At 33.5% G+C, this 262,330-nt stretch overlaps 1 protein-coding gene across 1 annotated transcript; it reads right to left on the bottom strand.

The window, feature by feature from the left end:
- Nucleotides 1–15,261: 15,261 nt before the first annotated feature.
- On the bottom strand, nt 15,262–183,316 carry CCDC102B (coiled-coil domain containing 102B). The gene is made up of 7 exons (XM_069468615.1): nt 182,711–183,316; nt 179,937–180,157; nt 171,138–171,246; nt 147,714–147,830; nt 126,585–126,794; nt 50,783–50,953; nt 15,262–15,369 (listed from the first exon to the last, which is right to left on the bottom strand). Exons 1-7 carry the CDS (start codon nt 183,314–183,316, stop codon nt 15,262–15,264), a joined length of 1,542 nt encoding a protein of 513 aa, XP_069324716.1.
- Between the last annotated feature and the right edge of the window lie 79,014 nt (nt 183,317–262,330).

Consider the following 262,330-nt stretch of genomic DNA (forward strand, 5'->3'; position numbering starts at 1 on the left):
AAACTGGTAGATGAAAGTGAAATATAATTATTCAAACACTACAAAAAATTGGTTGTATTATATCAATAAAAATATACTTGGAACAAAGGGTATGATGGAATAAAGCAAGTCATTTAATAATGACAGAAGTAGGAACTGAACAAAAACGTAAACATTTCTAACATGGGATTCTCCTAATTATATGGTCTCAAAATATAAAAATCAAAATTTGAGGGAAATATCAAAGGTAAAAGACTGATCCCCAATCACAGTTGTAAATTTACACACATATTTCTCAGTAAATGAGAGAGGAGTGAACAAGTAGGAAAAAGAAATCAGTGCATATGTAAAAGATTTGAATATTAATGAAGAAATGTACCAAGAACTGCAAAATATGCATTTGTCTCAAGATTAAACACTGATAAAAATTGACAATATATTGTTCTAATAATCAAGTCTAAACAAATATTAGAAGATTGATGTACAGCACATGTTCTCTGACTGGAGTAAAATTAAAATGTAAACTCAATGAAAGAAAGAAAAATATCCAAATGTTTGGAAATTAAGCAATATACTTTTAATAAATGTAATATATTAAATATTATTATATACTAAATTATGTAATAATCATTTCACAGTATGTAACTATCATAATATATAAATAATATATAATATGCACATACATTATAATATGTATTCTCATAAATCATATAAAGGCCGGGTGTGGTGGCTCATGCCTATAATCCTAGCCCTCTGGGAGGCCGAAGTGGGAGGATCACTTGAGGTCAGTTTGAGACCAACCTCAGCAAGAGTGAGACCCCACCTCTACTAAAAATAGAAAGAAATTAGCCGGACAGCTAAAAATAGAAAAAATTAACTGGGCATGGTGGCATTTGCCTGTAGTCCCAGCTACTCAGGAGGCTGACACAGGAAGATCGCTTGAGCTCAAGAGTTTGAGGTTGCTATGAGCTAGGCTGACACCATGGCACTCTAGCCCAGGCAACAGAGTGAGATTCTGTCTCAAAAATAAATAAATAAATAAATAATATAAATATAAAATATAAATAAATAAAAAATGTATTACATGTATCAATATAAATATATTACATGTATATATTAAAATATGTATTATACATTACATAAATATAAAATGTAGTACATGTGGAATATTATACTAATATTCTATTTTATCCTAATTTATATTATGATATAATTATAATGTTACATATTATGTGATATATTATAATAAATCTATTTACTATTATAATTTATATTATCAATTATGTATGAAACACTGTATTAACATGTACTTATGAGTAAAGGAAAAGGTTTAATATCAGTGTTCAAAACTTCCAACTCAAGAAGAAATAAAGAACAACATATTAAACTTAAAGAAAATTAAGAATAATAAAAAAATATATCAATGAAATAAAAAATAGATGTTTGGCCTTGTATTGAACATTAAAAGACAGAAGTAAATGAAATAATACATAAAATACTGAAATAAATTCCAGTTGACACAACTGAAAAAGTTCCACTAAAACAAGAGATTAAATTGAGAAACAGAAAGCCATGTGATGAAGGGAAGATTCAAATGGGGCTGAGTGTACTGTCTAGTATATCCACTATGAAGCCAGCATGAAGGGCAAGTAGTGGAGGATGGAGCAACTCAGAAGACTGGGAGAGATTTATTTTCAGAGTATAAATGGATAAGAAACCTAAAGTGATTGAATGTACTGTGTGGAATGTACACATCTAGTGGAGAATTTGGGCTGGAATATTAAATAGTAATAAGAATACAGACAACTAAGCAAATGAAAAAACAAGATCAGAAATTCAAGATATACACGAATGAAAAATACAGTTGAGTGCACAGCTCAAGTTTGAGTTACACACATAGTAATATGAATACTGAAGGAGCTCAGGAAATTTTCAATGAGAAAAAGGTGCGATATTCAGGGAGAAAAATGTGCATGCGTATGTCTTGGGAAGAAGAAAGAGGAAGTCAAGTCTTTAACTTCCACAGTGGAAATCAACAGACAATGTGGAGTATGGATGGAAAGCATATCAATTAGAGCTATGGAAGAAAAGACTGAAATGGGAAAATAATACACTGAAAATAGGAAATGCTGTTTTTATAAACAAACCTTATAGGAATAGCTGATTCTATAAACTATACACATGCATAACTTTGCTGAAATAATGGAAACTAAAGTTTGATGATCATATGTTTTGTGTAGATAACAGGGTCCTCAGTGTATACTATTTCACAAATTTCTCTAATAATTCTAATAATCCACTGAATGATGCAGATTTTAAGAGATATGAGCCAACAAAATTTATCTAAAAAAGACTGCCTATTTCCTTGCAAATCAGAAATGTAAGGTATTTCCAAAACTGATAATACATGATATAACTTACCAAATCAGCTTAAAATGCATTTTTTTAAATTTGAGGGGTGTACAATAAAATAAACAGAAAATTCATTTAAATTTGAGTAACTAATAATTAAAAAGTAACTAATAATTAAAACACTTAAATAAGTGTTTGCAAGCAATGTTATTGAAAGATGCTATTGTCATGCATAATCTTCTTCTTCACATAATGTATTTCTTTTATTTAGAATACAGGCATTCTAGAAAGTCACTGATAATAATACAATTAGAATAATGTTATGACTGATAATATATTTCAAAAGAATTATAAGTAATCACAGCATTCATTTACATACTCACCTTTTAAGGAGAGGGCACTAGAAACAAAACTTAAGAGAATAAGGATGAATATCTTTACCTTGTAGCTGGGGTACAATTGAAAGTAGTCCAGCAAAGAAATAAAAAAGAAGTATGGAATTTATATTTCACAGCCAATAAACTTACTAGACATGGATGATCAGAATTGGCCTCCATCTCTCACTCCTTAGTCCTTAAATAAGGTCAAGGTCTGATGAATCATAGAGTAATTTAACAGGGAAGATACCTTTTCACTTTATACTGTGATGATATCCATTTTATACTGAAGAAAAAACATTGTCAATACGAAATGATTAAGTGAAAAAAACTATATTAACGTGATATCCAAACATATATTTCCATTATGTTCAGTAATTATTGACACAAAAACTTTCTTTCCACACAAATAAAACATAAAAAGAAGGAAATACATATAATGTCCTTCACAAATTCATTCATAAGCAGAAATAATTATTTTTTACATTATTGTCAAGATTATTAAGGTTAATATATGTGAAGACATTGGTCCACTGGCTCAAAATATAGTGGACAGTAAGTGTTGCTATTACCTTCTTTATTGAATATATTTTCCAAAGACTTCCTCACGTCAATTGCCATTTGTCAAATTTCATCTTGATCTTGTCTATTATTTTTTTAAAGGTTTTGTGATGTAAGATGAGCTGTTTGTTATGTTAATTATTAAGTACAGGCCAGGGACTATGACAGTTCTTATAAATATATTATTTCCAACCTCATAACAATGCACAAAATCAGTAGTATAATATTTTATAAAAAAAGTTAGGTAATTTGTCCAGAATCAAATAACCATACCTACTAGAATTGAAATTAAGCCGAATCCTTTTCACTATAGCCTGCCATATGTCAGGGAAGGTAAAATAAAGCTATTTTAAAGAATATACAAAATTGAATATATGTGTGTGTATTTTTCTATTACAAATGCCTAGAAGTATTTATTATAACATATTAGAAAATCATTTAGTTAATTTAGTTTATCTAGTATAGACATCGCCTACATTTTTGCTTTTTTACTTTGCTTTTTATTATGATCTAAATAAATCGGTAACTTTAGATGGAATAAATAGTTAGTATGAAAGTAAGTCTTTCTTCCCTCAAGAGTTCATGACTGTTCATAGAAGGAAAGAATTTAAATGTTCTTTACCTCACAGTTTAGCTCTGCAATTTGCAATATGGTAACCCCTAGCCACATATGCCTATTGAGCAACTGCAATGCAGCTAGTACAAATAGAGTCATGCTGCTCTCACTGTAAAATAAACACAAAAACAGAATTACAAAGATCTCATTTTTAATATTAATTGTATATCGATAATGATATTTTGGATATGTTGGGCTAAATGAAATACATTATTAAAGCTAATTTAATCGGCTTCTTTGTTCTTTTTAAATGTGGCTCATATCTGTGGCTCACATTATATTTCTATTGCCCAGTGCTGTTCACAACTTTAATTTTCAATGTTGGCGATTGGATAGAAGAGATAATGTATTAAATGTATTATTCTGGTCACTCCTTTTCAGAGAACTCTTAACATTCTCAGTAATGCAAATCTGCTGATACAATCCATTGTGGAAACCATGGGGAAAATCCTAGAAATAAGGGCATATTCTGCACATTGAATAATTTTTCTGTATTTGTCTTAAAAATAACTTACTGCACTTTGTTATCAACTGTTCTGTACTGGCAAGGCATGGTATTAAATCGAAAGTAACATTTACTTGACCTATGGTAACCAGAGCACAATTCTAGATCATAAACCACTGGAAAAGCATGTTAACAGTTGACTGCCTTTGCAAAATATTTATACATTTGTGGCTATAAAATACTCAAAATACTGAACTTGAATTATTATGAAATAATATAGAAATTGAAGTACAAAGCATACCACAATCGAAGCCAAGTAGAAAACCTTTAACACATAGGGTCTGAAGTCAACTATCTATGCCATATATCCTGAAGTAGTTCATATTCTTTTTCTTCCTTGCCAAGAATTCCTGTCAGAACAGAAGAGAATTTGGCAGAAAAGAATAAAGAGCAAAGGTGGAAAGTGGAAACCATTCATGTGGTGATATAAAAGCTGTCAACCAAAATGAGGCACACTCTTCTGAAATGAAGGGCAAAGGAACACTCAAAGTAGGACAGAAGGCACAGAGAATATTCAGGGATGTATGTGGGGCAGGACCAGAGAGAAGAAAACGAAAGACCCACAAGGTGCTGAGCTGGGCATTCGGGTCCTGCCACTTCCCGACAGAAACACTATGCTCTGAACACACCGAAAACATTGCAGCATAATATTTTCCAGTGCTGCTGAAGCATTTTAACATTTCATAATGTTTAATGGCTATTTTAATAGGAGAATGTAAGAAAGTATTTGAAATATGACTAAAACGGTGCTAGCAAATTGCTACAGATCCCGCTGCTTTAATAGCAACAGCTGGAACAATTTTATTCTTATCCCGTTTCCATGACTCACTTGTCTAAATTGTCAAGGTTAACTGTCATTTTTGTCATAAGTTTAAGCTAGTCATGTTTTCTCTATTCCATTTGAATCACATATAATGAGTGCTACAAAATTTTTAAAAAATGAATTTATAATAGTGTAGGTAATTTGACCTAAATAAATACCTCCTTATTCAGGGAAAATTAAACAGACAAGTTAAATTAATTAAATAAACAGTTAACAGGAAAAAGGAAAGACAGCAAGAACACTTGCACAGAGAAAAATATTGTATCAGAAATGGAGAGGAAATAGTATTGCTAATCTTCAGGATAAAGTAAACATTTGAAAAAATAAATTTGGAATTTATGAGTGTATATTTAATTCTGTTAGGCATCTCCCATAATATGTACAGTGAAACGGCCTTTATGGTGGAGGCATGGGATATTATAAGGAGAGGGTGTGTTTAGTTAATGACTACAATGAAAACACAGTAGTCTAATATAAGATATGAGGAAAACCCTAAAATAGATTTTAAAATCATTCTGAATGCAGAGACTAGCAGCAATGAAAATTTAACTAACTTTAAAAATTTTCCTAAAATTCAGAGTGAAAATATAATCAAAGAGTTTAAAATGCTTAGGGAGAATATGATTAATATACCAAACAAAAAAGTGAGGGCAGATATATTTAGCATTTTTGAAGGAATAATTGATGATCAAGAGCTTGAAAGAAAACACAGAAAAATAAAAATACATAAGAAACTATATTGCATTTAAAAGCTTCGTTAGTAAAATTTGAAGACTTGAGCACTCAGACTTAATGTGCTCTTCACAATTACATTAAACCTATTAACTACATATTTATATTAGGATAGATTCTGTTCACATTCAAAGTTAAAGAATAAAGATAATTTTAGTAATTTGACAGAAAAAAGAGAATATTTTCAAGGGACAAACTGATGACAGATAATTTTTCTGTAACACTAAGATGGTGGAATGATATTCCCTGATGGACAAATTTTGTGGGTATAGAATCCTATGCAATGCAAGCTCTTCTTCATGTGTGAAAGGAACAGTACCTGCTTACCATTCTGGGAAAAAATTACTAAAAATATTATATCAGATTACCAAAAAGAAACAAAATAAAGAGGTCAATAATAGGAAGAACTAGAACAAAATTCCAATAAAGTTTTAAAACTGATTAACAATTAAAATAAAATTATTTAAATATGCTTTCATTTTAAAAATGCAAATACCAAAAACATCATAAAAATATGGGTGGTAAAAAAGCAAAGATACTAATCTGGGTCTAACATTCACTAAATAAGTTAATAATATGACTCTTATTAGAAGGTTAAAGGCATATGAAATTATGTTGTTATTTAGCTGGGGGGTAAAAGGACAGAAAGTACTCATGAAGAACTGTACCACACACAGAGGCACACACACACACACACAAACACACACACAAATGGACTTCAATCACCTGAAAAATTACATAAACTTTAGGATTCAAGAACATGGAAGTTGTAGTACAGTTTGCGTGTTCATGAACATCAAAAATGGTTAATCGTTTATTTAAATCTAAACCACAATAGTTACAAACTGAAAGTCAGGGTAAAATTATAAAATGTATTTAGTAACACTATGAGTTTATAGCTCCACTTCATATTTTAATCTATTTAAGTTTTAGAAGGGCAGGAAGAGCAATGGCAAATATTAAGAAAACAATTCTTCCCACAGGGAAATATTTAAAATGTAATTTCATTCTTGACCTTAATTACAGAGCTGTCATTAGGAGGCTCAAGATTTTAAGAATAACTTAAAAGACTCTTAGTAGAGATAAAATTAGGATGTACAATTCCAAAACCAAGAGCAGAGGATGAAACATAAAAGCAGTACTGCATAGTATAATCCCTGTGGAAAACACAGAATGCACAGACACCATCAAAAAAGCAAAAGCAATAAAAAAGAAAGCATATTATTTTTATGAAGTTATTGTTAATATTTTAAACTCTTTTATAAAAGAAAAACTCTCATACAGACTTACAATAAAATCCATTTATATTCTGTATAAAAGAAAACACAAGGGGCTAGAATGACAAATCCAAGACTTGAGGGCCAGCTTGCCTCATGGAGTGTTTGCTGAATTCTGAGGCTTTTTGGGAGAATAAAGGGTTAAGCAAAAAACTTCTGTAAAGAAGAAAGAAAAACGTCTCCAACAGTCTCAAAGTACTTAAGGAAAAAAGTCTGACTAGAGAAAAAGGCCTAGAAATAAAGTAGGCAAGAGACGCCAGCACCAGAGAAAGCTGAGATTCATCCAAGGGGACCTACCAATTCTAGGTGCATCTAGAAGCTTAACAATAGTAAAGCTTAAAGCCAATAAATAAAAAAATTATGATTAGGAGGAAATAGAAAGCACAGAGAATAACAAAGTAATATTTACTTATCTTCAAAGAGGTTAATAAAGACATTGCATTCATAAAACATGAAGATGGTATTTTAAAAAAGAGAAAGGAAAAGAATACAAGGGAACTCCAATTGAAATTAAAGGACTAAAAATTTTATCTTGTGTTATGTCATTTTAATTAAATTACTATTAATATAATGTAATGAACAGGTAATTAAACCCAAAAGATAAAGACAAGAAGTTTAGAAATGTTGGTAAATGGAAATCACAAGATGTCCAAGATGGTACTAGATCTGTGTCTAAACAAAAATCATTCCACAGGAGATTTTCAGGAATAATTGTTCATTTAGAATTAATTTATTCAATAACAAAAGTAGTCTGAAGGAAAAAACACAAAGACGGGTACATAGAAAATTATGCAAGTGAATAAAAATAGGCAATGATTAAGTTAAAAAACTAAAAAAAAATTAAAAATGGTGCAAGACAGAACATTTAATCACAGTACACCACAAGGCTCTGCAGTAAACAATCTTAATATTCTCATGAAAATGTAACTCTAAAAATTAGGTATACTGTCTCTATAGACCTCATAATTGGACTGTAACATGATTTGTTTCTCTGTTCACCCATTGAGAGGTTGTTTCCAGTTGGGATTTTTTGAATAAAGCTGCTACAAACATTAAAAAAAAAAATAAAAATAAGAAACTGGTGTTATTTATACTGTCTCTATAAATAGACCTCATAAAAAACATAAATTTTCATGTGACAGGAATCAGTAATTCTTTCTAAATCAAAGGCTTAATTATAGTCCTCAGTAAACTACTATACAAGTTCCTCACATGGATCAAGTATCAGGGGAATAATGTATAGAAACTGGTGTTATTTATACTGTCTCTATAGACCTCATCCAATATTTGAGATTGGGATTGGGACATTTGGAAACATTGGCAAACCATGGCCATGCTACAGTTATTGATATCCAAGCAAAAGAGGAGTACTAAAAGCAATCCTATCCTCAGTGAAGCTTGGCAACAGAAAATGCACATTGCTATTATGAAAGCATTTGTGTTTTTCAATTCTAAAATTCCTGTTTTTAAATATTACTTAACACTTTTAAAAAATGCTTTTATAAATCTCTGGGAAAAGAAGCACTGAATTACCACAGCATGAGTCAAGACATTTGTTGACCTGTCTTCCAGTTTCTAAATATTTATAGTAACTATTGCTGCTTTTGGTGATGTTGAGATAAAGCATCAGCTTATAATAAGAATTACTGAGTTACTGGAGTCCCTGGAATTGTTTTCACTCCTACCCTTTATGTAAAATAAGTACCACCATTTTTATATTTTCAGTAATTATCTCATCTATTGTTGCTAATATCTGTACAGCGTCTAAGCTCAACATGGGGGGATTGTGGTGTGTGTATACGTGTGTGTTTTGTAGCCTCCAAATAAACATTTTGCAAATTCTTTTTCTAAATAATAAGTCACATGATGGAAACATTAACCCTATTACACAATTGTAGGACCTACCATTAAAATAAAGTATCAAAGTACTAAGTGCTCAATGGTTCAACTAAAACAGTCACTTCTTAAATACCCCATTTAAGATCAGAGAATTCAGTCCAAAATATATTTCATATCTAGAGAAATTAAGTTAATTAAGAATTTTTGTAAAAGAGCTGTATTCCCATTCAACCACAATATTCTCTGAGCTATTACCCATCCATTCAGAGAGAATAAATAACAGAACTAAAAGCAAGCTAAAGGGAACTCGTATAATCTGCTTTTATGCAACTGAATGGATAATATGTCTAATATGATAGTGATGTGTTCATTCATAAAATTACAATTTATAGATGTGAATACTATCATCTCATTCTTTATCCTAACATATAGCTTAAATCTAAAATGACATTTTTTACTTTTTACTTTTAACTTATGTACTTCTACTTAGTCACCTCTTGCCACAGAGGACTGCCCAACATCTTTTAACAAAATTTTATATGTTTTATGTTAACAGTCAAACTGTAGCAACTATTAAGAGTAACAGAACCATAATTCTTTCTAATATATCCTTATGGAAAATATTCTCAAACCTATGCCTCATTGTCATTCTTCCTTGAGATCTTATTTTCATTTCAGTGAGCAGAACTTGGAAGCATGGCCAATTTTAAATATTAAAGAAATACATACCAAATTAAATAAATAAATTTTAAATGATTGATGAATTCATGGTCATTGAAAAACATTTTTATATGTGCATTTCTCATATCTTTACTTAATATATCCTTTTAAACCTCATAAAACAATCATGAAACATGTTGGCCTTCTTCAAAATGGCACAGTTAGCATACGCTAAATTATGGCTGCAAGCTTATAATTATGACAGGTATTGCTATCTCCATTTTACAGGTGAGAAGACAGAAAATTCAAAAAATTAAATGATTTTCTTAAATGTTTTATGCATTTCTGAAGGTTTCCAAGCCTCTCTTCTATAATTCTGGCAGGTAGAGGTCTTTTCTAATCCTCAGACATGCATGGGACACTTAAGCAAATCAGGTACTCAGGGAAGCCACTGTTTTCTTACCTGTAACATGGAGATAGCAATTTCTACCTCATAAAGCAGGTAGGATAATGTCAGTCACACAGGGAAAAAATGAGATCCATTGTTAATATCGTAGTGCTTCAGCAGTCTTTTCTTATACCATCAGATTTTACTATGTGAGTTATTCTTCCATATTTTTTCTAATAAATTACATTCTCTTCCTTTGGGATCATTTTTCATTTCCACTTCTGACACAAAATAAGTTAGAATTATAGAATTTCTGTTTCTCTGTTTCTTTATCCAGGTCATCAACGTGGCTACTGAATAGCTCACTTAGAACAAATCTCTTCCTACCATTACTTGTTGCCATAGATTGGTGCCTCACCCCAATAATTACAGTTCAAGTGGGACTCAGTATTATTTTCTCCCTGTAGAATGTATTCAACTATGAAATACATTCCTCTTGTGAATATATCTTTACAAGTTCAAATAACAATATTATTAGATTCAATATAGAAATTGTTTTCCTATTTAAACTTACCAAGTCATTATTGTGAAAATAATTATACAGATCTGGTAGAGTTGCTTTTGAAAAAAGTCTTGTTACTTGTTTCTTTGGTAAATGCAGTGAATGTAAATGTATTGAGCACATCTTTGAAAATTACTCTCTTATAACCAGTGGAACTGTCCTCAATGAGAGTAGGAATTTTCAAATTTTCCTGCATTAGTTATGTCTATAAATGAACAAAAAATTTAGCCTTCATTTGAAGATATAGAAACTACATATTTAGAAGTGATTTCAGAAAATAGTACTAACTTTGCTACAATATATAATGAGAAAAATATTATGGTTCTTTAGAAACAGATCATGTGAGCAAGAGAAACATGAATTAAAATCACAAATAACCATTCCCAGGCCTTCCACTCCATTTGGTATGATATACCCAAGTTATGTCACCGTAAGGAAGGTGACACACCTACCAAGGCAAGAATGCTTTGGAGATTATCCCATTTCTCACACCAATCACAGAGTACATTTTTATTCCTGGAGATAGGGTAGAGGCCAGGTTAGTCTAGGACAAGAAGACCTTTGCATTTTGGATGAAAATATGCACAGTATATATGTTAGTTTTCACTAATTTTTAAAGTCTGTGTACCAATTCCTCTCTGATACGGAGGCAATACAGTATTTTTAACAGTTTGATTTAAAACCAACTAATACTTCCTTTCTTTCATATATTTTTATTAACCTCTGTAAGAGCTGCATAAGAGGATAGACATTACTGGAAACAGAATAAACAAAAGCGAACTCTTCTGTATATATTGCTTCAATTTTTACATTAACCTGTGGCACTTTGCAATAAAAATATTAATTAAACTTTTCCAGTTGCAATATATTTTTCTTCACACTGATCAATATAAAATACCCTTAAGTTTCTATAGTTCTATTTTGAAATATGTATATTTGGAAGTTAGTTAATACAACAACTAAGTAATTAACACAAAGTGGTATTTTAAGAAAAATATGGGAAGTTCTTTAATGTGGTTATGAATATTAATTCTATCTGAGTGAAAGAAAATGTTTAGATTCCAATTTCCTTTTATTCTGGGAGTTTTCCAACATATAGAGTTCTAACTATTTCCTTAAGATGACAAATGAGAACATTTAAAGATATAAATTCAGCTGTTGAATTTGCTGGCTGATGTCTATGTTTTTGTATCATAATGTTGTGTACTGACATTTTTTAAGTCTAATATACAAATATCAACTGTGTGATGTCAAGATTGATAGTATAAAATGAAGTTTTGTTGAAATGTAAATAATTTTTTGAGATATTTCAATAAAATAAGAAAACCTACCCTATGTTTAAAGGTTTAAGTAGTTGATACTGAGGGCAACCATCATTACAATTTTAAAATTTTCTGTGAGGTATTTCTAAGATTTCTTTAAAGAGAGTATTTTCCTTTTGCACAGAAATTTCATTTTCTAAATTTATTTGTTCTGAAGGAAATTATCCCCTGAAAAGTAGAATAAGATGAATAAACAAATATCTGCTGAATATTTATTAATGCCAGATGCTGTTATCAGGTGTTTCATTTATTATTTCACTCAGTCTTTGGGGGAATATTATATAATTTTATTATAAGTAACATGCTCAAGGTCACAGAAATAAAAAATAACAAATCTTATCTTCTGATTTAGCTAGAGAAATACGTGTAGAAGTAAAAGGCTATCAAAAACCTTTCTAACCAATCTATATGATCTTATCAGACTAAAAGTCAATACAAGTTGCTACAAAATGTAAGAGACCTACACATGCATATCTGTACACTTCAAAAGTATAAAATAGTTAATTTATGTTATGTGATTTTTACCAAAATTAAAAATTTTTGAAAATACATATCTATAGATATATATAGATTAGGATGCCTGTGCCTCCCCAGTATTCCAGGGACAGGATGTGTGAGAAGATATTACTCGGCAGCCAACATGGCCATTTCTTCTGAAGGAAGAATATGTAGGAGGGTGAGCAGGGATTCAGAGGGTAAAGGCAGAATTCATCTCTACACTCGTGGAGACCAGCTGCCATTTAAGTAGCCAGGAGGTAATATTGAATGATGACAAACAAATTAAATGGAGAGAAAGGCCCAGGACAGAAACATCCCAGCCAATCCAGACACATGAGTGAAACCATCTTGGGTACCCCAGCCCCAGCTGAGCTCTCATATGAATGCTGTTTCAAGAGTGATTCCAGTCAACATCACGAGGAGCACAAGAACCACCCCTTTGAAAACAGTCAACTCAGAGAATAAGAAATCATTGTTGTTTCTGACCATTGAGTTTTGGCATAGTTTGTTACTCAGCAAGATATAACTGACACAACATTTTAGTTTTCAACATTTGGTATGAAAATTATTGAGGCAAATCTGTCTTAATCCATTATCTCTACAAACCAAATGTTCACTAAGCAACTCCATCCTTGAATGAGGATTAATCTTCTTGCAATGTTTTCTTCTGTAATCCTGCCCACTTAACCTACCATGTTTCAATTTCCTCATCCAACTTATGAAGATAATGATAGTCTCCATCATATGTCTTATGAATATTAAATTAGTCAATATACCTGAAGCATCTGGAATAATGCTTTGCTCACAGTCGACCTATAAGTGGTAGTTATTATCAAGAGCTGGTATTAAGATCAGAGAGGAGCTGCCTCATTTGCCTATCACAATAGTTGAGCTCTAGAGTAGAAAAAGAACATGATGTAACATGAGAATATAAAAACCCACTCTTTTTCGTTCTGGGAATGTGAGGCAAGCAAATCTTTCAGGAAAGAGTCTCAATTTCCCCTTTATGTGCTTTGGTTGGAGACTGGTTGTGTGCAAGAAATTGTTATAGAAGTTAAGTCAAGCATTGAGGGATGGTGGATGGGAGACTTGTTTTCCACTTGTATTTGGGATCTGGAGAGGAAGACGCCTTGCAGGTTGCCCCATATTCACCTGGGGCACAGCCTCAGAAAAGCGGGGAAACTTAGGCAGTGGGAGCTCTAATACTTAGCTTCTCAGATCTTCTCCCCCCCCGCCCCCTCATCTGGGGTTGTAGCTGAGATGAGACCCTGCCTGGGGCCCATCCTGAAGGCACCAACTGGGTGAATCCCTCAGACAGTGAGTTGATAGGGAATGTGATGAGAGAGAAGAGGTTACACCAGAAGGAACTAAGATGGAGCCAGTTCAGCAAGAGGAATGTCAAGCAAAGAGAAGGAGTTTACACTTCAGCATCAGAACCCAGCAAAGGTACCAGTGACAAAATGGACTGTATTACTACATGGACCAGCAAACACTTACCGGTGCATACTCGAGGGCCAGTCTGGGGCCACTGGCTGGCCTCTTTAGCCCCAGTGCTGAGAACCCCCCTTCCCTCATGTTAGAGAGAGAAACAGGGACAAAAGTGGGGGCTCAGCAAACAACAAAGTCTTTTACAAAGAGAGATTAATTTATCATACAAAGTAATCTTTATTCACTAATGAATTCGTAAGAAAGATTTCATTTTTCTTCCTAATCAATGAAGGAATGAAGAAAACCATTGACTGAGATAAATTTTGTAAATGAGCTTCATTTAAAAATAGCTATGTAACATTATATAATGTCTTCTGTAAGCAAATTTTTTTACGTTTAAAACAAAATTAAATACAAAGTAGTAAACTATAATACATAAAAAGGTTTTAAATAAATACTCATCTAAGTACAGTTTTATGCTTTGCTTCATTCCTACCACACAAAGGGAAACCACAGCTTTATTTCAGTCTGATTTATACCTAGCCACTACTTCTCAATGCCAACAGGCTCTTGCATGATTTTGCTGCAGGAATGTCTACCCAGATAAAAGTCAAAAGCCCTTCTAGTTTCTCAGAGATGCTTGTAGCTTTGCCTTAGCTCCAATCTCAGGTGATCTATTAATTTTTCTAAGGATATTTGTAATAGTTAGAGTGCGGATCTTAGCTGTCCTTAAGTCTCTTTATAATACAGAACATTTTATCTGACTCCTCTGCCCACTTCTGTTTTGTATCAAGAATTATATAAGAATTATAAAGGAATTATACAAGGAGTTTAGTTACCTCTCTAGAGTTATTTTTTTCACACAAACTGCCACTTCCACTACATAGAGATAAAACACATACCCATCAGACTATCAATTACTTAACCAAACCATTACTTTTACTTAAATGCAATAGTTCTCTTATCCACCACTTAGCAACTTGCATGGTTTATACTTACTTTTTTCTTGCAGATATGATAACTCTTTCAGCTTTTATGTGAAATGTATTCTGAAAACTCCCTTTGCCTTTCAAAAATTTTACACTTTTCAGAGTAAAAGTTGTTTTTAAATGATATTTGAATTGCATTTACCATAACATGCAACATCTATTAGGCAAAAAAATAATAGAAACTAAGTAGCCCATCAATTCAAGTATTGAGTATTTGTAAGTTTCTTTTACTAATATTCCTAGTTAGTGAAAATAATGTTACTGAAATTTAGGAAAATATGAAAGAAGAAAAGGATATAAAGATTTACTTACCTTAGGTCCCAATCTTGAATTCAATATATTTTGTGAAATAATTACCTGTTTTGTAAGTGCCTGAGTTCAAGCTCTAAGTTTTCATTTGTTTCTTTCTGTTCATCCAGAGATCTTTGGAGCTTACGGATCTGATTCAGGAAATCATCAAGCTGAAAGCAAAGTAGAAAATGCTCAAGTTAAGTTCAGGAGATCTATTGTACATCATGGTGACTACAGATAATAACAATGTACTGTATGCTTGAAGATAGCTAAGAGAGATTTTAAATGTTCTCACCACAAAAATATAAGTATGTGAGGTAATGCATGTATTAAATAACTTGATTTAGCCATTATACAATGTATACATATATCATAACATCATGTTGTATACCATAAATATATATACTTTTACTTAGTTTAAAAATGATACAATTTAAATAAACATGAGAACCCATGATATATGACACTGTTCTCTATCTCCCATTGAATAAAAAAATGCCCTTAATGAAAAAAAATTGAAATGAATTAATCCTTTCAAAAACAAGGTTTATTATTTATATGACAAATATTTAATACTTATCAGTAGTCATGTATGAAATTCTTTTATATACATGCATGAATATCTGGACATATCCATTTATTTTCAATAACAGAATAAAAGTACATATTCAGTAATAAAATAAACATCAAAATGAACACTAGAGTCTTTAACAAACTCTTTTTTATATTGCCACTCTTCTTCCATTTCTAGCCTTGTGTCCCCTACCTATGTAAGTCACTATACTGTAACTTGTGTTTATTATTCTAGTGGTACACTGGTGACCATGTGAATAAGACAGAGTGGGCAGGTTTGGGGAAATATTGTTACTAAATCATCTCCAATTGTGATTTAATATGAGCAGCAACTTTGGGGTACCAAAGTAAACTGATTTTGGTTTTTAGAAATCTTAAGTTTTTCTTCCTTCAGTGTTGTTTATCTGCTAGTATTATTTGGGGCAAATTCACTCCTATATTTAAAATCTAAGTCTTTAATATATAGTTCAACAAATTATTATAATCACATTTTCTAATTTCCTTATTATGTGGTTTTTGAAAAATACAACTTCCCATTATATTGCTTCTTCTTCCTGCATTCTTTCCTCCATTATTTTCTTCCTTTCTTCTTTTCATACCTGGTTAGAAAATGTTATATGCCAAATGACTGATGCAGTTATAGGTAAGTCAGATGAGGCCCTTGCTGCATTAGTTCTGACATTCAAATTGAGGTGGTGGGAAGGTAGAGAAAATAAAACATAATTTAACAAGGTACTTTGTGATAAAGTGTAAGGAGACAATATAGAGAATGATGAAACAGAGACTGATTGGCTGGTTTGGAAGTGCTAAATTAAGTAGGGCTGTTTAATCTGAGACTCTAATGGCCACACTCTAGGCATGTAGCAACCTGGAGGGCCCAGGAAGTGGCGATTCTGTTCTAAGTTGAATGGAAGGCCATTAAGTATTAAACAAACCACTCTGCCTACACACTGGAGAATGGGGGGCCAATAGTGGAAGCAGGAAGACTAAATAGTAAACTTTTGTCAAAATACAGGAAAAGATGATGGGAGTAGTAATCTAGAGTGAAAGAAATGGATATATAATACAGCAGGCAAATCTGTATCCAATAAGCATATGTCATACTAACCATATGTCCTAGATATACTGTCAGGGTAACTGTGATAGATATTAATAAAGAATTATAAATAATGAAACATCAGAGTAAACCTGATAAAGAATTATGAAAACAGAACATCTGAGTAAGCTCAATGTAACTGATGCAAATTGAATATCTGCTGACTGCATACTAAAAGTAGGATGATATATAACAACAGCAGCTTTGTTCTGTATTAATGGGAACTAAAATCCAGTTCAACTTTCTCATTGGCTACCCGCATGCATTAGGGCATCTGTTTTGCTCAATAATAAAAACAACTAATTCCATATTTCTAAATTTGCATGTTCCTTTGGGTATTATTTCTCCCCCCCCCCCCCAACATTTCAGCCTGCTTTTCTCTCCTTCCTAATGGCAACAGTAAGGATTGGGACTGTTCAGGCATTTCCTTTTTCTGTACCTTCTGCAGTCCAGCCTCCAGCTTCCTCTCTGGGGTTTCTCAAATCCCTCCTACCTCACTCAGGTTAAGAAAATTATAATAGATTCAAAAGGATAGAGAGGACACTAATAATATTTTCTTTTAATTTACTTTAACCTGTTAGGGGCAGATTTTTTTTTAAAAGTTTAATAACATAGCAGCCAGTTTTGAAAGACATATACACTAATTAAAACTAACATTTTAATACCATCAAATTGATCAAAACCTTAATCAGAGTCAAATTCACATGGAGAAAGTCATCACATTAAAAAAAAAGCTACATCTAATCTAAACTTAGATATAATTTTTAAATGTATCTCAAAGATTCAAAAATAAAAATATAAGAACTAAATATATATGTATACAATTTAATTTTGATTGGTGAACTTTGATATAAAAATAAAATATACGGTATAGTTTAATAGGAATAGTGAAATGAATAATGCCACCAGATAGGCCTAATGGAATGAATAATAATAAAATATTAAGGCTAAATTTCTCATAAAGTTTTGCAGTTCAAAAATAAACTTCAGTGTACATATATTATTCCTCATTTATTTAATAGGGAAGTTTATTTTCTTGTCAGTTAAATTAGAATACTTTATAAGACTGCCTCCCCTCATAAAAGTTTTAAGATTTATCTAATAGAGTAAATGAAGAAAAGAGAATTAAAATATAACGAAGATAATTTAATGGCAAAAGTAACTTAAGGCTGATTCCAGATTTGAAGGAAACATTTCAGAAAATTTTAGAATTAGAGACTAGATAAAATCTATACTATCATATTAACTAAAATATAACTATTATTATCCTATGATTATTCAGTGCTATATTTTCCTATACTAATGCTGTTAAATGTGAATTTTTCCAAGATATGTTTCTGTTCCTAACAATACTTCTTTAAAATACAGACTAGTAGTAATGAATGGCAAAAAATGTTTTTTAAATATTGCACAGCTAAATTTAAAGCAAGTAAAGTGGGAGAAAAAATATATAATCATGGATTCAATGGCCACTTGAGACATTACAGCACATCAAAATACTAAAGAGTGTATGAGAAACTTTAGATCAGCGGTCCGACGTTTTTGACACCAGGGATCAGTTTCATGGAAGACAATTTTTCCATGGACTGAGGGTGAGCTGATGCTTTCAGAATGATTCAAACTCATTATATTTATTGTGTACTTTATTTCCATTATTATTACATTGTAATACATAACAAAATAATTATACAACTCACCACAATGCAGAATCAGTAGGAGCCCTGAGCTTGTTTTCCTGCAACTAGATGGTCCCATCTGGGGTTGATGGGAGACAGTGACACCTGAAGTGTGTTGCTTATGTCAAATCTACTAGGTAATCTCATTTTGGTTGCTGTCACTGCAGAAAACCCTGCTTTACAAAGATAAGATGTTGGAAACGGAACCAGGCTTTTCAGTGCTTTTGTGGCAATTTTAGGATATTCTGCCTTGACTTTAATCCAGAACATCTGGAGCTTTGAAGTTTTCTCAAACATGCTTTTAAGGCCACCTTAAAGATCACCTTGAGATCATTTGCGATCTCAAGCCGTTGATCTTTTTCTAGCAAGGACAAAGTTGATTCACCTGGCTTATTCACAAATGGGTCGCAGATCCATTCCTTCCCAGTTCAGAGGTCTTTTGTGGTTGGGAAGTAACGCTCAAACACTTTTGAAAGCTGAGATAGGTGATGTGCACCAGCTGGGAAAAAGAAGTCCCTGGCTCAGTATCCTTCTCTACTAATGGTTGAAACATGTCAAAAATCCCAATATTCACTCATTGCCCCATAATTCCAGTCTGGCTTTGAATACAGTCACTTTATCTGCAGACTTGAACACAGTTATCATTCTCCCCTGAAGTGACAGATTGAGTTCATTGAAGCAGGTTGAATATTTCATACAAGTAAGCAAGTTTTGCTACCCATTCAGTGTCACTGAAATTTGCTGCCAGTGCTGATTGTTTTTCTGAAAGAAATCTTCAGAGTGGCTGTTATAACTCAAAAACTCTGGCCAGTGAGATACCTTTAGAAAGCCATCTCACTTCTGTGTATAAGAGAAGACACATGTGCGCTGTGTCCACCTCATCACAGAGCTGCATGAACAGATGTAAGTTAAGGGCATGTACTTTAATGTGGTTGATAATTTTAATCACATCCTGCAAAACACTTAGTTCAGGTGACATTTTTCAGCTAGTCAGCATTTCTCTATGGGTGACATAACTGCGTAGTAGACTCACATTCAGAAGTGACCTTCTTGACCCAAGTAGTGAAACCAGAAAGCCATCCAGTCAGGGCAGCCTCTCCTCCCGTGCATATACTGATGTAAAAAGACCAATTCAGTTTTTCTGATATGTAATCATTCAAAGACTTAAACAGTTTTGCAGCTGTGGTGTTGGCTGGCAACAAAAGTGTACATAACATATCCTCATGCACATCCTGCACATCTCCCTGAAAAACATCTCTTACAAAAACAAGCATTGTTCCCTTGTTTCAACATTATTAATAGACTCATCAACCTCTCTAACAATTGTGCCTCAATATTCATCAATTCGTCTAGTTATGGTGCTAGCTGAAAGGAACATGCGCCACCTTTTGAACTGCAGCCTCTCCTGAAAGTTCACAGCAAATGTCCTTAGCACCAGGCAAGATCAACTTTTCACCAAAGCTTCTTAGCTTTAGAAATGTGGTTAGTCACTAATAATAACACTCTTGGTGCAGACACATCTTATGAAGTGGTGGCCTTCAATAATTGCTTCTGTTCTTTGTGTTCAAGTTTTTTTCTTTTGAAAAACTCCAAAGGCTTGTCTTTTTAGTGTAGGGTGCTTGGTCTCCATATGGCAAAGCAGTTTTGAAGGTTTCATGGCTTTGTTGGATAGCCGGTTGCCTGATATTACACAAAGTGCGCTTGAAAAATGTGAATCACCTGTCTCAATGAATGTAATTTAAGTAGGACTTGGTATTTTCTTTTAATTGTAGCTTTCATTTTCTTGGCAGTCTTAGAGTCTTCTGCTGTCTCATCATCGGGTCCTTCTCCCTTTTCAAAGAAGCTCTTCAGCAAAGTTTGTTTTTTACTCATTTTTGCTAGGGTTAGCTAGGGGGCTTACCAAAGCTGTGACTGAGACGGAAGTGGTAAATAAAATAATGGGCAGGCCACACATGGACTAAAATACTGTTGGATTCTGACTTAAAGCCTGCCACCAGATGCAGCTTAATTGTTACTTGCTACTCACTGATATGAGTCTGCAAGCAATTGATTTATTATGGTCTCTGTGCAGTCAAACCTCTCTGCTAACAATAATCTGTATTTGCAGCTGCTCCCCAGCGCTAGCATCTTTACCTCGGCTCCACCTCAGATCACCAGGCACTAGATTCTTATAAGGAGTCGAAACCCAGATCCCTCGCAGGTGCAGATTACAATAGGGTTTACGCTCCTATGAGAATCTAATGCCGCTGCTGATCTGACAGGAGGTGGAGCAATGTGGTGATGCAAACAATGCAAATGGCTAAAAAATACAGATGAAGTTTTGCTTGCTGGGATGCCACTCACCTCCTGCTGTGTGACCTGGTTCCTAACAGGCCACAGACAAGTATGGGTCCTGCCTGGGGATTAGAGACCACACATTTAGATAATTTAATCAAACCCACATATGTAACTGATATCACTACAGTCATCTAATTAAAATAGCAACAAATATAAAACTGCAACATATTATCTAATGCTACCAAGAGTGATAGAAATAATCAGAGATGCAGAAACTTACAATAAACCGAAGATGTCCATTTTAGTATGCAACCTATGATAGCAAAATAACAGAAACAATGCGCACATGTCCCAAATTGGTGAAATAATTAAAATACATACTAGTATATCTATGTGTTAAAATACTATGCAGTAAAGAAAACAATTTGAAAAAATGTAGTTTACCATATAATGTTAAGAAAAGCAAGCTCTACAATTTCACATAGGATAGGAGCTCAGTATTGTAAAATATATACATGTAATTCTCCCCAGGCATTTGCTTAAATATTTTCAATTAGATATTCTGGATCTAATAACTAGAGAATGAATTTTACATGATGGAGGACACATACGGTTGCAACATGCCAAGCACGGGAAGCCCTCTGCTGAATAAAGCAACTGAGTAGAGGAAGAGATCAGTTTTCATTTAATTAAAAAGTGTGGTATTATCAATCGTTGAGTCCCTTAATGATGTTTAAGATTTATGGATATACACTTATGAAATAGCTGAATAAATAATTGCCTCCGTTTTCCACTGAAAGAAGTTTTATATAGTGCCTTTAATGCATATTTATTAGGAATACAAGGATCATGTTGTTGCAGAATGTGTGTATGTATTAATAAATGTATAGAGTATATAAATCAGTGGGTAAATGCATTTATAGACACACGAATAGAGATGGATATAAAATACGTGACTGCACAAAGTCGAAAGGCAATAGGGTAAAAAGTTAGAGTTAGTGGAGGTTATCTCTGACAGGCAGGATTATGGGTATTTTTAATTTTTATCTTTACATTTGTTTTGCATAATTCATTTTAAATAAAGGTCATGCATTTTTGGGGATCAGGAAAAAATTTACAACACTAAAATGATGAGGATGGTGGGAATACAAATTGGAGCAAAGTTTTTAAGGCATTTTGAAATCAAAGTCATATCAAAAGTCCTAAAATATTCACGTTTTTATTCATCATGTATTGAAATGCATGAAAAATAATATCAGTAGCACATAAAAGCTCTGTTTGCACAAATATACTCCATTATGATCATGAAAGTTCAAATTGACCTAAATGGTTACTGAGAGTATTACGTTTAATTATACTCTGCAGACATTAAAATGGAACATTGTGCAGACTTTAAAATGTTTGTTTAGATTTTATGTTTTAAGTTGAGAAAAAAATCCTCATAAAATTGTGAATAATTTATGACATTTCTTATTTAATAGCATATATAAAAAGAAAATAAAAACAAAAATACTTCAAAATACTGATGGAGGTAGCTGTATTATTTGTATTGTTATTACAATTCATTTTGTTTAAATATTTTGATATTTTCTAAATCTTTGCCCAGCTCTTATAAAAGTTAAAATAAAAAAACAAATATTATTTATATTAATTTTGAGGATATTTTAAGAGCAATGGAAAGTGCCCAAGATGTAATCCAGGTTTTTACAGTCTCATCTGGTCCACCTCAAAGACCTGGCTAAAATGCAATTGTGACCATTTTGATGCACTTGACAAATCCGTCAAGAGTCCCCAGTGTCTACAAGATCAATCTCAGGACATAAATCCTCCTCTAATTTTCTCTCTCCTGTCACTTCCTATCAGGGTAATCTCAGTTTTTGTTGTCTTCTGAATTTTCCATAGTTCTCTGCACACAACAGTGCAGATTTGCTGTTGTTGGTGGTAGCATTTGTTCTTTTTTTCTCTTCCCCTGCTCCCCATGCCTCTGCTCAAGTTCTCTCCTTTTATTAACATTTTGATGAATCACCCTAGGATCTTTTTAAAATGCAAATAACGAATCAGTGGGTCTCAGGGTGGGGCTCAAGATTTTTGCATTTCAACAAGTTGTCAGGTGATACTAATGCTGCTAGTCCTGGAATACACTTGAAGTAGAAGTCAATACAATTACCCTGGCCTGAGTGTGAGCCTTTTGATAGTGCCGAAACTACATATTTATATGTATAAGACACACACACATATACATACATAATATATGTCATATATTAAATAACATATATACATATTATATATTATGATTATGTATATACACACATATATATGTATATATAAACTTAATCTGCCCCCTACTTGGGCATCAGAGTCCATTCACTTTCACCTACTTAAGGACACACACAGCTTCATCAATATGCAGTGCTCTATCATATATCATCTGGTTTCTTCCTCTATTTGATTATTCCCTTCAAGGATTTGTACTGAATGTTCCTTCTGCGTGGAATCTTCCTGAAACAGAAATCTTAATGATTCACTTTAACATATTTTATGTATTTACTCAAAGCTCAGGCCAGACACCATATTTAACACTGCTACCTGTCCTCAATGCATGAATTCTGAGATTTTCTTTCTAACAGTTATATGATTTATATATTAATGTCCTCTGTCTCTCTCCACTGGAATGCAAATTCCATGCAGTAGGGGTGTTTGTTTTATTCATGTATGTATGTTAAGTGCCTGGAATAGTGTTTGCTTATTTAAGAAGAATAAAAGGATGCTGGATGGGCTAAAGCAACAGATGCCCTTCCACTGTTGTTAAGTCTTTGCCAAGCAAGTAGGCCATAATTTGACAAACTTTATGTAAATAGTATCCTAAAGCTTTGCATATGCCAGATGAATCCAATTCAATATTTACTGTGAGTACAGAATAATTGCTTTGTTCCTATTGCTACTCTAGTAAGGTCCCAGGCAGCCTTCCTGAAATCTGGGTAGATTCCCAAAAATTTATGACTCAAGAAAAACATACTCAAACTACATCTTAGAATCTGATCAACGGACAATATAACAGTGGCCCATCTATACTCTAAACCTTGGTGTTATGGGGATAATGATTTTAGCTAAAAAGGTATTACAGTTATTGGAACATATTAATTTCCATAATTAAAAAGAAAAGGAAAATATAATAAAACAAAGAAAAGGCTAGGAAATAAATCCTGTTAGATACTGCAGACTACGAAACATAAATCTCATTTTTATTGGAGTTATAAATCTTTATCGAAATCTCAAAGGAAATATTTGATAATCTGTTTTGATACATCTTTCCATTATCAATAGAACAGGACCAATTTTTGTCATGGAACTTGAAGTGACAAGTTGAGCATCGGGGATTCTGGCAAGTGTCTTTAGACAATCTGCTCCCATTCTGCTCCAAGGAACCCACAGTGGGGTGTCTTTATAATCTGTCCAGCTTAGAATTTGATTAAGGTAATGAGGAATGATGGCAAAAATTCAGATAAGTCTCCTATTCACAAATTCCCTAAACCCAGCTCATGTAACACAGAGCCTTTGTAAGGAATGAGCAGGCATGGATATTTGCTATCTTCAAATAATTAATACAGAATAAGTTTTATACACATATTTATCATTGGAATTGAAATATTTTAAGCCATTTTTTCAAGGACTATATCATAATGAGCTCTTCACCTGGGGAAAAAAATCAGTAAAATCAATGGGGACACTTTATTAAAATGTCTTGGTGATCTCAGGTGGAAAGTGGTCGCCTTTTGGGAAATTCACAAAGTATATACTTTGTGTTACATGATTCTATATACTTTTCAATGTCACAATCAACTTCAGGTCCTCCAATATAAAGTACTTTTACTGCCTGTATAGAAATTATTGGATGATTTCAATTTAGTGATTTCAAGAAATTACTATGTCCTGTGTCTTGTAAACCCATGATGATTTACAAGAATTATTTATCCAGTATAATTATTGACCTTTTTTATATACATATGCCACTAAATTTCACATGAATTTCAAGTTTTCGTAGAACTGGCTACTAAATATCTACCAAGAACTGTCTATTTTTAAAAAGTGGCATCATTGTCTACTAGCAGATTGTTAAAATGTTGAAGAAATCACAAACAAGCTAGCATTGGATAAATGCATTGCTGAAATAATTTATTGACATTTGAGGTCTTATAAGCTATAACTTTCTAACAAGCTATACTAACAATTCAATTGTAGATATACGGTTAATGAAACTAATATGATGATTTCTCAGCTGAATCAGTCTATCTCTGAATTAAATTCTTTAGAGCAAAAGGTACAATGTTTGCTTATAAGTGAATTGGTATAATTGAGTAATTCCATATGAATGACAAAGATTCAGATTTGAGAGAGTTCCATCTTAAAGATATTGCACTTTTGGAAACAGTTTGATAGTTTTCTCTAATTGGCCCATTTTAGTGATTGAGTTGATGAAAAACTATATTTCCAATATTTTGAACCACTTTTTCCCAAAAGGGTTTATTGTCATCTTACATGATAAAAAAAACCTAGAATAACCTTGCAAGTGGCTGCACTTTTGTGCCAGTATTCTTCTCTATCTGAGAACACATGTGGGTAAGACTGTGTGAAAGCGCAATATTCTTAACAACAACAGAAAAGTAAGTGTAAAAACAGTCTTAAAAAAGAAGAATAAAGTTCGAGAACTCACATTTGCTGATTTCAATACTTACTATAAAAGCTATGGTAATCAAGACAATGTTTTACTGGCATAAGGATAGACATATAGATCAATGGAATAAAATTGTTCAAAGTCCAAAAAGAAACTCTTACATTTATGGTAATTGTTTTTTGGCCTGGGTGCCAAGACATTTCAATGAGGAAATCATAATCTTCTAGGCAAATAGTTCTAGAACCTAGATATCCACAAGCAAAAGAATGAAGTTGAACCCCTACCATATACCATTCATTAAAATTAACCTAAAATAGACCATAAACCTAACTGGAAGATCTAAAACTGTAAAACTCTTAGAAGAAAACAGGAGTACATATTCATGACATTGTCTTGGGCAACATACACAATGCCAAAAACACAAGCAACAAAAGAAAAACAGTAAAATTGGGCTTAATCAGAAATTTAAAGAAAGTTTTATGCTTCAATGAACACTATCAAGAAAGTGAAAATACAATCCACAGAATGATAGTAATGAGAGAAAATATTTGCCAATCATGTCTCTGAGAAGGGACTTGCACCCAGAAGAGACAAAAAACATAACTCAATTATCAAAGACAAAACAACTAAAGAATAAGCAAAGGATGTCAACAGGTATTTTTCTAAAGAAAATATACAAATGGCCAATTAGCACATATAAATATGCTGAACATCATTAATCAGTAGGAAAATTCAAATCAAAATCACAAGGAGATACCACTTCACACCTACGAGGATGGCCACTGTCAAAAAGATGGACTCTAACAAGTGTTGTTAAGAATGTGGAGAAATTGGACTCCTCAAATGCTGCTTGTGAAAATATAAAATGATGCAGCCACTTTGAAAAATAGTTCAGCACTTCCTGAAAAGTCAAACTTTCATAGGGTTACCATATGATCCAGCAATTCCAAGAGAAATAAAATCATAATCTACACAAAATAATACCAAATGTGGAAACAACCCAAATATCCATTATTTCATGTATAAAGAAATAAACAATGGTATATTCATACAATGGGAAATTACTTGGCCATACAGAGACTGACAAATTGATCCATGCTACATCATGGAAGAACTTTGAAAACATTTTGCTAAGTAAATAACAGGTCACATATTCTATGATTTCATTTAATAAACTGTCCAAAATAGAAAAATCCATAAAGAGAGACAATAGATGAGTGGCTGCCAAGTATTGGGACTAGGGGAGAACAGGGAATGTGTGCTAATATGTATGGGGTTCCTTTCTTGAGATGGTGACAGTTTTTAAAAATTAGATTTCAGTGACTATTACACAACTCTATGATGATAGTAAAAACTTTTGAATTAAACTGAACACTTAAAATGGGTGAATTTTATTGTATATGAATTATATCTTAATAAAGCTGTTAAAATAAATTTTAAAATAATGTGACATGCATTTTCAGTTGCCATAATTTTTATTTATTAAGCCAAATCACAATTAATTCTAGGGTACCTACAAAAAATTAAGTTAATTGAATATATCCAGTGATTTCAAAGTTCTTAATAATGTTATCTTAAATAATTATGTCACTTGAATCTATAACATGACATTGCTTTATCTCTCTATGATGAACTTTTGAAATCTTTAAAAGAATTGACTTGATAAATAGGCATTGATGCCTTAATAAATCTAATAAGTATTGGCATTGCTTTAAATGTATTAACCTAGATACTCTTATGTGGTTATTGATATTTATATACAAAGCATTCTATTAAATGATTTATTCCAGCTCAGAGTTATTTTTCTTTTCTTTTTTTATCTTTTCTTTTAAATAAATTAAGCCAGCTTTATGGCCAGTGAGAGTGAAGCACTTGGCGTCCTGAAATGCTGATGCTTCTTAATTTATGCCTTGAGGGACTAATATTGAGCATTTTTTTCTGGGTACCATAGCAACTGCGGAATCAAAGCCATGATATCATGTGGCAAATTTGCAGCTGAGAGAACATTTCAGCATCCCATTAGATCACTCGGGGTGGCAATATTATAAGGGTTTATAGAGCATCATCTCGATAAGGGACATTTATCCAATTTTATCCAAATTAAAGACAACTATAGAAAGTCTCTTTCTAAAGTGTAGAATATTCTCTTCTATACGTGGGACAAAATGTTAAGGGCATTTAATTTGCAACCAATGTCTCACAAGGGTTTTGATATGGAATGTTATTAAAACTGACTTCAAGTTGCATCAACTTAAGTAATATGCTAATTATTTGTGTAGAGAATAACAAAATTTTGTCCAACACCAAAAAAAGACAAAACATTGTCAAATAATATTAGCATTAATTTACATGACAACAGTACTTGTATTTGATCTTCACATGATATACATATTTCCCACTTTCCCCTCTGATGGTATGAATAGTAGAGAGCACTAGTAAATCACCTAAGGGGACTGACATTCCTTCCTTCACCATTTTATCTTTGCTCCATTAACACACAACAGATGTCTGCTTTCAGAAGGAAGCTTTTTCAGAGCACTGGGCTTTGTGCCTCTTTGCCTTTGGACATTGGGATGAAATCCAACATCATGAAACTCAATGAAAGAAATGGAATTGCCATTTTTGTCCCAAGTTTCAATCTGTTATCACACATTATGAACCACCAGGTTTAATCTCCGATAATGTTGGATCTAGGTATAAAAATCTAGTTATTCCTCCTTGCTATTTTAACCAAAAGAAAAGAATATTGTAAAAAAAAATCAGTTATAAAAATGCAAGTATCAAATGTGACTAAAATTATAAAACATTATTAAAGGAATTTAAACTTTATGAACAAGAGGATTCAGGGTAAACCTACTTGATTTTACTTATAATAACATGAGTTGGTAACTCTTTCTAATGGCCCTATATTCTAGGAATTTAGCCCAGTTATTAAGAAACCACCTGCCACACCATAGGCTGTCTGCACAGGTGACAGTCTACTAGTGAGTCAGAGAAATCTGCTTCTACAAAGGGTAGTGAAACTTCCATAAAACACTAAATATAGCAATTTTATTAACAGCCACGTGATCTTCATCCAAAAACACAAAAACAAAGGAAGAAAAATTAGTCCTAATGTAATCTATTATTAAAATAAAAAATAGACATCCTAAATTAGAAAGAGAAATGATGTCATAGCAAAACAAATTCATGAAAAAAGTAGAAAAAAAAAAAAGGTCTCCACAAAGCTTCTTTATAAATAAACAGACTACAAGAAATAATACAGTAAGATATACAATTATGTGAAGAAGAAATAAGCAACAGTTTTATGATTGGTTTATAAATCAAAGGACTAATTTAATTTTCCACAAAGGAAATGGAGGACATTATAATCTAATTTTGGTTTTTTTAAATTTAGAAGAGAATTCATAAGTCTCTAAAAAGAACTTAAATGATCAGAAAGATAATATTGATAGCAGGAAGAAATGTCTCCTTCTACAATACAAACACCTTTTCAAATTATAATTTTTAAAATGAAAAAAACACACATATGGAAAATTATTTTATCCTGCAGCCTCTCCTCATTAGTGCTGACAAGACAAAGACAGACAACTGATATTTAAATTACATTCCTTAAAACAGAATTCTAATTCTGTATATATGGAAACTGATGAGAAAATAGTAAGCATTCTTTCAGTAGAATATATTTCAAAATATTTCTTTGCTTCCTTTTTCTTTGAAAGAAGACTCAGATCACTGCATATGAACCATCTGTAAACAATTTTACCTGCAATTTTTGTAACTATCAATACAAAGTCAATACAGTGAAAAAGGCAAATAACATCTTAAAGTTATTATTAAAGTAGTTTTGACCTATGGACTTCCAGAAGTATTCTCTGGGATCTCCAGAGGTGAGAACTACCGATTTGAAGAATGTTTTCCAAATGGAGTATATCTTATCAGGCCCTTTATCATGAGATTCTGAGTTGCTGTCCTGTTTTTCATCTTATTGGATGAGCTCATAACATGATTGGTTTATTTTGCATTTGGCCAAAAGTTTCTTGTAGCAGAATAAAAAATATTCTCTCATATCTACATATACCTCCTTGGATATAGTTTACATATAAGTGGGGAAGCAAGCATGTCATCCAACCTGGTGAAGAATGGCTTCTTGTACTTAGAGTGCCACATAACAGTATGGGGTTTAAAAGATACCAATGTTGCAATAGTTATTGTCTAATTCACCTAAGACTGCTTGTAAATACTTTTGGAGATTTCTTTCACTGATAGTGCACAAGTTCTGACACATTTAGCCTCCTGATAAAGAACTCTGGATAATGAATAAATGAAAGCAATCATGCATGCCCATAAATGCATATATAAATTAATGAAGTGGGAAATGAACTGGAAAAATTCCTGACTACTCTTGGGGGTTGAACAGGGTAATTACTGCTTTCTTTACAACCCATTCATTTTGCCCTCCACACATAGACCATCAAGTGAACACATTCCATGCAGAGACCAATGTGAAACTTTCTGCATCTATGAGGTGAGATAAACATCACACACATTCTTGGAGTTCCAATTTTTCCCAAATTCGGGGAAATATAAATTCTTGTATTAAAATCTTTAAATATTTATATTAAAATGACCATGAATTTTTTTATGTAAAAGAAAGGAAGTTCTAGTTTTTAAAAAAGAACTGTAAACATCAAAAAATTATTACATTAGCTAAGGACTACAATTCAAAATGTTCTGGGGTACTTGTTCGCTCTTCTCTTATTACTCAGGGAATTTTGTGAAAAATTGCCATTACTGTAGATCACCAGTTACTCTACTTTCATAAGAAAATCCTATTTATTATATACCTCAATTTTGGAACGCCATAATATTTTTCCTTTTGAAGATTTTTTTTAAGCTTTTTTTCCAAAGAAGACCCTATTCTTCAAACAGACAATATGCTACAAAGTATTTAATTTTGTTTATTTAGTACTTAAAAGGAAATGCAGTTTGGTAGTATAAATACTCAAGTGAAGTGCTATAACATTAGAGATGTCTGATTGACTACAAATTTAATAGATGGTTAGCATATAAGAATTTTAAGATAATTTATCTAGAGCAATTTTAAATTTACTGAAAATTTGACAGAAAGGGAGAGGTTTCATGTACCTCGTCTGGCCCCATCATTCTCATCTCAGTTTTCTTCATCTTGCATTAGGGAAAAACAGACAAAAGATAACAGTGTCATGAGCAAGGCTGACAGTAATAAGAGTGGTGATAATGGGTTATATTTGTGATATATTTGGAATATAAGGAACACAAGAATGTGAGGGCTGATTTAATATGGGTTGGGGAGAGAAAGAGAAGAATCAAAATTGAGTCTGCTGTTTTTCTTGAACAATGGAATAGCTTGGAGCAAGTTAAAGATGTAAGTTTGGGAGTTTTCAGCATATAGATGGCATCTAAAGCCACAGGCTTAAAGATATTCATTTCAGGGTGAGTGTAGATAGGCACAGAGTAGGTGGAAAAGTAGCTTTGGGGACTCTTTGACATATAGATTTGAAAACACAAAGAGAATCAGCAACCATGTTGAGATCAAGAAGTATGGTAGAAGGTGGAACCCCAAGAAACATTGATTTTCCAGAAGCCCCGTGAGTGAATTGTTTTAAGAATGGAACTGATTTACTGTGTGAAATTATTATGATAATTTGGGAAGGATGAGGACCAAGAATAAAATATTTGCTTTAAAAATATGGAGAACATTTGTGACCATGACTTCTCTTTTGTTAAAGAGGTAGTCACAATTCCACTAGTGTTATTAGAAAAAGAATGAAGGAAGTAAAGATAAGAAGTAAATATATTTCTTTCAAGGATTTTGCTGTAAAAGGAGGCAGTAAAATTTTACAGTAGGAGCAGTGGGATGTGGAACTAAAGAAAATTGGTTTATCTTAAAGATTGTATATACACACATACACACATAATATATATGTGTGTATATATTAATACACACATATTACATATGTGTGTTTTATTTTTATCTATATATCTACGTCTAAGCTACACCTATCTATCTATGTCTATACATCTTTTGGCAAAAGTGAAGGGACTGACCACAATACGAACTCAGATATTTCATCCATAGATCAGTAATGTAGGCAAAATATAATGGTTCCAACTGATCTAGGTAGTTTAATAGATGTGATGGTGGGAATGTGTGATGAATATTCTGTGTTATGTGTTCCTGTTTGTTTTTACTTCTCAGTAAAATCAGAGGAAAGATTATTCAGCTGAGAGTTTGAAAGAATGAGGTAGGATCACCAGCTTGAGAGGAGAGAAGAAATGAAATAGCCATTTAGAAGAGTTAATACTGGAGGAGTAAGAACCACTTGAGATGAGTGGTCATGAATTTAAGCCAGTCCTGTCACCATGGTGCTGGTTTTTCTATTGCCACATGCAGCTGCAGCTAAAGCCAAGGATTGCATTTAACCAGAGCTGGAGTTTTACAAATGAGTATCTGCAGAGATATATATGGGGGCAGGAAATGGAGGTATATGCAATGGAGTGATTATAATGTTAAACTATCACATTTATAATGCATAAGGAGTGAAATTAGATATGGGAGTGGATAAATGACAGTAAAAAGGTGGTAGCATTAACAGAGCATATGCCCCAGTGGGTTGAAGTCTTGCTGTACTTAGGGTACTAAAGTTAGCTTATCTTATTAAAGATAAGAGGTTATGTTTGGAGAGTGGGGTGCTTAATTTGAGACTTTGGAGAAAATAGAGTAATTCATAAAGACAATATCTACCATATGACCTTGAGACTGGGTTGTTAAGGTGAAATGGAGGACCAGATAATTGGAAGAGAAGAAATTGAGGAACTTCGAGTAAAGAGTACTGAAAGTTGTCTTTTGGATATTGGAATCACCGAGTACTCAGGAGTGGTTGAGGAGGATGGCAGTAAACCAGGTGCTAAAATCACAAGGAGTGATGAAAATCAATCAGTTGTGTAAATGATAGCAGAGAGGCGGGATAGTGAATGCCATACATATAAGATGTTAGGTACAAATGTGTGTGTATCTTTTATAGATATACACACACACATATGGGGAGGGAGAGATTGAGGCAGAGAGAGAGAGAAGGACAAAGGTTTGGAGGTGGGAGTGAGCAGATGTAAGGAGGGCAACTGTCTTTCAGGCCCAGGGCACAGGGCCATTGGGAAGATGGTCATTACATGAGAATTGGTAACCAGTTGTATCACTGTACTGCCAAAAATACTTCTATGGTTTACTATTCCTTCTGAATAAGATTTATATTCCCTAACATGGCTTCCAGGGCTTTGGGCTTCTGCCCCAAGTTCTTTTTTCAAATTCTCTTCCCACTAACCCCCACAATCTGCCACATTTCAGCTGTGCCAAATCTCATTCCCTTCTTGAAATTTGCCGACTTCTCATTCATCTTTTAGCCTTCACAGATGCTCTTTCTTCTTCACTTCCTTTATTTTCCCTTGTCCTGGCTAAAAGCTAACTCGTATTTATCCTTAAATTCTCAGCTTCTTCCTCAATTTCATATCTTTCTTTCAAGAAGCTGACTGGACTAAACTAGTTGTCCCTAGTTTGCCCTCACATGGTACTAAACCCACTTTGGGATATTTGCTTTTGTGATTGTTTTCTCAAATGGATCCTAAGGTCTGTGAAATCAGAGACCAGGCATTCATTCAACACATATTTGAGAGTTTGCTAAGTGGAAGCTGCTGTTCTTGGCATTTTTGTATTATCATTATATCACCACTGCCTAATTAAGGACCTGGACACAGTAATATATCAGGACACTATAATCCTTCACTCAGAGTTTCACATGAAGGATGAATGACTACAATTCACTCATTGTTATTTTATATAGCAGTCACTTGTTAAACAGGCACTCATAGTAATATCACAGGTTTGCACTGCTCAAGGAAAAAGCAGTTCTGCATTTCTGACTATGAAATAGTTTATGAAGTAATTTTAGTTTGCCTAAAACTTTAAAAAGAAAGGTTGTCTTCTCCATCATCATGTCAATAGTATAAAATTTCACTGATGTTGTAATGCATAAAACTGAACATTAAACAAGATTTTGAACTGCCAGAGCTTTAAAAAGAAAACATTAATACACCAAATGATTTGCACCTGGACATAGCATACAAGTCAATCAAAATGAATCTAAAAAAAAATGAATCTTGCCTTTGCATATGGAAAATTCCATTTCTACAAGGACACATGTTGACATGATACAAATTGGGTGAGTGAAAAACGAAACATATGTACTGATCTTATGCCAATCAAGAAAATTGGAAAATATGCTTTAGATTGTTTTATGGCTTATTAGAAAAATCATTTTAATAAAGTCAATAAGCAGAGTTTCCATGGGATCATGAATATGAAAATCACCCCCTAAGGTCATCAAAACCATCACCTTGCCTCAAGTAATGAGTCCAATAGTCCACCTCTAATGAAGGTACATATACTGTTCTTAAAGTCTTATGAGCCCTGTTTAACATCTGTGAGGGGACATTACAAAATAGGCATCTGTGCAAAACTTGATTTTTAAATGCTGGACAGAATGGGTTTCTATTATATTAGCTCTGAATAACAGTCTTGAATAATAGTCTTAGAAGTGAAAATTGTTCCTCATTTAATCCTACTCCCTCAATTCATGATGAGGAAGTTGAGGAACAGAAAGACTGAGTCATTTTTCCAACATTACCTAGCAAGCTGGGTGGGATTCTCTCAGGCCACTTTTCCACACCTTCCCTCCTACACTGTGTGTACTGCACATTTGCGTGTTATCTATTTCTATAAATGTATTCTCCTTTCCCGGAATATAAGTTCTTGGAAAAATTGCGACTGTGGATGTATTTTCCCTGCTGAACACAGAGGGAACAAAATAAAAGATAAAAACACAGCAGAAAAAAATAAACATGACATAATTGTTTGGGATCCACAGTGTCACCTCAAAGACCTTAACTGAGTCTCAAGCTCTGCCCTATTCTTCCCTCGCCTAAAGAACTATAATATTACATCTCCAACTCTGTTCTCTTGGGATTTTCCTGACTTTAGTGAGGATGATTTTAAAGGGCCCATGCTCAGCACTCTGGGACTCTTATTGATCATCTAATTGACTTTATGTGGAGCCTCTGAATGCAGTATTCTGCTTCATTCTAAGATCAAAACAACATCCTGCCACCTAGCTTTGAGATGAGATTCCTCTTTTGATACACTGTTGAGAGTTCAGTTCCTTTTCACCTGAGATCCTGATGGAATCATAACAGTTCTCTCCCTCAGAAGGATTTCTGCCTTAGGACTCATTTAGATGACTGGTAGAGGGTTTTATAATGACAACAAAGATGGTACACACACTCCAAGAACTACCTGCTCCTGGATTCTCCAGAATCAGGCTCAGAACATGCATTTTGGAGCTCTCTCCTGTACACTGTTTACCAAAATGGTTTCGATACAGATTTGAAATCCTGGCTCTGGTTTACCTCTATCCCAGAATGTAGAACTAGTTCTGGATCTCAACTCTTACTCATGTCTGTCATTCTATTGTTGATAGAGTTATGTTCAGGTGTATTCAGAAATAAGATTTATCACATCTGGAACATACAAGTCTGACATTCAATGCACTAATGTAACTACTAAAAAGTAGTTTCTTCCAATCAAATGTGTTATTACTGAGTAGTAACAGAAGTATATTTTCCCCTTTCTGAGCTACTCAAGTTCTTGAAACTAAGAAAAATCAGAAGTTTGATTGCATTATTATATGTAACTCAACAAAAATAAAATATGGTCTGCTTGTTAAAAGCAATAAAATCTGTACATTTAATAAGAAAATGGGCTTTCTATCTCTAGGAGATGACTACAGAAGCAAATAGTTTACACACATGTGTAGTAGCATACCTGCTCTCAACTGCTCTCAACACTGCCAAATCTTAACAGCACTGAGCACTCATATCCATAGCAATTTTCTTTCTCAGCCTTAATACAGATGCCAAAGTCTCCCATGGCAACTTGCCTCTGAGCTCTGGATCAGGTTACTTCAATTCTATTTCCTACCAAACGACATCAGTCCCCTTTGCTTTCCAAAGCAGTCTTTTGTTCTGGTTTAAGATTTCTGCTAATGCCTTTGTCTAATTCTATTCTGTTTCTTTAAAGGAAATGAGTGCACATGTGTTCTTTTGACAATTATATTAATCTATTCTAAGTCTCTGGGTCTTTTCTCTTTTTCTTTTCATACTATTAGGATTTTCCCTTATATATCAATGCCTGTTTTTCTGTACAAACCAGATTACCTATTTACTTCAGTGGTATATGTAAAAAAGAATTAACAATTGAGGCTATTAAGTATGAAATGCCCAATTTCCTTAAGTACTAATTTTGATAGTTTATATCTATGGCATTTCACTTTGACACTTCTTGTTTTATTTTTATTGTGAAGGTACATCCTCAGTCTTGCAAACACACATTTGGCTTGTGATTATCTTTCACGTTTTTTAGAGCAATTATTGTGAAACCATGCATAAGTCAAAATTTCATGTTATTTTTGAGTATGAGTTCCATTGTGGAACCAATGCAGTGATGATAGCTAGAAATATCAACAAACTGGGAAGGATGTGGCTAATGAACGCACAGAATGTGGATGGTTTGAGAAGTTCTGTTACAGTGATTTTAACCTTGAAAATGAGCCACGTGGGCAACTTGAGACCAAGGTAGATAATGATGAGCTGAAAGTTGTAGTGAGAGTGAGTCCATCGCAACCTATGTGTGAATTAGTAGCAAGGTTTGACATTAATATTTCAACAATATTGGACCATTTGAAACAAATCAGCAAGGTAGAGAAGTTGGATAGATGGGTTCCGCATGAATTAAATGAGCGTCAGAAGAGAAATCCTCTTGAACCTTGTCTTTCTTTGTAGTCACGACAAAAAGGCGAACCATTTCTACACTATATTGTTATGTGTGATGAAAAATTGATTCATTTTGACAATCACAAGTATTTGGCACAATGGTTGGATAAAGATGAAGTGCAAAAACACAGTCCAAAACCAAAATTTATCAAAAAAAACCAACAGTGTCTGTTTGGTGGTCCAGTGCTGCTATTATCCACTACTGCTTCTTGAAACATGGTCAGTCAATTGGAGCGGATGTCTGCTGCAATCAGTTGGAGGAAATGATGAGGATGTTTGCAATTAAGCTACTGAGATTGGTCAATAGAGACAGGCCAATTCTCTTGCAAGACAATGTTCAACCACATGTTGCACAAACAACGCTGCTCAAACTACACAGACTAGACTTGGAAACTCTCTGTCATCCACCGTATTCACAAGACCTTGCACCAACTGACTACCACTTCTTCCAGGCTTTGGACCATTTCTCACAAGGAAAAATATTCAATTCTCAACAAGCTGTGGAAAACACCTTTCGTGATTTCATTGTCACTTGCTCTCCAAGCTTCTTTGCTGCTGTCATAAACAAGCTACAGTTAAGATGGCAAAACTGTCGATAGTTTAGGCACATACTTTGTTAAATCATACTGCTTCTTGTTTGAGAAATAATAAACTATACTTTTGATTTGAAATTGGACATTTCATATTTAATGACCTAATAGTATTTTAAACTTAGAAAGTGATTTTATTACATTTATTTTATTCCTTTTGCAACTTATAATTCTAGAAGAAAACGTAGGAAAGACTCTTACAGACATTGGCCTAGGCAAAGAATTTATGAAGAAGACCCCTAAGGCAATCACAGCAACAACAAAAATAAATAAATGGGACCTGATCAAATTAAAAAGCTTCTGCACAGCCAAAGAAACAGTCACGAGAGTAAACAGACAACCTACAGAATGGGAAAAAATTTTCGCATACTACACATCAGATAAAGGACTGATAACAGGAATCTATTTAGAACTCAGGAAAATCAGTAAGAAAAAATACAACAAAATCTTTTCCATGACAATTTGATCTGATTATTTAAGTGGTTTTTAAAAGAATATCAATCTTATCAATATATACTATTTAAAACTATTGAAGTAAACCTATATAAGAACTATATGATGTTCTTGCAATACTTCAAAAGTATTCACTGAGCATTTCTTAAAATTAAGTGTTATTGATAATAGGATAAAACAAATACTGAGAAATTTCTACAATAGAAAATATGTATCACATGCTTGTGATCAGTATTCCATTATCTCAAATATAATTAGCCCTATTTGTATATATTTTAAAAGTACAAAATTAGATATACTTATTTATCTTGAATCAAGAAACCTACTAATTTTTTCCCCACAAAAAGGAAAAACACATCTGCTTATTTAATATTCCTTGATATTTTGTGCTAACATATAGTCTTATATTTAGGTTCATTGAGTGAAATGCATCAAATTATAAAAAAAGTTTTAAATGTGTCTAATTGTATGTGGTTTATATTTTATCATATGATATTTCAACTATAGCAGAGCCACACAAATGAATGCTTATAGATCTAGCATATGTATCTTTTTAAATTTCATAAATTCTCAATTTTATTGTAGTATGACACAGAAATAGCTCATCTAAGAAGTTCATATCCTTAGAGCTCTGTGTTCTTAAATACAAGTAGTCTTTTTTTTCTTTCCTTTTTTTTTTTTTTCTTTTTTTTTTTATTGATAGTACCAGGCTGAGCAGCCCTTACATAGGATTTCATTTTCAACTTTAGTCAGGTAACCAAAATGTCTTGTAATAAAATGACTTAACTGACAAATCTTCAAAAAAGACACACTTCAAATATCACTGGTGTAACTAGTAATTTAATATTTATCTTAGAAATTTAGAAAACATTTAAACATAAAACTAGAAGTCCACTCTTGATATTTGTTTTCTTTTGAACATAACTTTAAGACCCAAAAGATGTCACTATTTCCCACTACAATATTTTTTTATAGGAAGACTTTAAGAAAGAATTTTACTTACTTCACTAAACACAATAAGATGTTCCCCGTTTTATTTTTTTTCCTCATTGGAACATTATTTCAAATAGTTGTTGCTATTGAAATTCATTCTCAGTTTTGCATGAAGATAAAATTCTTACTAAAGTAGGAAAAAAAAGTCCCTGCATGATAAAATGTCTCACCAGGAATTTGTAATACCAGTTTTTTACCCAACATACTTAATAATCCAACACAGGAGGAAGGATCTTAAATATAATTATTCATCTTTAAATTTTAATTTGCAGGGAAAAATAGTTAAATTCACAGAATTATTATAATGGTATAAAGAATATGATAATATATAAAAATTGAGGTTTGTTTTTAATATATATTTCAACACCTAGGATGACATCATAGTTCTTTCTCTCCCATCTGTGACTATGTTCATGTCATTTACTTATTTATACTACTGAATTTCAAGGCTGTGGTAAGGCTTCCATGAGGTAACAATGTGATTATATTAATATTTATTATCAATTATTGTTAAATTACTATAACTGCCATAATTATAGGCTTATAATAAAGATTAGGTTAAATATTATAACATACTATAATATTATTATATGTTAAATACTGGACTATTAAATTAAATGCTGTTACATAACAGACAATTACATTACATACTAAATATAAAATGTTGATCATTGGACTCAAGATCTAGTTATATTAATTATGAATAATATTCCTCATTTTAAGATATTCTATTTCTTTACTTCCCCTAAAGGTTTCATTAAATCAACATATGTTTCAGTGATTAAAGTTATACAGTCTTGCACATTATTCTTCATTTTTCAGATAAGGAAAGTGTACCCCACTGAGGCTAAATGACTATTCCAAGATCATACAACTAGTCAGAGTTTACTTCCTAATCTTACTCCATTTTTCTTAATCTTACCTAATACACCATACATGGCGTTGAAATTTTAGAAGCTAGATTGAGTTCATATTTTTCACCCACCTTTTCTAACATTGCTCATTTACAATCACAGATCAGAAAGATGATTACTTGTCAAAAAATTTTCCTGCTTTCCTCTCTCTTTTCTGTAAGCATGGTTGTTAGGATCCTTTGGCATTGTGATTGTCCTCTACAGGAGAGTAAAGCACTCGATGGTGTACGTCCTCCAGATTTTACCTCTCCACTCTCCCAGTGGCTGCCTCCTCCTCTCAGCCCCCAGAGACAATGTTGCAACAAATACCCTGTACCTGTCCCTTCATGGATCAGTGTGAAAATTTCCCTGCAATGAGGGACCAGGAACAGGGTTAAGATAAATTAAAGTAGATAGACACAAAACAGAGGACATATTGTGCAAAACCAAATTTGTACAAAAAGATACACAAAAACCAAATTTAAATGACTGCACACGGAGGGAGGAGAATGCGAGTAGGGTGTGAGGATAAAAGGTAATACATAAATTAAGAGAATATATTTGCATGGGATAATGAATATGCCAAGAAATAACTCAATAGTGTGCCAATATTAATTCAACCCTGAAAAGAGAAAAAGAAAAGAAAGAAAGAAAATAATTGCTTTTTGCTGAGTTGTTGTCATTTTTTTCTAAAGTAATGAGGTCTCTATCATTTCCATCATTTCTCCTGCCCATTCATAAATAATGGACAATAATATGTCTGAATGAAGACAGGAAACAGAGTAACAGATGTTCAAAAGAATATATATGTGTATGTATATATACACACACTTATACATACATGTATATAACCTATATATATATATATATATATATATGTTAAATGATGGTAGACTTTAAACGCTGCCTAGAGTTACGGGGGTGGGGAGAAGCAACAGAAGATCATGGTCTAAATCTTTCCATATAACCTGCCCTTAAAGCATCTTTATTTTACTCAGACTCATCTCAGGCTACATTTTCTACTCACATAAAACTCAAAAGTTTTAGCTGAGACTACGCCACGCTTGATGGGTTTGGATTTTCGTCAAGTTATAGGGGGGAGCAGAAGTACCGGACCATGGAGGTGTTTGCTGAGGGTAATGAAGAACAAGAGCAAGATAAATGATTGCAGGAAAATGGTAACCTTCAAATTACCACTGAAGGGGAAAAGAAATTATTGCAATGATTTAGATGAAAAATTAATGGAAACTGAGTCGCTGGACTTCTGGTCACGTTGTTCTTTTGCCTCCGATGTCTTCTTCATTTTAGAGACGTCGGAAACATCATTACTGAGTGCTGGTACTGATACAGACACAGGCTGCTCTGGTCCTCGCCCATCTATTCCCGTCAAAGTAATATTTAAAAAATTAAATATATAAAACAAATAATTGCAAACAGCCCTGAGTGTTTGAAGAAAAAGGAGCACTGCAATTTGTTTTTGCTTCATCCTGTGAATATCCCATAATGACGTTTTATTTTGTTACATTCAACCTTGTATATTTATGGTTCGATATCTCTCATTATATTAAAAACCGTTCTTGGGACTAAATCACATATATTCTAAAAACTAACATAGAGATTAGGAGGTAATGAGTATTAAACAAACTGCGTTGATTTTTACACTTCAATTACTGAGTCTGTGGTGATCTCATTAAAAACTATCTCTGTGTCCCCATGTGAACCTGCAGATGGCCTCTTTCCTTACTATTTCTTTTTAAACTTACCTGAAACACTTACCACATATTTTTCACAGATAAATGTGAATTTTAGTCTATCACTATTCTCACAATCTTAAAATCAGCAGGGTGTAAATTAATGAGATTTTACTTAAATAGATTTAGGGCTACAAGAGAATGTCTGTGTCCTTCCAAATAAAGACTTCTTTAAAAAACGGATATTAATTTAGATAATTAATGTTCTGTCAGTTTAAACAAAGTGTCTCTCACATTCATCATCGCTGATGATATCAGAATTTTGAAAAGCTACACCTTTTTGACACCAGGAGGCATTAAAATATGAAGCCAGAATTAGCTAAGCTGTAATAATAAGGTGATAATTGCTAAGTGTAGAGCCATACCAACAATACAGTTAGCAAAACACTAAGGCTTTGAGTGAGAACCTACAGGGCTCAGTATTATCTTGTATCTTAGGCTTTCCATCTGTTTAAGTGTTTTTTTCATCTTTTGAATTTCTCTCAAAACTAGAAGACTTATTACATTAATTAATTTTGCATATTACAGTGTTAACAAGTACAGACCACAATAACTGGTGGTTCTGACATTTGATTATATGTTAGAATTGCTTGGGAAGCTTTTTAAAAGCACCCATACACAAGCCCTACCAGTAACAATTGAAGCGAATTTTCTGGAGGTAGGACTTGAGTATTAGTATTTTTTTGAATCTTTCAAAGTGGTACTGTTGTACAGCCAGGTTTGAAAAGCATTGTATTAGACTTTGATCTTTATACCAGGAATATGTTTTATTTATCTCTATTTATTTATTTCTATTCTTGCACCAGAATTGTGTGTGGAGCACCTACATCAGTAAATCTTAGTTCCATGAAGAAAATAATGAATTTCTTAAAATAAGAATATCATTTTAAAGTTAGGTGATTTTGCTTCCTCTTACTTACCATAGAACTTTTATTTTTTTAATTACTATACACTAACTCTCATCCTGTGCAGCTTTGTTTGTGAATTATGAGCATATGGCAGGGAGGAACTAGTTTACCCCAATTTATACCTCTTTTAACACAAAATAGTTCACTGAATATTTTGAACATCCTCTTATTTATAGAAGCTTATTTTTTAGACAGGACAAGTCAGGGTAAATATGAAATTTACACTAAGAGAAAAGATTTCATCACACAAATCAATGAATGTGATATGCCAAATTGCCAGACTAAAAGGTAAGAAATAAATGATTATTTCAATACATTCAGAAAAAAAGCCTTTGACAAAGTTCAAACCCATTCACGATAATAACTCTAAACAAAATTGGTATACAAGAAACTTACCCCAGCACAATAAAGGCCATTTATGAAAAGCTCAAAACTACTGTCATAATCAATGGGGAAAAACTGAAAACTTTTCTTCTAATATCTTCTACAAAACAAGGATGCCCACTCTTGCCATTTCTATTCCACATAGGACTGGAAGTTTTAGCCAGAGCCATTAGAGAAGGGAAAGAAGTAAAAGACATCTAAATAGGAAAAGAAGAAGTAAATTTATCTGTTTTTATATGACATGATCCAATATGTAGACAACTGTAAGACTTCACCAAAACCTTTTTAGAAATAATAAATGAATTTGCTAAAGTTACAGGATACAAAATCAACAAAAATCAGTAGTGTTTCTCTGCACCAACATGAAATATATGAAAAAGACATCAAGAAAACGATCACATTTACAATAACATTCAGAAGAATGGAACACTTAGGAATAAATTTAACTAAGGAAGTGAAAGACTGTACATGGAAAACTATGAAACATTGATGAAAGAAATTGAAAAAGAGACAAATAAATGGAAAAAATACTCCACATTCATGGATTGGAAAAATTAATATTGTTTACATGTCCATACTACCCAAAGCTAACTCCAGATTCAACAAAATCTCTATCAAAATTCCAATAATATTTTTCAACAGAAATAGAAAAAAATCTAAAAATATGTATGGAACCATAAAAGACTCCAAATAATCAAGGTAATCTTAAACAGAAGAACAATGTTGGAGGCATTCCTGATTACAATTATATTAAAAAATCTATAATAATCAAAACAGTATGATTTTGGCACAAACAGACACATAGACCAATAGAATTAATAGAGAGCCCAGAAATAAACCCATGCTTATATGATCATCTAATTTTTGACAAGGGCACCAAGAATAAAAAATGGAGAAATGATAGCCTCTTCAACAAATACTGTTGGAAAAACTGGATGTCTACATGCTAAAGAATGAAATTGCACACATCTTGCACTATATACAAAAATCAACTCAAAATAAATTAGACTTAGACATAAATTGTGAAATCATAAAACTGCTAGAAGAAAACATAGGGAAAAAGCTTCTTGACATTGGTCTTGGCAATACACTTTTGGATATGACACCCAAATCACAGGTAACAAAAGCAAACATAAACTATAAGATTTCTAGAAGAAAATGTTGGAAAAACTCTTCTAGCTATTGACCTAGGCAAAGAATTTATGACAAAGACCTCAATGGCAATCACAGCAACAAGAATTAATAAATGGAAATTGATTAAATTAAAAAGTTTCTGCACAGCTAAGGAAATAATCAACAGAGCAAACAGACAATCTACAGAAAGGGAAAAAATATTAGCATGCTATATCTCCAGCAAAGGGCTAATAACCAGAATCTACAAAGAACTGAAGCAAATCAACAAGGAAAAAACAATGCCATTAAAAAGTGAGCAAAAGACATGAACAGAAGCATTTTAAAAGAAGATAGACAAATGGCCAATAAACACATGCAAAACTGCTCAATGTCACTAATTGTCAGGGAAATTCAAATGCAAACCATGATGAGATAGCACCATACCCAAGTCAGAATGGCCTTTACTAAAAGGCCAAAAACAACAGATGCTGATATGGATGCAGAGTGAAAGGAATACTTATACACTGTTGGTGGGACTGCAAACTAGTACAACCTCTGTGGAAAACAGTATGGAGATTCCTCAAAAAACTAAAAGTAGACTTCTCATTTGATCCAGCAATCCCACTACCAGTTATTTACCCAAAGGAAAAGAAGTCATTCTATCAAAAAGACCCCTACACCTAAATGTTTACTGTAGCACAATTCACAATTGCAAAGATGTGGAATCAACCCAAGTGCCCATTAATTCATGAGTAGATCAACAAAATGTGGTATATGCCTATTATGGAACACTACTCAGCCATGAATCAGGGTGAATTAAGGCCTTTTTCCACAATTTGGATGGATCTGGAGGCCATTGTTCTAAGTGAAGTATCTCGAGAATGGAAAAACAAACACCACATTTACTCACTATTAATTCGAACTAACTGATGAACACACGTGTACAACTCACTGGAAGTCAAGCAGAGGGCAGGCAGAGGAAGAGGGGATGGGTAAAAACCTATCTAACAGGTACAATGAACACTATTTAGGTAATGCGTACACTTACAACCCTGATTCAAGCATAACAAAATTGATACATGTAACCAAAAACATTTCTACCCCCATAATATTCTGAAATTAAAAAAAAATAAACAAATTGGGACTAGATCAAACGAAAAAGCTTCTGCACAGCAAAGGAAACAATCAACAAGATGAAAAGACAAATTATAGATGGGGAAAAATATTTTCAAGGCATATATCATACAAGGGGTTAATATACAAAATATATAAAAAAACTCATATGACTCAATATCAAAAAATACCAAAATAACTTGGTTAAAAAACAGGCAAATGACCTGAATAGATTTTCTCAAAGAATACATACAAATAGCTAAGAGCTATATGAAAAGGTGCTCAATATCACTAATCATCAGGGAAATTCAAAGTAAAACCATAATGAGATATCACCTCACACCTCGCACCTCTCAGGATGGGTGTTTCCATGTCTTAGCTGTTGTGAACAATACTATAATGAATATGGAAGTGCAGATAATCTCTTTGAGATGCTAATTTCATTTCACACACACACACATGTATCTATAGGTATAGATATACAGAAGAAGAATCACAGGATCACATGGTAGATCTATTTTCAGTGTTTTGAGGAACCCCTATAATGTTCTCCACAATGTTCTCCATAATGGCTTACTGATTTAGATTCTTACCAATAGTATACCACAGTTCTTTTTTATCTACATCCTCACTAGTACTTGTTATTCCTGGTCTTTTTGATAACAGCTACCCTGAAAAGTGTGAGGTGATATCTCATTGCAGTTTCACTTTGAATTTCCCTGATAATTAGTGATATTGAGGACCTTTTCATACACACACACACACACACATACACACACAGGCATACACAACAAACACACACATACACACTATGGAATACTATTCAGTCTTAGAAAAAAGAGAAAATCCTGCCATTTGCAACAACACGGATGAATCTGAAGGACATTATGCTAAGTGAATTAAGCCAGACAAAGAAAGGCAAAGACTGTGTGATCTTATTTATATGTGGAATCTAAAAATGTCGAATTCATAGAAACAGAGAGTGATGATTTTCAGGGATGGGGTTAGACAGGGAAAGGGGAGATGTTAGTCAAAAGTGATAAAGTTTCATTTACGTAGGATGAATAAGTTCTAGAGATTGAATGTACAGCAATGAGACTACAGTTAATAATACTGCATTGTATACTTGAAATTTGCTGAAAGTAGATCTTAAGTGGTCTCATTACGAAAAAATAAGGTAACTGTGAAGAGATTTTATGTTAATTCACTTGACTGGGGTAATTAAGGTATATAATAATGTGATGTTTTGTGTATATTAAAATATCACATTATAGACTTTATATGTAATTTTTATTAAAATTAAAATATAAAAGTTAAAGTTATGAGGAGATAAAAAATAAATTTAAAGTAACTAAAATTAAAAGTTAAAATCTTTAAAAAGCTCAACAAAAAAGAAACTGCTATTAAAAGTAAATTCAATTAACAACACAGCAAATTGAGTAATTAGACCCTTTTTAATTTTATAAATAAATCTTTTGAGGTTTACCTTACTCTCACATTAGTTAAGATGCAGTGAATATTTTGTATTAAATAGCAGTTGACATTTCTACAATTTGAGATCATTGAGAATCAAAGAAGATTGGTAATATTGTACTATATATATTAAAAGCCATATTTATTCATATTCTTTTTCCAGTGGGGAAAAATGATATATATATAAGATAAGTCATTTTAAAGTTACATTGGAAAAAACATCCAAAAAGTCCTCAGTAAAGGAAGATTGGTTGATTTAATAAATTTATATCCAAGGAAATAAATATTACATTTCTTAAAATATCAACTATCAATAAAACAAAGCAACCTGAAAACTGGTACAGTAATCAATAAAGCAGATTATAATATTATTTGCAACAATGACTACAATTGTGTGTAAAATTGTCTAGGCATTTGAAGCCCATACACTAAAGTAATATGTCACAATGGTGGAGTAATACCTGGCCTGAATTCTTCCCTTTATTTTTCCTTCTTCATGTGATGTGATACCGCTTTATAAAATTTAAAATATTCTTTGGCAAACTTTATCTCATCCTGTCCTTTAGCCTTCCTGACTCTTGTTCTATAGCACCCATGTGTCATTATAATTGCTTCTATTAAATTCATTGCTTTATAGATACTAGAGAAATAACCTTGTGAGTTCAGTTTACATGTTTCTGTTTCTAACAACTTTCCTTGCATTATTACACCTTTTATTAGATTGTTTTTCATACCATATTTATTAAGGTGGTCAGTTATTTTGATATTTTAATGTGGATATATAAATGATCCTGCACTATGGTAAAAAAAAAAAGTCTCAATTAAATTTTGTCATTTTATGATGTAATATATATTCACAGAAATACTTTAGTAAAATGATGAGAAATGAATGTTTACCTTCTAACAAATATATTTTTAATTAGATTTTTTTGTAAATTTGCTTAAAAAAACAACTCACCAGAAAAGGGATTTTTAAAATTTGCTCATTTATTTAATCAGACCCTAGAGTTTCTCCGATGGGCCCAAGAACATCCTATTTTCTCTACAGTACAGAGGATTAATATCTCATTTTCATTTATTTAAAATCTGTTGACTTGTGAGAGTTGAAAACTTTGTATTTGACAGTTCCAATTAAATGTTAATTGCAATTTGAAGAATTTGCTACTATAAAATTGAAAAGCTTAGAAGTAAAGCTGACATAATTTTCTTTGCTTCTCAATTAAAAGTCAAATTGTGGAAACGTTGACAGCTACTTAAATCAAAATCTTATTGCCATGATGGATATTTTCATTCTCAACCACCCAAACTAGTAGTGGCCTTAATCAGAGAAAAAATGACAACTTGACAACTGTAATCAAATAATCCAGATTACAATACCAATATGAATCAATCGTGATCAATTGATTAGATTATAGGTGCAGAATATTAAGATATTTTGCATGTTGAACATATATTTCAATGAATCTATTTGTAGGCTTCAAATATGAACTATACGCAAATCCTTCTCATGTGAAACTATGATTCCTAAAAATTCTGTTGGAAAGCCGTACAAATCCCTTTTGCCAATCAGATCACAGGACCATGCTGGCCATCCATGCTTGGAAACTAGAGCAAAGGGCAGCAAATATTCACACACACATACTAATTCACAGATAGTATAACATAGACCATTCTCTTGGTTACAAACTGTTTTTCTCCCTACTTCACTCAAATTTTTTCACTCCTGCCCCAAGGAAAATTACCCAAGCATTCCAATCATAGCATTAGTCTCAAAGAGAGGGGAGCATCGCTTGAGATCAAGAGTTCGAGACCAGCCCGGGCAAGTGCGAGACCCTGTCTCTACTAAAAATAGAAAAAAAATTAGCCAGACAACTAAAAATATATAGAAAAAAAATTAGCCAGGCATGGTGGCAAATGCCTGTAGTCCCAGCTACTCAGGAGGCTGAGGCAAAAGGATTGCTTGAGCCCAGGAGTTTGAGGTTGCTGTGAGCCAGGCCGATGCCACAGCACTCTAGCCCAAGCAACAGAGCAAGACTCTGCCTCAAAAAAAAAAAAAAAAAAAAAAAATGTAGTTGCATAGTCTGTAGTTTCTGCAATTCTTGGCTCTGCTTTCTAGAAAGTCCTTCTTTTTTTAGTATATACTGTAGCCATATCTGAGTTTGCCAATGGAAAATATTCTCTCTCTGGGTGTTAGCCTGCTTAGCTTGCTTCATTCTCCTGGAAGTTTGGAGGAGCAAAGGATTATTTCGAACCTTGAAAAATTACTCTCTTTTAGCCCAGGATAGACGCTCATATGCCAATATAACTTTCACAAAAAAACTGTCTCTTTTTCTATTTGATTCCAGTATTGCACAGGTCGATATTCACATCTGCTCTTCTTTCAGAGGCATTCCTGTCCCTGAGCTACTTATGGTTACCTTCAATTGTGAGATGTTCCGGTAGAGGCACAATCTTATTCTCTTCTCCCTACACTACTTTCTTCAGCTTAAAGAATTTATAAGAAAATACCTTAATAGATTCAGAACTTTAATAACAAATTTGATAGACATACCATTGATTTAGTCATTGCCACAAAACTCAAGTTTAATTGACATTTATCATTCAAAGCCAACCTCAGGTTTATATTTTATCATTTGGAAATGAAAATCAGATACATCTTACAACCTGTAAGTTAGAGAATTACTTAAATTTCTATATTACCTTATACACCTCTTTGAAAAATCTACAATTCTTTTATCGGTTCCCCTTTCTTTTTGGCATTTTTCAAATGTAACAATAACAAAAAAAGATAGTTCTTATCATTTTACCTAAAAACCACATGCTCATTTTGTGCATTATCTGCCTTCCAAGGTATTACAGGAAACTAATGTACAAGATGTTTCACCACTTCATGAAATGAGTTTCTATCTATGATTCTGGCCTCCAATACATGTTTTTAGCACCTACTTCTGACATTGGAGATACATTTTAAGATGTGTTTCGCTTTTATCATTTTAATGACTAATCCAGTTAGCTTCAACTAAGTTTGTGGTTTTCTTTTCTTTCTTTTTTCTTTTTTTCAGTAACAAAACAACTCCCAAGTGTCAGTGGCTTACACTAATAATGGATATTGATTTTTACCTATGAGGACTTCATTGTGGTTCAGCAAAGACTCCATGTTTTCGTCATTTCAGGATCCACACTGAGAATAATGTATATTTTGGACATGCTGGCCTCAGGACATGAGACATGGCAGAAAAGACACATTGGAAAAGAGACATGACAGAGCCCTGTGTTGGCTCTCAAAGCCTATGATGGCAACTGGAATGCATATCTTCTCCTCATAAGGCATTGGTGAAGCAAGCATCATATGGCCAAGCCCAACATTGATGATGTGAGAAGTGTAATCCTACCAGAGGAGCAAATAATAGGGTCATCTTTATGACCACAGCTCATTTTTTAAATCACTCAATTAGATCGCTTAATCAGATCTTTGGAGACTAATACTTCATTAGCCCACAAACCTTAGAAGGTATCACCATTTCCTTGCCACTTTTAGTCCAAAGTGATTTCTTAAAGCCTATACTGACAGAGGTTTATTCACCACCTCCCCCCAACAAATACTGCCTGTTAAAACTATTTACAGGAATAATGGCTATGATAAAACACAAACCTAAGAAGATTTTCTTGAGCCTTTGAATATCATTACAAAGTACATATATATCTTCATAAAAAGAGACATATTAAGGATAAAACGCCTGCCAACAAGATGATATTAGTAAGAGCAGAGGAAGATGTATGAGCCTCATTGATGGAATGATTCTGTTTTCATGTGATGTTATTAGAAAAGAAAGTCTCATCTGCTTGATTAAAATATTTTTGATTAAAAACTACATCTCAAAATGCAAAATGTGCTCTGTTATTAAATTACTCCATGGAAAAATAATTCAGCTTTTTGTTTTGTTTTGTTTTAGATTTCCAACTGTTTGGCACTATATGGAAACAGTCTTTCAAACCAAGGAACTAAGGCTTTTTGCCTCAAATTTGTTCAACAGGAGCAGATGTAGTTACTGGAACACCATCTGAAATTATGCTGCCATGTGGTGACAGTCCCACAATCATACTGACATTTGAGACTGTGTTTCTTTCAAAAATATTATCTTTGTTGTTTGTAACTGCCAGTGAAATCACTCCACAGATACAGGTGTGCTATCAGGACCTTACACTGAGATGTCTACCTTCCAGAAACATCTGAAATATTCCATAAACCATTAGCGAGTTGACCTTAGACAACCAAATGAGATACAGAAATTCTTTTGAACACCATAGAGTACTGGGGAGAATACATACCATGATATAAAATCACAACATATATCATATTTCTCTAAGAAACATGATTATCTCAAAGCTTAAAGCACTGAGCTTTAATGATCCTGTGCTCATATTTAAACACACACATACACACAAACACATTCACATACAATGGACCACGCTGAAACACTGAAGCTATAAAGCACTCGTAAAAAATATACCATAAACATGCACGTTGTCTATGCAACCTTTTGTTTCTTTTCCTTAAAATTTTTAACCGGGTTTGGCCATAAAAATGTAAAGGCTTCTATCCCAATTAATGTTAATAAAGAAGAAAATATCACATATGTGCTATAAAATGCTATTTTGAAGCTATGCAGCATGTGTTTCTGTATACAGTAGTACCTCATCTTCCTTTTGGTTGAGTTCCTGCTTTAGTTCTTCCACTCGCGATCTCAGTTTCTTTACTTCTGCCTCATCTTGAGACGCTCGATGGTTTGCATGAGTCAGTTCTGCAGTTGTTGCCTGGTATTGCCTGCTTAGTTTATAGTAGGCATGTTGAAGAGTCAACAGTTCCTTTCAAAAGAAAACAGGGATTACATTTTTATAATCTACTTTGAAAGTTAGGGAATGGCAACTTCATTTGACAAAGGAGAAAAGCATGTTAGGAAGAATTCAGATGTCATCCCTTTTATCTGGAATTCTACATTGCTGTAATCAAATATTACGATTAGCATATCACTATAAATGATATGGTTATGCATGGCTAAAATGGCTAAAATACAACTCTTTATGTTGTTGAGTCAATGATCTATTCTCCACCTCATGCAAAAGTAATTCATATGTATGCTTTCCAAAAGAGGAAATCACATATCTACAAATGAAGAATAAAATAATAATAATAAATGCAAAAGAGTTGTTCATCTACTAAGTCAGCATATGTATTAAAAGTTAGTACACTACATGTTTTCAATTATTTTTCTGGAGGAAAAAGATTTTATGCTGCTGCAGCCCTGTTGTCACCTGCTATCCTTTCAGAAACCACGTGAATCTGGCTCAGAGACCTGGAGCTAGGGACCCATCATGTTGGTAAAGAAACAGATGAATCTGTCATAAAGTGATTGAACTGCAAATCAATCTTGTTACAACACCTTACACATATGAATTAACGGATTACAGTAATTGGCCTCAGATTATTAGTAATGTTTCTCATGTTTAGTTAAAATTTGCAGTGCAAAATTAATAGTACTGTCATTATAGAAAACATTTTTATTAAAAATATAAAGAAAAAAAATAACGTCTAGTGCCTCCTAAAGTTACAATACTGTAGGAAAACCCAAGGATATTTCTTTAATTTCCTGAAACATACTGTCAGAGTATTTTATATCTGAAAATCACAATGAATAGCACTTGTTAAAAATGCATAGTTAAATTTTCTTAGGACAACTAGATAGACAATTGGAAACAGGATCTTTTTTCACATCTTAAACCAACAGAAATCCCAATAATGATGACTCAGAGATAAAAAAAAAAGTTTCTAAAAAGCCATAAAATGTTGGAAAATATTGGAAGAAAAATTTGGACATATGGGGTTTTTCTATCATTAAGTAGGGAAAATTTTCCTAAGTTTGATCCCAAATCTTGAGATCATAAAATGATCAAATCAAGTATACAATTTGTGTATATCAAATAAAACAGTACGTCCTACACAGAAAATGTAACAGGAGACAAGGCCTTTACTATGTGAAGCGTTATATCAAGTCCATTTAAATTTACTGGACATATGAAAGAACAGAGTTCATAGGAAAGAGAATATCTCTTAAACATTGAAAGATATTCAACTTCACTCAAAATAAGGAAAAAACTATGACAATTTATACAAAATTATAGAAATGGAGAATAGGGTAATGGCAGCAAGGAACTTAAGAATGAAGTAGGAGGGGATCCTGAAGCTGTGGGGTGGCTATATACAAAGGCAACATCAGGGACCCTTGCTGTAATGCAAATGATCCCTCTTTTGACTGTATAGAAGCCAGTAGCCTAGTTGTGCTATTGTGCAATAGTTTTGCAGGATGATGCCACTGGGGAAAACCGGGTAGAGGGCACCCAGCTTTCTATGCATTTTCGCTTACACCTTCATATGAATCTACAATTATTGAAAATGAAACGCTTAAGAAAAACACATCAAGATATTATTCTCATTTTTTCAGACTGTCAAAGGCTAAGTGTGATAACATAATCTGTGGTCAATTGTAGAAAACCAGGCACTCACTCATGAAGAAATATTGGCAATATTCTTTAAAATTAAAAATGCATATATACTCTGACCCAGCGGTTCTTTTTCTAGGAATGTATTCTATGGATATACGCATAGTTGTATTCAATGTTGTGTATATAAGGGTATGTACTGCAGTGTTATTTTTGCTGTTAATGAATGTTTAAAAACTAAATATCCATCATATGGGGCTGATTAAATTTAAAAATAAGCCATTACACATGATATTGCAGTATTTTGTATACTGATATGGAGATATTTCCAAACTAATCTATCAAGTAAGGTAAAATGCAAAACTATGTGAAGTATATGATATTACAGGAGGAAGGGTGATATAAAGTGACATTTGATATGACACAATTGATAACTACAGGCTCCTGGTCTCTGTGACTCCCAGCACTCAGACTAGAACTCCTGAGGAGGTGGGATGAGGGTGTGGGCTTCAGGGCAGGCCCTGGCAGAGAAACTGCTGGCCATCACTCTTAGGAAGCCTGGAAGAGGAAGAACCCCCTCCACCAGTCCCCTGCCCACCAAGTCTACCAGCCCCTCCCACGAGCATCCAAAGAATGTTTGCCTCCTGGTATCCATTGATATCCTGAACACCAAATGAAGGGGAAACTCTTGGCATATGTGTCCAGCAAATCCCACCCCCTCCCCTTCCATAGGAGTCAGAATCACAGCCATTGATATTTAAACCTGACTGATGCCAACAGGTAGCAGAGAACAGACAGATTTGCATTGGGCAGCTAGAGCTGTCTGGCCCGTGGGCTTGCCATGGTAATTCCCAGGAACACTGCAGTTTATGACATCATCGCAGTGTTTTACTGAATTACATCACAAATCACATTTAAAATGCAAACAGATTCCTCATTTCTTCTCTTCAGAACACAATTTTTAAATGTCAAATTATATACCTCATTCTTTTACAAAGAAACATGTACTAGGGAACACAATTCTATTATTCAGAATGACAATGGAACATTTAAAGAGAGATCTTTCTTGATCTGTCAAACATAAGTAAAAAATCTGCTGCAAAAATAACACAGAGCTTAATGGAAAAGTTATAACTTTACAAAATGGTGGCTTTTTCTCAGGAATTATGCACCCAGTTTCACTTACTTAAATACTTTTGTGACTTAGCAAAATTATTTCTCAGTCAATGCTTTGCCATTAGGTTTGTAAAATTTACTTAAACTGATTTAAAAGGAGTTAAGTAAGCAAAAAACCTTGAGATGTACATATAAAAAAGAAAAAAAGGAAAAGAAGGAAAGAAGGGAGGAAGTTAAAAAGGAAGGTAAAGCACTGTTGTTTGGCAACACAAATTTTACCCTAATCACGAGTCACCCTTCTGAGCAGAGCCCTAGCACTCATACTGTAACGTTTGGCCATTTTCTCAGGGAAGGTCAACTTACTCTCAGGTCCAGGAGGTGAATATTACTTAGTTTATTCTCAATAAGTGTCAGAGTTTCACCCAAGACAGCAGCAAGAGCAGCATTTGAGAACTTCATTCAAGACATACCAAACCTGTAACTCAGGGGCTGGAGGCCGGCAATCATGGGTATAGCAAGTCCTCCAGATGTTTCTGATTCAGCGCAAAGTTTGAGACCATTGTATAAGCCAATTCCAGTAAGCTTTGCTCCTACCAGTGACTCCTGTAGAGAGGCAGATGTAACAGAGCTGAACGATGAGACATAAGGAGATGTCTCCTTGGATGGGAAGAAATGTTCTAGAATTTTTGTCACTTAAAAATATGCAAAAAAGATACATCCCTGGAGTTACAACAGCAATCTGAGCCGACAGGGGAGTCATGCTTACACCTGAGGTTGGCAGATCCTGGGCATTTCTTGTCATGTGAGAAAATACACCTAATTTTATCATAGACAAGTATATCCTAATTATGTTCATAGGGTACCTATTAATAAAGAAGAAAACTGGATTTCTCATTAAGTAGAAAAACATATTGTTTCATTAATACAAAGTTTTTTTTTTAATATAAAATCAATTTAAAATGAAAGGGATTATGTTTGCCAAGTACCTACTATGTGATAAATTCTTCACATACCTTCTCTTTCTTAATCCACATGACAATTCTGTGGTGAAGGTAATATTTTCCCTATTCAGTCTCAGAGACACTATGTAAATTGCTTATCACCAACCTCACTGTAATTAATCCTGTACTTTTATTTCATCAAAACAATATCACATGGCTGGATTTAATCTTGTTATCAAGATTTATCTTCAAGATTTGATAAGTTCTTTGACATTTTGATTCATTAATTCACACCCTCTCTATTTTACTTTCAGGGGAAGAGATGAATTCTTCTTAAATTCTCAAAGTTATGGCCTTTGCCGCTATCCACTCACTTTTTATTAATCTTGTGATAAGAAAGTGATGGGAATCCCCTCACACTCTCACTTCTTTCTTTTCATATATGTTACAGCAAATGATAGTACACAGGATCATACACCGTAATTCTGTGCATATGTTTGATGCTATTATCTGGAACCTCAATATCCCCTGTAACTTGCTTGTAGATGTGCAATTGGAAAGCATCCAAAATGGATGTTCATTTGAAGAGTTTAAGGTTTGCAATTGAAAAGGGAATTAGGTAGATAGTAAAGATCTATATAGACCTTAGAGCAAGCTTATTCTAATACATTTTAATGGTAGAAATAATGATGAGATATATTTGTATTTTATTTTGGAAGAGAAAAATTTGAACAGAAATTAAAATATGTGTAAAAATATATAGTACTACAGATTATTTGTTAGCATGTAAACCTCTGTAAATCTAAAGCTATACAAATGCACAGTGAATATAATTCACAATCTTTTTGTAAGTGGATCTGAATGATGACATCAGATCTTGATATAGAAAAGAAACACATATAATGTGTTGGCATACACATGTTTTTGAAATAGTCACACAGCATTACTTTCTCAAATAGATTAACTCAGTTTCTACTGATATATTTGATGGAATTGCTGTAAAATTTGTATATTGCTTATGAAGTGATGCATTAAATTTACACTCTTATAAGTAAGGATATTGCTTTCTACTTAGAATTAATTGTGTATCTGATATATCCTGTACCAAGGCTTACATGATTTTAGTTGTAGCAAACTGACAAAACTAAAATATATTTTATTATAACTTAAAATGATGTAATGAGAGGCTGGTAAATATAAATCAAATCACTTTATATACATCTATTTGAAGGAAAAACAAAATGAAGGAATTTCCTGAATATACGAAACTTAAAAGTATTATACATGTTACTTCTATCCATTCAAATTTTAAAGGTGCATAGAAATCAGAAGTTTCTATAACTGTATTTTAAAAGGTACATACTAATAGTATGCTAATTTGTGGATAACATGAAGTTCACAATATAATGTATGGTTCAATTATATTCAAAAGAGAAAACAACTTGGAAAATTGGAAATAAGTTGCCCATAGTCTGTCGATAGCCTTGTTATACTCCAGCTGCACATAATAATGCTATTAACAAAGGCAGATTTTCTCTTCTCAAAAGTTGCTTAGATACATTGGATTGCTATCACAATCAAATTCATCTACTTAAATACATTAGAGAATTCACAATATCATTCAAATTAAGCATATTATAAAAATATCTTGTACACCTACCTACTTTTTAAGGATAAGTATCACTATCTAATTATTACCTCAGAAAATACAAAATCAGAGGAACACATATCTTCACCAAGAATATATTCAGTGTTATTCACAAATATATGTATGATTCAGGGTGACATGATAGCTTTAAAATAAAAGCATTTTACTTAAGTTTCCTTTGGCTATTCATGCTCTTTTCTGGTTCCATACGAGGCATAGAATTGTTTTTTCTAGATCTGCGAAAAATGACATTGGCATTTTGATGGGGATTGCATTGAGTCTGTAAATCACTTTGGGTAGTATGGACATTTGAACAATATTGATTCTGTTGATACATGAGCATGATATATTTTTCCATTTGTTTGCATCCTCTGCAATTTCCTTCCTCAGTAATTTGTAGTTCTTGTAGAGATCCTTTACCTTATTGGTTAAATATATTCATAGGTATTTTATTTTCTTTGTTGCTATTGTGAAAGGTATTGAGTCTTTGACTTGATTTGCAGCTTGACTGCTGTTGGTGTATAGGAATGCTACTGATTTGTGTACATTGATTTCGTAACCTAAGATTTTGCTGAATTCATTTATCTTTTCCAGTGTTCTCTTGGCAGAATCTTTGGGGTTTTCTAAATATATGCCCATATTTTCAGCAAAGAGCAATAGTTTCCCCATTTGGATACCCTTCATTTCCTTCTCTTGCCTGATTTCTCTGGCTAGGACTGCCAGCACTATGATGAATGAAAGTGGTGACAGTGGGCACCCGTGTCTTATACCAGTTCTAAGTGGGAATGCTTTCAACTTTTCCCCACTCAGTATGATGTTGGCTGTGGGTTGGTCATATATGGCTTTTATAATATTGAGATATATTCCATCTGTGCCTATTTTGTTAAGAGTTATTTTTTTTTAAAAAAATTATTTCAGAATATTACGGGGGTACAAACATTTTGGTTACATAAGTTGCTTTTGTACCATTCGAGTCAGTTATAAGTGTTCCCATCACCCAGATAGTGTCATAAAAGGGTGATAAATTTTGTCAAATGCTTTTTCTGCATCTATTGAGATGATCACATGATCTTTGTTTTTGCTCTGTTTATGTGGTGAATCACATTTCTGGATTTATGTATGTCAAACCACCCTTGCAGCCCTGGGATGAAGCCCACGTGGTTGTAGTGCATTATTTTCTTGATATGCTGCTGAATTTGATTTCCTAATTTTTTTTTTGAGAATTTTTGCATCTATATTCATAAGGGATATTGTTCTATAGTTATTTGTCATTGTTGTATACTTTCCTGCCTTTTGTATCAAGTTGATACTGGCTTCATAGAAGGAGTTGGTGAGGATCTCTTCCTTCTCTATGTTATGAAATAATTTCTGCAGTATGGGTACCATATCACTAATAGACTATTAATTAAAAGTACCTAAATAGGCTGCATTAGGTTAGAATAAATGTAGCTCCAGTCTTCTTGATACACATTTCATCAATTCATTCCAGGAGAAATTAAGATATCCATGATTATAAAGATTTTTTTCCTATTATATTAAAGGTAAAAAATAATATCACCTATCTCAAAGAGCTGTTGTACATACTAAATGTATATTTTAAAAATACCTGATACATAATATAACATGCACATAATGCTTTTTACAAATACATTTGTTGTTAAATACATAGGCAATTTTATTATAAACTATCCTCTGCATGCCTCGATTATTGACTGCACATATCCCTTTGGAGGTACTCAAAAAGAAGCATATTTAATAGAGATTGACTATGTATAAGTTCTTTGTTGAATGAATAGCGTTTCATTTCATGCATTTCTTTTTTAACAATCCCCACAGGGCATGTACTACATCAACAGGGAAGAAACACTCTTTTCACTAATCTCAAAGAAACCTACCTGCTACAGTCACGCAAAAGACTCATTTGAATTTATATGTCATTCTGATATATTGCTAGATGTTGGTGGTAAGTATAAACCAAATGGTCACTGTTTGTACCCTCATAGACTAAGGTACAGATGCAGACAACTGAGTAAGTAAGAGTAGCAGAGTGTGGGAAGTGCAAGGATTTCTGTAACACGGGCACATTTAAAGGTTACGTAAGACAGACATGAAATACTTGGGAGATCTTAGATATTCATTAATCATAAAACTTACCCCAGAACTTCACATCTTAAAACAAAAGCAGAAACCTCTTTTGATTCCATGTCCTATTCAAACTACAGCCCATATCTCTGTTTCCCTTGAAAGCAAACCTTTCTAAAAATGATCTATAGTTTCTTTACACTTCTCCATCTCTAATAAATTCTCTTTCCATTATTGTTCCTTCACATGATTCCAGCAACACTGTTCCTGTCAAAGTCATTAATGACTTCTGGATAGCCAACGGCATTGCTAACTTGAACTCTCAACGTTTATTTTTTATGAGGATTTACAATTTATATACATGAATATATATGTATATATGTATATGTACATAGGTGTATATATATAGTTATATACATGTTACATTATATATAGTTAGGTTGAATACTGAGCTCCAGACTTATATATCCAACAATCTACTTCCTATCTACATTTGGATGTCTAGTAGACACTTTATATGTAACATGATATATTCAACTAATACTTCCAGTGATATAGAAAGCTTAACCAACACTGTTTTTGGCTACAAGTACATAGTAATGTCATTACAATCTAAAAAAGTAAGAAATAGGACCAAGATATAAGCCTTAACATTAAGTGGTTGCATTTTAATGCTCACATTAGTACAGAAGTGGTGCAAGTAAAAAATTCAAGCTTGTTTCTGCCCACATCAAAGTATAAAATAAATTACCTTGTTAAAAAAAATTAAAACTCAGACAAGGGCAAGCACTGCTATGGAGGCCAGGAGCCATGGTAATTGCCACGATGGAAAACCAACCTAATTGGCAAGTGAAACTCTTGGAATACAAAGTAGAAATAAACCCAACTGACACAAGAGCTCAGAGCCCACAGAAAAATCAATCTAATGGGAAAACTAGCTCCAAAACAGCTTCAAACTATAAGAAATAATGATTCAATGTGAGGGGAGTAAACAAACACAACAGGAAAAGTAGCATCTCAAGAACTTAAGCTACAACAATCTGAAAATGCCACAAAATAATCATGTCATTGAATGATAAAAGGATTATAAATTATAATAAATTAATAATAAAGTTTGAGAATATAAAGGGCAGATTTGGAAAAAAGTAGAACTTTTTGAAAAGCCACATAAAGTTCTAGATAACAGATGAATGAAATAAAAGCATAGATACTATTGAAGAGTAAATTAACTATCTAATAGATCAAAATTAAATTAGATAGAATGCAGAAAAAAGTTCCGAAAAGAAGTATAATACAACAGAAGGATTAACATACTGATACTGAGGTCCAGACATCCATATTCAATAGTCTATTTGATACGTACACTACAATAATATTTTATAAGTGTACAACAACCAGCCCTGAAGTAACAGTCACTACTTTCATCAATATTTTTTTGGCCACAACTCAGACATATGGTCACCTATAAATAAATAGTGACTGGAAAATTTACTGTGTGTCCAGTAAGATGAGGCAATAGATTCAATATGCACCTGACAATTCTCTGCCAAAAGAACAACCAAATTATAATAGTAAGTATACAGAAAATATAAATTAAAAGTTGAGAAATTTGATCGACTATAAAATATATGTGTGGATATAAGGTGTGTCGCTATACCTCCCAAACAAGAGACAATGAAAAGGAACATATTCTCTTTTTAAGTATACAATAAATATTTACAAAATTGACCATATACTTCACAAAGGAAAGTGTCAACAAATTCCAACAAGTTTTCACTTCAACAAATTCAAAGAAATACAGATGACATTTGCAGTCACAAAGCAATTAATTAAAGTAGAATCCAATTTTTTGAACACAGTTTAAAAATTTTTCAGAAATCTAAATGAGTTAAAGAAGATAACAATGAAAAGTACAAACAAAAGTCCTACACATACACTGTACAGCAATCAGTTAGACTGGAATTTAGAAACCAATTTACAGCACTAGATAGATTTATTAAATAAAATAAAGATTGAAAATAAATGAGTTAAACTAGCATGAAACTTGAGGCAGTGAAACAGAGTAGATTTTTTAAAATCTGGAAGCACAAAAAATACTTAAAAAAATAATACAAATGAAGAGAAAAACCGGTTCTTTAAAAATTACAAATGAATTTGATTACATATACACTAACATGATGATTAGGAAAAAAGACAGAGGAAAAAGTAAATTATATGAGGAACAGTTATAGATAGATATTTATAAAGTGATTTGGGAATATTATTAAGTACATTATGCTAACATATACTAAGACATAAAAATGAACAATATTTTAGGAAAACATAACCTCAAAAATTGAACTGAGAAAAACTGGAAAACTAGAATGAACCAATGACCATTTAAAAGTTGAACAAACGAGGCTTAGAAAACATCTTAGACAAGTTTTACCAAACTTTAGAGTAATAGATAACTTGCTCTTATTTAAATTATATCTATCACAATTATATTTAAAATACACTTATTTTATATATAACATATAAATATAAGATATAATGTTATAAATATTTATATAGATATTTATATAGATATAAAATATTCATAAAGTTATATTTAAATATATCCCAAGCACAGTGTGGACATATGCTGTGGGAATGGCAATTTTCAAAAACACTTGGCAGAACAATCTGATGATCCATCAAATCTGAAGTGGTCCATACACAGTAGTTGTATTTACTGGAAATATAATCGAGAAAAATTCACTATATTCTTTACAAGGATTTTTATATGGCATAGTTTGTAAACTGAGTAAATATATACACCTATCAATAGGGGATTGATAGATAAACTCACAGAGGTTTCTATAACATTTAAGGTGAATGAATTAAATTCACATTTATCAATATTCATACATCTGTAAAATAATTTTAGTGTAAAAAGCAAGTTGCAGAATTATATAGGAAAATATCAGCCATTTAAAATTTACATAAAGTAGTAACATATTGTCATGAGTACACTAATATGTAGTAAAAGAGTAAAAATATACACATAAAGAATATTCACCGCTGTGCCTCTTCATTATGGGAAAAGAAAGGAATGAAATGGAAGGTGGGTATTTAGCTGTAACTGTATACGTCTCTCTTAAAAATATATAAAGGATATTTGGCAATCTGTCACTATAGTTAAATATGGGTGGTGGATACACCTTAGTGTATGTTTTATAATTTTCTGTATTTCTAACTTTTTGAAATATCTCATTCTTTTTTAAATGCTAAATTTGACCAAAACAGAGGTTTCAAAATTCACCTCAAAATTGTCTTCCACCTATTACTCACAGCTGTGATTCTGACTCATACTTAACTCCTTGCTTCATGTTACTCCCACATCCAATAGTGAAAAAACCCTGCTGACCCTATCTTCAATATATTTGCAGAAAAAATATAGTATTTTAAGAGCATATTCTCCCCATGTTCCCCCATCCCCAATGCCCCCTCCCTATTCAAGGCACAACTTTCTTTAAACTGAGCCACCCAGAGTTTCATCTCTACCCTAACTTCTCCCCTTTCCTGTCTCCATACAGCAGCCCAAGTGAACTTTTGAAATACAATAAGATAATATTACCCCTGTTTAAAACTGTTCAATCATTTCCTATTATGAGTGTAACGGCACCCAAACTCCTCAAGGCCTGCGAGACTCTGCACACTCTTATTCTTGATGCTGTTCCAGCTCCCCTTTGTCCTTCTCACTGGACTGAGCTCAGGTTCTGTCCTAGCCATGGACATTGGCAACTCCACTGCCTGTTACTTTGCCCTGAGATCAACACTTGGCACCTTATTTCTTTATTTTGTTTCATCTGAACTCTTACTAAATGTCTTCCCTGACTATCTAAATAAACAATAGGTGCTTAAACAGATAAGATAATCATTAAAGTGTTTCCCTTGCCAATTATCTGTCATATCTATCACATAACTTGTTTAATTTTCTCCATACCCTTTTACTACCATACTATCTTGCATGTTTATTACTTTATTTCTTTTTGTCTTTCTGCCACATTCACCTCACAGCCTACTATAATGCATATTTTATGCAAAGACAGGGACTTTTTCTGTCTTGTTTACTGTTTATAATATAGTGATAAATAAAATGTTGACTGACTAACCAATCAACTGAACGAGTAGATGAGTGAATGAATACAATGGATGAATAGGAGTCATCCAAGTTTTAGATATAGAAGGAGGCTTTCAAGGAAGTGAACAGCATCAGGCTATGAAAAGAAGCCCATAGTATAGTCTGTTGAAAGCACAGCAAGAGATAGATTGAAGTGGAATTATATACAGGTAAGATATTGACCTGGATAATAGAGCCAGGACCAAATGGAGCAAGGAATACTTAAGGCATGTTATAGAGATTAACTTTTCCCTGAGGTCAAAAGAAAACTAAGGAGTTAACATCATAGCAATAATCAGGATGGATTTGTGCTCTAGAAGGAATCCTAGTCATAGTCAAGGTTCAAAATGTTGATTGGTCCGAGCTCCAGAGATTCCACTCTATGGGTGTAGAAGGTGACACATGAATCATTATGTATTAAACATCCCCCTTGTGATGCTATCATGGCAGCAAAGGTTGAGAGACACTAGGCCCAAGTGAAAAGAAATGGAGGAGGCAGGAATGGCCATGTGGTGTCCAGACAGAGGCTACCAAGGTCATTAAGAGATAACTCTGACCTCCCCGAGCTCACTGTCAATATATTTTTTGTTTGAATTGGCTTAAAGATAGAGGTCAGAATGGCAAACAGAAATAAGACCATATTCCTTCACTATCTGTGTGAATGAAACAATGAGTGAGCATGATGGTTTCCAGGGCCCTCTTCTGTATAATGGAATCCAAAGGAAAGGTCCAAACTCCTTTCCCAGGCAATTGTTTAGATTATGTAAGTGTCTATGCATAGTGATTTCTGGTTATTTCCTTTTAGTCAGAGACCCAAATGAAGGGGAAAAGAAAAAGAAAAAAAAATGAATATATCCTAACTGGCAAAGCTAAGCTTCTAGATTGGTGTTCAAATGTACCTGGAAATGTTACAGAGAAAAATTATAGGGCCTAAGCAGCCAGATTATATTTATTTTTACATCGCTTTATGTATGTGTTTCCATATGTATATATCCTGGGCATATCTCATATGTACCACGTGCATAGATGTAAATTAGTTCTTATAATGTAGGCTAAATAAAAATAATATATCTTTAGATTTGTTTTCTTTAATAGCATGCATTAATCACCTATTAAATAGGTGATTTATCTACAAATAATATGACTCTACAAATAATATGACTACAAATAATATGACTCTATAACAGTAGGCAATACATTTTCATCTATTATAAAACATATCCTGACTCTGTGTGATATTTAAAGGTTACTAAAGAATTGCAAATATGACTATTAATCCTACAGCTAAACCATAACTATAAGTAACAAACATAATTTAGTATTCATGCAGCATTTTGTGTCTCCAGAGAACACACATATTTAGGTAAGCCATTAATGGTTAGTCATCCAAATTGTAGATGGAATCACAAGTTCTTTTTCTATTTTCCACGCTCGCCTGGGGTAGAGAAAGTGAGATAAGTGACTCATATGCAGTGGGGAATGCATTACTCCCACGCAGTTTTTCTTAAAGCCATGCACACTTAGCTAAATAATGCTTTATAACTAAAGTCTCCAACATTCTCTCTACCCACACTCAGTACCCTGTAATTCACAAAGCTACAAATGATCAGAGAAAATGCTTGATGTTGTTGCTGAAAATGCTTAAATTCATTTGGCAAATCAGGCTTTTACAAGTGCCCCCATGCAGTCCCTTGTGTATAAAAGTGGCTCTGCACAGAGTAAATTCTCCTGATAGATAAAGCTATTGCTTTTGTTCATAATTCGAGAGAAATAATAATTTAAGTAAAATATATTGAGTTTTGCAAACCCAATGTCCAAACAATTTCTACTTTTATTTATGTAAGAAAAAGAGCAGAAAGGGCCAATGTAGGTGGTAACGGGGAAGTGGTCAGAAAGGCAAATAGAAAGAAAACCATATTATGTGTTCATAAAAATTAGTAAGAAATAATCCAGAGGCCAAGGCCAAGATATACAAAGGAAGGAAAATTCACAGGAGAGGCAATAATCTAAAAAATGAAAAATATATTACTAAAACTATTGATAGAGAAATGGTAAAAAAGACACTTTCATACACTAATGAAGGAAAATGTAAATTTTCATGACATGTTTGGGGGAGAGGATGATTTACCAAAATGTATCAATATTAAGTCTTTTTTATAAAATACCAAGATATATACAAAAGTTTTATGTTCAAAAATAGTCAGCATTACTTCTAACAATAAATATTGAAAATAATTATATGATTGGACCCTTATTTAATAAACTACAATTAATACTTACAACGGGACATTATAAACCTTTAAAATATGTGGGAAGAATTTTGATGAAATAAAAATAATGAGTCTAACGTAATGTGGAATAAAAAAGCAAATGGACAGTTGTATGTACATAATTATTCCACTAATGTATGGATATACTCCATGCACACAAAAACACACAAGAACAAGATTTAGATACCTAAAATGCACAAAATTTAGGGGTTTTCATTTTGTCCAGCTTTATCTAAGATTTCAAACTGAGGAGAGTGGATTCTTGGTCTCTACACCTTCCTAAACAAGAAGGCACAACAAATAGATAAAGTGATGACCAGAAAAAAAATAAAAATGAGGGACGACAGGGAAGTCCTGTTCCCTTTGGTGCACCCCACACCAAGGGTGAATAAGAGGGGTGCATGTGCACAAGGAGACACTGGAAAAGCCTGTTTTCTGGGTCATCTCCACTTCTCCTGGAAATAGACGGGGGTACTTGCCTCCACATGAAGCCAAATGCCAGGGGCTCTGAAGAACAAGCCAAAGATCCTAACTGTGTCACCAGGAGTTTGTGGGACAGAGTGGTGCCTCATTCATACAATAAAAAGGAAAAGTAGCCTTTTGCTACTTCAGAATTCTGGGGAAAAAGAATATATGAATGTTTGGGATGATCCATGAGAGTGGATCCTACAGAGAGGAGCTGGACTTGCATCATTTAAAAACAAACAACTCCACTCAAAAACTCAAAAGGACCAGTTGGATGAGTGAAGTGAGACATTGAAACTGATAATTGATGGGACTGGATTTCCTAACCACTGATATAATAGACCATTATTCACATCCAATAATAATGTAAAAAGCTCTGTGCTATTCCTACCTTAGAATCAGGAATGAAAAAGGAACTTGTTCTATGTAGCAGTATGGAAAAGATATAACTGCTTCCCTTGGTTAATTGAAAAAGTTCCCATTTTCAGCTTGTTCAATTAACCAAACATTTTAAAATGTAGAAGTTTTTACCTATAGATATTAGAAGATGATAATATTTTACATTGTATGTTACTCTTAATTTTTAAAGTAGTGTAGGAGAGAAAGAAATCCAAGATATTTATGTCCAAAGATGCCAGTCTTTCAAAGGTAGCCAATAATTCAAAAGATCCAAAAATGTAGAGAAGTATAAAAACTGAAACATGTTGGCTGTATTTGGCACAAAGGCATTGATTAGTGAATTAATGAGAGAAAACTTTCAAATGGAATAAAATAGAATGTGTATTCCCAAGAATTAAACAGTGCTATGTAGTAAAGAATACTCAGTAAGCACAGTGTATAGAGTTAGGAACAGATGTGTGAGGAGATAAGAGAACAATAGCCTCAACAAGAGAACGAAATTATTCAAATTGCAAGGTGCGAGTACATAACTTGATAAAGAATGATTGAAAGTCTTGATATCATATGAGTCATGCACGGAATAAAGCACCTAAGTTGTGGTATTAGTTATCTTTTGATACATATCCACAAAAATGTTCTTCTAACGCTTCCCACTCAAGTGCAAAACCAACCTTATTTTCTTATTTGCTAAACTATTATAATTCTGCTGTCCTCAAGATAGAATGGTAATGATTCTTCCACATAAATAATACTGAAACCTTTTTAGTGGATAGTGGCAATTAACCCCAAAATATCTTCAGTGACCTAATCATGAAGATTTTCGTCTCAACTGTATCACTGATTCCAGTGCTGTCTTTCTCAAGTATTATATTTTTGAGTTTATGTCTGTTGTCTTGGAGTAATTCTCAATAGTGTCCCCCTTCCATTCCTAAAACTTTCTTGATTTAGAGATATGATAAATAATATGTTCACTTTAATCATGAACCACATCAAATACTATCTACTCTATAAGTTTTAATCTTTCCTTCACTTTATCACTTGAGAAATTATTTTATACTTTTCTCATAGCCTTTGTCATGCTCCACTATACTAGTGATTTGAATCTCCATCTGAATCCCTGCGCTGTTTGGACCACCTGCTTATTTGCTCTCAGATCTATTCCTCCTTCCTCGCTCTCTGTTGTATTGCAGGGAAATCCATTTCCCAGGGCCCCTTGCCAGGTGGCTTCCAGTTAGGTTTAGCCAACAGGAGATCCTGGCAGAAGACTGAAGGGCAGGAGGAAGGGAGATTCCAGAGTATTTCTCCTCCTGCTGTCTAGAGCTGCGTCTCTCCTGGCAGTTGCCTATCTGCTGTGGCTCTATGTCCTTTGTGGTAGCCCTTTCCTTTGAGAAGGGAAGCATCAACAGTAGTTCTAGTTCTTCCAAGACAGCTCAAGCTACAGGATGCAGCAACATTGTTTTGTACTATTGTCTCTCTCCACCCTAGTAGCCTCTTCCTACCATTGCTAATCTATGGGTTACCCAACAGCAGTCTACCTAGCTTCCCAGCTCTTCCATTCTTGTATAAAATCCCCTGTTTGTAGACTCAGGATATTTTCTATTTACTTGACTAGACCCTGACTAATATAGAGTGTATGTTTCATGAGGGAAGTGGTTTTCTCTTACTCATGCTTGTAGCTCTGAGTACCTACAGTATATATTAAATGTGGATGGCATTTCAAAAGAAGCATATCAAAATTAAAATACAACTTGAAGCAGAAAAGACTGAAAAGTGTTTCTTCCTATTGCATTGAATTCAAGCATTCCTAAAAATATTGTGTAATTTGTTATTAAGTAAATATCATCCTCCGAAACTTTACTCTTCCATGAACTACCAAAATGTACCACCATTTTTGACAGAGCACTTGCTTTTGGAACAAGATGAGAGATTACAAGTATACAAGTGGACCTCTTAGCCTTTTATTTTCTGTGCAAATAAAACTTAGATATAGAACCACAAAGCTAACTGAGTTCTTTAACCTAATATGAGGAAGAGTATATATTATTCACAAACTCTGGTTATCTCTAGAACATAGGAACTAGACCCTTATTCATAGTATTAATTAAAATTTAATTCCCTCGATGGCCTCCATATTCAGAAATCAATATCTATTACCTAATGAAATTATCAAAACTATCATATAGGTCAACATTAACTAGTGCATTAAAATGCTCTCACAGAGAGTCTGGAAATATAAAAGTTTAATGTGGTGATAAATTAAGTCACATAAATAAATCCTTCAATGTGGAATATTTGAGTTTTCTCTCACTCTGTTGACATTGAAGGCCACAGTTAGGCAAATCATTAAAACACAATTGGAAAAATAAGTAACAGTTTATCTACAACTAAACATATCCACATATCAAATTTCTATGGGTCACCTGTTGTGCAAGGTGGGTCCAGCTTTGCTACAGAGCTAGTAATGAATTAAACAATGTGATATTACATGGATTAAAAATAGAGTTTCTAGGGAGAACAACACAGTCAGAAAGGTTGGGTCATCAGAAGAAGAAAAGGCATAGATTGCACACGTTTCAACGTCCCCATGGGAAGAAATGCCAGAGCTAGATGTTCCTCTGGAAACTCTGCATGGCTTGTCTTCAAGTCAATCTACATGCCCCTCCCTACAGATCTACTCTTTAGGATCTGGCATTTTGAATTTATGCACTAGTTGTTTACACAAATAATCTGCAAATGCCTGGCGTCCAGAATTTGGAAAGCTTAAGTTGTGAGAAAACAGTGGCATGTTGGAATTAGCCTGTAGTGGCTTGGAAGAGAGCTAATTTTAAATTATTTTGTGAGCTTCTGTTACAAAGGTAACGCATTCCTGGCCTGGGAATGATTACTATAAATAAAGAGAGTAGAGAAAATCTTAACTTTCCTTCACAGAGAATCTACTCTAGCCACTGTTATTCATGTCAATTTTACCTGTGGGAGTGGTGGCTATAAACTCTCTCTTTTAATGCTAAAAACTAGTAATTTAAATGATTTTAACATCTTCTATCACTCCCTAATAAATGACCTTTATTTGTACATAATTTTGTACAAATACAATATGAAGAGGGCTAAGTCTTTGGGGAGAAAATGTAAATCTACAAATATGTTCTTGATTTTTTAAATTTATTTATTTATTTTCTTTTTTTAAATTTCAGAATATTATGGGGGTACAAACATTTGGTTACATATATTGCCTTTGCATCATTTTTGCTGGAAAATCTAAGTATCCTTTCCAGTCCATAGTTAAAAACAGAGGCAGAGATATTGTTTATGTGTTTTTTAATATTTTGATGCTATAACTATTAAATAAAAATCACTCATGAAGCATATGTAGCAAGCTGTTTAGTAAAATCTTTTTACATACAAAAGTGAATAGAGTTAAAAGTCTTACACTAAACTTTACACAAAGTATTCTGAGCTCTAAATATTACATTATCTGCTCTGTTTATAAGGCATAGTTTAAATACATATTCTCTTAAAAATACTTGAATAATTTAGATGTACTGTTAATAGACTCAGTATTTATAATTGGTATATCAAAGATTGAATAAACATATTTATTCCAGAATTTAATGGAAATCTGTCTATACTTTTAAATTATCGAAATATATTAGTTCTTTTCAGTCTGTGTAAGGCTACATGTTACACATACTGATGCTGTCTAACACAATCTAATGCAATCACAGGAAAGGATTCTTTCCATCATGAGAATAACATATTTCTGCCAAAGACACAAGTGCATGGACTAGTGCAAGACTGAGGCAAAAATAATGCAATTCTGTTAGACAAGAAGGCAATGTCTCTAAATTCTTTTTGGATATTTTTCTCGAAAATGTTAAAAAATCAGTATCATTGGAATTTATTTTGTTATTTTGGTGATGATTTTTGTATTGTTTTCCGGGATCATTTTTTTCACTCCTTAAAACATACAGCTGTAATTATCCCCCAGTCAGTAATTGCAAAAGACCAGTTTTAGACCATCCAAAAATCAGATAAAACAAACTATCTAACATTTTTTCAAATTAACTTTAACCTATATGAGATGAAGTTAATCTTAAAGCTAAAAAAAATTCAGTGAAGATATTTCTTCTGAGTTTATTCACAAATAATAAATGCTGTCTCCTAGTAAATGAGGGTATCTTTAATAAACGAAGTTATTTTTTCAGACTTTTCACTTCAAATTCTTAAAGGCCGTGGTTGAACACAGCAGGCCATTATTGTATTGTTACATACGTAGTCGAGAAAAAATTCCAACCTATTTTATTACTGGCTTGTAAAATAATGAAATTTGAAAACATTTGTTTGAGTTCATATGTCCAACAAGTCCAGCATTCTGTGAATTTTATAGTCAGTTTATACAAGGTAAGGAAACTACCCCTGCAGTTGGATCAAACCATTTGGTCCATTAAGACTTCACTTAAGCTGCCAAGTTACATTTTTTTCCTGCATAACATTGTTTGGCATCTGCATTGATCAAATTAACTGGTCACTTGCCAAATGTCCACTTCACTTTGGCATATAGATGAGAATTATAAGAGTGAAAAGATGATTTACTAAACATCTGAAATTTACTAATATCTGAAAGAGTTCATTATGTTCACCAATATTACATAAATTATACTCAAAAAATAACTTAATCACCCCTCAGAATTCCTCTCAAACTAATGTATACTTTCAATTATAGAAAGAAAATTATGCTTCTAAAAACGGAAATTGAATAATATGGACACAAATAATCTGATCATAAAAGCATTCATTTTATAACCAATATTTTATTTATGGTACAAATCTTTATGGTTTGTGATGCTAACTAAAAAATGTATAAATACATTTTAAAATTTCTATCCACAGAAAAGTTATATACAATTTTGCAAGAAAATTATATATGAGATACATTACTTTATAAGATTAAGAAATATTATTAAAATTTTGCTGTAATATTCCATTAGGTTCTTAGTCATTTACCAAATATTTTCATTGGCTACTACTATCAAGACACTGTTTAATTTTTATGAAAGGAGATTATAGTCTAGAAAGAAAGATAACATATATTCTAATGACTAAAATACAGTGAGGAAAGTGAACTGACATAGTAACAAAAACTGGAAACTATTTTCCAGTCATTCATATAAAATTGAAATACAATCACTTAGTTTTTATTTAAAAAATGTTTCAAAATGTACTAAAATTTCCCTTGCAAGCAAGATTTATTCCCAATTCCCTCGTTCCTTTGATTTGGTTTCCTTCCTCCCTTCCATCCTTTCCTTTCAAGGAAAAACATGAAAACAAAACTCAGCCATCCAGTGACACCACTCCCCTTTCACAGCTGTCATTCCCTCTTTCATTCCAAGCTATTGTTCTGTCCTGGACTGCTGCAACAGCCTCGTTATTGGAATGTATAATCTTGCCCACCTACAGTCAATTCTCAGCAGCTAGGGTGACCCTTGCTCCTTCTAAAATATTAATCAGGTGATGTACTCCTCTGCTCAAAATTCACCATGCTCCTCCTTTCTCTCAGAGTAAAATCCAATGTCTTTATGATGACCTACAAGTTCCCAAATGACCCAACTGCCTGTCAACTCTTTGACGTCCTCCTCCCCAACAATCAGCTTCATTGGTGCTTCAGCCACAAAGCCTACCATGCTAGTTCTCAAACATGTCCACCCTGCTCTGCCATCTGGGCCTTGGCTGGTCCTTCCCTCTGGCCCACATACCCACTTGGCTTGTTACCTGACCTCCCAATCTTTGCTTGGTGTCACCTGCTCGATGAGACCTAGTCTGTCCACCCTATTTGACACTGCACATTCTGCTACCTGTGTTCTCCTAGTTGGCTCTCTGTTTTCTTTCTTTTTACAAAACAAAACAAAAAAGTAACCTTTGTCAGGTAGTATCATGTTTAGTTTTTCTTGACTGACTACCTTTGCTAAAATATGACTAGTCCAGGGCAAGGATCTTTACCTGTTTTGTTCACTGATGTATCCAGAGACCTGGAGTGGTGCCATAAGTAAGTATGTGTTGTATAAATGAATGAACCTATTTAAGTTTGCTATATCATTCTGTGTTTGATGCAGGAAACTCTAGGTATCTTTAACAAAAGGGATTCAATACACGGAATTAGGTGTTTATAAAATGTTTACGATTCTGGAGGGGAAAATTCCATCCTGGATCTCAAGAATGCTGCTGTAGAATTCCCTCTGCCATACCAGGAAGGAGGGGTAGTTTAGGTACAACTGGGGATAGAAAACAGGCTCCTCTGCCAACTCCAATAGCAAAAACAAAACAAAGCAAAAACAAAAACACAGTGGGGGCCTCTGCTTCACTTCTATATTTCAAGTCTCAGGAACATGCCTGTAATTGGTAGAACCTAACCAGCATCCACACCTCATGCTGCAAGGGAGCTCAGAAAGTGGCTATCTAGGCTTTGCATCCTCTATCATAAAGGAAAGGCATCATGGGGGGAGAGGAGAACAGAGGTTGAACCTGACAACCCACAGGAGCCACCACAATCTATTTCATCTGTGACCGTGCATACTGAATATAACCACGTCCCCATGAAAGTGAACAAATAAGTCTTCACAAATGTCCTTTTAAAGACTACGTAACAGTTCATCTTATAGCTGAGCCATTTACTATTCCTCTGCTGAAGGAAATTGCATTTTATTCTGTCTTTATCTTTTCTGTATTCAATCATTTACAGTATTCTCCAAAAATTTCTAATCAATATCATTTTCTTCATTTTATCCCACTTTAAGAGTGTTGTAGTTCCCCATAAAGTTGAGTCTAAAGGCACTAGCTTGGCTAGCTTTATTTGTATTCTTTTTTTTTTTCTAATTGTCTTAAGCTTTTGTTTCATACTGTGAAATGAACTATAGAGATTTCCATTTTATTCCAGAGTTTATATTTCTCCAGAATTACTAGACATACATATTGCTATGATAATTTTCTTCAGAATATGCCAATCTGCATGCCTACTAGAATGTGCATTCCTTACCACTGAATAGCACTATGAACATATTATAAACTTTTAATTTATTTATAAAGTATACATAGATAAATGAAGAGTACAAATATTAGCTATACTTTTTAAAAAAAACTATTAAAAAACTGAACATGCATGTGAACCCACCTCCTGCATCAAGATACAGAATGTGGCCAGCACAGCAGAAGACATTCGCTTCACATGAGCCGCTAGTCTGACTCCTGTCATTATAAGTCAGATGTGCTTGTTTTTGAAATTTCTAGAAATAAAGTAACACTGTATATAATCTTTTGTATCTTCTTTACTCACTCAACCTTATATATGTGAGATGTAGCCATGTTCTTGTATGTTTTGCTGTTTTGTTTGTCATTTCTATATAGTTTTCCATCCTACAAATATATCACAATTAAATTAACAATATTGTTTATGAATTTTTATACTCTTTCTAGACCAACAGATTTTGTCTATTATGAAAATTGCTGCTAACTTCTGTATCTTTTGAAATGATCATTTGATGAATAGCTACTTATCTTTTCTGATACAGTTATTTAGAACTATTTTAATGTCTACTTCAAAGGTTTTATTGTTTAAATACTTGTGGTTAAATTTTGCTGCACCATGGCCTATATAAATTTGGATTGGGAAAATTATTGATATTGTATTTGGAGGAATATTTGTGTTTATGACTGTTTATTTTTGTGTCCAATGACTTTATTTTTAGTTCAAAGTATAAACATTTTGATATACGGTTACAATTATAAATCTTAAGCATAAACCGATATATTTTAACACCTAAGTCTTAGCCTACTTTTATTCCCCATTCTTTCATTTTCATGTTTCTTATCTTCATTAATTAACCTATTAAAATATTAGATACTAATAATTATTTTTATAATGAAGTTTAACATTTAGCTTTTACATTTCTGTCAGTGTTCAACATATTTTATTTTTTGTTGGAAGCAGCACAATTATCACTCTAGACAATATAGAGAAAGGATATCAGTAATTGTCAGACTAACGTCATAATAGAAGAAGCTGCAGAAAGAATATATTAACCATAGAAAACATTGACATCTCCCCGAGAGTTCAATAGTCAATATGGTGAGCAGAGCTCACCTCAGAAAAATAGGATAATAACAATAGTATTAATATGAGTAAACATTTATTAAACATTATGTGTTTGTATGACATTATGTGCTATAGTACGACTCCAAGGCTTGAGTTGTTAACTCTACATTATGCTTCTGGCAGTAGACTAATTCAGAGATTTTTTTATAGGTAGGGAATAGACTCATAGATCACAAGGCTTGGTTCTCAACAGCTTATAATTGTATACAACTGTGTCTGCAAGGTCATAGCTTTTAATATATCCATTTGGGCTGACCTAGACAAAACAAAGATTAATAGACGGCAAGACAGTCTGTTTTCACTGGATATACAAATGATACTGCCCCTCAACGCTCATGTTGAGTTTTATATTATTTCAAGGAGTTTATCTGCATCTATATTTTTATCCATATTAATTTTAATTTCTGAAGGCCTATAGCTAATCACAATAGGGCCTAAAGAAAGCCATATTACTTTAATTCATTGACTTAAAGGAAATCAAGTCATAATTCTCCTTTTCAAAAAGTAACCATGTACATTAAGGGGTTAGCATTATAAATAGTGTCTTACATATTCCCACATCCAGAGTAAATTTGGCTCTTAATGTGATGATAAAATGCATTTTCTAAGCTATCAAAATTAATAAATATTTGAAATAAGTATTTTCAACTGTATGTGAAAGCAAATTAAGAATAAGTTGATAAATCCTAAGTAAAATAGTAGAAAACTGAATTCAGCAGTAAATTAAATGAATAATAAAACATGACTAAGAAGTGCTTATTCTAGGATGAAAGAAATGTTTTGCTATTAGGAGGCTATTCATATAATTCATCTCATAAATTGCTAAATGGAAAGGGAAAAAAATAAACCTAAAGCATTTCAATAAAAGCCAAAAGAGAATTTGATTAAAACTCAAAAATCTATTTTAAAAATATAAAAATTCAATAAATTACAATGTGCAGGATATTCCATAGACTCACATACAGTCTCCATAGTTAATCATCATCATCATCATCATCATATTTAATGGTAAAACATTGCACCACACCTATAAAATCAGGCAAAAGCTTAAGATGCCTGGTTTCTGAACCTTTTTTTTTTTTTTTGGTGTTGCCATTTAAATTTTGGCCAAATCAACATTTTAAAATATTTAAAAATTATAAATATTATAAGTACAGGGACAGTATCATCATTCTTTGCATAGGAGTATAAACAAGCTAACCCCAAGAGTATAAATTGAAAATGTATGAAAACAACTCAGGATTAATCTGTTTGTTTGTTACAAATAAATATATACAAACCAATATTATTTCTTATAATCCAGAATTGAACCGAGAGGAACTATAACATTAATAAAAAGAAGATCCAATTAATATTAGCAAAAAATTGTATAGAATATCTAAGAATAAACTGAATAGGGAATTTATAGGCTATATATGAAGAAAACAAAGGCAATTTCTAAAGTGATAAAAAGAAGATCTGAATAGTGTAGAAATATTTCTTGTGATATAAACAATTATCACTGATGTAAAAGGCCAATCTCTAAATTAATTCACAAATATAATGTCATTCAAATCAAGTAGATCATAATGGGATTCTCTTTTGGAACATAGAACAGTATCATAGAAAGTTTCTGGGAAAACATGAGTGTAAGAAAAGAACCAAGAAAATTTTGAAAAAAGAAATATTCTGATTATATTATGTTAAAGTAACAATACTTAAAACCAAGTGGTGTCATGACAGAAATAGCCAAACAGATGGTAAGTTTAAAGAAGGCAAAAATCCAAAAACATGTCTAAATAGTCATATGGATTTATAGTCTTTCATTGCTAATGAAAGTAAATTGATAAGGATTTTTAGTCATCCATCGATAATGAAAGTAAATTGATACAATTATTGAGACAATATTGGTAAAACAATAGAATAAATAAAAATGTGGCCAACTTTTGACCTAGTGTTGCAAAGTAATAATTATGTATGTGCTAAGGTAACCTAAATATCACTTCCTCGTTCTTATTTAAATGCATTATTCCATATGCTTTATAATGCATCTATTAAAATATTTTGCAGAAGAAAATTTAATAATTTTATAAAATATTCCTTTCCCTATTTTTAATATTTTATATATTTTCCAAAATTTCTACATGCATTCACATCACTTTATTATCAAAATAAGGACATTAATAGCTGTTTTGAGATAACAAGTTACTATTTTGAGCATAATTAACTAATTTTCTAATATTAATACAAGATTTGTGAAAATTCATTGGCTATTTTTAGTGAAATTTTGAACTGATTAGTCAAATAATTTGCAGTATGAATAAATAGGAATCTAAATATCAATTACTTGTAACCTAGAACAAACTCAAGATAAAGTATCTTGTTTTCTAAAACTTTGGTATAATTCTAGCAATAAAAAGAAAATGCCATTTAACTGAGAAAAGAGAATTTTCTCTGGGTAATAGCTCTTCAAAACAAACTTCTCTGAAAAGCATTTATATTTCTATTGAATCACACAAAGACAAAGCCTTAATTACTGCTGTATGTACTAATAAAGGCTAAATATACCAGGGAATTAGGAAAAAAATATTGATTGCAAAGGAATATGAGGTTCTTAGGGGCTGGTCTACAAAGATTTTATGTAGATAAAAATTTTTAAAAAATAAAAGAGCCATTATCAGAGTGTGAGGTGTTATCTCTCTGTACATAATAGGTACAATGTTTTTAGAGAAAATTGATGAATGAAAGAAATCACTTGTACAATGGCCAAAGACTAAAAAGTATAAAGTCTGTAGGCAAATCTTTACAAAATCATATTATTAGGTAACAATGATGGTAGTGAATGAACACTACAGAGGAAATCAGGTAAACCCCAGAAAAATAATCCCAAATCACATATTCAACTTGAATATAGACCTGCTAGCCTTAATTTATCACTTATTAGTGCCATCTCGATATAAGAAATATGCAGAATGATACTCCTTAAAAGACTTAAGCAGTTTGAAAATATTTATAACAACTGCTGGGGTTAAAATGAGAAAAACTAATTCACAGTTAATTCTCAAACTTTGTTATCAACTGTTATCAGCCTCCTTCTTCAAATATTTGGTGAGAGTTCACATATATTTTTTGTTTGTTTGTTTGTTTTTCAGCTCATTATGGGGGTACAAAAGATCAGGCTATATACATTGTCCATGCCTCCCCATCCCCCCGAGTCTGAGCTTCAATTGTGTCCATTCCCTAGACAGTGCACATCACACTCATCATGTAGGTGTGCACCCCTCCCCTCCCCCACCCCATCCCCCCCAGTCAGAACTTCAAGCGTGTCCATTCCCCAGGCAGTGCACATCGCACTCATCAAGTAGGTATACACCCATCCCTTCCACCCAGCCCCGACCTCTGTCCGATACCCAATTGGTGTTATTCACAAATGTGCACTCAGGGTAACCAGTTTGCTGGTGAGTACATGTGGTGCTTATTTTTCCATTCTTGGGATACTTCACTTAAAATAATGGGTTCCAGCTCTCTCCAGGATGAATTACTATTTATTTATTTAGAAACAGGATCTTGCTCTGTCACCCAGGCTGGGGTACAGTGGCACAATCATAGGTCACTGCAACCTTGAACTCCTGGGCTCAAGCAATCCTCTTGCCTCAGCCCCCCAAGTAGCTGGGATTACAAGTGTGTACCACCTTGCCCAACTAACTTTTTTTTTTTTTTTGTAGAGACAGAGTTTCTCTATGTTCAGGCTGATTTCAAACTCCTGGCCTCAAGCAATCCTCCTGCCTCAGCCTCTCAAACTGCTGGGAATACAGGCATGTGCCACTGTGCTCAGCTGAATTGCTCTATAATCTCATTGTTTTCTTAAGACAAAAATAATGAATTAAATATTTAATAACTGAATTTATGCTTTCCCTTCATCTATGAAGTGTTCATTAAACAATAGTGCTTAGAAAATTTAGCCATAAAAATAAAATGGGGCATGGACAATTTACATAATAATTGATCGTGATAAATGAGTAGTATATAAATATAGATAGAGCTGGCACTGGTGTTCAAGATATGTCAACCCAAAATAAGTGACTGAGGCAAAGATCTCCATCAATGGAAGTTTATTTAGCCAAAGTTGAGGACATGTCTGGGAAAAACACAAACCACAAACAAATTTGTGGCTGTTTTTCTGAAGAGGAAGTTGGGAACTTTAGTATATACAGGGGAAAAGGGAATAAAAAAAGAAAAAAAAACAGTCTTGTGAGATCCAGGAAAATCTACACTTTACCTAAGATAAGGGGAATGTTAGAAGAGAAAAAAAAGTGCAGGAAGCATCAATTATGTAGGTGTCCCTTGGTAGGTGGAAGAACTTTGATACTGTCTTGTCTCTGTTCTGCACCTGGGAGGTTAAACTTGTAATTCATTATTAGTGTCTAATTGAACAGACTTTGGTTTTAGGAACCAGTCATAGCCTGAAGACCTAAAGTTACAATTTGCATATCCTTGCTTATGCCAGGCCAGCAAAGAATTTTCTTAATGAATAGTCTGTGGGGCCAGTTCTTCACAGGTGCCTGAGGCCTTTACCTTCCCCTGTGCATAAAGAGTTGGGAGGTGATCCGAGATTTTCATCTTCTTTTCTAGGTAGATGACTATACTGCCTATTTGACAATGGACACTGCTTCTTGTGATTTTTCCATGTGGACACATTTTACATTTTCAACTAATTTGTTTACCCTTTGGGCGATGTGATGTCTTATGAGTCTTGGAATTTCCTGTAGCATTTAGAAGTGTCTTCCAACATAGGTTAGAGTGGAATGAGATAATTTTGATAGACTAATATGCCTTGTCTGTCCACAAAAAATAGTCTATCTAATATCTTAAATATTTGTAAATTTTATTTTTAATAATGATGGAAGTAAAGAGCCGCATATGTAAAGATGCCATATGTATTCCCCTATAGATCATAGAATCTTATTTTTCTATATTCCTGCTTCATAATTCTACCTCTCTTCAGTATTATATTTAAATTTTTAAATTTCATATTATTTTTAGTATCTGTATGTATAATCTCATGATCATCACAGGAAGAGTGCAGCATATCAAGGTTAAATTCAAGAATATCAGCTGTTCCATGTATAAGGGATTTGTTGCATATAAATGACTCTACCCAACCACAGCCATTTTTTAATGTCAATAAAATAAATGGGAAAACGACATGGGGTGGGGGAGTGGCCCCAAACAACTGGAATATAATATTTTCTTAAAAAAAAAAGACTTATTCAGTAATTGAATTTTAGTTTAAATCTTACTGCTAAACTAATATCTTAATCTGTTTTGTGCTGCTATAATAGAATAACCTGAGACTGAGTGATTTATAAAGAACAGACACTTATTCTCTCACAGTTCTGGAAGTTAGTTCATGATGAAGGTGCTGGCAGGTTAGGGCCTGTCTGTCTACTTCCACAATGGCACCTTGAGCACTAAAGAGAGGAACGCTGCGTTCTCACATGCTAGAAGAGCAGAAGAGAGAGAAAGTCCACTTCCACAAGCCTTTTTCATAGCATTAACCCATTCACCAGGGTGGAGTTCTCATGACCTAAATAGCTCCCATAAGACCCGCCTCCCAACACTGTTGTATTAGGGATTAAGTTTCAACATAAAATTTGGAGGGGAAAACACATTCAAACCAAAGCAAATAATTAAATCACCATAATTGCTGGCAAATATTAGCAAACTTACCAATGATTTTTATTGCATTGCTTTATACCAGCTTGAGTATCTTTTACATCATTCCTAAAAAGAGTGGCTCAGCTTTTGCAAGACTTGGTGTTGCAGCAGTTAAGATACAATGTATGCAATGTTTATGGATTTTACAGAACACTGAAAAGCAAATCTATGACTATTTTGCATTAAAAATAATAGCATTTAAAATTTTAGTTCCAAAACAATCAGCATCTTTGCCATAGTTTTGAAGTCTCCTTTTCTGAAAAATGTTCTTTGTGAAAAAAGTATGCTATTTGTGCAAAAGTAAAAGGGCTTAAAGAATCATAACATCATATATTTGTGATAACTAGCAATTTAATGTCTTGTTAAATAATAGTAAATATGTTTTTAATGATATTTTACATTAAAAAGGGTATCCACAGCTGTTTCTAAGCATCCTAAACTGATAGCAGCATACTGTGCCCTTGATTGCTAAGCTGCTTATTTATTCTTTATTTCTTAGATTTAAATCAGAGACCCTGCTGAACAAACAAGTATGACAGCTTTGGGAGTGCTGTAGGTCAACCTCAGTCAACTACATCCTAAAATGTCATGATTATTGCAAAAACAAAATTGATTTACTATTTTGTATCTAGAATTAGACATAGTCCCAATAAATGATAAGTTTGTTTGCTTTCAATTATATTGCCATTATATGACAAACACTAGAAGAGCTCTCTCTATCAAACAAGGAACTAAGTGAAATACAATACTTAAATTACCAAGACATTCCATTAAGTATGTGGTCAGGCTATTTAAGTATTAAGGACTCTCATGCATACTGCAGCAATATGCAAATCGATAAATAGACTCAATGATTTGAATGTTTTACCACTAGACTATCTACAATTCAAATCTCACCAAAAGAACACTAGAAATCTATTGCCTACATAAGTGTCCTATCTAAATAAAAGTGCCCTATGATTAAAGAATTCATGATTATTCTACATGAAATTGCAAATATATGTTCCTTTTCATTTACTACTGCATATCTTCAGAAATTTTGTGTAAGCTTTAAACAAAGGTAAAACATTTTGGACCAAAGATGTATGAAAATTACACAAAGTAGGAAAATAGTGATTTAAAAAAATGAGAGCAAAAATCACCATGGTATAGCTTTTTAAATTTGAATGGAATTATTAAAGAAGAATCAGTAAACTTTTCACTGTTATTAAGTTCAGTTAAATTTATAGTAGTACACATTATGTCACTCATACCTACTGTCTTTCTATGCATAGTTCTAAATCCAAAGGCCAATTTACTGAAATCTATTAATTAATTTATTCAAAAATATTTACTGAGCACCTATGATATGTCAACTATCTGTTGGGATTTTATGGAGCCTAATAGATAAAAAACTTTTTCCCAATAGTTTTGTACCAGTTGAGATAGACAAATGTGAAGAGATAGAAATCAAAATATTACAGAGAATGCTGTTAGGCAGTCTGGTTTAGTTGCAGGGCAATAATGGAGTCCCCAATATTTGCAGAAATACAGGAAGACACTTACAGTCAGACTAGTGTATAAGTATGTATCTCAGCAACATGACTGAGAACTCTGAGAGTTCTGCAGGCCAACAAGCAAGGAAAGGCAGGGCAGGGACACTGCCTTCCTGATTCCTGATGCCAAAACTAACCACCAGAAAACTTTCTCCTCTTCTTCCATGGTCGAAGAAACTTACATGGAAACATGAAGCCAGGATGAAGAATAGCCCCAATCCCAAATTCTAATGTTCTCTTTGAAGGAAAGAATTCAGGATGCAATTCCAAAATCTAGTGCTTTGAACATTATTTTAAATGTCTACCTTCCAAACAACTATTCTAATATTTCTAGTGAGTTTCTTCTTATGATTAAAGATACCGTTTTCATGCATGGTGCCTTGCCTTGGCCTCAGGTACTGGGCATTAAATTCACCAGGTATATTTGCCTGAGATAACATTCAGACATTAAAGGGGACAGAGAAGGGGAGAGGAAAAGGGAGGAGAGTGAGAGGAAAAAAATTAAAAAACCCTATGTTTTACCTTTTTCATTCTAGCAGATCCAATTCAATGTAATTAAAATGTATTTGAATAGATAAGTGTACAGTCTATCATCGAAGGCAAGCACACAAATTAACTGTGACACATTATAATGCATGCTAAGTTATTAATAATTATTGGGTGCTCTGTGGGAGCACAAAAGAAAAACCTCAATCAAAATAGGGAAAGATATAAAAAGGTAGAAGCTCATTGTTTGTTCTTTTAGTGGCCTAGACAATTTTCTCTGCTCAGATACAAAATGCCCGGTGGTTTGTAAAACCAAGAACTTAACGTTATCTCGTGATTTCCTTTTCCCCTTACTTTCAGTGCACAGACAAGTTTTGTTTCACACTGCATTCACAGAAATCATAGCAATCTCCAGAGAGAAGAGACCTATAAAATCAGCAGGGGGTCACATAGTCTAATAATTGAAGTGAGTCAAATTTTGAAGTATTGACATTTTTGTTCCTGAAGAAATACGTATGTATACATAAGTGTAGCTTCACTAGATAATTGCTAGGCAGGAAGATGGAACAGATGAATGTGTGAAAGAGGGAAATTGTAAAAAGTTAGAACTGAACATAAATCTATAAAGTAATAATGCATGATACACAGGTGCATAAAGCAACAGTAAGATGGAGAAGTGGTACTAAGCATAAATAATTTGAAAATATTTTTGCAAGCACACTTAGGTCTATATACCAGGAACAAAAAGAAAAGTGGAAAAGTCAGAGCTAATCAAAATGAATTTGATTAAAAGCTCATTAAGAATAAATTGTGATAAAAGGTATTTCAATATGATTAATTAGTATTCCTAAGGCCAGCTATCTCAAAAAGTAATGATTTTGTATTCCAAATACTTATTTCACATTGTTCTTGAATATTGCTATCTTGACTGTAACCAAATACTTGTTTTCATATATTTATATGTAATATATATATGCTACACAATAAAATCACATTTCATTATCCTTTATCTCAAATTATGAAACTCATGTTCAAGGCAAAACATTTTTCAATATAGCACCTAAACTCCAGGGTGCAAGCATTACCCTAGTTACCTACTACCAAAATTAGCACAGATTCCATGTATTATATTTAATTTATTGGAGTGTTTCAAGTTAGAAGACAATGTTATTCGAAAAAGATTAATAGAAGAAAGTAGAGAAAGATGGCTAAATAGAATCTGGTGATTGTCCTCCCACCCCCCCAGGAACACCAAAGTAAACAACAACCCACCTAAGAAATTACCTTCATGAGAACCAAAACCAGGTGAGTGATCACAGTATCTGTTTTAATATTATATCAAGGAAAAAGGCACTAAAAAGAGTGAGAAAGATAGTCTTGCATTGTCTATGCCACCCCTCCCCCATGCCCCAGCAGCTCTGTGGCAGCACCCCTGGGAAACAGAATCTGTGTGGTTGGGGGAGGGGCGGAACAGTGATTGCGACACTTCGCCTTGGAACTCAGGGCTGCTCTGTCACAGGGGCACATGACACAGGGCAGAATTCTTAGACCATTTCTGGACAGAGGGGAATCCTCTGCTCTAGAGGTAGACCTGAGTTCTGGTTATATATTATCAGAGCTAAAGGGAGTGATCGACCCAATCCATGGTGACCTCACCATTCCACTTTCAGCACTGGACAGATCATCCAGACAGAAAATCAACAAGGAAACATTGGACTTAATCTGCACTATAGACCAAATGGATCTAACAGATATTTACAGAATGTTTCATTCAATAGCTGCAGAATACATGTTCTTCTCCTCAGCTCATGGATCATTCTCAAACACAGACCATATGTTTGGCCACAAGACAAGTCTCAAATAATTCAAAAAACTGAAATACCAAGTATTTTCTGTGACAATGGAATAAAACTAGACATATACAACAAGGAAAACATCGGAAAGTATATAAACATATGGAAATTAAACAATATGCTCCTGAATGATCAGTAGGTGAATGAAGAGAGTAGAAAAAAAATTTAAAAATTTTTGAAACAAATACAAATGGAAACACAACATATCAAAACCCATGGGATATAGTTAAAGCAGCACTAAGAGAAAAGTTTATAGCAATAAGTGCCCACATCAAAAAAGTAGAAAAACTTCAAATAAACAACCTAATGATGTATCTTAAAGACCTAGAAAAACAAGAGCAAACTAAACTCCAAATTAGTAGAAGAAAAGAAAAAATAAAGATCAGAGTACACATAAATGAAATTGATATTAATAAAAAAATACAAAAGATCAATGAAATGAAAAGTTGGTTTTTTTTAAAAGATAAACAAAATCAACAAATCCTAGCCAGACTACAAAAAAAATAAAAAAAATACGAAGACCTAAATAAATAAAGTCAGAGATGAAAATGGGAACATTCTAACTGCAAGCTGCAGTTATCATTATAATTATCATTAGAGACTACAATGAGCAAGTATATGCAAATAAATTGGAAAACCTAGAAGAAATTAACAAATTCCTAGACACAACCTACCAAGATTGAACCAAGAGGGAATTCAAAACCTGAATAGATCAATAACAATAACAAGATAGAAGCAGTAATAAAAAGTCTCTCATCTAAGAAAAGCCCAAGACCAAGTAGCTTTACTGCTGACTTCTACCAAGCATTCAAACAAGAACTAATACCAATCCTACTCAAACTATTCCCAAAAAATACCAAACTCATTCTATGAGGCCAATATCTTCCTACTACCAAAACGAGACAAAGACATTGGGGAAACACTCCAGGACACTGGTCTGGGCAATGGTTTTTTTGAGTAATACTTTAAAAAGATAGGCAACCAAAGAAAAATTGGACAGACTGGAATACATCAAGCTAAAAAGCTTTTGCACAGCAAAGGAAACAAACAACAAAGTAAAGAGACAACCCACAGAATGGGAGAAAATATTTTCAAACTACGCATTTGACAAGGGATTAATAGCTTGACTATATAAGGAGCTCAAAAAACTCAATAGGGTGAAAAATCAAACAGTCCAATTAAAAAATGGGCAAAGGATGTGAATAGACATTTCTCAAAATAAGACATACAAATGGCCAACATGTATGTGAAAAAATGCTCGACATCATTAATCAGAGAAATGCAAATCAAAACTATAATGAGATATCATCACTCCCTGGTAAAAATGGCTTTTGTCAAAAAGAAAGCAATGAATGCTGGCAAGGATGTGGAGAAAGGGGAATCCTTGTACACTGTTGATGGGAATCTAACTTACTTCAACCACTATGGAGGACAGTATGGAGGTTTTTCAAAAGAGTAAAAGTATAACTACCATATGTCCCAGCAATCCCACTCCTAGGTATATATTCAAAATAAAGGAAATCAGTATACAGAAAAGATATTTGCACTCCCACGTTTTTTGCAACACTATTCACAATAGCCAAGATTTGGAGTCAACTTAAGTGTCCATCAATGGATGAATGAATAAAGAAAATGTTTACATATGCAATGGAATATTATTAACCTATAAAAATGAATGAAATCCTGTCATTTGCAACAACATGGATGGAAATGGTGAACAACAAGTGAAACAAACCAAGCACATAAAGAAAAATTTCACATGATCTCACTCATAAGTGAGAGCTAAGTATTAAAACAATTGATCCCATGAAAACAGAAAGTAGAATGATGGTTACCAGAGGCTGCAAAGGGTAGTGGGGGAAGAGAAAAGTGGAGAGGTTAATGGGTGAAAAAATATAGTGATAGAATGAGTAATATTTGATAGCACAACAAAGTGACTATGTCAACAATAAATTATGGTATGCTTTAAAATATTGTAAAGAGTGGAATTGGAATGCTCCTAACACAAAGAAATGATAAATACTTGAGGTGATGTAGACCCCATTACCTTATTTGATTATTACACATTGTATCAAAACATCACATGTACCCTACAAATATACACAACTACAATGTACCCATAATAATTAAAAAAAATTTAAAAAGACTGATAAAGCATATTTCATTTGGAAAATAATATTGGTACATTTATTAGTTATTTATGTGCTAAAGTCTGTTCTAGGTTATTAATATATATGGAGTCATCTAATTCTTCAAACAATCCTGGTACTATTATATCACCATTTACAAAGGAAGAAACTAGAAGAAAAATAAGTTTAATGTTCTGAAGGACATGCTGCAAGTACATTAGAAAGATGAGATTAGAAATCAGTCAGAAAAAATAAAAGTAATTAATACAATGGATTAATGAGGACTTTATAGATATTTTTAAAGAGTAACATAAGAGTAGGTAATTCTCTAAACATATTTTTCTCCAAGTTTAGCAAGAAATAGAAGAATTAGTTGTTTTTATAACAAGGTATGGGCAAATAGTTTTAAATAAAGAATTATGTAAGCTATAAAAACATGAATATTTATGCTACTTCTAATTTATAGTAGTTCTTATTGTTTATATTTTGATTTATTTCTTCTACTAAAAATAATATTAGCTATAGTCTTTCCATAGGAAATAAGTGATATACAAAGAACTTGAACGATAAAGAAATAAGTGTGGTTTAAAGATTTACTACTAATATTGTGCCTCTGTTTACTATTGAAATACAGGCCATTTATGATTTTCATAGCAATAAATATGCTAAATACTTCTCATTTGCTAATATATTTTATGAAAATCTCTCATTCTGACAGCTTAAAAGGAACCTAAATTTGTCATTCTCAAATTTAATAAGGAAAATAACGATGGCTGATGGATTTACATGATGTAAGATTTGCTGAAAAGTAATGAAATTATAATTCAAGGCTATATAATTTGCCATTACCAGAATAAATATATATGTGAAATTACAAATTATTTTTACTCCAGGGCAACCAAATAATTTTAAAACCATTGATAATTTGGTCTCTAATATTTTCAATGATTACATACCTCTGAAATTCTTGATTAAAAATAAGGAAAGGTCATTCATCAAAAAAATGTCTTGTAATACAAATTGATAATACAGCAAAAAAAATGATCATGGTTTAAAATACAGGAAAATTTTTTTGTCAACCTATAAAGTTGGAGGAAAAAATAAGCCCCTGAAAAATAACATCAAAAAATGAATTTTGTGGCATTTATTTTATCACTATGTATATATTACAGTAATTGTGACACATTGCTTATTTACTGTGCGAACAATTATTATTTGGGTATCTACTCTGTATTAGGTCTGCCATAGTTATGAGCAAAATAAAGAAATTGACCTTGCAGAGCTTACGGCTGCCTAGAGGGAATCAGGAAAAAAAAAAAGTGGAAAAAAAAAGAAAGAGTAATATGCTAAACCAGATAGTTCAGGCAACTTTCCTGCTGCAAAAGTTCCAGAAAACTGCAAAAATGCAGCTTTTATTGCTGGGCTCATAGGAATTAAGAAAAACTCCAGCTGTGGGCAGGCAGCGGGGAAGCAAGGAAAGACTGTGATGTCAAAGCTGATTGGGAGCCCTGCCAGCACAGCACGATGAACTGCAAGTCTGTACCGAGGAGCGAAGGTGAGGGTGAGATGTCTGGATTAAGTTTGCGACCTGGATGGGGCTGGCCTTGTCCTAGCTCATTACCTTAGCATGGCTTGGTTTTTGGTAGTGAAAATGTGCATGCTCTCTAGCAGTAGACATTCCAACTTTAGGCCAATAGGTTTTCTACAGATCACAATGAACTACAATGAACCCCCAATCTACCTATACTGTTAGACTTTTTAATTTTTGCTAATCTAGCAAGTATGAAAAAGTCCTGAATAGTCATTTCAATGTGTATATCCCAGATAACCACTAAGGTTAGGCATCTTTTCATGGGTTGATTATTAGAGTTTCTTCTCATGCAGATGCATGTTCAATCATTCCTCTTTCCAAAACACAATGAAAAGGCATTTATTGCATGGATTATATAAATGTTTTGCTAGCTCTAGGATCTGAAAAATAAGTTTTGAGTTAAGAATTTACATAAAGTACATGTATCCCTGAACACAAGCTTACTGGACTTCAAGGTATAGTTCATAGCAGCATCAAAATTTTTCAATGAAACTAATGTTTGTTTCAGGTTACAAGCTCCTGTTGGCTAAAGGATTTTTTAATCTTGTGTAAATGATACTACAACCTATGATTAATAATCCTGAAGAAAATGAGGTGCTACCACTAAGAAAACAACAAATAGATGGTCTAAGCATGCCAATTAAAAAAATAGATATTTTTAGATTGCTTATAAAAATATGTCCCAAGTATATGCTGTTTATAAGAAATTCACTTTAAACATAAAAGCTTAAAAAAGAAAGGATGGGGAAAAAATGTCATGTAAACACTGAGCAACATAAAATTGAGTTTAGCTACAGTAACTTTATCTATAGATAACATAGCTGGAAATCTTGAACAAAATCTAAACTCAAAACCAAGATTCAAGAGATAATTGAGAACTGCCAACCATGTAAAAGAAGCACTAAATTCAACAAAAACTCTTCTGTGCAAAGAACTAGAGCCAAAAGAAAAGAAAACTTTAGTAACCTCAGAAAGATGAAAAGAATTCTATATTTATAAAAAAATTAAACTGAGATTTTTTTTTTTTTTTTTTTTGAGACAAGAGTCTCACTCTGTTGCCAGGGCTAGAGTGAGTGCCGTGGCGTCAGCCTAGCTCACAGCAACCTCAAACTCCCGGGCCTAAGCAATCCTACTGCCTCAGCCTCCCGAGTAGCTGGGACTATAGACATGTACCACCATGCCCGGCTAATTTTTTCTTTATATATTTTTAGTTGGCCAGATAATTTCTTTCTATTTTAAGTAGAGATGGGGGTCTCGCTCTTGCTCAGGGTGGTCTCGAACTCCTGACCTCGAGCAATCCACCCACTTCGGCCTCCCAGAGTGCTAGGATTATAGGCATGAGCCACCGCGCCCGGCCTTAAACTGAGATTTTTGAAATTAGAATTTGGTCATTGATTAAAATAAAATAATAGATGGGCTGAACAGCAAAATTGTCACAGCTGAAGAGTTAATTTTCCCAATCAAAAAAAATGAGCCAGGAGCTATCCCAGAATATACTGTAAATTATACTTTAATAGGAAACACAAAATAAAATTTAAAAGAAACAGAGAGCATAACAAAAACTTTAAATATTTGAATGATTGGATCTCTGGAAGAAGTTACATGTGTGGTTACACAATATGTAAAGCAATAGAGATGAAAAATTTCCAGACCTGAAGACAGACATTTCTTATTTTGAACAGATCCTCCAGATACCAAATTTGACATCTCTGACACAATATACTTGATGAGAGTAGCTGTCCAGCAATACGTGAAAAATTTTGGCTTGAGGGAGAACAGGAAGACACTTAGACATACATTTTACCGCCTGTGGTGATACTATCCATGAACATTATCTGGAAGAATTATTAAAATAAGCACAGTGTATACATACATATATACATGCTACAAAGAATGCAGGAGTGAACCACTGGATACAAAATTCCAGTCATCGGCAGAAAACCCATGATAACCTCCAGTAACATCTGAAGTTGTTAGATATTACTGCAACATCTGCTAGTTATTGATTATAAAAATAATAATAATATTCTCTAAGTAGAAGATGATCCTAGTATGGGAAACTGAATACAATGAATGGAAACAGGGAGGGGCACATGTGAAAGTTGTTGTCTTGATGTATGAGGAATATATATTTTAATTAACATGGGTAATAAAAGTATAGCTGTAAATAAATGTTAAATTTAAGGGTAAATCACCTGTAGAATAGATATAGGACATATTATTTGCCTATTTTTTGTCTACTTTTCTTATCATTTATATGGCTGATTTACAGGAGTTTCCTGTTTAGTATAATATATAGGGACTTTTTCTCACTAACTTCAAATTTGTAAATACCTTCTCCCAATCCACGAATAACCTTATAACTTTTACTGAAGTGTCCTTCACCCAACAGTAATCCATGATTTTTATTCAAACAGACCCATTTTTTTCTTTTGATTTTTACTTTCAGTTTTAAGTTCTTCTCCATTGCAAAGTTATAAACACATTCTCCCCCTAGATTTTAAAGCATTATGGTTTTGCTATTCATACATAGATCCACAATAAATCTGGATTTTATCTTTATATATAGTACAACATATTTTTCTCCACACCATCTACTAAAGAAAGAATTGTTTCTTTCCCCATGTAAATTGGATTGCAACCTAAAAAATGCAATGTAATGAATATAGAGACACATAAGTAAAGGAGTGAATCAATGTAGCAATGCCTTAAAAACAGGAAGAATACTTTAGATTCTCTGGTAGAACAGAAAATAGGGAGTCATTAAAATGTCTTTGATTCAGGGAAAAACAATTTTAAAAACCTGCTGAGGCCAGTGTGTAGGAATCATTAGAATAAGCAAGCCTAGATTGCCACAGTGTATATCCCTGAATTACTGATGAAAATATAGTAGAAGTTTAGGTGATGACTATCAGACATATTTAAAAGGAAAACATCAACAGGATTTGAATTTTATTTTCCAGCTTACTTGACTCTAAGCTCCATGAAGGCAATGGTTTTGTTTGATTTACTATTATATATATATAATGCCTCACATAAGACCTCAATATAAGTGCTCAATGTGTAATTATGGAACATCAAGTGGTAAAATGCATGGATGAAATAACAATTACCACTCAATAAAAATTCTACCATTTTATGAATGTAACCAATTATATTAAATGATGGTACAATAATAAACAATATATTTTGAATATGAAATAAAAAAATATTACTGCACCGAAAAGCATGCTTTATCTGGAAATAGAAATAATGAGTGAATATTGTACTGACATGTCAGTGAGTTACCCAAAGGTATTCACTTCTTGGAGAGTTGCAGATAGATGGTTCAGGTGAGTATAAGAGAATCAGACCTAATATATAGATTCATAAGTTATCCATGTAGAATATAGAACTAAATTCAAAGGAGACTCCAGAGAATAAATGAAGCAATGCTTTATTTGCTTTTGAAAACTAAATCACAAAACGGAGGAAACATATTGCTGCCAATTAATTAAAGGTAACTAAACTAAAGCAAATCAAAGGATTGAATATATGCCAGAACATTCAGAAAATATTACGATTCTTTTTTAAATTTTTTATTTCAGCATATTACGGGGGTACAAATGTTTAGGTTATATAATATTGCCTTTGCCACGGCTCCAAGTGTGTCCATCCCCCAGACAGTGCGTAGCGCACCCATTAGGTGTGAATAGACCCATCCACTCCTCCCCACTCCCACCTGCCTGACAGCCGATGAATGTTTCTACTATATTTATGAAGAAGACCCCAAAGGCAATTACAGCCACAACAAAAATAAATAAATGGGACCTGATCAAATTAAAAAGCTTCTGCACAGCCAAGGAAACTATCATGAGAGCAAATAGACAACCTACAGAATGGGAGAAAACATGATTCTTATGACATTTCCAAATACTAATTTGGCTGCTCCTTGGGAATGCAAGAACTAATTCTCCAGGATACATTATTAGCAAAAACATCTAGTGAAAAAAATGTTTGTGTAAGACATATACTCCACATATAAAAATAATATTTGTAGGAAAATGTTCATAGATCCTACATCTTACGAAATTTTGAAATAAAATAAATTTACAGAGTCTCACAGAGGATGAGTATATAAAAGCAAGTACAATTCTATTAAAATCCATAAACTATTATGTTAGTTGGTCTCTAACTGTACCTTTTGGAAAACTTAAATTTCCATAGTGTTTCTACAAAATGTTATTTTATATGAACATACATATAACAACACAACCACAGAATATTCAATATTTTTTAAAAGGTGCAATATAATTTATAGATTGAGGAAGTATAAGATGAATTTCAAAACCTCCTTATTCATATCAAATAACAATTCTGTTGGCAGACTAGCATGACTATTTTGTAGGTACATTCTAACATTTTACAATAAATGATAACCCTAAAATTTCCTATAAATTTATTAATATACTAAAAAACTACTTTGCATATGAATATTCATAATATTATTGTAAATCTATTTTGAAAGGAATTTAATGCTTTGTACTTACTACCAAACGAATATGCGAACATTTTACAATACCTAAGTTAGACATTTTTTTCACAATCCTATATTTATTAGTAGTTTTGTTTGAAAATACAAAATGTAAATGTTGGCTGGGCATGGTGGCTCACACCTATAATCTCAGCGTTCTAGGAGGCTGAGGTGGGAGGACCACTTGAGGTCAGCAGTTTTAGACCAGTCTGAGCAAGAGCAAGACCTTGTCTCTACTAAAAATAGAAAAAGTTAGCTGGGCGACTAAAAAAAAAAAATTAACCCGGTGTGGTGGTGGACACCTGTAGTCCCAGCTCCTCAAGAGGCTGAGGCAGGAAGATCACTTGAGCCCAGGAGTCTGAGGTTGCTGTGAGCTAGACTGACACAATGGCACTCTAGCCCGGGCAACAGAGTGAGACTCTGTCTCAAATAAAAATACAATAAAATAAAATGCAAATGCTTTTTGCCATACTTGTTTCCATATTATTGTGAATGATTTTGTATATAAATAAAACACTTTGATATAAAAATAATCAATTCCCTCATATATAAAGATTCTTCTGAGAAAACAAAATTTTGCATTTATCATGAATGCCTACACGTGCCAATTTATTTAACCTATCCTTTTTAAGTTAACACTCTGGAAATGTTTCAAGAAATCAATTCAAAGTATGGAAACATTTCTCATTTAAATGAAACTTAAAATGGAAAGACCTAAATAATTAAATAAAATGTCCATTAGTTAATATATTCAACTATAGGTTTCTGGGGCAGAAACATGGAAGGAGGAGTCAATCCTTACTAAGTAGCCAGTTGTAACCCTTATATTCACTACAGGAAACTTACACCTACCTATAGCCCCTGTAACTAATAATGCATAATAAAAATTTTTATTTTAGTAATATAAAAAAGATACTATCTTTAGTTCATACTTTAAAAATACTTCTCATTGAGTTTAAATATATTTCCTACATTATTCTTGACAATGCATCCATCTCCTCAAGTACCTATGAAAGCATTACAGATACAGAATCCATACTTCTTCTGAAATAGTATGACAGTATCGAAAATAATACGTTTAGCTCCATTATATAATAGCTCAAATTTACTGAGTATTATCTTTACAGAGACATAAATTTTCTGTTTTCAAATAAGAAGACAATAATTCTAACCTGCCAATAGAAAGACAGTGTAAAGTGGTTAAATACAATATTTTGAGAGGAAATAGGATTTCTTGGAGACTAAGAGTTACAAATATATTAAGAGATTCAGCAGCAAGAAAAGTAGACCTTCCTCACATGAAGTTAGTGGTTCACCTTCAGTGTGGGCAAGGTCTGTAAGGGGTCATGGGCCAACTTCCTAGTTATGTAAAATATTAAAGAAAGAAAGAAAACTAGTACTACTGCTTTCAGCATTGGAGGGGTACGGTGGAGCCCACAAGTGGAGGGGTAGACAACTAGTAGAAATGGAGAGGCAAAAACACAAGAAATATTCTTCACTAGCACGTAATGCACTTAAGTACTATGATACTGAAATACACTCCATTGACTTGCCTACATGTGCTTAAAAATGCAAAGTAAGCCCTTCTCTGCCCCCATGCATTCTTCTGAACGTATACAGATTTTCACGTCTTCATTAATTGAAGCATACCTCTGTGTATGGCCATCTATCTACAGTACTCCTATGCAGTGAACTCATTTTAAAATAATGTCCATTAATTGGTATTAATTGATCAACACTTATGTGCACATATAGTAGTAACACTCATCAGGTGTTGGGCAGGTCGGGGGGGGGGGGTGCGGTTAGATACTCTTGTAGCCCTGACTTGGCAGGGCAAAGGCAATATATGTAACCTAAACATTTCAACCCCCAAAATAATCTGAAATTTAAAAAAAAAGAATTTGCAAAGTAGCAGCAACATGTGCTTTAAAAGTAAGTTTCAAAATCAACATTTGCTTAGTGACTTTTCTCATTCCAAATTCAAAGCCTTGTGCTATAGGCACTGCTTTGCTTACGAAAAATAAGGGAGAGATACTTTGAAGGCCTTTGAATTTGTCTTTGCAGGAGGAATCTTGTGCTTAAACATGAACTGACTTCAAGTAAAGATTCTGGAAAGTATTCTCTGTAGCAACAAAGGTGTCTCACAGTATTCACAAAGAAGATACAAAATCTTTGATCACTAATATTACAATCTCCATAGATAAATTATAAGGGCTTTCGTTCATCTGCAACATTTGGAAATGCTGAGATTTAACAAACAGTTACCATGACAGGCCAGATGGTAATTAAAGCAAAAAAAAAAAAAAATGCTGAAGAAATTTAAATTTCCGAATTCCTTAATCAGGAGTGAATTCCAACAACTTATATATCATGCTTATTTAAATGGCTCATTTGTTATTTGTGTTCACTCTCTTCCCACAGTGGCACTATTATGCAGAATAATGAGTTTTAGTCAGAAATATTTAATTTAAATTATCATTTTTCCACTGTGTGAGTGCTGTTGGTACAAGTTATTTAATGCTTAAAATCTCAAGTTTTCCCTTTGTAAATCACACTGTTAATAATAGGTCTACAGTGTGATTTTAGATTCATAAATACCTCCCAGCACAGAATATAGAAAATAATGTATGTCTGAAATTGTGATTTTCCTATTCTCCTTCCCTCCTTCCATTTCAACAGTATTTCTGTATTATCTGAATGTAAATTTAACTTGGTGATAGCCCTCATGAGTACAAGAGGAAGAAATTAAGATTGGTATTTTAACCAGTTTTTTAAACAAAGTGTAAACATAGATGTATGTACCACTTCAAAGCAATAATATTCAATCATGTTTAGGGCTGTAGCCATCATTGTGATTTGACCTTTTTCAGGCAAGGGGTAAAAGTGAGACAAAGCTGTGATAGTCGTTCTATTCTTTAACAGCTGGCACCATATTTCCGTGGATCAGCATTTCCCGTGGATGTTGTGCCACTGTTGTAAATCAGCATATCATGTAGACTCTGTGTCACTGATGTTATTGTACTCAAGGGTTAGGCTGTTCCCATACTGAAAAGTGCATAAGCAACTGCAAATATTCAAGTCAGGAACGCCAATGATGAGGCAATGCAATTATAATTCAGACATTAAGGAAAAAGCAATTCAATGAAAATCACTTGAGCATTTTAATGCCATGTAAATAGATTCAAATAATGCTCCAGAAGTTATAAAATAACCCTGAAAACCAGTTTTGTCTTTAAAGCTTCAGGAAATTCAATGATAATGGTGGCAGATATTCACAGGAAAGTAAGTTTTCTTTAGGTATCATCTGGTACTCCTACCCTCCACACGTAATCTTTGGGTCTCCTAAAGAAGCATTGTTATATTCATTTAACTATTTCCACAACAGCAAATAAAGGAATATAAAACAAGTGTTAACAAAATAATAAATTCAATCTAAACAAAGCATATAATAGATCCCAGAATAAGCTTTCTAGATGCTTATTTTTATCCTCTTTATAAAACAGGAAAATTGGTCATTTAAGCCAAAGTCAGTTCATAAATATAAATACGACTCCTCTTTAGAAAAAAGCTATTACTCGGTAAATAAAATTCTCCTTCCCTCATATAAAATGATGCATGGACAAACATAACATAGCCTCTCTTGTGACAATTATTGTGGTAGCCACTAAAAAGACATTTGCTTTGAGCTCGTGATTTTTCACATATTTTTAAATGTAATGTTAGATTCATTCAAAATATTTGAAAGATATGAAGCATATAATGAAATTAATACTCATGAGCCCAACCACAAACTTAAGAACTAGAACATAACCAATACTGTTCCATCTACTTGTGTGCTTGTCTCATATCCCATCTGCTTTCTCCTCAGAGTAAACACAATATTGAATTTTATGCTTATCATTCTTAAGATTTTTTTCACTTCATTTTACTGTGGTAAGAACATTTAACATGAGGTGTCTCTCAACAAATTTTTAAGTGTACAATACAGTATTGTTTAACTATAAGCACAATGTTGTAGAGAATATCTCTAGAAATTATCCTGCATAACTGAAATTTTATTTTCCCTTCCCACCTTCCATGTGTCCTGGGCAACCACCATTCTACCCTCTGATTCTGAGCTCAACTATTTTAAGATATCTCATATAAGTGGAATCATGCAGCAGTTTCCTTCTCTGACTGGTTTATTTCACTCTGCATAGTGTCCTCAAAGTTCCTTCATGATGTTGCATATTACAGGATTTCCTTCTTTTTTAAAGCTATAGTATTCCATTATGTATATATGCCACATTTTCTTTATCTAGTCATTCATAAATGAACATTTACAGTGTTTACGCATCTTGGTCATTGTGAATAGTGATGAAATAAACATGAGAGTGCTAATATCTCTTCAAGATCCTGATTTCAATTATTTTGGATAAATGCCCAGAAGTGGGATTGCTGGATCAAGGCTAGAGGCATCATACTTCCTGATTTCAAAATATGTTACAAAGTTATAGTCATCAAACAGTATGATACTGTCATAAATATAGACATATAGACCAATGAAACAGAATTGACAGCCCTGAAATAAATCCATGCATATACAATCAATAGATCTTTGACAAGCACACCAAGAACACACAGTAGGGAAAGGATAGTCTCTTCAATAAATGGTGTCGGAAAACCTGGATATTCACATGCAGAAGATTATCACACCATGCACAAAAATTACGTTACATCATACACTAAAATCCACTGAAAATGGATGAAAAACTTAAATGTAAGACCTGAAACTACAAAATTCCTAGGAAAAAACATAGGGAAAAGCTCCATAACATTGGTCTTGGTGATGATTTCATGGATATGACACCAAAAGCAAAGGCAACAAAAACAAAAATAGACAACTGGGACAACGTTAGGGTATAGGAAGAGGATTAAATATGTAAAATAGAACAAAAATAACACAGGGACAAGATTTCTTAGGAAAAGGAAATGATACTTCTAATGGAGGGATTGTCTTCTGATAGAAAAATTAATCTTCTGCTATTGTAGAAAAAGACAAAAAAGAAAAAGAGATGCAATGATGTAATTATGTCATAAAATAATGATCAAATACTCTCTTAAGGTATTTTGTTTCTTCTATGAAATATAAAATAATACCATATGCTTGTTCCTCAGATAAAACAAGTATCTCCCTACCTCATAATATTAGTTCTTGTTTTCTCTTCCACATGAGACTTCCCTTGCCTGGCTATCTATGTGGATCACTCCCTCATTTCATTCATGTCTCTACATAAATGTCAGATGCTCCCCCTAAGCACCCTATCCAAAAGGTACACCAGTCACTTTAATTCCCAATAATTTATTTTAATTTCCACTAGCTTGTCACTATATAGCCTGTCGATTTTTTATTTATCTGTAGACCACAATCTATATGAGAGAGCAAACTGTTTTGTTCACAGTTACACCCAGCACCTAGAAACACCAGTGCATGGCCAGTAAGGTATTCAATAAATATTCATGGAAGAGAAGCTGTTGATTCTGCTAATGGTAGTATAGAAATGGAGGGAGGAGAGAGAGTAAGCATGTTAGAGGCTTCAAAAGAGTTCAAAGGTTTGAAATGGAAAGGTTGGCAGAGAGCATTAAAGCTCTCATAAAGTGACCAGAGCTCCATTGTCCATCTACCAGGCAATTTCTACACCCATCTGAGAGGACTCACGATGGTTTGGTGATCATGAATTTACGGCGGTGCCATCTTCTACCATAATTTCATAATTTCATTAATTTCTCCAAATATACTGTAGTTATTTGGCTGATCAGAATTTGAAGAAAATAATATGAAAATGATAATAAAGATCGCATATTTTAGATAGCAAATAAAAGAAAAAGGTGATATTATTGAGCAATAAAATGTCTACAGTGAGTGCAAATTAAGTAGTCTTAAAAGAAGTTTTGAGTTTAGTTAAAATAGAGGGAAAAGATTGATATTCTACATTTAAAAAAATAGATACAAAGAAATTACCCTGTACATTAACAATGTGCTTTAATTATAATTCTAATTTATTTTCATTATTGTTACCGTGAAAACAAAGATGCTAATTTATTTCATATTATGTGACATATCAGAAGCCATAAAATTCTAATTAGCCCAAACACACAAACTCACACACAGGTGCTAATTAATCAAAAATAAGCTAAAAACCTTTTAGCAAATGAAGTACATATATTGCAAAAGCATTTCAAACTATGGTAGTAATTATGATGCACAATATAAAAATATTTGGACTATTACAAAACTTGATCTAGCTAAGGCAATTACCATTTATGTTATGGCCTCTTTTACATAAGAAAAAAACTTTTTTTTTCCATTTCCTACTTTTGTACAAGTGAATGCTAGATCAAACAAAAATACCAAACATCTCATATTAGAAATAACTAGCTCTGAGGAGAAACACATTGCCAGAATAAGAAAAGGAATTATATTTGAATTTTAATTTTTTTAAAAATAACAATTTGTCATATTTTAATACCTTTTAGTAAGACTCTAATAAAAAATTCTTGATCAAAAAAAGCTAAAATATGTCAAGCTCCCCTCTTGCAGAATGAGAAAAATAAAATGTGCTCATATTTGGGAGATGAAACTAACAGAGGTAAGGCTGAAAACTGGAATTTTCCTAGTACTTAAGACAGAAAATAACACATCAGCAAACATATCACACTTAATTTCCTGAATTTTATGTGGATAATATATAACTGAAATGAACGTATAGCAAAGAACTAGAGATCCAGCTACTCACACTGGATCCATTACAAATAAAAGTGTTATAACCATTTCTTTCCTTCTACATCTTCATTTTTAAAATAAAAGGTTGAACTGGAAAGTAGCTCCCTAAAATAACTACAGTGTATGTGCAGCCGTTATATGTTGGCCCCCATATGTAAGTATGGGGAATGTTGCCAATATAATTTTTAAATTTCATTCAAAATCTCTAACTTTAAATCTCTTTAGTTCTTAGTATTCAAAGACTTGATCACCTATATCAAAAAATGTATGTAACTAATAGGTAATGAATTAAATGACACAGCTATTTGAGGAATTGTAAGTCACTATTGTCCTCCTTTCTCTAAGGAGGTACAAAAACAGATTCTCCCAAGGTCATGGGAGAAATAAATACTTCACATAAAAGTGTCATAACCTATACTCAATCCTTAATTCAAATTGTTTTGAATATCAGTGTGAAGGCATTGCTAGTATGATGATTATATACTATTGTGATTTTGTCCTGGAACCCACATTATATATCAAAATGTTCATTTCCCATAAAAACATTGCATCTTGTGTACTATAAGACCTTTATTGATCCATGATGCCTCCATTGGAAATTATTATTGTAATAATTAAATGTACAAAAAAAAATTACTGAAGCCTGATTCTACTCACAGAATAATACAATTTCCATGTAAATGGTGTATGATTAGGTGGTCTAATTTGGAATGAAATTTTCATCCTAGTAGTTAAATTATTTTTAAGAAATCACATTGAAATGGAATTTGACAACTATTTTACCTTCAAAATCTTTAGGTTTGTCTAAATAACAATTCACCTGTGATACCTAAAATGTAATTTTGCCATGCTTCAAATAACTAGCAATATTTGGTTTTTATTAATTATTTATGAATGATTGAGAAATTCCTCTAAAGTGCTTAGCATGCAATGCTTGTCTCTAATTTATAGATTGAGAAGGTAGAAAATTATTTTAAATGATATTAAGATAAAGATACATGATCAGTTTATGTTGCATAGTATTGAAATAATGACCAAATTATTTGGCAAGCCATCATTCCCAACTGTTCTGTCAAATATATTCAACCATTTAACCAGAAGTTATATTGTGTTACCTTCACACATTTACAAATATGTATTGTATGTGCTTGCACATAGCAAGTATGCCTAATGTGCATGTGTGTGTGTGTAGCAAGTATGATGATGTAGATGCATAGTTGTTAACATGAATATGTGTTGCTAAGTAAAAAAAGAGGCTAAACTCTACAGATATTTTTGCATATGTTCATGAGAGAATTTGTACACATAAACACAAAAAAATCTGAAGCATGTATAACAAGGTCAATAGTGGTTTTGTCTAGATGGCAGAACTGTGAATGTGTTTTAGTTTTGCTTAAACATATTCTGATTTATCTTTTTGTTATAATTTTAGAATATGAAAAATAAATCTACAGAAAAGGTAAAAAGTACTTAATAGCAAAAGATACTTAAAAACAACCAAATGTGGTATACGTATACCATGGAGTACTACTCAGCTATAAGAAACAACGGTCATATAGCACCTCTTGTATTTTCCTGGAAAGAGTTGGAACCCATTCTACTAAGTGAAGTATCCCAAGAATGAAAAAATAAGCACCACATGTACTCACCATCAAATTGGTTTCACTGATCATCACCTAAGAGCACATTTAGGAATAACATTGATCAGGTGTCGGGCAGATGTGGGTGGGGGAGGGGATGGGTGTATACATACATAATGAGTGCGATGCGCACTGTCTAGGGGATGGACACCTTTGAAGCTCTGACTCAGGGGGGTGGGGGGACAAGGGCAATATACGTAACCTAAACTTTTGTACCCCCACAATATGCTGAAATAAGAATAAAAAAAAAAGAAAAAAAAAGAAAAAAAAGAAATACACAGGTATGCAAAACATTAAAAAAATGTTGTAGTATCAGCAATAGCAAGCCACAATTACAATATTAAAATTAAAAAGGACAATTCTTAGAGGGTCATATCATAGGACCAAACCATATGGATATGCTCTCCTAGGAATAAACAAGGACAAATTGCTTTACAGTTGTCCTACAAGAGATTTTTCTTCAACATTTACGAGCAATACCTTGAGGTTACAATGTAACAGCATGCTTCAGTAACCACCACTATTAAAAACAGTTTCAGTTTATTATCTACTGGAAATCAACAAACTATAAAATATTCTGCCAACCAGCAAAATAAAGTCAGATCAAATAAACTAGGTAGCTAACTTGTATATGAGTATTTGTTGATTATGGAATTAAAATTGTCAGTAAGAAATTATTTTTCTATATCAAAGACAGGGGTGGAGAAATGCAGATTTGTTTTAAAATGCTTAGTTCCTCATGGTAAGAAAATCACATCTCAAATAACTTTGAAAATATTAATTTTGCAATTTGTATTTGATTAAGCTGACATATTTATTTTAAATTAAATGAGAGCTTATAATGCAGACTATTCACTGATACTATTTAGCTCAGTAGTTACTGAGTAACTTTTCATAAAAAAGAAAGCAATTTTATTACATTTTCCCATGGTATGTAAAAGAAAGGAGCAATTATCATTCATATATTTGTAAAAATCATATAAACAAATAAAAATGTAAATATATCCGTGTATGGTGGGGCAGCTGGATGAACATGTATGGTGAGGGAACAGAGATTGAGAGAGAGAGAGAGAGAGAGAGAAACACATTAGCATCTTTAGCATGTGTCTCACTATTTGCCAAAAACAAATCTTTCTGAAGCCAAGAAGCCAAGAAAATATCTTTGACATTATCAGAGACATTTGGTAAAACTGAAATCACCAGGAATCACTAGTGCAATGACTTTTATAAAGGAAAATGGAGGGAGAAAGGAGAAGAATTCTGTTCTTTTAGAGGGCAACAATACAGGCTTTGGAGCTACATATGGTTACTAAACTGAGGCTGGAATAAGGCAGCTTAGTGATTATAGGCAATATTCCTAACCATCCTAGTACTCTAGTAATGTGTTGATACTGGTCTAATGTTGATACTGGTCTAATTAATATTATTTGCTATGACCTGAATGTTTCCTTCCCCCAGCCACCAAATTCATATATTGAAACCTAATCACCAGTGTGAAGGTATTAGGAGGTGAGTCTTTAGGAGGTGATAAGGTGGTGAAGGCAGAGCCCTCATTAATGGGATTAGTGCCCTTATCAAAGAGACCCCAGAGAGCTGCCTTGCCCCTTCCATCATGTGAGGATACAAAAAAATGACCATCTACAAACCAGGAAGCAGGCCCTCATCAGATACTAAATCTGCTAGCTCCTTGATCTTGGACTTCCCAACCTCCAGAAATGTGAGAAATAAATTTATGTTGTTTATAAGCTATCCAGTATTTCATTATAGAAGCCTGAACTTGTTAATATTAGGTAACTGAATCTATATAAAGTACTAACTCAGTCACTGGTACTCAGTAAACTATTGGATGAACAACAGCTTTTATTATTGTGCATAACTCAAAATTTTCTATTTTGTTCAAATTTTTGAATGAATCTATATCATGCTAAAACATGAACATTTTCCAAAAATTGTTTAACTATTTATTCACAATAACTATAAAGTAAACATAAAAAGGTACTCTAACAGTGTAGAAATAGTCAAGAGCCTAGAAAGGTGCCATATAGACATTCAATAAAAGACTGAAATGTGACAATAAAATCATTTGTTTTCTCAAAGATGTGAATAATATCTGCCCAGTAATACAACAGAGAGAACCCTCAATTAAGTCAACTTAATAACACCAATTTTGATACTACCGGAAACTACTGAATTTATTAAGAAGTACATGGACTCAAAGTTGAAATACTAGTGAGTTTTATAGTATTTGGTACAAAAAAGCTGTGCCTATAAAATCAAGACATCTACAACAGAAATTGAAATTAATTTCTGACTTGTAAATTTTATGTCTACAAAATCATTTTGTGCCCATATAGATCATTCCACTATGACTGTATAATTATTATTTTAATGAATATTAAGTGAGCTTTTTCAGTATGAGCTGCCAAGTTTAAGGGTCTTCTTTGGCAAAAGGCAGACAATTAACAGGACATTACCCTTGCCTTGAAGAGCTCACAGACCAGTGGGAGAAAAGAAAGCATATAAACTATTTGATACTCTATATAGTTTAAATAAAGACACATTACAAAAGGGAAATATGAAATAATTTTTCCTTCCATGAATCATCCTATTGAATATAAAATACTGTTAAGTTTGTTATACTGGATTCTGAGAAAATGATTAGTTCCTCTGTATTTTCAACTTACATTACGAAAACATTTTGATGTTTTTTGCATCTAAGTCATGATTTCTCAGAAATATTTGTGCTTTCTAATGGTCAATGAATAAGCACTAATATGTCAATGTGGAGCATTTCTTTAAATTAAAACTAACTCAAAGCAGTAACTTAATATCACATTGGCCTCCATTTTCTTTCAAACCCTATAGTTAACAAGGTGTCTTGCTATCTTGTAAATCAATGCAAGAAATAAATAGCAAAGGAGGACATTATTTTAAGTGAAATAAACCAGACACAGAAAGACAAATATTTCATTTTCACACTCAAATATGGAACCTAAAAAAAAAAATTGTTCTCAAGAAAGTAGTGAATAGAATGGTGGCTACTAGAGATTGGTCAGGGTGGTGGGAAGGGGTAATGAAGAGGTGTGGTGAAGGGGTAATTCTGTTTAATTCAGTGGTACAATGGGGCAACTGTCGTTGACGATAGTTTACTGTATTTCAGAATAGCTAGAAGTTTTCAAATGCTCCCAACGTAAAGCAATGATGAATGTTTCAGGTGAATCTTGTCCCAGTTACCCTGATTTGATCATTGTATGTTGTGTGCTTGTTTCAAGATGTAACATGTAATCCATGAGTATGTACAATTATTATGTATCAATAAAAAAATTAAAAAAAGGGAATTACATTATAGCTAACAGAAATTTTTAAAGTTATCTTTTCTCATATCTTGATTATAGTACAGAAATGTTTTTGGAAACAAATGAATTTAGCCCTCTAGATTTTTAAAAAAATAAATGGCATTATATTTGCCATTATAAAGGTTAATGCATAGTCTGTTTTAAACACAATGAATTTAGCCCTCTAGATTTTTTAAAAAAATAAGTGCCATTATATTTGTCACTATAAAGGTTAATGCATAGTCTGTTTTAAACACGGGCTTACTCATAAAGCTCTTTTTCAGGTTTCTAAATGAAATAGCAGTTAAGAAAATTCTTATATAATGAGGAATGTGATCATTCCTATTGAGAAGTCATTAACTCGTAAATCACAAGCTTCTTTTTTGAAACTTTTGAGAGCAAATTAATACATAATCAAAGAATTAGTAAGCATTTCATGTAATGGACTATGAAAAAATGTTGGCTTTCATGAGATGATTTTCCCTAAATATAATGTGATTCATTAATGTTAAGAAACAGCTGGGCTTAAAGGTGGAGTTATCTGTGGAATTCTTTTGGCTATTGCTAAATAAATAAATAAAATAAATGAAAAACAAGTATGTTTTCTGCTTTACTTGTAATAAATTTGAAAATCTAGAGTCATGCATTTCCAAGAGACATATATTTATTATAATTGCTTAATATCTGAAAACTTTCATATGACAAACAATAATACAAAAATTCATCATTATATATAGTTAGGCTGAAATATTTACGCCTCTTAGAATTCTTATTCCACTAATTTTATTTCAAACATTACTAAATTCCCTTAGTATTATCTGATATGTCATCTCTATTTGTCTAGTTTTGAGAAAGACCTTACTATCTCAAAGTCGCAATACTCAAAAAATGGTGTTTGAATTTTTGACTCGGAAAGAATGGAAATCAAACTTACTAGATTATGTTCAAAATAATGTCAATATGGGCACTGAATAAACACATTTATTTTGTGGCAGGCAAAATTATACAACAGAATTAGCAAGCCTATATGCTCAAAGGATTCAGTATTAGTCATAGACTTACGTACTTTTACGGAGTGAATTATCTAATAGTACCACTTAATAAAAAGATAGTAAGAGTCTCCATGTTGAGTGCATCAGGGTAATTTTATTAGAGTTTCAATCTTTTGAAAAGAAAATGTAAAATATGGATAGGATCAGGAGATGTTTTACTTAAATGGAAAAACAAGGCTGTAATGTGCCTTAGGAAGAATTATATGAATTATAGTGCTGTATGGAATTCATTCCATAAAAGAGAAATGTACTTATAATTCTCTATCATTTTTCAAAAATTCACTGACAAGATCTACAAAGCTGGAGTATGGGTTATGTTAAAAGGAGCTAACACAGAGATCCATACATCAGTTCAACAAACAGTTCAGGAAACATTCACTAAGTACCCATTTTGTGATAGGTACACATTTATGAATTAGAATTTTAAGATACTTGATAGTTAACAGAGTGTCTTCCTCTTGTTCCTGGACCAACAGCCAGACTACATTTCCCAGAATCCCTTGCAGTTAGCTATGGTCACGTGACTACATTTTAGTCAATGGATATGAGTGGGAGTTTCCTGCTATGTCCATGCTTGATCACAAAGCTCTCCTAAGGATACATTCCTCTATCTCTATCATCTTCTGCCACATGCAAGCAAAAAACAAGAACAAAGCCCTAGAATAGTGTTTCTCAACACCCTTTTCCCCCATTATTATCTTTCCCAAGGAGTCTTTTTAGATGTCTTTTTTCCAAATCCTCTTTCCTCATAAAAATTTTAATATCATAGGTACACTGTATACCTGTTTACATACTGTGGCCATTTGGAGGCCATTACATACTGAGGCCACAAACTATTGAAACATCTAAAATTGTTTTCAGCCTCTCCACCACCAACACACAAAAACAGTCTTCATCCTCACATTGAGAATGCATGCCCTGCGAAATCATAAAACAACAAAATGAGGTTTCAGGGTCTAAGACTGCTATATGAGCACAATATTAATTTCAATATATTGAGCCATTATACATTTTGGATCCAATATTTTTAGAAATTTAGCCTATCCTAAGTACAAATGTCTTAAAATGTATTTATATAAAGTGCAATAAATGCCTTGCCTTCTTAGCTAGAGAATCCAACATTTGGCCAAAATCAATAGTAGATGATAAAGCCCTCATTGTATAATGGAAAACAGAACATAAATAATTTTTCCAGACGATAGAATAGTGACTTTCAGATCATATTTGGCTTGGAAAAAACAAAGTCTGACCACAATGTCATCATGCTGTAAGTTTATCCACTCAATCATAGAATTCCCTGGCTGTAACGCTGAGCTTAATTACTACCTGGAACCTCATTATCTCACTGTACTCAATCCTGACTCTCCACAAACCATCAGCACGTCATAATATATTCAAAGAGAAGATATTGCTTACTTTAAACACAAAGTAAATAAACAAAGTAGTAAATATATTCTGCAATCCAAATAGTCTACTTTTGAGTTTCCACAAAAATGCAGAAGTCTATCAAAATTAAATAAACTTGGAATCCTTCAAGTTTGCGTTTACCATTAATTAGTTTTAGAATATAAAATGCAGTATTTAATTTAGGTTACATAAATGCAAAATAACATAATAATTATTATTTTATAATTTTAAATTTAATTTTATGTTATAAACAATGAATATTTCTTGAATACAAATTGTCCTCTGATATATTTAATTATTTAATTAGGTAATGAAATGTTATATACTACTTATTACTTTGGCCAATTAAAATTGTTATTAATGTTTTCCTCCAATTGTTTTAATTTTTGAAAAATGTAGGTAATTGAATGTTCAGCTGAATTTTTTTCAACTAATGATAATTTATGTCATGTTTTTAATTGGAGGAGAGGAGTGGCATATTTCCAAATTCATTTATTCTGGCTTCATGGGTGTGAAAAATATATTCAGCTCTAACGCATATGTCCCTAAAGGGAGAAAAATTATTGAATAAAAATGATTTTTTGATTTTCTAAGTATACAAAAATGGTGTCTAATTAAATTAAGTATAAGAAAAATCTCTGCAAAGAATTTGCATTATGACTAAGGAAACTGTGATAGCCTAAAAAACAAAAAGTAAAATATACCTTAAATTTTAAGATGTCTGCATTATTTTAATGTAAAAAAACTAAATTTACTGATAATGCCTCTAAATGAGGCATGTTATAAAAGTAAAATCAGAATAATTTGAGTGCTCTCTAATAGTTTAAATAAAGTAGACTTTTCAAATAAATCACTTGTTCGTTTGGAAAAATGTATGCATGTGTGCATGTAACTGCTATCATGATCTTGTGTTTGCTATAGGTTTCCTGACATTGCACCTTATTTGCATCTACCTTTAAGCAGTCTTTTCTAATACAATATCCCCAAGTAAGCATAGAGCCATTTGTGAGATATAGAATATTAAAGCAACCATCTTAAATGTTGATTCCTGGAAATTTTCAAAGGAAATTTTTTCAAGCAGTGCTAACATTTTTTTATACAATTTGCCAATTATGCAAATAACTGGTTTAGTGTAGTTTAAAATAGTTATTCCCCAGCAGAGACAGAGCAGCAGACCAGAGTCCATGACATAAGGAATTCAGCACATCCTTAATTTCAGCCCCATTCTTACCTGGGCCATGTGTTTCTGCATAACCCAACCTGCACAACCAAATATTGCATACCTGACTGCCTGTCATCCCCTCATTACTTTTCTACGATGGTGCCATTCACTGAATTATTCTCCTTGTGCTACTTACTGTTAATGATTTACCATATATTAAAATATTAAAGGAGTAAGTCAGTGAGATTTGCCTCTGCTAGTATCCTGAGAACACCTGTAATAAAGAATAGCCTACAAACACAGGTATACACATCTTGCATGTTTTTATCAAATAATTGTGAATCAGAGTATCTGGATCCTTTACCTATTGCATTGCCCTTTGTTTGCTTGTAAATCTTTCCAGAAAGGTCTGTGTGATTATCAAAGTTTAGTCCCAGGAAAGTTCTGGTATTAGAGAAGAAACGAAATAAACACAAAACAAATAAAAAACAGATGCTAGTATAGATGGCAATGCAAATACTTTCACTTTTTATTCTTAGTATTGTGTGATAATTTATTATTTTATCCTCACAATAGTAAATTTTATCATAAAAATGTTAAAGATAGGGTAGAGTTGGGGATTCTAAATATATTACATATATTTATATATGTATATTACATATACATACACATATATAGTATGTGCATATATATGTATAATTTGTTTACTTTTAGTAGCCAAACCATGTTCCTCTTCTTCTTCATATAACAAAGGTAAGGTCCAAGAATATGTTACCAAATTAACAAAAATTCATTGTCCAAGAAACACTTAGAAATTATTGAGATGGTTAATGTTTGAAAATTAAGAATGAAATTAAGTCAATGAAATGGCTGGACACACTAACTGCCAAGAAACTTTAAGCAAAACGAAAATGAGAAGACTAAAATTCCAATTTAAATTTTGTGCTGTTTTTAAGGTTTACCGGGCTCAGGCCTCCTGTTGTTTCTGCCTCCCCAACGGGGAAAGTGAAGCTGAGAGAGTGCAGCAGCAGCAGGGGCTGCCATAAAAGCTGTTTTCTTTCCTCAGTAAAACCAGTGCAAGGGCAGTCTGTCGGAAAACTGATGCTCTGCTAAAGTGGAAAACTCAGCAGAAGGATAAAATTGTTCCATTTCAGGTAGAAAATTCTACACAACCTTTCCATCCATTTGGTCAAAACTGAAGATTTTAGTCTTAGGAGACACTGAAGGGTGAAATTAAGCCTTCACTAACTTTGACACTCCTGCTGTGTGGAATTTGGGAGAGAGGAAAGGCTTCTGTTAGGCCACATTTTCTGCTCAAATTACTGAGAATTCTGCTTCAATCTAATAAAACTGATACTGAGTTTACTACATCATTTCCATGTCCTTCACAGGTGTAAAATATATAACTTATAACTCCTGACCTTTAGTTATGATGATTTAAAATATATTTGATTCGAATCCTAAATAACTCATTGGGCACAAAGTCCCCACTGATCTTCCAGCCCATCTGCTTACTGCCTCCATAACCACCACCGAAATGCGCACCTGTTCTGCCACGTCGTCGTGACCTCCAGCCTATCCACCCTATAATTTCTCCACTACTTCTTTTATTATTGAGCTAAGATACCAAGACTCATCATTTCAACACTTCAACTTTCTTGCCCTACAATAATCTGTTGTTCCCCTTTATTAAAAATCCACCTGTTCAGAAAAACATCAGTTTTACTCTGCTCATCAGCATTAAAAAGGCTCAAGTCTCTCTAATCAAAAAAAAAAAATCCCTACTACTCAATTATAAGTATTATTGTATTTGTCATAATCAAATATCTTAAAAGGGTAGTCTATAATAGTTTCTTCCATTTCTTCACCTTCCGAGCCAATCTATCCCTATTCCACTCCCATCTGGTTTCCCCTGCCTGTTACCGCTCTGACAAGCTCTCATCAAAATCACCATCAGCTTGCATATTATAAATCCAAAGAATATATTTTATTCATCATTTTATCTTTAGGCAGCATTTGGCAGAGGCTACCACTTCCTCCGCCTGGAATCCGCATTTTCAAGAAATATCACATTTGTCTGATTTCCTCCTATTCCTCTGGATGTCCCTCCTCAGCTTTGTTTCTCAGCTCTACCTTCTCTAAATAATCATCAAATATTATTGTATTTCTGTAGGATCAGTCTCAGTCTCTTAATTGTTCTTCCTCCACTGTTAATTAGCAGCCTTTCAGTTTCCTATAAGATTGTCACTCATGGGACTAATTTCTGAAATCTATACTTCTAATCCAGACGATGTTTCTGATGCCCAGATCCATTTAATACTCAAATCCAGAACTTAATAACTGAAATGTTTTCATCCCAATAACTGAAATGATAGTGTCCAATCTTAAGGATAAAAGATTTCACTGAATTATCTGTTAATCTTCCTGAATGCCCTATAAAGTAGGCATGATTATTTTCACCGTTTTACAAATGAGGAAACTGAAGCTTAGATAAAAGAGGTGCCCAAGATTGCACTTAGCAGGTGGAGAAGTCCAAATTCATACTAAGTCCCAAGTTTTAGTTCTTAACTATTACCCAACTGCTCATTTAATATCTGCAAATTAGATGTTCTGTGTGCTTCAAATCAAACCCATTTGAAAGTGATTTGATGGATTCTCCCTTTCTCCCACCAACACACAAAAACTCCCTCTGCAAAAATCCACTGCCTTTCCATTGTATGTAATCTCATTTACTTCTGTAAAAAGTGCCACTTTCACGCAGTTACATAAGCAACCCTCCCTTTGTTCTCTCCCTGAATACTCCTTCCTAGTCCTTCAGTTATCTGGAATTATGTAAGATCCCTCCCTCCAGTGGGCTTTACAACACATTAGAGTATTTTTGTCTTGGTTATTACTATATCCCCAGGGGCAAGGAGAGTATTACTTGACTTTCAAAAAAAGTTTACTTGGCTGATGAACTAACTGTATTAACTATCGATATTATATAATGTATAATTATTGAAAATTTAAAACTACAAACCACTTGTCAACGTCATTGCTAATAATTATTTTGTCACTTCTCAGGTAGGAAAATTTCAACAAATATGATATCATATAATGAATAAAATAGAATAAGTATATGAAGACAGGAAATAGAGAAGTTAAAAATTGTTGAGCATTAAGTCTAAACTCTACTGTACAGAAACTAAGTTTATTTCATTTAGTACTTTTTGTGCCTACTAGCGTACCCTCGCATTATAGCTGCGATTAAGATACTTGTTGAATTAATGAATAAATGCTTAAATAATTGAATGAAATAACTTTCACGTGCCAAGAATTGTCAGTGTGTTATATGCATATTATTTAATGCTCACAATATTCTTATGAGGACTTTTAATCAGGAATGTTGGACTTCATGAGGTTAAAAAAAATCTATCCAGATTCTGGAACCAATATACATCTGAATTTGAAGTCCACACTCTTTCTCCTGCATTGTGCTACTTGCCACTACAACTGACTCCATTATCTTAGGCTCAAATATTTACCAGTAATATAAACGAAGTTTCAAACAAACTGTAAGCTTTTTCTCACTTATTACATGAGCTTTGTATCAGGCCTTGGCTAAAGAATGTCATCAGACATGTAAAAATCCTGAAGAATGAGTTAAAATATAGTATTTTCCTGATTCATTTATACCCAATTTTCCAATTTTGTTCAAGGTAATCATTTGTAAATTTTAATTAGCAACAAATTGTCTGTACTTTATTAAATAAAGAGTAAAGAATAATGAGGAAAACAAATTAAATTTGTTCAAACCCTGAAAGGAAAATTATTTCAAAAGTAAAATTTATCTTCAAAAAGATAAGTAAAAAAAAATTAATGCCACCAAGATATTCATTACATAATGAAATATAATAATAATAAAAGCCATTTATGGAAACAATAGCAATAATAGTCACTTTGGAAATATTTTAATATTGCCATTGATATTAATGACTTTTAATGTATGTGACATAATACTCAGACATCTCCTAACTTCAAATTAATTGAACAATTATGTCTCTTGTAGTTGTTTCTAAAAGAGAATTATAGTCTATTTAGCTCTTACCTCTATGATAATATCATTTTTTAATTTATAAAAATAGATATCAAGAACAAGTCAAAGACAAAATTATAATAGAAAATTTCAATTCTTTCTTGCCTTAATGGATGTTTTATAAATCTTTATAGGTATTTAATCTCATAATCTTATTCATCATTGCTGGCACAAAAACATACAGACATTTAAAAAGGCAGAAGTAGTAGTTAACATAAAATTGTAAATATTAAGATTGTATTTGATTAAACAGTTTAAAATATTTTTAAAATATATTGATATTTTCTCTTAGTTACTTTTTCAGTTTACATTTTGAAGTTTTCCTTGGCCTTTCATACTTAAAAATAATCTCTATTGCTATAGCTATTTTTATGATATCCAATATTAAGAAAGGATCATGAAATATTCCTCTACCACCTTTCTTACTGAATGTTAGAAGAAGCCATCATCTATCACTCTTGGCTTTTTTTCTTTCCATTCTGATTCCAATTTTAACAATATTTTGCTAATTTATTATTCTTGCCAGAGGAAACTCTGAAATTAATTTATAAATATAATATTGATTGGAATGTTTCTGTCTTGAATGATTTGTTTATAAAAAGGAAAGAAATGTCAAATAAGAAGTTGGTCTGTTACTAATCCTTTAAAAATGTCTCATAGATTGTATATAGATAACCTGCTACCACAAAAAACTGCATTATTAGAACTAGCGCATGTGTTGTGATCATGTTCCCAATTCAGTGTTCATCAGCTGGCTTTGTGGCAGGTAGAATGATTATTGGTGTGTCTACTCATGGACCAGTGTGATATCTTCCCATAGACTAACTCAGAGTAGCATCTTCCTTCCAATTTTAAAACATTAATACTGCTCATCTGAATTATTAATAACCACACAAAATATATAAGATAAAATATAGGTTTTATTTTATATAGGATGAAACAATTTCTGTCATAGCTTAAGAAAGCATTGACACACAGTAAGTAGCTATTCATGAAATAAGAAAGGTGTTACTAACCTTGCACAAGAGGGCAGGCTTTATGGTCAAGAATGCCATGAATAGAAACTGAGATGAAGGAAGGCAAAACCAAATCCCTGACCTGGCGCTCCTTTTTCTGATTTACTGATGCCCCTTTTGAGCTTGCCATAGTTCTTGGCCCTGACTGTATATTAGAATCACTTGGAGAGAGGTCAATAAAAAATGCTAATTCCACCACAGCAGGCCGATTGATTGAATCAGTTTCTCCGAGGAGTAGTATCTGAGTATTTCTTAATAATCTCTCCAACAATTTTAATATGAAGCTAGAGTGGAGAACTAATAAAAAATATAGTTTTCATATATTTCCATGTATTTTATAATATAGAAAATATAGTTTTCTCAGAGAAGCTATGGAAGGTGATAGGATAAGAAGACTTAATAGAATGCTTCTCTATAGCATTATCAGAGAACTATAATTTTTGAGAACATTTGTCCTTCCTGATACTTCCATGCTTCCTGAGTACCTTAGTATTTAATATATAGAAGTGGTTCCTAAGGTGTGGTCTCTAGACCAGCAGCATTAGCATCATTGTTAGCTACATTAGCTCAGTATAACAGCCAGATCCTTCCCGAGGAGTAGTCTGGAGGCTTATTTAGAAGATCACATGACTCTTTTCTCTGTGCCTTCCCCACCATTTCCACAGCACATGAACTTTTGCTGAGTGTGGCAACTCCCCAGGCTCACCAGCAATCATCAAATACTGGAAATTCTATCACCACCCAGGACACTGTAAGGCAGTGGACACAGATTGGAGAGCCCCAGAACCTGTTCACTCCCAAGTATCTCTCCCTGGGAGCCCGGGCTCTCCCTCCACTGCCAGACACTTAAAATGGTGTCAGAAAAAAAAAAAAAAAAGAAAGAAAGAAAGAAAGAGAAAGAAAAAAGAAAGAAAGATGCTGATTTTGTGAACAATGGGAGGTTGACACACAATTGTGCTGTATCTGGATCCCTGATTCCAGAAAACAATAATTATTTCAAAATCCCTGACTATGCCATCCCTTTGCTTCCTACTGGTTTCAGATGAGGTGAAATATTCCACATGGTCTGGAAAGCCTGCTGAGGCCAGCGCCTCTGCCCTCCCAGGCTCAGCCTCACCATGTCTGCACTCGCTCCTTTCCAAACATGCAGAGGGCTCCTCTCAGGACCTTGGGCCCCCTTCACAAGGAAGTCCTCTCCCTAATTCAGCCCATTTGGGAGGCAATACTCTTGCATCACTCTGTTCCAGGTATCCACTTCATTCGTCTCTCTGATCTCAGTCTGACTCATCATTTCCTGGAAGCAAGCAATGCTGTGAATCTACTAATCTATAGCATTGAACAAAGTCACCACTATGGGCTTATTTGTTGATGATCTGATTGGTTGTAGCCCTCTCCACTTGATTGTAACCCTCATGGATACATCAGCTACATTGCATATTTTGTCAGCATTATAGCCCTTGTCTACACTGTGTGTTCCTGAAACATTCCTCCACAGCTGTTCCAGCTTCCTTCTTAGTGTTTCTTACTGTAATGCTGAACATCTACATTTCCCTAAACCTCCTGTAGCTAGAGCTCCAGATCAGAGACAACTCCAGATGCTGGAAAAGAGATGCACTCAGGCAAGGCCTGGACTGGGAACTGATTGGAGTAGAAAGAGGCAACAGGAGTCATAGGGCTGGCAGGTCTAGTTCTGTGGGAAACTTCCTCATCCCCAGGTCGTAGCTAAGGTGGAGTCATAATGGAGCCAGCATATGGAACAGTGGCATCCTGAGCCCTGTATCTTCCTGCTGTTTTCCAGAAGCTACCCATTCTTCAGGCCCACTCAAGATAGTCCACTGGGAGTCATGCCAACATGCCCAATGAGGACTTGGGTCCCCCAGGCCTTCCAAATCATCCAATTCCTGGTATTTTATATGTTTCTGTCATATATGTTTGCTCTGTTTTCTGCAACCAAACTCTGAGTGATTCAGTATTAAGGAAATATTTGTTGAATAAATTAATAAACAAATGAAAGAATGATGCTACCTGAATTTACATGAAATCTTTTCTACCTACAATAGATGAGATAACTTGCACCTTTTATAAAATTATGTCTTATTCTTCGTTTGTTCATATGGTAGAAATTAATGGGAAATATGTAAGGAGATGGACTGCAACATTTGCAAACTCATATTGCCTGTACATCATAGGAAAAAAATGAAAATCCTTTTACCTCAGTTTGAAAAAAAACCTTTATCCATACTTCCTTTACAACTATTAAAGCTAAAATCTGACTGAAATTGATTTTTTAAAATGGACTGCATGCCTAATAAGCAAAATGTGGACAAGACAAATCTAATACAAAGGAAGAATGAGAGAGGCATTGCTCATACAGTACAAGTTGGGCTAAAAAGTAATAACTTATTCAAATAAAACTAGAAAACAGTAAGACTCAACTAATTCTATGGAGAAAAAGACAAATTTGGGTTTTAAAAATTTGTGAACTCATATTTTATGTCTTTTTTTCTATATTGTATATACAGCCAAAAGGTAAAGTATAATTATGAGATATTTATTAATATGAGTAAAAAACACTTCAACTATTCATACATCCACCCAAATTGTGCCAAATAAACCTTTTATTTGGGAAAAACTGAATTAATTCTGTCTGGCATAAGGTAAGGTAGAATAATTAATTTTAACTGGCTTAAGGTGGAATTATTCTTTCAGTACAGACTCAGCCAGTTAATTATTTGTCCATATGTTACTACTCTCCACACCTGCCTCACCTTGGGTTGGTATATTTATCACATTTCACTACTCTTCCCAGACACCATCAAGGACAATGCCACTAAACAGCCACCAACTTGCCTCCAGTGCAAAGAGAACCAGAGTTTCAAATATGAGTGCAGCAGATTGGAAAATATACTTTATTTGTAATATCTATTTAAATATAACTAGAAAGTATATAAAATATTCTTGAAAATATATCATCTGAGATTGCCATTAATAAAAGGTATGCATCACAATCACTGTCCTTCCTAAAGCAGCACAAACACACACACCACACACACTATTTAATAATGCCAAATCAGAAATATAGTAAGAACCGATCCTGGATGGGTTCTTAAAAACTATGACTTAATTGAAACAAAGTATAATGAAACCAATTTTAACATAGGCTCATTGATATAAACAGCATATTTCTGGCCACAAAAACATCACCAAACTTCTACATAAAGACCCAAAACAAATATGAGCTATACGCACATTTAAGAAAGATTAATAAAAACAAGAAAGACAATTATTTGCCCAATTTTTGATGAATCAGTTAGCGACAGTAGTCATACTGGTGAAGGGTTAAATCAAGGAATAAATGTTTGCAAAGTGAAAATTGTAAAGAGCACCTCCTGCTACCCTGCAGTTTGGAAACAATCACAAATATGGCGGGCTTGTGGAGTGCTTTTATACGGCATAATTTATTGCAGTGCACCTACATGTTTATCCTATACTTTATGAATTTTTATTTTACAATAATTTGTATTCATTCATTCATTTATTTTCCAACCGTCTTATTCCAGTTCAGAATTGTGGGTGGCTGGAGCCTATCCTGACAGCTAAGGGCACAAGGCGGGAACCAACAAACTCTGGCCAGAATGCCCTTCCCTTAGAGGGAACACTCACACACTCACCAGCACTCACTCAGACTGGGATGGTTTAGACACACCAACCAACCTAACATGCACAGCTTTGGGATGTAGGGGAGAAACCTGTGTAGAGGAGGGGAGAGTATGCAAACTCCACACTCCACACAGTGACCCCGTCCAGGAGTCAACTTTTTTCTCATCAACATTATAACAAAATGACATTATTCGAGGACCTGCTGTAACCTAAAATCATTTATAGTTATTGCAAAGGGTATTATAATGTATATTGAGGACGTTGGTGTTGACTTGTGGTTTTCCAAATTTTATTGCACATAAAATTCACCTATGTATTTGTTTTAAAACATATATACTCCTAGGTGCCAAGTTACATCCCTACTAATTCAGAATTTTAATTTTAGAAAGCTCCCTATCTGGTAGAGATAGGACCATGATCTGACTTCAAAAAATACCACTGCAGGAGATAAGAATATCTAATGAAAGCACACTGTCTCTATTTAAATTCATTCTTCTACTGGAAGCACATAGAGTAATATGATTTCAGAATAATAGAAGAGGAACTGAATGTGAAATATAAATGTGATTTATAATTACACTTTCTTTAACTTTATTGACTTCCTATTCACCTTGCGTTAAAGTAGAACCACCCTCACACACACACAAAGGAGCCATGTAATAGAAAATGAAATCAAAGTTAGTTAAAAAGCAAAGAGATGAATCTTGCTAGTTACTGATATATTGATGCTTCCTCTCCTCTGTTTTCCTATAATCTAGAGAGAATTAGAAAGGCTGCCAATGCTGTGGGTATTTAAATAGCATTAAATTAAGCATAATAAAATGAAGGGGAAACAGAAAGCAATGGCCAGTACCAGAGAAATGTGAAATGAAAAATCTCTCAATTATGTCAAGAACATATTAAATTCAACTTTGTGAATTAAAAAGAAATAAATACAGCAAGTGGAAAGAGTACACTAAGCTATATCAGAAGCCAATAGCCATTTTAATAAAAATAAACTGAAATTCTGAGGAAGTAATACACTGTACTCATGGACCCAAATTAGTGACATTTACCTAAATTCTATAGCTCAATTTTGGAAAGCATAATGGGATTGTGGAATTTTGGGCCTGGAGGGATCTTAGCTATTTATTCCAAACTCTTCTTTCAAAAATTACAAAATTGAAGTGCATTACAGAGTATTCCTTGGCCCAAATCACTCAAATATTAAGTATGGATCTATGATAAGAGATTCGTTTTTTTGTTTTCCAGCCTCTGGTCCCATTTCCCTGTTACATATAAGTTAAACCATACATTTACAGTTTGCCACTTTTATTGGATAATAAAATAACAACTAAAACAATGGTTGAAAAGAATGTATACTAACAGCACATTCAAGACACTGTCATCATATAAATAAGTTCATAGCAAGTATAAAGGCTAGATTAGTAGTTTTCAATTTCTAAATGGTGACAGATTCCACCTGAAGTGCTTGTTAAAACAGATTTCTAGGCCCCACACCTAAAGTTCCTGATTCAGTAGGTCAAGGGTGGAGCCTGAGAACCTGCATTTGCTGATGCTGCTGGTTTAGACACCACATTTTGAGAACCAGGGGGCTAGATTGCTAGGTGAGTGCAAAGCATTAAACAGAGCTTAAATGCTTTAATACATGTTTTCCTTTATATCTAAAAGCAGTAGTTAGGGAGTAGTGTTTTACTGATTATCAAAATATAGTACTGTAACAAAGTTTTATTTTTAATAGAATCAGTTATCTGCTGCTTTTGTCTAACTTAGAACTGCCACTGTGTAGGACAATTAACTTAACTTGTAGAAGAAGTCCTTCTCTCCAGGACCAAATTGCAAAATTGAACTTAACCAAGTAGACACATGAAGTAAGTAAATGAGATTAATGGACTGCTTTGTGCATGCAAAGAAAAATATGGTGATTTGGGTTTATGTCATACTATTGTTCTTGTAGAGATTTACAAAATATTTTTTTGAGTTCAGTAACAGCTTTGACAAAACCAAAATGTATTAAGTTAAATTACTATATAAGTTTATGCTGACATTTTGGTTCTTAGAGCTAATTTTCATTTTTTATCTCCAAACTCTCAAAATCTTAGCCATTGGTTCTCATGCCACAGTGCCCATCCTGGCTCAAAGTGAATGTAATGGCTGAAGAAGAAAGAGTTTTGAGGACGCCAAAGACAGCACTAAAAACAACATAATTTGGATGAAGAGCCAATTGTTAACTTCATGCATTGTTTTCAAAATTCTTGAAATTTTAGTACTAAGCTTTAATTATTTCTACAGTGGAACTGGTCTTGTTTTCCCACTTTACTTCTAGGTAGAAGGCAACTTGATTTTTTGGGAGCCATATATTCCATTTGCCTTCCACATACACTGTACCTACGTGTATCAGTCCAGACACTCTTCATGACTCATGGTCCTCTTATATTTTCTGTGGTCATTCCTAAAACTTTATAACTTTGGAGGACAATATAAAATTACATCATTCTGTAATGCCTTAATAAGTCTTGTTACCATGATGAACTAGATCTCAGGCAAGTTAATTTAATTCTAGTCATATGTCTGCCAATTCCACTGTAGTGCTATCTAAAGATCCTAAGGAAGGTTACCGTCCATTTCCATTTCCCTATCTTTTAAATAAAACATTTTACAGAAAATAATCTACTTACCAGCATCCCCTCAAGGACTTTTTTTCTGGGATTTCTGCAATTAGGTCTTATTTAATAAAGCAAAAAAAAAAAAAAAAAAAAACAACAAACCTAGATATTATATTTTGTAGACTTTGAGTCAGAGATTTTTCATCCACAATGTTATTTCCTATTGGTGACATCCCCTTGCTGACAAAATCATTTGAGATGCCTCCACATCTAACATTTACTCAAGTGTATATGCTTTTACCTTTTGAATGAAAATGTGTTAAAATACTTCTTGGTAGAATCTGACTCCATCATAACCAACTTTTTTTGGTAATTCTATATAGAAATGATTAGACCAGTAAATCTAGAACTTTCTTTAACATCTGGAAAAAATATTGATAGAAATAACTGTTATGAAAGGAAAATAGCTGTTTAGGATCTTTTTAAAAAGAGCTTTTAAAAACAGATCCCATGATGTATTCCTACCTACAACTAATTGCTTTAATTTTTCTTTTGTTCATCTTTCCTTGTTGATGTTCTTATTGTTACGATTAATGTTGACAATTTAATTTCATACATCATGCATAGAGAACAATAAAAAATAACAAAGTTTTCATTAAACTAGAAAGGATCTTTTTTTGAAGTTTTTATTCTATTTTCATAATAAAACACTGTGGCCCCAAGGAAATATTTTTTTCTAGTATGGCAGTCAATGTGTTAAATAATTTCTATTTTACAACAGCAAAAATGTATGTGATTATTGTTTATTCCTAAGCTAATGATTTTATGAGTAACAGTAGGATTTGGAAGAAAAATCATAAACAGGGAAAACAACCAATCCATAAGTTTGCATGCTAAACCACTGAATGAAAATAAAATATTTCTGAAGCCAAAGTTACTAAACAAAATAAACATAATTCCATTCCTTGAATCTGGACCACTGTCAGTAATGCAGATTCATTAGGAATTGACTTTGATGGCCTTTCAACTTTTAGATTAATTCTTCATTTTCCTGAGACACATCAATTACTGCCCTGTCACAACAGCTTTCGGAAAGTGACCCATTGTGTGAGCTGAATGAAGGGATTCCATTGACAAAATGATTTAGGAAAAACAAGCTTCCAAAACACTTCAACAGAGGCGTGCTGACTACTTCAAGGGGCTTTACCCAAAAGAATATGAGCCACTTTTCCCAATAACTTTTCATTTGAAAAAGTATTGTTTGCAATAGAAAATACATAGACTGCATATCAATAGAAGAATAAAGTCATTACAAACAAGAATCTATGCCGTACGTTGGGTGAAGCAAATCAGCATTTATATGATAGATAATCATATAAAAAATAATGGCTGGGAATTTCAATTTTACTTTTCTCCGTTATAGCAGAATCAGGACTTGCCTTGATAAATATTAAGGTTCATGTGTTTGTTCTCTTCAGTTATCATGTCTTCTCCCTTTATAGTGGGTACAAACCCCACTTTTCATTTACCTTCCTCCCACATGTCTTCTCATATCTTTTCTCTGTCTTCCTGAACTTTCAAAGACATGAACCAAAGGGAGAAAAGGGAAGGGTAAGAGCATAAGAAAGGTTCAAGATCAGCAAGATACCTACAGCTATTTTTCTTTTTCTCAAACCCTGGAGAAGATGTTTTTTCTTTAACTTAAGGATTACACTTTTTTCTTGAAACTCCTTTCTGTCTGTGTCTCCCTTGTATCTTAATATTAGATATCTCTTCATACTGACTTCTAGAGTCTAATTTTCTCTCTATTAATGCATCTATGAAAACTAACAATTCACTCTTAATTTTCTAATATTAAGACTCGTGGACAAATTATTGTTTATATTATACTACATATCCCCCCATTCTTTTTTTTACATTCATTCCTTTCATTAATGTTTTCAAGGCCTAGTATGAGAAAGGAAGCATACTAGGTTGTAGGGATATATCAGTTAGCAAAAGAGAGGCAATCCCTCATCAATCTCCTAGTCACATGCATAGAGTTACTAAACGAATGATCTCACCAACAACTAAGCAATTTCCCAAACTGCAAGAGCTATTTGATATATATAGTCAGGTAAATCAGGAAAGGCTTTTCTAAAGAAGCAAAAGAAGTCAAAGTCTAAAAACTAAAAGGGAACTGGGGAGGATAGTAGCAGGCTTCATGAGAATGGTGCCACCAGGTAGTCTCTTAGTTTTGAGCTTCATTAACTTTAGGATGTTCTCACTAAACACTTTTTAAAATAGTTCAGGATCAATTATAATCATTATTTTAATTTTTAGTATAAATATCATAAATTATTTCCCATTTTTCATTCATTTATTTCATCCATACTAGAGGAGATGTATTATATTAGAGGAGATTCTTTTCAGTGTTAAAAATTCACTTACACCTTTTAATCTTAGTGTAAAACTTTCTTTATTTTGACTCAAGTTTAAAAAACTCTCCTGAACCAAATATTATGTAAAATGACTAACAAAAAACAGAAATCTTTCAAATAGTATAATAATATAATATTATGGCTAGTTCTAGATAATGAATCTTAGATAAAATAACATAGTAGCATTTATTGTATACAACTTTTTAACTTAAAGAAAATCTAGTGGTTTATTTTTTTTTTTTTGCTTGTTCTAAATAGATGATGATGTAATACATAATTCCTGAATAGGACTATTTCCTATCATCAGAATGTTTATTTTTAATCTCAATAAAATTCAGACCTTTGACATAGTTTCTGTTTATGATTAATATTTAATAACCTTTAAATGGTTATTAAATATGTACCTCTCTCCACTAAAGCTAAGAACAAATATTAATATAAGCTAAACTCAGAATTACTTTTGTGTCTAGTGGGTTGATTTCAAACAAAAACTTCTAATACTCTAATTTTTTACTGCTCTCTTTTTTCAAACCACAATTTTTCTAGTTTTTGAATGATAATGCTAGGGAATTCAGATTTTTTTCTCCAAAAAACAAGAGGGCCATTTGAGAAATGTCTACTGATCAGTTGTATTTTAAAGACCAACCAGTTGTGCCCTCAAATTGTGCTGAAATCTTCAGCAGAAATATAGCATAAGCATCTACATATTTCATGTTAAAAAAATGATGTTTCATGGTCAACTTGCTTTTATTCAACAAGTGTTTGTTGTACCCCTGCTATATACACAGAAGGTGGCAATGAAGTCCCCAAAATTAGTAAGACAGAATTGGTTCCATAAAGCGATAAGATAAATAAATAGAGTCTGGTATAATCATTGACAGGGAAATCTTGCCGAGGAACAGAGGAAGTGAGGCTTTGCTGACTGTTGTAAAATGATTACCATTGTTTAGTGTAGACTGTCTAGACCATATTATAAACTCAAGTGGAATATTCATCCTAGCAGATTCTGTGTGGCCAGAACAATATGAATGCCTTCTGGGCACTGATCTCTAGCTGGGGAGAGGTGCTGTTGTCATTCAACACCCTGTACTTGGCCCTGTCACATTTTTCTTCTTGGTCCCTTCCATACATTTCAGCCCAGGAACCCCAAACTATGACTCAGGAGCCACATCCAGCAACAAACCTGCTTGTGTACCACTATGAACTAAAAATATTTGCTACATTTTTAAAGGCTTCTAAAATTTTTTAAATGTGCAACAGAGACAAGGGGTTTAAAATAGCTGAATATGTTTACAATCTTGACCTTTACAGAAAAAGTTTGACTGCCCCTAATCTAGAATAACACTCTCCAAGTGTTTGTTGATGTATTTGTATGTAAAGAGTTACTAACATGCACATCAAATAATTTATATTGTCAGGGAAAATTGGGAAAGACTTTGAAAGGATCAACAGATATTCCTGGTAGTTGTGTCTAACACATTACTCCAGGTAAGATTATCTGAATCTGTAGGATCCTGCAACTTTTAATATCTTTAAGCTATTTTATACACAACTCTGTAATTTGTAGATAATCCATAGCAATATAAATGATTCTTGCCCATAAACAGGTGGGAGAATTTCATCTGGTGACAATGTAGTTTATTTTATTTTTTTTTTTTTTTGTTGAGACAGAGTCTCACTTTGTTGCCCAGGCTAGAGTGAGTGCCGTGGCGTCAGCTTAGCTCACAGCAACCTCAGACTCCTGGGCTTAAGCGATCCTACTGCCTCAGCCTCCCAAGTAGCTGGGACTACAGGCATGCGCCACTATGCCCGGCTAATTTTTTCTATATAGATTTTTAGTTGTCCATATAATGTCTTTCTATTTTTTTTAGTAGAGACGGGGTCTCGCTCAGGCTGGTCTCGAACTCCTGACCTTGAGCAATCCACCCGCCTCGGCCTCCCAGAGTGCTAGGATTACAGGCGTGAGCCACCGCGCCCGGCCGACAATGTAGTTTATTTTCCTACTCACTGTGGAAGAGCCAGTTTTGTATCTACTAAGGGCATTCATTTCAACATTCCTGGGTGCCTCATTGTCTGATATTTAGATTCTCCTTTGAACTGGCTGTGATATCTTACCGGTTTCTTTCATTAATTAATGGGTAAAATAAAATAGTTGACATGTATTCATTTTACGTTTGCATAAAGTTATGAGTTTACCCATTTTAAATTACCTTCTAAAATATACTAACTTAATTATGTTATATAGATATGCTATTCTACTAATATATATTATAAACTACAAGATGGATTTTCTAACAACAACAGCCAAAAATGTATTACTAGTTTCTTTCCACATCACAGTGTGACATGTACACCCCACTTTTGATAACACAATAATTTTTAATACACTTAGATTTTTTAGCTACCTTGGTCTTGTAAAAGAAAACTAAAAACGTTTTATAGCAAATAGTTCAGATTATTGAATTCAAATTTTCTGAGTGTATTGAAAATGTTTTTTAAAAATATGTAATCATATCAATTATTCCAATATTTAAATATCTGCATATTCATAAGAATAGGTGGATTTTTTATAAAAGGGTGGATAAAAAAGGGTAGATGAAAATATACATTCTAATCAACAAGCATAACCAATATAATTTACTCTTGGCTGTAGAATCAGTTTTTCAAATGTAGCTTCATTTCTCCTGCTTAAAACATACACTTTGATTTGCTGATGTTTTCACCAAGCTAGTTCTCAAACATCTTTTCCATCATTTAAAATGCAGGCTTCAATCTGAGAAGAGCACTCAGTACTGCTACTGAAATTCTATTGTCTGATGTCGTTTTGTCAGTTATGCTGATGCCATGGAACCAAGGAACAGTGCCACTATTTTCAAAAGCATTGAAAAATAGGAAGATTTGCATGCAAAGGTTGTTCTAGAAAAGTCTATGATAGTGGTTTATGCTTTAAAAATAGCACAGAGTGGTAATTTTCCAATCTGTCCACAAAAAAGTTCAAGCTTACTACTGAATTTTTTTTAAGCTGTAAAAGATTGATGTGCACATATTCTTAAACATAGTATATAAAAGCAAATACTAGGTGGAGATTAATGTTATTAGATCACTCACGTGAAGGATATTCTTTGTTTTTGGATTAATAGTGCAATTTCAAATTGAAAGCCATTTTCTTTAAAAATGTATTCCCTAAAACACTAAAGTCAAAAAAGCAAATGCAAAACCATATGAAAAGTCCTCTCTCCTTGAATTAATAGGGATTTATACAAATTTTATTGAACAAGAAGATTATTAAAACCCAAGATATTTTAAAAATCTATTGATGTGGGGATTTCTATGAGTAGCAGGTAGTTTTGTGTCTGCCATAAACAGATGGTAAATATGATTCGATGCAAATGTCATGCGGTAAGAGATCTTACATTTCTTTTAGAGACTAATAATTGTGGGGTGTTTGCAGCACCATCCCTTACCATCTATTTCCAATGCCGCAGACATATATGGGTTGTCTATACATATGTAGACACGATACTCATATATGGTACTTATATACATATATGTGTGGTAATATATTTATTTGGTAGTCATATATTGTACCTAAATACAAATGCAGACATGATATTCATATATGGTACTTATATACAAATATATAAATATGTATGTGGTACTCAAATGTGAGACCTATATACATATATATGTGGTACTCACATATTGTACCTATCTACATACATATATGTGGTAGTCATATATAGTACCTACATACATATATATGTAGTATTCATACATATATGTATACATGCTACTCATTCATATATGGTATTTATATATAAATAGATATGATACTCATATATACTTATATACACATAAATTAATCCTTATTGAAGTAATGTTAAAACTACAATATGGTTTTGTTATTATGAACAAATCTACATTACTCTCTGGCCTTTGACATGTTCTATACACAGCTCTGATTCATTTGGCATTTGAGGGTATCAGAATCTTGACATTTTGAGATTCTGTGAGGGTCTCTGTTGCACTAAGGATTTTTGACCTACAACTGTTCCGTAATAAGTAATTATTTGGGTTTCAGTAGTGAGTCTGAATTATTAAAGAAGAGAGTAAAAATCACCAACACTACCCCCACCATCAAAATATGATTTATACTTAAAGAAACCTATAGTCTTCTATGCAATAAGCATACCGCAGACCTTTCAGAATCATCCCACTCTCCAAGTTCTGCCTAGTCCTAAGCTGAAGAACTACATTGGTCTCAAAGAGCCCAGGTCTGGTCTCAGTGTACCCTGATGATAGGTCATACCAATTGGTACATATGCCAGCTCCAAACAGGCCCAAATCAACCCTCGTTTTTCCTGACATACTTTATATTATGACATTTTAATTTAACTGGAAAAGTGTCAAAATTAAATAAAGTGAATTACTTCTTCATTGTTGTTCTCATTCCACTTCAGTCTTAGCAATCCTTACTATTTTTTTTTTGATAATAATGTATGTGTTTGTCTTCTTACACAGACTCTAAGCCCATGCTGGGCAGGAATAATGATTCTTTAATCTTCTCATTACCAGCATCTAGATCCGTGACTGACACAGAGCATAACATAAATAAATACTTGTCTTGTTCAAATGAATCAAATAGAAAGAGGTATTTTTATAATCAAACTGGATTCCATAATTGAGATAATTCTGTGCTTTTAGATGTAGAAATCTCCAAAGAAAGTTTTCTATGGATTTATCAGTTGTACATTTGTCAGAATCAAACACACTATTATAGATGGTTTATGAATCTGTATGATAGGAAATTATAATCACTGACTATAACATTTAACTTTAGATATTTGCATTGCCAAGTCATAAAACACTAATGCAATTAATCTTGCATTTGCAATAAATCCCTAGAATCACAAAATAATAAAGTGATATGGAATTCAATTTTTCTGTCCATTTAGCTTCTAGAGTTCTAGAGTTTAAATGACTTACATAACTAAAAAATATGAACTTATGAAATCTACTTTTTCAAACTGTTACAGCAATTGAGTGAAAAATAGAATTGTGCATTAAGATGTCATATATACTTTAATGGAAAAAAGTAGAAAGATGTATATATTTCACAGTGTACTGACACTTAACCACACAAATTATAAGTCAGCCAGTAAAAGCACATTTAAGAATCTGTAAACTATTTATAAAAATAAAATTCCATCTACAGCATTAACTATTGCTTGAGGATAAGACATACAAAACAGCCTTATTTTCCCAAAGGCAAATTTTGAATTTAATCCTGGTTTTAACAAATACCATTGCCTGTAAAAGCTGTTTGAAAAAATGATGCATTTAATAGACTCAAAAATAATTGTTCTGAGACTAAATAAAAAAGAACCAGAAGACAATGAGCCTCGGCTGAATTTGAATGTTTACACTGATACTTACCATAGCTACCAACAAATGCTTATGGAATAGCTGCTCAAATTAATGGAAAAATATGTTTATTGAAAATAGGATCAATTGCTTGGAAAATGCTGAGACAGAGCTATAACAGGAAACAAAAACCACAAATGTCTCTTTCTTACTTCCTTTTTTTTTTTTTCCTTCCTTTTGGAAATATTGAAACTGAAGGTTTGTCATATTCTAACATGTTTACCCCAAATTTGACACATTTTGTTTCAGATGCATGAACAACATTATTTTGCATCACAGTGGAACAAAGAGCAAGCTCCACCAGTTATTAGATAGCACAAGAGGAAATACTTAGATTTGGAGGTGTGTGAAAGTGAAGGGAGCATCCTCCTAGATGCTGGTAGGGAATACACAGTTAGAGAACATGTGCTCCAAGGAGCAACCATACCTTGTTTTTCTCTTGCAGATCAATTTGTGAAATCTTGAAATCAGGATCTTGAGAGCTTGCATTTAATCCATTTTTCCTATCCAGGAGCTCTTCCATTTCTTTTACCTGGATCTTGAGCCTTCTATTTTCTCTCTCCAGACCTTGTTTTTCTGTTTCAAGTATTTCCTTCTTGTCCCACTCCAAGGCATTTTCAGCCTGCAATCTCTCTAGCTAAACACAGAAAATACAAAAAATAAAAAAAAAAGCAGCATGTAGCATTTGTAATTCCCCAAAGGTAAGGCATCCAGCACACAGGCCCCATTAAGCAAGGTTCATGGAAATGTCCATTTATATAATTATAAAAAGAAAATTTCTATTTGTTTGAAAACTTCACAACAACACAAAAGTTCTAAGACCAGAACATATCTTAGATAAACATAATTTTCCTCTTGGTTCATGTGACTATCTCTTAATGTGGATTATAGTAGTCAAATAAATGTGTAGGTGCAAAACTGCTGATTTTTTGGCAGTAATATCCACTCTCAACTGATGAACATGTATCAGTTGAAAAGACACAAAATCATTTCTAGAGAAATTTTCATTGGTTATAGTTCATGTATTCACTCTTTTATCTGGGGAAGAAAAATATATATATTTCTTTGTCTTTCAGGTTGCACGTACTGTGCACTATGCTAGCACTATGGGTAAAGACAAGTGAATGCAAGAGAATATAATATATACCATGATTACACTATTACAAAATATAGTCAAATGCACAGGGTGAGAGGCCGATTTAATTTGCAGGAAGCAGAGGTTGGTGAATCATGCCCCACAGGCCAAAATTGGTCTGCCTATTTTAGTATGTCCCATAATAAATGGTTTTCACTTTTTAATGGGTAGCAGAAATCAAAGGACAAATATTCTTTTGGGAACATTAACATTATATAAAATTCAAATTTGAATACCATAAATAAATAAAGTTGTACTGGAAAACAGTCATGCTCATTTGTTCACACTTCGTCTATGACTGCTTTCACTCACAATGGCTAAGTTGTGCTGTTAAGACAGAGACCATATGTCTAGCAAAGCCTAAAATATTTACTACATGGCCCCTTACAAGTTTACTGACCTCTGCCCTCATCCTGTGGTTCTTAACCAAGGCTGCATGTTAGATTCACTTGGGGAAATATTATAATTACCAGTGACCAGAAACCACCTCTAGAAATTCTGATTTTGTTGATTTAGGATAATTTTAATATCTCCCTTGGTCAATTTTTATTATTTTAACTTTTTTTATATTTCATGTTTAAAAAGGCAATGTCAAATATATTTATTTACTGCAGTTTTATTACATCTGAATATTTGCTCATTATTATAATGAGGTAAAATTATATTTGCCTGCTATGATTTTCTTTGTTGTTCTGGATATTGTAGGTAGAAACTATTAGTCACTTTTTAGCTCTATAATAAATTCTAATTCAGAGTTATGAATTCTAATCCTGACTTCACCGTTTATTCTCTGGATAAGTTTAGTCAGGTAACTTCTTCTCATAAATGTGGACAATTTATTCTCTAATCTGATAGGGTTTTTGAGAAGTGAAATTAATCAAATTAATTGGAAAGTACTTTCCATAGCAATGTGCTACTTAGAGGAAAAATACTGAGGTGGTATAAATTTCAGAAAAAAAAATTATATATGTATTTCTCTCATGTATTTGGGCATATATATGCACATGAGTCAATGTATTTATTGCACAAATCTGTACAGTGAAGCAAGTTTTCACAACAGAAAAACTACCAGTATATAGTCCCGGTTCCATCAGTTATTCACTGACTAATTCTGAACAAGACACTTATTTTTTTTACGTTGCTAAGTTTTCTTAGTAGTAAAATTAGTATGAGAATACCAGCCCTATCAAATTTGTGGTATTGTAAAGACTGAATGAGACTAACTATTCAAAATGCTTTGTAAACTATATAAGATGATTAAAATATGAGACATTTTAAAACTATTTGTTAAGGATAAAAACTGTAAATTACTTCTTTTTACATTATTGGTTTTAAATGGCTTGATTGCAATGTATTGTGTAGTATTACAGTGTTATGAATTATGTGTCTGTGACATTTTAAATTCTAAAAAAGTCCCAACACAGTCAACATTAAGAAAAATATTGGGCTTCAATACTATCCTTTGAAATGAATTTTGATATAAAAGTCTAAAAACTGCTTTTTCATATCCATATAATTGTATCATTATTGTAGAAAATGTTCTGTTCCCAAATCTAAGAGATGTTCTGGCTTCTAAAATGCAGAAAACCAAAATTACATTCTTGGCATTAGACCTCATTTACCAATTAAATGTAATAAACTAAGGGATCAAATATTAGATGATGTGGTTTGACATTTGGGGTGCCTGTTTGGGGATATAAGGTGAAAATAGTATTTCACAATCTAATTTAGAACATTACATTACTTTCATTGTTAAGATTAATGCTTAAACTTTCTATCACTGTATCACTTATCAGAATGAAAATAATAAAGTTGCAACAAAAAGTCAGCAACTTAGTGATGAAAAATTATTTTTAAGAGAGTAAATATATTTTTGGACAAAGACAAATATGATGTTATGTCAAAGCTTTGTAAAGTTGTAGGGTTTAAAATAAATTGCTAAAATTAAATAAATTGATTGAATACCTTACCTTATAACTGATAATGGGTAGGACTAAAGTTTTAAGTAAGTAGTAGATGCTATGAATGAATAAATGCTAAATCTTACATTTTTTTCATTTTAGGTAAACTTTTATTAAAAAGTGTAACATGTGCACAAATAATGTGTCGAGTTTAAAGAATTTTGGCAAACTAAACCTACTCATATAATCAGCACCTCAATCAAAACCACTGAAAGACCTTCTCATTTACTATTCCTCCCTTTCTTCCCACCTCCCCCCTCAAGCGTAACCACTATCTCAATTCTAACGCCACATTCAATAAATGGTGCTGGGAAAACTGGATAGCCACATGTAGAACAGCAGGAAGCTTTGTTGTTTCCCCACAGTAGGAGATGGTCGCCCATACTTCCCTGAGAACCTAATGTGTTCCTGGTAAAAAGCTATATAAGTGATTTCCTATCCTTACAATAATTCAGCAAGTTTGGATGTGTTATACATGAGTGAACTGGGGTTTCAAGGGTAGAAGAAACTCTCAAGGTGTGCAAAGAGTCCAAGCCATAAGTCACCTGAAGTTCTGTGATCCCATTCCTGAATGCATCCCACCCACATCAAATTAACAAGATAGTGGTAAATGTATGTATATCCTCTTGCAATATTAATTATCACATTCTGAATCCATGGCATTGTACTCCAGCAATGGTTTTGTTTATGTTTTTGTTTGGTTTGATAGATTTTGAAGTTTTTTTCCTCTTTATTCTGTCTCTCAGCAAATTAATTTAGATGAGAGGAAATTTCTGTAGAATCACATTCAAAAGTCTGGCAACTCAAATTAAATGTGTTCATATTATTGATGTCACACCCTGGATCTTTTAACAGTCTTTTTCTAACATGTTCTAGAAACACAAATAAGAATTGCAGGAACTCCCCTCTAAATGAAAGTCTATGTCCAATATGTCCATAGTTAAATATAGCCTAGTGATAACTTAGTCCCTCTTTGACCAAAAGTCAACAGCACAATGAATGATTTTAGTATGTGCAATGTCACATATATTTTAGTTACTTTAATTTTATTTTAAATCTTTTGAGAATTTCTAAGAGTAAAAATTCCTTCACTGTTTTGAAAGAAAATGTATGCTGATGTTATGTAAGAGAGAAACCAAAATGCATATCTCAGATTGAATGTGAATCAAAAGCAAAGTAAGCAAATTTTTTTTTTAAATGTGTGTCTATGTCTAAGTAAGTCAGTGTTGTATATTAGAATGGCAAGAGAAAGGGGACATATAAAGTCTTTGATTATGCTGTGGTAGAGAAAACTTACAGACTGCAGAAATAAAGGTGGGTATTTTAGACCTTAGAACCCTGATTTTGCAAAAGCCAGGCACTGTCTCAAAAAATCTTAATGGTCTTACAAAATTTAATACCCAAATATTTTCTCCATTTCAATGTAGAAGTCAATAATCATCTACACATGCCCTAGGAACTATTAAGATAAAATACAAATAAACATGCTGCTTTTATCCCCAAAATATGAGAATTGTTTTGTGAATGTGTTATAGTACAACCAGAGAAAAAGCCTTGAGCTAAAACTAAAACAGTAAAAAGGATGCTTTTCTGCAACTCTCCTGCCAAACATTGATATGCTACAGTGGATTTCTTATAAACTCAGGAAAGTGTGACACTTTACAGAATTTGAGAAGTGAAACACAATGGAGCTCATAAATGTGGATCTTGTTCCAGTGATAATAGAAACCAGAGGTTTATATTAGGTATTTATAATAGGACTTAATTTTACCAGGCACTAACTACACCCTCAAGTGTACTCTATTACTAGGAAGAAACATGCAAATACAAAACACTTAACAAGATCTACTTTGGGAAAATGAATATATTATAAGAATATTGTAATTAAGCATAAAGGGTAAACATTCTGTTTCCAAAATCTCTCCTAAAAATAATTTAAAAAGTAAATAAATTCTCTTGGCACCAGAGTTTCCAGACAGGTCTTCTCAGAGATTTTGATTGTTCTCATTATCAAAAAAAAAAAAAAACAAAAAAAACAAAACAGAAAAGAAACCTGCTGACACTGCCTCAAGCACCAGAGTTGCCAGACAGGTCTTCTTAGAGGTTTTGGCACCAGAGTTGCCAGACAGGTCTTCTCAGAGGTTTTGATTGCTCTCTATCAAAAAAACATCAAATGTGCTGACACTGCCGAAAGCACAGTTTTCTGCTCTACTGAGACTATGACTTGTGTTAACCCATATGTTTGTTTTTTCTAAGGAATTAACAACCATTTTACTTACAAGTTATGTAAGTACTCTGATGGTTCAAGTAAAATAGTAAGTTACATTTAATTATTAATATTGAATTGTAAAGAAGAAAAAAGTTTACACATAACTTACAGGGAAAAATTCATGGAAAAGAGATGGTAAAGTGTATTAGAGCCAGAGAATGATGCTAAAAGAAAGAATGAAATCATGGCAAACGTATTAATGAGCACCCCTAACTCATCACCTTATACCTTACATCCGTGCTAAGAATGACTTAGCATAACTATTTTATGTTTTAAATATGTTGCTTTTCTAATATCTGCTTTTTTGGGGGGAGAGAATTTTGAAAAAGAGATATATTGATGAACTCTTCAAAAGAAAATAGTGAAGAATAAAAATTAGTTTTTCTTGTTAATCTTACCAGAATTACACAAGAATTTTAACATTAAAATTTGGTCATTTATAAAAAACATTCCACGCCTACCTTCTTGTTTGTAGGAAATACAAGACATAGAAAAATAAAGGATACCATTAACACTCAATTAGACAGATACAGAATATGGCATATTCTACCAAAACCCAGATCTGATTGTTTAAAACATCAATTTATAGGGAAATGATGGGAGAAGCTATTCTAGAGTAAAAGGTGATTAACAAGATGTAACACTCGATGCGTTAATAAAACTAGATTCGATGCTGCTTTAAAACAATAGCTATAAAAGATATTCTTGGAAAAATAGAATCTGAATGCTAACTAGATATTGATGGTAATAATTTATTAATTTCTTCAGTTTAGTCATTGTAATAATGCAGGAAAAAATGTCCTTATTCTAGGGAAATGCATGCTAAAGCCTTTAAGAGAGATGTCATGGTGAATACAATTTACGTTCAAACAGTACAACTACAACAGGAATTAATCTTAAAAGATAAAAGACAGTGTTGAGTTTAACATTTATTGATGTTTAAAATATATATTTTTCAAGAACATCTATAAGGAAAAGCAACATATTGCAATAGTTGCCTATGTAGGGAATGGTATGGGGGAGAGATATGGAGAAAATAGAAAATGAATGAATGAATCAAGGAAAGAATATATGAGTGCAAAGAAGAGAGTGACTTTGTAGAGACCAATAGTGATAGTGTGCCATGAGCTAAGGCATATTGCCTAAGAAAATTTTCTGGCTCTGAGTACTAAATAAATAAAAAGCAAATCCATTTATCAAAATATAAATATTAGTGCATGTGTTGGGCATGAAGACATAACTTAAAGATATAATTGCATTCAAAAAAGAAATTGATAAACATGGTTGACTCTGGCAAAGAAATTGAAAGGGAGAGAGGAAAGAAATCTATTTTCTTGACATAATCAAACTAAGAAAGATGTATTAATACTTGTCCTAAAAAATAGATCTACTGGATGCAGTTCTGGTACTTTAATGCCTTATGGTAAAATGAGAACAAAGACCCCATTACCACCATGCATAGAGAGAATCTATGCATCTCACTGGAGGTGAATTAGGATGAGGTTGAAGGGGAAGCTTGGAACTTAAGGGGAACTGTTTAATGCTGTAGCTCCAGCACTTACATAATACAGAGGCAATGGTTATTATACAGATTTGAGACTTAATAGATTTTACTAAATGACTTGGAAGCCATAAAGAAAATGACAGACAAGACCAGGTCAGCCAATTTTCAAATCAAGGAATGCTGTTAAAGCCAGAAGTTGCCCCTGACAGTGTTTAAAGAGGCTCTTACTTCCTGAATCCACAGAGTAGACTGAGTATGCACAAGCCCAGGAATTGATCCTGTGTGGAAGAGCCACACAGAGACTGAACACTCAGTCTTTACAGGTCTCCTATGTTAATTCAGGGCCCTGAGAAGAAAGCAGTGGGACCCTGGAACCTGGGAAGAGTGTATTTGAGTGAATGCACCTGAACACCTGAAACAATATCCCATTCCAGTGGGACTACAGAAACGAGTGTCCACCCTCAAAAATCATATAAATACAATCTGTATGCTCCTTAGAAACACCACAGGAATAGTGGCTGATGAAGGCCAATTATAAATGTAATCACATAGTAGCCCAATCTCAGCCTCTCTTTCTGGATGTAATATCCTTAGTGGACCTTAAAGGTTGTGATGATATTCAGAATATCTTATTGGTCCTTTACATTAAAGACACCATGCTAATTATACTTGATGAACAACAAGTGGCAAGTGCTCTGGATGCCCTAATAAGTCATAGTTGCATTAGAGAGTAGGAAATTTTCCATACACAGATGAAGGATTCTGCCACTCTGGTGAAATTTTTAGGGACCCAATTTTCTGGAGCATACAGAATAATCACCTTTAAAGTAAAGGACAAGTTATAGCAGTAAGGAAAATGCAGAGTACTTGGACAGCCTTTTTTTGGAGGCTGGTTATATAACACTTGGAAATAATGTTATGACCCATTTATGGGGTGTCTTGAAAGTATAAAATTTTTAGTGAGACACAGAGCAAAATATGGCTATGGCAGCAGTTTCAAGCTGAAGGACAGGCTGTTCTGCTGCTCAAAGCACTTGACCAAGCAAATCCAATAGTACTGGACTATGTGGTAGGTAAGAATGCATTGTGGAGACTTTGGCAAACCCCAACAGAAGAGTCACAGGACAGACTCCTAGGGTTCTTCAACAAGGCTATAACATCTGTAGAAGTGAACTACTTTTTATTTGCAAACCATCTTCTCATATGCTAAAAGTAGCTCCTACTAGAGAATGAACTCCTGACCATGGAATATTAAGTGACTATGTGTCTGGAGCTGTCCATTATGATCTGAGTATTACACATCCACCAAGTTATAAAATTGAGCAGAGTTAACAGCAATTCTTCATAAAATGAAAATGATATATTCAGTATCAGGCCCAACAGGTCCAGAAAAAAACATTAAGTAACACAGATGGATAGACTAAACCCTCCAGTTATGTATCTATGTTATATGGATAGCCCTCTCTCAGCTCACACCTCATGACCTGATAGGCAGTATCTTTTCATTGAGCTAATATAAAGGGACAAGTACTCAGGTATGATCCATGAGTGAGTCATCTTGATATGTTGTCATGAACTGAAAATAGATGCTGATTTATTACATGCCCACTCAGGTGTGGCCCTGAAGGACAGCATTGAGAAGAAATCTTCCCAGTGCTTGGAGAAGTACCCTGGCCATTAATGGTGAATGACGATACAAGTGGCCTGAGATGAGGATAGATGCAAACCACAGGAATTGGATGAATCATTTTGTTGCTTCCAGTGGCCTTGACAGAGCAAGAGCAAGAGACTAAAGACAAAGAGGTCTGTGCAAGAGGCATAGGGATGCATGTATGGGTAGTGGCATAAAGGGGGTGGATCTGTGACTTCCATATCATAGTCATTGAAGAGTTCCCACCACAGAAGAAGCATTTGGCAGCTAGATGGACAGGTTAATGCCTCCAGTGACTATAAACCTTTTTTGGTCTTCCACCAGTCCAGGGCTTGAATAAGCAGTCATAAATAGAGTTGTCATAGTTCTAGGGTTGGAAGCCATGCATGAGTCTAATGGTATGGTCTTCCTCTCAGCAAAGATCATTTAGCTATTCTTCTGCTGAATGTCTGATCCATGAGTATCAGAATGGTTGCCTTTTGGTAACAAGTTCAATTCATTAGACCCTTTTTTTCAGGAAGCAGAACTTAGATTTCACTCGAATTGAAAGCACTTAGATTTTCACTCAGCATGTAAGTCTGTCTTCTCTTTACTTGTCTCTGCCAGCATCATGCATGATCTAATGATTACAGAGTGTTTCATCAACAGAGATTCCTGAAAAACATCACCTAAAACCTAGGACACATTTGACAGCAAAGAAGGTAAAACAATGGGTGCATTACTAGTCCTCCAAATAACAAATCACATGTGAGCAGCAAGCTGGATAATATGAGAATGGTTTGTCAGAGAATGCGTTAAGACTTTCAACTTGATGGAGACACTCAGCAAGGTGGGACACTGTCCTCCAGGTTGTAGCATATACATTAGACCAACAGCCAATGATCGGGGCTGTGTCCCAGTACACTGAATATATATGTCCAGGGACCAATGGATGATAGTAGGATGGGCTCTTTTCACCATCATTCCCAGTCCCCTGCTTGAAGAATTTTACTTTTACTCTGGCATAGATAGATTATATTCTAGATAAAACATGCTTTTCTACTGTACACTATAAATACATAAAGATTTCAATGTGTTTCAAGGTTTTTATTCATTCAGTTAGTTTAGAAGTTTAGGATGCTGGACAAAAATATTGTTTTAGTTTTGAAAGTGATGTTAAATGGTGCACTGAAGTGCAGCTTTACATCTGTAGTTTAAGTTTTCTCTTCTAGGAGAGGAAAAAAATATCTCAAGCATGAGTCAGTTAAAAGGATCGATTACTCAAATATGTCAGTGAGCCAAAGTCCAACATGAACATTTGTCCAAATTCAAAAACAAATGTCAATGCCTATGGATCGATGACATAAGAATCTTCAACTCATCTGACCTTTTTACTGAAAAGTTCTTAGACATTTATGGTAGAGGAAAGAATTTCCCAAACGATTTGATAAAGGTCAAAGTATACACTTGAGTGTCGTTTGAAATTTAAGTTTCCAATAATTATTTATGACCAGAATTCAAAAACATTTCTAAGGAAAATTTCAAGGGGTTGCTGTCTAGAACCAGGTAAATGTCCTCTGAATTCCCTAATATATTTGTTTTTACCTCAACTCTCCACCTCAGGGCCCCACTTCCCCACCTCCTCACCTCTACAAAGTAGAATAGATGAGAGAAGGAAGAACCTCCTGCCAGGTACAGTCACAGTGACAAATAAAGGAGGAGGTTAGAATGACAACTCTTTCTATTAAACTTGAATATAGCATATAGGATGAAAAACCTTCATGGAGGTCAGGATGTTTGACTCTCAGAAGAAGAGGAAATGTAGAATAATAATATAAAGTGTTTACGACCTAAAGGCTGAAAAAACCCAGTGGTCAGGATTGGAGGATAACCTTTATAAAAGTCACTGGTACCAAAAAAATAATAATAAAGTCTTGAACACCAAATGTCAGGAAAATGACTAGCTCTTGTGAGCAGATTATTAAAGGAGCATATAACCAGTTTGCTGGGATCATGTAAAATGAGTGAACATCAAACTAGATACAAGAAACAAACACCAGTACCAATAAGAAAGATAGTTGAAAGGATATGATAAAGAATTCCTTTGACTAGTTAATATGGTTTATACGCAGTGACAGGATTTAAATGTCATCCTTTTGAGATATATTATTAACTACCTGAAATTTTTTCTAGAACAAGAATTTCTATGGGGAAAATAATAAGTACATTCACTTTACTTGAAAAACAAACAAGCACTGGACACATAAAATGATTCAATTATTCTTAAAATATATTGAGATATTTTCAAGCCCATAAAAGAATTTAAATTGTTACTTAAAGTCCAGCTGAAGATTTTCTTTCACTTTCAAATTAATTTTGACAATAGGTTCAAGATCACTTTTTGGTTGTTGTTAATGTGCAAATAATTTATTTCCAAAATTAATAGGTGGCTCTTTGCTGAAAATGTAATGTTTGTTTATAATATTTAGAAACATGACATTTTTTAAAATGTGAAGTTCCATCATCTCTAGACCATAGATGAACATAACAGATTGTATTATTTATGCTATCATATATCATTTTATTAATTGTAATGTTTAATATTTATTGAGAATATCCAATAAGACAGGCACTATCCTAAGTTATTTGCTTAAATTATTTCTTTCAATCCTCCCTAGAGCTTATAAGATAGGTACTATTGTTCATGCATTCAGACAAGGAAATAGATGGTGAAGTTTCAGGTCACTTGCTTGTTAATTCAATAACTTGATTAAAGACAGAATGCTAAAAAAAAAAAACTGTTAAAAATACATGAATATCTGACTTTACTAAATATATTATTTACTAATACTATCAGCTGGCAGATACTGATGATGACAATGGCAATGGCTACATGCAGTTACATCAATGCAAATTTGGCAAATAGATATTAATAACATTAAAATATTTTACATAAGAAGCTTGGAATTTTTCTTATAACAGCAGGCCACCTGCTCCCTACATACACTTTCTCTTTTTTAATAATAGAGTCACCTGGTGTTAGAAAAGTTGTATTGAAACTAATATATGGATCCATGACATGCAAATGGGAATAACATTTTTTTGAAATTAGTTTAATGATACATTTCAAGTGTCATAAAAATATTCATAGTCTTAGATACATTTTCTCATTTTTGTTCAGAAATTCATTCAGAAGACCTAATTTCAAGTGTTATCTATAAAATATGCATATTTTTCAAGGACATTTATGGTAATGAATGACAGGAAACAGCCTAGTTGTCTGACAACAGTAGAACTGATGGGATATGATGCCATTTAAAAAATTATAGCTTATGAAATTATATGGAACATTAAAAATTATATCAATGCTTAGCAGCATAACGGGATTGGAAAACATACAATCTGCTTTCTGGTCCCAGTTTCACTACAAACCAGCTGGAAGATTAACTGTTTATACCTGGCAAATTGAACATAGACATTGTTGTTTGGGGATCTGGAGGATCACATGTGGCCTTGAGGCTGCAGGTTTCCCACCCCTGGATAGCCTTGCCCAGCTGCCACTGCCACCCCTGTGAGGAGATCCAGGCAGAGCAATCTCCCGCAATGGCAGCCTCCATGGAGAGTTAATCGCCCAGCCCCCCGCTGGAGCTTCCAACAGCGGCCTGGGGAACAACACACCCACCAATTCATGAGTGGATAAAGAATATGTTAGACACACACACACACACACACACACACACACCCCCCATGGAGTACAACCCAGCCATAAAAAGGCATGAAATAATGTTTTTTGCAGCAACATGGATAGAACTGGGGACCATTATTCTAAATGAAGTATCTAAAGAATGGAAAAACAAACACCACATGGGCTTACTAATAATTGGGAGCTAAATCATGTGCACACAGGGGCACAAAGAGATGTAAATGACATTGGAAACCAGGGAAGGGGAGGGGGAGGGGAGTGAGGGGTTAAAAACTTACCTATTGGGTACAACAAACACTATTTTAGTAACAGGCACACTGAAAGCCCCAGCTTAAGGATTATACAAGGTATCTTGTACAAAAAATTTGTAGCCCCTTAATATTTTGAAATTAAAAAATACCTAGTCATTGTCAATATGAAAGAAAACAGTATTTTAATAGATACTTATGTACCTTTTATTATTTTTCAATATATAAGGGTACATATAATAAATGGCTTGTCTTCTTCCTTTCTCTTTTGGCCTATTTTTTTTCCCTTCTTTTTCTGCTTACCTCCAAATGGCATCTTCCACTCTTTGGTTTATAAAATAATTTGGAAGGATAATTGTCTTGATTTAGCACCTGAATTATTTTTTTAGTAAAGCAATTATTGTTGTGGTGATTTCTATTAATAAAGCCTAAAATCAGAGATGCAAAGAAGAATTGAGGAACGAACATCCCTCCTTCCCAGGGCACTTGAATCATTGCCAACTACACAGAAAAAATTCATCAGATTATAGGACAATGCTAGAACGTCTGTTTTGAGCTTGAACAGATAAATACTGAAAACAAAAACCAATATTGTGTATCACCGAAAAACATAATTGTTTCAATAACCACCTGTGCCTATCAGGAATCAAAATACATCAAGCAAACCTTTACTAATACATAAATTTAAGGAAGCAATTTAATTAACAACATCTTTCACTGATTAAATATTTTAAATACAGGAGAATTTCTAATAATATTTGAGAGAAACAACTTACTCCTTTAAAGAAATAACCCAATTCAATGGGAGATTTATAGGGTATTGAATTTCTTCAATTAATCCCTGAAAGTATAGTTTTTTCAACTATCTTAGTCCATTTGGGATGCTGTAGCAAAATACCACAAACTGGGTAGCTTATAAATAATAAAAATTTATTTGTCACAGTTCTGGAGCCTGGAAGTCCAAGATCAAAGCGTCAGTAGATTTGGTGTCTGGTGAGGACCTGCTTCCTGGTTCATAGATGGTAAAAAGGGTTAGCTAGCTCTCTGGGATCTCTTTTATAAGAGCACTAATCTCATTTGCCCTCAGGGCCTAATCACCTCCCCAAGGCTCCACCTCCCAATGCCATCACTTTGGGTGCTGGGATTTCAGCATATGAATTCTAGGAGGAGACACAAACATTCAGATCATAGAAGTGACCAATGTGTTTTGAACTCATCAAATATAGTAAAATATGGAACACATCAAATCATATTTCAAAGAAATATAGACAGCTTTGCTTTCCCTCCATTTTGATTTGATTTTTTCTTTCAACCTCATAAAAAGTTAAAATAGAAGACTGTCTTCTTTTTGATATGTGCTTTATTTTCATCTTTCCCTTATTCAATCAATGCCCATTTGTTGAACACCTATTATGAGATAAGCACTATTGCAGAATGAAGCTAAGAACTCTACAATCTAAACTGACAATCCCTTTCTTTAACTAATAATGCCATATTCATATTAACCTGGGATTTTGGCAGACAAAGAGAAGTATGAATAATTGCTCATTTGGCTTAAGGCATGAGTTTCCAGACAATCTCTGTTCACGTGAAAACATGTTTTCTAAGGCAAATTTTTTGAGGTTAATAAGGGAAAAATTCTAAATCAGTGACCTCTAATGTAAAACAGAATATTTCTCTTTACTGGAAATTAGAATACATGTTAAACACAACTATAACAGTGTTAGTAAAGCAGTTTTTAATTTTAAGCATTGAGAGTAATCATTGATATGATGACATGAAAGTGGAATTAGCATATTAGTGCAAATTCAATAAGATTACTTGTGGCCCCCATGGAAGACGGTAAACAGGATCCTGGAAGAATTGTGCAGAACTTATGGCCAAATGGCCAAAAATCCAAATCCAAATGTGTGTGTGTCCTAAAGAGGACAGAACCCTAGAAAGCATCACACTAAAAGCCTTCCCTAGCTGGACGGCATCAAAGAAACAGTAGGTGTCTTGAGGTTGGCATTAAAATGTGAAGAAGAGACTTGGGCTGATCCTAAGGCAAGCTAACATTTACAGTTTTAATTAATACAGTCCCTTCTATTCCCACCCACATCACAATCTTCTTTGAACTGTTCTCTATCAAATAGAAGACAGTAAGAAACTCATTTCTAAAGGAAATAAACCTCAGATTGTAATTAAATCATCAACCTAACTTAAAAAGATTTTCTGAAAACCTGGCTCCCAGAAAAACCTACTACTGATGGGATATCTAAGAAAAGGAGTTTTAAATACTTCATTCCAACCTACATAATTCAAAACTTTTTGAAAGAAATATCTGTTACTCAAGGCACCTGCTATTTCCTGGATAAATGATTACAGGCTTTCATCTGTTATTCAATTTTCTATTTATCAGATTTCTGTAAATGCAGGATAAGTGACAATGTTAGTCTTGAATAATTGGATTGTTTAGACTTGTATTTGTCTAACTGACCAGAAAGCATATCCATCTGTGACAGTTTCATTCTGAGTTTTCCCAGGCTGTTAGTTTTCTCTAATGATATACTCATATCAAATATCATTTTATAGATTCTATTTCCTGAGTTTTGTCAATATGAGCACAGAATGTTTAAATCCATATCACCAACAGACTTCTGAATTAACCTGCTTGCAACCATCGATATCCTGTTTCAAAAGCATATAACCATTTCTGATATATTCATAATACTCTCAGCAATCTAAATCTCTTTTTTAGAATGTGTAAAGTCAATAAGAGGTATTGAGATACAAGAGATTTAAATCAATTCACAGCAACACCTACTCTGTCAGTCTCAAAAATTTGAATTATGATGACACTGTATTTCTAATTATTCAATATACTTCTAGTTAGATATAATACTACTTAACTATGTCAGTAAACAAAATCTCTGGTGTTTTATCTAATGTTCCTGACTAGGTCAAACCCCCGCCCCCAAATCATGCTTATCTGCTATGTTGCTCCATAGAGTCGAAATCAGGCACTTAACTGTATGATTTCTGATGAACACCACATCCCTCCCTGAAGGCAGTTCCCTGAGGGTAGGTCCATTTCTATACCACACACCATTCAATGACCAGATTCTAGCACAACAGGAACTATACTATATTTGCAGAATTAAAGATTAAGTTTATAATTGAAGAAAACATCTTGAAAATCAAATTTGCATTTTTAACACAAAACAAAAACATTTTTCTACCCTCTGCATTTTTCATCTTACCCTTAAAAATCTGGTGATGGATTGCTCCCTGTTAGACTGCATCACTCTTCTGGTGAACAAAATATTCCCTATATCAACACATTCCTTAATATCTACAGTCATATGAGAAGGAGGGGGGGATTTTTTATGCTGGTGTACGCCATGACACACAGCTAATTTTTCTATTTTTTAGTAGAGACAGAGTCTTGCTCTTTCTTAGGCTGGTCTCGAACTCCTGAGCTCAAGCAATCCTCCCACCTCAGCCTCCCAGAGTGCTAGGATTACAGGCGTGAGTTAATACTGCATTCTCTCCCTGGATCACTTGCTGCTCCCTTTTCACATAAAGTTCTTACCTTTTTACCTGTTCTTGCACTTCACCTGGCTAACTGCTGTTCATCTTAAACATCTCATTCTCTACATCTTCTGTTTGTATTCACGTAGAACACCAGCCTTCACCTATCAAAGCTGGTAACACACTGCATCTAACTGACTGGGTGGGTTGGTTTGTTTCTACCTGTGGCCATCACTACATCACTCTGTAGAATCCTCAGGGCTTAATCCCAATAACAAATATGTGGGAGAATGTTAATAAATATTTATTGAATAAATGATTGAGTTAAATAATGAATAAACATGTAAACTGCTTATTTTTGTTGTTGTTTGGTTTGCTTTCTTACCTCACTATTACCTCCTTGCCAATGCAGACAGAATTCAGTTGGCTCTCCCATGGAGAACAGTCCTGTTTCTAAGCCCCTATCAATAACACAATATTTCTGGGTGTCAAAAAAAAATTTTGTAACAAAATGTTTATGTTTTATCTTGCATAAGCAAAATAAAAAGAACTACTTATATAAGCTCTAGTTAAATTTAACATTTTATCCATCTGGGCCTTTTGTTTTCAATTCAGAAGCAGCATTTTAAAAGTGACTAAATATAGACATTCTGAAAGTGAGAGAAAAAGGATACCTTTGGTCCCTTAAGTTTCTATCATATTGAATTCATTTAGGATTAGGAAGAAAATTAAACCATTTTAAGAACACTTTAACATTATATGGAAAGATTTTAACCCTAATAGAATATCACAGACAATGTACTTTATTGAGAAAACACTAAGCTAGAGCCAAGAAAGCCCACTGTGGATAATCATTAACATCAGAAAAGGAATCAGTGAAATGAGGGACTAGAATATATCTTCAGGTTCTTTCCATCTCAGAGCTTTCAGTCTTTGTCCATATAATCCTCAAATATTCACCTCAGGGTCTAAAAATAAGGAGATGTATACAAGACTCTAGGTGAATTCGGCAGGGGAAAATATTCTGCTTCCCTTGGAAAAACCTTACAGTCTAATTTTGGAGACAGATTATTCACATTAAAAGATGCATTCCCCCATCAAACATTTATTGGAAACTTACTTGGCACCAGAAATTGTGATAGATGCACTTGCTGTAAGACAGTATCCTTAAGAGTTTACACTTGAGCAGAGGGGAAACACATGGATGTGGAAATGTTCTGAAAATTTTTATGGAATGTAACAGAATTGTGTGCAGTGTTACTAACATCTAAAAATCTAGATGGTTAGTCCAATATAGGATATGCTAAATGCAATTTGAATGGCTAGGGAGAAAACATGTATTTATTGAGTCCTATCACATGTAGTGTACAATTTTTAGTACTTTACATACATAAATGAATTAATTCTTTAGATAAGCTGTTAATTAACCACCATTTTGCAGACAACCAAACATGAAAACCTATGTAATTGCTGGGAAGCCAGACACCAGAGAGTGTCAGGATAACTTATACCCAGGTCTTTTGGATCCCATCGTGGTAAGAACATGAGGGATGCATATGTTCAGAGGAGTATGTGCAAAAGGTAAAACTTGGCATACATTTTGAAAGAGGATTTGAAAGAGCGTGTTCTAATTGAATATTTATTTTGAGATCATTGTAGATTCACAGGCAGTTGTAAGAAAAGATAAATTCCATGTGCCTTTTTCCATGTTAACATTCCTGAAACTCTAGTACGATACCATAACCAGACATCAACAATGATACAGTCAAAATGCAGAATGTTTCCATCACCACAGGACACATCATGTTGCTGTTTTATAGCCACAGCATCCATTGCCTCCTGCATCCCTGCTAACCATTCATTACTTCTCCATTTCCCAATGTTGTCACTTCAAAAATGCTACATAAATAGAATCATGGTCTATGTAGTCCTTTGGGATATTTTTCATTCTACATATTTCTCTGGAGATTCATCCAGATGGTTGCATGTATCAAGAGTTCATTCTATTTTGTTTCTGAAGAGTGTTCCAAGGTATGGATTTAATAGCTTGTTTAATTGTTCACCCATTGAAGATCATCACTGTTGTTTCCAAGTTTCAGCATTTACAAACAAAATTACTCTAAAGATTCAACTACAGGTTTTGTGTGAATGTAAGTTTCCCCTTCTATGAAATAAATGTCCAAGAATCCAATTGTTTGATCATATGGTAGTTGTTATTTTGAAAACTGCAAACTATTTTCCAATGTCATTGTACCATTTTACATTCCCTCTAGCAATAGGTGAGTGACCCAGCAGCTGTGCGTCCTCACCAGCGTTTAGTACTGTCACTATTTTTATTTTAGTCATTCTGATAGGCATATAGTTATACCTCATTAAGGGTTTTTTTAATTTGCATTTTTCTAACAGGTAATATATTAAACATCTTTTCACATGCTTATTTGCTAGAAATAAATTCTATTAGTTTTTCTTCATCTGAGAATGTCCTAAAGGATATTTTCACTAGATATAGGAATTTGAATTGACAGTTCCTTTAGAATTTGAACCATTGTATGCTACTTCTTTTTGGCCTCCACAGTTTCTGGTACAAAATGCACTGTCATTTGAATAGTTTTTTCCCTATAGGTAAGGTATAATTTTCTTTTGTCTTCTGTCAACATTTTTTCCCTAATTTTCCATAAGTTTATGATGGTTCTGGATATGAATACTTTGGGGTTTATGCTGTTTGGAATTCACTAAATTCTTTACTGTAGATTTGATCCTTTTCCTAAATTTGGTAAATTTTCTTTTTCTTTCTTTTTTTTTTTTTTGGTACTATCAGCAATGCACTATTTATCCTCTCAAACTGGCCTCCAATGACGTTAATGTAGACCTTATGTTACCATCCCAGAGATCCCTAAGGCTCTATATTTTTTTGTCCAGCCTATTTTCTTTGTGCCATTCAGATGGGATAATTTTTAAATTTTCACTTGTGTTTTTCAGTTCTAACTTTTCCATTTGTTTCTTCTTTGTATTTTCTATTTATTTGCTGAGGTCATCTTTTTTTTTTTTTTTTTTTTACAGAGAATTCCTATTTTTCCACTTATTTCACGCATGTTCACAATTGCTCATTGAAGAATTTTTATCACGGCCACTTTAAAATTCTTGCCAAATAACACATCTCTGTCATTTTAGTGTTGGCATCTACTGTCTTCTTTCATTCATTTTGAGATATTCTGGCCCTTGGTATGATGAGTAATGTTCAATTGTATCCTGGATATTTTGGGAATTATGTGATGAGACTCTGTATCTTCTCAAATATTCTGTTTTACATGGGTTTCTCTCACCATCCTGGAAAGTGAAAGGGCAGCACTGCCTTGTTACTTCCCAGTATAGACAGAGTCTAGGCTTCCCACTTGGTCTTTGATAGCAGTTGTGGGGGTTGGAGGCCACATTTTTTTGTGATATTTGGCTGGATTCAAGTATTATTGTCCTAAAAGATTTCTGTGTTCCCTAGTACTTTGGCAAGAGCAAGCAGACTTAGGTTGTGTTTTTTGTTTTAGATTTTTTTATTTGTATGTTTATCTGTGTCTTTTGGTGTTTCCAGGTTGCTGGCTTCTTCAGCTCCAGTTCTGGGATAAATGCAGCAAAAACCCAGAAAACTCATCAGGGTGCCATTTCTTGATCCCCAAGTTCCCTTAAACTATGGGCTTTGGTTGATAATGATAATGATAATGTTAGTTCATCGGTTATAATAAACATATCACACTGAAGACAGATGTTGGCTGTGAAAGAGTTTGTGGGGATGGAGGAAATAAGTAGAAAATCTGTACTTTCTGTTCAATTTTTCTGTGAACCTAAAGCTTCACTAAAAAAAGGTGTATATATAAATGCCCTTGGATTTTGAGAAGAGTTATAATAAACAGCCATATGTGCTTTCCTCTGTTTTTATCTTAAGCTGTTAAATAAGCTTTTATGCAACATGTTGTGCAATGCTTAATCAAAGATGCTTCTTAGAGCTGAGGGCTCAGAAAAAGTGGTACCTATCCTGATGGTTTGATTCCTCTTAGGAAACAAAAGATACAAAAGTCATTATATTTTCCCCTTTGACTTAAGAAGATTTGTTTTCAACAGATCAAACTTTCTCATCATGGATCTCTTGATATGATCCCTCTCACCCCAACACCTTTTCATAAGACTTGTAGAAGAGGTGTCAAGGGATGGCACCAATGCAGTGAGGAGCAGCACAGGGAAGGTATAACTCTCCTGAACAGCTTAGTTGCAACTCTCAATATTAGAGCTGTCTTGGACAATTTGTCCCTTGCAGTGTGTAATCTTTTTAAAAACCTTGTATAATGACTATTATTATTATTACTATTATTTCAATCTGTTAACTGAACTCAGGAAGGCTTTAAACATTGACAAGAATAAAGTAATCATTAAGTGATGGAGCCACTTGCAAAATCTATGCACTTCCCATTGCACTATATTCATCTGATATTTTATATTGTTTGTTGTCAGTTCAGAATTTGAAGAATTATATAAGGAAGAAAACACGTAAGACAAATTACCATTGTCTCAGTCCCTATTTTCACTAATTATTTCCATTTCTTAAATTGTTCTTATATATTTGTATCAAAAGCATTCTTTTAGAATTATCTGTTACAAAATAAATAATTTGTGGTCTTCCATTTTTTTTTGAGACAGATTCTTGGTAAGTTTCTCACACTGGAGTGCAGTGGCACAATCACAGCTCACCACAACCTTTTGCTCCTGGGCTCAAACAATACTCCTGCCTTGGCCTCCTGAGTAACAGGCATGTGCCACCATGATCAGATAATTTAAAAAAAAAAAATTTTTAGAGGCAGGGTCTCACTATGTTGCCTAAGCTGGCCTCAAACTCCTGGCCTCAACAGATTCCCCCCACCTCAGCCTCCAAAAATGCTGGGGTTACAAGTGGCCCATGCCCAGCCAATTTTCCATTTTTAATGCAGTAACACAATTTTCTATGAAGTAAAAATAATTCAATCATCCTTCTATCTCTAAGGACAATAATTCCTACTTTACCTACAGGACTAGAAGAACATTCAGAGTTTATAAATTTGTAAAAATTCATTTTTTGGTCGTGGTGGTAGAAGTGGAAAATAGATGCACTTGGCATACCTAACAAATGAATTAACCATAACAGAAGTAAATGCATTCTATCTCTCACTGTTGCTAGCTGACAGTAGCAGTGTTAATTCCATCAGAAACTGCCTACCACATATTAATGTTTTGTATGTCATTGGTTCTGAAAATAAATTAACATACCCCATCCAGCAGCTGGTTGAACTTTTAATAAATATTTACTCACAGTAAGACTTACATTGGCTACAGGGTGGTTTTATAGTCAAATATTTTATCTTTGTAATATTCAAATAATTCAGATCTAGTTAGAACCAATAGCATTCCACAGCATTTGAAATCATATATAAGCTGATTATATCATCAACAGCATTCACCTTCATAAAGTAACCAAAAGTGCCTCAGTTATGCTCCTTAAAATAGTATTAATATATCATTTAATGATCATTAGGTATGTTTTTGTATGTATTGCACTCTTTATCCAATATCTTACCTCTGTTCTTAATTCATAGATCATTCTATCCTTGCTGTTTTGAGATTTAGATTCTTTCTTTATATCTCCTGATATTTCTTCCATTTCATTTTCATGTTGATTGTGAAGAATGTCAAACTGAAAAAAAAAAGTTAAAATTATAATCACTTGATCCCACAAAGGCTCATTCCAGGAAAATTTACATTAATCTTCCAGTTTGCTTTAGGTCTTCTTTCTTTTTTTTTTCCCCATGTGGATTCTGGCAGGTTTTGTTGCTGATGTGGTAGTTATTGTGGTTGAACCATTTATTCTTACACTTGTAGTTTAAAAATCCTAAGTTGTTAGAAAAGAAAATCAGCAAATCTCTGTAAATCCCAATTCAGCAAATGAAAAATGGGCAAAACTCAGTTACCTCCACACACTCCTAAACAATTAACCAATTGGCTTCTAAACTAATTCAATTAATCTTGATCTTTTAGTCCAGAATATTAAATATTAGTACCTCAGTATTCCTTGTAGTCCTACTTATGTCAATTTTCTGTGAAGTATAAATAGTATATTGATTATAATAAAGACAAACTTGAGAAGTGTAAAAAAAAAAGTACATATATAATGCTTGGGTTGGTGAAATATAGAACATCTATAAAAGTTACCAATAAATTGCCATAGGAAAATACTGAAGAAAAATATGGGAAAGTGAGAAAAATCCTATAAATTCAAATTATTTCCCTATAGTTGTTCTTACAATTAGAAGTTTTCATCAGAGCCATGAAATTTGATAAATATATAAAATGTGTAGTTGCACATACATATGCTATTTTGCTTTAATAACATATATTTTTTTCTAAACTAGATAGGTAAATGTTGCTGTCATTCATATTATATAATTTGTATGTAATCCTATGATAAATTAGAATATAATTTATTTTTTATTACACCAATTTAAATATAAAAAATAACACTATTCAAAACATTGCTATTATGAATAGTAATATTAAGCATGTATTAGTCTTCAGGAACTGAACTTGATATATATTGCCTTAGTTAGTGCTAGCAGTAATCCTATGGGTTAGGTTTTATCATTATTATACTTACTATACAGAAAAGTGAATCATATTTTTAAAAGGCTTAAGCAATTTTCCCAAATTCACAAAGATAACTGGAGGAAGCAAATTTTACACATGTTCCTACCAAATTAATTACCTGAGTGCTAAACCAATATTGCATCTATAAAGCTAAAGGCCATTGAAATAACTCTCTGAAAGGCAGTAAGCTGATAGATAATAGAAGACACATATAGAAAATGCCATAGCCCAAACATACTAGAAATGGACTACAGTGGGGGTAGGAGCTGATTTCCCAACTAAGAGGCCCCATGCTCAGAGTGGGCAACATGGAGAGAGCACAGGGAAAACAAGACTAAGAACAAAAGGTAATACCACAGACGTCTTCAAAAGTCTACACCTGTTCAACTCATTATCACATAAGTTAAATAGAGACAGCATGGTGTTAATCCCTGGCTAAAATATTTTACAAAGTCACTTTGCTAAAGAAAATAGTGAATTGAAAGAGTGAAACGAAAGCACTTGGTTTTGGTCTGGGTTCAGCAAAAGAAAATCCAATTTATTCTGGTGATTGAATGCCCCTATCTTCACTTCTGAAATCATGGTCAGCAATCTGTAGGGAAATCAATCAGTCCATAAACCCTGCCATTGTCAACAGAATTTTCCATGCACCATACCACTCAAAAGGGACAGGAGGCAATAAAGCAAACAACAAAAGAAATCCACCCCAAACACCTAAAATAATTCCATTTTCATTCATCGCTGTGAGTGGAAAATTCAAGGATCTCTGGACATATGAGAAATCTGAGAGCATGAAAAGAAAAAAAAAGAGTACTGGTTAAGGCCAAGATTAACAGACAGAATGTCTGCTAGGGAAAAGAAAAAGAACAGAAAAAAAAGGGTACAATGTAAGATATGAAAAAGAATATTTAAAAAACTACCATAATTACTATCTTCAGGAAAAAATGAAAATATATTGCACCCACAAATTAAGGACAGAGAAATTCCAAAATTTCAAAGAATATGAAAGGATAGTTCTCTAGAAAATTTAAAAAATTCGTTTTTAGAAAAATTAACTAGAAAAGTTGGCAGGTAGAATTGAATGTTGAAGTGTTCTGAAGTGTAATCCTGTACCTGTTCTCTTCATGCATTCACTCCCTTGAACACCTCACATATACCCATGGCATTGCACACTGATCAAAATGCTGACAATTTTTCAAAGTCTGTCTCCAGCCTGTAGTTCTCTGAACTTCAGATGTGCACGTCCAGCTTCCTACTTATCACCTCTGTGGGCATCCCAAACTCAGCACATTGGAAAGCCAAATTCAGAACTTCTCCTGCAAACCTGTTTCTCCATTAGTCTCTGTCATCTCGATAATTATGAACTCCATCCTTCCCCCAAATATTGGCTATGTTAATTCATTTATTTCTCTCACATGACACATACACAGTAAAAACAAATCAATTCAGCTTGCCCTCCACAATATGTGATAAAACCAACTACCTCTCTTTACTTCTACCACTATTATCCTAATCAAAACACACCACGATTTCTCACTTCAGATATTTTAATAGCCTCTATCCTCTTTGTTTCTACACATGGCCCTGCACTCTCTTCTCAAAACAGCAACAAAAAAAGCTTCTTAGAGAACAATTCAGATCATGTAACTCTGCTCAAATCCCTTCAGTAGCTTCCTAATGCATTCAGGGTATAAGTCAAAATCCTTAGTATTCACTTGGTTGGTCCCATAACCCTCCAGCCCTCAACTCCTACTCCTGGCCCTAATTCTCCCCCAACGTCTCTGGCCTCTCAGTTTGTTGTACACTATAGGTGTGAAAGAGTTAAAAAGAAATTAAAAATAATAAATGAAATATTGTATAGCTAAAGCAATTAAAACAACATACCTGGGAAAACTGATTAACGGATAAATGAAACAATTATGCTTTCTCCTTAAAAAAATTGAGTTACTTTGATCATTTTAAAATTGTATTTTGGACTCAACCTTAATTTTGCCACTTGCATTTCAGTTTAGAATAATGGAGTTGTAATGAAAATCTATTTAGCAGCTGAAAAGTTGAAAGCAGTGGGCTTATGGATGCTCAAGATGACTAATTTAGCAAAATTATGAATGTCATTCACAAATGATATATCACATTAGTTGAGTTGAAAGTGACAGAAATAGGAGGTACCTGATGAAGTGAATGAGTCAGCATTAGAAAGCATTTCCAAGTTCACGTCCTTTTATTTAATATTTATTTCATATATTCTCTCATAAGGCTTTTTTTCCTGAGATTGCACCGTAATATAATTCCAAAACTACTCTTTAAAAAGCCTCTTTTCATATTGCAGTATTTATGAAAAGTCAAACCAGGCAACTTGCCAAATCTTTGACTTCAGAAATATCTGCCATACTTTGCTTCTGGAAAATTATCAACATTATGTATAAATGTGCATTCTACATTCAGATAACCACAAATGAAAAATCTGAAGGTTATATCTAAGAAAAAAAGATATTGGGTAACATATAAATAAAAATATTTTCTTATTTATTCAGACGTGGTAGGAAAAGAAATAACAACTACCAAAGGGCACAAAAATATAATCTAATATACCCTGTTATTTTCATTTGGCCTCATATTTCATCCTTCAAAATGATCTAAAAAGATTAAGTAGTTAATACTGACGACAAAGTTCTGTTCTTTGTGAAATAATGTGTTGAATATTTATGCCAGTGTTATTAACAATGCAGCATAATTCAATCTTCTCTGAACACCAAACCCACCTTTCTCCCATAATTCTCACAAATGATCTTACAGCTTCCTTCATAGAAAACTAAAAGCTTTACATAGCAAAGACCTCTAACTTCCCATAACAAAACATACAATTTTGCATGCATGTATACAAATCTTTTTTTTCCTTATGTTAAATTATTTAAAAATGTCTTCTAGAGTCAAAGTCTAATCACTTCACTTGTGCTCAGGATTTCATACTTTTGGGACACTTGGCAAACTCATAAGAATTGCTCCTCCCCTGTATCTTCAAGTTTTCTTGGTTTCTCTTCTATTATCATTTGATTGCTCAATGCTTTCCATTTAGGTTGGGGACGAGGGAGTGTGAGAAATCAGGTGTAGAAGATATTCTTTTTTTTCCTGTCTTTGAGTTTCCATTCCAGCCTTTTGTTTCCCGTTACCATCAAGTGCCTTGAAAGAGTTGCTGCATTTGCCTTTTTCATACTCCCCTCTCATTCACTTCTCCACTGGCTCCTGCTACCACCATTCCCAAGACTTTCCAATACACAATATCCAGCTCTGCTCTTGCTTGGATCCTTGGCAGAATTCTACATATTATAGTTGACAATGCCCTTGTTCAAAGACTGTTTTCTTGGGGCTTATGCAAAGAAACGTTTCCTGGCTCCCTTCCTTCTCAGATTTCTGTGCAGGTTCCCTGTCTCTACCTACCTTGCCTGGTGCCAATCCTCAATGCCCAACCCAGGGTCATCCCCTTCACTCCCACAGCTTCAGCCACCATCTCTCTGCTCATTGTTCAAATCTGTTTTCTACACGTACAAATCCAAAATCCTACCAAACATTTCCACCTCAACCTCAACACATTCAGAACTGAATCCATTGTGTTTCTCCCCCCTTTTTATTTTTATTTATTTATTTATTTTTTTTGCTGATGTGTCCTCTTGGTCAATGGTGCCTGACTGATATTGTCAGCAATCTGTAATTTCACTTTCTCTGTCACTTCCTTTGCATTTGCAACACTCAATTAATCACCAAGCATTGCCATTTGTTTCACTTGCATATTTCTCAACTCTTCACATCTCTCCTCCCTAATCAAGTTTAGGACACCCAACTATTTCCTTCTGGATTAGCATGACAGATTCATAACAGTTTCCTCCTCACCCTCACTCCCCTACTCAATCTGTTCTTCACACTTAAGTTTGAGTCAGATTTTGAAATTGTCATCAAATTGACCCTGGTCAGTGCATTTCAATGGCTCCCCCCATTGCCCACACATTTTAAATTTGGCTTTTGGTATAAGTATTGAATATCAATTAGTTCAGGGTATAAGACTAAGTGTTTTAACAGTGAGGTTCTGGGAACAATATCACATTTTTATGAAAAGTGAAGATGTAAAAAGGAAATGTGCCCAAATAGAAGGACACTCAAATGCAGTGGGCCCAGGGATATCCAACAGTAAAGTTAATTTCAAATAATTTGAATTAATTATAAATGCACAGAAATCTTCAAATAGAGAAGTCACAGAGAAGCATTTCATGATTTAGATCATTGCTTCAAAATCTTTGGCAAAAATCCTTCAAAGTAGATTTTACCTAATTCCCTCCCTTAACCTTAAAAAACATTAGGAAAGACACTAAAAAATGCTTAGCTTTGATAGATGAAAATTTTATTGTATCCCTCAGATCAAAAAATAAGGACACCAAATAACTTATCTCAAAAGTCTTTAAACTCTTTTGCTTTCTTACTGATTATGCTTTGCATTTTTAAAATTTCTCTTAAAATAGTTTATTTAGATTCAAAAATGAAATTTCTAGTGAATTTCAAATCTTGACATTTTAAATAAAATGGTTCTATTATGCTTAACTTATAAGCAATGATATATAAAAACCATAGAAATTTGATATTCACTATCTATTTTAAACATCTATATTGTTATTTATATTTCTCCAATTTTTATTTCTATTCCCTTGCCTCCAAATTATCATACTCTTAACATGTAAAATGTTTATACTTGAAAATATTTCACTCTATAATATGCAATAAAAATGTGTATATAAAATATGTATTTACATATTACGGCTATAAGTTTCCAAATGTTTAAAAATTTTCTTTTGAATTGAATTATCTTTGTAATTCCTGTGGGTACAAAGATGTTTAAAAACAAGACAATAATATAAACTAATCGTTTACTGGAAATTCATCTCTTAATGACATGGATAAATGGATTTTCTGCAATTAATTTGTGTGTCCCTGGATGAAATTACATATTGATAGAAGGAGATAAGAATTATCAATTTCATTTTTCTCTTTAATGTAGGCATCAAGAAAATTGATCACATATGTTAGAAATGGAAGATGTTTTGTTACAACAGAGTCATCATGTTTCCATAAATATTCTTCTAAATATATGTCAAAGCCACATTTTGATCTAATATCAAAATTTATTTTTTATTATCTATAAACTGGTAGGTCCTACTCTAATATTATTATGAAAAGGAAAATTAGAAACAACCTGAAATGCCAAAGATTTTGTGACCCATTGATTAGTTTCTTTCTCAACACCAATATTTCAAAATATTTCTTTGTTTGATGTTCCCAAATATTTACCACTCTGGCAAAATGCTTCAAAATAATACTGGGAATAGGAGTTGGGTATGCCCTTCATTTGAAAAGTAGATGGAAGGTAATATGGGAAAGTAGAACTTGTTTGCAAAGCACTTTCTTAGGCAGATTAATTTATGAAAGACCATATGTGGAAGTTGGGGATCTGGGATTGAAAGTCATGTAACTATTCCTACGGGGAATTGTGTGAAGATGGCAGCAGTATGGTGGTGGCAATTATTTTAATGTCTGCAAATCTCTTCACAAAAACAGGTAGAGCAATGAGGTTAATAAAATAAAAAACCTACAGATGCCCACAACAAAGTTAAGTGAAAAGTTTGCCCTAGGAACCCTAAGATACGAGTAGGTTAAGATAATCCACTGATACTTCCAGAATTTCAGGTTATCAGCATCTGTTTGAGAAAATTAAAAGGAAGGAACAGGACCTGACAGCATGAGAACTGTGACATTGGCAATAGACATTCCCTGGCAAGTGTATCAGGCCAGTGTGAATACAGCAGATGAAACCAGGAGAGTTTACACATTCTGATCTGTGAGTGAATGCAAGAGGCCCATGTAGTAAATTCTGAAGAACTAGAATAGTTTGAATCTGATACACTCTCAAAAACAAAGAAAAAAGAAAAAAGAAAAACAAATCTTTCAAAAGCACACCTTACACCAAGAGGAAAATGCTGAGGTTAGAACCCATATGGAGAGGAACAGTGGCAATACAGGCAGAGAAAGGAAATAATCCACACAAAAGTAGGGTATGGAACAGAGCAGGCATTTTTTTTTTTTTTTTTTTTGTTGAGACAGAGTCTCACTTTGTTGCCCAGGCTAGAGTGAGTGCCGTGGCGTCAGCTTAGCTCACAGCAACCTCAGACTCCTCGGCTTAAGCGATCCTACTGCCTCAGCCTCCCGAGGAGCTGGGACTACAGGCATGCGCCACCATGCCCGGCTAATTTTTTCTGTATATATTTTTAGTTGTCCGTATAATTTCTTTCTATTTTTAGTAGAGACGGGGTCTCGCTCTTGCTCAGGCTGGTCTCGAACTCCTGACCTTGAGCGATCCACCCGCCTCGGCCTCCCAGAGTGCTAGGATTACAGGCGTGAGCCACCGCGCCCGGCCAGAGCAGGCATTTTAGGAAGAACCAACGCCATAATTTTGGACATTTTATAAAATACTAAGAACAGTAAGCTCCAGAGCAGTGAAGCTAGAAAAATGGTTCTTGATTCAATCTCTTCTTACAAGTACACAAATAATTAAATTCATGCAATAACAGAAAAGGATCATTGTCGAATCGTATATGATGTTATTATAACACAAAAGGATAAAGAATAATTTTTTAATAGACAGCGAAACTATGCTATAGAGATAATGAAACATTCTGGAAATATAAGCCCACTACAGAAAAAGAAAAATAAGAACCAAATTTTTCAATATGAACTAAACAAAATTAATAAAATAATAAGTATTATAAAAGCAACAAAACCAAGAATTAGAAAACTGTAATAGTTCTCAGGAAAGACTTAGAAATAAAAGAAAAATCATTTCACTTCAAGTCAGGTTTTATTTTCATGAAAAATGAAAAAGTAGGCAACAGTAGGATATCAATCTAAATATGTTAACTGAGCTGAATTTCCATGAAAATCTTAGGGTGGTTCTCTCTGGGTGACCTTTCTTGTTTTCCTCTTTGTACTTTTCTGTCTCCCCTGTGTTAAAAAGAGAATAAAAAGACAAAGAAAAAAAAAAAACAAGAAAAAAGAAAAATTGTTTCTGAATAGCTAGAAGGAACACAAGAGCAAATTAATGCAACAGATAATGCCTTGAGCAAAGGTAAAAACAAATAAAATGTTAAAAACCCAAAATAATGAAGATAAAAGATGAAAAATGATTTCAGAAACTGTGACAGAAGAGAGAAGCAAAGAGAATTCAACATATTTATAATGTTCCCCAGTTTTTCCCACTGAAATGGCCTTAGAAATAATGACCATCTCAGTAGCAATGCACATATTTATGTACAGATTGTGGTCTTGAGCTATTTCTCATTAAAAGAACACCGTACACTAAAATGGCTTATTTCAAGTCTAAAATAGTAAATCCTAGTATATCATGAAGTAGGGAAACCATAAAAGATTACTAAGGTTGTGTCAATTGTACTCAGCAGACAACATAAAGAGGTTTCTGCTCTCTAAATATGGTAACTTTGAATATTAGTAAGTATAATAACTGTAATGGATTGAAACATATCCAATAGGTTTAAATTCATGTATTCATATAATAATTATAATAAAGAAAAAATATATCAAAATTGAATAATGTTGGGAAATGGTAGTGATCCAATTCATTATTTTATTAATTGGTAAAAAAAAGAGGGGACTCTATCATGTGTCCTGACTTACCTTAATGAATGAAATATTATATGAGATGAATTTCTCTTTATTTATTTCAATATTCCAACTAATATGCAGGTATAAATGAATTGGAATATCACAGTTTTGCAGCTCCTAATTAATCTATAGTTCTAGGCAACGAGTATCAGTCTGCTAATACCACAAAGAGAAATAATCATATATCATGTACTTCTAGTGGAAAAACACACTGACATCTAGAGGAAAGTCTGGAAATTGAATCAAACCAAGTTCCTTAAATCCAACTCCCATTGTCTAGGAAACACAGAGGACAGAATAAGATATGGAACTGTACTACAGTATAGGAAGCAATCTATACAGTCCAAAGAAACTACAGGATAAATGACCTGGTTTCTTCAATAAATAAATTATAAAAAGAAAAAAAGAAGAAGAAAGAGCTATGAAGGAAAACCCATATATTAAAACACACTTTAAAAAGATACGTACAATCAATATGTCTGAACTTTTATTTGATTTCTGATTCAAATAAATAAATTGTGATAAACATCACAATATTACTAGAAAACTAGAAATTTGAACCCGGAATATTAGATTTTATAACTTATTTTTTAATTCTTTAAGTTTAAAATGTTCTTATATTAAACAATAGAGTCCTTATATTTTGAGGTGTATGCAGAAATGCTTCCAGACAGAACACATGAGGTACAAATGTGGATGGCGATGCTATGAATGGAAACGATTAGCCATAAGATGATAATCATTAAATTTGGCTGATAGAGACACTGGGGCTCATTATAGTTCTTTCTATGTTTGTGTATGGATAAGATTTCCCATAATAAAAAAGTTATAAAAATAATAATCGCCCTGCTTATAAACTCCATGGCCTATCTCTGCATGAGCATACTTGAAGAGTTGCCCAGTGTGAAGATTTCTGATTTATCTTAAAGCATAAGATCTATTAATCTACAGCCTTTTTTTTCTGTTAGCAATTCACTAGCAGAACCTGTCATCTATTAAATACATTATTACTGTTTGACATAGAACTATGTAATATACATGTAATAAGATGCTGACTTTTTCCTTCTATATATGGTTATGGAGTGTAGATAAATATGGATGCTACTTCATCCAATAGTTGAACTACCAAATCATATATTAAACATAAAAATATAAAAAATAATACATCTCTATTGTGTCCATTAGAAATTATTCCAATGGTCATTTTGAATAAGTGCTGCCACTTTGTAATACTAACTGACTCAATTGTGTTAAAGTGAAGTTTCAGTACTTGTTTCAATAATCCAAGGTTGTACGTTTTAGCTGATAGCTGATTTTTGTTCCCAGCATCACTGAAAGGCCAGGGAAAAACCAATTTGAATCCAAAAGAATTATTTATTATTCTCAACAGCTTTATCCACAAGGTTATAAAGGGTATCATATGGTCAATAGAGAATTAATCATAACTTGAAGGGAACTTTGATCTGAGAAATTCAATTTATATTTTATCAAGAAGTTATCTAGCATACATATCAGATAAAATAAAATAACGGAATACAATAGGATGTCATTCTTTATGTCATTGTTTATCAATCTAGATAGTATATATTTTGGAGAGAGATAATTATACAAACTTGTTCAATCAGTTAGAAGTTATTTTGTTAAATTATTGACAAACATCAATCTTTCAAAAGTCAATCACATTCTTTCATTCTATTTTTAATCTGGAAATATAGCCGTTTTCCCCTTAAATAATGAGTTATTCATTTATAACTTCAGCTACTAAGTCACAACAAATAAATTTTATTTCTTAGTCACAGGCTTCAAACAAAATTTCTAGTATTTTGATAATAGAATAACAACAGAGTGGTCCAAAGGATGCTTACTTGAAAAGAATCAAGACTTCTGTTTTCTAGATGTGGTCCTGATGATTCTGTTGTATGTACTTGAACAAGTCAGAAGTTCTAGGCCCCAAGTTTACTTTATTTTCCATTGAAGGAAAATGGATGAGATTTTATTCCAAGTAACTTTCCAAAGTACTATGAATGTGAGAAATTAAAATTGTCTTTTGATAAATTAGGAATAGAAAGAATGATTAACAGTTTAGAAACCATGTAAAAAATAAAATGTCACACAAAAGGAGGTAATGAAATTTGTTCCCCAATTCAGAAAAAAGAAAATGTTTTAATAAAAAATAACATTATTATTTCAAAAGAAGTTATCATAACTAACCAAAACTTTCACAAAAACATTATTTGTAAAATATTAATATATTCTATATAAAAGGTAACTTTTTTAAAAGTCATATTTAAAGGAAAACAAGATGGAAAACCTTACTTCTAATATATGATCAAAATGATACTGGCTGCTAGCCAAGGTGAAGTGACAGGGGCCAAATTTGCCAACTTGAAACAGCTAGAAACAAGGACAAACTATAGGAAACAATTGTAAAGACACTGAATATCAGGCAATCTTTGAGAAATGGGACACGAATAAAAATAGACTTAAAATTGATCAGCTCACTGCCTGGAAGTTTTTAGCCCACAAAACAGGGAGGAGGAGGCAAGGTGGTCTCCCAGAAGGGATGGGGCTGGGAGTCCAAGGGGACTGAGGCTCAGAGTTTGCAAGGAAGAGTCCATCTGAGAGAGAACCTGGAGGGCTGCAGAGTACACAGCAGGGTGGTGATGAGAGCATAGTTATAAGAGAAATAACATCCAAAAGGATTAAAAGAAACAATCTCCAGGATTCACACAAGGCCAGTAGCAATCATCCCTATTCCCCACAGCCAGAGTGGAAAACTTCATAATTCACAGTCCATTAGGTAAAGTATTCCATCCAAATGGGTTTGTCTTAGTACTCAGTAGGTAAAATAGCCCTAGACTAAATGCTACTCTGGTCTCATCTAATACTTAAAAGCTTCAAGATACAAAGGATATGTTTCCAAGTAACAGAATTAAGTCTCAGAATGAAGCTGAGGGATAATTACGGAAATATGAAAATATTCAGCACCCAAGAAGGTAAAATTCATAATGACAGGAATTTAATCAAAAATCACGTCATGCAAACAAATAGGAAAATATGACTCATAGTGAGGAGAAAAGTCAATTTAAACTGTCACAGAAATAACACTGATGATAAAATTAGTGCTGCAGCCCTGCAGAGGGCCTTAAAGTTCTCCTTAGCTTGAAGAAACTGAGAACAGGTTTATTTGAGACCACAGGCCCTCACTTCCCTTTTCTTGAAGCATTTGCTTTTTAAAACAAATAAATGAATAAATCTTTTAATTGAAAATTCTTTTTGTTCCCCTTTAAAGAGTATTTTTTCCCAGCCTCTTGCCAACTTTATAACTCAGAAACATCTTTCCCAAAGACCTGAAAATTATCTCCTTAAAATTTAAACATTAAAGAGATAGTGACTCTAATTCCTCCTCCTCTCTGTGGCAAACTAGGAGCCTAACTTCACGGGCACCAATTAGCAAAGACAGATGGCCTAATCACAGGGCATAACATTTGAAAATTTAGGTATGTTTCCAGGGGATTGATACATCTCATTGATCAAAACTCTCTTCCTAAAATCCTCCAGTACTTTTCAATAACTCACTCCAGTGAGACTTCAATGGGTGCCAATGAGCAAACAGTGGGACACTTCAAGCCACCTAATATATTGTAAATTAGAATTCTTGACAAAGAGAGGGGATGATAAATATTTGAAAAATATAATGACCACACATTTTCCAAATTTAATAAAAATATACACCTACAGATCCAAGCATTTCAACAAACCCCAAGCACAAGAAATATGAAGACTATACTAATGCCCATCAAAATCAGATTGCCTAAAACCAGTGACCAAGAAAAAGAGTCTTAAAAGCAGTCAGAGGAAATAATATATTTACATGCACATAAAGGATAAAACTTTAGGTATGGTGAGTAAGAGAAGATAGGCCAACAAAAGCACCAAGTATGATTCCATTTTTATACAACTCTAGAAAATGTAAACTAATCTATAGTAACAGAAAGTAGATCAGTGGCCATACCATGTACAGACATCTCAGGTAACAGGATGTGATTAAAATGCCTTCAAGTCTATGGCAATATGTTTCTTTCCAGAACTGAGAGGACTTCCTGAGAACAGGGAGGAGAATCCTAAATAGATTAACCTGAAACCTGAGAAGATTAAATTTTCTGCAGTAGATTAGCATGAGAGCATTTATCAGACCTTAAACTGAGTTACAGAAAAATAACAGACTAAAAATAAAATCACCCATGTATAAGGATACATGTGCAACATTGTTTATTGAAGGATTGTTCACAGGGTCAAAAGAATTAATATGCATCATTAGGAAAATAATTAAATGGATTGTGGAACCATAACACTGTGGAACATCCTGTGGTCATTAAAAAACATGAATTTGCACTGCTCCAATTGACTTAGAGGTTTGTCTATGAAATATTGAGTGAGCAAAGAAAGTTACAGAATAGCAGCTATAATATGAGCCAGTATATAAAAATTACAAAATACCACAGATGTATGTACATATTTATCTTTAGATATGTATACATATAATATGTACGTAAGTATATAGTTATACATAGATATCTATATATGGTTTTATATATAAAGATATAGGAAGATAAAGGACTGTGGGTAAGTGATGTAAGATAAATAGAACAGGAATAAAAGCAAAAATGTATATGGAAAAATAAACTTGACATTAAAGTTAAAAATAATGTAGGTAACATACATTTATGTAAATTTTATGTTTATATGTGCATGTAATTATTTAAAAAGAAAATACAGAAACAGAAATAAAGAATGGATTGCTTATTAAACAAAAGATGAAAATGTGTATCTAACACACAATGATCAGCTAGTTTTGTTCTAATCCCTGGTTCATTTCTCAATAAAAGTTTTTAGACTGTAGAGTAATGCTTCTATGGAGACAGAGGTAAGCTGCTTTGCTCTGCATACTCAAGGGAAAACATTCCCTCAGTGCAATAGGAAACTTTTCAATCTTCTACTTGCAAAGAGGAATATGGGCTCATTAATTTCTCAAATAACCAACAGTAAGTGCAATACTTTAAAACTGCAGTCCCCAACCTCTGGGCTGAGGACTGGTACTGGTCAGTGGCCTGTTAGGAACCGGGCTGCACAGCAGAAGGTGAGTGGCAGTCAAGCAAGCAAAGCTTCATCTGCATTTACAGCTGCTCCCCATCGCTGGCATCACTGCCTGAACTCTGCCTCCTCCCCACGCATCCCTGGAAAAATTGTCTTCCATAAAACTGGTCCATGGGGCCAAAAAGGTTGGGTACCACTGCTTTAAAAGACTTCAAAACACTCTTTTCCAAATATTCACATTAAGTAAGGTTAGATAGAAGAAGATGGGTCCAAAGACATAATATATATATATATATATATATATATGAAAATATATTTTATATATATTCCATGCAAGCGTTTTTTATTTTCATCCCTAATAAATATTTTAATCAATCACAACTATGAAAACAAATAAACTATTCATATTATTGTGATTTTAGGAAAATACCATGTAGAAGCATCTTCAAGATATATTTTTGAAAGTGATATCATTTTAATTTATTACTTAAAAACTTTTTAAAGTCACAAAATATTCTTCTGTAAGTTTGCTCCCCCTCCCCCTCCACAGCTCTGAAACGTTCAAAGAAGTTGAAATTATAGGATATCAAAGTTATTGAGGGAAAAGCATTTTTCAGATTTTTGCCTGTAGATAAACAGCTTTAAAAGGATTAGCATTATTTAATTCTTAATTAAATATTGCATGAAGCTGCACATAATTACTATAGTATAAAACTAGGGAAAATCAAATAATCCTATTTGAATATATTTTGTTGAAGCTAAAGTATATAATTTAACTTTATCAAGTAAAAAATTAGTGCCAACTGTAGTCACAATGAAAGAAGATCTTACATTTCCGCAAAGCCTTAAAAATTGAAATGTTCTCTTTTATTTTCTGACTCAATATTTGTCATCAAACATGAGATAGTAGACTGCATTTCTGCCAAAATAAAAGTTTTCATTTAAGGAAAAAAATATTTTAAAAAATTTATTTCTTGACATGACTAACACATACCTGAATGTTAGTATTTTTCATATGGAAAAGAGAAATTGCACCTAATATTTTTTTCTAAATAAGATTTTCATCTAAAAAAATCAGCAAAATGTTTATGTTCTTTATTGGGTTGTAACAGATAAAAGTACTAGGATAGCAGATTACAGAAACTCCTCTGATAACCTACATGAAGTGAAAGAAGCCAGTCACAAAATTCCATTTATATGAAATGCCCAGAATAGGCAAATCTATAGAGTAAAATTATTAAAGAGTAATTTAAGACTGTGGTACTGGGTTTTTTATTGGGCTGGTAAAAATACTATAAAGTTGATTATGGTGATAGTTACATAACTCTGTAAATATGTTAAAAACCACTGTTATATCCTATAATGATGGATTGTCTAGTATGTGAATTTTTTGTGTGTGAATTACATTTCAATACATCTGTTAAAATGTGCAAAGAGCAAAGGTCATTTTAGTCAAAAGGATTACAGCAATTATGCCTTCTAACAATTTTAAATCTCAGATAACTTGTGTTTGGAGCATTCTTAATCAAACAATCTGAATTGCAGCAGGAGCTTTCACCTCTTAATTTGTCTCATTGGCACCCTTACCTTAGGAAAAGTCAAAAAGCCCTACACACTCACCTCTCTATGTGTTTCATAATGTACATTGACAATGTGGTTCAAAGTAAAGAATTTTACTTCTCAAACTCTCTTTCTCTGTCAGTGTTCAAATGGCACTTGACTATGTCGTGCATATGATGCTGCTTACATTTTACGTAAATAAGTTACTCCCAGAAACATTCCATCTTATATGATTTTCCACTTGGGTGACTCGAAATTTGTTAATACGTGCACTAACTCTCCCCTAATGTATAATATTCTTGAAATCTTGGTAATGAAAATCTCACTGTCCCATGCAAATCTTTCCCACAACCAAATAGCTGAAAAAAATTTCACTTCTCTTTTTCGGGACTTTGTGCCTTTTGTGTAAAGAATGAAGCTATGTAGAATCAACAACAGCCATCTATGTAGTAAAAAAAAAAAAAAAAGTCATAACAATGGTAAACGAGCCAAAAGTAAGTTTTCTTAATCTTTAGCAACTTACCCTCCAGTGTCCTGAAGCATTCCTTATCCACCCCCATTAAGCTCACCTGTAAGTACCTACTTACTGATCACTTGTCTCTGAGTCAGCCCTTGAGGTAGTGGAGGAGCCCACAAAGATTTTGAAAAGTAATTGTTTCTACCCTCAAGGTGATTCACTGGAGGGGACAAGCAGGCATGATTACACCGCCTAGGCAAACGAGCATGTGTTGTGAGTGTGTGTGCTCATGGGAACAGTGTGTGCACTGGGTAACTGCTCCATACAGATGAAAGCCACCTAGCGGAGTGGAGTCTTGCAGCTTGAACTAAGGGAAGACAGGACCACAGATGAATTAAGGTTTTACGGAGCCTGAATTTTTTACAATTGTGGGACAAAGAAAAATTAAATAAAAGTATATATTTATTTAGGATAAATAAATAAATAAATAATATTTAGAATGAGAAAAAATAGAAGTAAATATTTCTTTAGAATAAAAAAACATAACTCACAAATTTTAGAAAGCTGACAAATATCATAAAAAGTAATGAAATACAGAAAAATAATAAATGTTCTAGTAATCACTACATAGTAACTGATATTTTTTTCCTACATTTTTGACTGTATATACTTTGACCAACTTTTTTTTTAAGACTAGTCAAGTGCAGTAGTGAGAAGGAGGAAAGAGTAGAACAAGGAGTTTATCTGTAGCTGACTGTGAACAATCCATTGACATAACTCACTACTTTTGGACCAGCCATTGATCAACTTTTAATATGACAGTGACCTTGTAATATCATTTTTCATAGAGAGTACTTAGTCTTTCTTCCAGAATAGTTTATCAATTTTTGCAAGTAAAATTGGGATAAATAAGCTCACAATGCAACACACAAGCCTATTTCTTGTTTGAAATATTGGCTTTTTTTCTTTTTTTTTTTTTCAGTTGCTCTTTATTTTTTTGTTTGTTTTATTTCAATTCTCTGAATGTTTTTACCATTATGTATGCTCTCTTACCCAAAGGAATCAAGATATCTCTGTTCACTGATTCATGGTTCATTTCCATAGCTGTTTTCATGCTATTTAGTGCCTAAACATTATTTCAGGATACACTAGTGAACTATACACATAGAAATTGTTTTGTATTTTAGATTTTATCTGTCCTATGCAAATTTTTTAAAATTTTTATTGGTGAGTTCGTAAGCATATCTTTTGGAAGTGATTATCTTTCTTCAAAGGATGTGAGTGGTGATGACACATTAATGTTAACATCCATTAACCAAAATAAACCATCCTTTAACTTAAGATAGCATAAGCTGGCAGAATTACAGAAGGGTATCATGATTTATATTGTATTTGGTTCAGATATGCTAACAAGGAAAAAGAATGTTAGTCATTTTCCAACCAGTATTCCTTATGTAATCACTTTTATCTTATTATATACAAACATGTCCCATCCAAACTTTAACATACTATGAAGTCCTATTCCTAGGTTCCTTGCCCTTAAATTATATATGTGAAAAAAGTGGGGATGTTTATATTTATGGGGTAAAAAGTGATATATAATGTATTTGAAAAGAATAATTTTAAATTTATCACTCCAAATGTTTTTATATCATAGAGATAGAAGTTTTAAAATGAGATAATACACGTATCTGTTTTCAAACTGACTTTTCACTCCCTGGTATGTAATTAGTACTTTTGGTGCCAGTACAGGGAAGCAGGGGGAAGTGGGCATATCCTCTGAAAAAAGAAAAGAAGGCAGGTGACCTGGTCTAATCTTCATTTCAACATGAAAACTGGTCCTCCAAGAAATAAAACTAGGCCATTTACTAAGAGGAGGATCCTTATGTATGGAGTGGTCTTAACTGAATGTTCCTGTAAAAGGATTTCGATAAGAAAAAAAAAAAAAAAAAAAAAAAACAGAAACTTTGAATTTATGTGGCATGATCACTGGAAAATATCCCATCACCTGGGATATAAAATAAAGATGTTTCATAGACCAAATGCTACCTACCATGTGAGACATTGCCATTGTGTGAAGTAATTACCTCCGTAACTCACTTAGATACTTTGTCCTTTATTTCTTTTCGGTCTACTCTTCTCATTATTCTCAAACTATTAACTTGCATAAATTAATTAAATATTAGTTGGTGTTAAATATTAGCTGTTTTAAGTTTTAAAATAGTATTGCTTAACTTAACCTAACTTTTTAAAATCATTTTGCATTTCTACAAGTAGATTCTAACTAGCCCAATTTTCCTTCATAATTCTCATAATAATCTTAGAGTTAAGTAAGTCATCTCAGTGTTCTGAGGGTTACCTTGACAATGTCTATAAATTATCCACTAGTAGTTTAATTAATTGTGACTTATGTAATTTCGTGCTTATATTATTCTTAATTACATTTGTTTAAAAGGTCTTGAAGTTACTTATATTAGCCAAATGGTGTCCCATATGCTTCATTTTTCTTATACATTTGCAGAATCCTACTGTGGTGTTTTATCTGCATCATTCTTTGGCCTCATAAGCTAATTCATGTAATATACAGAACAAGCTGAACAGACTTTCATGAAGGATAGCGGTTCATGGGTGAAGGTTCATTCCAGTGCCCTGGAAAATCTAAAATCCTTAGGGATGGAGAGTAATAGATTCATTTGGCTAAAAAAAGACAAATCTAGGAACTCAACTACTCACTTCACACTATAGCCAAAGCCACTGTTCAGAAATATAAGTATTTATAGCTAGTAAGAAAAGTGTTAATACAATGCTTCATTCATTTAACATTCACCACAAATTATTAAGCACATTGGTTCATCACTGTGTACTGAGAGGTGTATAAAGCAGACATGATCTACATTCTCGTGAAGCTGACAGTTCAAAGGGAGAGGCGTACAGACAGCAAATACAAAAATAACCACTCCTTTTGATAAGCTCTTTTAACAATCTTACACATTGCTTTGAGGGAAACTAGGAAAGGAAATATACTTTGGATAAAAGCCATTCATTTTCAATGGAGTGATGTGTAACCTGAGGGAAATGACAAGATGTGGCTGGCAGGTAGGAGGGGAAAGAACTGTGTGTGATGTTCTAGACAGAGAAAGCAGCGTGGACTCAGCCATAGAGCAGGAAGACATTTGGTTCATCTGATGAGCGAAGTCCAGTATAGCTAGAGGTTAGCATGGACAAGGGAGAATGACAAAGAAGAGAGAGGAGACTCATTGCAGAAGTGAAAGCATGTGGGCAATGGGCAATGGTAAAGGAGGAAACCTGTCTACTCAAAGCATTGTGGCCTGCAACTCTCTAAGACTTCAAGTGTCCATCCATATATTACTCCTTCCCACCAAGAAGGAAGAGGGAATTATCTGATTAGTGAATTTCGAAGGGAAAACTGAGTAGACACAGTTCTGCTCCTTTCTCTCCCCCCATTTCTTTGGGAAAGTGATATCGGCGAGAAGCACACGTTCTGCAATCTTTCTCGAGAACATAGGACATAGAGTGAAAGGGTCCCATGTGAAAAACAAATTTCCACCAGTCCAGCCCAGCTGTGTGGATGTCAGTCAAGCTCTTAATAGAAGGATTCAGGATTAAGAAGCCCATTCTCTTAAATATGAGCCAAAGTCTTTACAATATATTTATCAATAATAATGAAAAAAATATTTTAACTCACGCTCTCTTAATAACATATATTAATATTACTATATTGACTTCTGCAACAGAAACTAGATGCTTGCCAAATTCATTTTATGTTTCTTCTTGGTATATAGCTTAAGTACATGTTTCAACATTCCTGACAATAGGTGTTGCTATGCAAATGAGTACTCATCTGTGAATTATAAGTGGAAATACTGTATACTCCCATTCCTGGTCCATGTAAGTCATCCCTATGTGATCCTCCTTTGTCTCATTTTTGTAATCTCTAGTCAGATGCACAGTGTCTAGCTGCGTGACCTCTGAGAACCTAGGGGATGGCAGAGTCACTGAATAGAAGGAGAAAGCTGCCCTCCAAATACAGGTAGGGACTGTACATGAGTCAAAACTAATCATCTATTGAGTATTATTTACTGGAATTTTGGTATTACTTGTTAGAGCAGTTAGGGTAGGAAAGAGTGATATCATCATTGGGTATCCATGGAACCATCAGCATCTGATGATGTAGCCAGGTGGACTTGGATTTCCTTGGACTTCCAAATTACTTGAAAGGCAGCTATACTTTAAGTAAAAGGGAAGCCATTGAAGTGTTTCAAGGAAGGGGGTAATATGATGCAATCTAATGTTTTAGAAGTATCACCCTGGTTGGTGGGTAGAAAACAAGTTCAAACAGGTCAACAGTGGTTGTGAAGAGACCTGGAAGGAGAAGGCAAAGTAAGAGGTTATGACAGCTCTGCCTGGGGAAGTTGCAGAGATGGAAAGGAATGGGAAGAGATACATTCTGAGGTAGAATTCAGAAGATACATTAATGTTTTTAGTCACTTCTATGGAACAATTTCTTTAATTGTTCCATAGAAGTAGCAATAAAAGACAGTGTTTCAAAGTACCTTTGAGCTCAACTGCACTAATATTCTACCATACATCTATTTCTAATAAGTATCTTCAAGGACCAGTCTTGATTTGTACAGAATAGCTTCCATATGACATACCTTTTCAAAAAATAAGGGATAGGCATAGAATTTTAGCTACATATAACTAGTAATTCTAATCTTCTATTTTCCCTAACTCAGAAAAGTGTTTTGAGGTTCTTGAAATAAGGGTTCAATGTAAGCTATAAGTACCATAAAGGAGCCCCACAATGCCTGTGTCTCTATAAATATGAATATTTATCTATGAACATTTATAAAACAACATTATAAACTACTAGGCATATTGTTATGATCACAAAAGATAGTTTTTAATAAAACCCATAAAAAGATATCACATAAAATCATACCATTTTCAAAGAAAAAATTTTCATCTAGAGACTAATTTTTAGATATTAGCAGTATTCTCACATATGGCAAAGGATCTCTTCCATCAGGGAAAGCATCAGAGTTATTGATTTTTAAACTGAGTTACCATATTTATTTGTAATCAGTGTTTCTTACATGAATATTTTATCCTCTAGACCATGAAATTTCATGGAAATGTTCATTTCAGCACACTCAGAATTCAACATCTCATTCTGAATCAATATGTACAGACTCCCAAAGGAAAAGATGAATAACTATTAAATCCAGCATGGGAAGAGCATTTGGGATATAATTACCTCTACTATGCATTGTCTTGGTTATATTTTAAGTAGTAAGATTTTACAATTAAATTCTTATCTCGTCTCCTTTCTAAATGTCAGTAATTTAAGAATTATATCCTTCCAGAGCATACCAGACTTAAAAATACATTTTTAAAAATCTAGGTCTATTTAATAAAGCACGTCTGTTTCTAACCCTAACAATTGCTAATCTTTCCATCAGCAGTTCTTAGCCAGGCATGTATTTGCTTTTTAACAGTTTTAGGCATCTTCGAAAGAATTATACTTGTATTCACATATTTTTAGAGATGAAGAGCTGCACTGAATGCAAAGGTCATTAACAGAATTTTCGAGAAGGCGAGTAACAAAGGGTAATTCATATGAAGTTTCAAAGGATGCACCATGGCACATATTTTTCTGATTGTCATTCAACTGTAGGGGGACTTTGAATACTTTACACTTATATTTACCCTACAGTGCCATTTCTAAATGTAGTTTAAAATTCTTGTCTGTTATATCCCAATATAAAAGCAATTAAACAAATAATATATAGATAATTGCACATGACTAAGTATTCTTATTTTTTCAGTTCTAAATATTTTTTAAATATTTCATCATATTTTATAAAAATAATTTAACATATGTACATACCACATTTCTTTTAAAAATTCCTAAGAACATAATAAATTCATTATTAGGAAGTAAAAAGAAAAAAATTTAAATAATCCTATATAAAAAAGTCAAATAATATTTTTTCTTTACTTATATTTATAACTTTTTGTTGTATGAAAAACAATTCTTTTTACATTCATTGTCATTCATTGTTCAGCTTTGTAATTCATCTAATTGCAACATACACTCAAAACTTCCCTCTCAAAATCCTGTCAGCATTTTATCTAGCAAAAGCATCATATATAGCTTAGTATATATTTCTGTATGGTCATCAAATGCAGACCCAACTTACTCTGTATAAAGCCACATTCGTTTTATTTTTTCTCTCACTTACGTAACTTTGTTAAGCAATTTAGAATGGAGATTTTCAGATCTGCTACCAAAAATCATCTTTGAACAGAAAACATTAAACATTTTTCAATATACATATTGCTTTGTAAACCATTCAAACGTATGACTTTTTCTCAAAACATTTGCTACATAAATGTTACTTGAATAAAAAGAAGGCTTATAAAACAAAGAGTAACATTACCAAGTCTGTACTGCACACTAGTGGCAAGAGATAGTGAATACATGTTTTTTTTTTTTTTTAATTTCAATTTAAGACTAGTTTCATCTTAAATATTCGCTTTCTCAGTCAAATTTAGAACCCATTATATTATAGAATATATACACATGTGCTCTAAACATAATATAATTTTTGTGTCATGAAATATTTTTCCAGTATATATTAAGTTATTGTAAATGTTCACACAACCCAGAGAAAGGTATCTATGCATATAAATATTGTGAATTTATGTATACGTGTATGTGTGTATATATATATGTAAATATAGACATTGCACACACACCCACTAAATGTTAACTCATATGAAATTAGTTTGTCATTACTTTTGCCCATTATTTTTCTTTTCATTACTCATTATTCTTTCCCACATACTTACTTGGTACAATGCTTTAGTAAACAGAATACGTAAAATTAATATCATTTAAATAATAAATATTTGTGAATCATTGAAATGGGAAGGGTTCATGACAGCATTTTATTGATGAAAATGCTAAAGAAAGGTATAAAGGCAAGAGGCTGATCCTGAAAACTATGATGTCAATATGAAAAGAACCTAAATGCACTTGAGATAAATTGCTATTTTTAGACTATTCATGAAAGAATAAGATAAAATTACTTATGGTAAATGTCCTGATATCATTAGACATTTTTGGCACTCCCCTCAAATGGCCTACAATGTGTAATTAATTGAGTCATGTAGTTGATCATTTACCACTTCACTATTGATAAGTACAACAAAACATCATTTGTACACCCTATTTATATAAAATTAAATTTTTTTAAATAAATAAAGACTAACATAAAACTGCAAAAATTTGTTATTTAAAACAAAATTTCTTATAGACTGAATTTGACTAAGCCTACTATTGGCATGTGATTTCGCATATTCCTCTTACAGAGAAAATTCAATTTTTTAACCTCCCTTCCTCATGTCTGTTGAATCTTTGGGCCTTCTGCCCACTATCTTACATATCCAAAGGAAAAAAATCCTGTTTTCATTTTTCCTTTATATCATATGTCCTCATACCTCTTTCACATTTTGCGGCTTCAATTCTTTTAACTCTTCATACTTCCATTTCCACAGAGACAAAGCTGACTCCAGTCGTTCTACTTCTTTTTCCAAAGCTGTGCGCATTCTAAATCATTTAAGAAATAAAAGAAAGGAAAATAGACATATAATTCTAAAATAATTTTAGGAATGCATCTAATTTTATATTTTCTATTTTTCTAATTTTTGATATTTGTATATGATTACAATGAGAGAAAACATTTTCCAACTTATTAAAAATTACAAATATTGAATAAAACTTGATTTAGTCTATTATAGTTCTGTGAATTAACTTTACTGTAGATTAAATATATTTAATTTGGTTTAATTTGGTTTTTGCCAGTATCAACATTCTGCCTGATTTCTCTTATGAATGTCATACATTTCTCTCAATTCCTCTTATTCATATTATTTCCTCACATAGGAGATGTATGTTTCTAATTTTAACATGGTTTTTATCCATCTTCATATTGTGACTGTATATAAATGAAGAATCCTTTGAGATGACACAGAATTCGAGGAGACCACCTAACAATTTAAAAAATCAGTCATCTATTGGGGATATAAAAATATTTTTAAATTATTTTCAATTTTGTTTTAATAAAGCAATTTCAGTAGGGTCTTTATTTAAATATTATAAAATAATTAAAATTAATTTCTCCATTTGTAGAACTAGCAACAGCACTGGAAGTAAAATTTGGTCCTCTAATATCTCAACCACTGAATTTTTTTTTCCTCACAATGGTCATTAGAGTGAGTCATTGAAAATAATTGCTTTATATCTGGTTGTAATTTGCATATATAGCCCTTTCTAATTGGCCTGTCCTTATCTGTGTGGTAGATTAGATTACTGTCAAAAAATACTCAGTGTTTTCCCTCTATTTCTATGGACAGAGTCAATATCTTCATCCCCAGATCTTAGGCTTTAATAACAGGATATTAGCAGATGTGACAGAAGCAGAAGTTTGAAGACAACTTGGGTGTCTGGGCTCCAGCTAAATAAATTCTAATTGTTATAAGACATTGAGATTTTGAGATTGTTAGTTACAGCCTTATTGTACTTAAGATCAACTAATATACATACACAAATCTATTTTAGTGATGTTAAATGTCACTAGAAAGGTCTTAGAAACACATTCACAGAGCTAGAAAATGCATGCAGAATCAAAATTGAATGCCACATACATATTTATAAGAAATATGACTCTTCCTGGTAGCAATACTATGAGAATAATTCAAAACAGTGTTAGGCTGTAAATATATTAGTTTAATCCAATTAAATGGATAAGGAGCCTATTAAAAAGTTATATAATTATATTTGCATGAATCAAGCCATAAAATTGAGAAAGGATATAAAAGAATTAGAGCTTAGTTTAGCCTCAAAAGACTTGGGTTGCAACAAAAATGGTACAAAGTTTCATTTATAGGACAGTGATCTGTAATCCCTTATTAACACAGCAAATATATTAAACAAAATTAACAAACAAAAGGTTTAACATGAAAGTCTAGGTCTCATGAACACTACATATGAATGTCTATAGCTTTAGATGAAAAACCCCAGCCAAAATTTCTGATAGATAAGCAAACTTAGCCAATTGATGACACCCAAGTTGCTTATCATAATACAAATTTCGTCCTAGTAGCTGTTTTTGGATGTCAAGAGAATAGAATTAAGTAATAGAAATAACAACCAAATTACCAAATATTAATAATTTCCTGTTAAATTTAGAAGCATATATACAAACCATTATACATTGAAATAGGTTGCATATCTGACATTTGAGTACTTTTTAAGCATATTAGAATGCTTAAAAGACATTGAGTATTGACTTAGACTTGTGAACTTAAGTTGAAAAGTACAATAAAATGGTAATAAGTTTGTAACTTCATTAGCATGTTTAAGAATCACCATATTTATCATTTTAATTTATTAGATTTATCTGAGTAGAACTTGGGAGTATTTTGTCAGTAATTAAAAAACAAAAAGCAAATAGAATATGTTAAATTAATAAAATAATTTTATTAAAGGTTTTAATTAACTACATTTATGTAAAAGAGCAAACATTGATAAATTTTCCCCTTCAGATTAATTTTGATAATTATTTTATTTATAAATAGAATGATAAAAAATTATACTTGATAATTTTAATATAAATTTTTTAATTTACCAGTTCAAAATCACACATGTTGAAAAATCAAATACCTGCTTTTCCTATTACACTTTAATCAAATAATTTAAAAACTCAAAAGAAAGTCAAATGTTTCAAAGCAATAAAAGCTCACATTAGTATAAAAATGATTTATGATTACTAGGGAATAAATGTGGATCCTCAAAAATGTCATCAAAATTATTAGGGTAACTATTCTTTCAGGATTTTATAAGTAGTTCAAGAAGATCATTTTACATTATATATTAAACTTATTAAATTTTAATTTCAGTTACATATATAGATATAATCTAAATATATAATTACATCTAGATTACATCTAGACATAGAATAATATTCAAAACCAGCCCATCAATAAAAATAATAAAATTTTGCCAAAGTAAATTAAAATGAATGGATAACAATTTATGTTACTATTTAAGGAAAATTTAAAAAAATTAAAAATAAAAAATGAGGTAAATTAGTACGTTTTCAAAGATAGTAATATATACATCTTAAATAAGATAACTGATATGTAATAGTTTCCTGAAAGAAAATCATGCATATTTACTATGTAAAAAGTTGCAATTTGGTCAGGAGCATGAGAAAACAGGCAATTCATAAAAACTTATTTAATGACAACGTGATACTTGAATTTTTTTATTATGGCCCCATCAAAAATTTTGTGACTCTGTAAGCAAACATTAAGAACATTGCACATCTAAATTTGTGCAGCAGAGGGCACTCTATAAATCCTTAATTTTCTGGTCTAATCGATTTATTCTATGTCAGAGAGATTTTCATAATTGATGAGTTCTATAGTTAAATTTATAATTGAAATATATACTATTGTCATTCAATTGGCCTACAAGAAGACAAAAGAAAACCTAATATTTACACTAAAGTATATTGCATATTTCACATACACATTCTTTATAAGAACAAAATTCTTTTCTCTAATATGATGACATAACATTTTAGAACTCATATTGCTAAAGTATATAAAATTAGCAGGATCTAAAAGATAAACCATGAACAAAAATTATTTTTATGGAAAGATGTGGTTATATCTCTATGCAATTATTTGATACTTTGTTAACTATCATGATCCCATAATAATTAGAAGTTAATTTTGAATATTTAGACAAAAATATTACTCAACTATTTCTCAGGGATGAAAGGTCCTGAAATGTTAATATCTAGAAATAAATATTAATCACTTTTGAACTGTAGGAAATTTCATTGAACAATATTGTCAGCATTTTCTGAAAGGGTCTATTATCAAAATGTTTTTGCCAAATCAAAATAATATATCCATTGTTCTCCAATCCAAATCTAGAGTTAGTATTGAATTGTTAATAAAATTTTTACAAATATACTTTTTTAAATTTAACTTAATTTTTTTTATTTCAGCATATTATGGGGGTACAAATGTTTAGGTTACGTATATTGCCCTCCTCAACCCCCCCCACCCCTGAGTCAGAGCTTCAAGCGTATCCTTCCCCCAGAGGGTGTTCATCACACTCACTATGTATGTATATACCCATCCCCTCCTCCCCCTCCCATCTACCCAATGCCTAATGAATGTTATTACTATATGTGCACTTAGGTGTTGTTCAGTTAAAACCAATTTGATGGTGAGTACATGTGGTGCTTATTTTTCCATTCTTGGGATATTTCACTTAGTAGAATGGGTTCCAGCTCTATCCAGGAAAATGCAAGAGGTGCTATATCTGTTTAGAACTCAGGAAAATCAGCAAGAAAAAAATCAAACAACCCTATCAAAAAGTGGGCAAAGGACATGAACAGAAACTTTTCAAAAGAAGACAGAATAATGGCCAACAAACATATGAAAAAATGCTCAACATCTCTAATCATCAGGGAAATGATAATCAAAACCACAATGAGATATCATTTATATCCAGTGAGAATGGCCTTTATCAAAAAGTCCCAGAACAACAAATGTTGGCATGGATGTGGAGAGATAGGAACACTCATATACTGCTGGTGGGATTGTAAACTAGTGCAACCTCTGTGGAAAGCAATATGGAGATACCTCAAAGAGATACAAGTAGATCTACCATTTGATCCAGCAATCCCATTACTGGGCATCTACCCAAAAGAACAAAAGACATTCTATAAAAAAAAATCCGCACTCGAATGTTTATAGCAGCACAATTTACAAATATGCTTTTAATAAGCAACCTATGTGTTGTTTTGGAAATGCACTCCCAACTATTTTTAATTATATCTTTCAGCACTAGGTGTTCTTAGGTGCAAAGCCATATATTATTAATTTAATTTAAGAAGAGCTGTATTTTAAAAATGCATTACACTGGCAGATCTCCAGGAGGGCCATAGAACAATGCTTGGAGGTGAAACATCCAGGGACAAGACCTACTTTCTTGCCATAAAACTGGCCCTGTGAAGCCCCCACTACCTGTAGCCTTCCTACCTGTTGCCTATACTCTCACCTGGTGTGAATTATATACTCAGGAAGCAAATCTATTCAAATTAGCTAATTTGAGTCGGAAAAAATATTAATACCTCAAAAAATCTCTAGGAGATCTCTAAGGAACACATGCATCCAGAAACGCTAATGATAAACCATAGAAATCTTCCCATGAGCACATTATTATAGCCATCATTAAGGTACTGATATCACAGCAGTACCTCAATATCACCAGTTTGAGACAAGGAGTGATGTTACTAGGGATCAGAGGACACAGTACCTCTGGAAACAAGATGTAGCTACTGCAGCTGCCTCCCTTTTCACCAGGGTGGCTTCTAGGTGTTCTCCACTTCCTTGGAGCATTAGCTTGGGCTTAAAAGTCTAGGTGGTAACATCTGATTAGCTGTTCCTAGGTAAAGTGTCTACACCCTCATTGCAAGGGATACTATGGTAGAGATCTACTAGCATTTTATAGCCTATTAAGAGATGTAGATGTTGTTTCATTAGGTAGTAGGTTGCCCAAGCCCAAAATAGATACTGGACAGTCAAAACATGGTAAAGATTTAGCAAACATTGCATTTGTGACAGTGAGTTAATAAATAAAGGAGGCCTGAATTTTTAATACGTAACCACATTAAACAATATTAACCAGATTTGCATGTGAATTTATTCATTATGTCAATTGAGAAATATGTATATATTCATGAAATATAAATCTCTTTCATATATGTATATAAAATATACTATGAAGCATTTTCAGTTTGCTGCCCCTTCTCACCAGGATTTTAAATCTCATTTTATTAAGAAAAAAATCAGTATTTAATGAAGCAAAGCATATAATTGGAACATACAAATTTTCTTATGTAGAAAATAAATTAGGTGGCACGTGGTGGCTCACGCCTGTAATCCTGGCACTCTAGGAGGCCAAGGCGGGAGGATCCCTTGAGGTCAGGAGTTTGAGACCAGCCTGAGCAACAGTGAGACCCCCCCATCTCTACCAACAATAGAAAAAATCAGCTGGGTGCAGTGGTGCATCTGTAGTCCCAGCTACATGGGAGACTGAGGCAGGAGGATCAGTTGAGCTCAGGAGTTTGAGGTTTCTGTGAGCTAGGCTGACACCACTGCACTCTAGCCTGGGCAACAGAATGAGACTTTGTCTCAAAAAAAAAAAAAAAAAAAAAAGAAAGAAAGAAAGAAAAAGAAAGAGAAAGAAAATAAAATAACATGGAAAAGGAGGACTAAAGCACAGCTTAAATAACACAAAGCAAGCATATATAAGGAATTTATAAGGGATAAAGGTGCTATATATAGGAGATATATAAGGGATAAAGGTGCATATATAAGCATTTATAAGGGATAAAGGTGCTATATATAGGAGAATTTGAAAACTGAATCTAAATGTCAAAACAGTTCATTGATAATTCATCAGAAATATATAAATTCTTAGTATATAAGAAGCTTTCGTACACTGGATGATTAGTCCTAAAACTGAACCATACTCAGAATGCAAATAAAACAATAAAGTTTAGTTTAGTTGATGAGGAGGTTCTAAGCAGAAACAATGGTAAAAATGAGCCCCTGAGTTTCCCAAGCTGATTTTGGTGCACTAGTCAAGAGAATTTTCCCACTAGATGGAAACATAGAAAAAACTGCATTCACATCTCAACTCAAGCCACCCACTTGCTATGATTCCAGGAGGAAGAATTTAAAAGATCTGCCAGACTTATAGTAATAGCAGATACTATATTCTTGGGAAACATTCTTTTGTGATAGAAAAAAAACAGTGCAATTGCCTCATGGGGATTGCTCGCAAATGTTGATTCATGGACACATGCACCATGACTCATATATCCATGAGATTGTTTCCTTAAAGAGGAGAGAAAGGCGACAGAGCCAAATCAAAGGTTCCTTTTCCCTCTTACTCTTTGGCCTGTCTATGGTTCAGATACTGAAGTTGCTGAGAATTAGAGAATTTACTTACTCTGAGGATTGTTCATTATTCCAAGGAAGTCAAAATGTTGTGTAGATGTGTATGAGTGTGTAAAGATAGCACATGCATATCATTAAACTGGAACCTTAGGATAGGAAAGTTTACATCTAGGAAAAAGCAGATTCACATCACTCCTCTTACATCAGTGAAGTAGCACTATGAGTGGGCTTGAAAGAAGTCCATGACAACCAAAGAGTTAAATCCTCCCAGAAATAAAAACACAGGGTTAGAACATGAGGGAGACCTATAGGTTTAGATAAAACTTGCTGGTAATGTGTGTACAAACCTAAAAAATTCAATTTTATTCTCTTTTCTACTAATGTTGATTGTCTCTGTTAGGAATTTATACTTGGTGATAAAATAATAAGAATTTATTCTGTACACAGAATCTTGCATTATATTACAATCTATTTAATATGGTGAAGTATAGACAAAGAATGTGAAGAAAGGAATTGGTGGCATTCATACATTTCAGAGGGACTAATGGGAAACTTCTGGCTGTCAGAAAATGAATGGCAAATAAAGAGCTCACAGTATTTGTGAAAACCTATATTTCTATATTTATCCCTTTTTCAGTACATTGAAACCAGGGAAATTAAAACCACTATGTAATATACACTTATATTTATATATTGGGTTATATATCCCTATGTAGTCCCCTTGATTTTCTTTCTTTCTTTTTTCTTTTTTTTTTTTTTAGATACAGGGTCTCACTCTATTGCCTAGGCTGGAGTGCAATGGCATGATCATAGCTCACTGCAGCCTGAAACTCCTGGGTTAAGCGATATTCCTGCCTCAGCCTCTCCAGAAGCTGGGATTACAGGACCACCATGCCCGCTTTGCTTTTCTGATTCTGCCCATTAAGAGTTTTATAACTAAAAAGATGGAGAAAATAATTATGTGTAGATTTGGGACCACATTTTACAGTGCATTGAATATTCCACATTGTGCTAATAATTTTTTAAGCTGATATCAAAAAAAGAAATATATATATATAGAGAGAGAGAGAGAGAGTAATTACATTACCAGCCCCTTTCCAAGACATTATTTGTGTTTGATCCTTACAAGAATTCTGTGAAGAAGGCCATGACAGATTGCATTTTGGAAAGATAGCACAATGATCCCATCCTGTATGCACTTATTATTAAAATGATTTTGACACTCCTCCCCCTGAGAGTACCCTTCTCTCCCTTCAACTTGATCAGCCTTCACCAATAAGTGGGTCAGATATGATGCTATGGACTTCTGAGGCACAAGCATTAAAATGCCAGGTATTTCACTCTGTGCTCTTAAGATGTTCACTTGCAGCCTAGCCACTATGCTGTGAGGAAGCCAAGTAGCCACGTGGATAGATCCCATACAGGTGTGGCAACTGAGCTCCCAGGTGAAACAAGATCAACTGCCAGATATATGAGTGAGTGAGGCTTCAGATAATCCCAATCCCCAGCTGTTCAGGAACCCCCAGCCTTGGAGCCATCCCAGCTGAAGCCACGTATGAGAGATAAGCTGTCCATGCCGAGCCCACCTCAAGATTCATGAACAGAATACATGGTGGTGGTGGTTGTTTTAATGACCATTGTTTGAGAAAGTTTGTTATGCAACAATAGATAACAGGAGCATAACATCACTACCCCTATTTTCATAAAGAGGCAATGGCCAGTACCACTTAGCTAGAGTATGTCAGAACAAAGAACGAAGATGAATATCTAGGTCACTTAGACACAAGCCTAGTGCTCTTTCCTCTACACCACAATGATTCCTGTCTAGAACAGCTTTTCCTGGAATCAATACCTCACAAGTTATGGTTTGTTATTAAAATTAACATATTTATTCATTTTTATTGACTCACCAAAGTCCAAGAATGCTGTAAAAATTAGATAATACACTGGATATTTTAACTGTATACATTAAGAATTTAAATACAATTATAGTGAATCTACCAGAGATGATGAGAACATGGTTACAATAAAATTCAATTTAAAAGAATGATAAAGACTAACAAGCTATTATGTAAATTACTTTTCAAAATTCAAAATATGACTATATGTCAAATTGATTTCTTTAATTCTTAAAAGTTACTGACTAAATGTGGGTAAAATGCATTATCAAATGGCCCATTTATCAGTCTTAACAATTCTAAGAGGTTTGAAACTCAGACTTGGTTAAGGGAGACAATGATTAGCACTTACTCTCTTTCCTTCCATAAGACTTTTTGGAATTCATCCAAATGCACCTGCAAAGCTGAAATTTCAGTTACTTCATTTTCCAAAGGCAGATTTATTGCTTGCAGTCTCAGCCCAGATTTCATTACACCATTTCCAGAACCCTCATTCTTGAATAAATCAATACAATCTAGATTGGGTTTCATCTGCTTGCTTAAGTTTAATGGATCAATAACCACACCATCTTCCTGAAAAACAAAATAAAACAATTATTGTTGAATATTTAAATCTCTCAGGAGTCAGAAAGAAAACACATTTTCAAAAGGAAATAAGTGTTATGACACAGCATCAAATTCACATTTTTATTTTCTTGTCAGAGCGTTATATGGCAAAACTAACTTGCATTCTCCTTCAAACTTATTTTATTCTATGTTCTACCTTATTATAATAATATACATTACTCAAAAGGTCTGATTTAACTTTCAGTTTGTTTTCTTTTTCTAATCACAGCTAAAAATAACCATGCATAAACTTGAACATCTGTAAAGAATTTTTTTAATGTTGATAAATTACTCTTTAAAGTTTCTTTTGTCACAAGACACTTGAGAGTTTCAAAGTAAACATAACTGATTATTTTTTAGCATTCTTTGGAAGACAAGGTAGAAAGAATTTTCAGGAAGCTCTTGAATATTTTCACAAGCTTGTTTCTTGTTTTATTTTAGTTCACTAGTCAAATCTCAAATAGAATTTAATGGGGAATTTTAATAAATATTGGCATCAATTACCAGAGCAGCACACTGGCTCAAAAATCTTACAGCATAATTCAAAAACTGCACTAAACGCATGTTATTGATATTTGTCTATAATTTACATTTGCCCTGATTCGTGGGCTTTAAATGAAATAAGGCCAAGTTCAAACAAAATCTCAATGAGTAGTCACGTTTAAGTAAAATCTCAATGATATTTCATTTTTCCTATTTTATTTTTTTAATAATATGCAGATACTGAGTTAACTAGCATGATTCATCTCTTAATTCTCTCAAGAATTAGTATTGCAATTCTCTAAATCATTGTGAAAAACAACAAAATAAGACATGTGTTTTTCTCCATGGAAAATACTGTGGTCAGACAAGCTATACAAATGCAAGTATCTTTCTCATTGTGCCCACAGCTGGCAAAGAAACTGGCCAAAATTTAAAAAAAAAAAAGAAAATCTGATCAAAGCTTCTTCAACAGGTAATACTTACTGTCCTACCAACAGAAGAAATTTCTTATGTTTATTCCCCAATAAACAAATGTTTAATATATATCTACAATGTATAATTTGTTCTTGACAATAATGATACAAAGATATTTTAGATGAAATTCCAAGATATCGAGAATTTCCTAGCATAATACATGTGAAGAGAATCCTTCATTTTCTCAAATACAGAGTCTAGTGACTTATAATAATTACAAAAGTTTTTTGAATTAAGGGAACATTATGTGAGCCATGTTCCCTCATCCTTATCACTGCTTTCAAACACATACATTAATAAAATGGAATTTTGAGAATATATATAATTTTCCCAAAAAAGTACTAATAGCCTGGATTGTCAAATTAAAAAATAAAAAATAAAAACCCTAGAAGGCCAAATAAGCAGAAGTAATCATGTTACTATAATCTTTATATATTTTTTATTTATAGTGGAATCCATTTATAGTAATACCTACCACAAATTCTATACATTATAAAAAGGCTTAAAATTTTAGATGGAATTGTAGAGGTGCAAGATATTAACTAATATGTATTTAGAGAAGGAAGTAAGTAGACAAAGTTAACGATACACACTGATGCTATGATAAGAGGTAACGTGAGTTCCTAACATTTCCCCAAGTATGTTCCCTGGGTTGTTAACAGTAGTTACCAAATGGAGGAGGCGGGAGAGGGGCGGGAGGAGGAGGAGGAGGAGGAGGAGGAGGGGGGGGAGGGGGAGGAGAAGGAGCGTTTCATTGATGAATAAGTGTACAAACTGGTAGAGTAAATAAAATTGTTAAAAACTCTTTTTTGTGCAGAATTCTCAGAAACTTCAAGATTCAAATTACACCAAGGAATTCCAAGAGTGGATCCTGTGAAGCAGGATCCTAAAGGTGCTTGCCTACAATATCCATTTTATAAAGAGTTAATTGTGAGGCCAGAGTCCCTAATCTTGAAAAATATTCAAACTACTCTATGGATCATTTATAATTTTGATATAATTAGGGTAAATAGAAAGAAATATTTCCAAATATTTTCTTTATACATAAAAATGCTGGGTTCATTTTTGCTATAAAATCACTGATACAGTCTGAAATTGTGTCTTCTCAAAATTCATTTTTGAAGTCCTAACCCCCAGTACCTCAGAATGTGACTGTTATTGGAGATAGGGCCTTTAGAGATGAGACTGAGTTAAATTGGAGTCATTACAGTGCCTAGTGATGGTTTCCTTGTAGGAAGAGGAAATTAGAGCACAGACATGCACATAGGGAAAAGACAACGTGAAGACACAGGGAAAACACGGCCATCTATGGGGCAAGGAGAGAAGCCTAAGAAGAAACCAACCCTGTGACACCTTGACCCTGTACTTTTAGCTTCTACAACTGTGAGAAAATACTGTTGCTTAAGCCACCCAGATGGTGGTACTCTATCATGTCAGCCCTAGCAGATGAATACAGTCACCATTGGATTTGTCATTGTCTCCTTCATCCCCATCATTATATATGGCATGACGTTCAAAAATGCACATAATCTCAGGGTTCTTCTGTGGATTTTTTTCCCTTACCTTACTATTTGTGTTCTCCTTTGTAGGAAATTGTCTTTTTACCAAATCCACTCTGATAGACTCGGACATTTGTGAACTAAGTAGAAATTGATCTCTATGTTGAAAGGACTCCTCTACAAAACTAGGAAGTTTCAGGTCCTGAGTAATTTTAGCTTCTAATGCCTCCTTTTGAGGTGGCAAACTTTGTTTTTTTTTCAGTGCACTCAATTCTTTCATGGTCATCTCCAATTTTATTCTGAGTTGTCTTCCTTCCTCCCTGGCACTGTTCCTTTCTGCTCGAACTTTGCTCCATTTTTCTCTCCAATTGGCAGTGCAGTCTGACCACCATCGCATAGTCTTTTCCATCTGAGCAGCTCTGGCCTTGACCTCTTTAAGTTCCCGCAGGCGAAGTTCTTCGCAAATATCCCATTCACTGGTGTTACATGAGCGAGCACAGAAATTGTGGGCAGCATGAGATTGTAGCCCATAAAGAGAGAAACAGGGATTACGGGTATCCCTGGGGGCTGAGGAAGGTGCTACCATGTCACAGTGTGGTTTCATGGATGACTGCTGCATCTGAAACATTTGTGTTTCCTCAATTAATCGATGAATGGAATCTAAGTTCATATTTATCCTTTAAGGCCTAAGAAAAGACAGAAGACATAATTGCACACTTGAATTTCCCTTGCAATTATAACAGCAAGACCAACATTTAAAAAGAAAAGTTGATAAAAACAATTCATCTTTTCAATATTCCATATTTTATTTTCCAGTGTTGCTAAAAATATGGAGAAATTTATGCATTTTAATTATCCTTAAAGAAACAGACATTGCTCATATTAAATTTTACCAAACAAATACAAATAAATATATAAACATGCAATTGGAGATAGATTATGACATGAATAATTTATTTCAACAAATACAATTCTGTACTGTAACATGGTACACTTCAAAACAAAACTTGCAATATTTATTGTCCACTGACTACATAATGGTTTTCTTTTTCTCTGCTAACTAAACTCTGATTTGTTCAGGTAGAATGCAGAATCTATTAATCTCTGGAAGAATAAGTCACTATCCCAATCTCAGAGGCTAAATCATGATTAGTCTGCCTTCCATAATGACTTCCGTCTATTGACTATTCACTAGTCTCAAGGCAGGCATATAGCCTGTTTCTGGCTAATGAGATGTGAGGCAAAGTGTTCTGGGAAGGCTTCCCATCTAGAAAATAAGAGAATATCAGAATGAGAAACTGTCTTTCCTCTCTCTTCTTTCCATTTGAACAAAGATATGGTTCTGAAAGAAGGCGAGTATAACAGCCATCTCCTAACATTTAAAATGGTGAAACAGAAAGATGAAAAGACCCTGACTAAACTTCTGCATGAAGAATGCATACCTCTGATTTCTTTGCTATGTAAGAAGGATTACCTGTATTTATTTAAGCTATGATGGTTGAGTTTTCGGTTACCTGCAGTCAAAAGCCCATCTAACTGATAGATGAATTAATGTCCTACTACGGCTAATATTGTGATAAGCTCTAAAAATAAAATATGAAAAAGATGGTCCTTGTATTAAAAGATTTTACAGTCTAGTGGATGAGACAAGCACATATAAATTTAAAACTAAACTGTAATAAATATATTTATTCAGTCTTTTTCTTAGTACATATTATGTGTCAAGTCAGACTCTTGGGGTATGTTCAAGATGACTTCAGGAGTACTGCTAAAGATTCAATATTCAAATAGGTATGTTGAGAATATAACAAGAAGAATCTTTTCTTTAAAATAATTGCTTAAAACATGCATGTTAATTTTCAAATTAATAAAGTTCCATGGTTGTATAAGATTACCCGTTTTTATCCTCAGATATGGTTTTCTGGTGTAAATAATCTTAGATGATATTTTATGTGCATGACATTAATTCCTCTCACTTTTTTTCATTTGCTTTTATGTAGTTACAGATCATAAACTTCCTCCTTATGACTCATTTATTTAATCAACTGAATGGGTTTCATTACACCAACTAACTTACAAGATAAGCCTTTATTCATTGAGAAAAATAAGACTATGTAATATTTTTAAAAGACTAATATTAAGACTACATAATTAAAAGACTTTATAATATTAAAGTCAATTAATATTAATTTTTACTTGTGCAAAAAAACATATTTTAACAAGTGTTCTGTAGATGTGCCAAAGCAATTCACTCATTATTACAATACTTACTATAATAATAGAGACTCATGGTTGTAATTATTTTTGTTAGCTTTGGTATATGTCCAATCATGTTTGAATTAGTGCTGATCTGGAGAAATTGTTCCCTTCATTTACTGTAATTCAGAGGGCAATAATAATATAACTGACTAAATTCCAAAACCAACATTAAAAAAAGAACAAAAGGAACTCTTAATTAGGAACATATATATACATATATATATATATGTATATACACACAAATATACATATATACATATTCACTATTTAATGATACTTCTTTTGGTTGGAATTCCAAAATGAAAACAGGGAATTTAATTCAGCATATTAAATTTATCCTTGCCAGTTTGCAAGATAAATCAGTATCATAAAATTGTAATGTCTTTAAAATGTCTCATTAACTTTTATTTCACTAGTGTTTTGAAGACTCTATAATTGGATTCTGGTACATTGAGATCTTGCCTACCAATTAACTATGTATTTTTTCACATCTGACTAAATAAAAATGAGTTGGGTTTAATCATTCAGTCCTTGAACTTGGATAGTATTTCCTGTTCTAAAAAGTTTTCTCAAGCAAGGATAACTTGCTTGAGATTGGGATAGTTAATAAATATATGTATCTATTCAAGTATTCATTTTCCCTATACATACATGTGCACTATTTGTGTTTTTATCTCAGACAACTGAGAAAGTATTTGCCAGTGGTTGTAGCACAAGGCCGTTGATATATTAGAAAATATTTTAATGCTGTTGACTCTTTGGTTCCTTGTGCTGATTTTTGTGTTATAAAAATACTCATACAATCAGGCTACCATGATTCCTGGGAATAATTTTTGATATAGTACATAACCCAAATAAACAAAAGGTGAAAGGTCTACAATGTATATATAATGTTACTTCACATATTATTTCTTGCCAAAGAGGAGCAGACATGTGTAAGATGGTAGGCTTCAGACTCTATTTGTTCAAGTCCTGACTCTGCCACCTTTTAGACAGATGATCTTGGATAAATTACATAAACTGCCTTTGACTCATATCCTTATTTATAAAAGGTGACAAAAACAGCATATACTTTGTTGAGTTCTTATGACTCTTAAATGAAAAAAATTCCTGCAGACTGTCTAGCTCGGGCTGTCTAGTAGGTAACACAAAAGTTTCTCTTATGCTATACAAGTCATTAGTGTATCACCTCAGACTATTGTACTATTTAATTTTTTTCAGTTTCTTTTCTCTCATTTGAAAGAGAAATAGTGTACTTAAAAAACAGGAAGAATATAATGAAAAATTAGATTTACAAAAGTGCTCTGAATTTCATGTAATAAAGATACATTCTCAACTTCTAAATAATATTAATATGAATCGGTGGAAGACTCAGTACTATTATTTTCCCCACCTTAGTGATATGGAAACTAGGGTGTAAGGCTCTAAAGTATCAAGCCAACTAGTTTGGGAATCAAGGAAATCTGAATTACAGCCATTGCCTTCTCAATCTTTTAGATTATTTCAGAAATAAATTTGGTGTACTTCCATTTTAGATATTTTTAACCTAAAATATCTACTATTAAATAACACAACAATTAGTCGACTGGTTCTGACATTGTCCTTTGAGTTCATTCAATCTCCTCCTCACAGCTTAAAGGAACTGTAAGGCTGGGGCCTGTCTGTCCCTCCAGCCTCTTCCTCTCTGGCATTCCAACTTCATGTCCCAAGCTTCTTCAGCCACCACGAGTGTGCCTGCTCCTGGCACAACCTCACCTCCCCATTCTCCTTTGTGTGATCTGGTTGCTATGCAGCAGTACCTGCCCCTCCCTCCATAGGCCCACCCTTCCCTGGCTTCTTATCCTTCAGGTGGCAGCTTATGCTTTCTTGCTAATGGCACCTGTGACTCAACTCTTCTAGATCCCTTCAAGGCCCTTCATTGGAGAGGATTACCTACCATTAGCCTACCAGGAAAGTCAACAAAATTGACATCACTTCTGCCATCCTGGGATGTTGCTAATAATCATAAACAATAAACCAAACTAGCAATAATAAATTTTAACAAAGTCTTTGAAAGAAGCAAACAGCGTATTGTGATCCAAAACATCCCTATTTACTTAGGAAAGTCCCAAGTGGCATTTTATGTATTATCTGAAGAATGAAGTGGAACAGAAAGAAAAGCATTTTTGGCTGAAGTTACACTATCATGGCAGATAAAATAGAGTCTAAAAAGATTTTTGTTTTATGGTTTACATTATTGTTTTCCCTTTACCTATAGGAAATGTATGCTACATGAAACTTTTTGGATTTTCTTCTGCTAAGAGGCATAGGACCTCTAATGCATACACAATATTGACAACAAAAGCCATAAGCAATGAGAAAATATGTTAATGCAGATTTAAAATACAATGCTAAGAAACAATTATTATTGTTAGGATGCCATCCATATACTCTGATAACAAAGAGAAAAGGAAGGATCAGTTTTTTTTTTTTGTTTTTTTTTTTTTTTTTTTTTTTGTTTGTTGAGACAGAGTCTCACTTTGTTGCCCAGGCTAGAGTGAGTGCCGTGGCGTCAGCTTAGCTCACAGCAACCTCAAACTCCTGGGCTCAAGCGATCCTACTGCCTCAGCCTCCCGAGTAGCTGGGACTACAGGCATGCGCCACTATGCCCGGCTAATTTTTTTTTCTATATAGATTTTTAGGTGTCCATATAATGTCTTTCTATTTTTAGTAGAGACGGGGTCTCGCTCAGGCTGGTCTCGAACTCCTGACCTTGAGCAATCCACCCGCCTCGGCCTCCCAGAGTGCTGGGATTACAGGCGTGAGCCACCGCGCCCGGCCATGAAGGATCAGTTTTTAATATTCAAAAAAGAAAAATATCATATTGTATTATAAAATGTGGCCTGTCAAACATGCACAAATGATTAATATAAAAACATGCATTTTGTATGGGTCTAATGCAAAAAAAATGTATTTTGGGGAATGTTTTGCAAGAGAGTACAGCATATTAAATGTGAAAACTAAAGTTGTGACGAGATAAATGAAACCATTACAGTGAACAGCCATATGGCATCACGTTTGTTGTTCAAGTTTTCCTCATGGTTAAATATTACATTTTAAAAATCTTTACACTGTGGCAAATTATATGGACAGTTACAGTCTATGCTTGTTGGTGCAAATGAGAGATTTTTGAAATTGTATAGAGGCAGGAAATAATTTCACAAAGCAGGCAACTTAATAATATAAAATAAATTTGAACAAGTTGCCAATAATTTAAACCTTAGATATTTTACTTTCCAAAAGCATTGTAGTATAAAATAAACACTCTAAAACATATATTTATTCTTGCCAAGAGTCATTATTGAATTATACATTGCATGATCTGATCAGATAGAAATTGTGTGCATTTTAAAGAATTGACATGGAATTTATATAGTAAACACTGCCTTTTGTTAGAAGATTCTTCATTGTTTCCTGTCTCTTTAACCTCTTACCATTTACTAGTATTGTTGAAGCAATGTGTCACTGTTTCAAATCAATGTGATGCCTTTCTTTCAGGCTAGGCTTCCAGTAAAATCATTTGTGAATAAAATACTCAGACAAAAGAATATGTTTCTAAGATAATACTCAATGATTTAAAAAATCTCCATTTCTTTTAAAATAAATTATTCCAGAATAACCTCTCCTCATGGTAACTTGATAATATTGCTATGTTTTCTATGCTTTAAAAAGGTTTAAAAATTACATTATAATAATAACCTTTTGGGTCAGACACTGAAAGTGACATCTGACCTCTCTGGTATATGAATAAAGGAATAAAGAGAAATCCAAAATCTATAATCTGTTTTATAAAGTGTCAATTTGCTTTTTAAATCATCATTTGTAATCAGTCTTAGAAAAATAAAATTCCTGTTTTCTGGCAAGCTCATCATCTTGAAACCTTTATAGTGCTTTGCCTGCCAAGTACAAATTTAGGTTCAGACAATTTATAATTTCTTGGTGGATACATTATTTAACTACTCTTATGCAGTACTTGGGGTGTCAAACAGGTTCAAGAAAGTCCTGCTTTAAAATATTGCTGAAATTTCTTACCAGTGTACAAATTGTGAGACATAAAGAGATTTTACCTAAGATTTGAGTTTAGCGGAATAAATATATTTCTCCTAATAACATATACAGTATTTATACTATTTATTACCTATTTGTATGGAAACCTGACACTTGTTGAATTCATCAGCATTTTAAAATATTTATACTCATTTCAAGGTTTCAGTGAACAAAACCACAAACTATCCCAATATTCATGTGCAATCTAATCCAACTTAATAGTGCCAAATAAATAAGCCAAAATATTTCTTGAGACCTTAAGCCAAAAATGAAATTAGTATTAGCTGTGCTGGAAGTATAGAGCCTCAGAGAATCTTATTTTTATACAAGAATACCCTTAGCACTATTTCCAGGTGGCTAGCAGGCAGAGCGCACATGTTATTGAAATGAACACTGCATGAGGCTGATAATGGCAAAAATTCCATCCTTTTCCAAAGTTGGACAGGTGACTCTGAGTCTGGAATTTACATCTCTATGTAAACCCTATCTTGTATAACCTCATTACAGATCAAAAATTACGATATAACTGTTTCCATAAAAGTTAGTTAAAAAGAAGTTAAAATAAGAGCACATAGCAAACAACTTGAAATTACAATTATTATTAATTTATAATGTGAGTAAATCACTGTATGAAATAATTCCTATCATAGTTCCACTACAAACTGGAGGTGAAGGGGGGTTATACTGTCCAAGATCGGGGTTATTTTTTTTCTGTTTGTTTGTTTAAAGGCTATAAATCATTAAAATTATAGATTTTCTTTAATATGGAATTCATCACCATTCCTCAATATTTATGTGCATTTCAAGGTTTTCAGAAGCAAAACCACAAACTATCCCCAATTTTCCTATGCATTTCCTAAGCAAAATTTCTAAACCATTTACCTTATTCTGAAAGAATGTATGAAGCTAAGTCAGAAGTTCTTCACAGATCTGGTTACACTTTCTGGTGAACAACAGAAAGCTCTTTTATGTTAGTATAATTCAGTAATATTTTCTCACACCCATTTGGCGCACAGCTGGCAAACTACTCTATGTTAGCTGACTGGAAAGTTTTCTCAGGCTTAATAATAAAGTTTGAAGAGTGCAGCTCAAAGATTGTCATATTTATTTTTGAAAGGCCACCTTAAAATTTTTCAATCCAAACAAAATTTATTCTTAAAATATATTTCATTTTGTCAACAGTGCATTCTTTGCATTAACAATCCAAATTGGCTAAACTATATCCTACATAAAAAAACAAGAAAATATTGGATTCAGAAACAGAAATTTCATAAGGTATTTAGATTTTTGTGAGCTATAACTGTGCCTATTTCCAAATACTTTGCTTCAGTCACTCCAGTCTTTACTAAAGCAAAAATTATTTATATAAATGTATGTGTGATATTGTTTGTTAAAGTTTATTTCTTATGTATGATTTAGAATTTAATTTTCAGTGTAAACAACAATGGCCATTATTGGTGCCAAAAAATAAAATTTACCCTATAAAATATAAACTGTATCTCAAGAAAAGTCTTTTAAAAGCCCAGCTCCCCTAAATCACAAGGTTACTGATTAATCAAATGCTATAGAGAGCATCTAGATAAGACGAAGCGAGATAAGTTTTTTCTGGAAAAGAGAAAGATCAGATTTAAGGAAGCTATACCACTCCTACCCAGACTTCAAGAGTAGGGAAGCCAGAAAAGCAACTTTTCAAATATAGTCCCTAAGAAGTTGTATAAGATTGTCATCTCTGTTGTATTGGTCGAGTAAAGCAATATTTTTAAATTATAGAAGTTAATATTTAATTGATTTATTCAGTATATTCAGTGGACATTACCATTATAGAACATATTTAAACATGAGTTTATTGTGCTCTTTTTTTTACAACTTCTTGAGGTAGGAACTTAGATTATCATTTTGAGAACTTTCCTTATTTTTTTCTTTTTTGTTTTGAGACAAAGCCCTCTCTATTGCCCAGGCTGGAGTACAGTGGCATGATCACAGCTCCTTGTAGCCTTTGATTCCTGGGCTCAAGCAATACTCCTGCCTCAGCCTCCTGAGTAGCTGGGACTAGAGGCATACACCACCATGCTCACCTAATTATTTTTTACTTTTTATTTTTTGTAGAGATGGAGTCTTGCTATATTGCCCAGGCTGGTCTTGAACTCCTGGTCTCAAGTTATCCTCCTGCCTCAATATCCCCAAATGCAGGGTTACAGGCATGAGCCACCTCACCCAGCTGAGAACTTTCCTTATTTTTAATGTAAGAATTTAGTGAATAAATTTCCTTCTCTTCAATACTTTAGCTGCCTCCCAAATATTTGATATGTTACAGTTCTTTCATTTCATTCAATTCTGTATATTTTTTTCTTTGAAAATTATTCATTGAACCATGGATTAGACATGTGTTATCTAATTTCTACTTCTTTGAGGATATTTCTGTAGTATTTCTGTTTTAGATTTCTAGTTTAATTCCATTACAGTAAGGTAAGATATTCTGCCTGATTTCAATTCTTTTAAATTTGTTGAAGATTGTTTTTGAAATAGGATATGGTTTATGTTGCTAAATGTTATATGTGAAGATATGTGTATTCTGCAATTGTATGGTGGAATGTTCCATACACAACAATGAGATCCTATTTGTTGACTGTGTTGTTCAGATTTTCTATACCTTTGTTGATTTTATGTCTAGTCATTTTATCAGTTGTTGATAGAGATTGTTGAAGTCCCCAGCTATAATTCTTTATTTGCCTATTTCTCTTTTCAGCTCTGTCAGTTTTTGCTTCATGTGTTTGGAAACCATGAAGTTTGGTGTGGACTCATTTAGAGATTATCATGTCTTCCTGGTTTATTGATCCTTTTATCATAATGAAATTTCTCTTTTGTCTGTAGGTATGTAGTGTTTTTCATTTTGTTTTTTTGTTTTTTTTTTTTTTTTTTTTTGCTCTTAAGTAACATTGCACATATTAATGTAGCCACACAACTATTTTTAAAAATCTAATATTTGCATGGTATATTTTTTCCATTCTTTTATTTTCCATATTTTATTTCTGGTAGATGGCAATGTTGATTGATAATTTGAGAAAGTGAGTTTCTTGTTAAGTTTCTTATTAATAGCATATAATTTGCTCATGGTCTTTTTGTTTGCTTAGTTTGGCTTGTTTTTTCCACCCTGCCAATCTCTGGCTTCTGACTGGTATATTTAGACCATTTATTATTGATGTGTTAGAATTTATGTCTGCCATTTTATTATTTGTTTTGTTTCCTCTATTTCTCAGTTCTGATTTTCTTTTTTGCTTTCCTGTTTGTTACTTAAATATTTTTTGGCTTCTACTTGGCTTATATATGTAACATGTTTTGAGTTCATCACTTTGTCTAGTATAGTTTTCATACCAGTTGAGAATAAAAATATACCAATGTGACATTGTAGTCTACTGGAATCAACATTTCATCATTTCAAATGAAGTGTGGAAAACCTACTTCTGTTTAGGTCATTTTACCTTCTCCATCCTCAAATATCACTTTCTTGCATATAAAATGATTATATACTTATTTCAATTATCAACTATGATTTATAAAACTGATAAGCGGAAAGATAATCTATTATATGTATTCATATTTCTATTTCATTGTTCTTTCTCATTTTTCGGTGCTCCAAGATTCCTTCTTTAACTATTTTGTTTTGTTTCTTTTTATAGAATTTCCCTTAGCCAGTTAATAATAGCATCTTTTGGTTATCCTTCATCTGGCATCTTTATTTTCCCTTCATTTCTGAAGAACAGTTTCACCAGGTATATAATTTGCACTCAATAGTTTTTTACCTTTCAACATTTAAAAATGTACAACCTCCTTGTGGCTTTCATGCCTTCATGTGAGAAATTTACTATCATTGGAATTGATGTTCTAAGCATTGACATTTTATATTAGAAATTCAGCATTGGTTATTCAGTAACATAAATATTATGACATATAAGTCTTTCATTTTAACTCTTATCCTTAAATTTTAAATATAGATAGAAGTGTGTAACAATTAATGTGATCAATCAGGTGGTAATAAATGCCATCAAAAGCAAGATTATGGCCATGACTTCAAGCCACATAACTATGTTTTGTTCTATGCTTGAAACGCTCACTTTATCTCAGGATGATTGCATAAAATGGTAAAGAAAAAAAGTTCAAATTATTTTCCTCCAATGTGTGTGAATAGTAACCTTGTTATTTATAAATAAAAAGTATTTATAAATTATTTATTAATAATTATAAATTATAATTTATAATTGTTATTTATTAATAAAGTGTAGTAGACAAATTTCTAAAATGTCCCTGTGTTTTAGTATTCACAAACTTGTCTAATCCCCTTCCTCTCAGTGAGGGTTTGCCCTACTGACTTGCTTCTAATATATATAATTTGTAAAAGTGATGGGATGTCACTTCTAAATGTAGGCTATAAAAGAATGAAATTTCTATTTTGCTAGCACTTTCTCTATTGTCCCCTCTTTGGTTATTCTGATGAACCCAAGAGCCATGGCATAAACTGTCATGTGGAGAAGCCCACATGGCGAGGAACTGAGGAAGCTCTCTGGCCAACAGCTCCTAGTAACTAAATCCTGCCCACAATCGCCTGAGGCAGCTTGGAAGCAAATCCAAGTTGAGTCTTAAGACCTCTGCAGCTCTGACACCTTAACTGTAGCCCTGTGAGAGACCCAGAACTAGAGGGTAAGCCACACCTGGATTCCTAACCCACATAAACTGTGAGACAATAAATGTTGCTGTAGGACACTACAGCAAGCGAGCCAAGGAGGAGGGAGAGAAGGAAGGAAGGAAGAAAAAAGAGAGAGAAACACATTGGGTATATTTTTCTGTGCCTGTATTTGGTATAGTTTCATGTTACACGAGCTAACTTTCCAGATAGAACAAAACTCAGTATTTTTCATTTTTGAGAACTTCGAGGATTCAAAGTCTGTATTTGAGTCCAATAAAGAAGTTAGGAAAGAGATTGTAACAGTGTGCCCCAAGAACAGTTAATATACAATAGTAATTAAAGTACTATATTTATGAAATTAATTTATGAAAGAAAAGTTTATAAAATACAGCATCCTGGAAAATGCAAATTTAAACATCTTTGCCAGCAAGCAGAAATGAGAAAAAATTACTGTACTTTAAGGCAAGCAGCTAGTATTTATTTTTATGCATTGCTATTAAAGGCCTAGTGAGGTTTATATATATCATCAATGTTTTTCTTTTTTAACTTAAATATGTAGTATTTGCCAGATTCTCGCGTAGTGTGAAGGAAATGAATTTGCTTCCACATTGCCAGACTCCCTTACTTTGGGATATCTTCTACAAAATGTAGAAAATGAACCACACTGGGAGCTTCTAGAATGCTAACAAGTTTCTATTATTTGATCTAGGTGGTGGCTACATGGGTGCATTCTTTTTAACAATTCATTGGGCTGTGTATGTTTCAATTTATTCACTTTAGGTGAAGCCATCAACATTGTATCTCATCATTTACATAATCAGAAAACAGTCAATTGCTAGGAACTATCTTACAAATACTATATCTATTCAGATTTCTAGCTGTCAAGAAACTTTCAGATTAAGCACGGGAATAGACATGATAAACAGAATATTACCACAATATAGTAATGTGTGCTCCCATGGAGGTACAAAGAGTCCACAAGGGAGCATGAGAGGGAAAATGTTCGACTGGTTGGTGGCTGAGAGGAAATTATTAAAAAGTAAGAACTTTTCAGTCACACAAGGGGAAGAAAAGCATAATAGCATGGACTAAGTCCATGCATTTCATAGTCCTCAGCAAACTGTACATCAATCAGCTCTACTTGAAAGGAGATATGTTCCTCCAAAGAACAATACTGGTACAGATTCAATGAGTCTCATTTAGTTGTAGTGAAATAGTGTATTTTATTATGGAGATTTTCAATGGGCATAAAATTTTAAAAATTTCCAATAAATTCACCGCTTAATTACAATAAAATAAAGGATGAAATTATATATGCAACATATACAATTAAAATTTTAGCTTTTTTTCCTAATAATTTTTCTCTAATATGAGGGAACTTACCATAAAATACTAGTTGATTCATGTTTTAATTATCCAACCACCCAAATTAAATTTTATAGATATTTCCTTGTCTTAGAAATCAATACTCATTAAAACAATTATGTTCAGATTATCAGAATGTCATTATCAAATATACCTCTTTTTAATGTAAATGAGGCATTGAGTTTCAGCAAACAAATGATTTGTAAGCCCTTTTAACAAGTTTCATGACAGAGTAACCAATTTACATACACACACACACACACACACACACATCCCTCCCATGATCATTTTCTTTATGAAATCTCCATTCAAAGTTATCTTTCTTGCATTTATAAAAATGTTTAATTTAAACATGTAACCAACAAGATTCTCTGGGCCTGCTTCAAAATAGTGAACAATAACAACACAAAGATAATTAGACTTGAGGGAAAAGAAAAGAAAATCCAACTTTTTCCTCTGAACATATTTTCCGTTTGCAAAAAATTGGGACATATAAAAAGAATCAATATAATTATTTTGCTATTCAAATGTTAAAATGGAAAACACAAAAAAGTATAATATATTTTGGAAGAAGGCTAAATTCAAATGTTGAGTTCCTCTTGTTCATTTTGTTTGTGAAAGCCAAATCTACTTTAAAATTTCTAATAATATTTGGCAACATAAAAGCTCTTACCTCAAGAGTCCCAGGTGTCCCACTGAGTTCTGTTGCATAAAATCTAGAAAACAAACCCATACTTAAATGGATTTTATGCTTTAAGATAAATTGTACTATAATAAGTCAAAAGAATTCTCAGACAAACATAACCATGTGAATCAAATATTTTATAAAAGTAATAACAAATTGAAATAAAAATAGAGAAATACATATAACATTTTATAACAGTAGTTCTCCTACTAGTTAAAAAAAAAGGAAGATAACAGAATTTTTATTTTTGGTTTCCCCACCTTGGGACTTTTCTGGCTTGAATACAACTTACTGTTTTCTTTCTCTCAGGATGTAAAACAATAGAGCAGGCAAAAGCATGTTATGTTAATCATAGCAGAAGTTTGCTTGAGGACAAAAACATTTTATTTCCTGTTTTATCATACATTAAGGCAGACAAACTGATCCTTACCCTATTCAATGTTGCTTTTAGCCATTGTTATTGATTTTTAAATAGTCAATAGCTCTGTAAGAGAAATTTTCTGCAAGATCTTTTGTTTCCTTAAAAAGTGAAAAGGAAATAGGGAGAACATGATAGTGAAAAGGGATTTGATTTAACTTTGGACCAGGTGTGTGACCTTGAGGAAGTTAACTTTTCCCAGACTCAGTTTTAAAAATAAAACTAGAGTGATTATACCTATCTCATCAGTTTGCTGTGAGAATACATAGCTATAATACATACACACACACACACACACACACACCACATCCCAGGCACAATGTAAACATTCAATAAATGGTAGCTATCATTTTACTATCCTTTTTACTACATAAAATTCCCTTTCTGTACATGACGAATTTGTGGCTGAAATTAAAATACAAAGTATAAAACCACTGTTCACACATTTCTGATTACTAGTACCAAATCTTCAGTGAAGGTAGGGGATATTATCACAAGAATCAGCTCTTTGAACAATTTATTGTGTTTTCTACTTCTCCTTTGGACAGTAAAAAAATCTGCTACTATGAAATAGGGGGAAATGAGATTAATAAAATTTAGAAAGCAAAGCACTTACAGATAGAGAATGAGAAATGAGAACCATCCCACTATTCCCGTGAAAAGCTATGGGAACAATGAAATGTAAAATCGACATAAACAACTCAAACTGATTTCTCCTTGGTTGCTGTCCAAATACAATGCACATTTCACAGACCCCATATAAATAGAGGCAAGTTGTTTTATTATTCTGCTCTAGTCCTGTCATCAACTCTTAGCTTACAGTTATTATACTGGACTACACAGCTAGACCAAAAAAAAAAAAAAAATAGATCTGTGTCTATAAAAGGACAGAGGAAAATAGTGTAGAAACTATTTGAAAACATTTGAAAACCAGAATAGGGTTTTGTGTGTGTGTGTGTGTGTGTGTGCATGTGTGTGTAAACAGGGATGTAGGGAGGATAATGAGACAAATGATGCATCTACACTGTTTCCTGGTCAGTTTGTTTCTTTTTCATCTGTGATCCCATGGTTTGGTTAATTACTTTATTCTGTATTGATGACACTGCATAATAATTTTAATATATATGTTCCTTTACCAGGCTATGAGCTTCTTAGGGACAGAACTTGCATCTTATTTATCTTTGTCCACTCAGTGACAAGAACATAGAGCATATTCAATTAATGAATCTGGAAACAATTAAAATTGTGATTTGATTAAAATACTTTACGACTGCTACAATGGATATACATGCAGTCATGTTTATCCCTGTATGTTGGGACATAACAAATGAATCTTATTCCATCAATTTGAAATTCTCAGGCTTGATGGAGATGAAAATATATCCGTTCTCTCTGTGTTTGTTTGTATGGGTATGAGTGAATATGTGTGTAAATCAAAGAAATGAAGGAAAAGATGAGAAGGGGATAATTTGAAACTGATCAGTTACTTGTAATATTTTAGAACTGTGAAGAAAGAAGTTTTAGCTTTTAATGACTCATCATAACAAAGGCATGTTTATCATCACATGACCATATAAACCCACATGAAATATTAACACTTCCTGCCTCATCGTAGAGTAGTAAAGAATTAATGTTTAAATCTGCATTTTGTTTATTTATAGTCTGTTGAAAACAATTTTACTGGAAAATCTAGTGTATCAAAAACTTTAGCAATGATATAGATGTATATCAGAAAAACAAATATAATTATTCTAATGTTTCTGGAGTACTAGTTTTCCTTATTAATGTTAGTATTTTGCCTTTAATTTTGTAAACATATTATAGGATTTTTTTTTCTTTTCATCTTCCTTTAATTTCAAATGAAATATTTTGGGAAACACGCTCATTGCTATTCTTTCTACTTAAAATACTTCTGGGACCATTTACATTTTTCAAAATACAGGTACTCCTATTGATATCATTTATAGCTGCCATAATATGATATTCACCATATCATTTATTGTTGTCTTTAAAAATTTTTAGAAAATCAAAAGAAATGTTTAAATACAAAAAAATTGTAATATTTTAGTCTTTGGTTTTCCTCTGAAAATAATATGATTATACATAATAGGTTTTAGGTAATGTCTGAATATAACTGGCCATTGCATGAAGAATTAACCCATATTTCTGGTCCAAAGTCCTATGATAATGCTTCTATGAAGGGAGAAGTATTAATTACCCAAATGTCTTCATATTGTTTCTTGAAAACCAGTTTATTTCAATTTAAGTGGCTTATCTATTGAGACAAATCCTCTAAATTGAATAAATATTTTTGGCTAGCAGTGCCCAAAGTCTGTTACTAAGAGAAAAGCCTAGAAAAAAAGTGATTAATTGGTAAACAATAATTTACACAGCTAGAAAAAAATTCCACCCTTTCAAAAAAGGCATTGAAAAAATGTTTTTTCACCCCTTTCCTAGAAACTGAAAGAAAGAAACTACTCCCTTTGTTTTATAAAAGGAAAGCATGAATTTTGCTGCTTCAGGGAGTTTAAGGAAAACCCCTTTATACTTCTCATTGTATAAAAGATTAATATTCCTCCTTTTTTCCCTATTAATGAAAGGCACCACTATCCTTCAGTTTGTATAAGTCAGCAATTTTTACTTCCCTTATTAAATATTCTTCATAATCTTCTATATCCAATCATTACCAAGTCCTGTTCATTTTAACTTTAAAAACCTTTTATTTATATACACTTTTCTCCACCTTAGCCACCTTAGTCCAAATACTATCATTTCACTCCTAGAGTACTGAAATAGATTTCCAGCTTCTCTCACTTCCAATATTGTTCTCCACTCCACAACTAGAGAGATATTTTTATGTTTTTAATTTGATTATTTCACCGTTGCTGAAATCCCTGCAATTACTTTTCCATTGTTCTTAGGCTTATGTCCAAACTCATTATCACAGCTACACCAGTCTTCCCTCCTGGCCTTCCCTCCTCTAGCTTCCCCTCTCCTGGCCTCCCATGCCCTCCCCTGTTCTCTTCATCTCCAAGCTTCCTATGCCTGGATACCTGGATATCCCACTCCTCATTCTAGCAGAGCTTGAATCACCAAAATAATTCAACTTCCTTATGGGGTCAGTACTCTATTCCTATATGTTAATTCTTCAGAAAGACTATTGCTTCCACGAAAACTGTAGAAGCACCAACTTAAACTAAAATATATGTGTTCACATTCGAAAACTAGAAAATGCTTGAAATATTCATTAAGGTCTTGATCTCTCTTTCTGCCTTTTTGTATTTTGCCTCATCTTGATTTATTCAAAAACATCAACCTGTGAACTAAAATAAAATCTTAAGTCTCCCAGCTGACTGAATGGACCCCTCTTGGCCAAGGGCAACCCAGAAATGTCCTAAAGCTGAATTACTGGCTATGTAAGGGAGGTCAGACATGCCTTGTCATGCCCCCTTTCCCCTTTTGGAGTTTTTTGTGTTTTTTTTTTTTTTTTGTAACAATGCGCTACAAAATCATGAACAAGCTGAAGGCCATGTAAGACAAAGGTTAAACAGCACCTGTAGGTCATCAATTCACTTAACAGATCACTTGAGACTGGGTATATGTCCCGTGGCTTGTCTTTAATTAGCAGACTTCCTTATTTAACTTAAAATATTCCAGGCCTTCAGACAAAGCTTCATTTCTTTAATCAATTACAAATCAAAGAATCTTTAAACCCACCTATAACCTATAATCCCCTAATTTGAGATGTCCTGCCTTTTCAGCCCAAACCAATATAAGTCTTCCATGTACTGATTTATGACTTTAAGTGTAATTTCTGTCTCCCTAAACTGTATAAAACCAAACTGTAACCCAACCAGGGCAAGACCACTTGTACAAGGATTCTTGGTATGGCTCTCTGGGCCATAATCACACATATTCACCTCAGAATAAACCCCTTTAAATTTAAATTATTTTACAGAGTTTAGGTTCTCTTCCATTGACAAACCTACTGAGTACTCAACGTCTGAAAGATATAACTTCCATTACAGAGGTGTTTAATAATAATCTACAGAGAGACTATTCAAATTCACTATTATATTTTCTTAAAATGCTTTTCTATTACTTAAACTGAACCATGACATGAAAGTTGTTTTCTATGGCTTTATAGTGACCATAACCCAGTAATCACATATAGCCACAATTTCTAAATGATTACAATGGCCAAGGACTTAAAAGGAAAATTTCCTCTGAAGTAGATAATTAAATTTTGAGAATTAGAGATAGAGAATTAAATTTTGAGAATTAGAGATAGAGAATTAAATTTTGTCACAAAAAAACATTTCAAAAAATTTAACACCTTTCATAATGTAGAATTTTCATAACAGAATCTCTCTAAAAATCACTATCCTAAAGAACTCAGCCCTGTGGGGGGAAAAATTACTAAATTTGCAGATACCAGAAGAGAGTCAACCGCATTCAGAAATCATTCAAAAGTGATGCAGAGTAAGATATGCTAATAATAGAGATTTTATTTTCTAGATTGTTCAGGCAGATTGGGGGAACTTTTTCCTGAATTTTTTCTAATAATATTGTAGAACTAAGAAAAAAATGTTGGTGTTTACTTGTTGTTGTATTTTTATTTTATCAGGTAGGATTATATGTGTGAAACATAGCAACATCTGAACAGGGCTTACCACCTCTGAGTGTATTTATGCAAATAATTGTCCATTTTATCAATGTTCTTTAGTGAGGTTTACAATAAACTTCTTTAGTTAAAAAAATAAAGATAAGAATCAAATCTGTCTGAAAAATATTTTTTTTAATAAAACAGCTGCTCACTACCTCTTTCCAAATTTTTTGGTCTTATTAGGTTTTATTTGTTTTTTGTATTTCTTTAACCAACCTCCCTTGTACATAATGTAATCTATTCAAAGATTAACACTGTCTTCCAAATCTACCTCTAAACCTGAATTTGACTGAAAAATCATTATACAACTAAATTACACATAACTAAAAATAAGAAGTGGTAAAATAGAGTAATTTAAGATTTTTAAAGCACCTATAGTTATATTTCCTTTTGTCTCTACTTCTACTGCCACCCAGTTTAGAGTTTTAAAAACAGTTCACCAACTCATGTGAAATAAAAGCATAATAAAAGACACATAAACCAGCAAATGCATGTAAAATAATGTATTTTGATGACCATTTTATTAAAAACATACATACACATATATAATGATCTCTACTCATTTCTGCAAGTTGTTAAATCAGGATAAGGATAAATATTTCTTAGTTTTTGGACCTTGAATTTATTCATGTAGTCATTTAAAAAATATTTATCAAATTTCTATTATGTGCCCAGCACTCAATTCTAGGGGTTGAAAATGCACCAGTGCATAAATAAATTTAAATATCCATCCTCATGGAGCTTACTTTCTGATTAGAGATGAAATCTGACTCACAGAAATTCAAGTATGTGTTTTAAAAGTTTTCCAAAGATTCACTTGTAGCAAGTTATCTAGATGTTAATACTTTTTAATGGAACAAAAAATATGTTATGAATGATTCAAAACATAGGTTTTTTAACATGATAGAAAAAACTTGAAAAAATAGAATTCCATAAAGTATAACACAAACTTTAACCTTAGTTTTAGAGTTTAACACTCCTGATTAATCTCCCAAATATATTTACATGTTCAACTATTCTTCCTGTATGGAAAATGAAGTAATTCTGGGATGAGAGTAAACTGAACTTTCTAAAATCTCTCAAAATATTTTAGACAGGAAAGCCAGCTGCCTCCATCCTCCCATGAAAATATGTTCAAAGTGCAATACTGCAGGAGTTCATTTAAGTCCTTGAATATTTTAGTCTTTGAATTATAGATTTAGTCCTTGAATTATACACCTTTTATTATTAAATAATGTAATTGCAGAGGATGTTGTAGAAATAAAATTGTTAGTGAATACGAAAGTTTCTGAGTTGCATAATTATGTTTTTTTCTTAAAATACATGATTAAGCTACCTTGAAATCACAAGGATACCTATCTCTGAATAGGAATAGCATAGGTTTCAGAAAGTATATTATACCTCTTGTCCATAAATGACAACATACAAAAGAAACATGTAAAATTTATTTCATGTGTAAATAAAGTGATAGTCATTTGTGTACTATACAATAAAGATATGAAACCAATCTTTTTCTATTTCTAAGGAGCATTTTAATACTTAGAAAAACTGAAATAAAAAGGTATAGAAAAAGCAGAAAAGGAACAATGGAATTATTCAAAACCAAATGTTCTTGTACTATATAACAAAAAGATCAGAAATTATCATCTCACCACAAATTATCAGAACAGCAGCTAGTAGTACATTGATGTTTAGATAAAATGTTGACTTCTTTGTCTCAGTCACTATAATTAGGTTTATAGCATCATATTTCTATGAATTTTTCTAAGATTAAAAAAATAATACATGTTTTGTTCTAAATCTTTCAATTTAAGTTCATAGAAAACATGATATTTCATTTAGAAAAACAAAATATGATGGTTGTACAATATGTAAGCTATTTCTTATAATAATGAGATCCAAAATGTCAACTTCACTGGAAAAGTTTCATCTGTAAGACTTTGTAATCTCAAGAAAGAAGAGACATTGAATCTTGGGAAACATAATTGTTAGATTTTGATTTGAAAATTAGTTGCTTAAATGCTAGTGAAACTTTTTTATAGTTTTAATCCCTGCCCAAACTTTCCCCATTTTAGCCAAAATGAATTATATTTTGTTTAGACATAGAGTCTCCCAACTTTCCAATCATCTTTTTAAGTGTTGATGTTTCTGGTTTTTGTCCTTGGACATAGGAGAAAATAATTCTAAAGAGAAAAGCAATTTAACTACAAAGCACGGTTCTTAACACAATTGCCAATTGATCTGGAATCAGTTTTCATTAGTTTTCTTTTATTTTGGCATAGTTGTTTATTTTCTTAATAAAGACAAGGAAAGGAATTGGATTAAAAATGTCAAAATAATAGGAAATGATCAGCCAGTGTTTATATTTCTCAAAAGATCTGACTTTCCAGTCCCTGAAATAGAAAATGTAAGCCATGAACGAGGAAAGCTGCAGAGTTGAGGCCAGATTAAACTCTTACATTTCTGAAAACTTGCTTTGTTTTTATTTAGCCTCCCTATCATATAAATATTTCTTTTCTTTAATTCTTTCCCAAGTAATTCCTTTAATGCCACATTTTAAGTCTTCCTTAAAAACTTTCTTTGCTTTTTTTCTCTTAAATATCTCATGCTTTCCCAGATTTGTATATTCCATTTAATTTATTAAAAGAAAAAACCCAAGAATTGTGTGGATTCCTAGAATTGGGTTTCCACATTTTCATCATTGCTTGCTTTCACACCTACTAGCTTTTCTTATATTATTAGGATTCTTAAAATTATAGGAAGAAGAGAACATATGAGTACCAGTTATTCTTATGGTCACCATATTTTACATACTTCTCAGTATCAAAATAACATAAATATATGAACATGACAACATCAGAATGGTATAGTGGAACCCGAGAATACTGGTACAGAAAACCTGGGGTAAAGTCTGTTCCTTGGTATGATCATTCAAAATCATATGTGTTTACTTACAACAAGCAGATAAATATGCCTTAAATATGATCTATGGTTGCTATAAGAATATTTTGTAGCTGTTTATATTTAGGAATATTACCTGTCCAATGTGGTAGTCATCTACCAGATGTAGTTAGTGAACATTTGAAATGACAGTAACCTGAATTGGGATGTTCTTTAAATATGAATTAGACATAATACAATAAGAATGTAAAATATCTCATTAATAATTTTATATTTATTACATTGTAGAATATTTTTGATAAATTGGATTAGATAAAATATTAAAATTAATTTCACATTTATTTTTAAACTTTTTAATGTTGCTACTTTAAATTGTAAATGTTACTTGAATTATATTTCTACTGGAGAGCACATCTCTAGAGCATCAAAAAAATTTTGAGAAGTTTTCCTTGTCACAAAGAATTTTACAGAAATACAAAACTATATTCTGATTTTTAAAAACATGCTCAGAAAGTTTTGGTGATATTTCTGCCTCTATCATATAGAGGTTTCCTAAATATACTTCAAATGAAAATGATTAGTAATAAGATTACTTGAAAATATATTCCTGAAAAAAATATCCTACTGATAATGAAAATATACACCAAAGTAACTGTGCCTGCCATTCAAATAAGTGCTCGTGCCATTCTCATTCTCTGCCACGTGGTCACATAATGCAGAAGAGGAGATGTGCAATAGTTATACCAAAATAAAATGAAAATTATTCAAAAAATTAAATATATCTGCTCAGTATTTTCACCAAAGCTTTGAGAAATCCCTTTAAAATATATTTAAAGCTATTTAGACAGCATGAGAAAAATTATTACATTTAAATATATATACAATTGTTAAAATATCAGTTGTAAATCAAATCTCAAGAATAATATCACTAATTAAATGTTTCCTGAACATTATTAATAAATATAATTTTATCTTATTTTATCTAAAACTTTGGCAAAATAATAGGTATCTAGAAAAATAGTGGGCTTACAAATGTTAGATGTGAAAAATTCTATGTCTTGATCTTATCTCTGTCTGAAGACTATTCATTCTATCATACAGTTTGTAGGACCAATAAAATCACCATATAAACAGAGAGAAGGTAAGTGGATGAGATGACTGACATTATGGTCTCTTGGTATGGGAAGGAGTATTAACATTTATTTACTAAAACCAACTGTGGTAATTGTTTAGGTAGAGGAGGGGTTGAATATGTTTTTAGGGACGAAAACTTAATTTAATGTCCAAAATATTTTCACATATAGTATTCTTACCATATTACCACCTCTCAGCTTCTATTTATTCCAATAATCTTATCTCTCCCACCCACTAGTTATTTACCTAGATGCCATTTTCATACTAGCATTTCTTCCCATATCAATGATAAGCACTTCTCTGATTACCTTTTCCTGTTGTCTCTCTTTGACCCAACTCAGACCTCCTCTCAACTGACTCTTTTGCCTTTTCACTGCTCCTTGCCTATTTCATATCCACCCTGCCCTCCCTATTCTCTGCTCCACTATTAACAAATTGCTCTCAGCTAACATGCCATTTTTTCCACCTTACTTGCTTAGACAACTCTAATGTTAGTGAATTCCAACTATCTGCCTGCTCATATCTGTACACAAGACCTGATCATACTTAGAAAAAAACATATCCTTTGCTCTCTGGTCCTACTTCAAATTCTTGATTCTGTACTTCGAGTGAACCCTTAATACTGCCAAGTAAACCTTACCACATTTTTTCTGATCAATTCACTACTCATTCTACTGAATAACTCCAGATATATTTTCTGTCTTCAAATTTTCCTATCTTCCTCAGCTCTTCCGTATCTGTTGATGAGCTTGGTTTGTTTTTTTTTTTTCTGTTTCACCTAGAAAAGTGAAATAATCTGAAGACAATTGCCATACACTGGTTCTACCATGCCTATCAGTCTCATGGATCTACATGGACTCTGCAAATTTCTATGGAGGGACGGTCCATGCTCATAAAACCAAACTTCCTGTTTGTATGCTCCATTGAACCCCTCTAAGCTGCTCAAGGACTTGGTTCCTGCAAATACAGTTCTCTCTTTCCTATTTAATCAGTATATACCTTTCTCCTCTCACAGATTATTACCATCAGCAAATGCACATGCTATAATACATTCAATCTTAAAATAGAGATCTTGATTCCACCCAGGAGCCATCTCACTTCTCTGGCACTTTTTTTAGATAATAAAAACATTTAAAAGACATTTTCACTTTTCCCACTCTCTCTTGAAGTCACGATATCATATTCAACCCCAATTCCCTACAAAAAACAGAAAATTAATGACTTCTACATTGTTAAATCTAATTAATGGTTAATTCTAGGTCTTAAATTCCTATTTTGCTTGCCCAATCAGTAGCATTTTATGTGATTGTGTGTTTCATCTTTCCAGAATCACTCACTTACTTGGCTTCTGAGAAATTCCTCTCATGGTTGTCCTCCTACTTCACTGGTTGCTGCTCCTCATTCTGCCTCAGCTTCACACCTCTGGCTGTGGAAGTGTCCCGGCAATGAGCCTTCAGACCAGTGGTAATTGCTTCACGTGAACTTATCCAGTCCCTTACCTTTACACCCATTAATTTTCTGACATTTCCTAAAATTCTCTGTCTAGACTGATATGTTCCTTTAGCTCTGGACTCATGTATTCAGCTGCCCACTTACCATCATGACTTGGATATCTATTTAGCATCTCAAATTTCACATGTTCAAAGCAAACTCTTAATGTCCCTGTCACATCTAAACTTGCTCCGCCACAGTCTTCCCCGTGTCAATAAATGAATATATCATCCCTCCAGTTTCTCAGACGAAACTTAGGGATTATCCTTGATTCCTCTCGTTTTTCATGCTGCATGTAATTGTTGTTGGAAACTCTGTCAGGAAATACGAAATATGGCATATCTATAATCTCAACAACTCCATCTCTAGTATCTACTCCAAACCACCTCATCTCTTACCTGGACTTTTGCATTTTACCTAGCCTCTCCACTTCTACCTTTTCCCTACACCAATCTATTTTTCACAACACACTCCGAGGGAGTCTTTGAAAACTCAACTGATATTTACAATATTTCTAGGATCACAACACTTGAATGACTTCCCATCAGACTCAGAATAAAAAAGAAAATAGTGGCTGTAGTCTGTGAGATTCTCAAAATCTAAACATAGACTACTTCTCCAAAATCTTCCCCCGTATCCAAGATTTATGGACCTCAAGCTCCTACAGTTGGGGTATGGGGAGGCCTTTTTTAAGTAAAAGAATATCTTGAAGCTTATGCTGGATTAGCTTCACACCAAACCTGACCCTGCCTAGGGTTCCCTGCCTTTCTCTTCCCAGCAACTGCCAGCCTTCTGGGCATTCCTTGAAAAGACAAACACTCTTCTGACTCAAGACTTTAGCACTTGTGATTTCCATTGTCTGTAACCCTCTTCCACCAAGATTCTTCATGGGTTTCTTATTTCCTTAATCCTAAAACAGAGGCATTTGCTGATTGTGTCAAGAGAGCACACATTCTTTACTCTCTCTTATTCTGCACTTTCTTTTTTATCTTCAGAGTCCTTATCACAACTCGATATACATAGATTTTATGGATTCTACTGCTTTACCAGCTAGAATATGTGCTTGATGAAAGCAAGGGGTTTTTAGTTTTGTTCACTTCTCTATTTCCATTGCTAGAACAGTCCAAGGCATAGAAGACATTCACTGCTGAATGAATAAATCTAAAAGAAAACAGAGTGACTTAAAACTACTCTTTTTCTCCCAAAAGGCATTTATTACAGTTCTACTAAATAAATCAGACTCCTCTTAAGATGACGTTTGAGGATTAGATGCTGATGGACTTCTAAAATGACCCTAGAAACACTTTTCTGTGAGGTTAACTCCAATCAAACCATTTTAATTGCTCTCAGGGACTTTATTCATCCAACTACTTAAATAACATACAAATATGATCATGGTGATTATCTACTGTAGGTCTTTTGTAGGCAAAAGACACAGATTTATCAGTGTGGAAGGTGGATAGGGGATTTAAGGGGAAAAAAAACATGTGTATCTCTTTCAGAAGGCAAGAGAATCAAGGAGTTTAAAAAGACTTAAAAATTAGTAGGGGGAGGTTGCTTCTTGCAGTATTTATACTTCTGATATTGTTTCTGATAAATATCCACAATTCTAGAATGTGTTGTTTTATTAATTTGAATAAAAACTTCTACTGAATAATTTGAAGGGAACTAACATACCCACAGAGCAAACAATGACTGACTGCCTCACGTGAGCATACTATGTAAGACCCAGGAGCAGAACTTTGAATTCAGCTAAGCTTAGGTCCTGATCTTCCATGAAAAAAATGTGTCTAAAATAGCGCCCCCCACTTCTAACTCCGTGAATACTGGAATTTCTCCCATCAGTCTGCACTATTAGGTCAAATTTGCTTTAGTGCCACATCGAAAATTTAAAAGCCAGCATGTAGAGATTCATATAGCATAAACACCTTTGGAGCCCCTTTATAACATAACGTAAATGCAATAATCAATATTTTCAATCCACACAATCATAAGTTCTATAACTTACATCTTGTCACTAAAAAAAGAATGAAGCAGCCTTGGCAGTATCAGAAAATAGGATGGCACTGACTCTAAGCAGTTGCTTTGACCCAAATCGTTCCTGTCATTGACTGTACCCATAAGAAGATTCCAAACCAAAGATCTGATCCCTTAGAAAATCCCTGGGATTATTCTAGCTCCTAGTTAGGAACAGGTTACAAATAGAACCTTCCAGAATTATATGAAACATCAGTGGATTATGTGGTACTTACACATCTTTGTCTTCTTTCTTTGCTATCAAATGTCATAATCCCACTGAGTGCTTATAATTTTCATTCTTCATTTGTGAATTACATTTTCGTCTCATCCAGAGACGAGCAAAGAGAAGACAGAAATCTATGAATATAAACTGAATAATAAGACCATTTGATCTTTTGCAGACATCATAAATTCAACTTTTGACGTAATTCCTTCTCAATCCTAAATTCACTGGAAAGGAAAGATTGTATGAAAAACTCTCAAAACTATTTTCACATAAAAACTAGCCTAAAATTGCTACAGGTTCTTCTTCATCAATATATTGCCACTTTTCCTTGTGCTATATTTTTAAAGGGTTACTGCAGCTGAGAAACATACACGTCTGAGTCAGTGACTTAAAAATTCACTTTACTTCTACAGATTTAAAGCAGACACTATGATAAGATGCATTTGTAAATTCTGCAATGAGCATATTCTTTTTATTCAATCCTAAGGACATCTCTGTCTTAAGCCACAAAAAAAAAAAAAAAAAAATCCTTCTGTCAGAATTTCAACACCAAATGTCTTCATATCTTTACTACACATAACAGCAAATCTTAGGAAAATTATTAAATATAAAGCAATATAGATAATAAGTAGATAATAATATTAATCCTCTGCAAAGCTATGACTTTCATTAAAAGTCTTTGAGAACAATCCATCCTTTCTTTGCTAGCTAATTTCATCCAATATAATATTCAGTTTTCCTTTTTATAACCGAGGTCTCAAGTTCACACTCAATCACAATTGAGCATCTACAATGGGTCAGGGCATTGAGGACTGGGTACTAGGTAAACAAAGTGCCTCTTTCGGAATATGGTCCTAGAATATAGCCTAGACCTGTTTAATTAAAATAAAATGTCAAAATCAATGACCAAATCTTTGCGTTTCAACTATCTTCATCTGTTTCAGTGTATAACAAAAAGGTATTTCTCCAGTAAAGCTCACTTATATGATAGTATGCTTACAAAATACTAATTAGTATATTTATAAAATGATAGCATAGACATTATGGTAGACAGATAGATTCAAAAAACTCATTATTATAACATAAGCTAGATCTTTTATTTCATTGAAAGCATTTAAAATAAAAAAGAAGGAAATGAATGCTATTCCTATTCTACTTTGAGAAGAAGTATAATTATGTGGTTAAAGTTTGGAAGTATAATTATGTGCTTAAAGTTTGGACATATGGGGAGAAAAGTGTTAATAAATAGGTTCTATTATTTTCACTATGAATATATTGTATTCTACATTACTCTTTAGCAACATAAATTTTATATATGTTTTTCACCTGTTGAAATATAACTTGTATGATGCTTTTCTTTGATAATAATTTAGTCTTTCTATAGTTTTAAGGAGGAAGAATTCATTGTTATCACATATCAAAAAGAAACAGAGGATAGCCAATGTGTGCCAGTATCATTTCTAGTCACCTCACATATCTCATCTGTAAGTAATATTCCACAAAAATTAGTGATGAAATTTCTTCTAGGAACTCAAAACATATCTTCTCTGAATACAGCATTTAAGAAAATAAAAGAGAAAGAAAAGCAGAAGTGTTGAATATGAGAATAGCCAATTCAAATGTAAAAATCTACTTTTTATTTGCAGTATCAATCTCTTCTCTCTATTCCCAAAGAAAAGAGTGGACCACCTGATAGAATTGTGATTAGTTTGGATGTATAGACTATTGGAAGTGATCTTTGAATTGTTGTCTCATTACTTCCTCTTGAATCCTACTATTCCACTGTCCATTTCAAACCATTCTGTTTAAATTCCTCCAGATTCACATTCCTAAAATACCAGTGCAGCATAGTAGAAATAGCTCTGGAGAGAGAAAGACATTGTTCGAAAATCTAGTTCCAGCACTAACTACATCTGTGGTTTTAATAAATCATTGAATATTTCTGAACATCAGATCCCTTCATGTGTAAAATAAAGATAACATGTAAAATAAGGTTCATTTTATTGCACAGCTATCACAATTTTAGACATGAATATAAATCATCTTGCACACAGGAAATGCTGTTAGTGTTGGTAGAATGATGATTATGATGGTGGTCATGATAAAAAGAGACACAAGTACTCCCTCTTTTCTCAGAAACTTGCAATTGCCCCCATTGTATGATATATAAAGACAAAATTACTCTGTGTGAATTTTAAGATGTTTCACAAATTTGTCCTGCCCTACCTATTGAGCACAATGTCTCTCACAAAGGTGTATGTTTTCTGCTCCAATCAGGCAAATTACTCACCATCATTCTCTGCTATATGCTAATTCATGCTTCAAAACTCTTTATGCCAATTACTTCTACAAAGTAGAATATTCCTCTTGCTTTCAGCAAATATCCAAGTTTGCCAATTTTTCAAGACAGCTCAGGAGGTTGAACCTCTTTTTCAAAGATTTCTGAATTCCTCTAGCACTAACATCCCTCCTTAAAATGGAATTTTTTAAGGTCCTGGCGTTATGGAAGAATTCAATTGACCTTGTAAAATCAGCATAAGGGAAATGATACTTCTTCAAATAAAGGTAGCCTGAGATTTTTCATATTTTTAAGACTTGTAGTCATTATCTTTGGTTCTAATAATTAGATGAAACACTGATAAGTTATTTTGAGGCCACACCCATAGTGAGGCTCAAGAAACTATGTCCCAGTGATCAAAGTAATTATTGAATCCTGTGATGACACAAGAAGAATGTAAAAGAGAGACAATGAAAGGATCTATTTTTTCACAAGAATATATAAGTTCTTATAAAATAAAGCAATTCACATAAAGTGTTTTTTTAAATCTATTCAAGGCCGGGCGTGGTGGCTCACGCCTGTAATCCTAGCACTCTGGGAGGCCGAGGCGGGTGGATCGCTCGAGGTCAGGAGGTCAGGAGTTCGAGACCAGCCTGAGCAAGGGCGAGACCCCGTCTCTACTAAAAATAGAAAGAAATTATCTGGCCAACTAAAATATATATATAGAAAAAATTAGCCGGGCATGGTGGTGCATGCCTGTAGTCCCAACTACTCGGGAGGCTGAGGCAGGATGATTGCTTGAGCCCAGGAGTTTGAGGTTGCTGTGAGCTAGGCTGATGCCACGGCACTCTAGCCCGGGCAACAGAGTGAGACTCTGTCACAAAAAAAAAAAAAAAAAAAAAAAAAAAAAAAAATCTATTCAAACAGGTCACACAAAACTTACACAAATATTATATCATTAATTTGTCAAAATTCCTTTCTTATTTAATGTTTTTATGAAAACATAGAAAAGTTAGAATTCAATAGTATTTAATGTATATATAGGAATATTTGTTGATAATAAAATGATTTATTAACAACAAAATATTTACTTAAAAGTTGTAATAACACCTTTTCACAAAAATGATTAGCAAAAATGTACTCACGTGATTTAAGAAAACAGAAAAACTGGTATTGATGTAAATAAGAATATCAAGAAATATTATGTATTTTCATGTCATCTACCACTGTATATTGCTAATTGTATTATTTGCTTTAGGAATATCTTCCTTATATTTATATTTAATAGACTTACCCACTTGACATTCATTTGATAATTAATCTTTGCAGAAAACATAAGGAAATGCTTCCCAATGGTTTGCAGATTTTCTTTTTCAGTCTTAAAATTTATTTCAATATAGTTAAACATCAATTTCATTTGCATTATGAACAAGATTTTATTAGTTTATTCTGTGTCTCTATCTCCTCCACACTATATAGGTAACTTACATAAAGAAATCAATATTAATGCTCATTTTGAAGTATACTTTTCTGTTAACAATGACAGGAATTCAGCATTATAAGTCACAAAATGAAAAGAACTCAAAGTGCATAAGGCATAGATATGAGGGTTTGCATAACAATTTCACTTTTTTACTGTAAAAATACAGATTACTTCAAACACAATAACTAAGTCGTATTCATTTGAAACTACAAAACAAATTTTTAATATCAACATATTCCATTACTGTCTAAATTTAGAGTTGAAATTCTTACCTGAGTTTTGTTTAGTATACAGTTATTTTTTTAAAAGACAGGAAATGTGTGACAAGTTGTCAGGCAAAATAAAACCCACAGTGGGAAAAAAATGGAAAGGGAAGGGAAGAAATCAAGTCCACTTTAAAAAGAAACTTGAAATCCTTCTGCTTCCCAGACCTACAGTATTTTTGCTCTGCATCTTGTAAGCAACTGTTTTTTTCTTTGCTCCGAGAACAACACATGCTCTGCCCCAGCAGGAAAGTATAAAAATTAAATAGAAAACCACAAGGTTATTAAACACTCTTACCCTCTGGGCTTGCTGGGCTGCTCTAGCGTCTCAGTTGCAGCCACATGTGTAAACAACAGAATTTCCTGCACCCTTTTCTCATCTGTACAGCTCTGGGGTCCTGGCCAACAGGATTATTTCCAGCATTAAGGGCACTCTACATTAACTCAAAAAGGATTCCCATTGGTTGTGAAGTTTTATCAAAACCAATACCACAACACCCTCTTCGGATCACAAGTGAGCTAACCAAAATAAAATCATTTTTAATATCCCCTAAGTATGGTTATCCAAAGCTTTCCTACAACCCACTTGAAACTATGTACTGCAAGTGAGAAGAAAGTAAACGCCCACGCCTTCATCCACAAGTATACTTAATGTTTAATAATAATAGTATAACTTGGAATAATAATAGAAAAAACTAAAATGCCAAAGAAATAAAAATAATTAGTAAAATGCTTATCCATAAAATATTTAAAGACAAATTATCCTACAGATCACAGGAACAATAGAAAATATCATTTGTCCAATCTGATTTGTATTAGATTGCCACAAAAAGGGAAAAGAAATCATATTTAATACAATATTTGAGTATACAAATCATGAAGCAAAAGCTGAATGTCAAAACCCTTGATTGCAGTTACATTGGCAGGAATTGTGAGCTACAGTCTCCAGGGCCTCTCTTGCCCCTTTCCCTGGGGAAAAAGAAAATGGAGTAGCTTTCCAGGGACATGACTCAGCTGTCAGGAAGTGTTCTGATGAAGGGGTGGTGGCAGACCACATAAAAAAGAGCTTCCCTAGTTGAAACTAACAAAAGAAAATGCTCAAAGAAAGAGTAAAGGGCAGAGGTAACACAATAAACACGCTCTTTATAAGTAGCACAAAAACAGCATTTGAAAGTTAGGGAGTAAACGTCTTCAGATTATTTTATTCTTCATCCTTCTTTAATTTGGAGGCTTATCCTTGGTTCAGTAACAGTTTTACCATCTATTTCAACTGAACGACATTCTTTCCCCTTTCTTCCTGTCGCCATGGAAAGGTGATCATCCTCTTGTATATAAAGCCTACCAATCTTTTTGAGTTAAACTTAATCATAATTTTTCTCTCCTCTGTCTTTGAACTCTCCCTCTTGTCTGGACTTTCCCCACAAGATGTTAAACACCATAAATTCTTTAGTCAATTTCACCTATGCCAATGAATTTTAAAATATATGTATTTTTACTTATTATGAGTATGTATTAGTTGTATATCTTTATAGGGTACATACGACGTTTTGATACAGCCATACAATGTGAATTAATCAAATCATGGTAATTGGAGTATCCATCACCTCAGGCATTTAACATTTCTTTGTGTTAGGAACATTCCAATTCCACTCTTTTCAATATGTTAAAGTATACCCAACTTATTATTGCTTACGGTCACTTTATTGTGATATCAAATATTCTTCATTCTAATTATCTAACTATATTTTGTACCCATTAACCCATTTTATCCCCCGTCCCTGCTACCCTTCCCAGCGTCTACTAACTGTCATTCTACTCTCTGTTTCCATGAAATCAATTGTTTTTAATATTTAGCTCCCATACATGAGTGAGAACATGCTAGATTTGTCTTTCTGTGCTTGGCTTATGTCACTTAACATAATGTTCCCCAGTTCCATCCACATTACTACAAATGACAGGATTTCATTCTTTTTGTGGCTATATAATATTCCTTTGTGTACATGTACCACAATTTTTTTTTATCAGTTCATCTGTTGATGGACACTTAGGTTGATTCCAATCTTGGCTACTGTGAATAGTACTGCAATTAACATGGAAGTGCAGATATCTTTTTAATGTACTGAATTCCCCACCTTTGGGTATATACCCAGCAGTGAGATTGCTGGGTCATATGTAGTTCTATTTTTAGTTTTTTGAGGAAACTCCATACTGCTTTCCATAGTGGTTGGACTAATCTACATTCCCACCAACCACATATGAGGGTTCCCCTTTCTCTACATCCTTGCCAGCATTCATTATTACCTGTCTTTTTGATAAAAGCTATGTCAACTGGGACAGGATGATATCTCATTGTAGTTTTGATTTGCATTTCTCTGATGACTAATGATGTTGAAGCATTTTTTCATATACCTAATAGCCATTTGTATGTCTTCTTTTGAGAAATGTTTATTCAGATCCTTATCCATTTTTAATCAGATTATTTCATTTTTTTCTTATATATTCTAACTATTAATCCTTTTCCAGATAGGTAGTTTGCAAATATTTTCTCCCATTCAGTGTGTTATCTCTACACTTCATTGATTGTTTCCTTTGCCATGCAAAAGCTTTTTAGCTTGATGTGATCCCATTTGTTTAATTTTGTTTTGGTTGCCTGTGCTATGGGGTTATTACTCAGGAAGTCCTTGCCCAGACCAATGTCCTGAAGTGTTTCCCCAATGTTTTCTTTCAGTAGTTTCATAGTTTCAGGTCTTAGATTTAAGTCTTCAATCCATTTTGATTTGATTTTTGTATACGGCGAGAGATAGAGTCTACATTCTTCTGCACATGCATATCCAGTTTTCCCAGCACCACTTACTGAGGAGACTATCCTTTCCACACTGTATGTTCTTGGCACCTTTGTCAAAGAACATATGAAGAACTGTATGTGTGGATTTATTTCTGGGTTCTTATTTCGTTCCGTTGGTCTATGTGTCTGTTTTTATGCCAGTACCATGCTGTTTTGATTACTACAGCTTTGGAGTATAATTTGAAGTCAGGTAATGTGATTCCTACAGTTTTATTCTTTTTGCTCAGAATGGCTTTGGCTATTCTGGGTCTTTTGTGGTTCCATAGAAATTTTAGGATTATTTCTGTGAAGGATGTCACTGGTAATTTGATGGGTCTCCATTCTAATTGAAAGGGTACATTGACACCATGGTTTCTAGTACTCCTGTGCACACATACCTCCACTATCTTAACATTCCATATACCATAACAACCACTGGGGGCATAAGAAAAATATATGTGAAAATTCAACCTTGGGTTTTCATAATTTGTTGGCAAGGTCACGATATCTTAAGGCACTCAGCACCCATCAATGAGGGCTTTTTTTTTTTTTTTTTTTTTTTTTTTTGGCTTAGCCCAATTTCATTCTATATACTAGGTTTTCCCATGTGGATTCTGCTGTTTACCTACCCAGTATCATTCCTACCTTCCTCGCTACAAAAATTATTTTTTATTTTTGTTTAGAGCAACAATATGGTCAATTAAAAAAAAAAAGCCTATGTTACCAAGCCTCCCATACAAACATACTTGGCTCTGTGGCACAGTTTTGCCAAGGAAACAGGTGGAAGCCGAGTGAGCATTTTTAGAAAAGTTTTGTTTTCCTTATGTAGATGCCAGTCCATTTCATTTCTTTCCTCTTTTTGCTTCCTCAAACAAGGATAGAAGGCTAGAGACAGAGAAGCCATCCTTAAATGATCTTGAGCTTTGAGTTCATGACTCAGATGGAAGCCACTTACTGCAGAAAAACCCAGGGATATGATTGGCCTCAAGTGGGCTTTCCGTGATGGAAAAGAGGAAAAGAGACTTAATCTGGTTAAACCACTGTCATCAGGTTTCTCCTGTGGCTTTATTTATTAGATTGGAAACCTCAGGCCAATGGAAAGTTGTAATAGTATCTCACTAGAGAAGCAGTGAGAAATAAATATTAATCAAAACTGATTTTATTCTGATCCTTATCACTTAATTGGGAGGTCCAGAAGAAATCACGAAATCGAAAACTCACACAGCAATCATTATCCAATTTTACATCTCTCTCTCACCATCTCAGTGAGGGGGTCCCTGATTCCCACAGAAAGAGTTAATGCTACAGCCAAAAACCTTTGTAAAGAAAGTACTCATATACTTATTTACATGTCTGTTTCCTCAACAAACCATGAATTTCTTAAAGAGACAATATTGTATGTGTCTTCGAATTTTCTGCAAGTAAGCAAGTAATGGGTAAGTGAATGAAAGCATAAATGGATGTTCCATAAAAGCATTGAAGAAAATTAAAATAATGAGAATACCTCAGAATTTGAAAAGTTGTAGAGAAAGTAAACTATAAAGGTATACCTTTAAAACATTGAATAAGTGTATGGTGATTTAAAATTTCTCCTAATATTTTACTTTTATAAATTAAGAGAACTAATATTGTTAACATCATATACATATATGCCTATCATTGACAAAGTAAAAAAATATATATATGTGTGTGTGTGTATATATACATATATAAATACCAATGAAGTAAGAGAAATAGAATTTTCTACGGATTTTAGTAACAATTTGAATTCAGTTGTATTTCCAAATCTTAACTGCTACAATTTTAATGGCTTTAGTGGTATTCGCAGAATTATTCTAAAACAACATGTAACTGTGTCAGTAAGTGAAAATTTCTTGTCAGGAAGTCAATTTAGGTTTTGATTGAAATACACTAGGTGAGTGGTAATCACAGATTGGAAATGTGTATCATGAAATCACTGAGTACAGCTGTGATGTTACAAATGCACCCTTCATTAATCAAGAGAGAACAGCTGGGAAGCCACCATCTTTTATTAAACTAATTTGCTACCCATATATATCAGTAACATAAATCCAAATGATAATATGTGTATCTTATTGTAGTATTATAGAAAATAATATTTTCTTTCTTCTCACTATTATAAAAATAGGAATTTTTGCCTCTTAATGTCCAGGATTTCTTTACAAACACAATATGTATTTTCTATGAAATGTCTAAGGTGTCACACAAAACCAACTATATTCATATCTTGTCAATTAAAGAAAAAGTTAAGAGAAAATATTTAAGAAAAATAAGTCTAATCTACAATATCTAACACACTGCAAAAAGAAGGGATACTGATGTCAGACAGACCTAAGTTCCAGCATCAATTGTGTGTGCTCAGAGAGTAACATCTATGAATTTCAGTTCATTCGTTTACAAAACGGAAAGATTCTGAGGGTTAAGAGATAATGAATACATAGTGCTTAAAACAGTACCTCATCCTTGAATAAATTAAAGCTATCATTATTAGTAATTATTGTTAAGAGTAGTTATGTTGACCTAACCAAATCTATGAAATATTTTTAAAGAAAATTTTTCTATTCTATAATAAATATGAACATTAAGTAAATATAGGCATGGACAGTTTGATGATGTAACCTACTTTTCTACCTAAGTTGAAGCTTCATCATTGTGGTCTTGTTTTGGCACCCAACACTTAGGCTCTGACGAAAACAATTAGACATTTTACTTATAGTAAAAAATATGAATTTATCTTCGTGAGACTTTAAACATTTTAGGAACTTTCCTTGGGAATATTTAATTATGAGAAAGTGGCTCCAAAAAAATTCTTTTAAAGCTATCAGATATATTTTACACAATTAGGATTAAAAATTTAGACATTGGATTTTGATTGAGCACATAGCACAAACAAATGATTAACTGTTCTTTCCTTGGTTAATAACGTTATATTGTTACCAAAGGATGTACTTGACTTTTTGGAAGGATTTCTCAAACTCAGCACTGTTAACATTTGGACTGGAGAATGCTTTGTCATGTGAGGCTGTCTTGTGCATTGCAGGGTGTTCAGCAGCATCCCTGGCCTCTACCCATGAGTTACCAGTAGCACATCCAGTTGGGACAACTAAACACATTTCTAGACATTGCCAAATGTCCCCTGAGGGGCAAAATCACTATCAGTTGAGATTCACTGTTCAGAGTGATAGAGTGGTGGAAAGATGAGACTACAATATGGCTCAGTTCTGCTAATAACTAGCTGTCAGCTTTGTGGCCTTGGGTAAAGTGACTCCACCGTTCCAAGCCTTGTTTTTACCATATACATAGTCAGGAAATTATAATATTGAAAGTTTATCTTACAAAAACATTAAGTGCCTTAAAAGCTCTCTCTCTGTCTTTCTTACCCCTCCCCAACACTTCTATTACAGGGAAGGAGTCTTATAGTATTATAATTAATTTTTCAGAGTAACTTCCACTCTACAATTATCACATACACAGAAAAAAAATAGCTTCCCCTTGATACATCTATAATAAATCAATATGGCTAAGCACTGTTTTTTCTCAAAAGAACTCAACATCACTATAATGATGAAAAGTGCTTTTACCACTCAGGAACTGTATTAAATTACAATTAAATTTGACCTCACTAAGGAAAGACTGCCTATACACTTACAACGTAGAATATAACTTAACAAAAACATTAATTTTAGTAAGTTGATTTGGAAAACATATCTCATTTCCGAATCTTTAAACTATAACCATTTGGACATCCCTTGCTAAACAATCACTTTCAAGACAGAACCAAATCTCCTCAATGCAAAATTGTTCTGATTAATGTTAATAAATATTCTTGGCAGCAATATTAAACTACTACTTGTTAAGGCTTATGGATGAATTTTCTTCACATGGCATGAGTTCTCTTTCACTCTCTTGGAAATGCATTTTTTTTTTTCTGATCTTGTCTTTTGAATTCTTACAAAGAAGACTGACACTCTTTGAAAGAAAAACATGTCATTTCCTTATATTATAAGTGGTTGTTGTCATTTTGGGGTCATATTTCCGAGCTATAAACAAAACGCAATACAATTTCCCCAAACAAAAACGTGCTATAGTATGATCTACTGCTTTAAAGAAAATTTGAACCAAGTCCTAAGAGATCTAGGTTTATTCTTGACCCCAGCATGTTGCCTATGTTAGACCATATAATTAACTTTACTGAAGGAGAATTTTGGAAGTAAAAAATGTATATATGTAGAAAATTATTATTTTTCTTATAAGGATCTATGTAATGGTTTAATGGCAAGACATATCTTTAATAAAAACAATATCAAGTTTGTTATAAGGTATGAATTCCTAAAATACTACATTTGATTAACCTTTAAATTATATGTAACATGTGTTATAATCACAACATCAACCAGGTTTGGAATCTCTTAATAAATACTGAAAATTTAGAGAATATTAAATGTAAATCAATGCAATTCAAGAATTTAAAAATTCTTATAAATGAGACAGGACAAAAATCATAATTTAACAAAGCACCTCTAGAATTGTTATAAAATTTCCTTTTTACTCTTTTGAGAAAGAGTAAAACAGAATTTAGTCCTGAATATCAATTTTTAAATGTGAGACAAGGAATTTCAAAAAAATTATATTAATAATTGTTATCAGACTTCAGTTAAATATAATGGGCTCCACATAATATATGTTTTTGTGCCCTCATCTCCTATTTCTCATAACATGAAAGTATTGCTATTGGTCTAAAAAATAAACCCATAACAGTGCTGAAATCAAGAAAGAGTGCTTACATCAGACAAGATATTTTTGGAAATTTCTAAACACTAAAAGTACACTGGAGATGATGACAGGGAAACCAAAGCAGAAGAAACTACAACACACAACATGCAAAACAGAAGGCTGCTGCAAAGGCAAAAGTCAACCTTACAGAGCACCTGGGAGAATATACAAGCACAGAGAAAACCCAAACCAACATGGTATTTACCATCAGGATTATCAGTGTGCTATCCACCCGGCCAGAGGGCTTGTGATCCATCTTCTTTCTCCACTCAGACATACAGCAACTGCTTAGAAAACATAGTCTGGTGCCTGAAAGAGCGACTTTTAGATAAAGCAGATCATGGCTCTGAGGAAGGTTCCTAACATGAGCATAAGGGATAGGGAAAGACATATAAGAAAGCTTTAAGAAACTTCAAGACTACAGGAAACACTAAAGAATAAAGGAAAGAGACTCCTACTCATAGTGAAACACACTAAAGGAATCCACTCAAAAATAAAAGACTTTCTTAACTTTTAGATTAGGTACACCTAGGAGCTGGTTACCTGCTCTCTACCCACACCGCAAAATGGGAAACCTGCCTGAAAACAGGCTTTGCCTCCTTCACAAACCAGGAGTCCATTTCAGGGCCAGGTCTGCTGAGTAAATAAATGCACCCATCGCACAAACCTCCACTGGGCACCAGTTACCTCGTCTGGCAAAATGAGGCCATTATACTCTTGGAAGGATGATTCTGAATCTGCAAAATAGAATCCAGAGTCTGGCACATAGTAAGCCCTCTTTAAGTGGCAGGTACAATAATAATAGCAGATTCAATTATACTGAAAAATAATGGCCTCACATACCGTTGAATTTTGGGGTTTTCATGCTAATTAATCAACCCTGTAATTAAAATATAGTCCTTGTCTTTTAGGAACAATGTTGAATATTATTACTATATTATGAAAGTCATGATTTGCATACTACCCCAAACATGAAAAAGTGAATGACAGTTTTTATTCTAAATATTTAAAAGGAACAAATTTCCCAGGATTTTATTTAATTCTGGTTAATCAATACTGATTAATTCAACTCTCTTTTATTTCCAACTATTGGAAATTAAAGAGTTAAAATGGCATCTCTGAACAGTGGGAAAGAAATATACCTCTGGTCCAGATCAAGAATGACTGAGAATATTAAAACTCTAATGCAAAAGCAAAGAATATGAAAAAACATCCATTTAGATTAAAAAAATATATAGTACCATTAGCTAATAAAACAAAGGCACTAATATTTCCATTGCATAGCTCTCTTTACCCAGATATAACTTCTATTAACTTTCAAAACTTGCGGGAGAGAGGAGAAAAAGAAATCAAAGTTCATACTTTTTAAATATATTTATAAAGATCATTTTATTTCAGTATGTTTATTGCAGTATATTTCCACACAGTGAGAACATAGAACTGTAGATGTTGATTTTCTTCATGCATTTTAAAATGCACTAAATCAATAAAAATTAAAACTTTTTGGTGATAAGCTCAATAAAAATGTATAATTTCATCCAAATTCCAGAAGTAAAAAAAACAAAAATATGCTAAAATTGGGTCTATAAACATTATTAAACATCCTCCCAAAAGAATTCTATAATGATAGTGCAATTGGTAAGATAGTATAAGAAGACTACAATTGTTACTTTAAATAGAAATTGCATTCTTATTCATTGAAATCAGAGAAAATTTAACTTTCTGGTTAAGTGATAGAAATTGTTTCTTCGGTATTTACAATCTTTATCTCTTGATTTCTAGAACCCCTCAAAATACATCACTGGCCATTATTATATTTGTAATATATTTTAGGTCTTAAACAATTGAAATTAATGTGTATTATCACTTTAATTAAAATTATCTACAAGGGCTCAGCAATACATATTGTTTTAAAAACTTTTAAAATACTTATAAACCAATGCTTTTGTCTTCAATTTATTCTCCAAATCATTAGACAAGCCAAACTCAGGTAAGCTCTAGGCAATTCTTAAAAAACAAAATAATCATATTTTAATATTTTGACAGCATGGTAAAAATTAACCTAAGAAATTATTTACCACATTGACTATCAAATGTTGCAATGTAGAAATCCTTTCTTATAAAAATTTTAAAAACTATATATTACACGGAGGTTATGTATGTCAAAAGTGAAACTTTGCCTGTTAATGCTTGGAGGAGAGGTTGGATACCTGCCCACTTGGAAACTCTCCTCACATCTAATTTCCTCCAACAATGGCCCTTGGAGATCATCCACAGAATCCCCAGACTCTAAGGAGCTCTTTGGAAAACAACTAATATAATAAAATCATTATTTTACAGAAATCTTGACTTCAGCAAGGAAATATTCTACGTCCAAATTTCTTTCTGTCCACCCACTCGTTCTTCTCTTATTAATTTTCTGAGAACTCACATATGTTTTTTGTCTAAAATTAACATTTATTATATAAGTCACACATGTTTATTTTAAAGATATCAGGGAATATAAATAAGCACAAAGAAGATTACCACCCATGGTCTCTATGATTAACTAGTAATGAAGGCATTTTGTATTGTACCTTTCATGAAATTGTTAGCTTATTATTATAGATGATACCTACACAGAGAGGTAAGTTATGCTTATTAGTTGCAAGATGTACTTATCCTGTATACCTAAAACTTTTACTGATGTGGTAGGGTTTTTCCATCACCCTTGGTAGGGCATGTGTCTTAGCAAGGCCTCCAACAGACTAGCCACCTCCTGCTCACCTGGTATGATTATCATTATCTCATTGTTCTGAAACTGATTCAGGTCTCTTCGGACCACAGTTTGACAAAGGATGGATGAGCTAATATAGACCTTTGCTAAGACTGCCCATTCCAAGTGAATGTAAAATGTTTCTGATGCAAGTAACATCAGTGAAAATGGTGGAGCAATGAACTCTGGGGCCCAGAAACACTGAAAAGACTGATAAAAAATATCATGCTACAACATTGAAGAAGCTTGAAAACATTATAAATGAAAGAAGTCAGTCAAAAAAGACAACATATTGTGTGATTCCATTTGTATGAAATTGTATTTATATGAAATGTACTGAATTTGCAAATATATAGAAACAGAAAACAGATAATCGTTTGCCTACATTTGAGGTTGCAGGGAAGTGGGGAGTGACTGCTAATGGGTGCAGGGTTTCTGTCTTGGTTTTCTTTTATTTTAGCTAATAAAAATGTTCTAAAACTGATTGTGATGATAGCTGCACAACTCTGTGAATATACAAAAAATCATTGAATTGTACATTTTAAATGGGTGAATTATATGGCCTGTGAGTTATATCTTAGTAAAACTTTTCCTATGAAAACTCAGTTCATGTGTAAGGTAGCAAGATTGCCTAAGTTATCAGAACACTTATAATCAATAGCAAGGCTCTATAGACTCACTAATATAATTCATCTCTATAGTCAGCTATATTTTTTACTGCTTTTTTCTTCCCTCATTGCATGATTTTCTGCTTCTCTATTTTAGTGGTCTCCAAACATTTTTGATTATACAACCATTATCAAATCATATTTATAATAGTATAAACTCACAATGTAAGTGAATGTATGTACTGATTTATAAAATATACTTATGTGCTACTGTGGCAATATGTGATACCCATTATTGAATTTCTATGAAAATACAAATTTAAGTAAGGTAAGATTTTAAAATATAAATAAATTTTTATTATTTCCTTTATACTTTGCAGTTGTCTTAAGCAATTCAGCCACATAGTACATGGAAAAGATATAATTCCCAGCATGTACTGCTACTAGATTTCCTACTGTCATATTTCCTTATAATTTTTTTCTTTTGAGGACTATACATTTCATAATTTCCTGCTGCACTTCCAGCTCACACACCTATATAAAGACAATTTTTGTGTATGCATAAAAATTTTCTGCCAGAGTAAATTTTTGGCATTTCTTTATTCTTTGATTACCAAGGTACTGGGGAATGAGGGCAAGGCATTGGGAAACTTTGTCACCCTCATAGAAAACACCTGAGGATGGCTGTCCAGTTACCTGGGTGGTGTGTGTCATTAAACAGGAGTGCATAATCTTCTTACTATTATTTAAAATAATCTGTATGCAAATTGAGGATAAGTCAGGTGCTGAAGGCTCATTTTTCACATAACCACCCTATCTACTTTATAATGGTAAATTCTTGAAAATATTGCCACTAGGTTTTCTCAGTTTTTATTCTGGTATTTCCTTGAGTTTTCTCCTTTTTCATCACTGGAGTCAGACACTTGGAAAGGATGCATTGACGGGTATAACTAGAAATTATTCTGACCAGAAGTCTTGACTATTTCTTTATAGTTATGCTTCCCTTATTCTGAATTCCTTCAGAGCAGTTCCCATGCCCTATTCACCTTTTCATCCCCAGTTCCCAGAACATTAGCATGATAAGTATTTGATTTACAATAAACATATGATTTACTCAATCATTTAGGCATTAGGGATTTAGATATTTTTTAACATAAACATATTTCTATTAATTGAGTGACTTTGGGGAAAGTTTCCCAAGTCACTGTGAGTTGGTCTTTGCTTGTTAAAAAAAATAGGTTTGACCTGATGGTTTTCATAATCCTGTTCATCTCTGAATCAGCAATGTCTGGTGAGAGAGCAAACCAAACCTGGGTATGCCTTACACCATATGGCGTGGAGGCTACTCAATTATAAACACAACATTGTCAGAGGTAAGAAAGAGAAAGCATTTCTGGCAATCAGATTCATACAGAAATGGTAGATATCCAATATGTACTCATAAAGAGTAAATCAGTAGATGAAAAAGAAATGATCAGTCTTAGAAAAAGCTGGATAATGTTATATTTGGAAATTTCATCAAGAAACTTCCTGTGGTGACTATAAAATAGAGATTTTGGACCCAGTAACCAGTAACTTTCGCCATTAATAAAAAGAAATATGCTACGACAGTTAGGAATATGGGGAGGGGAAAAGTTGATTGTCTTTTAAAGAGTCCCAAGTACATCAATCATAAAGTTGCTTTTCTGCTGTTAGATTGAAGGTGTTAGTCTTGGGGTATATCTCTCATCTCTTTGCCTGAAAGTGCTACCTCATTTTTTAAACTTATGGATCAGTGGTGTAATTGATACTGTTATGCAAGTTTTGTAGTTTCTAAACTAATTTGTAATCTAGTACCTCTAACATGCCAGCAAGTAATAATTTAGTAATGAGAATCTTCCTTTTAAAGATCAAATAAATTTTTTATTTAATTTATTGCCTTATGGCTATCAACCTTGAATCTTTCTTTTGTCCCTTGAGTATCAAACAATTGCAATACTGTGTTTGATATATTTAGGAAACTCTTCTGAGTTTTTGTTGTTTGTTTGTTCACTTTCAAGCAAGGCACTCTTAGAGTTACTCTTTAATCTGCTTAATTTGAGGCACATAACATTGTGAGTCCTTTATTTGGATACTTTACACTAACTTTAAAATTCTATACAACATAAAATAGTTTTCTTTTTCTGGCAGCATGGCAATATAAATACCCCCTCAGGCCTTCATTCCTATCAATGAAAAGGTTTTAAGTAGCTAGAATTAAAAAAAAAAGAAAAGAAAAGAAAAAATAAACAAATGTTTTTGCTGAACTGTAAAGAAACTAAGAACTATTAGGCCAAACATGAAGTGAAAGTTAGAAATCAAGGAGAAAAATAGTGCTAAAGTCAGCTTTCATCATGAGAGTATTTGCCCAAAATTGATAACTTTGATCCTCTGTTTTGAGGATTGCTCAGGATACAGGAAAGAGGAGAGAAAGCCTAGAAACTGACAAGGTGGGGCTGCAAGAACACAGACTCTCTTATAAAGCTGGAACTCCAAAATAGCCGTAGCTTAGGGATAAAAGTCAATGATAAATTAACCTGCTGAGCAGAAAGACATCAGCTAAGATATTTGCCTGTCTTGAGCTTCTATTGAATGTTGAAGGGGGAAATATTCCCTGAAAATCTGGAAACACAAGCTAGACCTGTTAGGAGTTTGCAGCTCTACTTCATGCTACCTGCTTAGTCTAAAAATTCTTAGCAAATTTATTTTTAAATAGTTCTGAGCTGAAAATTTCCCCCATGAAACTGATGGAAACAAATTCAGCCAAGATCTCAAACAGTTGCTATCAATAAAGTTCCAAGGAAAATGATCTGCACACCCACCCACACACATACAGGGCACAATACATGAGACCTGCACAGGATGTAATGAGTGAAATGAAGGAGAAAAAATAGAGTATATTAAAAACTACAAAGACCTTATATGTTAGAATTATTTGATACAGACTAAAAAGAATTATTTTCAATGTGTATCAATGCCTTAGTTTTTAAATAAAGAGAAATTCTAAATATAAAAACTGATTGAAATGTTAAAAATTCATTGGAAGTTATTAATGAGAAGATTATACTCAGCTGAGGGTACAATTAATAAACTTGAAACTAGAAGCCAAAGAAAAATTCAGAATACACTCCACAGATAAAAGAGATGGAAACTATGAAACAGAGATGAGGAAATATACAGGATGTATGTATAAAACATACATCTAATCATAATTCCTGAAAAAGGACACAGAAAGAATGGGGAGAAGAAATAATCAAAACTATAATACAACAGAATTAGAATTTCATCATTCTGTTTATCAATAATAATGAATTCAGGAAATAGCTGGCAATGGCTACTAACCTCACATAATGGCAGTGATCCAGTTCTTATATGTCTCCTGATGGAGGTACCAACACTTTTTGTATAGCATTCTTTACAAAAACAACAACAACAACAAAACCCTAAATCAGATCAAACCTCTAAATCTAGCATTAAGTTTATAAGAAATACAAAGAGAAGAAATTAAATTCTATACTTGGTTATAACAATAAATTTCAAGGGAAAAGAGAGATCTATAGATTAAAAGAGAGAAAATATATATCAACCAAATACAATGTACAGATCCTATATAAATCTGTTTCTAACTAAACATCTTAAAAATGACCTCACATATAATAAAGGGAATTTGGAACTATCTAGCAAAATTAAATATACCCGTTAGCTTTTCATGTAGAAGTATTGCCACCTTTACAAATATGAAATATATACTAAAAATAAAGAAGTGAGAAGACAAAAGGACATATAATAAGATCACTAATTGCAAAAGTAATTGAAAAAGAGTACATCATAAATAGCACAAATATCTGTCAATATTAGAATGAATGAATAAATAGTAAAATACCAACACAAGAATGTCCAGTTATAAAAAGGGATGAGGGATATTTCTATACATGACTATAAAGTGGTATCTAGAATATAGAGTGAAAAAAACAAAGCAAAAAATAGAAAAAAAAGTATGGTATACTATAATTTCTTTAGAAAAGACGATACATGAATATATATATATATACATACAAATATATATAGTATATAGTTTAATATAGTTTATGTACAATTTATCAAAATGAAGTGATAAACTATAATATTTAAAGAGAAAGTATACATTTTGCAAATGTTTTTTCTCTTGAGCACAAGCAAAATTTAAATTTTGGGCAAAATTCATGACAATTAATATAAATATTTTACTAGAATAATTGTGATATTATTATTGTTTTAATTGTTCAAGAAAAAGAGTGAATGTTTGGAGAAGGGGATATTTAGTCAAAAGTAAGTGCTTTACTGATGTGAAAATCAGCTATGCCATCTTGATATTTTGCTACTCAAATATCATTAATAATATAAGTCAACATCAAACGTGTATATGTTTCAGACAACTATCTTGTAAAATTAAAGAATGTTTTTACATCTCAAAATCTTCACCCTTAATGATAGCCAAAAAGTAATATAATATGCCTTGCATTTTATATACTTGCAAAAATATAGCTTTTATGAAAAAGAAAAATTGTATGTGATCTTAAATGAAATTATTTTGAGCAGAGAGGCTAAAAACAATCATTTAAGTACTAACTTACAATTAATAAAAATTTATATTAGAGTGCTATAGAGCAACGGATTTTAGTCATTTAATTTTTTACAAATTCCAGTAGGTAAAGTAAATAAAAAGGTTATGAAAAAAATTAAGATGTAGAAGATTAACTTCTAAAAATTTTATTTTGGATAAATTTTATCTTCTCTTTACCATGTGTGAAGTAAACTAACTTGTTGGATGCTGCAGGACATATCAAATTTACCTTCCCTTTCTCCTGGGCTCCTCTCCCATGTTTCTAATATTTCACTCCGACTCATTGTTATAACTTTTGGAGTGCAAATTATTTACAGCTGTAGACATCCTCCGACAGAAGAAACTCAATCTGATTCCTTTGTCTTGACTTTTTTTTTTTTTTTCTAGTTTTGAAGAGGTTGCTTCCAAGAATGAAAATATATCTCTTAGGAAGAAATGCTTATAGCTAATGATACATTTTTGAATGCATGCTAATATTGATTCAGCCCTTTTCTTCACTTTTCAACTTTTCTTTTATTTTCCATTTTCCATGGTTCCTGTCCCAGGAATCAAAACTTGGTAAAATTCATTCGTCCTTTTTCCACTTATCAGAAAGCTTTAACTCCCTTTTACAGATTCATACCAGTTTGCTGGCTCTCTCTTTTCATATTTTCATCTCCTATATATTCCTTCAGCCTAAAATTTTTCTGTTAAACTATAGAGACCTCTGGGAATGTGTGCCAGCTAACTCTCCCAAAGAAAATACGAAAGCTATTCTTTTAATTAGTCTGTTTAGAATAATGGAGGAACATCTGGCTATACTCCACTGTTAACATTCCTTCTTTCCTTGGGCTAGACAAATTATTTCTAAATCTCAATTTGCAAATAAACATAAAACTAGTATTTTGATTATTATACAATTTATCAAGAGATAGTATATGTCAATGAATTTTTTTTTAATTCATTAAATAATTCAGCTCTATTTTGCAAAATTAAGAACTAATATTATCAAATTTCTTAGGAGTACAGATTTTGCCCAAGCCTGTAAAGTTCAAAGCAAAATGGAAAGTTGGCCATAGAGCTTATAGAGAGAGCCAAGCCAGACAGTTTGGGTCAAAAAGTAAAAATTTCACCCAGGCTTCACTATTAGAAGTTATTCACAGCTGCAGATAATTTGTACTCCACAAGTTCTAAGAATATGGTGCTGAGTATGATTTTGTCCTAATTATCTGGTTTGGCTGCCTATGCTACCAGCTTCTCAGGATTATTTCCAACTTTCCATTTCACCTTGTGCTGGCAATAAAACAAGATTTCAGTAAAATAAATTCATTTGAGTGAACAAATCTTCATTCTATTGAATGGTACTAGATTGTGTGCAAGGCCTCGGCAAGCTCTGATTTTGTTCGACAATCCCAGGTGTTCAAATGTGTGGTAGAGAGAACTCTTGGATCTTTGGCTGATACCATGGGAGAAGAACATGATTCTACTCTTCATTATATTTGATTCTGCACACTCCTTTACATTTATCACTCATCTTGAAAGTGTACAGAACTGGAACAATAAGTATTTTAAAAAACTGCATGAGGAACAATGATTCTAAAACATTTTGAAACAGAAGATACACACTTACCTCCAGTGTATACCATGGAGTACTACTCAGCTACAAAAAACAATGGTAATCTAGCACTTCTTGTATTATTCTGGACAAAGCTGGAGCCCATTCTACTAATTGAAGTATACTCACCATCAAATTGGTATGAACTGATCAACATTCATGTACACATTTAGTAGTAACATTCACTGGGTGTCAGTCAAGTGGGAATGGGGAGGAGGTGATGGATATATTCACACCTAATGGGTGCAGTGCACACCATCTGGGGGATGGACACGTTTGAAGCTCTGACTTGGGTTGGGCAAAGGCAATATGTGTAACTTAAACATTTGTACCCCCCGTAATATGCTGAAATAAAAAAATAAATAAATAAAATTATTATCTCCCAAAGGCCTCTCCTACCAGTACCACCCCACATTAGGAGTTAGGGCTTTAACATATGAGTTTTGGGAAAACACAAACATTCAGTCCATAATGCTACAACAAAATGAACTTTTTAGCTTCAACAAAGTAACAGCAAAACAGAAACAGAATGCAAGGTTTTACATAACAATGGATTTTAGCCTGGTACAGATTTTACCCTGCTAGTAAGAGATAAGACAGTCTTGAAAATTATTTCAAGGAGTATATTACATTTCTGTTTCTATAATTTTACCTAACATAATATGGATTTTAATTTAATATCTCTCAGTTTTAACATTCTTATCCATGAAAGAGAAAAAATAGTATTTATCTCTGCCAATCCAATCAGTATTATGTAGAATAATAAAGCAATGCATGTATTAGATTTTACAAAAGAACAAATATAAAAGTTCAAAATATTATCATTTTCTTTTGTTTTAATTCTCAAACCCATCATTTTGCTGTATATCTGAGCTATCGCCCTTTGACTAACCATTGCCATGAACATGTCAGTTTCTATTGAGGCCCCCATGACACACCAATAAGACTCACACCTTTTGATTTCTTTGGAAATATATTTCTCAACTGGCATTGTTTTGCCAGTATCCAAAATGAAAAGATAAGGAAAGGCGGCACTGCAACTTAACTCCAACTCAGAACAGCATTTGGAAGGTTCGTGTGCTGTGTGATCTGCTGCCAGTTATTTCAGATTTGAAACGCAGCACCTCGTTAAGGGCTAAAGATGGTTTTCTATGGATTTTGTGGACTAGGTGTTAATACAAAGAACACTTAAGTTCTGTCCACCCGTTGCCAACCCATTGTCCTTATCTACATTGGATGTGGGTAAGAATTTCAACTTCTTAAAGCTACATATTTCTCAAGAATTTTTGAAAGATTAACTAAAAACTGTAAGACTTTGTTCTTAGGGAATCATGCATGTACACATCACTTGGTCACATGCAGATATGTTACTCTGCTTGAATTTGAATAATGTAGTCCTGACAGTACTTCTATTATACATCACTTTGTCTGCAGATTACCATAGAACCAGAAGTGGCTTAATTTATAATTTTGCTTCTCTGTCCTGGGAGTTAAGTACTCATCATTATTTTATTGCATAATTTTAAGAAAATAGAAAGATAAATTTTATATTTAAAAATAACCTTATGCATTGTAAAACTAGGAATCAAAATAATTGGCTCCTCAAATTGCTGCCTAAATATATCTATGATTAATTATCTCTGATGAGTAAATATTTAAAAAAAAAATTTTTAAAGCAAAATGTCCAATCCAGTTTTTTTGCTGACCAGCTGAAACTGCTATGTTCTTAATAAATACAGCATTCCATATAGTGATTACATATGTACATCTCATTAGCAATGTGAGAGTCACACATGTGCATCAGCTAGGACTAGAAAACTGAAAAATGGATAAAGTATTAGTTACATCAGAATAAGTCTAAGAGTCATATATGTTATATGAACTATAGTTAATAGAACATAATGACCCGGACCAAGAAGCACCATGACACATATGTTTTTTTCCACTTTTTCCAATGTTAATTAATTTTACTTCTTGCTAAATGTCACTGATGTATATAATGGTATTAGTAAATGTACAGAATGATTCTAAAAGGAAGTAGATTATGTAAATTTAAAAATTACTATAGTGCTCTTGGCTTGAGTTTATTTTTTCATTGTATCATTGTCAAACAGATTTTAGGCTAAAAAGTGTTGAGGGATATTTTCAAATTTAGTTATAATAAATTATTTACACCGAAACAATAGTAAATGTAAGGCAAATATTTTTTTCATAAATATTGGGAGGACAAAAAAGTTATAACAGATATGTTAATCTTCTTTACAAGAGTCTTTACAAATAATTGAGAATTTCCTAGCCTGGTGCCTTACGTATCTAAGTAAAAGATTTTTGCTTATTTTATGTTTTTATTTTTATGATAAATGGCTATTGTGGAATAAAGAACTTTGGAATTTAAATCAGAGTACAAGTTGACTCTGCTCTATACTAATTGGTAACCTTGAAAAAATGCGTTATTATCTCTGAGCCTAAGTTTTTTATCTGAAAAATTAGATGTTATGCATACTTTGCTCATAGGGTAGTTATACAGATAAACTGGAATGATCCAGGTGAAAAACCTTAAGTCTCAATGCAGTGCACTCCTATAGAGTAAGCATAATGTTATTATTAGTAGTAATAGTAGTATTATATGAGGCATCTGGAACAAATTCCATAGGAAGGCGGTACACAGAAGGGAAATATTAGAAAGGAAATGGTGGCAAGAGACTTTGCCTAGTTGGAGAAAAGAGTGTAGTGGATCAAATGTCAAAGAGTATTTAAGATCATTGGGTTTTGAACGTGAGATTTTGAATCTAAGCCCAGCTCTGATCTTCCTTATCTGTCTAATCCTGAGCAAATTATCTGTTTCCTAGTATGAAAAATGTGAGAGCAATAGCATTCTAATTTAGATATAAGGATTGAAAGCAATGATTGTGAACACTCCCATGCAGTGCTTAGGCACATGACATTCAACAAAGGGTAATTATCATATCCTAATTAGGAGAAAAGACTATTTTATTCGGACAGTTACTCTATTATTGCACTTACATGGAAGAAATATCTAAAGTTTAACACTAGGAAAGATAAGCTAAGTTTTACTACTGTGTTGAGGAGTATTGGTAGTGTTTATATTTTTACAGTTATTGAGTATACAGAGAGATAATTGACCTCACTCCTCTGTGTTGGTATAGTTTAGTATTCTCAGGACAGAAAATCTTTAACTATTCAGATTAGGTTGTCATGCTATTATTCAGGAAGCATTGTGTTGTTTATTTTTTTAATTGTAAGAATACAAAGATTCTTTTTTGCCAATAGATGGAATATATCTATCATGCTTGGACTCCATTATACTTTCCTCTAAGGAGGAACGAAAAGGACGCAACAGAGAAAAAGGGGCAACTATGTAGGTGCATAATAACTCTATCTAGCTTCTTTTACAAATAAACTTAAACATAGTAAGCGCCCTTTCCTGTGCCTAGCTTACAGTTAATATCTAAGGGCGGTTGTGTCACGGCAACTGTCAATGCAGTTGTATGAAAGACAAAGAGATGGTTCAATAAAAACAAGGATTTCCCACGTTTACAATGTAGTAACCATGAAAAAGGGTCTACAAAGAGCACAGAAATTCAGTAAACAAATCTAAACAAATATCTATATAAGTGGTAAATAAATCTAAAGAATATGATTCACATAAAACTACATCAGGTATCTAAAATATTACAAAATAATACATTGTAACTTAAGAAGAGATGACCAAAATTATTTTTTCCCTAAGGCCATTGTACAGTTAATGAAGATGAGGTAAAATATTGGTTATAGTACTCCTCCCTTATCCACAGGGGATATATTCCAAAAGCCACAGTGGATTCCTGAAACCAGATAGTACCAAACCAAACTGTTATCAGTTAGAATGTATTTCTTTTTTATTATATTTTTATTTTTTCAGTTGATTCGTAAGCTAAGTATATGATATTTTATGAGTTGAAGTAACAGAAAATAATTTAAACTTGATGGGCTATTAATTTTTAGTTTTTGAAAATTCAGTCTCCTTTATAAAATTGTCTTAAGCTGTATATTTATATCACATATGTGAACAGGTAAAATTCTTTTTTTTCCTACCCTACAAAACTCTTTATTAGTTCCCATATCACCCTTATATTATATAATAGAACACTGTTCCCACCTACTCCCACACCACACACACACACACACACACACACACACACAAATTTCTTCCATTTTCATTTCTTTTCTTGTCAAACTCCTAGTTTTCTTTTCCTTCCTTCCTTCCTTCCTTTTCTTTCTTTCTTTCTCCATGATGTATACCTTTTTCTTTTCTTTTCTTTTTTTTTTTTTGAGATTTGGCATTTTTCTTGCTTTACTATGGTTTTGTTTTGTTTTGTTTTCAGAATATTATGGGAGTACAAATGTTTTGGTTACATTGATTGCTTTTGTACTGCTTGAATTAAAGTTATAAGTGTGCCCATCACCCAGATAGTGGGCATTGTACTCATTAGGTATGATTTCACCCATGCCTTCCTCCCACCTCCCACCTTAAGATTTCTGTTGAGTTTTACTTCCATCTGTGCACATGAGTGCAAATTGGTTAGTTCCAAATATCCAAATGATATAGATTCAAATATTTAAATTAAAAAATGAGAATTTGACAAATCCACAATCAAAGTGGGAGATTTCAACATATCTCAATTATCAATTGCTCAGATAAACAGAATATACTGGTCAATATATACTGCTTCACACAAAAATATTAAAAAATTAATTCCCCAGAACTTACATGGAACATTTACAAAAACTGAAAAAATTCCAACAATTTTCAAATAAGTACTACAGACAATTTTTTAAAACTAAGCAAGTTATAATTGAAATTTTAAAAACATATAAATAACAACAAAACTAATACATATAATAACTTGGGGGATGCCATTAAATTTGTTTTAGAGGGAAATAAATATCCTTAAATGCTTATATAAAAGGAAAAATTAAGGCTGAGAATTGGTGGACTTAAACTTACAGCTGTGTTCAGAGAGTAAATACAAGGAAAGCCAGAGCAGGGTGTGCTCCCTCCATTGAATAAGATTCTGTGCAAAGTACAGCATTTCTGCTTGCATTCATTGGTCATAAATAATAAATATGGCCTTACTTTGCTGCAGAAGAGGCTGATAATTTTATCTTTTCCCTGCATATTATACTCTGAATAGAATTAAGAGGCTCTTACTTAAAGATGAAGGAAAACTTGGATCAGACAACCCCTAGTATTCCGCTATCCTGAAAAGTTTGCAATGGACCCAGACAAGCTGTTATCTTTCTCACTGAAAGCACTTTACTGGTTTTCTGCCTGTTTTCTCTCATTATTCATCTAACTCCTACTCATATTTCAGATCTAAATTTAGACATCACCTCCACAGGAAACCCTCTTATGACACCCACATTAGTGTTATCATCAGTCCTTAAGCTCCCACAGCACTGTGCATTTGCTTTTATCATGACAATGTGACACGGTGCTATGATTATCTCCTTACTCTGCTGATTCCTACACCTCCTTATACTCCTTGAAGACCCCCTTTGTATAATCACAATACTTTAGAATGACTGTCTCGATGAATGATTGAATGTACCTGTAATATTTAGTACAACAAAGTGTCTATTTGACAACTTGTGAGAGAAATTTCTCTCTATTCTTGAAATAGAATAATGAAGTGTCCTTCTCTTTAGGACCAGGTTTATTTTTATCTTATGCCTAGATGAATCATGTAATAAAGTGTGTTCACCTTTTTTACATAGCTGCTATTCTAATTTAAAGCTCATATAGTCTAATTTAAACTCATCCACATTGCAGGTAGTGAAGGTGTGAATTTTGTATACTAACATTACTTCCTTATTTTATTTTTCCTTTCATTTGTCTCAGGCTACTTTACTTAGTTTCAATAACTATTATTTTCAGGAGGTATTACATGTAAATAGTTTAAAATCAAGAAATGCTAATGGCTGTTACAAGATGCAAACTCTAAGGTGGAGGTTAGTGTGCAGGAGGTTTATTATGAAGTGCACTTGGGATCAATACCTATGAAATGGAGGGCAAGGAAGTAGAATTTGGCAGAGGGAGAAATTCAAGTGCAATGCCTTGGTCTACCCCAAAATGAGTTCTGGAATTGACATAGTCCTTCAGAGTTGGCGTGAGGTGATGATGCCTTTATATCCCTTCAATGAACAGTCTTTTGATTCAGGCTGCCCCTGGAACTTAGGGCTAGGCGGTTTTCTTCAGCAAATGCAATCCTCAAAGAGAGCTGGTGGCTGAGGGCCATGTTTCTATAGCACTTCCCAGAAGCTGTGGCATCTTGGCAGACATCATAGCATGAATGCTCCATAGGTCTACTGTCCAGCTACCATCCTGAGGCTTCCCTAAGTCTCTGGTATTATATTTCCTCTTTTCTCTCTTGGTTTACTCCCTCATTTGGGCAAAATATACCTTCTGGAAAAGGGAAAAATAAATGAAGCCTTTACAAATCTAAAGCATCTTTAGTCTGTTCTAACTCCTGATAGACAAGTTGGATGTGTGTGGAATTCTAGACTTAGCATCATCTTCCAAAATTTTAAGGTATTATTCCATTGTCTTTTGGCCTCCAATAAGTCTGTTTAGAAGTCTGGTGTCATTCTTAATCTGTGTTCTTTGATATGTATCTGTCAGTTGTTTCCTCCACCTCTTCTTTCTTTGCCCACTAGAAGCTGTCAGGCTCCTCTATTTATGCCGGTAAACTAACATATCATGGTGTCTTGGTAGGCATTTATCTCCATTCTTTGAGCTGAGCACTCAGTGAGTCAATTAAATTTGGAAACTTTGTCTTTTAGGTCCTAGGAAATTTTCTTGATTATTTTATTAAAGACTTCCTTTTTTCCATTATCTCAGTTAGACAGCTCTAGAAGTCTTATTTTTTAAGATGTTAGACATCCTGGATTAATAATAAAATTTTTTTTCCAATATTTTTCATACATTTTTTCTTTTTTTTGTTATACTCTGTAAGTTTTCCTAAATATTATTTTCAATCCTTCTCTTGAACTTTTCATATTCACTTTCATAGTTTTAATTTCTAAGAGCTTTTTTTCAAATTGGAGTGTGTCTGTCGTTTTGACATCTTTTTGTTCTTTCTTACTTGAAAAGATCATTTCATATTTCTCTTTGATTTTTTGTTTGTTTCAGTTTTCTTCACTCTTCATAGATTTTGCTTTCTTCAAGTTGTTGTCTTTCTATTTGTTTGTTTTGGTCATTTGTTACTAGATTTTAAGCTATGTCCTTCTTAGTACCAGTCAGCAACTCTCATATTCAATTTTTTATTGGGGTGGGAAGGAGTTTGGCATCTAATGAACTCAGATGTCTTAAACAGACTTTCAAATAAATCATCTACCTCATCTCCAAAAAACAAGTATTTAATCTTCCCAGGTACCAGCAAGAAGCCAGTGGCTATTTCTCAAAATGATAATAGTTACTTATAAAAATTAATTTTAAAAAGTCATGACTTAGTTTTAAATCTGTAGTTGTCAAGGCCATTTTTCTCCTACCAAGGCATATAATGGGCTCCACTTAGCATCCCAATCTGCCCCAGACATCTCCAGCACCACAGGGTCTGTGGGGGCCATAACCACCAATGTACAGTGATGGTTACATTATGGATTATACCAGCTACAGAGGCCTTCTCTCTTTGTGGGAATCACTGGGATTTATGTGATAGAGTTTTCCAGCATGCTATCCTTACATAGATTGATTTAAACAGTCTGTTGCCACTCTTTTAAGTACTCATAAAAATATCTGAAATGATACTGATTCTTACAGCAGCATAATCCTGTTTAATTGGACAATTTTAAGATCATATCTGGTTTGTTAAAGTGATATGCTACTTGAAACCAAACCAAATTCTTTTTTCTTGATTTGTCTTCAGCTTTGAGTATCAGAATCAATTCTGTTCACCTTGAATAAAAAGGAAATTTATTTGATGGATGTTGATGCTTCTGGAATTTAAGGGAAATGGGGGACTGGCTTGGAACATACTGAAGACTCCACCACATAGCCAAGAAGTAGGGGTGGAAAGACCACCTTTAGTACAAAGTCTGCAGGCCATAGCTACCACTGTTATTGCTGTAGATGAATCCTAACCAGCTTTATGTCTTTCTGCTATTTGGTCAAGAGCTAGAATTCCAGTTTGGAGCTTTCAATTGGCCAGGCACAAATCATCTATTCATTTGCTGACTTCAGGGTTAGGGTGAGGCATAATATAACCCTTCCTTTACAGAACATTAAATGTACACAATAACAAATTCTTTTAAAATAGAAGATCACATTAAAAGATATATACCAAAAAGAGAAATGGCAACTAAAATCATATTTATGTTACTGTTTTATCTTTTGAAATTTAATTAAGTATTATGCAATGTATAGTTTATGTGAAAATAAATACAGCATAATACAGTAGAAGGAAAAAGGAAATATTAATATCCAGCAACACTTAATGTGAAGCAATAGTTTCACTCATTTGATATAATTTTTCTTCACACCAGCAAATCTGTTAAAAAATAACATTATCTGCTTTTTGAGAGAAACTTCCACCTGCATGACCAGATCATTATGTATAATTTTGCCCAATAAAATTATTCCTCCTTTCCCCACTCAGCAGTTTAGGGTCAATTTCAACAGCTGTTTTAGATTAATTCTATTTTTAAAATAATTTTACCAAGAGGAAAGAGTCATTTCATCTCCTAAGAATTCCTCAGAGAGGGAAGAATGTCAACAGTCATACATAAAATCATAGCTTTCACTGGAAATTACAATCTCACTGAAGACAATAAGGCTATTTTCTTCATGCAAGCTAATACCACATTCTCATTATGTAAGCAAGCATGGAATGTTCTTTAAAAAGCCAAGGATAAGGAGAAAAAATTTTCAGGGCATAATGAAATTATAATATAACAAAAATTATTCCAATTGAAGGGCCGTAAGCAGATTTTCTGGTAATAGTTAAGGTTTTTTCAATGGGAGGGGCATAATTTTAGGTAGAGAAGTGGTAGAAAGGCCACTTTAAAGAGGCAACATTGGAGCAGACTTGACCACCAATTAGTTCTCATTAGCATTCAGTGTACTCTAATGAATGGATAGGTTATATGAACATGCGTGGACATGCTCACACACATTTCAGATACAACATTCTGAGCTGTGCAATGCTGCATTAACAAGACATGCATATAACTTGGCCTCTGAAATACTGGGGACATCAAACTTATCCCCTATTATTGTGTTGACGTCCCTGGCTTCTGAGTTTTCCTTGAAGATAATACTTGGATACTTTTTTTCATTTCTTTCTTGACAATTGTTAGGGTTACCAAATATAGCTGGTAAGTTTTGTAGCATACTGCAAATCTCCAGGCAGAGACATTTAGACATACAGCCTACATTGGGCATGGCACTTCTTGCCTTTTAGAAGTTTCCAACTAGCATTGCCTACTATCTGTGTCAGATCTGGTCATCCCTCTTATTGAATCAATGTTGGCAATTTGAATTTTAAAACCTTACTGAAATTTGCAAATTTACTAGAATTACTAGAGGATTACATTCTCTTAAAGAATTTTTAAATTTCTTATCTGTTGTTAGATTGCCTTTCTGATCTCAACTTGTATGTGTGTGTGTTTTCTTTTTCTTGATACAATATTTCAGGGAACCACCTATTTTATTGTTTTAGGGGTTTTGCTGTATTTCTTTTAGAAGCTATTAGACACTATTAGATTTATTTACTATTGATTTATTTATCTAAATAAATTTAACTGTTTTTAATGTCTTAAGTAATTTTACCTTCATCTTCATTTTCTATTTCCCATCTTATTTTCTCTTATTTCTTTGCCTGAATTAATTTATTGATTAAAAAAAATTCATTAAAAACCTTCCATGAATCATATATGATAATGTACTTGATATATTATTGCTTAATAATGTTTAAAGCTTAAATGTTTAAAAATAATACTATTTAAAGTTTTACATTTATTGCTATTTAAATCTTTGGCTAAATCCCATATATTTTGAATTATTACATTTTCTTATTTCTTACAGTGTTAATTGAATAATTAATTGATTTATTCTACAGTTAATTAGTTATTTAAAACAGTATGTGAAATATTTCAAGCAATTGTGTTTTATATGAAAGTTTGACATTAATACTTAGTTTTATTTCAGAGGTAGTTGCAAAACATCATTTATATCTAGATAATGATGAATTCTGATAAATGTATTTTAAATGTTGTACATCTGAAATTGTTCTAACTGAATTTTATTTTTATTTTCTAAATATAGCAACTCCACATACTATTTCTATTATTTGTAATTTAAATATTCTTACTGGTCTTCTCAATGATTGATTCTTACAATTTTTACATGGCTATTTGTAAGAAAATTGAATTTCCAAATATTAGGTTCAAATCTGATTTATGTTCATTAATATAATTTTTATCAATATTTTTCAAATATTAGTTTACTCTTAAATATATCATGGATCAATTATATGGATATGTTACATCTACCATTTCAATTACTTTTCTCACAAATTTGCAGCAGTTTTTGCTATACATCTTTCATGCCATGTTAAGCAAAATAGAAAGGTTTGTAATTTTCACATTTGTACTTTACATTGCAGATTTTGTAATATAAAATATCCTTATTACTTTTCTTGTAATAAAATTATTTACAAAGGAAGAAAAATATTTTTCATGTTTAGAGAAATGGGGATTACCTTCTTTTGAAGTACGAAATTTTTCATAGACTCCATGACTGTTCTCTGTTTAGTCATAACTTTTCAGGGCTTGAGTTGGCTCTGTCAGAGATCAACATGAAGCCCTGCCCACATCAGTCACAGCAGGACCATCTCTACCTCCAATCCAGACGTCCAGCAGGCTGGGGTAAATCACGATGGAACTAGATTCTCCTGAAAACCACAGCCAGGAGTTTACTTACTACAATAGATGTAAAGGTTTCCTCGGAAAACCCCATCCCATAAACCTATTCCTCTGCTTGTGGTAGTTCTTTGAAGGAGAGCAGGTTTGAGGCTTTCTCCACTTCTAAATCCTTCATAGTTTTCTAAATTTGATGTCTTCAAGGTATTTGCATTTGTCAATAAATCCAGGACACAGAATAGAGAAGAAACTTAAGAGGTAGATTAACTGATGGTTACCACTTTATTCCATTCAGGTTGCTAAAACAGAATACAATAGACTGGGTAGTTTCTGAACAACAGAAGTTTACATTTCACAGTTCTAGAGGCTGGGAAGTCCAAAGTCAAAGTGTCAGCAGATTCACTGTCCAGCAAAGGCTCGCTTCCTTATTCATAGACTTCCATCTTCTGCCTGTGTCCTCATATGGAGGAAGGAAGTTGGGACCTCTCTTAGGCCTATTTTTATGAGGACACAAATCTCATTCATAAAAGTTCTACTTTCATGATCCAATTACCTACCAATGGCCCCACCTCCTGATACCATCATATTGGGTTTAGGATTTCTTCTTTTTTTATTAAAAAAAAAGCACTTTTTTGCACAAATTTATGGGGTATGTGTGCAATTTTATTACATGCATAGATTGTGTAGTGATCAAGTCAGAGCTTTTAGGGTAGCCATCACCCAAATAAGGTACGTTGTACCCATTAACTAATTTCTCATCATTCTCTTTCTCCACCACCTCACACTTCCTAGTCTCCATTGTCTATCATTCCACTTTCTATATCCAGGTGTACACATTTTTTATCACCCTCTCATGAGTAAGAATGTGTCTGATTTGACTTTCTGTGTCTGGCTTGTTTCACTTAAAATAATTGCCCCCAGGTCCATCCATGTTGCTGCAAAAGACATGATTTCATTCTTTTTTATGGCTGAATAGTATTCCGTTGTATAAATATACCACATTTTTATTCAGTCATTGGATGATGAACCCTTAGTTTGATTCCTTATCTTTGATATTGTTAACTGTGCTGTGATAAACAGGTATCTTCTTGATATGTAGATACCCAGTAGTGGGATTGGTAAGTTGAATGGTAGTTCTATTTTTAGTTCTTTAAGAAATCTCCATACTGTTTTTCATGAGGTTGTACTAATTTACAACCCCACTAACAGTGTATAAGCATTCCCTTTTCTCTGCATCCTCGCCAACATCTGTTATTTTTTGTCTTTTTACTAATAGTAACTCTGACTGGTGTAAGAGGGTATCTTGTGGTTTTAATTTGCATTTCTCATATGATTAGTGATGCTGGGCTTTTTTCCATATGCTTTTTGGCTATTTGCTTGTCTTCTTTTGAAAAGTGTCTATTCATGCCCTTTGCCCACTTTGTAATGGGATTACTAGGTTTTTTTTTGTTGTTGTTGATTTGTTTGAGTTCCTTTTATATTCTGGATATTAGTTCCCTGTCAGATTAACAGTCTGCAAATATTTTCTCCCATTATACAGATTGTCTGTTCACTTTGTTGATTATTTCTTTCACTGTGCAGAAGCATTTTAGTTTGTCTCATTTGTCTATTTTTATTTTTTCTGCCTGTGCTTTTGAGGTCTTAGTCATAAATTCTTTGCTTAGATCAATGTCCAGAAGAGTTTTCCCTAGATTTTTTCCCAGTATTTTTACAGTTTTAGGTCTTACACTTAAATCTTTAAGCCATCTTGAGTTTATTTTTGTATATGGTGAGAGATAAGAGTCCAGTTTCATTCTTCTGCATATGGCAATTTAATTTGCCCAGAACCATTTATTGAAAAGGATGTCCTTTCCCCAATGTATATTCTTGTTGCCTTTGTCACAGATCAAGTGGATATAAATATGTGGCTTTATTTCTGGATATTCTATTTGCTCTATTGGTCTATATGTTTATTTTAATACCAGTATTTCAACATATGAGTTTTAGGGAGACACAAACATTGAGGCCATAATAGTCTCCCCAGCTCATCTTTGCTTCCAGTCCTCTCCCCTCAATTTCTTGACTGGTTATGATGCTTACCCGTCACTTTTGTCTGCACATCCATAACTCAGAAAAGGGACTTTTATATCACTTTTATGTGGCCTTGTTCAATCCAGTCACATTCATATTAAATTTAGCAATAATTTCTTTGGTTCTCTAAAATGTAAAATATACCCACCTATTACTGATTTCCAGTGACATGCAGAATTTTTTTTTCTTTTCTAATCTGCTGGCTGCTTGAATGGGACTTCTAAAGACAGAGAGAGGGAGTTATTTGTGTTTAATCCATTTTGTCAAAAGTTTTGCTGTTGCTATCATTGTCATTATCATTTTGGCTGTAAGTCTTCTCAAATCTTTTGTGGAATAAACAAGTTACACCCAACTAAACAATAACTCTTTCAAAAAATATTTAAAAGTATATTTTATATATGTTTTTCTGTTTTCCAAATTAAGATACTGCTACACAGCAGTATTAACAGGTTTATTTACAATCAAAAGAATGTAAGGAAGAGAGAGGAATTGAATTTTAACTACAGTTTGCACATAAGCCATGCCTAGTGCTTAAAACACAAAACAGAATATTTGAATCATGCTTAAAATTTAAAAGGTAAAAATAATTCACTAATTTTTTTATAAAGCTTAGGGATGCAGATATTAATATAAACCATGAATAAAGAGAACTTTATACCTCTTATCTTTGTGTGTATGGTGACTGTATGTGGTGTGTGAGGGGGTATGTGTATGCGTGAGTGTGAGTGTGCATATATGTAGAGGTGGTTATTTGAGACTGTCTGTTACCTGGTGCTTATCTCTCAACTTCTTACCTCCCAGACTGAAAATATTCAAGTTTTTACAAAAGATCATCAGAAGAAAATGAAGATCTAGCCTTTCCTTTAACTGGGAAAACACATCCACAAAGCCTTAAAAATGCCCAGTTAGATAATTTTAAAGAAAATAGTTCTTACATACAAAAAGTGTAAGTATTAATATAATGAATACCCAGTTACTCACTAATCATTTAAGAAATAAAAAATGACGACTAGTACAGGGATCCACACTCTGCATTCTTATCCCATCACCCTCCCTCTATGCTCTTCTCTCCCCACCACATTACCAGTGATGACCATTATCCTGAAATTGGAATTTATCATTCCTATGCATGTCATTATACTTCTACAACATAAATAATTTACCAGTTAGTGTTCCATTACAAAAAAACAGACTGTGCTCTAGGTAGATTGAAAAAGGGATTTATTACTTCGTTTGCAAAATAGGAAAGGCTAAAGGACTAGGGTTTAGGCTATGCTCCCAGGAATGAATCCAGAACATATTGCCTGCAGAGCGTTTGGGGAATCTGCTATCACTGCTGCCAGAAGTTGCTGATACAGGACGTTGCCATCACCACTGCTGATTAAAGAACTGCAAATTACTCAACTGGGAAAACAGCTGTATGAAGCTGCCAAACTAGGAAATTTCTGCCACCACTGCTTACTACAAAACTGCCAGTTAGTAAAACAAAGGCCTAGCACTCAGCCTGCTGCCTGTTTGTTAATGCTATAGATTCTATGTTAAGAAGGTCTAGTCTTATCACAGTACATAAAACTAGCAAAACTTCAGTCATACCTGCAACTCTAGTTCAGGCAATCAGATAAGGGGTTAATATCCAAAATATATGAGGGACTCCTACAACTCAATAGCAAAAACCAAAACAAAACAAAACAAATAAAGCAATTTAAAAATGGGAAAAGTACTTAAATAGACATTTCTCCAAAGACATACAAATGGCCATCAGGTATATGAAAATGTGTTCAATATCACTAATCACCACAGAAAGACATATCAAAACCATGATGAGACATCACCACACCTCACCTCACATCACCTCACTATGATCAAAATCCAAAAAGATAACAAATGTTGGTGAGGATATGGAGAAATTGGAACCCTTGTACATTACTGGAAATTTAAAATGGTATGACCACTATGGAAAACACTATAGGGGTTCCTCAAAAAATTAATATAGAACTACCATATACTCCAGCAATCCCATTGCTGTGTGTACATGTGCAAGAATTAAAATCAGGATCTTGAAGAGATATCTTCACTTCCATGCTCACTGCAGCATTTTTCACCATAGCTTACATATGGAAACAACCTTATGTCCATTGACAGATGAATAAAGAAAATGTGGTATATACATAAAAAGGAGTATTTCTGTAATCAGCCTCAGCCTTGAAAAAGAAGGAAATCCTGCCATATGTGACAACATGAATGAACCTGAAGACATTATCCTAAGTGAAATAAAACAGTCACAAAAGGAGAAATACTGCATGATTCCACTTACGTGAAGCATCTAAAATAGTCAAACTCATACAAGTGGAGAGTAGAATGGTTGCCAGGGGCTGGTGGGGGAAGGAAAATAGGGAATTGCTGTTGAATAGGTACAAGGTTTCAGTTTGCAAGACAAATAAGTTCTAGAGATCTTCTGTAAAACACAGCACCTATGGTTAACAACAATGTATTGTGCACTTAAAAAAATGTATTGAGAAGATATGAACCTGGAGAATATTATGTTAAGTGAAATGTCAGGAAAAGAAAGACAATCACTGCATATTCTCACTTAAATGTGGAAGCTAAAAATGTTGATCTCATAGAAGTAGGAAGTACAATACCAGTTACTAAAGGCTAGGAGGGGAAGGGGTGAAAGGAGAAGGGAGAGGATGGTTAATAGATGAAAAATTACAGCTGGATAGAAGGAATGAGATCTAGTACTCCATAGCATTGTAGGATGACTACAGTTAATAATAATTTGTTGTACCTCTTCAAACATCCAGAAGAAAGAATTTTGAACGTTCCCAACACACAAAAATGATAAATGTTTCATGTGGTGGATATGCTACCTACCCTGAATTGATCATTACATATTGTATACATATGTTGAAATATCACTTTGTACCCATAAGTATGTACAATTATTATATGTCACTTAAAAACAAGTGAATAAATGAATAAGTAAATAGAGAAGACAGATCTTATGTCACTTGTTCTTACCATAAAAGGGGAGGAGGCATGAGGCGATGGATGGGTTTATTACCTTGAGTATGGTGATGGTTTTATGGGTATATGCATATGTCCAAACTTATCAAATTGTATATATTAAATGTGTTCAGTTTTTGTATATCAATTACATTGCAATAAATGTGTTAATATTTTAAAAAAGGATAGCTAGTAATGATACAGAATCTGTATGGCTAAAGAAAATAAAACACAAGCAACTAATTTAGGGGAAATATTTGTAGCACTGGGGTATAAAATCAAACACTCCAACGGATAATTTCAGGAGTAAATTTTTACCTGTAGAGATAAATGTTAGAGATTGTATTTTTCCTAAGATGAAAGAAGATATTGGTCTATTGCTAGCTCTGAAGCCATTATATTATTGTTCATCAGGAACTCTATGACTAGCGATTCTGTTCAATCTCAGTATGGTTTGGATTATGAAAAAAGCATATTACATTAAGTAACAAACTGTTTAAGATTTCTCTCTGAGAAAAAGTTAATAAATCTTCTAACAGCCCTTTGAAATTTCTCTTTTGGTAGAAAAGGTTTCCCAGCTGAAAACAGTTGAACTGTCTTTGTTAGTCATCTACAAATGTTTTATCACCTCCTCACATGATGGAGTGTGTTCAGAAATAGTTAAAGTAAGAGAAACTCTAAGGGCCCAGAAATTATGCAAAGTTCAGTTCTTTCGAAAGAAGCTCTTAATGTGGTAGTAATATATTTAAAGATTGGTTTCCAGGCATACATCTGGAGTCTATTTCTAAGGATTAGGATAAGATGTCATGTATTGTATATATATTTTTAATTTGCTATAAGTTAGTAATAACATTAAAGGTCTATTCTGCCTGTGGTTAGATAATTCACATGACAATGTAAATCTTATGATTGAGTGTCTGATATAAATACAGAGGAATTTTCTTGGCATCTTAAGGAAGCCCAATAAATGGTACCCTTCATCCCCACCTGAGGTCTGAATGTCATAAAAATTAGGGCAGAAAAGAAGCCTTTGGACAATATGGATGGCCTGTAGGACATTATGTTAAATGAAATAAACCAGGAACAGAAAGATAAATACCGCATGTTCTCACTCATATGAGGAAGCTAAAAATGATGATCTCATAGAAGTAGAGAGTAGAATAGTGGTTACTAGAGGCTGGGAATTGGGAGAGATAAAGAGAGGTTGTTTAATGGGTACAAGAGAATTAGAGGGAATAAATTCTAGCGTTCAATAGCACAGTAGGGTGACTATAGTTAAAGAAAATTTATAGTATATTTCAAAATAGCTAGAAGAGAGGATTTTGAATGTTCTCAGGGCAAGATGATAAATGTTTGCATTAGTAAACATGCTAATCACCCAAATTTGATCACTATACATTGTATGTATTGAACCATCACTATGTACCCCATAAATATGTACAATTATGATGTGTCAATTAAAAAATAATTTAAAAAATGAAATGAGGCCGTGGGCGGACAAAATATCATTACCCATGAACTAAGTTGTAAGAGGTATTATACAATGTGCAGGGATGGGGGCAATAAGCTCCCAACTTAGTCCTAGTCACAGAAGAAGCTAAACACCACATGCTTTCCCTATATGACCTGGGCCCCCTAAGTATATGACATGGTCGACTGAAGCAGAGAATGTATGTTCTCTGTGGCTAGCTGGCTCTGAGGAGGAAAGCAGAAGGATGTAAGTTGAACCAAACACACCCTATTTCTTCTCAAATTTCCAACTGCATCGCTTCCACTGCCTTCCCTCCTGCCTCTTTGGAGAGTGACTGAGAAGATAAAGAGACAAGAAATGTTTAAGGAAAGTCTCTCCTCCTCCTTCCTCCTAGTGAGGAAGACCAGGTCTGCCCCAACATTGCTCAGCTTTTCATTCTCTTAGCTCATCGGGCTAACCCCATGGTCAATCAGGGTTATGGCTTTCTCTCCGAGGAAAGAAATCCAAAGCAATCAGGTTGTCCAACTTCAGCGTTGACTGGATTGCATCCTCAGTGCTAACTACTGCTCCTTTGGGTGGACTTCTAAGACCATGCTCTGACTATATTTGCTGCATAACTAATTACTCAAAACATAGGGGTGCAAAACAATGATTCTTTAATGCTCATAGAATGAAACAATGTGGATGTCTTGTCTCTGCTCTACCATCTCTGGGGCATTGGCCAGAGTGATTTGACAGCTGAGGGTAACTGGATAGCTGGGGAATCAACTGGAGGCATCTTCATACACATATTTGGTGACTGATCTAGGTGGCTGAATCTGTCAGATGAGTCCTCAACTACTGCTGTCCGCTGGAGCACCTACACGTCACCACTTCATGTGGTTGGACTTCTTACATAGCAACTCAGGGCTCCAAAACAAGTGTCCCAAGAGAACCAGGAGGAAACTGTATGGTCTTTTCTAATCTAGCCTGAGAAGTTAGGTACTTCACTTCTGCTGTAGTCTATTCTTTATAAGCAAGTCAATGAAAGGGACCAAATTCAAGGTAAGACACATAAGACGCCAACTCTTACAAGAGGAGCATCAAAAGATTTTCAGAAATGTTTTAAAATCTCCACAATCCAATAGCTGTTAGTGTTAATTTGTTTTCCTGTGAGGATCTGAAACTAGTTAGAACAATGCATAATTAGCTCCACCAAAACTGAAAATTATTTGTTTCATTTCCTATACAAACTATGTTCAGTTAAGAATATCAACAAGGCATATCAGAAGATCCTCAGTGAGAATAAATAACAATAAGAAATCCAAATAATAAGTTGTCTAAAGACGCTCCAATAATATAAAACCTCAACTACATAGAAAATATCCCATACATTGAATATGGTTTCTTATTAATAATATTTCCAGGAATAAATTAAATGAAAATTCTAAAAGTCTTCAAGTCCAAAAACCTCAAAATCCAAAGAAATATCCAAAATAAAAATTAATTTCTCCCCAATTTCTTTTTCTGCCCACTCTCAGCTAAAAAAATTTCTTAAGAGATTTGAGGTTCTTTCAGCAGCTGGAGGCTGGCAAATTGCTCACTGAAATGACCAAAGTTTCTTCAGACCTCAAACATTTTGTTAATTTAGTCCCAAGTCTTCCCATCAGCCTCTACAAAGGATTTGCAAGTTCAGATATCTGAAAGGAAAAGACTCCACAGAGCTTACTCCTGCAAGGCTTTTGTTTAAAGGCAACTGAAAGATCCATTTAAAGAAAGAGAATGGAGTGTAGGTAAGCATTTGAGGGTTTGAAAGGCAGCCAGGTGCTAACTCCCCAGGGTCCTTATTCACACACTAATGTGCTTTGTGGATTGAACCACCAAAATGTGTACAATGAATCTAGGCTTTCAGATCCATAGTCAGGTTAGGTTGTGGAACTCCTTATTCCAGTTGGAAACTATAAGTTTAAAAACTGGCCCTAAGGGTGAGAATTTAAACAGAACATTACAAATTCCATTATCCTTATCCTGGCCAAGAGTTAAAGCCAGACATCCAGGCATCCCCAGAAATAAAGCTAGAACTCTTACAGACCAGTTGTAAATTATTTCAATTACAGTGTCTTTTTTAAAGATTTCAAAGATGATCACTACACTGTCTCTATACTCAGTAAATTTAGAAAACAAATCAATCTACAGCCCCTGATGAAGTTAATGAAGCAAAATTTTGTTCTTATTACCTAGTGAAAGTAAAAAAAAAAAAAAAAATCATAGCAGAAACAATGGCATTGAGGGAAGGAAGGTAAATGGAGAAACTTATTACTTTCAGCTCTACCAGACACCCATCATACTGTGCTAGTGGTCCATGAGCAATAACTTAAGCTCACAGTAAGGATAAATTAGCTAATGAGAAGTTATGTCTGCCATTATGTTTACCTTATATCCGAGTTTTAATCATTTCTTATAAAGAATGGCATATGAAATTTAGTAGTCTATTGTGTGTTAAATTGTGTCTCCCAAAAAGATATGTTGAAGTTCCAACTCCTGGTACCCAGGAATGTGATCTTATTTGGAAACAGGGTCTTTGCAGAAGTAATTAAGATGTAACTTAAGATGAGGTCACATTGGAGTAGGGTGGGCCTTTAATTAAATATGTCTGGGATCCTCACAGGAGGCGAAGAAGAGACACAGAGACAGACACACAAGGAGCCAGAGCCAGAGACTGGAGTGATGCTTCTTTAAGCCAAGGGATGCTAAGGATTGCCAGCCATCACCAGAATCTAGAAAGGAGGCATGAAACCCATTCTACGTCAGAGCCTTGAGAGGGAATCAACCCTGCAGACACATTAATATCAGATTTCCAGCCTCCAGAACTGTGAGGCAGTAAATTTCTGTCATTTTAAGCCGTCCAGTTTGTGGAAATTTCTTACAGCAGCCCCAGGAAACTAATACACTGTCTGCCTCTATTTTTTGATGTTTGACCACTAACAGGTTTTAAGCCTCACCTCTTCCTATTTCCTTTCTATTGTACATCTGGGAAAGTTGATAAGAATGTCCAGGTGCTCCCTCCGTTGGTGCCAGTGGGAATTTCAAACTACCTGCAGAAACCCTCACCCCGGTCCCATCTACTAGCACAGCAAACACCCCAGTCCCGTCTGCTTTCCCTGTTCTCTCAAACCACTTTTAGACCTGCTAGGGAGCCACCATGTTATCACCAGAAAGTCTTATTATGTGAGTAATAAATCTTTTTATACCTTCTTGGTGGGGGGGAGGGGGGAGGATATCATCAGTCTTAACATCTGGGCCCAATTTTAGGTAAGGAATCTTACTCTTTCTTCAGAATGGCCAAACATGGAATATATTTGCCATATTGCAAAGTTGATAAATTTTTAACATAGGTAATCCTATTCCAGAGTTTTATTTGTAGCATAATTCTATCCCATTCAGCATATTCAAAGCCTCTTCATTTTTCTTTCCTCTTACAGACCCATGTTTCAGCTATCCCTGGGTTACATTAAGAGTAGGCTCTGTTTAGTGACAGCAACATCCAGTTTGTGAAGATAAAATGTAGTCCCTGGCTCAGTCATGCCTATTCAGGAAAGGCGCATCTCATTGGCTCAGCACAAGCATGTTTGAAAAAGCTGGCTTGACCTCTGACCTGTCTGTATTTGCCCTGCCCTAAACAACCTGGACACCGTTTGATTGAAGTTGTACATAAGTACAAACTTGATAGCCATGGCAAATCACCTGTGGGTAAAGCTACCATAAGCTCCAGTCACTGGCCAAGGTATAAACTACTTGTGACGTATGTAAGGAACAACCCCATATGCCCATATGGAATTCCTAGTACCTGTGTTGTATATCTATACAAATAGCCATCAAGGGAGCAGCTCATAGACTGGCCCCAATAGAGCTTCCCCAACTTGCTACAAATTTTTATTCTTTTACTTTATTTCTCAATATTCCCAGTATGTGTACCAGTCATTGAGGTCTGTGAGGGAGATCCAATAAACAGCAATTTTCTTACCTTCTCAGTGCTGAGCAAACTAATAAATAAGGTACTTCTAAAGCAAATAGAAGTCAGTATTACTCAATTACTTTATATATACTTAAACACTTTATAAGTACACACACACACACACACACTCACACTCAAGTATTATTTTATTATTGACACAGGCGAAATGAGTCTTAGGTCAGTGTGAGGGGCCAAAAGGCTTGAGGCAATTTTAGACACATTTACCCATCCCAGCATAGACTGTGCTGGATCACTGCAGATCACTCCACCACCTCTGATTCCAACAATGGCCAGGACCCCCACTGCTGTACTGACAGATTTTCCTCGTGTGAAAACAAAGGTTTCACCAACACCCTATTCCTTAATATGTCAATCTGATATTAATGGTAGCGATCATATGAATGATCTGATTATGATAAAGTAACAATCATACAAAACCAAAACAAAACCTTATGCAAGTTGTAAATTTTTCATATAGAAACTATCAGAGGAAATTTCAGTTCTAGGATCACTTTTATTTCATTTATAACTTGAAACAAAGACTTTACGACCACTTTGAAAGTACGATCAACGTTGGAGAAATTCTTTCCTGTATCTTTAAGATCACAGCACATACTAATTTTATCAGAACTGAAGAAATTCTACAGAATCATATAACTCACATAAGTGGTTCTCACCTGGTCTTGTTTGGCCCGCATTTGGCAGTATTTGGAAACATTTTTGGTTGTCTTCACTGGGGTCAGTGCAGCTGGAATCTAGTGGGTAAAAGCCAGGGATGCTGCTAAACATCCTCAGGACACCCCCTCACAGCAGAGAACCATGTAGCCCCAAATGTCAGTGGTGATGAGGGTGAGAAATCCTACCTTAAGAGATACCACAGGAATGTGTGTCAGTATCTATTTAACAATTGCATTTGGAATTAGTATTTTCAGAACATCATTTAATTGAGCATATGTCATACTGGTAATGCTACCACAATTCAATTTTCTTGTGACAACAAGGGCTGCTGCTTCTGAGTACAGCACACAAGAAAGCTCTGTGGCTGTTCCAGGCTGTGTGGCAGCAATCCTGCTGCTAGGGCATATTTCTAGAAGTGTCTTTTGCAGAGACAGATAAGACGTGAAGTCTCGAGTAAGCTCCAGCAGGAGAATTGCAGCTAGACCTCTAAGGTTTAGAACAAGTCATGTCATCTGAAAGAAAGAACTACACGCAGCATTTGTAAAGCAGTTCCTGATACTTTACTGGGTCATAGCAGAATCTGAACATCTGACCATGGATCATCAAGTCTCCACAGACAAAAATACTCATTATGTGTACTCTCAGATATGCCAAGTCAAAGGTGGACCTAGCCATAATCCACAGTAAATCAGACTGAGTACACCTAGTATCAAACGTGAGTTGGTCCAGAGGTCACAAGTAAGTTGCATGAGCTGATGGACTGTACTCTCATGTCACCTGCCACTGGTGAACAGATACCTCTCCTTCACCTCACATCTGTGGCCTCATGGCAGCAGGCGGTGGGGTGGGCAAAAGCAAAGGGGAAGAAAAAAAGCTCAAGCTTTGTCCGTGAAGGAGTCTGCTAGGAATTTGGGCACACACCAAACATGGATGGCTGCTTCTCTGTAGTCCAATGGACAGAGATTCAGGCAACATACCTGGCCATCCAGTTTGTGTGGAAAGAGATGTGGCTTGAGGTAAGGGTACATCATGGGTAGTGCTGAATGGTTGGTCAGAGGCCTGGAAAGAGCAAGATTGGTATATTTGATTCAAGGAGGTCTAGGGAGAGGCATGTGGATGAGATGCATGGGAGGAGGCATGAGAGTTGGAACAAAGTGCAAATATCTTTCTAAAACATCTTAATGCCCACCAGAAGCATCTGCTGCCAAAGAGACACCCATCAAGCAAGTAGACAAGACAAATCAATAAATAAATGTTAGTCAGGCTCTGTCCTCAGTTGACCCAGTGTTTATGTGATGTGTTCATATGAAGTAGCCACAATGCCAGAGATGGAAACTATGAATGGGCCCAATAGCAAGATATTCCTCTTGTCAAAAGTGACTTAGCTATAGCTGCTGCCGAATGTCTGTCACACCATCATCAGGGACCAATGCTGAGACTATCTCTCAGAAAGTCTGTATTAGCCACTAGCTGGTGATAATCTGGTCATATCAGATCCCTTCCATTCTTCCAGCTAATATGTAATCTTGGACAGGATAGACATATATTCCAAGTAAGTGCCTGCCTTTCCTGTCTGTAGTATTTCAGCAGGTACTATTACCAAAGACTCAAAGAATTTCCAGGCTACCAATATAGGATCCTGCATAATAGCACCTTATTCCCAGATACCCACTTTACAGTAAGGGAGGCAGAGCAGTGGGCATATGACCAAGAAATATCCTGGTCCTACTACCTCCCACAGCATGCAGAACCATGAAATGTGATAAAACAGTACTTTGTAAATGCAGTGAGTCATGAGTTTAAACGTGACACCCTGCAAGGGGATGGGGTACTACCTTCTATATGCAATATGTACCTTAAATGGCCATTACACGGTGCTGAGTCCTCAATATGTGAAATATATGTGTCTAGTACAGACAGCTGGAAGCCAGCTACTCATTGTCATTCACATTCAGGGAATTTATACTTTCCATGTGCACAACTTTACACTCTGTGGATGTAGAGTTCTGGTTCCTAGAGGAGAATCACTTCCACCAAGATAAACAATGCAAATTCCACTAAACATAAAGTTATTTCTGCTCATTTTGTGTTCCTTGTGCTAGTAGACTAGATAGCACAGAACGAAGTTGCTATACTCTCAAGGATAATTGGCTTTAATCATGAAGAGATAGAGCTGCTGCTGTATAACTGAGACAGTGTAGAATACATTTTGCCTCTGGTGACCACCAAGCTGGTCCTGGTTGCCACCATCACCAGATTTAACTCTACAGCTAATCACAGCCATTAATAAGGGTAACTAAACAGGGATTCAGAACCTGCAGAAATGAGAGTTTGGGACAACTCTCCCACCACACACACACACACACACACACACACACACACGCACCCCAGCAGAAGTGCCAGCCAGTGGGGAGGGGGATGTATGAGGGCGGTGGATAAGAGAGCTCTCAGGCACTAGGCAGCATTGGGACCAACCCTGTAGCCGGGGCTGTCATTGATCCCACTGTCCTTCCTCTTATGGTTTTACCAGTAACCAACTGGACTCCTGGAGAAGCTGTGCCTGCATTGAAGGAACAACGTGATGGAGGAAGCAAGTGCATCTGAACAGTACTCAAGACTGCTGTGAATGCCGTGTTTCAGAGACCCAGATTCTCTTTATGGCAGGTAGTCCCATCCTCTCAGCTGGTAAAACTCACAGATCACAGCCAAACAGGAATCATTTCATCTTTAAGGCTACTTCTCCCAACTCTCTGAGGGCAGATTATAGCCATTAACCAACTGAAATGGGGGGTACAATAGTTGACTTCTTTGCCTCAAGATAGGACCAACTCGTGTGGTTGATGCTCTAGAGCTACAGTCCCCAACCCCCAGGCTGCAGACCAATAGGGGTCCGTGGCCTTTTAGGAACCAGGGTGCCCAGCAGGAGGTGAGCGGCAGAGCTTCATCTGTATTTATGGCCACTCCCCATTGCTGGCATCACCGCATAAGCTCTGCCTCCTGTCAGATCAGTGAAGGCATTAGATTCTCATAGGAGTGCGAACCCTACTGTAAACTGCGCATGTGGGGGATCTAGGTCACATGCTCCTTATGAGAACTTAATGCCTGATGATCTGAGGTGGAGCTAAGGCGGTGATGCTAGCACTGGGGAGTGGCTACAAATACAGATTATCATTAGCAGAGAGGTTTGACTGCGTAATATATGTAATGCACTTGAATCATTCAGAAACCAACCACCCCCCCATGTCCATGGAAAAATTGTCTTCAATGAAACTGGTCCCTGGTGCCAAAAAGGGTAGGGACCCCTGCTCTACAGTATGCCATTGGATATGGTCTCCACTAGCTGCACGTGACTGTTGAGCATGTGAAATGAGATATGCTGTTTACACTCTGGATTTCAAAGATTTAGTATGTAAAAAGAACATAAGATATCTCATCAATATGTTTATTATTGATATATGCTGAAATGATAATATTTTGGAGGTATTGGTTCAAATAAAATGTGTAAACCATCTGTTTCTTTTTACCTTTTTAAACATAGCTACTAGAGAATTTAAAATTACTTATATGGCATGCAGTATATTTCTATTGGACAGGGTTGCCCTAGAGCTGTTCTGTGGGATCAGTTGGAAGCTCATCTCCAGCTAAGACATGACCACCTTGCTGAGCTGGATCCCCTGTCCTGTCCCAAGGACTCCAGGCTCTTCTCCTGAGGACACTTGCTCACTAAATCACTCCAACAAGGACCTAACCTCAGGCTCTGCTAGGAACCAGAACTAAGACACTTGATGTTTTGTATAGGTTTGGTCTTCAGTGCTCTATAAAAACTGGATATGATGGAAATCACTAAAATAAAAACATATGAAGAAAACATAGTACAAACACAATAACACTATTGCATCAAAGAAAAATTCTAAAGGAACCATGTGCTTAACTCATAGCATTAGAACACAATGATAAAAAGATGAGCATCGTGTAATAACATTTAATAATTATTTAGATCAGAATACTAGAAAAACAAAATTTGAATCATAAAGGTCTTTAGTTAGCTCATACTCAGTTAACGTTAATACGCTGTCAAGTTGGGCAGAGATGTTTATGTTTCATAGATGCTACTCTTGGCCTCAATATTTAAGATTACCATTACTGTTTTTGATAAGCAAATAAAAATTCACACTTGTTTTAAAATGTGGGACCTCATAGCAAAAGATGTGATTAGGATTCAAATGTTAATGACTTTAAATTTAAGGTATTCTCAAAAATGACATTCACTGGGGAGCTTCGTAGTTTTGATCAGTGTATGTACTAAGACAGCCTTTTAGAATTGTTATTCCCTTTATTTATCTCAAACACATATTTCTTTAAAATCCTGAAAGCTCCATTACATATAAATAATTTAATACATTACACAGTGATAAAATATTTTGGTATAAAAAGATATGATATTTGTCAATAGAAAAAGTGCATCCTCTAACTGAAGAGTTGATCTCTTAAAAGCGATTCCACAAGAATGTTACTGACAAGCCTGCCTGCATAACCTTATACTACCACATGATGTCCCTCTAACGTAAGGTTTTAAGGATGGACTAAAACCTTTGGAAGAAATTGCCAAAAGACACACGTACCTTGTGGATACAAAAATACTCAGTTAGAACAACAAAGCAACATGGATCTTACAACATACAGTGTTTTTAATTGGTGAATTTATACTGGTTCTCACGTATCACTTAGCAAAAAATGGACTTCTGGTTGAAGAGTCCTGGACATATTTCAAAGTAGTTTGGTGAGAACACCTGGTAAGAAGTGTGAGCAGTTCAAGAAAGCCACGAGTGTGTGTGCACTTGGGTTTTCTTGCCAGATTTCCCTTAACGCCAAATAGGATATGCAAAGAAAAATCTATGCCTGGAAACGCTAGAATGAAATTTAAGAACATCAAAGGCATAGAGAAATTTATAAAGCTTACAATGAGTTAAAGCAGATCAGCAGCAAAGAAAGTATTTAAGAAAAAGAATGTTGGATATAAAGTTATACACCTAAGCAAATATCCTTTTAAAATGTTGCGATCATAAAAAAGTTATTTTAGCAACATAAAGTTTCAGAAATTTTTCTATCTAAGAAGCGCTTTATAAACATTTATGAGCGAAATACTGAAGTCCCTGCAAGAGATATGGGGAGTAAGGCTGATCAAATGACATCTTAAAGCATTTTGTGGTCTAAAAAACTAATTGCTAAAGAAATTCAAAAGGAGGAATTATTCATAAAAACTCAGTTTTAAATTTCTAAAAAATATGAGCAGGTTGAGAAGAGAGAAGTTAAAACAACTGCTCCTATCTGTCTCATATTTTGTCTTCATCCTGACAAGTTGCAAAAAATACGATTTAGAGAAGGGTAACTCTAAGAGACTGGTATCAAGTATTTTCTTCAAGGAATGCACTTAAATGGTTGTGATCTCTATGCCTGAAAAAAAAAATCTGAAAATGTTGACATTTATAAAAGTATAAAAGTAATAAATAGGGGAACTCATTTTCAGAATACTGAATTAGGAGGCATTGCTTTAAATCAGAAAGAGATTTAAAATTTTAACATTTGAGTCACTACACATAAAACCCTTGGCATTTATGGATTTCTGTTTGTGGTTTAAATATATGTGATGCATAAAATTTCTCACTAAGCAAGATGATGACCATAATCCCTTGCTATTGTCATGCTGTGTCATTCAAAACATTGCAATGCTGACTGTAAAATGGTGTTTGGATTTTAAAATAATATAGATATTGGTACCCTGCTATGTTGGCTAATCTCTACCCCCCCAGATACCACACCCTCTGGTAATAAAAGAACTTACAGACAGGCACTTCTCTAGCCATTTGTCTTTTCAGAATTAGATATCTCCTGTCCCTATGCCTCTTAATGAGCCCTAGAGCCAATTCCCTGGGGGCAGCTAACTATTCTCTTCTGTTCTTCCCACAGGACAGGTGTGCATTTGCTACTATAGCAACCAATGCTAACTGCCTTCTTTCTGACTTTTTAAGCTTCTTCATAGTGTGGGTTGCTTTGCAAAGATATTATTCTAGAAGCTTTCAGCTCTTGAAATCTTGTCTTAAAGAGCTTAGCTTTTTCCATAATAAACCTTCATTCTAAATAAAGCATGGACGTTGTTATTTCCCCATTGTGTATTTGTAACCTCTTCTGGGAAACGCAGGCATGACATGGGTCAAAGGCAGTTGTTCCGACCTTGCTCTTTGATGCTGAAACACGTGGCTCCAGCAGATGTCGCTATTCTTACCACTAGCAAAACACTGGAACCTAAATAAAGGTCTTTCCAAGCTGATAAAAACAATCTTAGCTTTTATGAGTCAAAAATCATCACAAAGTAAAAGAAGTAAAAACATGCAATCAAGTGTAAAATTTTCTTTTTAACAGTTGAAGTTATAGAGGCATGTAGAAGGTCTCTTAGGTAAATTCTCATTTTAGGCAAGTTATTGCTGGTTTATTTCCTAAATCTCAGTTTACTCATCTATAAGGAAGGATTACCAATTTATAACATTTGAGGCTGTTATGAGGGTTTACTGAAACAAATGCAATACGCCCTTCATACAGCACTCCTTCAATGAAAGCAAATTATCTTTGCTTCGAAAGTATAAGCAAGCCAATTATGAAGACTTCATTCCTTAGCTAGTCAGTAGTTTGAGCAAGGTAGAATCTCAACAAAATAGTGGCTCCTTAACATTTCATCAAAAAAACACTATAAGTGCATTGAAATATATATTTCTGGTGCCCTTTTCAAAGAGCTTTCCAAAGTTTTCTAAGTTAATGACTCTAAGGCTTCCTTTCTCTCTCTTGTTGAGGATTAAAGTATCTTTTCAACCCTGTCTGCACCCCATCAACCACAAAGTAATTTTCAAAGGGACTTAAGATTTGCAATTTTCATATATTAGGGAACTAAAATGTGATATTCATTCCTCCCCCTCCTTTAATTTTTTAGATTGAGTTTTAGTAAACAATACTTATTTTTAATTCTGAATCGTTTGTCTTATTTCCCAGGACAAAGATAGAGGGAGTGGAAGTCATGAGTCATTGGTAACTTCCTTTCAGAGGACCTCATCAACTCCCCTTCACTGCCTGGGGCTGATCTGGCTGACTTTGTCTCCATTTCTGAGCTGTTTTAGTTCATAAAGACTTGTGTTTTGGTTGAGGTGGTATGGCCAGCACCCATCTTCAGTGTAACTCCTGCCATACCCACAGCTCTCCTGAGAAAGATCTGTGATCTAAATCCTGACAAACTGAGAGACTCCAGTCTAAACAGATCAGAGACCAGGGATGTATCTTTTTCTGTATGAAAAAAATGAAATCCTCTTACCTTTCATGATTGCCTGCATTTTCTGTATTCCTTATGAGTGCCTCCTCACCCAAATTTCAGTATTAAAGACAGTCATCAGAGGAGTGATGTCAGCAACATGTCAAAAAATAGGAAGTTCCTGATTCTCCCTTCACCCACAGATGCACTGCATAAACATCTATATATGAAAAACAAAATTTATGTAAGTGCTTATTTTTAAGGTAATTAGAGCTCCTTTATATATTTTTGTAGTAAAATGTCACATATATATGACATACATAGACATATAGACATATAGACAGAAGCAGATCTTATAGCATTTATAAAGAATTTTTATTTTCTGGCTCTTAAATATTATTTTTATCGAGACTATCAATCTTTTAATTACCTATTTTATTATTTTAAGCAATTATTAGCTAGGCAACAATTTGCCTTTAGTATGATTTTGCCATTTCTGTAAGCGCTTGCTGCTTCCAGGGCCTAATACTGATACATGTATAGATAGGTAGGCATAGCCAGAAGGTAGACTACTCAGTTCTTCAGAAATTAAGGATCCTATTTTTACATTGCAACTTGGCTTTGGCTCTCAGATCTCCAAGATCAACTTAGGCAATGGTTTTTCCTTACACAAGCACACAAGAAAAAGGAACAAAGGGATAGAACACAAAAATCTCAGTGAATTCCTGAAAGCTGGAGTTCACACTCCCTGTAGTGTTGCCATTTACTGTGAGCATCTGCCTGACTAGGTCAGACATTTGAGGCCTCTAACTGGATCTAAGTTAATTAATTATTAGATCCAATTGATCCCAGGCCTATTTTAGTTTCTGTTGTGACTTCTGAACTCAGTCTGGATCAAAAATTTGCTCAAACACACACAGAGAGCTCAAATCAAAAATATCTGGAGTTTTGGAGTTTGAGAGAGAACTTACCCATGAGCCCCAGTTGCTGTGAGAGACAGCAATGGACACGATGGGTCCAGCAAGTACCTTGCTTGGACTCCTGGTGCTCCTGGGGGTCTTTGGAAGCTCTATTTCAGAACCCACTTGTGACAAATTAAATTTAACAGAGTTTAATTGAGCAAAGAGTGTTTCATAAATGGACAGCTGAACCAGAACAGATTGAGAGAGACTCCAAAGCTGTAACATGTTAGAAGAAAACTCATGGACAGAAAAGAGAAAGTGACATACAGAAAATGGAAATGAGGTATAGAAACAGCTGAATGGTTACAGATCAGCATTTGACTAACTTAAATAGAATTTGAACAGTTGGCCACCTTTGGTCAAAAATCCATGATCAGCAAAGAGGAAGGAGTAAGGAGGAGTGAAGATGAGTGGAGCTGACTTTAGCTGGCTTAAACAGCTGACATTTTTGCTTTTACACTTTTTAACTAAAGTACCCTTTTAAGTGAAACTAATAAGTCTTAACCAAGGTTATAACTTAAGGAAGCAAGAAGTGTCTACAAAGAGGTGAACAGTTTTTACTATATCCAAAAAAGCCCCCAAAACAGCTCAAAGAAAGAAAAGTCCGTTAGTCATAAACAAGGTGTAACCCATACGTTTTGTCTAGACGTATATTTTAGGGTCCCAGTTTTTCAGCTGACCATTTATACATACAGGTCTAAAAGCCCGATATGCTCTCACAGAATACAGGAAATCAAAAGCTGTGCACGGAAGGGAATAGAATCAATAAATGGGAAAAGTGTATATGGTGTATATTTATACACAAATATAAACCAGATCAGGCTGCGGTGAAAGCACAGAACTTTAACCATTAGGCTGCAAGATAAATTTGCCTCTGCCGTTATTCCCACAGGGACAGTGTTCAAAGGGTTTTTAATCTTTGTTTTCGATCCGATATTTGCTCTTCCAATGTGTCAAGAGAATTTTTAAGGCCAGCCACAACATTTTGTGTTTCTTTTAATGTAATTTCTCTAATAACACAAATAAGGCAATTGTTTAGAATAAGAAATCTGTAAAATTTATTTTTTAAAAAATTTAGAAGTCTGTTAATTTAAAGGATACATCTTTTGGCCATTCAAAATTAGAATTCTCAATGGTATATTTATTCCAAATGCCTCTTCATAGTAAACCCAGGTGGGAACTTTTCGGGTTCAGCCAGGAGAGGGCACGGAGAAGGCAGTTGCCATGAGTCCCAAAAACTCACTGTCAGAAGTAGACAAGATAGACAAAGAGAGTAGGACTTTTGAAGACAAAGATTCCCCTAGAGCTTGATCCCTTGGGTACAAAGAATGTGCTGCTTAGAATTTATGGGTCTCGGACCCCCACTCTTTTTCAGATTTGCCACCCGCCATATTCCCAAAAAACACGCCGCCACCGCCGCCACTGAGGAGACTGAGGAGAAAATTCCCGCTCAGTCACAAGACAAGCTCAGGGACGTGAAATTGGACCAGAGGGGAACCTCATATGTTTTTTTCTTTTCGGAACCTGCAGCAAAGTTTGTCTTTAATAGACGCCACCAGTCTAGTCAGAACCACGTAATCGGCTTGGCCGCCGGGCGCTCCACGAGGAGCTTATAGGAGTTCCAGGCCCGTGTTCCACCCTGTGGTAACCCTCTTTGTGACAGGACGACACAGAAGGACAAAGACAAAAGAAAGCAAAAACAACAAAAAAGGCTATTTCTGAGAGGAGAGGGATAGACAATATGAATATTCATACCACAAAATACCAAACTTCCCCTCCCCCCCCAAAAAAAAGTTCCCTGAAGGGTCAACTCAAGTAGATTACGAGGAGAGCAGTTTATTTCCTATGCGCCTGCGCGCGGAGGAATCTCAAGCGTGATTATCAGGTATCTCACTGCAGCGGACGTTCCTATAGAAAGCCTTCAAGAAATACCAATACCCGTTTCGAGGAATCAGACTTCAAGACATGATTATTATTTCCTGAGCCCTTTGTAGGGTACAACATAGAAATACTTAAAATACACAGAGTTCTCAAAGAAAAAAAAAAAGCGCTGCCCACATAAAAGAGAGTCGAGATTCTTTCCTTGAGACAGTGCATTTTATTGGAATTAGCTCCCCTACTTTTTGAACTTAAATGTT

Source organism: Eulemur rufifrons, chromosome 5 (genome assembly GCF_041146395.1).
Source record: "Eulemur rufifrons isolate Redbay chromosome 5, OSU_ERuf_1, whole genome shotgun sequence".
Lineage (NCBI taxonomy): Eukaryota > Metazoa > Chordata > Mammalia > Primates > Lemuridae > Eulemur > Eulemur rufifrons.

Excerpts from the sequence above, each read along its gene's own strand:
- CCDC102B (XM_069468615.1), bottom strand. The coding sequence starts at position 183,316 with ATGAACTTAGATTCCATTCATCGATTAATTGAGGAAACACAAATGTTT. Across the intron at positions 171,247-179,936 it reads GTCTTATGGAAGGAAAGAGA|AATGCGCACAGCTTTGGAAA; the intron begins GTAAGTGCTAAT and ends TAAATGATTTAG. Across the intron at positions 147,831-171,137 it reads AGCCGCAAAATGTGAAAGAG|TTTGACATTCTTCACAATCA; the intron begins GTATGAGGACAT and ends TTTTTTTTTCAG.